This window comes from Homo sapiens, chromosome 3 (genome assembly GCF_000001405.40).
Source record: "Homo sapiens chromosome 3, GRCh38.p14 Primary Assembly".
In the NCBI taxonomy this organism is placed as follows: domain Eukaryota; kingdom Metazoa; phylum Chordata; class Mammalia; order Primates; family Hominidae; genus Homo; species Homo sapiens.
In genome coordinates this window covers 92,776,906-93,065,263 of record NC_000003.12, presented here as the reverse complement: position 1 = coordinate 93,065,263, position 288,358 = coordinate 92,776,906, and the positions used below count along the sequence as shown (strand labels likewise).

At 38.3% G+C, this 288,358-nt stretch overlaps 1 annotated feature.

Annotated features, from left to right (window-relative positions):
• Nucleotides 1-288,358: part of a centromere (Linear centromere model derived predominantly from reads generated in PMID: 17803354. This region does not represent an actual centromere sequence, as long-range ordering of repeats and unmapped WGS contigs is not provided by the model. For details of model production, see http://arxiv.org/abs/1307.0035.) that runs on past both edges of the window.

The following is a 288,358-nucleotide window of genomic DNA, read 5'->3' as shown; positions in this document are numbered from 1 at the left end:
GAATACATACATCCCAAAAGAAGTTACTGAGAATTCTTCTGTCTAGCATTATGTGAAGAAATCCCGTTTCCAACGAAAGCCTCAAAGAGGTCCAAATATCCAGTTGCAGAATTTACAAACTGACTGTTTCCAAACTCATCTATGAAAAGAAAGGTTAAACTCTGTGAGTTGAATGCACATATCACAAAGTAGTTCCTGAGAATGATTCTGTCTAGTTTTTATACGAAGATATTTCCTTTTCCACCAATGGCCTCAAAGTGCTTGAAATCTCCCCTTGCAAATTCCACAGACAAGTGTTTCAAATCTGCACTGTCTAAAGGAAGGTTCAACCCTGTGAGTTGAATACACACACACAGAAAAAAATTCACTGAGAATTCTATTGTCTATCATTACACGAAGAAATCCCGTTTACTACGAAGGCCTCAAAGAGGTCCAAATATCCAGCTGCAGACATTACAAACTGAGTGTTTCCAAAGTGCTCTATGAAAAGAAGTGTTAAACACTGTGAGTTCAATGCACACATCCCAAAGCAGTTTCTGAGAATGATTCCGTCTATTTTTTCTACGAAGATATTTCCTTTTCTACCGTTGGCCTCAAAGCGCTTGAAATCTCCACTTGCAAATTCCACAAAAAGAGAGTTTCAAATCTGCTCTGTCTAAAGGAAGGTTCAACTCTGTGAGTTGAATACACACCACAAAAAGAAGTTACTGAGAATTCTTCTGTCTAGCATTATATGAAAAATCCCGTTTCCAACGAAGGCCACAAAGAGGTCCAAATATCCACTTGCAGATTCTGCAAAAAGAGTGTTTCCAAACTGCTCTATGAAAAGAATCGTTAAACTCTGTGAGTTGAACGCAAACATCACAAAGTAGTTTCTGAGAATGACTCCGTCTAGTTTTTATACGAAGATATTTCCTTTTCTACCATTCACTTCAAAGCGCTTGAAGTCTCCCCCTGAAAATTCCACAAAAAGTGTTTCCAATCTGCTCCGCCTAAAGGAAGCTTCAACTCTGTGAGTTGAATACCCACAACCCAAAGAAGTTACTGAGAATTCTTCTGTCTAGCATTATATGAAGAAATCCCGTTTCCAACGAAGGCCTCAAATACATCCAAATATCCAGTTGCTGACTTTACAAACTGAGTGTTTCCAAACTGCTCTATGAAAAGAAAGGTTAAACACTGTGACTTGAACACACACGTACCAAAGTAGTTTCTGAGAATGATTCTGTCTAGTTTGCATACGAAGATATTTCCTTTTCTACCATTGGCCTCAAAGCTTTGAAATCTCCACTTGCAAATTCCACAAAAAGAGAGTTTCAACTCTGCTGTTTCTAAAGGAAAGTTCAACTCTGAGAGTTGAATACACACCAGAAAAAGCAGTTACTGAGAAGTCTTCTGTCTAGCATTATATGAAGAAATCCCATTTCCAACGAAGACTTCAAAGAGGTCCAAATATCCACTTGCAGATTCTGCAAAAAGAGTGTTTCGAAACAACTGTATGAAAAGAAAGGTTAAACACTGTTAGTTGAACGCACACATTGCAAAGCAGTTTCTGAGAATGATTCCGTCTAATTATTATACGAAGGTATTTCCTTTTCTATCATTGGCCTCAAAGCGCTTGATACCTCCACCTGAAAATTCCACAAAAAGAGTGTTTCCAATCTACTCTGTCTAAAGGAACGTTCAACTCTGTGAGTTGAATACACACACACAGAAAGAATTCACTGAGAATTCTTCTGTCTGGGATTACATGAAGAAATCCCGTTTCCAACGAAGGCCTCAAAGAGGTCCAAATATCCACTTGCAGATTCTGGAAAAAGAGTGTTTCAAAACCGCTCTATGAAAAGGAATGTTGAACTCCTGTGAGTTGAATGCAAACATCACAACTCAGTTTGCTGAGAATGCTTCTGACTAGCATTTTATGGTAAGATATTTCCTTTTCTACCGTAGGCTTCAATGCCCTCTAAATACACCCTTGCAAATTCTACAAAGAGACTGTTTCATAACTGCTCTATAGGAAGAAAGGTTCAACTCTGTGAGTTGAATGCAGAGATCACAACGTGGTTTCTGCAAATGATTCTTTGTAGTTTTTACATGAAGATATTTCGTTGTCAACCGTAGGCTTCAAAGCACTCAAAGTATTCACTTGGAACTTTTACAAAAAGAGTGTTAGAAAACTGCTCTTTCCAAAGTAAGGTTCAACTCTGTGAGTTGAATGCACACATAACAATCAAGAAGTTTCTGAGAATTCTTCTGTCCTGGTTTATATGAAAAAATCCCGTTTCCAACGAAGGCCTCAAAGACGTTTAAATATCCACTTGCAGACTTCACAAACAGAGTGTTTCCAAACTGCTCTATGAAAACAAAGTTTAAACTACTGTGAGTTTAACGCACACATCACAAAGTAGCTTCTGAGAATGATACTGTCTAGTTTTTATACGAAGATATTTCCTTTCTACCATTGGCGTCAAAGCGCTAGAATTCTCCACTTGCAAATTCCACAAAAAGAGTGTTTCCAATCTGCTCTGTCTAAAGGAAGGTTCAACTCTGTGAGTTGAATACACACACACAAAGAAGCTACTGAGAATTCTTTTGTCAAGAATTATAAGAAGAAATCCCGTTTCCAACGAAGGCCTCAAAGAGTTCCAAATATCCACTTGCACACTGCACAAACTAAGTCTTTCCAAACTGCTCTATGCAAAGAAATGTTCAACTCTGTGAGTTTAATACACACATCACAAAGCAGTTTCTGAGAACGATACTGTCTAGTTTTTATACGAAGATATTTCCTTTTGTACCATTGGCCTCATACTGCTAGAATTTTCCACTTGCAAATTCCACAAAAGAGTGTTTCCAATCCGCTCTGTCTAAAGGAAGGTTCAACTCTCTGATTTGAATACATACATCCCAAAAGAAGTTCCTGAGAATTCTTCTGTCTAGCATTATGTGAAGAAATCCCGTTTCCAACGAAAGCCTCAAAGAGGTCCAAATATCCAGTTGCAGAATTTACAAACTGACTGTTTCCAAACTCATCTATGAAAAGAAAGGTTAAACTCTGTGAGTTGAATGCACATATCACAAAGTAGTTCCTGAGAATGATTCTGTCTAGTTTTTATACGAAGATATTTCCTTTTCCACCAATGGCCTCAAAGTGCTTGAAATCTCCCCTTGCAAATTCCACAGACAAGTGTTTCAAATCTGCACTGTCTAAAGGAAGGTTCAACCCTGTGAGTTGAATACACACACACAGAAAAAAATTCACTGAGAATTCTATTGTCTATCATTACACGAAGAAATCCCGTTTACTACGAAGGCCTCAAAGAGGTCCAAATATCCAGCTGCAGACATTACAAACTGAGTGTTTCCAAAGTGCTCTATGAAAAGAAGTGTTAAACACTGTGAGTTCAATGCACACATCCCAAAGCAGTTTCTGAGAATGATTCCGTCTATTTTCTCTACGAAGATATTTCCTTTTCTGCCGTTGGCCTCAAAGCGCTTGAAATCTCCACTTGCAAATTCCACAAAAAGAGAGTTTCAAATCTGCTCTGTCTAAAGGAAGGTTCAACTCTGTGAGTTGAATACACACCACAAAAAGAAGTTACTGAGAATTCTTCTGTCTAGCATTATATGAAAAATCCCGTTTCCAACGAAGGCCACAAAGAGGTCCAAATATCAACTTGCAGATTCTGCAAAAAGAGTGTTTCCAAACTGCTCTATGAAAAGAAACGTTAAACTCTGTGAGTTGAACGCAAACATCACAAAGTAGTTTCTGAGAATGACTCCGTCTAGTTTTTATACGAAGATATTTCCTTTCCTACCGTTCACTTCAAAGCGCTTGAAGTCTCCCCCTGAAAATTCCACAAAAAGTGTTTCCAATCTGCTCCGCCTAAAGGAAGCTTCAACTCTGTGAGTTGAATACCCACAACCCAAAGAAGTTACTGAGAAATCTTCTGTCTAGCATTATATGAAGAAATCCCGTTTCCAACGAAGGCCTCAAATACATCCAAATATCCAGTTGCTGACTTTACAAACTGAGTGTTTCCAAACTGCTCTATGAAAAGAAAGGTTAAACACTGTGAGTTGAACACACACGTACCAAAGTAGTTTCTGAGAATGATTCTGTCTAGTTTGCATACGAAGATATTTCCTTTTCTACCATTGGCCTCAAAGCTCTGAAATCTCCACTTGCAAATTCCACAAAAAGAGAGTTTCAAATCTGCTGTTTCTAAAGGAAAGTTCAACTCTGAGAGTTGAATACACACCAGAAAAAGCAGTTACTGAGAAGTCTTCTGTCTAGCATTATATGAAGAAATCCCATTTCCAACGAAGACTTCAAAGAGGTCCAAATATCCACTTGCAGATTCTGCAAAAAGAGTGTTTCGAAACAACTGTATGAAAAGAAAGGTTAAACACTGTGAGTTGAACGCACACATTGCAAAGCAGTTTCTGAGAATGATTCCGTCTAATTATTATACGAAGGTATTTCCTTTTCTATCATTGGCCTCAAAGCGCTTGATACCTCCACCTGAAAATTCCACAAAAAGAGTGTTTCCAATCTACTCTGTCTAAAGGAACGTTCAACTCCGTGAGTTGAATACACACACACAGAAAGAATTCACTGAGAATTCTTCTGTCTGGCATTACATGAAGAAATCCCGTTTCCAACGAAGGCCTCAAAGAGGTCCAAATATCCACTTGCAGATTCTGCAAAAAGAGTGTTTCAAAACCGCTCCATTAAAAGGAATGTTGAACTCTGTGAGTTGAATGCAAACATCACAACTCAGTTTCTGAGAATGCTTCTGACTAGATTTTATGGTAAGATATTTCCTTTTCTACCATAGGCTTCAATGCCCTGTAAATACACCCTTGCAAATTCAACAAAGAGACTGTTTCATAACTGCTCTATAGGAGGAAAGGTTCAACTCTGTGAGTTGAAAGCAGAGATCACAACGTGGTTTCTGCGAATGATTCTTTGTAGTTTTTACATGAAGATATTTCGTTGTCAACCGTAGGCTTCAAAGCACTCAAAGTATTCACTTGGAACTTTTACAAAAAGAGTGTTAGAAAACTGCTCTTTCCAAAGTAAGGTTCAACTCTGTGAGTTGAATGCACACATAACAATCAAGACGTTTCTGAGAATTCTTCTGTCCTGGTTTATATGAAAAAATCCCGTTTCCAACGAAGGCCTCAAAGACGTTTAAATATCCACTTGCAGACTTCACAAACAGAGGGTTTCCAAACCGCTCTATGAAAAGAAAGGTTAAACTCTGTGAGTTGAACGCACACATCACAAAGTAGCTTCTGAGAATGATACTGTCTAGTTTTTATACGAAGATATTTCCTTTCTACCATTGGCGTCAAAGCGCTAGAATTCTCCACTTGCAAATTCCACAAAAAGAGTGTTTCCAATCTGCTCTGTCTAAAGGAAGGTTCAACTCTGTGAGTTGAATACACACACACAAAGAAGCTACTGAGAATTCTTTTTTCAAGAAATTATAAGAAGAAATCCCGTTTCCAACGAAGGCCTCAAAGAGTTCCAAATATCCACTTGCACACTGCACAAACTAAGTCTTTCCAAACTGCTCTATGCAAAGAAATGTTCAACTCTGTGAGTTTAATACACACATCACAAAGCAGTTTCTGAGAATGATTCCGTCTAGTTTTTATACGAAGATAGCCTTTTCTACCATGGGCCTCAAGGCTCTTGAAATCTCCACCTGAAAATTCCGCAAAAAGCGTGTTTTCAATCTGCTCTGTCTAAAGGAAGGTTCAACTCTCTGAGTTGAATACATACATCCCAAAAGAAGTTACTGAGAATTCTTCTGTCTAGCATTATGTGAAGAAATCCCGTTTCCAACGAAAGCCTCAAAGAGGTCCAAATATCCAGTTGCAGCATTTACAAACTGACTGTTTCCAAACTCATCTATGAAAAGAAAGGTTAAACTCTGTGAGTTGAATGCACATATCACAAAGTAGTTCCTGAGAATGATTCTGTCTAGTTTTTATACGAAGATATTTCCTTTTCCACCAATGGCCTCAAAGTGCTTGAAATCTCCCCTTGCAAATTCCACAGACAAGTGTTTCAAATCTGCACTGTCTAAAGGAAGGTTCAACCCTGTGAGTTGAATACACACACACAGAAAAAAATTCACTGAGAATTCTATTGTCTATCATTACACGAAGAAATCCCGTTTACTACGAAGGCCTCAAAGAGGTCCAAATATCCAGCTGCAGATATTACAAACTGAGTGTTTCCAAAGTGCTCTATGAAAAGAAGTGTTAAACACTGTGAGTTCAATGCACACATCCCAAAGCAGTTTCTGAGAATGATTCCGTCTATTTTTTCTACGAAGATATTTCCTTTTCTACCGTTGGCCTCAAAGCGCTTGAAATCTCCACTTGCAAATTCCACGAAAAGAGAGTTTCAAATCTGCTCTGTCTAAAGGAAGGTTCAACTCTGTGAGTTGAATACACACCACAAAAAGAAGTTACTGAGAATTCTTCTGTCTAGCATTATATGAAAAATCCCGTTTCCAACGAAGGCCACAAAGAGGTCCAAATATCCACTTGCAGATTCTGCAAAAAGAGTGTTTCCAAACTGCTCTATGAAAAGAAACGTTAAACTCTGTGAGTTGAACGCAAACATCACAAAGTAGTTTCTGAGAATGACTCCGTCTAGTTTTTATATGAAGATATTTCCTTTCCTACCATTCACTTCAAAGCGCTTGAAGTCTCCCCCTGAAAATTCCACAAAAAGTGTTTCCAATCTGCTCCGCCTAAAGGAAGCTTCAACTCTGTGAGTTGAATACCCACAACCCAAAGAAGTTACTGAAAATTCTTCTGTCTCGCATTATATGAAGAAATCCCGTTTCCAACGAAGGCCTCAAATACATCCAAATATCCAGTTGCTGACTTTACAAACTGAGTGTTTCCAAACTGCTCTATGAAAAGAAAGGTTAAACACTGTGAGTTGAACACACACGTACCAAAGTAGTTTCTGAGAATGATTCTGTCTAGTTTGCATACGAAGATATTTCCTTTTTTACCAGTGGCCTCAAAGCTCTGAAATCTCCACTTGCAAATTCCACAAAAAGAGAGTTTCAAATCTGCTGTTTCTAAAGGAAAGTTCAACTCTGAGAGTTGAATACACACCAGAAAAAGCAGTTACTGAGAAGTCTTCTGTCTAGCATTATATGAAGAAATCCCATTTCCAACGAAGACTTCAAAGAGGTCCAAATATCCATTTGCAGATTCTGCAAAAAGAGTGTTTCGAAACAACTGTATGAAAAGAAAGGTTAAACACTGTGAGTTGAACGCACACATTGCAAAGCAGTTTCTGAGAATGATTCCGTCTAATTATTATACGAAGGTATTTCCTTTTCTATCATTGGCCTCAAAGCGCTTGATACCTCCACCTGAAAATTCCACAAAAAGAGTGTTTCCAATCTACTCTGTCTAAAGAAACGTTCAACTCTGTGAGTTGAATACACACACACAGAAAGAATTCACTGAGAATTCTTCTGTCTGGCATTACATGAAGAAATCCCGTTTCCAACGAAGGCCTCAAAGAGGTCCAAATATCCACTTGCAGATTCTGCAAAAAGAGTGTTTCAAAACCGCTCCATTAAAAGGAATGTTGAACTCTGTGAGTTGAATGCAAACATCACAACTCAGTTGCTGAGAATGCTTCTGACTAGATTTTATGGTAAGATATTTCCTTTTCTACCGTAGGCTTCAATGCCCTCTAAATACACCCTTGCAAATTCTACAAAGAGACTGTTTCATAACTGCTCTATAGGAAGAAAGGTTCAACTCTGTGAGTTGAATACAGAGATCACAACGTGGTTTCTGCGAATGATTCTTTGTAGTTTTTACATGAAGATATTTCGTTGTCAACCGTAGGCTTCAAAGCACTCAAAGTATTCACTTGGAACTTTTACAAAAAGAGTGTTAGAAAACTGCTCTTTCCAAAGTAAGGTTCAACTCTGTGAGTTGAATGCACACATAACAATCAAGAAGTTTCTGAGAATTCTTCTGTCCTGGTTTATATGAAAAAATCCCGTTTCCAATGAAGGCCTCAAAGACGTTTAAATATCCACTTGCAGACTTCACAAACAGAGTGTTTCCAAACTGCTCTATGAAAAGAAAGGTTAAACTCTGTGAGTTGAACGCACACATCACAAAGTAGTTTCTGAGAATCATACTGTCTAGTTTTTATACGAAGATATTTCCTTTCTACCATTGGCGTCAAAGCGCTAGAATTCTCCACTTGCAAATTCCACAAAAAGAGTGTTTCCAATCTGCTCTGTCTAAAGGAAGGTTCAACTCTGTGAGTTGAATACACACACACAAAGAAGCTACTGAGAATTCTTTTGTCAAGAATTATAAGAAGAAATCCCGTTTCCAACGAAGGCCTCAAAGAGTTCCAAATATCCACTTGCACACTGCACAAACTAAGTCTTTCCAAACTGCTCTATGCAAAGAAATGTTCAACTCTGTGAGTTTAATACACACATCACAAAGCAGTTTCTGAGAATGATACTGTCTAGTTTTTATACGAAGATATTTCCTTTTGTACCATTGGCCTCATACTGCTAGAATTTTCCACTTGCAAATTCCACAAAAAGAGTGTTTCCAATCCGCTCTGTCTAAAGGAAGGTTCAACTCTCTGATTTGAATACATACATCCCAAAAGAAGTTACTGAGAATTCTTCTGTCTAGCATTATGTGAAGAAATCCCGTTTCCAACGAAAGCCTCAAAGAGGCCCAAATATCCAGTTGCAGCATTTACAAACTGACTGTTTCCAAACTCATCTATGAAAAGAAAGGTTAAACTCTGTGAGTTGAATGCGCATATCACAAAGTAGTTCCTGAGAATGATTCTGTCTAGTTTTTATACGAAGATATTTCCTTTTCCACCAATGGCCTCAAAGTGCTTGAAATCTCCCCTTGCAAATTCCACAGACAAGTGTCTCAAATCTGCACTGTCTAAAGGAAGGTTCAACCCTGTGAGTTGAATACACACACACAGAAAAAAATTCACTGAGAATTCTATTGTCTATCATTACACGAAGAAATCCCGTTTACTACGAAGGCCTCAAAGAGGTCCAAATATCCAGCTGCAGACATTACAAACTGAGTGTTTCCAAAGTGCTCTATGAAAAGAAGTGTTAAACACTGTGAGTTCAATGCACACATCCCAAAGCAGTTTCTGAGAATGATTCCGTCTATTTTTTCTACGAAGATATTTCCTTTTCTACCGTTGGCCTCAAAGCGCTTGAAATCTCCACTTGCAAATTCCACAAAAAGAGAGTTTCAAATCTGCTCTGTCTAAAGGAAGGTTCAACTCTGTGAGTTGAATACACACCACAAAAAGAAGTTACTGAGAATTCTTCTGTCTAGCATTATATGAAAAATCCCGTTTCCAACGAAGGCCACAAAGAGGTCCAAATATCCACTTGCAGATTCTGCAAAAAGAGTGTTTCCAAACTGCTCTATGAAAAGAAACGTTAAACTCTGTGAGTTGAACGCAAACATCACAAAGTAGTTTCTGAGAATGACTCCGTCTAGTTTTTATACGAAGATATTTCCTTTTCTACCATTCACTTCAAAGCGCTTGAAGTCTCCCCCTGAAAATTCCACAAAAAGTGTTTCCAATCTGCTCCGCCTAAAGGAAGCTTCAACTCTGTGACTTGAATACCCACAACCCAAAGAAGTTACTGAGAATTCTTCTGTCTAGCATTATATGAAGAAATCCCGTTTCCAACGAAGGCCTCAAATACATCCAAATATCCAGTTGCTGACTTTACAAACTGAGTGTTTCCAAACTGCTCTATGAAAAGAAAGGTTAAACACTGTGAGTTGAACACACACGTACCAAAGTAGTTTCTGAGAATGATTCTGTCTAGTTTGCATACGAAGATATTTCCTTTTCTACCATTGGCCTCAAAGCTCTGAAATCTCCACTTGCAAATTCCACAAAAAGAGAGTTTCAACTCTGCTGTTTCTAAAGGAAAGTTCAACTCCTGAGAGTTGAATACACACCAGAAAAAGCAGTTACTGAGAAGTCTTCTGTCTAGCATTATATGAAGAAATCCCATTTCCAACGAAGACTTCAAAGAGGTCCAAATATCCACTTGCAGATTCTGCAAAAAGAGTGTTTCGAAACAACTGTATGAAAAGAAAGGTTAAACACTGTGAGTTGAACGCACACATTGCAAAGCGGTTTCTGAGAATGATTCCGTCTAATTATTATACGAAGGGTATTTCCTTTTCTATCATTGGCCTCAAAGCGCTTGATACCTCCACCTGAAAATTCCACAAAAAGAGTGTTTCCAATCTACTCTGTCTAAAGGAACGTTCAACTCCGTGAGTTGAATACACACACACAGAAAGAATTCACTGAGAATTCTTCTGTCTGGCATTACATGAAGAAATCCCGTTTCCAACGAAGGCCTCAAAGAGGTCCAAATATCCACTTGCAGATTCTGCAAAAAGAGTGTTTCAAAACCGCTCCATTAAAAGGAATGTTGAACTCTGTGAGTTGAATGCAAACATCACAACTCAGTTGCTGAGAATGCTTCTGACTAGATTTTATGGTAAGATATTTCCTTTTCTACCGTAGGCTTCAATGCCCTCTAAATACACCCTTGCAAATTCTACAAAGAGACTGTTTCATAACTGCTCTATAGGAAGAAAGGTTGAACTCTGTGAGTTGAATGCAGAGATCACAACGTGGTTTCTGCGAATGATTCTTTGTAGTTTTTACATGAAGATATTTCGTTGTCAACCGTAGGCTTCAAAGCACTCAAAGTATTCACTTGGAACTTTTACAAAACGAGTGTTAGGAAACTGCTCTTTCCAAAGTAAGGTTCAACTCTGTGAGTTGAATGCACACATAACAATCAAGAAGTTTCTGAGAATTCTTCTGTCCTGGTTTATATGAAAAAATCCCGTTTCCAACGAAGGCCTCAAAGACGTTTAAATATCCACTTGCAGACTTCACAAACAGAGGGTTTCCAAACTGCTCTATGAAAAGAAAGGTTAAACTCTGTGAGTTGAACGCACACATCACAAAGTAGCTTCTGAGAATGATACTGTCTAGTTTTTATACGGAGATATTTCCTTTCCTTCCATTGGCGTCAAAGCGCTAGAATTCTCCACTTGCAAATTCCACAAAAAGAGTGTTTCCAATCTGCTCTGTCTAAAGGAAGGTTCAACTCTGTGAGTTGAATACACACACACAAAGAAGCTACTGAGAATTCTTTTGTCAAGAATTATAAGAAGAAATCCCGTTTCCAACGAAGGCCTCAAAGAGTTCCAAATATCCACTTGCACACTGTACAAACTAAGTCTTTCCAAACTGCTCTATGCAAAGAAATGTTCAACTCTGTGAGTTTAATGCACACATCACAAAGCAGTTTCTGAGAATGATTCCGTCTAGTTTTTATACGAAGTTAGCCTTTTCTACCATTGGCCTCAAGGCTCTTGAAATCTCCACCTGAAAATTCCGCAAAAAGCGTGTTTCCAATCCGCTCTGTCTAAAGGAAGGTTCAACTCTCTGAGTTGAATACATACATCCCAAAAGAAGTTACTGCGAATTCTTCTGTCTAGCATTATGTGAAGAAATCCCGTTTCCAACGAAAGCCTCAAAGAGGTCCAAATATCCAGTTGCAGAATTTACAAACTGACTGTTTCCAAACTCATCTATGAAAAGAAAGGTTAAACTCTGTGAGTTGAATGCACATATCACAAAGTAGTTTCCTGAGAATGATTGTGTCTAGTTTTTATACGAAGATATTTCCTTTTCCACCAATGGCCTCAAAGTGCTTGAAATCTCCCCTTGCAAATTCCACAGACAAGTGTTTCAAATCTGCACTGTCTAAAGGAAGGTTCAACCCTGTGAGTTGAATACACACACACAGAAAAAAATTCACTGAGAATTCTATTGTCTATCATTACACGAAGAAATCCCGTTTACTGCGAAGGCCTCAAAGAGGTCCAAATATCCAGCTGCAGACATTACAAACTGAGTGTTTCCAAAGTGCTCTATGAAAAGAAGTGTTAAACACTGTGAGTTCAATGCACACATCCCAAAGCAGTTTCTGAGAATGATTCCGTCTATTTTTTCTACGAAGATATTTCCTTTTCTGCCGTTGGCCTCAAAGCGCTTGAAATCTCCACTTGCAAATTCCACAAAAAGAGAGTTTCAAATCTGCTCTGTCTAAAGGAAGGTTCAACTCTGTGAGTTGAATACACACCACAAAAAGAAGTTACTGAGAATTCTTCTGTCTAGCATTATATGAAAAATCCCGTTTCCAACGAAGGCCACAAAGAGGTCCAAATATCCACTTGCAGATTCTTCAAAAAGAGTGTTTCCAAACTGCTCTATGAAAAGAAACGTTAAACTCTGTGAGTTGAACGCAAACATCACAAAGTAGTTTCTGAGAATGACTCCGTCTAGTTTTTATACGAAGATATTTCCTTTCCTACCATTCACTTCAAAGCGCTTGAAGTCTCCCCCTGAAAATTCCACAAAAAGTGTTTCCAATCTGCTCCGCCTAAAGGAAGCTTCAACTCTGTGACTTGAATACCCACAACCCAAAGAAGTTACTGAGAATTCTTCTGTCTAGCACTATATGAAGAAATCCCGTTTCCAACGAAGGCCTCAAATACATCCAAATATCCAGTTGCTGACTTTACAAACTGAGTGTTTCCAAACTGCTCTATGAAAAGAAAGGTTAAACACTGTGAGTTGAACACACACGTACCAAAGTAGTTTCTGAGAATGATTCTGTCTAGTTTGCATACGAAGATATTTCCTTTTCTACCATTGGCCTCAAAGCTCTGAAATCTCCACTTGCAAATTCCACAAAAAGAGAGTTTCAAATCTGCTGTTTCTAAAGGAAAGTTCAACTCTGAGAGTTGAATACACACCAGAAAAAGCAGTTACTGAGAAGTCTTCTGTCTAGCATTATATGAAGAAATCCCATTTCCAACGAAGACTTCAAAGAGGTCCAAATATCCACTTGCAGATTCTGCAAAAAGAGTGTTTCGAAACAACTGTATGAAAAGAAAGGTTAAACACTGTGAGTTGAACGCACACATTGCAGAGCAGTTTCTGAGAATGATTCCGTCTAATTATTATACGAAGGTATTTCCTTTTCTATCATTGGCCTCAAAGCGCTTGATACCTCCACCTGAAAATTCCACAAAAAGAGTGTTTCCAATCTACTCTGTCTAAAGGAACGTTCAACTCCGTGAGTTGAATACACACACACAGAAAGAATTCACTGAGAATTCTTCTGTCTGGCATTACATGAAGAAATCCCGTTTCCAACGAAGGCCTCAAAGAGGTCCAAATATCCACTTGCAGATTCTGCAAAAAGAGTGTTTCAAAACCGCTCCATTAAAAGGAATGTTGAACTCTGTGAGTTGAATGCAAACATCACAACTCAGTTTCTGAGAATGCTTCTGACTAGATTTTATGGTAAGATATTTCCTTTTCTACCGTAGGCTTCAATGCCCTGTAAATACACCCTTGCAAATTCAACAAAGAGACTGTTTCATAACTGCTCTATAGGAGGAAAGGTTCAACTCTGTGAGTTGAATGCAGAGATCACAACGTGGTTTCTGCGAATGATTCTTTGTAGTTTTTACATGAAGATATTTCGTTGTCTACCGTAGGCTTCAAAGCACTCAAAGTATTCACTTGGAACTTTTACAAAAAGAGTGTTAGAAAACTGCTCTTTCCAAAGTAAGGTTCAACTCTGTGAGTTGAATGCACACATAACAAACAAGAAGTTTCTGAGAATTCTTCTGTCCTGGTTTATATGAAGAAATCCCGTTTCCAACGAAGGCCTCAAAGACGTTTAAATATCCACTTGCAGACTTCACAAACAGAGTGTTTCCAAACTGCTCTATGAAAAGAAAGGGTAAACACTGTGAGTTGAACGCACACCTCACAAAGTAGTTTCTGAGAATGATACTGTCTAGTTTTTATACGAAGATATTTCCTTTTGTACCATTGGCCTCATACTGCTAGAATTTTCCACTTGCAAATTCCACAAAAAGAGTGTTTCCAATCTGCTCTGTCTAAAGGAAGGTTCAACTCTGTGAGTTGAGTACACACACACAAAGAAGCTACTGAGAATTCTTTTGTCAAGAATTATAAGAAGAAATCCCGTTTCCAAAGAAGGCCTCAAAGAGTTCCAAATATCCACTTGCACACTACACAAACTAAGTCTTTCCAAACTGCTCTAGGAAAAGAAATGTTCAACTCTGTGAGTTTAATACACACATCACAAAGCAGTTTCTGAGAATGATACTGTCTAGTTTTTATACGAAGATATTTCCTTTTGTACCATTGGCCTCATACTGCTAGAATTTTCCACTTGCAAATTCCACAAAAAGAGTGTTTCCAATCCGCTCTGTCTAAAGGAAGGTTCAACCCTCTGATTTGAATACATACATCCCAAAAGAAGTTACTGAGAATTCTTCTGTCTAGCATTATGTGAAGAAATCCCGTTTCCAACGAAAGCCTCAAAGAGGTCCAAATATCCAGTTGCAGAATTTACAAACTGACTGTTTCCAAACTCATCTATGAAAAGAAAGGTTAAACTCTGTGAGTTGAATGCACATATCACAAAGTAGTTCCTGAGAATGATTCTGTCTAGTTTTCATACGAAGATATTTCCTTTTCCACCAATGGCCTCAAAGTGCTTGAAATCTCCCCTTGCAAATTCCACAGACAAGTGTTTCAAATCTGCACTGTCTAAAGGAAGGTTCAACCCTGTGAGTTGAATACACACACACAGAAAAAAATTCACTGAGAATTCTATTGTCTATCATTACACGAAGAAATCCCGTTTACCACGAAGGCCTCAAAGAGGTCCAAATATCCAGCTGCAGACATTACAAACTGAGTGTTTCCAAAGTGCTCTATGAAAAGAAGTGTTAAACACTGTGAGTTCAATGCACACATCCCAAAGCAGTTTCTGAGAATGATTCCGTCTATTTTTTCTACGAAGATATTTCCTTTTCTGCCGTTGGCCTCAAAGCGCTTGAAATCTCCACTTGCAAATTCCACAAAAAGAGAGTTTCAAATCTGCTCTGTCTAAAGGAAGGTTCAACTCTGTGAGTTGAATACACACCACAAAAAGAAGTTACTGAGAATTCTTCTGTCTAGCATTATATGAAAAATCCCGTTTCCAACGAAGGCCACAAAGAGGTCCAAATATCCACTTGCAGATTCTGCAAAAAGAGTGTTTCCAAACTGCTCTATGAAAAGAAACGTTAAACTCTGTGAGTTGAACGCAAACATCACAAAGTAGTTTCTGAGAATGACTCCGTCTAGTTTTTATACGAAGATATTTCCTTTCCTACCATTCACTTCAAAGCGCTTGAAGTCTCCCCCTGAAAATTCCACAAAAAGTGTTTCCAATCTGCTCCGCCTAAAGGAAGCTTCAACTCTGTGACTTGAATACCCACAACCCAAAGAAGTTACTGAGAATTCTTCTGTCTAGCATTATATGAAGAAATCCCGTTTCCAACGAAGGCCTCAAATACATCCAAATATCCAGTTGCTGACTTTACAAACTGAGTGTTTCCAAACTGCTCTATGAAAAGAAAGGTTAAACACTGTGAGTTGAACACACACGTACCAAAGTAGTTTCTGAGAATGATTCTGTCTAGTTTGCATACGAAGATATTTCCTTTTCTACCATTGGCCTCAAAGCTCTGAAATCTCCACTTGCAAATTCCACAAAAAGAGAGTTTCAAATCTGCTGTTTCTAAAGGAAAGTTCAACTCTGAGAGTTGAATACACACCAGAAAAAGCAGTTACTGAGAAGTCTTCTGTCTAGCATTATATGAAGAAATCCCATTTCCAACGAAGACTTCAAAGAGGTCCAAATATCCACTTGCAGATTCTGCAAAAAGAGTGTTTCGAAACAACTGTATGAAAAGAAAGGTTAAACACTGTGAGTTGAACGCACACATTGCAAAGCGGTTTCTGAGAATGATTCCGTCTAATTATTATACGAAGGTATTTCCTTTTCTATCATTGGCCTCAAAGCGCTTGATACCTCCACCTGAAAATTCCACAAAAAGAGTGTTTCCAATCTACTCTGTCTAAAGGAACGTTCAACTCTGTGAGTTGAATACACACACACAGAAAGAATTCACTGAGAATTCTTCTGTCTGGCATTACATGAAGAAATCCCGTTTTCAACGAAGGCCTCAAAGAGGTCCAAATATCCACTTGCAGATTCTGCAAAAAGAGTGTTTCAAAACCGCTCCATGAAAAGGAATGTTGAACTCTGTGAGTTGAATGCAAACATCACAACTCAGTTTCTGAGAATGCTTCTGACTAGATTTTATGGTAAGATATTTCCTTTTCTACCGTAGGCTTCAATGCCCTGTAAATACACCCTTGCAAATTCTACAAAGAGACTGTTTCATAACTGCTCTATAGGAGGAAAGGTTCAACTCTGTGAGTTGAATGCAGAGATCACAACGTGGTTTCTGCGAATGATTCTTTGTAGTTTTTACATGAAGATATTTCGTTGTCTACCGTAGGCTTCAAAGCACTCAAAGTATTCACTTGGAACTTTTACAAAAAGAGTGTTAGAAAACTGCTCTTTCCAAAGTAAGGTTCAACTCTGTGAGTTGAATGCACACATAACAAACAAGAAGTTTCTGAGAATTCTTCTGTCCTGGTTTATATGAAGAAATCCCGTTTCCAACGAAGGCCTCAAAGACGTTTAAATATCCACTTGCAGACTTCACAAACAGAGTGTTTCCAAACTGCTCTATGAAAAGAAAAGGTAAACACTGTGAGTTGAACGCACACCTCACAAAGTAGTTTCTGAGAATGATACTGTCTAGTTTTTATACGAAGATATTTCCTTTTGTACCATTGGCCTCATACTGCTAGAATTTTCCACTTGCAAATTCCACAAAAAGAGTGTTTCCAATCTGCTCTGTCTAAAGGAAGGTTCAACTCTGTGAGTTGAGTACACACACACAAAGAAGCTACTGAGAATTCTTTTGTCAAGAATTACAAGAAGAAATCCCGTTTCCAACGAAGGCCTCAAAGAGTTCCAAATATCCACTTGCACACTGCACAAACTAAGTCTTTCCAAACTGCTCTATGCAAAGAAATGTTCAACTCTGTGAGTTTAATACGCACATCACAAAGCAGTTTCTGAGAATGATTACTGTCTAGTTTTTATACGAAAGATATTTCCTTTTGTACCATTGGCCTCATACTGCTAGAATTTTCCACTTGCAAATTCCACAAAAAGAGTGTTTCCAATCCGCTCTGTCTAAAGGAAGGTTCAACTCTCTGATTTGAATACATACATCCCAAAAGAAGTTCCTGAGAATTCTTCTGTCTAGCATTATGTGAAGAAATCCCGTTTCCAACGAAAGCCTCAAAGAGGTCCAAATATCCAGTTGCAGAATTTACAAACTGACTGTTTCCAAACTCATCTATGAAAAGAAAGGTTAAACTCTGTGAGTTGAATGCACATATCACAAAGTAGTTCCTGAGAATGATTCTGTCTAGTTTTCATACGAAGATATTTCCTTTTCCACCAATGGCCTCAAAGTGCTTGAAATCTCCCCTTGCAAATTCCACAGACAAGTGTTTCAAATCTGCACTGTCTAAAGGAAGGTTCAACCCTGTGAGTTGAATACACACACACAGAAAAAAATTCACTGAGAATTCTATTGTCTATCATTACATGAAGAAATCCCGTTTACTACGAAGGCCTCAAAGAGGTCCAAATATCCAGCTGCAGACATTACAAACTGAGTGTTTCCAAAGTGCTCTATGAAAAGAAGTGTTAAACACTGTGAGTTCAATGCACACATCCCAAAGCAGTTTCTGAGAATGATTCCGTCTATTTTTTCTACGAAGATATTTCCTTTTCTGCCGTTGGCCTCAAAGCGCTTGAAATCTCCACTTGCAAATTCCACAAAAAGAGAGTTTCAAATCTGCTCTGTCTAAAGGAAGGTTCAACTCTGTGAGTTGAATACACACCACAAAAAGAAGTTACTGAGAATTCTTCTGTCTAGCATTATATGAAAAATCCCGTTTCCAACGAAGGCCACAAAGGAGGTCCAAATATCCACTTGCAGATTCTGCAAAAAGAGTGTTTCCAAACTGCTCTATGAAAAGAAACGTTAAACTCTGTGAGTTGAACGCAAACATCACAAAGTAGTTTCTGAGAATGACTCCGTCTAGTTTTTATACGAAGATATTTCCTTTCCTACCATTCACTTCAAAGCGCTTGAAGTCTCCCCCTGAAAATTCCACAAAAAGTGTTTCCAATCTGCTCCGCCTAAAGGAAGCTTCAACTCTGTGAGTTGAATACCCACAACCCAAAGAAATTACTGAGAATTCTTCTGTCTAGCATTATATGAAGAAATCCCGTTTCCAACGAAGGCCTCAAATACATCCAAATATCCAGTTGCTGACTTTACAAACTGAGTGTTTCCAAACTGCTCTATGACAAGAAAGGTTAAACACTGTGAGTTGAACACACACGTACCAAAGTAGTTTCTGAGAATGATTCTGTCTAGTTTGCATACGAAGATATTTCCTTTTCTACCATTGGCCTCAAAGCTTTGAAATCTCCACTTGCAAATTCCACAAAAAGAGAGTTTCAACTCTGCTGTTTCTAAAGGAAAGTTCAACTCTGAGAGTTGAATACACACCAGAAAAAGCAGTTACTGAGAAGTCTTCTGTCTAGCATTATATGAAGAAATCCCATTTCCAACGAAGACTTCAAAGAGGTCCAAATATCCACTTGCAGATTCTGCAAAAAGAGTGTTTCGAAACAAAACTGTATGAAAAGAAAGGTTAAACACTGTGAGTTGAACGCACACATTGCAAAGCAGTTTCTGAGAATGATTCCGTCTAATTATTATACGAAGGTATTTCCTTTTCTATCATTGGCCTCAAAGCGCTTGATACCTCCACCTGAAAATTCCACAAAAAGAGTGTTTCCAATCTACTCTGTCTAAAGGAACGTTCAACTCTGTGAGTTGAATACACACACACAGAAAGAATTCACTGAGAATTCTTCTGTCTGGCATTACATGAAGAAATCCCGTTTCCAACGAAGGCCTCAAAGAGGTCCAAATATCCACTTGCAGATTCTGCAAAAAGAGTGTTTCAAAACCGCTCCATTAAAAGGAATGTTGAACTCTGTGAGTTGAATGCAAACATCACAACTCAGTTTCTGAGAATGCTTCTGACTAGATTTTATGGTAAGATATTTCCTTTTCTACCGTAGGCTTCAATGCCCTCTAAATACACCCTTGCAAATTCTACAAAGAGACTGTTTCATAACTGCTCTATAGGAAGAAAGGTTGAACTCTGTGAGTTGACTGCAGAGATCACAACGTGGTTTCTGCGAATGATTCTTTGTTGTTTTTACATGAAGATATTTCGTTGTCAACCGTAGGCTTCAAAGCACTCAAAGTATTCACTTGGAACTTTTACAAAAAGAGTGTTAGAAAACTGCTCTTTCCAAAGTAAGGTTCAACTCTGTGAGTTGAATGCACACATAACAATCAAGAAGTTTCTGAGAATTCCTCTGTCCTGGTTTATATGAAAAAATCCCGTTTCCAACGAAGGCCTCAAAGACGTTTAAATATCCACTTGCAGACTTCACAAACAGAGTGTTTCCAAACTGCTCTATGAAAAGAAAGGTTAAACTCTGTGAGTTGAACGCACACATCACAAAGTAGCTTCTGAGAATGATACTGTCTAGTTTTTATACGAAGATATTTCCTTTCTACCATTGGCGTCAAAGCGCTAGAATTCTCCACTTGCAAATTCCACAAAAAGAGTGTTTCCAATCTGCTCTGTCTAAAGGAAGGTTCAACTCTGTGAGTTGAATACACATACACAAAGAAGCTACTGAGAATTCTTTTGTCAAGGAATTATAAGAAGAAATCCCGTTTCCAACGAAGGCCTCAAAGAGTTCCAAATATCCACTTGCACACTGCACAAACTAAGTCTTTCCAAACTGCTCTATGCAAAGAAATGTTCAACTCTGTGAGTTTAATACACACATCACAAAGCAGTTTCTGAGAATGATACTGTCTAGTTTTTATACGAAGATATTTCCTTTTGTACCATTGGCCTCATACTGCTAGAATTTTCCACTTGCAAATTCCACAAAAAGAGGGTTTCCAATCCGCTCTGTCTAAAGGAAGGTTCAACTCTCTGATTTGAATACATACATCCCAAAAGAAGTTAGTGAGAATTCTTCTGTCTAGCATTATGTGAAGAAATCCCGTTTCCAACGAAAGCCTCAAAGAGGTCCAAATATCCAGTTGCAGAATTTACAAACTGACTGTTTCCAAACTCATCTATGAAAAGAAAGGTTAAACTCTGTGAGTTGAATGCCCATATCACAAAGTAGTTCCTGAGAATGATTCTGTATAGTTTTCATACGAAGATATTTCCTTTTCCACCAATGGCCTCAAAGTGCTTGAAATCTCCCCTTGCAAATTCCACAGACAAGTGTTTCAAATCTGCACTGTCTAAAGGATGGTTCAACCCTGTGAGTTGAATACACACACACAGAAAAAAATTCACTGAGAATTCTATTGTCTATCATTACACGAAGAAATCCCGTTTACCACGAAGGCCTCAAAGAGGTCCAAATATCCAGCTGCAGACATTACAAACTGAGTGTTTCCAAAGTGCTCTATGAAAAGAAGTGTTAAACACTGTGAGTTCAATGCACACATCCCAAAGCAGTTTCTGAGAATGATTCCGTCTATTTTTTCTACGAAGATATTTCCTTTTCTGCCGTTGGCCTCAAAGCGCTTGAAATCTCCACTTGCAAATTCCACAAAAAGAGAGTTTCAAATCTGCTCTGTCTAAAGGAAGGTTCAACTCTGTGAGTTGAATACACACCACAAAAAGAAGTTACTGAGAATTCTCTGTCTAGCATTATATGAAAAATCCCGTTTCCAACGAAGGCCACAAAGAGGTCCAAATATCCACTTGCAGATTCTGCAAAAAGAGTGTCTCCAAACTGCTCTATGAAAAGAAACGTTAAACTCTGTGAGTTGAATGCAAACATCACAAAGTAGTTTCTGAGAATGACTCCGTCTAGTTTTTATACGAAGATATTTCCTTTTCTACCGTTGGCCTCAAAGCGCTTGAAGTCTCCCCCTGAAAATTCCACAAAAAGTGTTTCCAATCTGCTCCGCCTAAAGGAAGCTTCAACTCTGTGAGTTGAATACCCACAACACAAAGAAGTTACTGAGAATTCTTCTGTCTAGCATTATATGAAGAAATCCCGTTTCCAACGAAGGCCTCAAATACATCCAAATATCCAGTGGCTGACTTTACAAACTGAGTGTTTCCAAACTGCTCTATGAAAGGAAAGGTTAAACACTGTGAGTTGAACACACACGTACCAAAGTAGTTTCTGAGAATGATTCTGTCTAGTTGGCATACGAAGATATTTCCTTTTCTACCATTGGCCTCAATGCTTTGAAATCTCCACTTGCAAATTCCACAAAAAGAGAGTTTCATATCTGCTGTTTCTAAAGGAAAGTTCAACTCTGAGAGTTGAATACACACCAGAAAAACCAGTTACTGAGAAGTCTTCTGTCTAGCATTATATGAAGAAATCCCATTTCCAACGAAGACTTCAAAGAGGTCCAAATATCCACTTCCAGATTCCGCAAAAAGGGTGTTTCGAAACAACTGTATGAAAAGAAAGGTTAAACACTGTGAGTTGAAGGCACACATTGCAAAGCAGTTTCTGAGAATGAATCCATCTAATTATTATACGAAGGTATTTCCTTTTCTATCATGGGCCTCAAAGCGCTTGATACCTCCACGTGAACATTCCACAAAAAGAGTGTTTCCAATCTACTCTGTCTAAGGGAACGTTCAACTCTGTGAGTTGAGTACACACACACAGAAAGAATTCACTGAGAGTTCTTCTGTCTGGGATTACATGAAGAAATCCCGTTTCCAACGAAGGCCTCAAAGAGGTCCAAATATCCACTTGCAGATTCTGGAAAAAGAGTGTTTCAAAACCGCTTTATGAAAAGGAATGTTGAACTCTGTGAGTTGAATGCAAACATCACAACTCAGTTTCTGAGAATGCTTCTGACTAGATTTTATGGTCAGATATTTCCTTTTCTACCGTAGGCCTCAATGCCCTCTAAATACACCCTTGCAAATTCTACAAAGAGACTGTTTAATAACTGCTCTATAGGAAGAAAGGTTGAACTCTGTGAGTTGAATGCAGAGATCACAACGTGGTTTCGGCGAATGATTCTTTGCAGTTTTTACATGAAGATATTTCGTTGTCTACCATAGGCTTCAAAGCACTCAAAGTATTCACTTGGAACTTTTACAAAAAGAGTGTTAGAAAACTGCTCTTTCCGAAGTAAGGTTCAACTCTGTGAGTTGAATGCACACATAACAAACAAGAAGTTTCTGAGAATTCTTCTGTCCTGGTTTATATGAAAAAATCCCGTTTCCAACGAAGGCCTCAAAGACGTTTAAATATCCTCTTGCAGACTTCACAAACAGAGTGTTTCCAAACTGCTCTATGAAAAGAAAGGTTAAACTCTGTGAGTTGAACGCACACATCACAAAGTAGTTTCTGAGAATGATACTGTCTAGTTTTTATACGGAGATATTTCCTTTCCTACCATTGGCGTCAAAGCGCTAGAATTCTCCACTTGCCAATTCCACAAAAAGTGGGTTTCCAATCTGCTCTGCCTAAAGGAAGGTTCAACTCTGTGAGTTGAATACACACACACAAAGAAGCTACTGAGAATTCTTTTGTCAAGAATTATAAGAAGAAATCCCGTTTCCAACGAAGGCCTCAAAGAGTTCCAAATATCCACTTGCACACTGTACAAACTAAGTCTTTCCAAACTGCTCTATGCAAAGAAATGTTCAACTCTGTGAGTTTAATGCACACATCACAAAGCAGTTTCTGAGAATGATACTGTCTAGTTTTTATACGAACATATTTCCTTTTGTACCATTGGCCTCATACTGCTAGAATTTTCCACTTGCAAATTCCACAAAAAGAGTGTTTCCAATCCGCTCTGTCTAAAGGAAGGTTCAACTCTCTGATTTGAATACATACATCCCAAAAGAAGTTACTGAGAATTCTTCTGTCTAGCATTATGTGAAGAAATCCCGTTTCCAACGAAAGCCTCAAAGAGGTCCAAATATCCAGTTGCAGAATTTACAAACTGACTGTTTCCAAACTCATCTATGAAAAGAAAGGTTAAACTCTGTGAGTTGAATGCACATATCACAAAGTAGTTCCTGAGAATGATTCTGTCTAGTTTTTATACGAAGATATTTCCTTTTCCACCAATGGCCTCAAAGTGCTTGAAATCTCCCCTTGCAAATTCCACAGACAAGTGTTTCAAATCTGCACTGTCTAAAGGAAGGTTCAACCCTGTGAGTTGAATACACACACACAGAAAAAAATTCACTGAGAATTCTATTGTCTATCATTACACGAAGAAATCCCGTTTACTACGAAGGCCTCAAAGAGGTCCAAATATCCAGCTGCAGACATTACAAACTGAGTGTTTCCAAAGTGCTCTATGAAAAGAAGTGTTAAACACTGTGAGTTCAATGCACACATCCCAAAGCAGTTTCTGAGAATGATTCCGTCTATTTTTTCTACGAAGATATTTCCTTTTCTGCCGTTGGCCTCAAAGCGCTTGAAATCTCCACTTGCAAATTCCACAAAAAGAGAGTTTCAAATCTGCTCTGTCTAAAGGAAGGTTCAACTCTGTGAGTTGAATACACACCACAAAAAGAAGTTACTGAGAATTCTTCTGTCTAGCATTATATGAAAAATCCCGTTTCCAACGAAGGCCACAAAGAGGTCCAAATATCCACTTGCAGATTCTGCAAAAAGAGTGTTTCCAAACTGCTCTATGAAAAGAAACGTTAAACTCTGTGAGTTGAACGCAAACATCACAAAGTAGTTTCTGAGAATGACTCCGTCTAGTTTTTATACGAAGATATTTCCTTTCCTACCATTCACTTCAAAGCGCTTGAAGTCTCCCTCTGAAAATTCCACAAAAAGTGTTTCCAATCTGCTCCGCCTAAAGGAAGCTTCAACTCTGTGACTTGAATACCCACAACCCAAAGAAGTTACTGAGAATTCTTCTGTCTAGCATTACATGAAGAAATCCCGTTTCCAACGAAGGCCTCAAATACATCAAGATATCCAGTTGCTGACTTTACAAACTGAGTGTTTCCAAACTGCTCTATGAAAGGAAAGGTTAAACACTGTGAGTTGAACACACACGTACCAAAGTAGTTTCTGAGAATGATTCTGTCTAGTTTGCATACGAAGATATTTCCTTTTCTACCATTGGCCTCAAAGCTTTGAAATCTCCACTTGCAAATTCCACAAAAAGAGAGTTTCAAATCTGCTGTTTCTAAAGGAAAGTTCAACTCTGAGAGTTGAATACACACCAGAAAAAGCAGTTACTGAGAAGTCTTCTGTCTAGCATTATATGAAGAAATCCCATTTCCAACGAAGCCTTCAAAGAGGTCCAAATATCCACTTGCAGATTCTGCAAAAAGAGTGTTTCGAAACAACTGTATGAAAAGAAAGGTTAAACGCTGTGAGTTGAAGGCACACATTGCAAAGCAGTTTCTGAGAATGATTCCGTCTAATTATTATATGAAGGTATTTCCTTTTCTATCATGGGCCTCAAAGCCCTTGATACCTCCACCTGAAAATTCCACAAAAAGAGTGTTTCCAATCTACTCTGTCTAAAGGAACGTTCAACTCTGTGAGTTGAATACACACACACAGAAAGAATTCACTGAGAGTTCTTCTGTCTGGCATTACATGAAGAAATCCCGTTCCCAACGAAGGCCTCAAAGAGGTCCAAATATCCACTTGCAGATTCTGCAAAAAGAGTGTTTCAAAACCGCTCCATGAAAAGGAATGTTGAACTCTGTGAGTTGAATGCAAACATCACAACTCAGTTTCTGAGAATGCTTCTGACTAGATTTTATGGTCAGATATTTCCTTTTCTACCGTAGGCCTCAATGCCCTCTAAATACACCCTTGCAAATTCTACAAAGAGACTGTTTCATAACTGCTCTATAGGAAGAAAGGTTGAACTCTGTGAGTTGAATGCAGAGATCACAACGTGGTTTCGGCGAATGATTCTTTGCAGTTTTTACATGAAGATATTTCGTTGTCTACCGTAGGCTTCAAAGCACTCAAAGTATTCACTTGGAACTTTTACAAAAAGAGTGTTAGAAAACTGCTCTTTCCGAAGTAAGGTTCAACTCTGTGAGTTGAATGCACACATAACAAACAAGAAGTTTCTGAGAATTCTTCAGTCCTGGTTTATATGAAAAAATCCCGTTTCCAACGAAGGCCTCAAAGACGTTTAAATATCCTCTTGCAGACTTCACAAACAGAGTGTTTCCAAACTGCTCTATGAAAAGAAAGGTTAAACTCTGTGAGTTGAACGCACACATCACAAAGTAGTTTCTGAGAATGATACTGTCTAGTTTTTATACGGAGATATTTCCTTTCCTACCATTGGCGTCAAAGCGCTAGAATTCTCCACTTGCAAATTCCACAAAAAGTGGGTTTCCAATCTGCTCTGCCTAAAGGCAGGTTCAACTCTGTGAGTTGAATACACACACACAAAGAAGCTACTGAGAATTCTTTTGTCAAGAATTATAAGAAGAAATCCCGTTTCCAACGAAGGCCTCAAAGAGTTCCAAATATCCACTTGCACACTGCACAAACTAAGTCTTTCCAAACTGCTCTATGCAAAGAAATGTTCAACTCTGTGAGTTTAATACACACATCACAAAGCAGTTTCTGAGAATGATAACTGTCTAGTTTTTATACGAAGATATTTCCTTTTGTACCATTGGCCTCATACTGCTAGAATTTTCCACTTGCAAATTCCACAAAAAGAGTGTTTCCAATCCGCTCTGTCTAAAGGAAGGTTCAACTCTCTGAGTTGAATACATACATCCCAAAAGAAGTTACTGAGAATTCTTCTGTCTAGCATTATGTGAAGAAATCCCGTTTCCAACGAAAGCCTCAAAGAGGTCCAAATATCCAGTTGCAGAATTTACAAACTGACTGTTTCCAAACTCATCTATGAAAAGAAAGGTTAAACTCTGTGAGTTGAATGCACATATCACAAAGTAGTTCCTGAGAATGATTCTGTCTAGTTTTTATACGAAGATATTTCCTTTTCCACCAATGGCCTCAAAGTGCTTGAAATCTCCCCTTGCAAATTCCACAGACAAGTGTTTCAAATCTGCACTGTCTAAAGGAAGGTTCAACCCTGTGAGTTGAATACACACACACAGAAACAAATTCACTGAGAATTCTATTGTCTATCATTACACGAAGAAATCCCGTTTACTACGAAGGCCTCAAAGAGGTCCAAATATCCAGCTGCAGACATTACAAACTGAGTGTTTCCAAAGTGCTCTATGAAAAGAAGTGTTAAACACTGTGAGTTCAATGCACACATCCCAAAGCAGTTTCTGAGAATGATTCCGTCTATTTTTTCTACGAAGATATTTCCTTTTCTGCCGTTGGCCTCAAAGCGCTTGAAATCTCCACTTGCAAATTCCACAAAAAGAGAGTTTCAAATCTGCTCTGTCTAAAGGAAGGTTCAACTCTGTGAGTTGAATACACACCACAAAAAGAAGTTACTGAGAATTCTTCTGTCTAGCATTATATGAAAAATCCCGTTTCCAACGAAGGCCACAAAGAGGTCCAAATATCCACTTGCAGATTCTGCAAAAAGAGTGTTTCCAAACTGCTCTATGAAAAGAAACGTTAAACTCTGTGAGTTGAACGCAAACATCACAAAGTAGTTTCTGAGAATGACTCCGTCTAGTTTTTATACGAAGATATTTCCTTTCCTACCATTCACTTCAAAGCGCTTGAAGTCTCCCCCTGAAAATTCCACAAAAAGTGTTTCCAATCTGCTCCGCCTAAAGGAAGCTTCAACTCTGTGACTTGAATACCCACAACCCAAAGAAGTTACTGAGAATTCTTCTGTCTAGCATTATATGAAGAAATCCCGTTTCCAACGAAGGCCTCAAATACATCCAAATATCCAGTTGCTGACTTTACAAACTGAGTGTTTCCAAACTGCTCTATGAAAAGAAAGGTTACACACTGTGAGTTGAACACACACGTACCAAAGTAGTTTCTGAGAATGATTCTGTCTAGTTTGCATACGAAGATATTTCCTTTTCTACCATTGGCCTCAAAGCTCTGAAATCTCCACTTGCAAATTCCACAAAAAGAGAGTTTCAAATCTGCTGTTTCTAAAGGAAAGTTCAACTCTGAGAGTTGAATACACACCAGAAAAAGCAGTTACTGAGAAGTCTTCTGTCTAGCATTATATGAAGAAATCCCATTTCCAACGAAGACTTCAAAGAGGTCCAAATATCCACTTGCAGATTCTGCAAAAAGAGTGTTTCGAAACAAAACTGTATGAAAAGAAAGGTTAAACACTGTGAGTTGAACGCACACATTGCAAAGCAGTTTCTGAGAATGATTCCGTCTAATTATTATACGAAGGTATTTCCTTTTCTATCATTGGCCTCAAAGCGCTTGATACCTCCACCTGAAAATTCCACAAAAAGAGTGTTTCCAATCTACTCTGTCTAAAGGAACGTTCAACTCCGTGAGTTGAATACACACACACAGAAAGAATTCACTGAGAATTCTTCTGTCTGGCATTACATGAAGAAATCCCGTTTCCAACGAAGGCCTCAAAGAGGTCCAAATATCCACTTGCAGATTCTGCAAAAAGAGTGTTTCAAAACCGCTCCATGAAAAGGAATGTTGAACTCTGTGAGTTGAATGCAAACATCACAACTCAGTTGCTGAGAATGCTTCTGACTAGATTTTATGGTAAGATATTTCCTTTTATACCGTAGGCTTCAATGCCCTCTAAATACACCCTTGCAAATTCTACAAAGAGACTGTTTCATAACTGCTCTATAGGAAGAAAGGTTCAACTCTGTGAGTTGAATGCAGAGATCACAACGTGGTTTCTGCGAATGATTCTTTGTAGTTTTTACATGAAGATATTTCGTTGTCAACCGTAGGCTTCAAAGCACTCAAAGTATTCACTTGGAACTTTTACAAAAAGAGTGTTAGAAAACTGCTCTTTCCAAAGTAAGGTTCTACTCTGTGAGTTGAATGCACACATAACAATCAAGAAGTTTCTGAGAATTCTTCTGTCCTGGTTTATATGAAAAAATCCCGTTTCCAACGAAGGCCTCAAAGACGTTTAAATATCCACTTGCAGACTTCACAAACAGAGGGTTTCCAAACCGCTCTATGAAAAGAAAGGTTAAACTCTGTGAGTTGAACGCACACATCACAAAGTAGCTTCTGAGAATGATACTGTCTAGTTTTTATACGAAGATATTTCCTTTCTACCATTGGCGTCAAAGCGCTAGAATTCTCCACTTGCAAATTCCACAAAAAGAGTGTTTCCAATCTGCTCTGTCTAAAGGAAGGTTCAACTCTGTGAGTTGAATACACACACACAAAGAAGCTACTGAGAATTCTTTTGTCAAGAAGTATAAGAAGAAATCCCTTTTCCAACGAAGGCCTCAAAGAGTTCCAAATATCCACTTGCACACTGTACAAACTAAGTCTTTCCAAACTGCTCTATGCAAAGAAATGTTCAACTCTGTGAGTTCAATGCACACATCACAAAGCAGTTTCTGAGAATGTTTCCCTCTAGTTTTTATACGAAGATAGCCTTTTCTACCATTGGCCTCAAGGCTCTTGGAATCTCCACCTGAAAATTCCGCAAAAAGCGTGTTTCCAATGCGCTCTGTCTAAAGGAAGGTTCAACTCTCTGAGTTCAATACATACATCCCAAAGGAAGTTACTGCGAATTCTTCTGTCTAGCATTATGTGAAGAAATCCCGTTTCCAACGAAAGCCTCAAAGAGGTCCAAATATCCAGTTGCAGAATTTACAAACTGACTGTTTCCAAACTCATCTATGAAAAGAAAGGTTAAACCCTGTGAGTTGAATGCACATATCACAAAGTAGTTCCTGAGAATGATTCTGTCTAGTTTTTATACGAAGATATTTCCTTTTCCACCAATGGCCTCAAAGTGCTTGAAATCTCCCCTTGCAAATTCCACAGAAAAGTGTTTCAAATCTGCACTGTCTGAAGGAAGGTTCAACCCTGTGAGTTGAATACACACACACAGAAAAAAATTCACTGAGAATTCTATTGTCTATCATTACACGAAGAAATCCCGTTTACTACGAAGGCCTCAAAGAGGTCCAAATATCCAGCTGCAGACATTACAAACTGAGTGTTTCCAAAGTGCTCTATGAAAAGAAGTGTTAAACACTGTGAGTTCAATGCACACATCCCAAAGCTGTTTCTGAGAATGATGCCGTCTATTTTTTCTACGAAGATATTTCCTTTTCTGCCGTTGGCCTCAAAGCGCTTGAAATCTCCACTTGCAAATTCCACAAAAAGAGAGTTTCAAATCTGCTCTGTCTAAAGGAAGGTTCAACTCTGTGAGTTGAATACACACCACAAAAAGAAGTTACTGAGAATTCTTCTGTCTAGCATTATATGAAAAATCCCGTTTCCAACGAAGGCCACAAAGAGGTCCAAATATCCACTTGCAGATTCTGCAAAAAGAGTGTTTCCAAACTGCTCTATGAAAAGAAACGTTAAACTCTGTGAGTTGAACGCAAACATCACAAAGTAGTTTCTGAGAATGACTCCGTCTAGTTTTTATACGAAGATATTTCCTTTCCTACCATTCACTTCAAAGCGCTTGAAGTCTCCCCCTGAAAATTCCACAAAAAGTGTTTCCAATCTGCTCCGCCTAAAGGAAGCTTCAACTCTGTGAGTTGAATACCCACAACCCAAAGAAGTTACTGAGAATTCTTCTGTCTAGCATTATATGAAGAAATCCCGTTTCCAACGAAGGCCTCAAATACATCCAAATATCCAGTTGCTGACTTTACAAACTGAGTGTTTCCAAACTGCTCTATGAAAAGAAAGGTTAAACACTGTGAGTTGAACACACACGTACCAAAGTAGTTTCTGAGAATGATTCTGTCTAGTTTGCATACGAAGATATTTCCTTTTCTACCATTGGCCTCAAAGCTCTGAAATCTCCACTTGCAAATTCCACAAAAAGAGAGTTTCAAATCTGCTGTTTCTAAAGGAAAGTTCAACTCTGAGAGTTGAATACACACCAGAAAAAGCAGTTACTGAGAAGTCTTCTGTCTAGCATTATATGAAGAAATCCCATTTCCAACGAAGACTTCAAAGAGGTCCAAATATCCACTTGCAGATTCTGCAAAAAGAGTGTTTCGAAACAACTGTATGAAAAGAAAGGTTAAACACTGTGAGTTGAACGCACACATTGCAAAGCAGTTTCTGAGAATGATTCCGTCTAATTATTATACGAAGGTATTTCCTTTTCTATCATTGGCCTCAAAGCGCTTGATACCTCCACCTGAAAATTCCACAAAAAGAGTGTTTCCAATCTACTCTGTCTAAAGGAATGTTCAACTCTGTGAGTTGAATACACACACACAGAAAGAATTCACTGAGAATTCTTCTGTCTGGCATTACATGAAGAAATCCCGTTTCCAACGAAGGCCTCAAAGAGGTCCAAATATCCACTTGCAGATTCTGCACAAAGAGTGTTTCAAAACCGCTCCATTAAAAGGAATGTTGAACTCTGTGAGTTGAATGCAAACATCACAACTCAGTTTCTGAGAATGCTTCTGACTAGATTTTATGGTAAGATATTTCCTTTTCTACCGTAGGCTTCAATGCCCTCTAAATACACCCTTGCAAATTCTACAAAGAGACTGTTTCACAACTGCTCTATAGGAAGAAAGGTTCAACTCTGTGAGTTGAATGCAGAGATCACAACGTGGTTTCTGCGAATGATTCTTTGTAGTTTTTACAGGAAGATATTTCGTTGTCAACCGTAGGCTTCAAAGCACTCAAAGTATTCACTTGGAACTTTTACAAAAAGAGTGTTAGAAAACTGCTCTTTCCAAAGTAAGGTTCAACTCTGTGAGTTGAATGCACACATAACAATCAAGAAGTTTCTGAGAATTCTTCTGTCCTGGTTTATATGAAAAAATCCCGTTTCCAACGAAGGCCTCAAAGACGTTTAAATATCCACTTGCAGACTTCACAAACAGAGTGTTTCCAAACTGCTCTATGAAAAGAAAGGTTAAACTCTGTGAGTTGAACGCACACATCACAAAGTAGCTTCTGAGAATGATACTGTCTAGTTTGCATACGAAGATATTTCCTTTCTACCATTGGCGTCAAAGCGCTAGAATTCTCCACTTGCAAATTCCACAAAAAGAGTGTTTCCAATCTGCTCTGTCTAAAGGAAGGTTCAACTCTGTGAGTTGAATACACACACACAAAGAAGCTACTGAGAATTCTTTTGTCAAGAATTATAAGAAGAAATCCCGTTTCCAACGAAGGCCTCAAAGAGTTCCAAATATCCACTTGCACACTGCACAAACTAAGTCTTTCCAAACTGCTCTATGCAAAGAAATGTTCAACTCTGTGAGTTTAATACACACATCACAAAGCAGTTTCTGAGAATGATACTGTCTAGTTTTTATACGAACATATTTCCTTTTGTACCATTGGCCTCATACTGCTAGAATTTTCCACTTGCAAATTCCACAAAAAGAGTGTTTCCAATCCGCTCTGTCTAAAGGAAGGTTCAACTCTCTGATTTGAATACATACATCCCAAAAGAAGTTACTGAGAATTCTTCTGTCTAGCATTATGTGAAGAAATCCCGTTTCCAACGAAAGCCTCAAAGAGGTCCAAATATCCAGTTGCAGAATTTACAAACTGACTGTTTCCAAACTCATCTATGAAAAGAAAGGTTAAACTCTGTGAGTTGAATGCACATATCACAAAGTAGTTCCTGAGAATGATTCTGTCTAGTTTTTATACGAAGATATTTCCTTTTCCACCAATGGCCTCAAAGTGCTTGAAATCTCCCCTTGCAAATTCCACAGAAAAGTGTTTCAAATCTGCACTGTCTGAAGGAAGGTTCAACCCTGTGAGTTGAATACACACACACAGAAAGAAATTCACTGAGAATTACATTGTCTATCATTACACGAAGAAATCCCGTTTACTACGAAGGCCTCAAAGAGGTCCAAATATCCAGCTGCAGACATTACAAACTGAGTGTTTCCAAAGTGCTCTATGAAAAGAAGTGTTAAACACTGTGAGTTCAATGCACACATCCCAAAGCAGTTTCTGAGAATGATTCCGTCTATTTTTTCTACGAAGATATTTCCTTTTCTACCGTTGGCCTCAAAGCGCTTGAAATCTCCACTTGCAAATTCCACGAAAAGAGAGTTTCAAATCTGCTCTGTCTAAAGGAAGGTTCAACTCTGTGAGTTGAATACACACCACAAAAAGAAGTTACTGAGAATTCTTCTGTCTAGCATTATATGAAAAATCCCGTTTCCAACGAAGGCCACAAAGAGGTCCAAATATCCACTTGCAGATTCTGCAAAAAGAGTGTTTCCAAACTGCTCTATGAAAAGAAACGTTAAACTCTGTGAGTTGAACGCAAACATCACAAAGTAGTTTCTGAGAATGACTCCGTCTAGTTTTTATACGAAGATATTTCCTTTCCTACCATTCACTTCAAAGCGCTTGAAGTCTCCCCCTGAAAATTCCACAAAAAGTGTTTCCAATCTGCTCCGCCTAAAGGAAGCTTCAACTCTGTGACTTGAATACCCACAACCCAAAGAAGTTACTGAGAATTCTTCTGTCTCGCATTATATGAAGAAATCCCGTTTCCAACGAAGGCCTCAAATACATCAAAATATCCAGTTGCTGACTTTACAAACTGAGTGTTTCCAAAGTGCTCTAGGAAAAGAAGTGTTAAACACTGTGAGTTCAATGCACACATCCCAAAGAAGTTTCTGAGAATGATTCTATCTAGTTTGCATACGAAGATATTTCCTTTTCTACCATTGGCCTCAAAGCTCTGAAATCTCCACTTACAAATTCCACAAAAAGAGAGTTTCAAATCTGCTGTTTCTAAAGGAAAGTTCAACTCTGAGAGTTGAATACACACCAGAAAAAGCAGTTACTGAGAAGTCTTCTGTCTAGCATTATATGAAGAAATCCCATTTCCAACGAAGACTTCAAAGAGGTCCAAATATCCACTTGCAGATTCTGCAAAAAGAGTGTTTCGAAACAACTGTATGAAAAGAAAGGTTAAACACTGTGAGTTGAACGCACACATTGCAAAGCAGTTTCTGAGAATGATTCCGTCTAATTATTATACGAAGGGTATTTCCTTTTCTATCATTGGCCTCAAAGCGCTTGATACCTCCACCTGAAAATTCCACAAAAAGAGTGTTTCCAATCTACTCTGTCTAAAGGAACGTTCAACTCCGTGAGTTGAATACACACACACAGAAAGAATTCACTGAGAATTCTTCTGTCTGGCATTACATGAAGAAATCCCGTTTCCAACGAAGGCCTCAAAGAGGTCCAAATATCCACTTGCAGATTCTGCAAAAAGAGTGTTTCAAAACCGCTCCATTAAAAGGAATGTTTAACTCTGTGAGTTGAATGCAAACATCACAACTCAGTTTCTGAGAATGCTTCTGACTAGATTTTATGGTAAGATATTTCCTTTTCTACCGTAGGCTTCAATGCCCTGTAAATACACCCTTGCAAATTCTACAAAGAGACTGCTTCATAACTGCTCTATAGGAAGAAAGGTTCAACTCTGTGAGTTGAATGCAGAGATCACAACGTGGTTTCTGCGAATGATTCTTTGTAGTTTTTACATGAAGATATTTCGTTGTCAACCGTAGGCTTCAAAGCACTCAAAGTATTCACTTGGAACTTTTACAAAAAGAGTGTTAGAAAACTGCTCTTTCCAAAGTAAGGTTCAACTCTGTGAGTTGAATGCACACATAACAATCAAGAAGTTTCTGAGAATTCTTCTGTCCTGGTTTATAGGAACAAATCCCGTTTCCAACGAAGGCCTCAAAGACGTTTAAATATCCACTTGCAGACTTCACAAACAGAGGGTTTCCAAACTGCTCTATGAAAAGAAAGGTTAAACTCTGTGAGTTGAACGCACACATCACAAAGTAGTTTCTGAGAATGATACTGTCTAGTTTTTATACGAAGATATTTCCTTTCTACCATTGGCGTCAAAGCGCTAGAATTCTCCACTTGCAAATTCCACAAAAAGAGTGTTTCCAATCTGCTCTGTCTAAAGGAAGGTTCAACTCTGTGAGTTGAATACACACACACAAAGAAGCTACTGAGAATTCTTTTGTCAAGAATTATAAGAAGAAATCCCGTTTCCAACGAAGGCCTCAAAGAGTTCCAAATATCCACTTGCACACTGCACAAACTAAGTCTTTCCAAACTGCTCTATGCAAAGAAATGTTCAACTCTGTGAGTTTAATACACACATCACAAAGCAGTTTCTGAGAATGATACTGTCTAGTTTTTATACGAAGATATTTCCTTTTGTACCATTGGCCTCATACTGCTAGAATTTTCCACTTGCAAATTCCACAAAAAGAGTGTTTCCAATCCGCTCTGTCTAAAGGAAGGTTCAACTCTCTGATTTGAATACATACATCCCAAAAGAAGTTACTGAGAATTCTTCTGTCTAGCATTATGTGAAGAAATCCCGTTTCCAACGAAAGCCTCAAAGAGGTCCAAATATCCAGTTGCAGAATTTACAAACTGACTGTTTCCAAACTCATCTATGAAAAGAAAGGTTAAACTCTGGGAGTTGAATGCCCATATCACAAAGTAGTTCCTGAGAATGATTCTGTCTAGTTTTCATACGAAGATATTTCCTTTTCCACCAATGGCCTCAAAGTGCTTGAAATCTCCCCTTGCAAATTCCACAGACAAGTGTTTCAAATCTGCACTGTCTAAAGGATGGTTCAACCCTGTGAGTTGAATACACACACACAGAAAAAAATTCACTGAGAATTCTATTGTCTATCATTACACGAAGAAATCCCGTTTACTACGAAGGCCTCAAAGAGGTCCAAATATCCAGCTGCAGACATTATAAACTGAGTGTTTCCAAAGTGCTCTATGAAAAGAAGTGTTAAACACTGTGAGTTCAATGCACACATCCCAAAGCAGTTTCCTGAGAATGATTCCGTCTATTTTTTCTACGAAGATATTTCCTTTTCTGCCGTTGGCCTCAAAGCGCTTGAAATCTCCACTTGCAAATTCCACAAAAAGAGAGTTTCAAATCTGCTCTGTCTAAAGGAAGGTTCAACTCTGTGAGTTGAATACACACCACAAAAAGAAGTTACTGAGAATTCTTCTGTCTAGCATTATATGAAAAATCCCGTTTCCAACGAAGGCCACAAAGAAGTCCAAATATCCACTTGCAGATTCTGCAAAAAGAGTGTTTCCAAACTGCTCTATGAAAAGAAACGTTAAACTCTGTGAGTTGAACGCAAACATCACAAAGTAGTTTCTGAGAATGACTCCGTCTAGTTTTTATACGAAGATATTTCCTTTCCTACCATTCACTTCAAAGCGCTTGAAGTCTCCCCCTGAAAATTCCACAAAAAGTGTTTCCAATCTGCTCCGCCTAAAGGAAGCTTCAACTCTGTGACTTGAATACCCACAACCCAAAGAAGTTACTGAGAATTCTTCTGTCTAGCATTATATGAAGAAATCCCGTTTCCAACGAAGGCCTCAAATACATCCAAATATCCAGTTGCTGACTTTACAAACTGAGTGTTTCCAAACTGCTCTATGAAAAGAAAGATTAAACACTGTGAGTTGAACACACACGTACCAAAGTAGTTTCTGAGAATGATTCTGTCTAGTTTGCATACGAAGATATTTCCTTTTCTACCATTGGCCTCAAAGCTTTGAAATCTCCACTTGCAAATTCCACAAAAAGAGAGTTTCAAATCTGCTGTTTCTAAAGGAAAGTTCAACTCTGAGAGTTGAATACACACCAGAAAAAGCAGTTACTGAGAAGTCTTCTGTCTAGCATTATATGAAGAAATCCCATTTCCAACGAAGACTTCAAAGAGGTCCAAATATCCACTTGCAGATTCTGCAAAAAGAGTGTTTCGAAACAACTGTATGAAAAGAAAGGTTAAACACTGTGAGTTGAACGCACACATTGCAAAGCAGTTTCTGAGAATGATTCCGTCTAATTATTATACGAAGGTATTTCCTTTTCTATCATTGGCCTCAAAGCGCTTGATACCTCCAACTGAAAATTCCACAAAAAGAGTGTTTCCAATCTACTCTGTCTAAAGGAACGTTCAACTCTGTGAGTTGAATACACACACACAGAAAGAATTCACTGAGAATTCTTCTGTCTGGCATTACATGAAGAAATCCCGTTTCCAACGAAGGCCTCAAAGAGGTCCAAATATCCACTTGCAGATTCTGCAAAAAGAGTGTTTCAAAACCGCTCCATTAAAAGGAATGTTGAACTCTGTGAGTTGAATGCAAACATCACAACTCAGTTGCTGAGAATGCTTCTGACTAGATTTTATGGTAAGATATTTCCTTTTCTACCGTAGGCTTCAATGCCCTCTAAATACACCCTTGCAAATTCTACAAAGAGACTGTTTCATAACTGCTCTATAGGAAGAAAGGTTGAACTCTGTGAGTTGAATGCAGAGATCACAACGTGGTTTCTGCGAATGATTCTTTGTAGTTTTTACATGAAGATATTTCGTTGTCAACCGTAGGCTTCAAAGCACTCAAAGTATTCACTTGGAACTTTTACAAAACGAGTGTTAGGAAACTGCTCTTTCCAAAGTAAGGTTCAACTCTGTGAGTTGAATGCACACATAACAATCAAGAAGTTTCTGAGAATTCTTCTGTCCTGGTTTATATGAAAAAATCCCGTTTCCAACGAAGGCCTCAAAGGCGTTTAAATATCCACTTGCAGACATCACAAACAGAGTGTTTCCAAACTGCTCTATGAAAAGAAAGGTTAAACTCTGTGAGTTGAACGCACACATCACAAAGTAGTTTCTGAGAATGATACTGTCCAGTTTTTATACGAAGAGATTTCCTTTCCTACCATTGGCGTCAAAGCGCTAGAATTCTCCACTTGCAAATTCCACAAAAAGAGGGTTTCCAATCTGCTCTGCCTAAAGGAAGGTTCAACTCTGTGAGTTGAATACACACACACAAAGAAGCTACTGAGAATTCTTTTGTCAAGAATTATAAGAAGAAATCCCGTTTCCAACGAAGGCCTCAAAGAGTTCCAAATATCCACTTGCACACTTTGCAAACTAAGTCTTTCCAAATTGCTCTATGCAAAGAAATGTTCAACTCTGTGAGTTTAATGCACACATCACAAAGCAGTTTCTGAGAATGATTCCCTCTAGTTTTTATACGAAGATAGCCTTTTCTACCACTGGCCTCAAGGCTCTTGGAATCTCCACCTGAAAATTCCGCAAAAAGCGTGTTTCCAATCCGCTCTGTCTAAAGGAAGGTTCAACTCTCTGAGTTGAATACATACATCTCAAAAGAAGTTACTGCGAATTCTTCTGTCTAGCATTATGTGAAGAAATCCCGTTTCCAACGAAAGCCTCAAAGAGGTCCAAATATCCAGTTGCAGAATTTCCAAACTGACTGTTTCCAAACTCATCTATGAAAAGAAAGGTTAAAACCTGTGAGTTGAATGCACATATCACAAAGTAGTTCCTGAGAATGATTCTGTCTAGTTTTTATACGAAGATATTCCCTTTTCCACCAATGGCCTCAAAGTGCTTGAAATCTCCCCTTACAAATTCCACAGAAAAGTGTTTCAAATCTGCACTGTCTGAAGGAAGGTTCAACCCTGTGAGTTGAATACACACACACAGAAAAAAATTCACTGAGAATTCTATTGTCTATCATTACACGAAGAAATCCCGTTTACTACGAAGGCCTCAAAGAGGTCCACATATCCAGCTGCAGACATTACAAACTGAGTGTTTCCAAAGTGCTCTATGAAAAGAAGTGTTAAACACTGTGAGTTCAATGCACACATCCCAAAGCAGTTTCTGAGAATGATTCCGTCTATTTTTTCTACGAAGATATTTCCTTTTCTACCGTTGGCCTCAACGTGCTTGAAATCTCCAATGCAAATTCCACAAAAAGAGAGTTTCAAATCTGCTCTGTCTAAAGGAAGGTTCAACTCTGTGAGTTGAATACACACCACAAAAAGAAGTTACTGAGAATTCTTCTGTCTAGCATTATATGAAAAATCCCGTTTCCAACGAAGGCCACAAAGAGGTCCAAATATCCACTTGCAGATTCTGCAAAAACAGTGTCTCCAAACTGCTCTATGAAAAGAAACGTTAAACTCTGTGAGTTGAACGCAAACATCACAAAGTAGTTTCTGAGAATGACTCCGTCTAGTTTTTATACGGAGATATTTCCTTTTCTACCGTTGGCCTGAAAGCGCTTGAAGTCTCCCCCTGAAAATTCCACAAAAAGTGTTTCCAATCTGCTCCGCCTAAAGGAAGCTTCAACTCTGTGAGTTGAATACCCACAACACAAAGAAGTTACTGAGAATTCTTCTGTCTAGCATTATATGAAGAAATCCCGTTTCCAACGAAGGCCTCAAATACATCCAAATATCCAGTGGCTGACTTTACAAACTGAGTGTTTCCAAACTGCTCTATGAAAGGAAAGGTTAAACACTGTGAGTTGAACACACACGTACCAAAGTAGTTTCTGAGAATGATTCTGTCTAGTTTGCATACGAAGGATATTTCCTTTTCTACCATTGGCCTCAAAGCTTTGAAATCTCCACTTGCAAATTCCACAAAAAGAGAGTTTCAACTCTGCTGTTTCTAAAGGAAAGTTCAACTCTGAGAGTTGAATACACACCAGAAAAAGCAGTTACTGAGAAGTCTTCTGTCTAGCATTATATGAAGAAATCCCATTTCCAACGAAGACTTCAAAGAGGTCCAAATATCCACTTGCAGATTCTGCAAAAAGAGTGTTTCGAAACAACTGTATGAAAAGAAAGGTTAAACACTGTGAGTTGAACGCACACATTGCAAAGCAGTTTCTGAGAATGATTCCGTCTAATTATTATACGAAGGGTATTTCCTTTTCTATCATTGGCCTCAAAGCGCTTGATACCTCCACCTGAAAATTCCACAAAAAGAGTGTTTCCAATCTACTCTGTCTAAAGGAACGTTCAACTCCGTGAGTTGAATACACACACACAGAAAGAATTCACTGAGAATTCTTCTGTCTGGCATTACATGAAGAAATCCCGTTTCCAACGAAGGCGTCAAAGAGGTCCAAATATCCACTTGCAGATTCTGCAAAAAGAGTGTTTCAAAACCGCTCCATGAAAAGGAATGTTGAACTCTGTGAGTTGAATGCAAACATCACAACTCAGTTTCTGAGAATGCTTCTGACTAGATTTTATGGTCAGATATTTCCTTTTCTACCGTAGGCTTCAATGCCCTCTAAATACACCCTTGCAAATTCTACAAAGAGACTGTTTCATAACTGCTCTATAGGAAGAAAGGTTGAACTCTGTGAGTTGAATGCAGAGATCACAACGTGGTTTCTGCGAATGATTCTTTGTAGTTTTTACATGAAGATATTTCGTTGTCAACCGTAGGCTTCAAAGCACTCAATGTATTCACTTGGAACTTTTACAAAAAGAGTGTTAGAAAACTGCTCTTTCCAAAGTAAGGTTCAACTCTGTGAGTTGAATGCACCCATAACAATCAAGAAGTTTCTGAGAATTCTTCTGTCCTGGTTTATATGAAGAAATCCCGTTTCCAACGAAGGCCTCAAAGACGTTTAAATATCCACTTGCAGACTTCACAAACAGAGTGTTTCCAAACTGCTCTATGAAAAGAAAGGTTAAACTCTGTGAGTTGAACGCACACATCACAAAGTAGTTTCTGAGAATGATACTGTCTAGTTTTTATACGAAGATATTTCCTTTCTACCATTGGCGTCAAAGCGCTAGAATTCTCCACTTGCAAATTCCACAAAAAGAGTGTTTCCAATCTGCTCTGTCTAAAGGAAGGTTCAACTCTGTGAGTTGAATACACACACACAAAGAAGCTACTGAGAATTCTTTTGTCAAGAATTATAAGAAGAAATCCCGTTTCCAACGAAGGCCTCAAAGAGTTCCAAATATCCACTTGCACACTGCACAAACTAAGTCTTTCCAAACTGCTCTATGCAAAGAAATGTTCAACTCTGTGAGTTTAATTCACACATCACAAAGCAGTTTCTGAGAATGATACTGTCTAGTTTTTATACGAAGATATTTCCTTTTGTACCATTGGCCTCATACTGCTAGAATTTTCCACTTGCAAATTCCACAAAAAGAGTGTTTCCAATCCGCTCTGTCTAAAGGAAGGTTCAACTCTCTGATTTGAATACATACATCCCAAAAGAAGTTACTGAGAATTCTTCTGTCTAGCATTATGTGAAGAAATCCCGTTTCCAACGAAAGCCTCAAAGAGGTCCAAATATCCAGTTGCAGAATTTACAAACTGTTTCCAAACTCATCTATGAAAAGAAAGGTTAAACTCTGTGAGTTGAATGCACATATCACAAAGTAGTTCCTGAGAATGATTCTGTCTAGTTTTTATACGAAGATATTTCCTTTTCCACCAATGGCCTCAAAGTGCTTGAAATCTCCCCTTGCAAATTCCACAGACAAGTGTTTCAAATCTGCACTGTCTAAAGGAAGGTTCAACCCTGTGAGTTGAATACACACACACAGGAAAAAATTGACTGAGAATTCTATTGTCTATCATTACACGAAGAAATCCCGTTTACTACGAAGGCCTCAAAGAGGTCCAAATATCCAGCTGCAGACATTACAAACTGAGTGTTTCCAAAGTGCTCTATGAAAAGAAGTGTTAAACACTGTGAGTTCAATGCACACATCCCAAAGCAGTTTCTGAGAATGATGCCGTCTATTTTTTCTACGAAGATATTTCCTTTTCTGCCGTTGGCCTCAAAGCGCTTGAAATCTCCACTTGCAAATTCCACAAAAAGAGAGTTTCAAATCTGCTCTGTCTAAAGGAAGGTTCAACTCTGTGAGTTGAATACACACCACAAAAAGAAGTTACTGAGAATTCTTCTGTCTAGCATTATATGAAAAATCCCCTTTCCAACGAAGGCCACAAAGAGGTCCAAATATCCACTTGCAGATTCTGCAAAAAGAGTGTTTCCAAACTGCTCTATGAAAAGAAATGTTAAACTCTGTGAGTTGAACGCAAACATCACAAAGTAGTTTCTGAGAATGACTCCGTCTAGTTTTTATACGAAGATATTTCCTTTTCTACCATTCACTTCAAAGCGCTTGAAGTCTCCCCCTGAAAATTCCACAAAAAGTGTTTCCAATCTGCTCCGCCTAAAGGAAGCTTCAACTCTGTGAGTTGAATACCCACAACCCAAAGAAGTTACTGAGAATTCTTCTGTCTAGCACTATATGAAGAAATCCCGTTTCCAACGAAGGCCTCAAATACATCCAAATATCCAGTTGCTGACTTTACAAACTGAGTGTTTCCAAACTGCTCTATGAAAAGAAAGGTTAAACACTGTGAGTTGAACACACACGTACCAAAGTAGTTTCTGAGAATGATTCTGTCTAGTTTGCATACGAAGATATTTCCTTTTCTACCATTGGCCTCAAAGCTCTGAAATCTCCACTTGCAAATTCCACAAAAAGAGAGTTTCAAATCTGCTGTTTCTAAAGGAAAGTTCAACTCTGAGAGTTGAATACACACCAGAAAAAGCAGTTACTGAGAAGTCTTCTGTCTAGCATTATATGAAGAAATCCCATTTCCAACGAAGACTTCAAAGAGGTCCAAATATCCACTTGCAGATTCTGCAAAAAGAGTGTTTCGAAACAACTGTATGAAAAGAAAGGTTAAACACTGTGAGTTGAACGCACACATTGCAAAGCGGTTTCTGAGAATGATTCCGTCTAATTATTATACGAAGGTATTTCCTTTTCTATCATTGGCCTCAAAGCGCTTGATACCTCCACCTGAAAATTCCACAAAAAGAGTGTTTCCAATCTACTCTGTCTAAAGGAACGTTCAACTCTGTGAGTTGAATACACACACACAGAAAGAATTCACTGAGAATTCTTCTGTCTGGCATTACATGAAGAAATCCCGTTTCCAACGAAGGCCTCAAAGAGGTCCAAATATCCACTTGCAGATTCTGCAAAAAGAGTGTTTCAAAACCGCTCCATGAAAAGGAATGTTGAACTCTGTGAGTTGAATGCAAACATCACAACTCAGTTTCTGAGAATGCTTCTGACTAGATTTAATGGTCAGATATTTCCTTTTCTACCGTAGGCTTCAATGCCCTCTAAATACACCCTTGCAAATTCTACAAAGAGACTGTTTAATAACTGCTCTATAGGAAGAAAGGTTGAACTCTGTGAGTTGAATGCAGAGATCACAACGTGGTTTCGGCGAATGATTCTTCATAGTTTTTACATGAAGATATTTCGTTGTCAACCGTAGGCTTCAAAGCACTTAAAGTATTCACTTGGAACTTTTACAAAAAGAGTATTAGAAAACTGCTCTTTCCAAAGTAAGGTTCAACTCTGTGAGTTGAATGCACACATAACAATCAAGACGTTTCTGAGAATTCTTCTGTCCTGGTTTATATGAAAAAATCCCGTTTCCAACGAAGGCCTCAAAGACGTTTAAATATCCACTTGCAGACTTCACAAACAGAGGGTTTCCAAACTGCTCTATGAAAAGAAAGGTTAAACTCTGTGAGTTGAACGCACACATCACAAAGTAGCTTCTGAGAATGATACTGTCTAGTTTTTATACGAAGATATTTCCTTTCTACCATTGGCGTCAAAGCGCTAGAATTCTCCACTTGCAAATTCCACAAAAAGAGTGTTTCCAATCTGCTCTGTCTAAAGGAAGGTTCAACTCTGTGAGTTGAATACACACACACAAAGAAGCTACTGAGAATTCTTTTTTCAAGAAATTATAAGAAGAAATCCCGTTTCCAACGAAGGCCTCAAAGAGTTCCAAATATCCACTTGCACACTGCACAAACTAAGTCTTTCCAAACTGCTCTATGCAAAGAAATGTTCAACTCTGTGAGTTTAATACACACATCACAAAGCAGTTTCTGAGAATGATACTGTCTAGTTTTTATACGAAGATATTTCCTTTTGTACCATTGGCCTCATACTGCTAGAATTTTCCACTTGCAAATTCCACAAAAAGAGTGTTTCCAATCCGCTCTGTCTAAAGGAAGGTTCAACTCTCTGATTTGAATACATACATCCCAAAAGAAGTTACTGAGAATTCTTCTGTCTAGCATTATGTGAAGAAATCCCGTTTCCAACGAAAGCCTCAAAGAGGTCCAAATATCCAGTTGCAGAATTTACAAACTGACTGTTTCCAAACTCATCTATGAAAAGAAAGGTTAAACTCTGGGAGTTGAATGCACATATCACAAAGTAGTTCCTGAGAATGATTCTGTCTAGTTTTTATACTAAGATATTTCCTTTTCCACCAATGGCCTCAAAGTGCTTGAAATCTCCCCTTGCAAATTCCACAGAAAAGTGTTTCAAATCTGCACTGTCTGAAGGAAGGTTCAACCCTGTGAGTTGAATACACACACACAGAAAAAAATTCACTGAGAATTCTATTGTCTATCATTACACGAAGAATTCCCGTTTCCTACGAAGGCCTCAGAGAGGTCCAAATATCCAGCTGCAGACATTACAAACTGAGTGTTTTCAAAGTGCTCTATGAAAAGAAGTGTTAAACACTGTGAGTTCAATGCACACATCCCAAAGCAGTTTCTGAGAATGATTCCGTCTATTTTTTCTACGAAGATATTTCCTTTTCTACCGTTGGCCCCAAAGCGCTTGAAATCTCCACTTGCAAATTCCACGAAAAGAGAGTTTCAAATCTGCTCTGTCTAAAGGAAGGTTCAACTCTGTGAGTTGAATACACACCACAAAAAGAAGTTACTGAGAATTCTTCTGTCTAGCATTATATGAAAAATCCCGTTTCCAACGAAGGCCACAAAGAGGTCCAAATATCCACTTGCAGATTCTGCAAAAAGAGTGTTTCCAAACTGCTCTATGAAAAGAAACGTTAAACTCTGTGAGTTGAACGCAAACATCACAAAGTAGTTTCTGAGAATGACTCCGTCTAGTTTATATACGAAGATATTTCCTTTCCTACCGTTCACTTCAAAGCGCTTGAAGTCTCCCCCTGAAAATTCCACAAAAAGTGTTTCCAATCTGCTCCGCCTAAAGGAAGCTTCAACTCTGTGAGTTGAATACCCACAGCCCAAAGAAGTTACTGAGAATTCTTCTGTCTAGCACTATATGAAGAAATCCCGTTTCCAACGAAGGCCTCAAATACATCCAAATATCCAGTTGCTGACTTTACAAACTGAGTGTTTCCAAACTGCTCTATGAAAAGAAAGGTTAAACACTGTGACTTGAACACACACGTACCAAAGTAGTTTTCTGAGAATGATTTCTGTCTAGTTTGCATACGAAGATATTTCCTTTTCTACCATTGGCCTCAAAGCTCTGAAATCTCCACTTGCAAATTCCACAAAAAAGAGTTTCAAATCTGCTGTTTCTAAAGGAAAGTTCAACTCTGAGAGTTGAATACACACCAGAAAAAGCAGTTACTGAGAAGTCTTCTGTCTAGCATTATATGAAGAAATCCCATTTCCAACGAAGACTTCAAAGAGGTCCAAATATCCACTTGCAGATTCTGCAAAAAGAGTGTTTCAAAACCGCTCCATTAAAAGGAATGTTGAACTCTGTGAGTTGAATGCAAACATCACAACTCAGTTGCTGAGAATGCTTCTGACTAGATTTTATGGTAAGATATTTCCTTTTCTACCGTAGGCTTCAATGCCCTCTAAATACACCCTTGCAAATTCTACAAAGAGACTGTTTCATAACTGCTCTATAGGAAGAAAGGTTCAACTCTGTGAGTTGAATGCAGAGATCACAACGTGGTTTCTGCGAATGATTCTTTGTAGTTTTTACATGAAGATATTTCGTTGTCAACCGTAGGCTTCAAAGCACTCAAAGTATTCACTTGGAACTTTTACAAAAAGAGTGTTAGAAAACTGCTCTTTCCAAAGTAAGGTTCAACTCTGTGAGTTGAATGCACACATAACAATCAAGAAGTTTCTGAGAATTCTTCTGTCCTGGTTTATAGGAACAAATCCCGTTTCCAACGAAGGCCTCAAAGACGTTTAAATATCCACTTGCAGACTTCACAAACAGAGGGTTTCCAAACTGCTCTATGAAAAGAAAGGTTAAACTCTGTGAGTTGAACGCACACATCACAAAGTAGCTTCTGAGAATGATACTGTCTAGTTTTTATACGAAGATATTTCCTTTCTACCATTGGCGTCAAAGCGCTAGAATTCTCCCCTTGCAAATTCCACAAAAAGAGTGTTTCCAATCTGCTCTGTCTAAAGGAAGGTTCAACTCTGTGAGTTGAATACACACACACAAAGAAGCTACTGAGAATTCTTTTGTCAAGAATTATAAGAAGAAATCCCGTTTCCAACGAAGGCCTCAAAGAGTTCCAAATATCCACTTGCACACTGCAAAAACTAAGTCTTTCCAAACTGCTCTATGCAAAGAAATGTTCAACTCTGTGAGTTTAATTCACACATCACAAAGCAGTTTCTGAGAATGATACTGTCTAGTTTTTATACGAAGATATTTCCTTTTGTACCATTGGCCTCATACTGCTAGAATTTTCCACTTGCAAATTCCACAAAAAGAGTGTTTCCAATCCGCTCTGTCTAAAGGAAGGTTCAACTCTCTGATTTGAATACATACATCCCAAAAGAAGTTACTGAGAATTCTTCTGTCTAGCATTATGTGAAGAAATCCCGTTTCCAACGAAAGCCTCAAAGAGGTCCAAATATCCAGTTGCAGAATTTACAAACTGACTGTTTCCAAACTCATCTATGAAAAGAAAGGTTAAACTCTGTGAGTTGAATGCACATATCACAAAGTAGTTCCTGAGAATGATTCTGTCTAGTTTTTATACGAAGATATTTCCTTTTCCACCAATGGCCTCAAAGTGCTTGAAATCTCCCCTTGCAAATTCCACAGACAAGTGTTTCAAATCTGCACTGTCTAAAGGAAGGTTCAACCCTGTGAGTTGAATACACACACACAGAAACAAATTCACTGAGAATTCTATTGTCTATCATTACACGAAGAAATCCCGTTTACTACGAAGGCCTCAAAGAGGTCCAAATATCCAGCTGCAGACATTACAAACTGAGTGTTTCCAAAGTGCTCTATGAAAAGAAGTGTTAAACACTGTGAGTTCAATGCACACATCCCAAAGCAGTTTCTGAGAATGATTCCGTCTATTTTTTCTACGAAGATATTTCCTTTTCTACCGTTGGCCTCAAAGCGCTTGAAATCTCCACTTGCAAATTCCACAAAAAGAGAGTTTCAAATCTGCTCTGTCTAAAGGAAAGTTCCACTCTGTGAGTTGAATACACACCACAAAAAGAAGTTACTGAGAATTCTTCTGTCTAGCATTATATGAAAAATCCCGTTTCCAACGAAGGCCACAAAGAGGTCCAAATATCCACTTGCAGATTCTGAAAAAAGAGTGTTTCCAAACTGCTCTATGAAAAGAAACGTTAAACTCTGTGAGTTGAACGCAAACATCACAAAGTAGTTTCTGAGAATGACTCCGTCTAGTTTTTATACGAAGATATTTCCTTTCCTACCATTCACTTCAAAGCGCTTGAAGTCTCCCCCTGAAAATTCCACAAAAAGTGTTTCCAATCTGCTCCGCCTAAAGGAAGCTTCAACTCTGTGACTTGAATACCCACAACCCAAAGAAGTTACTGAGAATTCTTCTGTCTAGCATTATATGAAGAAATCCCGTTTCCAACGAAGGCCTCAAATACATCCAAATATCCAGTTGCTGACTTTACAAACTGAGTGTGTCCAAACTGCTCTATAAAAAGAAAGGTTAAACACTGTGAGTTGAACACACACGTACCAAAGTAGTTTCTGAGAATGATTCTGTCTAGTTTGCATACGAAGATATTTCCTTTTCTACCATTGGCCTCAAAGCTCTGAAATCTCCACTTGCAAATTCCACAAAAAGAGAGTTTCAAATCTGCTGTTTCTAAAGGAAAGTTCAACTCTGAGAGTTGAATACACACCAGAAAAAGCAGTTACTGAGAAGTCTTCTGTCTAGCATTATATGAAGAAATCCCATTTCCAACGAAGACTTCAAAGAGGTCCAAATATCCACTTGCAGATTCTGCAAAAAGAGTGTTTCAAAACAACTGTATGAAAAGAAAGGTTAAACACTGTGAGTTGAACGCACACATTGCAAAGCAGTTTCTGAGAATGATTCCGTCTAATTATTATACGAAGGTATTTCCTTTTCTATCATTGGCCTCAAAGCGCTTGATACCTCCACCTGAAAATTCCACAAAAAGAGTGTTTCCAATCTACTCTGTCTAAAGGAACGTTCAACTCTGTGAGTTGAATACACACACACAGAAAGAATTCACTGAGAATTCTTCTGTCTGGCATTACATGAAGAAATCCCGTTTCCAACGAAGACCTCAAAGAGGTCCAAATATCCACTTGCAGATTCTGCAAAAAGAGTGTTTCAAAACCGCTCCATTAAAAGGAATGTTGAACTCTGTGAGTTGAATGCAAACATCACAACTCAGTTGCTGATAATGCTTCTGACTAGATTTTATGGTAAGATATTTCCTTTTCTACCGTAGGCTTCAATGCCCTCTAAATACACCCTTGCAAATTCTACAAAGAGACTGTTTCATAACTGCTCTATAGGAAGAAAGGTTGAACTCTGTGAGTTGAATGCAGAGATCACAACGTGGTTTCTGCGAATGATTCTTTGTAGTTTTTACATGAAGATATGTCGTTGTCAACCGTAGGCTTCAAAGCACTCAAAGTATTCACTTGGAACTTTTACAAAAAGAGTGTTAGAAAACTGCTCTTTCCAAAGTAAGGTTCAACTCTGTGAGTTGAATGCACACATAACAATCAAGACGTTTCTGAGAATTCTTCTGTCCTGGTTTATATGAAAAAATCCCGTTTCCAACGAAGGCCTCAAAGACGTTTAAATATCCACTTGCAGACTTCACAAACAGAGGGTTTCCAAACTGCTCTATGAAAAGAAAGGTTAAACTCTGTGAGTTGAACGCACACATCACAAAGTAGCTTCTGAGAATGATACTGTCTAGTTTTTATACGAAGATATTTCCTTTCTACCATTGGCGTCAAAGCGCTAGAATTCTCCACTTGCAAATTCCACAAAAAGAGTGTTTCCAATCTGCTCTGTCTAAAGGAAGGTTCAACTCTGTGAGTTGAATACACACACACAAAGAAGCTACTGAGAATTCTTTTGTCAAGAATTATAAGAAGAAATCCCGTTTCCAACGAAGGCCTCAAAGAGTTCCAAATATCCACTTGCACACTGCACAAACTAAGTCTTTCCAAACTGCTCTATGCAAAGAAATGTTCAACTCTGTGAGTTTAATACACACATCACAAAGCAGTTTCTGAGAATGATACTGTCTAGTTTTTATACGAAGATATTTCCTTTTGTACCATTGGCCTCATACTGCTAGAATTTTCCACTTGCAAATTCCACAAAAAGAGTGTTTCCAATCCGCTCTGTCTAAAGGAAGGTTCAACTCTCTGATTTGAATACATACATCCCAAAAGAAGTTACTGAGAATTCTTCTGTCTAGCATTATGTGAAGAAATCCCGTTTCCAACGAAAGCCTCAAAGAGGTCCAAATATCCAGTTGCAGAATTTACAAACTGACTGTTTCCAAACTCATCTATGAAAAGAAAGGTTAAACTCTGTGAGTTGAATGCACATATCACAAAGTAGTTCCTGAGAATGATTCTGTCTAGTTTTTATACGAAGATATTTCCTTTTCCACCAATGGCCTCAAAGTGCTTGAAATCTCCCCTTGCAAATTCCACAGACAAGTGTTTCAAATCTGCACTGTCTAAAGGAAGGTTCAACCCTGTGAGTTGAATACACACACACAGAAAAAAATTCACTGAGAATTCTACTGTCTATCATTACACGAAGAAATCCCGTTTACTGCGAAGGCCTCAAAGAGGTCCAAATATCCAGTTGCAAACCTTACAAACTGAGTGTTTCCAAAGTGCTGTATGAAAAGAAGTGTTAAACACTGTGAGTTGAACGCACACATCACAAAGTAGTTTCTGAGAATGATTCCGTCTATTTTTTCTACGAAGATAGTTTCCTTTTCTGCCGTTGGCCTCAAAGCGCTTGAAATCTCCACTTGCAAATTCCACAAAAAGAGAGTTTCAAATCTGCTCTGTCTAAAGGAAGGTTCAACTCTGTGAGTTGAATACACACCACAAAAAGAAGTTACTGAGAATTCTTCTGTCTAGCATTATATGAAAAATCCCGTTTCCAACGAAGGCCACAAAGAGGTCCAAATATCCACTTGCAGATTCTGCAAAAAGAGTGTTTCCAAACTGCTCTATGAAAAGAAACGTTAAACTCTGTGAGTTGAACGCAAACATCACAAAGTAGTTTCTGAGAATGACTCCGTCTAGTTTTTATACGAAGATATTTCCTTTCCTACCATTCACTTCAAAGCGCTTGAAGTCTCCCCCTGAAAATTCCACAAAAAGTGTTTCCAATCTGCTCCGCCTAAAGGAAGCTTCAACTCTGTGAGTTGAATACCCACAACCCAAAGAAGTTACTGAGAATTCTTCTGTCTAGCATTATATGAAGAAATCCCGTTTCCAACGAAGGCCTCAAATACATCCAAATATCCAGTTGCTGACTTTACAAACTGAGTGTTTCCAAACTGCTCTATGAAAAGAAAGGTTAAACACTGTGAGTTGAACACACACGTACCAAAGTAGTTTCTGAGAATGATTCTGTCTGGTTTGCATACGAAGATATTTCCTTTTCTACCAGTGGCCTCAAAGCTCTGAAATCTCCACTTGCAAATTCCACAAAAAGAGAGTTTCAAATCTGCTGTTTCTAAAGGAAAGTTCAACTCTGAGAGTTGAATACACACCAGAAAAAGCAGTTACTGAGAAGTCTTCTGTCTAGCATTATATGAAGAAATCCCATTTCCAACGAAGACTTCAAAGAGGTCCAAATATCCACTTGCAGATTCTGCAAAAAGAGTGTTTCGAAACAACTGTATGAAAAGAAAGGTTAAACACTGTGAGTTGAACGCACACATTGCAAAGCAGTTTCTGAGAATGATTCCGTCTAATTATTATACGAAGGTATTTCCTTTTCTATCATTGGCCTCAAAGCGCTTGATACCTCCACCTGAAAATTCCACAAAAAGAGTGTTTCCAATCTACTCTGTCTAAAGGAACGTTCAACTCTGTGAGTTGAATACACACACACAGAAGGAATTCACTGAGAATTCTTCTGTCTGGCATTACATGAAGAAATCCCGTTTCCAACGAAGGCCTCAAAGAGGTCCAAATATCCACTTGCAGATTCTGCAAAAAGAGTGTTTCAAAACCGCTCCATTAAAAGGAATGTTGAACTCTGTGAGTTGAATGCAAACATCACAACTCAGTTTCTGAGAGTGCTTCTGACTAGATTTTATGGTAAGATATTTCCTTTTCTACCGTAGGCTTCAATGCCCTCTAAAAACACCCTTGCAAATTCTACAAAGAGACTGTTTCATAACTGCTCTATAGGAAGAAAGGTTCAACTCTGTGAGTTGAATGCAGAGATCACAACGTGGTTTCTGCGAATGATTCTTTGTAGTTTTTACATGAAGATATTTCGTTGTCAACCGTAGGCTTCAAAGCACTCAAAGTATTCACTTGGAACTTTTACAAAAAGAGTGTTAGAAAACTGCTGTTTCTAAAGTAAGGTTCAACTCTGTGAGTTGAATGCACACATAAGAATCAAGAAGTTTCTGAGAATTCTTCTGTCCTGGTTTATATGAAAAAATCCCGTTACCAACGAAGGCCTCAAAGACGTTTAAATATCCACTTGCAGACTTCACAAACAGAGGGTTTCCAAACTGCTCTATGAAAAGAAAGGTTAAACTCTGTGAGTTGAACGCGCACATCACAAAGTAGCTTCTGAGAATGATACTGTCTAGTTTTTATACGAAGATATTTCCTTTCTACCATTGGCGTCAAAGCGCTAGAATTCTCCACTTGCCAATTCCACAAAAAGAGTGTTTCCAATCTGCTCTGTCTAAAGGAAGGTTCAACTCTGTGAGTTGAATACACACACACAAAGAAGCTACTGAGAATTCTTTTGTCAAGAATTATAAGAAGAAATCCCGTTTCCAACGAAGGCCTCAAAGAGTTCCAAATATCCACTTGCACACTGCACAAACTAAGTCTTTCCAAACTGCTCTATGCAAAGAAATGTTCAACTCTGTGAGTTTAATACACACATCACAAAGCAGTTTCTGAGAATGATACTGTCTAGTTTTTATACGAAGATATTTCCTTTTGTACCATTGGCCTCATACTGCTAGAATTTTCCCCTTGCAAATTCCACAAAAAGAGTGTTTCCAATCCGCTCTGTCTAAAGGAAGGTTCAACTCTCTGATTTGAATACATACATCCCAAAAGAAGTTACTGAGAATTCTTCTGTCTAGCATTATGTGAAGAAATCCCGTTTCCAACGAAAGCCTCAAAGAGGTCCAAATATCCAGTTGCAGAATTTACAAACTGACTGTTTCCAAACTCATCTATGAAAAGAAAGGTTAAACTCTGTGAGTTGAATGCACATATCACAAAGTAGTTCCTGAGAATGATTCTGTCTAGTTTTCATACGAAGATATTTCCTTTTCCACCAATGGCCTCAAAGTGCTTGAAATCTCCCCTTGCAAATTCCACAGACAAGTGTCTCAAATCTGCACTGTCTAAAGGAAGGTTCAACCCTGTGAGTTGAATACACACACACAGAAAAAAATTCACTGAGAATTCTATTGTCTATCATTACACCGAAGAAATCCCGTTTACTACGAAGGCCTCAAAGAGGTCCAAATATCCAGCTGCAGACATTACAAACTGAGTGTTTCCAAAGTGCTCTATGAAAAGAAGTGTTAAACACTGTGAGTTCAATGCACACATCCCAAAGCAGTTTCTGAGAATGATTCCGTCTATTTTTTCTACGAAGATATTTCCTTTTCTGCCGTTGGCCTCAAAGCGCTTGAAATCTCCACTTGCAAATTCCACAAAAAGAGAGTTTCAAATCTGCTCTGTCTAAAGGAAGGTTCAACTCTGTGAGTTGAATACACACCACAAAAAGAAGTTACTGAGAATTCTTCTGTCTAGCATTATATGAAAAATCCCGTTTCCAACGAAGGCCACAAAGAGGTCCAAATATCCACTTGCAGATTCTGCAAACAGAGTGTTTCCAAACTGCTCTATGAAAAGAAACGTTAAACTCTGTGAGTTGAACGCAAACATCACAAAGTAGTTTCTGAGAATGACTCCGTCTAGTTTTTATACGAAGATATTTCCTTTCCTACCATTCACTTCAAAGCGCTTGAAGTCTCCCCCTGAAAATTCCACAAAAAGTGTTTCCAATCTGCTCCGCCTAAAGGAAGCTTCAACTCTGTGACTTGAATACCCACAACCCAAAGAAGTTACTGAGAATTCTTCTGTCTAGCATTATATGAAGAAATCCCGTTTCCAACGAAGGCCTCAAATACATCCAAATATCCAGTTGCTGACTTTACAAACTGAGTGTTTCCAAACTGCTCTATGAAAAGAAAGGTTAAACACTGTGAGTTGAACACACACGTACCAAAGTAGTTTCTGAGAATGATTCTGTCTAGTTTGCATACGAAGATATTTCCTTTTCTACCATTGGCCTCAAAGCTCTGAAATCTCCACTTGCAAATTCCACAAAAAGAGAGTTTCAAATCTGCTGTTTCTAAAGGAAAGTTCAACTCTGAGAGTTGAATACACACCAGAAAAAGCAGTTACTGAGAAGTCTTCTGTCTAGCATTATATGAAGAAATCCCATTTCCAACGAAGACTTCAAAGAGGTCCAAATATCCACTTGCAGATTCTGCAAAAAGAGTGTTTCGAAACAACTGTATGAAAAGAAAGGTTAAACACTGTGAGTTGAACGCACACATTGCAAAGCGGTTTCTGAGAATGATTCCGTCTAATTATTATACGAAGGTATTTCCTTTTCTATCATTGGCCTCAAAGCGCTTGATACCTCCACCTGAAAATTCCACAAAAAGAGTGTTTCCAATCTACTCTGTCTAAAGGAACGTTCAACTCTGTGAGTTGAATACACACACACAGAAAGAATTCACTGAGAATTCTTCTGTCTGGCATTACATGAAGAAATCCCGTTTCCAACGAAGGCCTGAAAGAGGTCCAAATATCCACTTGCAGATTCTGCAAAAAGAGTGTTTCAAAACCGCTCTATGAAAAGGAATGTTGAACTCTGTGAGTTGAATGCAAACATCACAACTCAGTTTCTGAGAATGCTTCTGACTAGATTTTATGGTCAGATATTTCCTTTTCTACCGTAGGCCTCAATGCCCTCTAAATACACCCTTGCAAATTCTACAAAGAGACTGTTTAATAACTGCTCTATAGGAAGAAAGGTTGAACTCTGTGAGTTGAATGCAGAGATCACAACGTGGTTTCGGCGAATGATTCTTTGCAGTTTTTACATGAAGATATTTCGTTGTCTACCGTAGGCTTCAAAGCACTCAAAGTATTCACTTGGAACTTTTACAAAAAGAGTGTTAGAAAACTGCTCTTTCCGAAGTAAGGTTCAACTCTGTGAGTTGAATGCACACATAACAAACAAGAAGTTTCTGAGAATTCTTCTGTCCTGGTTTATATGAAAAAATCCCGTTTCCAACGAAGGCCTCAAAGACGTTTAAATATCCTCTTGCAGACTTCACAAACAGAGCGTTTCCAAACTGCTCTATGAAAAGAAAGGTTAAACTCTGTGAGTTGAACGCACACATCACAAAGTAGTTTCTGAGAATGATACTGTCTAGTTTTTATACGGAGATATTTCCTTTCCTACCATTGGCGTCAAAGCGCTAGAATTCTCCACTTGCAAATTCCACAAAAAGTGGGTTTCCAATCTGCTCTGCCTAAAGGAAGGTTCAACTCTGTGAGTTGAATACACACACACAAAGAAGCTACTGAGAATTCTTTTGTCAAGAATTATAAGAAGAAATCCCGTTTCCAACGAAGGCCTCAAAGAGTTCCAAATATCCACTTGCACACTGTACAAACTAAGTCTTTCCAAACTGCTCTATGCAAAGAAATGTTCAACTCTGTGAGTTTAATGCACACATCACAAAGCAGTTTCTGAGAATGATTCCCTCTAGTTTTTATACGAAGATAGCCTTTTCTACCATTGGCCTCAAGGCTCTTGGAATCTCCACCTGAAAATTCCGCAAAAAGCGTGTTTCCAATCCGCTCTGTCTAAAGGAAGGTTCAACTCTCTGAGTTGAATACATACATCCCAAAAGAAGTTACTGAGAATTCTTCTGTCTAGCATTATGTGAAGAAATCCCGTTTCCAATGAAAGCCTCAAAGAGGTCCAAATATCCAGTTGCAGAATTTACAAACTGACTGTTTCCAAACTCATCTATGAAAAGAAAGGTTAAACTCTGTGAGTTGAATGCACATATCACAAAGTAGTTCCTGAGAATGATTCTGTCTAGTTTTCATACGAAGATATTTCCTTTTCCACCAATGGCCTCAAAGTGCTTGAAATCTCCCCTTGCAAATTCCACAGACAAGTGTTTCAAATCTGCACTGTCTAAAGGAAGGTTCAACCCTGTGAGTTGAATACACACACACAGAAAAAAATTCACTGAGAATTCTATTGTCTATCATTACACGAAGAAATCCCGTTTACCACGAAGGCCTCAAAGAGGTCCAAATATCCAGCTGCAGACATTACAAACTGAGTGTTTCCAAAGTGCTCTATGAAAAGAAGTGTTAAACACTGTGAGTTCAATGCACACATCCCAAAGCAGTTTCTGAGAATGATGCCGTCTATTTTTTCTACGAAGATATTTCCTTTTCTGCCGTTGGCCTCAAAGCGCTTGAAATCTCCACTTGCAAATTCCACAAAAAGAGAGTTTCAAATCTGCTCTGTCTAAAGGAAGGTTCAACTCTGTGAGTTGAATACACACCACAAAAAGAAGTTACTGAGAATTCTTCTGTCTAGCATTATATGAAAAATCCCGTTTCCAACGAAGGCCACAAAGAGGTCCAAATATCCACTTGCAGATTCTGCAAAAAGAGTGTTTCCAAACTGCTCTATGAAAAGAAACGTTAAACTCTGTGAGTTGAACGCAAACATCACAAAGTAGTTTCTGAGAATGACTCCGTCTAGTTTTTACACGAAGATATTTCCTTTCCTACCATTCACTTCAAAGCGCTTGAAGTCTCCCCATGAAAATTCCACAAAAAGTGTTTCCAATCTGCTCCGCCTAAAGGAAGCTTCAACTCTGTGAGTTGAATACCCACAACCCAAAGAAGTTACTGAGAATTCTTCTGTCTAGCATTATATGAAGAAATCCCGTTTCCAACGAAGGCCTCAAATACATCCAAATATCCAGTTGCTGACTTTACAAACTGAGTGTTTCCAAACTGCTCTATGAAAAGAAAGGTTAAACACTGTGAGTTGAACACACACGTACCAAAGTAGTTTCTGAGAATGATTCTGTCTAGTTTGCATACGAAGATATTTCCTTTTCTACCATTGGCCTCAAAGCTCTGAAATCTCCACTTGCAAATTCCACAAAAAGAGAGTTTCAACTCTGCTGTTTCTAAAGGAAAGTTCCACTCTGAGAGTTGAATACACACCAGAAAAAGCAGTTACTGAGAAGTCTTCTGTCTAGCATTATATGAAGAAATCCCATTTCCAACGAAGACTTCAAAGAGGTCCAAATATCCACTTGCAGATTCTGCAAAAAGAGTGTTTTGAAACAACTGTATGAAAAGAAAGGTTAAACACTGTGAGTTGAACGCACACATTGCAAAGCAGTTTCTGAGAATGATTCCGTCTAATTATTATACGAAGGTATTTCCTTTTCTATCATTGGCCTCAAAGCGCTTGATACCTCCACCTGAAAATTCCACAAAAAGAGTGTTTCCAATCTACTCTGTCTAAAGGAACGTTCAACTCTGTGAGTTGAATACACACACACAGAAAGAATTCACTGAGAATTCTTCTGTCTGGCATTACATGAAGAAATCCCGTTTCCAACGAAGGCCTCAAAGAGGTCCAAATATCCACTTGCAGATTCTGCAAAAAGAGTGTTTCAAAACCGCTCCATTAAAAGGAATGTTGAACTCTGTGAGTTGAATGGAAACATCACAACTCAGTTGCTGAGAATGCTTCTGACTAGATTTTATGGTAAGATATTTCCTTTTCTACCGTAGGCTTCAATGCCCTCTAAATACACCCTTGCAAATTCTACAAAGAGACTGTTTCATAACTGCTCTATAGGAAGAAAGGTTCAACACTGTGAGTTGAATGCAGAGATCACAACGTGGTTTCTGCGAATGATTCTTTGTAGTTTTTACATGAAGATATTTCGTTGTCAACCGTAGGCTTCAAAGCACTCAAAGTATTCACTTGGAACTTTTACAAAAAGAGTGTTAGAAAACTGCTCTTTCCAAAGTAAGGTTCAACTCTGTGAGTTGAATGCACACATAACAATCAAGAAGTTTCTGAGAATTCTTCTGTCCTGGTTTATATGAAAAAATCCCGTTTCCAACGAAGGCCTCAAAGACGTTTAAATATCCACTTGCAGACTTCACAAACAGAGGGTTTCCAAACTGCTCTATGAAAAGAAAGGTTAAACTCTGTGAGTTTAATACACACATCACAAAGCAGTTTCTGAGAATGATACTGTCTAGTTTTTATACGAAGATATTTCCTTTTGTACCATTGGCCTCATACTGCTAGAATTTTCCACTTGCAAATTCCACAAAAAGAGTGTTTCCAATCCGCTCTGTCTAAAGGAAGGTTCAACTCTCTGATTTGAATACATACATCCCAAAAGAAGTTACTGAGAATTCTTCTGTCTAGCATTATGTGAAGAAATCCCGTTTCCAACGAAAGCCTCAAAGAGGTCCAAATATCCAGTTGCAGAATTTACAAACTGACTGTTTCCAAACTCATCTATGAAAAGAAAGGTTAAACTCTGTGAGTTGAATGCACATATCACAAAGTAGTTCCTGAGAATGATTCTGTCTAGTTTTTATATGAAGATATTTCCTTTTCCACCAATGGCCTCAAAGTACTTGAAATCACCCCTTGCAAATTCCACAGACAAGTGTTTCAAATCTGCACTGTCTAAAGGAAGGTTCAACCCTGTGAGTTGAATACACACACACAGAAACAAATTCACTGAGAATTCTATTGTCTATCATTACACGAAGAAATCCCGTTTACTACGAAGGCCTCAAAGAGGTCCAAATATCCAGCTGCAGACATTACAAACTGAGTGTTTCCAAAGTGCTCTATGAAAAGAAGTGTTAAACACTGTGAGTTCAATGCACACATCCCAAAGCAGTTTCTGAGAATGATTCCGTCTGTTTTTTCTACGAAGATATTTCCTTTTCTACCGTTGGCCTCAAAGCGCTTGAAATCTCCACTTGCAAATTCCACAAAAAGAGAGTTTCAAATCTGCTCTGTCTAAAGGAAGGTTCAACTCTGTGAGTTGAATACACACCACAAAAAGAAGTTACTGAGAATTCTTCTGTCTAGCATTATATGAAAAATCCCGTTTCCAACGAAGGCCACAAAGAGGTCCAAATATCCACTTGCAGATTCTGCAAAAAGAGTGTTTCCAAACTGCTCTATGAAAAGAAACGTTAAACTCTGTGAGTTGAACGCAAACATCACAAAGTAGTTTCTGAGAATGACTCCGTCTAGTTTTTATACGAAGATATTTCCTTTCCTACCATTCACTTCAAAGCGCTTGAAGTCTCCCCCTGAAAATTCCACAAAAAGTGTTTCCAATCTGCTCCGCCTAAAGGAAGCTTCAACTCTGTGACTTGAATACCCACAACCCAAAGAAGTTACTGAGAATTCTTCTGTCTAGCATTATATGAAGAAATCCCGTTTCCAACGAAGGCCTCAAATACATCCAAATATCCAGTTGCTGACTTTACAAACTGAGTGTTTCCAAACTGCTCTATGAAAAGAAAGGTTAAACACTGTGAGTTGAACACACACGTACCAAAGTAGTTTCTGAGAATGATTCTGTCTAGTTTGCATACGAAGATATTTCCTTTTCTACCATTGGCCTCAAAGCTCTGAAATCTCCACTTGCAAATTCCACAAAAAGAGAGTTTCAAATCTGCTGTTTCTAAAGGAAAGTTCAACTCTGAGAGTTGAATACACACCAGAAAAAGCAGTTACTGAGAAGTCTTCTGTCTAGCATTATATGAAGAAATCCCATTTCCAACGAAGACTTCAAAGAGGTCCAAATATCCACTTGCAGATTCTGCAAAAAGAGTGTTTCGAAACAACTGTATGAAAAGAAAGGTTAAACACTGTGAGTTGAACGCACACATTGCAAAGCAGTTTCTGAGAATGATTCCGTCTAATTATTATACGAAGGTATTTCCTTTTCTATCATTGGCCTCAAAGCGCTTGATACCTCCACCTGAAAATTCCACAAAAAGAGTGTTTCCAATCTACTCTGTCTAAAGGAACGTTCAACTCTGTGAGTTGAATACACACACACAGAAAGAATTCACTGAGAATTCTTCTGTCTGGCATTACATGAAGAAATCCCGTTTCCAACGAAGGCCTCAAAGAGGTCCAAATATCCACTTGCAGATTCTGCAAAAAGAGTGTTTCAAAACCGCTCCATTAAAAGGAATGTTGAACTCTGTGAGTTGAATGCAAACATCACAACTCAGTTTCTGAGAATGCTTCTGACTAGATTTTATGGTAAGATATTTCCTTTTCTACCGTAGGCTTCAATGCCCTCTAAATACACCCTTGCAAATTCTACAAAGAGACTGTTTCATAACTGCTCTATAGGAAGAAAGGTTGAACTCTGTGAGTTGACTGCAGAGATCACAACGTGGTTTCTGCGAATGATTCTTTGTAGTTTTTACATGAAGATATTTCGTTGTCAACCGTAGGCTTCAAAGCACTCAAAGTATTCACTTGGAACTTTTACAAAAAGAGTGTTAGAAAACTGCTCTTTCCAAAGTAAGGTTCAACTCTGTGAGTTGAATGCACACATAACAATCAAGAAGTTTCTGAGAATTCTTCTGTCCTGGTTTATATGAAAAAATCCCGTTTCCAACGAAGGCCTCAAAGACGTTTAAATATCCACTTGCAGACTTCACAAACAGAGGGTTTCCAAACTGCTCTATGAAAAGAAAGGTTAAACTCTGTGAGTTGAACGCACACATCACAAAGTAGCTTCTGAGAATGATACTGTCTAGTTTTTATACGAAGATATTTCCTTTCTACCATTGGCGTCAAAGCGCTAGAATTCTCCACTTGCAAATTCCACAAAAAGAGTGTTTCCAATCTGCTCTGTCTAAAGGAAGGTTCAACTCTGTGTGTTGAATACACACACACAAAGAAGCTACTGAGAATTCTTTTGTCAAGAATTATAAGAAGAAATCCCGTTTCCAACGAAGGCCTCAAAGAGTTCCAAATATCCACTTGCACACTGCACAAACTAAGTCTTTCCAAACTGCTCTATGCAAAGAAATGTTCAACTCTGTGAGTTTAATACACACATCACAAAGCAGTTTCTGAGAATGATACTGTCTAGTTTTTATACGAAGATATTTCCTTTTGTACCATTGGCCTCATACTGCTAGAATTTTCCACTTGCAAATTCCACAAAAAGAGTGTTTCCAATCCGCTCTGTCTAAAGGAAGGTTCAACTCTCTGATTTGAATACATACATCCCAAAAGAAGTTCCTGAGAATTCTTCTGTCTAGCATTATGTGAAGAAATCCCGTTTCCAACGAAAGCCTCAAAGAGGTCCAAATATCCAGTTGCAGAATTTACAAACTGACTGTTTCCAAACTCATCTATGAAAAGAAAGGTTAAACTCTGTGAGTTGAATGCACATATCACAAAGTAGTTCCTGAGAATGATTCTGTCTAGTTTTTATACGAAGATATTTCCTTTTCCACCAATGGCCTCAAAGTGCTTGAAATCTCCCCTTGCAAATTCCACAGACAAGTGTCTCAAATCTGCACTGTCTAAAGGAAGGTTCAACCCTGTGAGTTGAATACACACACACAGAAAAAAATTCACTGAGAATTCTATTGTCTATCATTACACGAAGAAATCCCGTTTACTACGAAGGCCTCAAAGAGGTCCAAATATCCAGCTGCAGACATTACAAACTGAGTGTTTCCAAAGTGCTCTATGAAAAGAAGTGTTAAACACTGTGAGTTCAATGCACACATCCCAAAGCAGTTTCTGAGAATGATTCCGTCTATTTTTTCTACGAAGATATTTCCTTTTCTACCGTTGGCCTCAAAGCGCTTGAAATCTCCACTTGCAAATTCCACAAAAAGAGAGTTTCAAATCTGCTCTGTCTAAAGGAAGGTTCAACTCTGTGAGTTGAATACACACCACAAAAAGAAGTTACTGAGAATTCTTCTGTCTAGCATTATATGAAAAATCCCGTTTCCAACGAAGGCCACAAAGAGGTCCAAATATCCACTTGCAGATTCTGCAAAAAGAGTGTTTCCAAACTGCTCTATGAAAAGAAACGTTAAACTCTGTGAGTTGAACCGCAAACATCACAAAGTAGTTTCTGAGAATGACTCCATCTAGTTTTTATACGAAGATATTTCCTTTTCTACCGTTGGCCTCAAAGCGCTTGAAGTCTCCCCCTGAAAATTCCACAAAAAGTGTTTCCAATCTGCTCCGCCTAAAGGAAGCTTCAACTCTGTGAGTTGAATACCCACAACACAAAGAAGTTACTGAGAATTCTTCTGTCTAGCATTATATGAAGAAATCCCGTTTCCAACGAAGGCCTCAAATACATCCAAATATCCAGTTGCTGACTTTACAAACTGAGTGTTTCCAAACTGCTCTATGAAAAGAAAGGTTAAACACTGTGAGTTGAACACACACGTACCAAAGTAGTTTCTGAGAATGATTCTGTCTAGTTTGCATACGAAGATATTTCCTTTTCTACCATTGGCCTCAAAGCTCTGAAATCTCCACTTGCAAATTCCACAAAAAGAGAGTTTCAAATCTGCTGTTTCTAAAGGAAAGTTCAACTCTGAGAGTTGAATACACACCAGAAAAAGCAGTTACTGAGAAGTCTTCTGTCTAGCATTATATGAAGAAATCCCATTTCCAACGAAGACTTCAAAGAGGTCCAAATATCCACTTGCAGATTCTGCAAAAAGAGTGTTTCGAAACAACTGTATGAAAAGAAAGGTTAAACACTGTGAGTTGAACGCACACATTGCAAAGCGGTTTCTGAGAATGATTCCGTCTAATTATTATACGAAGGTATTTCCTTTTCTATCATTGGCCTCAAAGCGCTTGATACCTCCACCTGAAAATTCCACAAAAAGAGTGTTTCCAATCTACTCTGTCTAAAGGAACGTTCAACTCTGTGAGTTGAATACACACACACAGAAAGAATTCACTGAGAATTCTTCTGTCTGGCATTACATGAAGAAATCCCGTTTCCAACGAAGGCCTCAAAGAGGTCCAAATATCCACTTGCAGATTCTGCAAAAAGAGTGTTTCAAAACCGCTCCATTAAAAGGAATGTTGAACTCTGTGAGTTGAATGCAAACATCACAACTCAGTTTCTGAGAATGCTTCTGACTAGATTTTATGGTAAGATATTTCCTTTTCTACCGTAGGCTTCAATGCCCTCTAAATACACCCTTGCAAATTCTACAAAGAGACTGTTTCATAACTGCTCTATAGGAAGAAAGGTTGAACTCTGTGAGTTGAATGCAGAGATCACAACGTGGTTTCTGCGAATGATTCTTTGTAGTTTTTACATGAAGATATTTCGTTGTCAACCGTAGGCTTCAAAGCACTCAAAGTATTCACTTGGAACTTTTACAAAAAGAGTGTTAGAAAACTGCTCTTTCCAAAGTAAGGTTCAACTCTGTGAGTTGAATGCACACATAACAATCAAGAAGTTTCTGAGAATTCTTCTGTCCTGGTTTATATGAAAAAATCCCGTTTCCAACGAAGGCCTCAAAGACGTTTAAATATCCACTTGCAGACTTCACAAACAGAGGGTTTCCAAACTGCTCTATGAAAAGAAAGGTTAAACTCTGTGAGTTGAACGCACACATCACAAAGTAGCTTCTGAGAATGATACTGTCTAGTTTTTATACGAAGATATTTCCTTTCTACCATTGGCGTCAAAGCGCTAGAATTCTCCACTTGCAAATTCCACAAAAAGAGTGTTTCCAATCTGCTCTGTCTAAAGGAAGGTTCAACTCTGTGAGTTGAATACACACACACAAAGAAGCTACTGAGAATTCTTTTTTCAAGAAATTATAAGAAGAAATCCCGTTTCCAACGAAGGCCTCAAAGAGTTCCAAATATCCACTTGCACACTGCACAAACTAAGTCTTTCCAAACTGCTCTATGCAAAGAAATGTTCAACTCTGTGAGTTTAATACACACATCACAAAGCAGTTTCTGAGAATGATACTGTCTAGTTTTTATACGAAGATATTTCCTTTTGTACCATTGGCCTCATACTGCTAGAATTTTCCACTTGCAAATTCCACAAAAAGAGTGTTTCCAATCCGCTCTGTCTAAAGGAAGGTTCAACTCTCTGATTTGAATACATACATCCCAAAAGAAGTTACTGAGAATTCTTCTGTCTAGCATTATGTGAAGAAATCCCGTTTCCAACGAAAGCCTCAAAGAGGTCCAAATATCCAGTGGCAGAATTTACAAACTGACTGTTTCCAAACTCATCTATGAAAAGAAAGGTTAAACTCTGGGAGTTGAATGCACATATCACAAAGTAGTTCCTGAGAATGATTCTGTCTAGTTTTCATACGAAGATATTTCCTTTTCCACCAATGGCCTCAAAGTGCTTGAAATCTCCCCTTGCAAATTCCACAGACAAGTGTTTCAAATCTGCACTGTCTAAAGGAAGGTTCAACCCTGTGAGTTGAATACACACACACAGAAAAAAATTCACTGAGAATTCTATTGTCTATCATTACACGAAGAAATCCCGTTTACTACGAAGGCCTCAAAGAGGTCCAAATATCCAGCTGCAGACATTACAAACTGAGTGTTTCCAAAGTGCTCTATGAAAAGAAGTGTTAAACACTGTGAGTTCAATGCACACATCCCAAAGCAGTTTCTGAGAATGATTCCGTCTATTTTCTCTACGAAGATATTTCCTTTTCTGCCGTTGGCCTCAAAGCGCTTGAAATCTCCACTTGCAAATTCCACAAAAAGAGAGTTTCAAATCTGCTCTGTCTAAAGGAAGGTTCAACTCTGTGAGTTGAATACACACCACAAAAAGGAGTTACTGAGAATTCTTCTGTCTAGCATTATATGAAAAATCCCGTTTCCAACGAAGGCCACAAAGAGGTCCAAATATCCACTTGCAGATTCTGCAAAAAGAGTGTTTCCAAACTGCTCTATGAAAAGAAACGTTAAACTCTGTGAGTTGAACGCAAACATCACAAAGTAGTTTCTGAGAATGACTCCGTCTAGTTTTTATACGAAGATATTTCCTTTCCTACCATTCACTTCAAAGCGCTTGAAGTCTCCCCCTGAAAATTCCACAAAAAGTGTTTCCAATCTGCTCCGCCTAAAGGAAGCTTCAACTCTGTGACTTGAATACCCACAACCCAAAGAAGTTACTGAGAATTCTTCTGTCTAGCATTATATGAAGAAATCCCGTTTCCAACGAAGGCCTCAAATACATCCAAATATCCAGTTGCTGACTTTACAAACTGAGTGTTTCCAAACTGCTCTATGAAAAGAAAGGTTAAACACTGTGAGTTGAACACACACGTACCAAAGTAGTTTCTGAGAATGATTCTGTCTAGTTTGCATACGAAGATATTTCCTTTTCTACCATTGGCCTCAAAGCTCTGAAATCTCCACTTGCAAATTCCACAAAAAGAGAGTTTCAAATCTGCTGTTTCTAAAGGAAAGTTCAACTCTGAGAGTTGAATACACACCAGAAAAAGCAGTTACTGAGAAGTCTTCTGTCTAGCATTATATGAAGAAATCCCATTTCCAACGAAGACTTCAAAGAGGTCCAAATATCCACTTGCAGATTCTGCAAAAAGAGTGTTTCGAAACAACTGTATGAAAAGAAAGGTTAAACACTGTGAGTTGAACGCACACATTGCAAAGCGGTTTCTGAGAATGATTCCGTCTAATTATTATACGAAGGTATTTCCTTTTCTATCACTGGCCTCAAAGCGCTTGATACCTCCACCTGAAAATTCCACAAAAAGAGTGTTTCCAATCTACTCTGTCTAAAGGAACGTTCAACTCTGTGAGTTGAATACACACACACAGAAAGAATTCACTGAGAATTCTTCTGTCTGGCATTACATGAAGAAATCCCGTTTCCAACGAAGGCCTCAAAGCAGGTCCAAATATCCACTTGCAGATTCTGCAAAAAGAGTGTTTCAAAACCGCTCCATTAAAAGGAATGTTGAACTCTGTGAGTTGAATGGAAACATCACAACTCAGTTGCTGAGAATGCTTCTGACTAGATTTTATGGTAAGATATTTCCTTTTCTACCGTAGGCTTCAATGCCCTCTAAATACACCCTTGCAAATTCTACAAAGAGACTGTTTCACAACTGCTCTATAGGAAGAAAGGTTCAACTCTGTGAGTTGAATGCAGAGATCACAACGTGGTTTCTGCGAATGATTCTTTGTAGTTTTTACATGAAGATATTTCGTTGTCAACCGTAGGGTTCAAAGCACTCAAAGTATTCACTTGGAACTTTTACAAAAAGAGTGTTAGAAAACTGCTCTTTCCAAAGTAAGGTTCAACTCTGTGAGTTGAATGCACACATAACAATCAAGAAGTTTCTGAGAATTCTTCTGTCCTGGTTTATATGAAAAAATCCCGTTTCCAACGAAGGCCTCAAAGACGTTTAAATATCCACTTGCAGACTTCACAAACAGAGGGTTTCCAAACTGCTCTATGAAAAGAAAGGTTAAACTCTGTGAGTTGAACGCACACATCACAAAGTAGCTTCTGAGAATGATACTGTCTAGTTTTTATACGAAGATATTTCCTTTCTACCATTGGCGTCAAAGCGCTAGAATTCTCCACTTGCAAATTCCACAAAAAGAGTGTTTCCAATCTGCTCTGTCTAAAGGAAGGTTCAACTCTGTGAGTTGAATACACACACACAAAGAAGGTACTGAGAATTCTTTTTTCAAGAAATTATAAGAAGAAATCCCGTTTCCAACGAAGGCCTCAAAGAGTTCCAAATATCCACTTGCACACTGCACAAACTAAGTCTTTCCAAACTGCTCTATGCAAAGAAATGTTCAACTCTGTGAGTTTAATACACACATCACAAAGCAGTTTCTGAGAATGATACTGTCTAGTTTTTATACGAAGATATTTCCTTTTGTACCATTGGCCTCATACTGCTAGAATTTTCCACTTGCAAATTCCACAAAAAGAGTGTTTCCAATCCGCTCTGTCTAAAGGAAGGTTCAACTCTCTGATTTGAATACATACATCCCAAAAGAAGTTACTGAGAATTCTTCTGTCTAGCATTATGTGAAGAAATCCCGTTTCCAACGAAAGCCTCAAAGAGGTCCAAATATCCAGTTGCAGAATTTACAAACTGACTGTTTCCAAACTCATCTATGAAAAGAAAGGTTAAACTCTGGGAGTTGAATGCACATATCACAAAGTAGTTCCTGAGAATGATTCTGTCTAGTTTTCATACGAAGATATTTCCTTTTCCACCAATGGCCTCAAAGTGCTTGAAATCTCCCCTTGCAAATTCCACAGACAAGTGTTTCAAATCTGCACTGTCTAAAGGAAGGTTCAACCCTGTGAGTTGAATACACACACACAGAAAAAAATTCACTGAGAATTCTATTGTCTATCATTACACCGAAGAAATCCCGTTTACTACGAAGGCCTCAAAGAGGTCCAAATATCCAGCTGCAGACATTACAAACTGAGTGTTTCCAAAGTGCTCTATGAAAAGAAGTGTTAAACACTGTGAGTTCAATGCACACATCCCAAAGCAGTTTCTGAGAATGATTCCGTCTATTTTTTCTACGAAGATATTTCCTTTTCTGCCGTTGGCCTCAAAGCGCTTGAAATCTCCACTTGCAAATTCCACAAAAAGAGAGTTTCAAATCTGCTCTGTCTAAAGGAAGGTTCAACTCTGTGAGTTGAATACACACCACAAAAAGAAGTTACTGAGAATTCTTCTGTCTAGCATTATATGAAAAATCCCGTTTCCAACGAAGGCCACAAAGAGGTCCAAATATCCACTTGCAGATTCTGCAAAAAGAGTGTTTCCAAACTGCTCTATGAAAAGAAACGTTAAACTCTGTGAGTTGAACGCAAACATCACAAAGTAGTTTCTGAGAATGACTCCGTCTAGTTTTTATACGAAGATATTTCCTTTCCTACCATTCACTTCAAAGCGCTTGAAGTCTCCCCCTGAAAATTCCACAAAAAGTGTTTCCAATCTGCTCCGCCTAAAGGAAGCTTCAACTCTGTGACTTGAATACCCACAACCCAAAGAAGTTACTGAGAATTCTTCTGTCTAGCATTATATGAAGAAATCCCGTTTCCAACGAAGGCCTCAAATACATCCAAATATCCAGTTGCTGACTTTACAAACTGAGTGTTTCCAAACTGCTCTATGAAAAGAAAGGTTAAACACTGTGAGTTGAACACACACGTACCAAAGTAGTTTCTGAGAATGATTCTGTCTAGTTTGCATACGAAGATATTTCCTTTTCTACCATTGGCCTCAAAGCTCTGAAATCTCCACTTGCAAATTCCACAAAAAGAGAGTTTCAAATCTGCTGTTTCTAAAGGAAAGTTCAACTCTGAGAGTTGAATACACACCAGAAAAAGCAGTTACTGAGAAGTCTTCTGTCTAGCATTATATGAAGAAATCCCATTTCCAACGAAGACTTCAAAGAGGTCCAAATATCCACTTGCAGATTCTGCAAAAAGAGTGTTTCGAAACAACTGTATGAAAAGAAAGGTTAAACACTGTGAGTTGAACGCACACATTGCAAAGCAGTTTCTGAGAATGATTCCGTCTAATTATTATACGAAGGTATTTCCTTTTCTATCATTGGCCTCAAAGCGCTTGATACCTCCACCAGAAAATTCCACAAAAAGAGTGTTTCCAATCTACTCTGTCTAAAGGAACGTTCAACTCTGTGAGTTGAATACACACACACAGAAAGAATTCACTGAGAATTCTTCTGTCTGGCATTATATGAAGAAATCCCGTTTCCAACGAAGGCCTCAAAGAGGTCCAAATATCCACTTGCAGATTCTGCAAAAAGAGTGTTTCAAAACCGCTCCATTAAAAGGAATGTTGAACTCTGTGAGTTGAATGCAAACATCACAACTCAGTTGCTGAGAATGCTTCTGACTAGATTTTATGGTAAGATATTTCCTTTTCTACCGTAGGCTTCAATGCCCTCTAAATACACCCTTGCAAATTCTACAAAGAGACTGTTTCATAACTGCTCTATAGGAAGAAAGGTTCAACTCTGTGAGTTGAATGCAGAGATCACAACGTGGTTTCTGTGAATGATTCTTTGTAGTTTTTACATGAAGATATTTCGTTGTCAACCGTAGGCTTCAAAGCACTCAAAGTATTCACTTGGAACTTTTACAAAAAGAGTGTTAGAAAACTGCTCTTTCCAAAGTAAGGTTCAACTCTGTGAGTTGAATGCACCCATAACAATCAAGAAATTTCTGAGAATTCTTCTGTCCTGGTTTATATGAAGAAATCCCGTTTCCAACGAAGGCCTCAAAGACGTTTAAATATCCACCTGCAGACTTCACAAACCGAGTGTTTCCAAACTGCTCTATGAAAAGAAAGGTTAAACTCTGTGAGTTGAACGCACACATCACAAAGTAGTTTCTGAGAATGATACTGTCTAGTTTTTATACGAAGATATTTCCTTTGTACCATTGGCGTCAAAGCGCTAGAATTCTCCACTTGCAAATTCCACAAAAAGAGTGTTTCCAATCTGCTCTGTCTAAAGGAAGGTTCAACTCTGTGAGTTGAATACACACACACAAAGAAGCTACTGAGAATTCTTTTTTCAAGAAATTATAAGAAGAAATCCCGTTTCCAACGAAGGCCTCAAAGAGTTCCAAATATCCACTTGCACACTGCACAAACTAAGTCTTTCCAAACTGCTCTATGCAAAGAAATGTTCAACTCTGTGAGTTTAATACACACATCACAAAGCAGTTTCTGAGAATGATACTGTCTAGTTTTTATACGAAGATATTTCCTTTTGTACCATTGGCCTCATACTGCTAGAATTTTCCACTTGCAAATTCCACAAAAAGAGGGTTTCCAATCCGCTCTGTCTAAAGGAAGGTTCAACTCTCTGATTTGAATACATACATCCCAAAAGAAGTTACTGAGAATTCTTCTGTCTAGCATTATGTGAAGAAATCCCGTTTCCAACGAAAGCCTCAAAGAGGTCCAAATATCCAGTTGCAGAATTTACAAACTGACTGTTTCCAAACTCATCTATGAAAAGAAAGGTTAAACTCTGGGAGTTGAATGCACATATCACAAAGTAGTTCCTGAGAATGATTCTGTCTAGTTTTCATACGAAGATATTTCCTTTTCCACCAATGGCCTCAAAGTGCTTGAAATCTCCCCTTGCAAATTCCACAGACAAGTGTTTCAAATCTGCACTGTCTAAAGGAAGGTTCAACCCTGTGAGTTGAATACACACACACAGAAAAAAATTCACTGAGAATTCTATTGTCTATCATTACACGAAGAAATCCCGTTTACTACGAAGGCCTCAAAGAGGTCCAAATATCCAGCTGCAGACATTACAAACTGAGTGTTTCCAAAGTGCTCTATGAAAAGAAATGTTAAACACTGTGAGTTCAATGCACACATCCCAAAGCAGTTTCTGAGAATGATTCCGTCTATTTTTTCTACGAAGATATTTCCTTTTCTGCCGTTGGCCTCAAAGCGCTTGAAATCTCCACTTGCAAATTCCACAAAAAGAGAGTTTCAAATCTGCTCTGTCTAAAGGAAGGTTCAACTCTGTGAGTTGAATACACACCACAAAAAGAAGTTACTGAGAATTCTTCTGTCTAGCATTATATGAAAAATCCCGTTTCCAACGAAGGCCACAAAGAGGTCCAAATATCCACTTGCAGATTCTGCAAAAAGAGTGTTTCCAAACTGCTCTATGAAAAGAAACGTTAAACTCTGTGAGTTGAACCGCAAACATCACAAAGTAGTTTCTGAGAATGACTCCGTCTAGTTTTTATACGAAGATATTTCCTTTCCTACCATTCACTTCAAAGCGCTTGAAGTCTCCCCCTGAAAATTCCACAAAAAGTGTTTCCAATCTGCTCCGCCTAAAGGAAGCTTCAACTCTGTGACTTGAATACCCACAACCCAAAGAAGTTACTGAGAATTCTTCTGTCTAGCACTATATGAAGAAATCCCGTTTCCAACGAAGGCCTCAAATACATCCAAATATCCAGTTGCTGACTTTACAAACTGAGTGTTTCCAAACTGCTCTATGAAAAGAAAGGTTAAACACTGTGAGTTGAACACACACGTACCAAAGTAGTTTCTGAGAATGATTCTGTCTAGTTTGCATACGAAGATATTTCCTTTTCTACCATTGGCCTCAAAGCTCTGAAATCTCCACTTGCAAATTCCACAAAAAGAGAGTTTCAAATCTGCTGTTTCTAAAGGAAAGTTCAACTCTGAGAGTTGAATACACACCAGAAAAAGCAGTTACTGAGAAGTCTTCTGTCTAGCATTATATGAAGAAATCCCATTTCCAACGAAGACTTCAAAGAGGTCCAAATATCCACTTGCAGATTCTGCAAAAAGAGTGTTTCGAAACAACTGTATGAAAAGAAAGGTTAAACACTGTGAGTTGAACGCACACATTGCAAAGCGGTTTCTGAGAATGATTCCGTCTAATTATTATACGAAGGTATTTCCTTTTCTATCATTGGCCTCAAAGCGCTTGATACCTCCACCTGAAAATTCCACAAAAAGAGTGTTTCCAATCTACTCTGTCTAAAGGAACGTTCAACTCTGTGAGTTGAATACACACACACAGAAAGAATTCACTGAGAATTCTTCTGTCTGGCATTACATGAAGAAATCCCGTTTCCAACGAAGGCCTCAAAGAGGTCCAAATATCCACTTGCAGATTCTGCAAAAAGAGTGTTTCAAAACCGCTCCATTAAAAGGAATGTTGAACTCTGTGAGTTGAATGCAAACATCACAACTCAGTTTCTGAGAATGCTTCTGACTAGATTTTATGGTAAGATATTTCCTTTTCTACCGTAGGCTTCAATGCCCTTTAAATACACCCTTGCAAATGCTACAAAGAGACTGTTTCATAACTGCTCTATAGGAAGAAAGGTTCAACTCTGTGAGTTGAATGCAGAGATCACAACGTGGTTTCTGCGAATGATTCTTTGTAGTTTTTACATGAAGATATTTCGTTGTCAACCGTAGGCTTCAAAGCACTCAAAGTATTCACTTGGAACTTTTACAAAAAGAGTGTTAGAAAACTGCTCTTTCCAAAGTAAGGTTCAACTCTGTGAGTTGAATGCACACATAACAATCAAGAAGTTTCTGAGAATTCTTCTGTCCTGGTTTATATGAAAAAATCCCGTTTCCAACGAAGGCCTCAAAGACGTTTAAATATCCACTTGCAGACTTCACAAACAGAGTGTTTCCAAACTGCTCTATGAAAAGAAAGTTTAAACTCTGTGAGTTTAACGCACACATCACAAAGTAGCTTCTGAGAATGATACTGTCTAGTTTTTATACGAAGATATTTCCTTTCTACCATTGGCGTCAAAGCGCTAGAATTCTCCACTTGCAAATTCCACAAAAAGAGTGTTTCCAATCTGCTCTGTCTAAAGGAAGGTTCAACTCTGTGAGTTGAATACACACACACAAAGAAGCTACTGAGAATTCTTTTGTCAAGAATTATAAGAAGAAATCCCGTTTCCAACGAAGGCCTCAAAGAGTTCCAAATATCCACTTGCACACTGCACAAACTAAGTCTTTCCAAACTGCTCTATGCAAAGAAATGTTCAACTCTGTGAGTTTAATACACACATCACAAAGCAGTTTCTGAGAATGATACTGTCTAGTTTTTATACGAAGATATTTCCTTTTGTACCATTGGCCTCATACTGCTAGAATTTTCCACTTGCAAATTCCACAAAAAGAGTGTTTCCAATCCGCTCTGTCTAAAGGAAGGTTCAACTCTCTGATTTGAATACATACATCCCAAAAGAAGTTACTGAGAATTCTTCTGTCTAGCATTATGTGAAGAAATCCCGTTTCCAACGAAAGCCTCAAAGCAGGTCCAAATATCCAGTTGCAGAATTTACAAACTGACTGTTTCCAAACTCATCTATGAAAAGAAAGGTTAAACTCTGTGAGTTGAATGCACATATCACAAAGTAGTTCCTGAGAATGATTCTGTCTAGTTTTTATACGAAGATATTTCCTTTTCCACCAATGGCCTCAAAGTGCTTGAAATCTCCCCTTGCAAATTCCACAGAAAAGTGTTTCAAATCTGCACTGTCTAAAGGAAGGTTCAACCCTGTGAGTTGAATACACACACACAGAAAAAAATTCACTGAGAATTCTATTGTCTATCATTACACGAAGAAATCCCGTTTACTACGAAGGCCTCAAAGAGGTCCAAATATCCAGCTGCAGACATTACAAACTGAGTGTTTCCAAAGTGCTCTATGAAAAGAAGTGTTAAACACTGTGAGTTCAATGCACACATCCCAAAGCAGTTTCTGAGAATGATTCCGTCTATTTTTTCTACGAAGATATTTCCTTTTCTACCGTTGGCCTCAAATCGCCTGAAATCTCCACTTGCAAATTCCACGAAAAGAGAGTTTCAAATCTGCTCTGTCTAAAGGAAGGTTCCACTCTGTGAGTTGAATACACACCACAAAAAGAAGTTACTGAGAATTCTTCTGTCTAGCATTATATGAAAAATCCCGTTTCCAACGAAGGCCACAAAGAGGTCCAAATATCCACTTGCAGATTCTGCAAAAAGAGTGTTTCCAAACTGCTCTATGAAAAGAAACGTTAAACTCTGTGAGTTGAACGCAAACATCACAAAGTAGTTTCTGAGAATGACTCCGTCTAGTTTTTATACGAAGATATTTCCTTTCCTACCATTCACTTCAAAGCGCTTGAAGTCTCCCCCTGAAAATTCCACAAAAAGTGTTTCCAATCTGCTCCGCCTAAAGGAAGCTTCAACTCTGTGACTTGAATACCCACAACCCAAAGAAGTTACTGAGAATTCTTCTGTCTAGCATTATATGAAGAAATCCCGTTTCCAACGAAGGCCTCAAATACATCCAAATATCCAGTTGCTGACTTTACAAACTGAGTGTTTCCAAACTGCTCTATGAAAAGAAAGGTTAAACACTGTGAGTTGAACACACACGTACCAAAGTAGTTTCTGAGAATGATTCTGTCTCGTTTGCATACGAAGATATTTCCTTTTCTACCATTGGCCTCAAAGCTTTGAAATCTCCACTTGCAAATTCCACAAAATGAGAGTTTCAAATCTGCTGTTTCTAAAGGAAAGTTCAACTCTGAGAGTTGAATACACACCAGAAAAAGCAGTTACTGAGAATTCTTCTGTCTAGCATTATATGAAGAAATCCCATTTCCAACGAAGACTTCAAAGAGGTCCAAATATCCACTTGCAGATTCTGCAAAAAGAGTGTTTCGAAACAACTGTATGAAAAGAAAGGTTAAACGCTGTGAGTTGAAGGCACACATTGCAAAGCAGTTTCTGAGAATGATTCCGTCTAATTATTATACGAAGGTATTTCCTTTTCTATCATGGGCCTCAAAGCGCTTGATACCTCCACCTGAAAATTCCACAAAAAGAGTGTTTCCAATCTACTCTGTCTAAAGGAACGTTCAACTCTCTGAGTTGAATACACACACACAGAAAGAATTCACTGAGAGTTCTTCTGTCTGGCATTACATGAAGAAATCCCGTTTCCAACGAAGGCCTCAAAGAGGTCCAAATATCCACTTGCAGATTCTGCAAAAAGAGTGTTTCAAAACCGCTCCATGAAAAGGAATGTTGAACTCTGTGAGTTGAATGCAAACATCACAACTCAGTTTCTGAGAATGCTTCTGACTAGATTTTATGGTCAGATATTTCCTTTTCTACCGTAGGCTTCAATGCCCTCTAAATACACCCTTGCAAATTCTACAAAGAGACTGTTTAATAACTGCTCTATAGGAAGAAAGGTTGAACTCTGTGAGTTGAATGCAGAGATCACAACGTGGTTTCTGCGAATGATTCTTTGTAGTTTTTACATGAAGATATTTCGTTGTCTACCGTAGGCTTCAAAGCACTCAAAATATTCACTTGGAACTTTTACAAAAACAGTGTTAGAAAACTGCTCTTTCCAAAGTAAGGTTCAACTCTGTGAGTTGAATGCACACATAACAAACAAGAAGTTTCTGAGAATTCTTCTGTCCTGGTTTATATGAAGAAATCCCGTTTCCAACGAAGGCCTCAAAGACGTTTAAATATCCACTTGCACACTTCACAAACAGAGTGTTTCCAAACTGCTCTATGAAAAGAAAGGGTAAACACTGTGAGTTGAACGCACACATCACAAAGTAGTTTCTGAGAATGATACTGTCTAGTTTTTATACGAAGATATTTCCTTTTGTACCACTGGCCTCATACTGCTAGAATTTTCCACTTGCAAATTCCACAAAAAGAGTGTTTCCAATCTGCTCTGTCTAAAGGAAGGTTCAACTCTGTGAGTTGAGTACACACACACAAAGAAGCTACTGAGAATTCTTTTGTCAAGAATTATAAGAAGAAATCCCCTTTCCAACCAAGGCCTCAAAGAGTTCCAAATATCCACTTGCACACTGCACAAACTAAGTCTTTCCATACTGCTCTATGCAAAGAAATGTTCAACTCTGTGAGTTTAATACACACATCACAAAGCAGTTTCTGAGAATGATACTGTCTAGTTTTTATACGAAGATATTTCCTTTTGTACCATTGGCCTCATACTGCTAGAATTTTCCACTTGCAAATTCCACAAAAAGAGTGTTTCCAATCCGCTCTGTCTAAAGGAAGGTTCAACTCTCTGATTTGAATACATACATCCCAAAAGAAGTTACTGAGAATTCTTCTGTCTAGCATTAAGTGAAGAAATCCCGTTTCCAACGAAAGCCTCAAAGAGGTCCAAATATCCAGTTGCAGAATTTCCAAACTGACTGTTTCCAAACTCATCTATGAAAAGAAAGGTTAAAACCTGTGAGTTGAATGCACATATCACAAAGTAGTTCCTGAGAATGATTCTGTCTAGTTTTTATACGAAGATATTTCCTTTTCCACCAATGGCCTCAAAGTGCTTGAAATCTCCCCTTACAAATTCCACAGAAAAGTGTTTCAAATCTGCACTGTCTGAAGGAAGGTTCAACCCTGTGAGTTGAATACACACACACAGAAAAAAATTCACTGAGAATTCTATTGTCTATCATTACACGAAGAAATCCCGTTTACTACGAAGGCCTCAAAGAGGTCCAAATATCCAGCTGCAGACATTACAAACTGAGTGTTTCCAAAGTGCTCTATGAAAAGAAGTGTTAAACACTGTGAGTTCAATGCACACATCCCAAAGCAGTTTCTGAGAATGATTCCGTCTATTTTTTCTACGAAGATATTTCCTTTTCTACCGTTGGCCTCAAAGTGCTTGAAATCTACACTTGCAAATTCCACAAAAAGAGAGTTTCAAATCTGCTCTGTCTAAAGGAAGGTTCAACTCTGTGAGTTGAATACACACCACAAAAAGAAGTTACTGAGAATTCTTCTGTCTAGCATTATATGAAAAATCCCGTTTCCAACGAAGGCCACAAAGAGGTCCAAATATCCACTTGCAGATTCTGCAAAAAGAGTGTTTCCAAACTGCTCTATGAAAAGAAACGTTAAACTCTGTGAGTTGAACGCAAACATCACAAAGTAGTTTCTGAGAATGACTCCGTCTAGTTTTTATACGAAGATATTTCCTTTCCTACCATTCACTTCAAATCGCTTGAAGTCTCCCCCTGAAAATTCCACAAAAAGTGTTTCCAATCTGCTCCGCCTAAAGGAAGCTTCAACTCTGTGACTTGAATACCCACAACCCAAAGAAGTTACTGAGAATTCTTCTGTCTAGCATTATATGAAGAAATCCCGTTTCCAACGAAGGCCTCAAATACATCCAAATATCCAGTTGCTGACTTTACAAACTGAGTGTTTCCAAACTGCTCTATGAAAAGAAAGGTTAAACACTGTGAGTTGAACACACACGTACCAAAGTAGTTTCTGAGAATGATTCTGTCTAGTTTGCATACGAAGATATTTCCTTTTCTACCATTGGCCTCAAAGCTCTGAAATCTCCACTTGCAAATTCCACAAAAAGAGAGTTTCAAATCTGCTGTTTCTAAAGGAAAGTTCAACTCTGAGAGTTGAATACACACCAGAAAAAGCAGTTACTGAGAAGTCTTCTGTCTAGCATTATATGAAGAAATCCCATTTCCAACGAAGACTTCAAAGAGGTCCAAATATCCACTTGCAGATTCTGCAAAAAGAGTGTTTCGAAACAACTGTATGAAAAGAAAGGTTAAACACTGTGAGTTGAACGCACACATTGCAAAGCAGTTTCTGAGAATGATTCCGTCTAATTATTATACGAAGGTATTTCCTTTTCTATCATTGGCCTCAAAGCGCTTGATACCTCCACCTGAAAATTCCACAAAAAGAGTGTTTCCAATCTACTCTGTCTAAAGGAACGTTCAACTCTGTGAGTTGAATACACACACACAGAAAGAATTCACTGAGAATTCTTCTGTCTGGCATTACATGAAGAAATCCCGTTTCCAACGAAGGCCTCAAAGAGGTCCAAATATCCACTTGCAGATTCTGCAAAAAGAGTGTTTCAAAACCGCTCCATTAAAAGGAATGTTGAACTCTGTGAGTTGAATGCAAACATCACAACTCAGTTGCTGAGAATGCTTCTGACTAGATTTTATGGTAAGATATTTCCTTTTCTACCGTAGGCTTCAATGCCCTCTAAATACACCCTTGCAAATTCTACAAAGAGACTGTTTCATAACTGCTCTATAGGAAGAAAGGTTCAACTCTGTGAGTTGAATGCAGAGATCACAACGTGGTTTCTGCGAATGATTCTTTGTAGTTTTTACATGAAGATATTTCGTTGTCAACCGCAGGCTTCAAAGCACTCAAAGTATTCACTTGGAACTTTTACAAAAAGAGTGTTAGAAAACTGCTCTTTCCAAAGTAAGGTTCAACTCTGTGAGTTGAATGCACACATAACAATGAAGAAGTTTCTGAGAATTCTTCTGTCCTGGTTTATATGAAAAAATCCCGTTTCCAACGAAGGCCTCAAAGACGTTTAAATATCCACTTGCAGACTTCACAAACAGAGTGTTTCCAAACTGCTCTATGAAAAGAAAGGTTAAACTCTGTGAGTTGAACGCACACATCACAAAGTAGTTTCTGAGAATGATACTGTCTAGTTTTTATACGAAGATATTTCCTTTCTACCATTGGGGTCAAAGCGATAGAATTCTCCACTTGCAAATTCCACAAAAAGAGTGTTTCCAATCTGCTCTGTCTAAAGGAAGGTTCAACTCTGTGAGTTGAATACACACACACAAAGAAGCTACTGAGAATTCTTTTGTCAAGAATTATAAGAAGAAATCCCGTTTCCAACGAAGGCCTCAAAGAGTTCCAAATATCCACTTGCACACTGCACAAACTAAGTCTTTCCAAACTGCTCTATGCAAAGAAATGTTCAACTCTGTGAGTTTAATACACACATCACAAAGCAGTTTCTGAGAATGATACTGTCTAGTTTTTATACGAAGATATTTCCTTTTGTACCATTGGCCTCATACTGCTAGAATTTTCCACTTGCAAATTCCACAAAAAGAGTGTTTCCAATCCGCTCTGTCTAAAGGAAGGTTCAACTCTCTGATTTGAATACATACATCCCAAAAGAAGTTACTGAGAATTCTTCTGTCTAGCATTATGTGAAGAAATCCCGTTTCCAACGAAAGCCTCAAAGAGGTCCAAATATCCAGTGGCAGAATTTACAAACTGACTGTTTCCAAACTCATCTATGAAAAGAAAGGTTAAACTCTGTGAGTTGAATGCACATATCACAAAGTAGTTCCTGAGAATGATTCTGTCTAGTTTTTATACGAAGATATTTCCTTTTCCACCAATGGCCTCAAAGTGCTTGAAATCTCCCCTTGCAAATTCCACAGACAAGTGTCTCAAATCTGCACTGTCTAAAGGAAGGTTCAACCCTGTGAGTTGAATACACACACACAGAAAAAATTCACTGAGAATTCTATTGTCTATCATTACACGAAGAAATCCCGTTTACTACGAAGGCCTCAAAGAGGTCCAAATATCCAGCTGCAGACATTACAAACTGAGTGTTTCCAAAGTGCTCTATGAAAAGAAGTGTTAAACACTGTGAGTTCAATGCACACATCCCAAAGCAGTTTCTGAGAATGATTCCGTCTATTTTTTCTACGAAGATATTTCCTTTTCTACCGTTGGCCTCAAAGCGCTTGAAATCTCCACTTGCAAATTCCACAAAAAGAGAGTTTCAAATCTGCTCTGTCTAAAGGAAGGTTCAACTCTGTGAGTTGAATACACACCACAAAAAGAAGTTACTGAGAATTCTTCTGTCTAGCATTATATGAAAAATCCCGTTTCCAACGAAGGCCACAAAGAGGTCCAAATATCCACTTGCAGATTCTGCAAAAAGAGTGTTTCCAAACTGCTCTATGAAAAGAAACGTTAAACTCTGTGAGTTGAACGCAAACATCACAAAGTAGTTTCTGAGAATGACTCCGTCTAGTTTTTATACGAAGATATTTCCTTTCCTACCATTCACTTCAAAGCGCTTGAAGTCTCCCCCTGAAAATTCCACAAAAAGTGTTTCCAATCTGCTCCGCCTAAAGGAAGCTTCAACTCTGTGAGTTGAATACCCACAACCCAAAGAAGTTACTGAGAATTCTTCTGTCTAGCATTATATGAAGAAATCCCGTTTCCAACGAAGGCCTCAAATACATCCAAATATCCAGTTGCTGACTTTACAAACTGAGTGTTTCCAAACTGCTCTATGAAAAGAAAGGTTAAACACTGTGAGTTGAACACACACGTACCAAAGTAGTTTCTGAGAATGATTCTGTCTAGTTTGCATACGAAGATATTTCCTTTTCTACCATTGGCCTCAAAGCTCTGAAATCTCCACTTGCAAATTCCACAAAAAGAGAGTTTCAAATCTGCTGTTTCTAAAGGAAAGTTCAACTCTGAGAGTTGAATACACACCAGAAAAAGCAGTTACTGAGAAGTCTTCTGTCTAGCATTATATGAAGAAATCCCATTTCCAACGAAGACTTCAAAGAGGTCCAAATATCCACTTGCAGATTCTGCAAAAAGAGTGTTTCGAAACAACTGTATGAAAAGAAAGGTTAAACACTGTGAGTTGAACGCACACATTGCAAAGCAGTTTCTGAGAATGATTCCGTCTAATTATTATACGAAGGTATTTCCTTTTCTATCATTGGCCTCAAAGCGCTTGATACCTCCACCTGAAAATTCCACAAAAAGAGTGTTTCCAATCTACTCTGTCTAAAGGAACGTTCAACTCTGTGAGTTGAATACACACACACAGAAAGAATTCACTGAGAATTCTTCTGTCTGGCATTACATGAAGAAATCCCGTTTCCAACGAAGGCCTCAAAGAGGTCCAAATATCCACTTGCAGATTCTGCAAAAAGAGTGTTTCAAAACCGCTCCATTAAAAGGAATGTTGAACTCTGTGAGTTGAATGCAAACATCACAACTCAGTTGCTGAGAATGCTTCTGACTAGATTTTATGGTAAGATATTTCCTTTTCTACCGTAGGCTTCAATGCCCTCTAAATACACCCTTGCAAATTCTACAAAGAGACTGTTTCATAACTGCTCTATAGGAAGAAAGGTTCAACTCTGTGAGTTGAATGCAGAGATCACAACGTGGTTTCTGCGAATGATTCTTTGTAGTTTTTACATGAAGATATTTCGTTGTCAACCGTAGGCTTCAAAGCACTCAAAGTATTCACTTGGAACTTTTACAAAAAGAGTGTTAGAAAACTGCTCTTTCCAAAGTAAGGTTCAACTCTGTGAGTTGAATGCACACATAACAATCAAGAAGTTTCTGAGAATTCTTCTGTCCTGGTTTATATGAACAAATCCCGTTTCCAACGAAGGCCTCAAAGATGTTTAAATATCCACTTGCAGACTTCACAAACAGAGTGTTTCCAAACTGCTCTATGAAAAGAAAGGTTAAACTCTGTGAGTTGAACGCACACATCACAAAGTAGTTTCTGAGAATGATACTGTCTAGTTTTTATACGAAGATATTTCCTTTCTACCATTGGCGTCAAAGCGCTAGAATTCTCCACTTGCAAATTCCACAAAAAGAGTGTTTCCAATCTGCTCTGTCTAAAGGAAGGTTCAACTCTGTGAGTTGAATACACACACACAAAGAAGCTACTGAGAATTCTTTTGTCAAGCAATTATAAGAAGAAATCCCGTTTCCAACCAAGGCCTCAAAGAGTTCCAAATATCCACTTGCACACTGCACAAACTAAGTCTTTCCATACTGCTCTATGCAAAGAAATGTTCAAATCTGTGAGTTTAATACACACATCACAAAGCAGTTTCTGAGAATGATACTGTCTAGTTTTTATACGAAGATATTTCCTTTTGTACCATTGGCCTCATACTGCTAGAATTTTCCACTTGCAAATTCCACAAAAAGAGTGTTTCCAATCCGCTCTGTCTAAAGGAAGGTTCAACTCTCTGATTTGAATACATACATCCCAAAAGAAGTTACTGAGAATTCTTCTGTCTAGCATTATGTGAAGAAATCCCGTTTCCAACGAAAGCCTCAAAGAGGCCCAAATATCCAGTTGCAGCATTTACAAACTGACTGTTTCCAAACTCATCTATGAAAAGAAAGGTTAAACTCTGTGAGTTGAATGCACATATCACAAAGTAGTTCCTGAGAATGATTTCTGTCTAGTTTTCATACGAAGATATTTCCTTTTCCACCAATGGCCTCAAAGTGCTTGAAATCTCCCCTTGCAAATTCCACAGACAAGTGTCTCAAATCTGCACTGTCTAAAGGAAGGTTCAACCCTGTGAGTTGAATACACACACACAGAAAAAAATTCACTGAGAAGTCTATTGTCTATCATTACCCGAAGAAATCCCGTTTACTACGAAGGCCTCAAAGAGGTCCAAATATCCAGCTGCAGACATTCCAAACTGAGTGTTTCCAAAGTGCTCTATGAAAAGAAGTGTTAAACACTGTGAGTTCAATGCACACATCCCAAAGCAGTTTCTGAGAATGATTCCGTCTATTTTTTCTACGAAGATATTTCCTTTTCTACCGTTGGCCTCAAAGCGCTTGAAATCTCCACTTGCAAATTCCACAAAAAGAGAGTTTCAAATCTGCTCTGTCTAAAGGAAGGTTCAACTCTGTGAGTTGAATACACACCACAAAAAGAAGTTACTGAGAATTCTTCTGTCTAGCATTATATGAAAAATCCCGTTTCCAACGAAGGCCACAAAGAGGTCCAAATATCCACTTGCAGATTCTGCAAAAAGAGTGTTTCCAAACTGCTCTATGAAAAGAAACGTCAAACTCTGTGAGTTGAACGCAAACATCACAAAGTAGTTTCTGAGAATGACTCCGTCTAGTTTTTATACGAAGATATTTCCTTTTCTACCGTTGGCCTCAAAGCGCTTGAAGTCTCCGCCTGAAAATTCCACAAAAAGTGTTTCCAATCTGCTCCGCCTAAAGGAAGCTTCAACTCTGTGAGTTGAATACCCACAACACAAAGAAGTTACTGAGAATTCTTCTGTCTCGCATTATATGAAGAAATCCCGTTTCCAACGAAGGCCTCAAGTACATCAAAATATCCAGTTGCTGACTTTACAAACTGAGTGTTTCCAAAGTGCTCTAGGAAAAGAAGTGTTAAACACTGTGAGTTCAATGCACACATCCCAAAGAAGTTTCTGAGAATGATTCCGTCTATTTTTTCTACGAAGATATTTCCTTTTCTACCGTTGGCCTCAAAGCGCTTGAAATCTCAACTTGCAAATTCCACAAAAAGAGAGTTTCAAATCTGCTCTGTCTAAAGGAAGGTTCCACTCTGTGAGTTGAATACACACCACAAAAAGAAGTTACTGAGAATTCTTCTGTCTAGCATTATATGAAAAATCCCGTTTCCAACGAAGGCCACAAAGAGGTCCAAATATCCACTTGCAGATTCTGCAAAAAGAGTGTTTCCAAACTGCTCTATGAAAAGAAACGTTAAACTCTGTGAGTTGAACGCAAACATCACAAAGTAGTTTCTGAGAATGACTCCGTCTAGTTTTTATACGAAGATATTTCCTTTCCTACCATTCACTTCAAAGCGCTTGAAGTCTCCCCCTGAAAATTCCACAAAAAGTGTTTCCAATCTGCTCCGCCTAAAGGAAGCTTCAACTCTGTGAGTTGAATACCCACAACCCAAAGAAGTTACTGAGAATTCTTCTGTCTAGCATTATATGAAGAAATCCCGTTTCCAACGAAGGCCTCAAATACATCCAAATATCCAGTTGCTGACTTTACAAACTGAGTGTTTCCAAACTGCTCTATGAAAAGAAAGGTTAAACACTGTGAGTTGAACACACACGTACCAAAGTAGTTTCTGAGAATGATTCTGTCTAGTTTGCATACGAAGATATTTCCTTTTCTACCATTGGCCTCAAAGCTCTGAAATCTCCACTTGCAAATTCCACAAAAAGAGAGTTTCAAATCTGCTGTTTCTAAAGGAAAGTTCAACTCTGAGAGTTGAATACACACCAGAAAAAGCAGTTACTGAGAAGTCTTCTGTCTAGCATTATATGAAGAAATCCCATTTCCAACGAAGACTTCAAAGAGGTCCAAATATCCACTTGCAGATTCTGCAAAAAGAGTGTTTCGAAACAACTGTATGAAAAGAAAGGTTAAACACTGTGAGTTGAACGCACACATTGCAAAGCGGTTTCTGAGAATGATTCCGTCTAATTATTATACGAAGGTATTTCCTTTTCTATCATTGGCCTCAAAGCGCTTGATACCTCCACCTGAAAATTCCACAAAAAGAGTGTTTCCAATCTACTCTGTCTAAAGGAACGTTCAACTCTGTGAGTTGAATACACACACACAGAAAGAATTCACTGAGAATTCTTCTGTCTGGCATTACATGAAGAAATCCCGTTTCCAACGAAGACCTCAAAGAGGTCCAAATATCCACTTGCAGATTCTGCAAAAAGAGTGTTTCAAAACCGCTCCATTAAAAGAAATGTTGAACTCTGTGAGTTGAATGCAAACATCACAACTCAGTTGCTGAGAATGCTTCTGACTAGATTTTATGGTAAGATATTTCCTTTTCTACCGTAGGCTTCAATGCCCTCTAAATACACCCTTGCAAATTCTACAAAGAGACTGTTTCATAACTGCTCTATAGGAAGAAAGGTTGAACTCTGTGAGTTGACTGCAGAGATCACAACGTGGTTTCTGCGAATGATTCTTTGTAGTTTTTACATGAAGATATTTCGTTGTCAACCGTAGGCTTCAAAGCACTCAAAGTATTCACTTGGAACTTTTACAAAAAGAGTGTTAGAAAACTGCTCTTTCCAAAGTAAGGTTCAACTCTGTGAGTTGAATGCACACATAACAATCAAGAAGTTTCTGAGAATTCTTCTGTCCTGGTTTATATGAAAAAATCCCGTTTCCAACGAAGGCCTCAAAGACGTTTAAATATCCACTTGCAGACTTCACAAACAGAGGGTTTCCAAACTGCTCTATGAAAAGAAAGGTTAAACTCTGTGAGTTGAACGCACACATCACAAAGTAGCTTCTGAGAATGATACTGTCTAGTTTTTATACGAAGATATTTCCTTTTGTACCATTGGCCTCAAATCGCTAGAATTCTCCACTTGCAAATTCCACAAAAAGAGTGTTTCCAATCTGCTCTGTCTAAAGGAAGGTTCAACTCTGTGAGTTGAGTACACACACACAAAGAAGCTACTGAGAATTCTTTTGTCAAGAATTATAAGAAATCCCGTTTCCAACGAAAGCCTCAAAGAGTTCCAAGTATACACTTGCACACTGTACAAACTAAGTCTTTCCAAACAGTTCTATGAAAAGAAATGTTCAACTCTGTGAGTTTAATACACACATCACAAAGCAGTTTCTGAGAATGATTCCGTCTAGTTTTTATACGAAGATAGCCTTTTCTACCATTGGCCTCAAGGCTCTTGAAATCTCCACCTGAAAATTCCACAAAAAGCGTGTTTTCAATCTGCTCTGTCTAAAGGAAGGTTCAACTCTCTGAGTTGAATACATACATCCCAAAAGAAGTTACTGAGAATTCTTCTGTCTAGCATTATGTGAAGAAATCCCGTTTCCAACGAAAGCCTCAAAGAGGTCCAAATATCCAGTTGCAGAATTCACAAACTGACTGTTTCCAAACTCATCTATGAAAAGAAAGGTTAAACTCTGTGAGTTGAATGCACATATCACAAAGTAGTTCCTGAGAATGATTCTGTCTAGTTTTTATACGAAGATATTTCCTTTTCCACCAATGACCTCAAAGTGCTTGAAATCTCCCCTTGCAAATTCCACAGACAAGTGTTGCAAATCTGCACTGTCTAAAGGAAGGTTCAACCCTGTGAGTTGAATACACACACACAGAAAAAAATTCACTGAGAATTCTATTGTCTATCATTACACGAAGAAATCCCGTTTACTACGAAGGCCTCAAAGAGGTCCAAATAACCAGCTGCAGACATTACAAACTGAGTGTTTCCAAAGTGCTCTATGAAAAGAAGTGTTAAACACTGTGAGTTCAATGCACACATCCCAAAGCAGTTTCTGAGAATGATTCCGTCTATTTTTTCTACGAAGATATTTCCTTTTCTACCGTTGGCCTCAAAGCGCTTGAAATCTCCACTTGCAAATTCCACAAAAAGAGAGTTTCAAATCTGCTCTGTCTAAAGGAAGGTTCAACTCTGTGAGTTGAATACACACCACAAAAAGAAGTTACTGAGAATTCTTCTGTCTAGCATTATATGAAAAATCCCGTTTCCAACGAAGGCCACAAAGAGGTCCAAATATCCACTTGCAGATTCTGCAAAAAGAGTGTTTCCAAACTGCTCTATGAAAAGAAACGTTAAACTCTGTGAGTTGAACGCAAACATCACAAAGTAGTTTCTGAGAATGACTCCGTCTAGTTTTTATACGAAGATATTTCCTTTTCTACCATTCACTTCAAAGCGCTTGAAGTCTCCCCCTGAAAATTCCACAAAAAGTGTTTCCAATCTGCTCCGCCTAAAGGAAGCTTCAACTCTGTGAGTTGAATACCCACAACCCAAAGAAGTTACTGAGAATTCTTCTGTCTAGCACTATATGAAGAAATCCCGTTTCCAACGAAGGCCTCAAATACATCCAAATATCCAGTTGCTGACTTTACAAACTGAGTGTTTCCAAACTGCTCTATGAAAAGAAAGGTTAAACACTGTGAGTTGAACACACACGTACCAAAGTAGTTTCTGAGAATGATTCTGTCTAGTTTGCATACGAAGATATTTCCTTTTCTACCATTGGCCTCAAAGCTTTGAAATCTCCACTTGCAAATTCCACAAAAAGAGAGTTTCAACTCTGCTGTTTCTAAAGGAAAGTTCAACTCTGAGAGTTGAATACACACCAGAAAAAGCAGTTACTGAGAAGTCTTCTGTCTAGCATTATATGAAGAAATCCCATTTCCAACGAAGACTTCAAAGAGGTCCAAATATCCACTTGCAGATTCTGCAAAAAGAGTGTTTCGAAACAACTGTATGAAAAGAAAGGTTAAACACTGTGAGTTGAACGCACACATTGCAAAGCAGTTTCTGAGAATGATTCCGTCTAATTATTATACGAAGGTATTTCCTTTTCTATCATTGGCCTCAAAGCGCTTGATACCTCCACCTGAAAATTCCACAAAAAGAGTGTTTCCAATCTACTCTGTCTAAAGGAACGTTCAACTCTGTGAGTTGAATACACACACACAGAAAGAATTCACTGAGAATTCTTCTGTCTGGCATTACATGAAGAAATCCCGTTTCCAACGAAGGCCTCAAAGAGGTCCAAATATCCACTTGCAGATTCTGCAAAAAGAGTGTTTCAAAACCGCTCCATTAAAAGGAATGTTGAACTCTGTGAGTTGAATGCAAACATCACAACTCAGTTTCTGAGAATGCTTCTGACTAGATTTTATGGTAAGATATTTCCTTTTCTACCGTAGGCTTCAATGCCCTCTAAATACACCCTTGCAAATTCTACAAAGAGACTGTTTCATAACTGCTCTATAGGAAGAAAGGTTGAACTCTGTGAGTTGACTGCAGAGATCACAACGTGGTTTCTGCGAATGATTCTTTGTAGTTTTTACATGAAGATATTTCGTTGTCAACCGTAGGCTTCAAAGCACTCAAAGTATTCACTTGGAACTTTTACAAAAAGAGTGTTAGAAAACTGCTCTTTCCAAAGTAAGGTTCAACTCTGTGAGTTGAATGCACACATAACAATCAAGAAGTTTCTGAGAATTCTTCTGTCCTGGTTTATATGAAAAAATCCCGTTTCCAACGAAGGCCTCAAAGACGTTTAAATATCCACTTGCAGACTTCACAAACAGAGGGTTTCCAAACTGCTCTATGAAAAGAAAGGTTAAACTCTGTGAGTTGAACGCACACATCACAAAGTAGCTTCTGAGAATGATACTGTCTAGTTTTTATACGAAGATATTTCCTTTCTACCATTGGCGTCAAAGCGCTAGAATTCTCCACTTGCAAATTCCACAAAAAGAGTGTTTCCAATCTGCTCTGTCTAAAGGAAGGTTCACCTCTGTGAGTTGAATACACACACACAAAGAAGCTACTGAGAATTCTTTTGTCAAGAATGATAAGAAGAAATCCCGTTTCCAACGAAGGCCTCAAAGAGTTCCAAATATCCACTTGCACACTGCACAAACTGAGTCTTTCCAAACTGCTCTATGCAAAGAAATGTTCAACTCTGTGAGTTTAATACACACATCACAAAGCAGTTTCTGAGAATGATACTGTCTAGTTTTTATACGAAGATATTTCCTTTTGTACCATTGGCCTCATACTGCTAGAATTTTCCACTTGCAAATTCCACAAAAAGAGTGTTTCCAATCCGCTCTGTCTAAAGGAAGGTTCAACTCTCTGATTTGAATACATACATCCCAAAAGAAGTTACTGAGAATTCTTCTGTCTAGCATTATGTGAAGAAATCCCGTTTCCAACGAAAGCCTCAAAGAGGTCCAAATATCCAGTTGCAGAATTTACAAACTGACTGTTTCCAAACTCATCTATGAAAAGAAAGGTTAAACTCTGGGAGTTGAATGCACATATCACAAAGTAGTTCCTGAGAATGATTCTGTCTAGTTTTTATACGAAGATATTTCCTTTTCCACCAATGGCCTCAAAGTGCTTCAAATCTCCCCTTGCAAATTCCACAGACAAGTGTTTCAAATCTACACTGTCTAAAGGAAGGTTCAACCCTGTGAGTTGAATACACACACACAGAAAAAAATTCACTGAGAATTCTACTGTCTATCATTACACGAAGAAATCCCGTTTACTACGAAGGCCTCAAAGAGGTCCAAATATCCAGCTGCAGACATTACAAACTGAGTGTTTCCAAAGTGCTCTATGAAAAGAAGTGTTAAACACTGTGAGTTCAATGCACACATCCCAAAGCAGTTTCTGAGAATGATTCCGTCTATTTTTTCTACGAAGATATTTCCTTTTCTGCCGTTGGCCTCAAAGCGCTTGAAATCTCCACTTGCAAATTCCACAAAAAGAGAGTTTCAAATCTGCTCTGTCTAAAGGAAGGTTCAACTCTGTGAGTTGAATACACACCACAAAAAGAAGTTACTGAGAATTCTTCTGTCTAGCATTATATGAAAAATCCCGTTTCCAACGAAGGCCACAAAGAGGTCCAAATATCCACTTGCAGATTCTGCAAAAAGAGTGTTTCCAAACTGCTCTATGAAAAGAAACGTTAAACTCTGTGAGTTGAACGCAAACATCACAAAGTAGTTTCTGAGAATGACTCCGTCTAGTTTTTATACGAAGATATTTCCTTTCCTACCATTCACTTCAAAGCGCTTGAAGTCTCCCCCTGAAAATTCCACAAAAAGTGTTTCCAATCTGCTCCGCCTAAAGGAAGCTTCAACTCTGTGACTTGAATACCCACAACCCAAAGAAGTTACTGAGAATTCTTCTGTCTAGCATTATATGAAGAAATCCCGTTTCCAACGAAGGCCTCAAATACATCCAAATATCCAGTTGCTGACTTTACAAACTGAGTGTTTCCAAACTGCTCTATGAAAAGAAAGGTTAAACACTGTGAGTTGAACACACACGTACCAAAGTAGTTTCTGAGAATGATTCTGTCTAGTTTGCATACGAAGATATTTCCTTTTCTACCATTGGCCTCAAAGCTCTGAAATCTCCACTTGCAAATTCCACAAAAAGAGAGTTTCAAATCTGCTGTTTCTAAAGGAAAGTTCAACTCTGAGAGTTGAATACACACCAGAAAAAGCAGTTACTGAGAAGTCTTCTGTCTAGCATTATATGAAGAAATCCCATTTCCAACGAAGACTTCAAAGAGGTCCAAATATCCACTTGCAGATTCTGCAAAAAGAGTGTTTCGAAACAACTGTATGAAAAGAAAGGTTAAACACTGTGAGTTGAACGCACACATTGCAAAGCAGTTTCTGAGAATGATTCCGTCTAATTATTATACGAAGGTATTTCCTTTTCTATCATTGGCCTCAAAGCGCTTGATACATCCACCTGAAAATTCCACAAAAAGAGTGTTTCCAATCTACTCTGTCTAAAGGAACGTTCAACTCTGTGAGTTGAATACACACACACAGAAAGAATTCACTGAGAATTCTTCTGTCTGGCATTACATGAAGAAATCCCGTTTCCAACGAAGGCCTCAAAGAGGTCCAAATATCCACTTGCAGATTCTGCAAAAAGAGTGTTTCAAAACCGCTCCATTAAAAGGAATGTTGAACTCTGTGAGTTGAATGCAAACATCACAACTCAGTTGCTGAGAATGCTTCTGACTAGATTTTATGGTAAGATATTTCCTTTTCTACCGTAGGCTTCAATGCCCTCTAAATACACCCTTGCAAATTCTACAAAGAGACTGTTTCATAACTGCTCTATAGGAAGAAAGGTTGAACTCTGTGAGTTGAATGCAGAGATCACAACTTGGTTTCTGCGAATGATTCTTTGTAGTTTTTACATGAAGATATTTCGTTGTCAACCGTAGGCTTCAAAGCACTCAAAGTATTCACTTGGAACTTTTACAAAAAGAGTGTTAGAAAACTGCTCTTTCCAAAGTAAGGTTCAACTCTGTGAGTTGAATACACACCACAAAAAGAAGTTACTGAGAATTCTTCTGTCTAGCATTATATGAAAAATCCCGTTTCCAACGAAGGCCACAAAGAGGTCCAAATATCCACTTGCAGATTCTGCAAAAAGAGTGTTTCCAAACTGCTCTATGAAAAGAAACGTTAAACTCTGTGAGTTGAACGCAAACATCACAAAGTAGTTTCTGAGAATGACTCCGTCTAGTTTTTATACGAAGATATTTCCTTTCCTACCATTCACTTCAAAGCGCTTGAAGTCTCCCCCTGAAAATTCCACAAAAAGTGTTTCCAATCTGCTCCGCCTAAAGGAAGCTTCAACTCTGTGAGTTGAATACCCACAACCCAAAGAAGTTACTGAGAATTCTTCTGTCTAGCATTATATGAAGAAATCCCGTTTCCAACGAAGGCCTCAAATACATCCAAATATCCAGTTGCTGACTTTACAAACTGAGTGTTTCCAAACTGCTCTATGAAAAGAAAGGTTAAACACTGTGAGTTGAACACACACGTACCAAAGTAGTTTCTGAGAATGATTCTGTCTAGTTTGCATACGAAGATATTTCCTTTTCTACCATTGACCTCAAAGCTCTGAAATCTCCACTTGCAAATTCCACAAAAAGAGAGTTTCAAATCTGCTGTTTCTAAAGGAAAGTTCAACTCTGAGAGTTGAATACACACCAGAAAAAGCAGTTACTGAGAAGTCTTCTGTCTAGCATTATATGAAGAAATCCCATTTCCAACGAAGACTTCAAAGAGGTCCAAATATCCACTTGCAGATTCTGCAAAAAGAGTGTTTCGAAACAACTGTATGAAAAGAAAGGTTAAACACTGTGAGTTGAACGCACACATTGCAAAGCGGTTTCTGAGAATGATTCCGTCTAATTATTATACGAAGGGTATTTCCTTTTCTATCATTGGCCTCAAAGCGCTTGATACCTCCACCTGAAAATTCCACAAAAAGAGTGTTTCCAATCTACTCTGTCTAAAGGAACGTTCAACTCCGTGAGTTGAATACACACACACAGAAAGAATTCACTGAGAATTCTTCTGTCTGGCATTACATGAAGAAATCCCGTTTCCAACGAAGGCCTCAAAGAGGTCCAAATATCCACTTGCAGATTCTGCAAAAAGAGTGTTTCAAAACCGCTCCATTAAAAGGAATGTTGAACTCTGTGAGTTGAATGCAAACATCACAACTCAGTTTCTGAGAATGCTTCTGACTAGATTTTATGGTAAGATATTTCCTTTTCTACCGTAGGCTTCAATGCCCTCTAAATACACCCTTGCAAATTCTACAAAGAGACTGTTTCACAACTGCTCTATAGGAAGAAAGATTCAACTCTGTGAGTTGAATGCAGAGATCACAACGTGGTTTCTGCGAATGATTCTTTGTAGTTTTTACATGAAGATATTTCGTTGTCAACCGTAGGCTTCAAAGCACTCAAAGTATTCACTTGGAACTTTTACAAAAAGAGTGTTAGAAAACTGCTCTTTCCAAAGTAAGGTTCAACTCTGTGAGTTGAATGCACACATAACAATCAAGAAGTTTCTGAGAATTCTTCTGTCCTGGTTTATATGGAAAAATCCCGTTTCCAACGAAGGCCTCAAAGACGTTTAAATATCCACTTGCAGACTTCACAAACAGAGGGTTTCCAAACTGCTCTATGAAAAGAAAGGTTAAACTCTGTGAGTTGAACGCACACATCACAAAGTAGCTTCTGAGAATGATACTGTCTAGTTTTTATACGAAGATATTTCCTTTCTACCATTGGCGTCAAAGCGCTAGAATTCTCCACTTGCAAATTCCACAAAAAGAGTGTTTCCAATCTGCTCTGTCTAAAGGAAGGTTCAACTCTGTGAGTTGAATACACACACACAAAGAAGCTACTGAGAATTCTTTTTTCAAGAAATTATAAGAAGAAATCCCGTTTCCAACGAAGGCCTCAAAGAGTTCCAAATATCCACTTGCACACTGCACAAACTAAGTCTTTCCAAACTGCTCTATGCAAAGAAATGTTCAACTCTGTGAGTTTAATACACACATCACAAAGCAGTTTCTGAGAATGATACTGTCTAGTTTTTATACGAAGATATTTCCTTTTGTACCATTGGCCTCATACTGCTAGAATTTTCCACTTGCAAATTCCACAAAAAGAGTGTTTCCAATCCGCTCTGTCTAAAGGAAGGTTCAACTCTCTGATTTGAATACATACATCCCAAAAGAAGTTACTGAGAATTCTTCTGTCTAGCATTATGTGAAGAAATCCCGTTTCCAACGAAAGCCTCAAAGAGGCCCAAATATCCAGTTGCAGCATTTACAAACTGACTGTTTCCAAACTCATCTATGAAAAGAAAGGTTAAACTCTGTGAGTTGAATGCACATATCACAAAGTAGTTCCTGAGAATGATTCTGTCTAGTTTTTATACGAAGATATTTCCTTTTCCACCAATGGCCTCAAAGTGCTTGAAATCTCCCCTTGCAAATTCCACAGACAAGTGTCTCAAATCTGCACTGTCTAAAGGAAGGTTCAACCCTGTGAGTTGAATACACACACACAGAAAAAAATTCACTGAGAATTCTATTGTCTATCATTACACGAAGAAATCCCGTTTACTACGAAGGCCTCAAAGAGGTCCAAATATCCAGCTGCAGACATTACAAACTGAGTGTTTCCAAAGTGCTCTATGAAAAGAAGTGTTAAACACTGTGAGTTCAATGCACACATCCCAAAGCAGTTTCTGAGAATGATTCCGTCTATTTTCTCTACGAAGATATTTCCTTTTCTGCCGTTGGCCTCAAAGCGCTTGAAATCTCCACTTGCAAATTCCACAAAAAGAGAGTTTCAAATCTGCTCTGTCTAAAGGAAGGTTCAACTCTGTGAGTTGAATACACACCACAAAAAGAAGTTACTGAGAATTCTTCTGTCTAGCATTATATGAAAAATCCCGTTTCCAACGAAGGCCCCAAAGAGGTCCAAATATCCACTTGCAGATTCTGCAAAAAGAGTGTCTCCAAACTGCTCTATGAAAAGAAACGTTAAACTCTGTGAGTTGAACGCAAACATCACAAAGTAGTTTCTGAGAATGACTCCGTCTAGTTTTTATACGAAGAATATTACCTTTCCTAACATTCACTTCAAAGCGCTTGAAGTCTCCCCCTGAAAATTCCACAAAAAGTGTTTCCAATCTGCTCCGCCTAAAGGAAGCTTCAACTCTGTGAGTTGAATACCCACAACCCAAAGAAGTTACTGAGAATTCTTCTGTCTAGCATTATATGAAGAAATCCCGTTTCCAACGAAGGCCTCAAATACATCCAAATATCCAGTTGCTGACTTTACAAACTGAGTGTTTCCAAACTGCTCTATGAAAAGAAAGGTTAAACACTGTGAGTTGAACACACACGTACCAAAGTAGTTTCTGAGAATGATTCTGTCTAGTTTGCATACGAAGATATTTCCTTTTCTACCATTGGCCTCAAAGCTCTGAAATCTCCACTTGCAAATTCCACAAAAAGAGAGTTTCAAATCTGCTGTTTCTAAAGGAAAGTTCAACTCTGAGAGTTGAATACACACCAGAAAAAGCAGTTACTGAGAAGTCTTCTGTCTAGCATTATATGAAGAAATCCCATTTCCAACGAAGACTTCAAAGAGGTCCAAATATCCACTTGCAGATTCTGCAAAAAGAGTGTTTCGAAACAACTGTATGAAAAGAAAGGTTAAACACTGTGAGTTGAACGCACACATTGCAAAGCGGTTTCTGAGAATGATTCCGTCTAATTATTATACGAAGGTATTTCCTTTTCTATCATTGGCCTCAAAGCGCTTGATACTTCCACCTGAAAATTCCACAAAAAGAGTGTTTCCAATCTACTCTGTCTAAAGGAACGTTCAACTCTGTGAGTTGAATACACACACACAGAAAGAATTCACTGAGAATTCTTCTGTCTGGCATTACATGAAGAAATCCCGTTTCCAACGAAGGCCTCAAAGAGGTCCAAATATCCACTTGCAGATTCTGCAAAAAGAGTGTTTCAAAACCGCTCCATTAAAAGGAATGTTGAACTCTGTGAGTTGAATGGAAACATCACAACTCAGTTGCTGAGAATGCTTCTGACTAGATTTTATGGTAAGATATTTCCTTTTCTACCGTAGGCTTCAATGCCCTCTAAATACACCCTTGCAAATTCTACAAAGAGACTGTTTCATAACTGCTCTATAGGAAGAAAGGTTGAACTCTGTGAGTTGAATGCAGGGATCACAACGTGGTTTCTGCGAATGATTCTTTGTAGTTTTTACATGAAGATATTTCGTTGTCAACCGTAGGCTTCAAAGCACTCAAAGTATTCACTTGGAACTTTTACAAAAAGAGTGTTAGAAAACTGCTCTTTCCAAAGTAAGGTTCAACTCTGTGAGTTGAATGCACACATAACAATCAAGAAGTTTCTGAGAATTCTTCTGTCCTGGTTTATATGAAAAAATCCCGTTTCCAACGAAGGCCTCAAAGACGTTTAAATATCCACTTGCAGACTTCACAAACAGAGGGTTTCCAAACTGCTCTATGAAAAGAAAGGTTAAACTCTGTGAGTTGAACGCACACATCACAAAGTAGCTTCTGAGAATGATACTGTTTAGTTTTTATACGAAGATATTTCCTTTTCTACCATTGACCTCAAATCGTAGAATTCTCCACTTGCAAATTCCACCAAAAGGGTGTTTCCAATCTGCTCTGTCTAAAGGAAGGTTCAACTCTGTGAGTTGAATACACACACACAAAGAAGCTACTGAGAATTCTTTTGTCAAGAATTATAAGAAATCCCGTTTCCAACGAAGGCCTCAAAGAGTTCCAAATATCCACTTGCAGACTGTACAAACTAAGTCTTTCCAAACTGCTCTATGAAAAAGAAATGTTCAACTCTGTGAGTTTAATGCACACATCACAAAGCAGTTTCTGAGAATGATTCCGTCTAGTTTTTATACGAAGATAGCCTTTTCTACCATTGGCCTCAAAGCTCTTGAAATCTCCACCTGAAAATTCGGCAAAAAGAGGGTTTCCAATCTGCTCTGTCTAAAGGAAGGTTCAACTCTCTGAGTTGAATACACACAACCCATAAGAAGTTACTTAGAATTCTTCTGTCTAGAATTATGTGAAGAAATCCCGTTTCCAACGAAAGCCTCAAAGAGGTCCAAATATCCAGTTGTAGAATTACAAACTGAGTGTTTCCAAACTCCTCTATGAAAAGAAAGGTTAAACTGTGTGAGTTGAATGCACATATCACAAAGTAGTTCCTGAGAATGATTCTGTCTAGTTTTTATACGAACATATTTCCTTTTCCACCACTGGCCTCAAGGTGCTTGAAATCTCCCCTTGCAAATTCCACAAAAAGTGTTTCAAATCTGCACTGTCTAAAGGAAAGTTCAACCCTGTGAGTTGAATACACACACACAAAAAAAATTCACTGAGAATTCTACTGTCTATCATTACACGAAGAAATCCCGTTTACTGCGAATGCCTCAAAGAGGTACAAATATCCAGTTGCAAACCTTACAAACAGAGTGTTTCCAAAGTGCTCTATGAAAAGAAGTGTTAAACACTGTGAGTTGAATGCACACATCCCAAAGTAGTTTCTGAGAATGATACTGTCTAGTTTTTATACGAAGATATTCCCTTTTGTACCATTGGCCTCATACTGCTAGAATTTTCCACTTGCAAATTCCACAAAAAGAGTGTTTCCAATCTGCTCTGTCTAAAGGAAGGTTCAACTCTGTGAGTTGAGTACACACACACAAAGAAGCTACTGAGAATTCTTTTGTCAAGAATTATAAGAAGAAATCCCGTTTCCAAAGAAGGCCTCAAAGAGTTCCAAATATCCACTTGCACACTACACAAACTAAGTCTTTCCAAACTGCTCTAGGAAAAGAAATGTTCAACTCTGTGAGTTTAATACACACATCACAAAGCAGTTTCTGAGAATGATTCCGTCTAGTTTTTATACGAAGATAGCCTTTTCTACCATGGGCCTCAAGGCTCTTGAAATCTCCACCTGAAAATTCCGCAAAAAGCGTGTTTTCAATCTGCTCTGTCTAAAGGAAGGTTCAACTCTCTGAGTTGAATACATACATCCCAAAAGAAGTTACTGAGAATTCTTCTGTCTAGCATTATGTGAAGAAATCCCGTTTCCAACGAAAGCCTCAAAGAGGTCCAAATATCCAGTTGCAGAATTTACAAACTGACTGTTTCCAAACTCATCTATGAAAAGAAAGGTTATACTCTGGGAGTTGAATGCACATATCACAAAGTAGTTCCTGAGAATGATTCTGTCTAGTTTTCATACGAAGATATTTCCTTTTCCACCAATGGCCTCAAAGTGCTTGAAATCTCCCCTTGCAAATTCCACAGACAAGTGTTTCAAATCTGCACTGTCTAAAGGAAGGTTCAACCCTGTGAGTTGAATACACACACACAGAAAAAAATTCATTGAGAATTCTATTGTCTATCATTACACGAAGAAATCCCGTTTACTACGAAGGCCTCAAAGAGGTCCAAATATCCAGCTGCAGACATTACAAACTGAGTGTTTCCAAAGTGCTCTATGAAAAGAAGTGTTAAACACTGTGAGTTCAATGCACACATCCCAAAGCAGTTTCTGAGAATGATTCCGTCTATTTTCTCTACGAAGATATTTCCTTTTCTACCGTTGGCCTCAAAGCGCTTGAAATCTCCACTTGCAAATTCCACAAAAAGAGAGTTTCAAATCTGCTCTGTCTAAAGGAAGGTTCAACTCTGTGAGTTGAATACACACCACAAAAAGAAGTTACTGAGAATTCTTCTGTCTAGCATTATATGAAAAATCCCGTTTCCAACGAAGGCCACAAAGAGGTCCAAATATCCACTTGCAGATTCTGCAAAAAGAGTGTTTCCAAACTGCTCTATGAAAAGAAACGTTAAACTCTGTGAGTTGAACGCAAACATCACAAAGTAGTTTCTGAGAATGACTCCGTCTAGTTTTTATACGAAGATATTTCCTTTCCTACCATTCACTTCAAAGCGCTTGAAGTCTCCCCCTGAAAATTCCACAAAAAGTGTTTCCAATCTGCTCCGCCTAAAGGAAGCTTCAACTCTGTGACTTGAATACCCACAACCCAAAGAAGTTACTGAGAATTCTTCTGTCTAGCATTATATGAAGAAATCCCGTTTCCAACGAAGGCCTCAAATACATCCAAATATCCAGTTGCTGACTTTACAAACTGAGTGTTTCCAAACTGCTCTATGAAAAGAAAGGTTAAACACTGTGAGTTGAACACACACGTACCAAAGTAGTTTCTGAGAATGATTCTGTCTAGTTTGCATACGAAGATATTTCCTTTTCTACCATTGGCCTCAAAGCTCTGAAATCTCCACTTGCAAATTCCACAAAAAGAGAGTTTCAAATCTGCTGTTTCTAAAGGAAAGTTCAACTCTGAGAGTTGAATACACACCAGAAAAAGCAGTTACTGAGAAGTCTTCTGTCTAGCATTATATGAAGAAATCCCATTTCCAACGAAGACTTCAAAGAGGTCCAAATATCCACTTGCAGATTCTGCAAAAAGAGTGTTTCGAAACAACTCTATGAAAAGAAAGGTTAAACACTGTGAGTTGAACGCACACATTGCAAAGCGGTTTCTGAGAATGATTCCGTCTAATTATTATACGAAGGTATTTCCTTTTCTATCATTGGCCTCAAAGCGCTTGATACCTCCACCTGAAAATTCCACAAAAAGAGTGTTTCCAATCTACTCTGTCTAAAGGAACGTTCAACTCTGTGAGTTGAATACACACACACAGAAAGAATTCACTGAGAATTCTTCTGTCTGGCATTACATGAAGAAATCCCGTTTCCAACGAAGGCCTCAAAGAGGTCCAAATATCCACTTGCAGATTCTGCAAAAAGAGTGTTTCAAAACCGCTCCATTAAAAGGAATGTTGAACTCTGTGAGTTGAATGCAAACATCACAACTCAGTTTCTGAGAATGCTTCTGACTAGATTTTATGGTAAGATATTTCCTTTTCTACCGTAGGCTTCAATGCCCTCTAAATACACCCTTGCAAATTCTACAAAGAGACTGTTTCATAACTGCTCTATAGGAAGAAAGGTTCAACTCTGTGAGTTGAATGCAGAGATCACAACGTGGTTTGTGCGAATGATTCTTTGTAGTTTTTACATGAAGATATTTCGTTGTCAACCGTAGGCTTCAAAGCACTCAAAGTATTCACTTGGAACTTTTACAAAAAGAGTGTTAGAAAACTGCTCTTTCCAAAGTAAGGTTCAACTCTGTGAGTTGAATGCACACATAACAATCAAGAAGTTTCTGAGAATTCTTCTGTCCTGGTTTATAGGAAAAAATCCCGTTTCCAACGAAGGCCTCAAAGACGTTTAAATATCCACTTGCAGACTTCACAAACAGAGTGTTTCCAAACTGCTCTATGAAAAGAAAGGTTAAACTCTGTGAGTTGAACGCACACATCACAAAGTAGTTTCTGAGAATGATACTGTCTAGTTTTTATACGGAGATATTTCCTTTCCTTCCATTGGCGTCAAAGCGCTAGAATTCTCCACTTGCAAATTCCACAAAAAGAGTGTTTCCAATCTGCTCTGTCTAAAGGAAGGTTCAACTCTGTGAGTTGAATACACACACACAAAGAAGCTACTGAGAATTCTTTTGTCAAGAATTATAAGAAGAAATCCCGTTTCCAACGAAGGCCTCAAAGAGTTCCAAATATCCACTTGCACACTGTACAAACTAAGTCTTTCCAAACTGCTCTATGCAAAGAAATGTTCAACCCTGTGAGTTTAATGCACACATCAGAAAGCAGTTTCTGAGAATGATTCCCTCTAGTTTTTATATGAAGATATCCTTTTCTACCATTGGTCTCAAGGCTCTTGGAATCTCCACCTGAAAATTCCGCAAAAAGCGTGTTTCCAATGCGCTCTGTCTAAAGGAAGGTTCAACTCTCCGAGTTGAATACATACATCCCAAAAGAAGTTACTGCGAATTCTTCTGTCTAGCATTATGTGAAGAAATCCCGTTTCCAACGAAAGCCTCAAAGAGGCCCAAATATCCAGTTGCAGCATTTACAAACTGACTGTTTCCAAACTCATCTATGAAAAGAAAGGTTAAACTCTGTGAGTTGAATGCACATATCACAAAGTAGTTCCTGAGAATGATTCTGTCTAGTTTTTATATGAAGATATTTCCTTTTCCACCAATGGCCTCAAAGTGCTTGAAATCTCCCCTTGCAAATTCCACAGACAAGTGTTTCAAATCTGCACTGTCTAAAGGAAGGTTCAACCCTGTGAGTTGAATACACACACACAGAAAAAAATTCACTGAGAATTCTATTGTCTATCATTACACGAAGAAATCCCGTTTACTACGAAGGCCTCAAAGAGGTCCAAATATCCAGCTGCAGACATTACAAACTGAGTGTTTCCAAAGTGCTCTATGAAAAGAAGTGTTAAACACTGTGAGTTCAATGCACACATCCCAAAGCAGTTTCTGAGAATGATTCCGTCTATTTTTTCTACGAAGATATTTCCTTTTCTGCCGTTGGCCTCAAAGCGCTTGAAATCTCCACTTGCAAATTCCACAAAAAGAGAGTTTCAAATCTGCTCTGTCTAAAGGAAGGTTCAACTCTGTGAGTTGAATACACACCACAAAAAGAAGTTACTGAGAATTCTTCTGTCTAGCATTATATGAAAAATCCCGTTTCCAACGAAGGCCACAAAGAGGTCCAAATATCCACTTGCAGATTCTGCAAAAAGAGTGTTTCCAAACTGCTCTATGAAAAGAAACGTTAAACTCTGTGAGTTGAACGCAAACATCACAAAGTAGTTTCTGAGAATGACTCCGTCTAGTTTTTATACGAAGATATTTCCTTTCCTACCATTCACTTCAAAGCGCTTGAAGTCTCCCCCTGAAAATTCCACAAAAAGTGTTTCCAATCTGCTCCGCCTAAAGGAAGCTTCAACTCTGTGACTTGAATACCCACAACCCAAAGAAGTTACTGAGAATTCTTCTGTCTAGCATTATATGAAGAAATCCCGTTTCCAACGAAGGCCTCAAATACATCCAAATATCCAGTTGCTGACTTTACAAACTGAGTGTTTCCAAACTGCTCTATGAAAAGAAAGGTTAAACACTGTGAGTTGAACACACACGTACCAAAGTAGTTTCTGAGAATGATTCTGTCTAGTTTGCATACGAAGATACTTCCTTTTCTACCATTGGCCTCAAAGCTCTGAAATCTCCACTTGCAAATTCCACAAAAAGAGAGTTTCAAATCTGCTGTTTCTAAAGGAAAGTTCAACTCTGAGAGTTGAATACACACCAGAAAAAGCAGTTACTGAGAAGTCTTCTGTCTAGCATTATATGAAGAAATCCCATTTCCAACGAAGACTTCAAAGAGGTCCAAATATCCACTTGCAGATTCTGCAAAAAGAGTGTTTCGAAACAACTGTATGAAAAGAAAGGTTAAACACTGTGAGTTGAACGCACACATTGCAAAGCAGTTTCTGAGAATGATTCCGTCTAATTATTATACGAAGGTATTTCCTTTTCTATCATTGGCCTCAAAGCGCTTGATACCTCCACCTGAAAATTCCACAAAAAGAGTGTTTCCAATCTACTCTGTCTAAAGGAACGTTCAACTCTGTGAGTTGAATACACACACAGAGAAAGAATTCACTGAGAATTCTTCTGTCTGGCATTACATGAAGAAATCCCGTTTCCAACGAAGGCCTCAAAGAGGTCCAAATATCCACTTGCAGATTCTGCAAAAAGAGTGTTTCAAAACCGCTCCATTAAAAGGAATGTTGAACTCTGTGAGTTGAATGGAAACATCACAACTCAGTTGCTGAGAATGCTTCTGACTAGATTTTATGGTAAGATATTTCCTTTTATACCGTAGGCTTCAATGCCCTCTAAATACACCCTTGCAAATTCTACAAAGAGACTGTTTCATAACTGCTCTATAGGAAGAAAGGTTCAACTCTGTGAGTTGAATGCAGAGATCACAACGTGGTTTCTGCGAATGATTCTTTGTAGTTTTTACAGGAAGATATTTCGTTGTCAACCGTAGGCTTCAAAGCACTCAAAGTATTCACTTGGAACTTTTACAAAAAGAGTGTTAGAAAACTGCTCTTTCCAAAGTAAGGTTCAACTCTGTGAGTTGAATGCACACATAACAATCAAGAAGTTTCTGAGAATTCTTCTGTCCTGGTTTATATGAAAAAATCCCGTTTCCAACGAAGGCCTCAAAGACGTTTATATATCCACTTGCAGACTTCACAAACAGAGGGTTTCCAAACTGCTCTATGAAAAGAAAGGTTAAACTCTGTGAGTTGAACGCACACATCACAAAGTAGCTTCTGAGAATGATACTGTCTAGTTTTTATACGAAGATATTTCCTTTCTACCATTGGCGTCAAAGCGCTAGAATTCTCCACTTGCAAATTCCACAAAAAGAGTGTTTCCAATCTGCTCTGTCTAAAGGAAGGTTCAACTCTGTGAGTTGAATACACACACACAAAGAAGCTACTGAGAATTCTTTTGTCAAGAATTATAAGAAGAAATCCCGTTTCCAACGAAGGCCTCAAAGAGTTCCAAATATCCACTTGCACACTGCACAAACTAAGTCTTTCCAAACTGCTCTATGCAAAGAAATGTTCAACTCTGTGAGTTTAATACACACATCACAAAGCAGTTTCTGAGAATGATACTGTCTAGTTTTTATACGAAGATATTTCCTTTTGTACCATTGGCCTCATACTGCTAGAATTTTCCACTTGCAAATTCCACAAAAAGAGTGTTTCCAATCCGCTCTGTCTAAAGGAAGGTTCAACTCTCTGATTTGAATACATACATCCCAAAAGAAGTTACTGAGAATTCTTCTGTCTAGCATTATGTGAAGAAATCCCGTTTCCAACGAAAGCCTCAAAGAGGTCCAAATATCCAGTTGCAGAATTTACAAACTGACTGTTTCCAAACTCATCTATGAAAAGAAAGGTTAAACTCTGGGAGTTGAATGCACATATCACAAAGTAGTTCCTGAGAATGATTCTGTCTAGTTTTCATACGAAGATATTTCCTTTTCCACCAATGGCCTCAAAGTGCTTGAAATCTCCCCTTGCAAATTCCACAGACAAGTGTCTCAAATCTGCACTGTCTAAAGGAAGGTTCAACCCTGTGAGTTGAATACACACACACAGAAAAAAATTCACTGAGAATTCTATTGTCTATCATTACACGAAGAAATCCCGTTTACTACGAAGGCCTCAAAGAGGTCCAAATATCCAGCTGCAGACATTACAAACTGAGTGTTTCCAAAGTGCTCTATGAAAAGAAGTGTTAAACACTGTGAGTTCAATGCACACATCCCAAAGCAGTTTCTGAGAATGATTCCGTCTATTTTTTCTACGAAGATATTTCCTTTTCTGCCGTTGGCCTCAAAGCGCTTGAAATCTCCACTTGCAAATTCCACAAAAAGAGAGTTTCAAATCTGCTCTGTCTAAAGGAAGGTTCAACTCTGTGAGTTGAATACACACCACAAAAAGAAGTTACTGAGAATTCTTCTGTCTAGCATTATATGAAAAATCCCGTTTCCAACGACAGGCCACAAAGAGGTCCAAATATCCACTTGCAGATTCTGCAAAAAGAGTGTTTCCAAACTGCTCTATGAAAAGAAACGTTAAACTCTGTGAGTTGAACGCAAACATCACAAAGTAGTTTCTGAGAATGACTCCGTCTAGTTTTTATACGAAGATATTTCCTTTCCTACCATTCACTTCAAAGCGCTTGAAGTCTCCCCCTGAAAATTCCACAAAAAGTGTTTCCAATCTGCTCCGCCTAAAGGAAGCTTCAACTCTGTGAGTTGAATACCCACAACCCAAAGAAGTTACTGAGAATTCTTCTGTCTACAATTACATGAAGAAATCCCGTTGCCAACGAAGGCCTCAAATACATCCAAATATCCAGTTGCTGACTTTACAAACTGAGTGTTTCCAAACTGCTCTATGAAAAGAAAGGTTAAACACTGTGAGTTGAACACACACGTACCAAAGTAGTTTCTGAGAATGATTCTGTCTAGTTTGCATACGAAGATATTTCCTTTTCTACCATTGGCCTCAAAGCTCTGAAATCTCCACTTGCAAATTCCACAAAAAGAGAGTTTCAAATCTGCTGTTTCTAAAGGAAAGTTCAACTCGGAGAGTTGAATACACACCAGAAAAAGCAGTTACTGAGAAGTCTTCTGTCTAGCATTATATGAAGAAATCCCATTTCCAACGAAGACTTCAAAGAGGTCCAAATATCCACTTGCAGATTCTGCAAAAAGAGTGTTTCGAAACAACTGTATGAAAAGAAAGGTTAAACACTGTGAGTTGAACGCACACATTGCAAAGCAGTTTCTGAGAATGATTCCGTCTAATTATTATACGAAGGTATTTCCTTTTCTATCATTGGCCTCAAAGCGCTTGATACCTCCACCTGAAAATTCCACAAAAAGAGTGTTTCCAATCTACTCTGTCTAAAGGAACGTTCAACTCTGTGAGTTGAATACACACACACAGAAAGAATTCACTGGAGAATTCTTCTGTCTGGCATTACATGAAGAAATCCCGTTTCCAACGAAGGCCTCAAAGAGGTCCAAATATCCACTTGCAGATTCTGCAAAAAGAGTGTTTCAAAACCGCTCCATTAAAAGGAATGTTGAACTCTGTGAGTTGAATGCAAACATCACAACTCAGTTTCTGAGAATGCTTCTGACTAGATTTTATGGTAAGATATTTCCTTTTCTACCGTAGGCTTCAATGCCCTCTAAATACACCCTTGCAAATTCTACAAAGAGACTGTTTCATAACTGCTCTACAGGAAGAAAGGTTCAACTCTGTGAGTTGAATGCAGAGATCACAACGTGGTTTCTGCGAATGATTCTTTGTAGTTTTTACATGAAGATATTTCGTTGTCAACCGTAGGCTTCAAAGCACTCAAAGTATTCACTTGGAACTTTTACAAAAAGAGTGTTAGAAAACTGCTCTTTCCAAAGTAAGGTTCAACTCTGTGAGTTGAATGCACACATAACAATCAAGAAGTTTCTGAGAATTCTTCTGTCCTGGTTTATATGAAAAAATCCCGTTTCCAACGAAGGCCTCAAAGCACGTTTAAATATCCACTTGCAGACTTCACAAACAGAGTGTTTCCAAACTGCTCTATGAAAAGAAAGGTTAAACTCTGTGAGTTGAACGCACACATCACAAAGTAGCTTCTGAGAATGATACTGTCTAGTTTTTATACGAAGATATTTCCTTTCTACCATTGGCGTCAAAGCGCTAGAATTCTCCACTTGCAAATTCCACAAAAAGAGTGTTTCCAATCTGCTCTGTCTAAAGGAAGGTTCAACTCTGTGAGTTGAATACACACACACAAAGAAGCTACTGAGAATTCTTTTGTCAAGAATTATAAGAAGAAATCCCGTTTCCAACGAAGGCCTCAAAGAGTTCCAAATATCCACTTGCACACTGCACAAACTAAGTCTTTCCAAACTGCTCTATGCAAAGAAATGTTCAACTCTGTGAGTTTAATACACACATCACAAAGCAGTTTCTGAGAATGATACTGTCTAGTTTTTATACGAAGATATTTCCTTTTGTACCATTGGCCTCATACTGCTAGAATTTTCCACTTGCAAATTCCACAAAAAGAGTGTTTCCAATCCGCTCTGTCTAAAGGAAGGTTCAACTCTCTGATTTGAATACATACATCCCAAAAGAAGTTACTGAGAATTCTTCTGTCTAGCATTATGTGAAGAAATCCCGTTTCCAACGAAAGCCTCAAAGAGGTCCAAATATCCAGTTGCAGAATTTACAAACTGACTGTTTCCAAACTCATCTATGAAAAGAAAGGTTAAACTCTGGGAGTTGAATGCCCATATCACAAAGTAGTTCCTGAGAATGATTCTGTATAGTTTTCATACGAAGATATTTCCTTTTCCACCAATGGCCTCAAAGTGCTTGAAATCTCCCCTTGCAAATTCCACAGACAAGTGTTTCAAATCTGCACTGTCTAAAGGATGGTTCAACCCTGTGAGTTGAATACACACACACAGAAAAAAATTCACTGAGAATTCTATTGTCTATCATTACACGAAGAAATCCCGTTTACTACGAAGGCCTCAAAGAGGTCCAAATATCCAGCTGCAGACATTATAAACTGAGTGTTTCCAAAGTGCTCTATGAAAAGAAGTGTTAAACACTGTGAGTTCAATGCACACATCCCAAAGCAGTTTCTGAGAATGATTCCGTCTATTTTTTCTACGAAGATATTTCCTTTTCTGCCGTTGGCCTCAAAGCGCTTGAAATCTCCACTTGCAAATTCCACAAAAAGAGAGTTTCAAATCTGCTCTGTCTAAAGGAAGGTTCAACTCTGTGAGTTGAATACACACCACAAAAAGAAGTTACTGAGAATTCTTCTGTCTAGCATTATATGAAAAATCCCGTTTCCAACGAAGGCCACAAAGAGGTCCAAATATCCACTTGCAGATTCTGCAAAAAGAGTGTTTCCAAACTGCTCTATGAAAAGAAACGTTAAACTCTGTGAGTTGAACGCACACATCACAAAGTAGTTTCTGAGAATGACTCCGTCTAGTTTTTATACGAAGATATTTCCTTTCCTACCATTCACTTCAAAGCGCTTGAAGTCTCCCCCTGAAAATTCCACAAAAAGTGTTTCCAATCTGCTCCGCCTAAAGGAAGCTTCAACTCTGTGAGTTGAATACCCACAACCCAAAGAAGTTACTGAGAATTCTTCTGTCTAGCATTATATGAAGAAATCCCGTTTCCAACGAAGGCCTCAAATACATCCAAATATCCAGTTGCTGACTTTACAAACTGAGTGTTTCCAAACTGCTCTATGAAAAGAAAGGTTAAACACTTTGAGTTGAACACACACGTACCAAAGTAGTTTCTGAGAATGATTCTGTCTAGTTTGCATACGAAGATATTTCCTTTTCTACCATTGGCCTCAAAGCTCTGAAATCTCCACTTGCAAATTCCACAAAAAGAGAGTTTCAAATCTGCTGTTTCTAAAGGAAAGTTCAACTCTGAGAGTTGAATACACACCAGAAAAAGCAGTTACTGAGAAGTCTTCTGTCTAGCATTATATGAAGAAATCCCATTTCCAACGAAGACTTCAAAGAGGTCCAAATATCCACTTGCAGATTCTGCAAAAAGAGTGTTTCGAAACAACTGTATGAAAAGAAAGGTTAAACACTGTGAGTTGAACGCACACATTGCAAAGCAGTTTCTGAGAATGATTCCGTCTAATTATTATACGAAGGTATTTCCTTTTCTATCATTGGCCTCAAAGCGCTTGATACCTCCACCTGAAAATTCCACAAAAAGAGTGTTTCCAATCTACTCTGTCTAAAGGAACGTTCAACTCTGTGAGTTGAATACACACACACAGAAAGAATTCACTGAGAATTCTTCTGTCTGGCATTACATGAAGAAATCCCGTTTCCAACGAAGGCCTCAAAGAGGTCCAAATATCCACTTGCAGATTCTGCAAAAAGAGTGTTTCAAAACCGCTCCATTAAAAGGAATGTTGAACTCTGTGAGTTGAATGCAAACATCACAACTCAGTTTCTGAGAATGCTTCTGACTAGATTTTATGGTAAGATATTTCCTTTTCTACCGTAGGCTTCAATGCCCTCTAAATACACCCTTGCAAATTCTACAAAGAGACTGTTTCATAACTGCTCTATAGGAAGAAAGGTTGAACTCTGTGAGTTGACTGCAGAGATCACAACGTGGTTTCTGCGAATGATTCTTTGTAGTTTTTACATGAAGATATTTCGTTGTCAACCGTAGGCTTCAAAGCACTCAAAGTATTCACTTGGAACTTTTACAAAAAGAGTGTTAGAAAACTGCTCTTTCCAAAGTAAGGTTCAACTCTGTGAGTTGAATGCACCCATAACAATCAAGAAGTTTCTGAGAATTCTTCTGTCCTGGTTTATATGAAAAAATCCCGTTTCCAACGAAGGCCTCAAAGACGTTTAAATATCCACTTGCAGACTTCACAAACAGAGTGTTTCCAAACTGCTCTATGAAAAGAAAGGTTAAACTCTGTGAGTTGAACGCACACATCACAAAGTAGTTTCTGAGAATGATACTGTCTAGTTTTTATACGAAGATATTTCCTTTCTACCATTGGCGTCAAAGCGCTAGAATTCTCCACTTGCAAATTCCACAAAAAGAGTGTTTCCAATCTGCTCTGTCTCAAGGAAGGTTCAACTCTGTGAGTTGAATACACACACACAAAGAAGCTACTGAGAATTCTTTTGTCAAGAATTATAAGAAGAAATCCCGTTTCCAACGAAGGCCTCAAAGAGTTCCAAATATCCACTTGCACACTGCACAAACTAAGTCTTTCCAAACTGCTCTATGCAAAGAAATGTTCAACTCTGTGAGTTTAATACACACATCACGAAGCAGTTTCTGAGAATGATACTGTCTAGTTTTTATACGAAGATATTTCCTTTTGTACCATTGGCCTCATACTGCTAGAATTTTCCACTTGCAAATTCCACAAAAAGAGTGTTTCCAATCCGCTCTGTCTAAAGGAAGGTTCAACTCTCTGATTTGAATACATACATCCCAAAAGAAGTTACTGAGAATTCTTCTGTCTAGCATTATGTGAAGAAATCCCGTTTCCAACGAAAGCCTCAAAGAGGTCCAAATATCCAGTTGCAGAATTTACAAACTGACTGTTTCCAAACTCATCTATGAAAAGAAAGGTTAAACTCTGTGAGTTGAATGCACATATCACAAAGTAGTTCCTGAGAATGATTCTGTCTAGTTTTCATACGAAGATATTTCCTTTTCCACCAATGGCCTCAAAGTGCTTGAAATCTCCCCTTGCAAATTCCACAGACAAGTGTTTCAAATCTGCACTGTCTAAAGGAAGGTTCAACCCTGTGAGTTGAATACACACACACAGAAAAAAATTCACTGAGAATTCTATTGTCTATCATTACACGAAGAAATCCCGTTTACTACGAAGGCCTCAAAGAGGTCCAAATATCCAGCTGCAGACATTACAACCTGAGTGTTTCCAAAGTGCTCTATGAAAAGAAGTGTTAAACACTGTGAGTTCAATGCACACATCCCAAAGCAGTTTCTGAGAATGATTCCGTCTATTTTTTCTACGAAGATATTTCCTTTTCTGCCGTTGGCCTCAAAGCGCTTGAAATCTCCACTTGCAAATTCCACAAAAAGAGAGTTTCAAATCTGCTCTGTCTAAAGGAAGGTTCAACTCTGTGAGTTGAATACACACCACAAAAAGAAGTTACTGAGAATTCTTCTGTCTAGCATTATATGAAAAATCCCGTTTCCAACGAAGGCCACAAAGAGGTCCAAATATCCACTTGCAGATTCTGCAAAAAGAGTGTTTCCAAACTGCTCTATGAAAAGAAACGTTAAACTCTGTGAGTTGAACGCAAACATCACAAAGTAGTTTCTGAGAATGACTCCGTCTAGTTTTTATACGAAGATATTTCCTTTCCTACCATTCACTTCAAAGCGCTTGAAGTCTCCCCCTGAAAATTCCACAAAAAGTGTTTCCAATCTGCTCCGCCTAAAGGAAGCTTCAACTCTGTGAGTTGAATACCCACAACCCAAAGAAGTTACTGAGAATTCTTCTGTCTAGCATTATATGAAGAAATCCCGTTTCCAACGAAGGCCTCAAATACATCCAAATATCCAGTTGCTGACTTTACAAACTGAGTGTTTCCAAACTGCTCTATGAAAAGAAAGGTTAAACACTGTGAGTTGAACACACACGTACCAAAGTAGTTTCTGAGAATGATTCTGTCTAGTTTGCATACGAAGATATTTCCTTTTCTACCATTGGCCTCAAAGCTCTGAAATCTCCACTTGCAAATTCCACAAAAAGAGAGTTTCAAATCTGCTGTTTCTAAAGGAAAGTTCAACTCTGAGAGTTGAATACACACCAGAAAAAGCAGTTACTGAGAAGTCTTCTGTCTAGCATTATATGAAGAAATCCCATTTCCAACGAAGACTTCAAAGAGGTCCAAATATCCACTTGCAGATTCTGCAAAAAGAGTGTTTCGAAACAACTGTATGAAAAGAAAGGTTAAACACTGTGAGTTGAACGCACACATTGCAAAGCGGTTTCTGAGAATGATTCCGTCTAATTATTATACGAAGGTATTTCCTTTTCTATCATTGGCCTCAAAGCGCTTGATACCTCCACCTGAAAATTCCACAAAAAGAGTGTTTCCAATCTACTCTGTCTAAAGGAACGTTCAACTCTGTGAGTTGAATACACACACACAGAAAGAATTCACTGAGAATTCTTCTGTCTGGCATTACATGAAGAAATCCCGTTTCCAACGAAGGCCTCAAAGAGGTCCAAATATCCACTTGCAGATTCTGCAAAAAGAGTGTTTCAAAACCGCTCCATTAAAAGGAATGTTGAACTCTGTGAGTTGAATGCAAACATCACAACTCAGTTTCTGAGAATGCTTCTGACTAGATTTTATGGTAAGATATTTCCTTTTCTACCGTAGGCTTCAATGCCCTCTAAATACACCCTTGCAAATTCTACAAAGAGACTGTTTCATAACTGCTCTATAGGAAGAAAGGTTGAACGCTGTGAGTTGAATGCAGAGATCACAACGTGGTTTCTGCGAATGATTCTTTGTAGTTTTTACATGAAGATATTTCGTTGTCAACCGTAGGCTTCAAAGCACTCAAAGTATTCACTTGGAACTTTTACAAAACGAGTGTTAGGAAACTGCTCTTTCCAAAGTAAGGTTCAACTCTGTGAGTTGAATGCACACATAACAATCAAGAAGTTTCTGAGAATTCTTCTGTCCTGGTTTATATGAAAAAATCCCGTTTCCAACGAAGGCCTCAAAGACGTTTAAATATCCACTTGCAGACTTCACAAACAGAGGGTTTCCAAACTGCTCTATGAAAAGAAAGGTTAAACTCTGTGAGTTGAACGCACACATCACAAAGTAGCTTCTGAGAATGATACTGTCTAGTTTTTATACGAAGATATTTCCTTTCTACCATTGGCGTCAAAGCGCTAGAATTCTCCACTTGCAAATTCCACAAAAAGAGTGTTTCCAATCTGCTCTGTCTAAAGGAAGGTTCAACTCTGTGAGTTGAATACACACACACAAAGAAGCTACTGAGAATTCTTTTGTCAAGAATTATAAGAAGAAATCCCGTTTCCAACGAAGGCCTCAAAGAGTTCCAAATATCCACTTGCACACTGCACAAACTAAGTCTTTCCAAACTGCTCTATGCAAAGAAATGTTCAACTCTCTGAGTTTAATACACACATCACAAAGCAGTTTCTGAGAATGATACTGTCTAGTTTTTATACGAAGATATTTCCTTTTGTACCATTGGCCTCATACTGCTAGAATTTTCCACTTGCAAATTCCACAAAAAGAGTGTTTCCAATCCGCTCTGTCTAAAGGAAGGTTCAACTCTCTGATTTGAATACATACATCCCAAAAGAAGTTACTGAGAATTCTTCTGTCTAGCATTATGTGAAGAAATCCCGTTTCCAACGAAAGCCTCAAAGAGGTCCAAATATCCAGTTGCAGAATTTACAAACTGACTGTTTCCAAACTCATCTATGAAAAGAAAGGTTAAACTCTGTGAGTTGAATGCACATATCACAAAGTAGTTCCTGAGAATGATTCTGTCTAGTTTTCATACGAAGATATTTCCTTTTCCACCAATGGCCTCAAAGTGCTTGAAATCTCCCCTTGCAAATTCCACAGACAAGTGTCTCAAATCTGCACTGTCTAAAGGAAGGTTCAACCCTGTGAGTTGAATACACACACACAGAAAAAAATTCACTGAGAATTCTATTGTCTATCATTACACGAAGAAATCCCGTTTACTACGAAGGCCTCAAAGAGGTCCAAATATCCAGCTGCAGACATTACAACCTGAGTGTTTCCAAAGTGCTCTATGAAAAGAAGTGTTAAACACTGTGAGTTCAATGCACACATCCCAAAGCAGTTTCTGAGAATGATTCCGTCTATTTTTTCTACGAAGATATTTCCTTTTCTGCCGTTGGCCTCAAAGCGCTTGAAATCTCCACTTGCAAATTCCACAAAGAGAGAGTTTCAAATCTGCTCTGTCTAAAGGAAGGTTCAACTCTGTGAGTTGAATACACACCACAAAAAGAAGTTACTGAGAATTCTTCTGTCTAGCATTATATGAAAAATCCCGTTTCCAACGAAGGCCACAAAGAGGTCCAAATATCCACTTGCAGATTCTGCAAAAAGAGTGTTTCCAAACTGCTCTATGAAAAGAAACGTTAAACTCTGTGAGTTGAACGCAAACATCACAAAGTAGTTTCTGAGAATGACTCCGTCTAGTTTTTATACGAAGATATTTCCTTTCCTACCATTCACTTCAAAGCGCTTGAAGTCTCCCCCTGAAAATTCCACAAAAAGTGTTTCCAATCTGCTCCGCCTAAAGGAAGCTTCAACTCTGTGACTTGAATACCCACAACCCAAAGAAGTTACTGAGAATTCTTCTGTCTAGCATTATATGAAGAAATCCCGTTTCCAACGAAGGCCTCAAATACATCCAAATATCCAGTTGCTGACTTTACAAACTGAGTGTTTCCAAACTGCTCTATGAAAAGAAAGGTTAAACACTGTGAGTTGAACACACACGTACCAAAGTAGTTTCTGAGAATGATTCTGTCTAGTTTGCATACGAAGATATTTCCTTTTCTACCATTGGCCTCAAAGCTCTGAAATCTCCACTTGCAAATTCCACAAAAAGAGAGTTTCAAATCTGCTGTTTCTAAAGGAAAGTTCAACTCTGAGAGTTGAATACACACCAGAAAAAGCAGTTACTGAGAAGTCTTCTGTCTAGCATTATATGAAGAAATCCCATTTCCAACGAAGACTTCAAAGAGGTCCAAATATCCACTTGCAGATTCTGCAAAAAGAGTGTTTCGAAACAACTGTATGAAAAGAAAGGTTAAACACTGTGAGTTGAACGCACACATTGCAAAGCGGTTTCTGAGAATGATTCCGTCTAATTATTATACGAAGGTATTTCCTTTTCTATCATTGGCCTCAAAGCGCTTGATACCTCCACCTGAAAATTCCACAAAAAGAGTGTTTCCAATCTACTCTGTCTAAAGGAACGTTCAACTCTGTGAGTTGAATACACACACACAGAAAGAATTCACTGAGAATTCTTCTGTCTGGCATTACATGAAGAAATCCCGTTTCCAACGAAGGCCTCAAAGAGGTCCAAATATCCACTTGCAGATTCTGCAAAAAGAGTGTTTCAAAACCGCTCCATTAAAAGGAATGTTGAACTCTGTGAGTTGAATGCAAACATCACAACTCAGTTGCTGAGAATGCTTCTGACTAGATTTTATGGTAAGATATTTCCTTTTCTACCGTAGGCTTCAATGCCCTCTAAATACACCCTTGCAAATTCTACAAAGAGACTGTTTCATAACTGCTCTATAGGAAGAAAGGTTCAACTCTGTGAGTTGAATGCAGAGATCACAACGTGGTTTCTGCGAATGATTCTTTGTAGTTTTTACATGAAGATATTTCGTTGTCAACCGTAGGCTTCAAAGCACTCAAAGTATTCACTTGGAACTTTTACAAAAAGAGTGTTAGAAAACTGCTCTTTCCAAAGTAAGGTTCAACTCTGTGAGTTGAATGCACACATAACAATCAAGAAGTTTCTGAGAATTCTTCTGTCCTGGTTTATATGAAAAAATCCCGTTTCCAACGAAGGCCTCAAAGACGTTTAAATATCCACTTGCAGACTTCACAAACAGATTGTTTCCAAACTGCTCTATGAAAAGAAAGGTTAAACTCTGTGAGTTGAATGCACACATCACAAAGTAGCTTCTGAGAATGATACTGTCTAGTTTTTATACGAAGATATTTCCTTTCTACCATTGGCGTCAAAGCGCTAGAATTCTCCACTTGCAAATTCCACAAAAAGAGTGTTTCCAATCTGCTCTGTCTAAAGGAAGGTTCAACTCTGTGAGTTGAATACACACACACAAAGAAGCTACTGAGAATTGCTTTTGTCAAGAATTATAAGAAGAAATCCCGTTTCCAACGAAGGCCTCAAAGATTTCCAAATATCCACTTGCACACTGCACAAACTAAGTCTTTCCAAACTGCTCTATGCAAAGAAATGTTCAACTCTGTGAGTTTAATACACACATCACAAAGCAGTTTCTGAGAATGATACTGTCTAGTTTTTATACGAAGATATTTCCTTTTGTACCATTGGCCTCATACTGCTAGAATTTTCCACTTGCAAATTCCACAAAAAGAGTGTTTCCAATCCGCTCTGTCTAAAGGAAGGTTCAACTCTGTGAGTTGAATACACACACACAAAGAAGCTACTGAGAATTCTTTTGTCAAGAATTATAAGAAGAAATCCCGTTTCCAACGAAGGCCTCAAAGAGTTCCAAATATCCACTTGCACACTGCACAAACTAAGTCTTTCCAAACTGCTCTATGCAAAGAAATGTTCAACTCTGTGAGTTTAATACACACATCACAAAGCAGTTTCTGAGAATGATACTGTCTAGTTTTTATACGAAGATATTTCCTTTTGTACCATTGGCCTCATACTGCTAGAATTTTCCACTTGCAAATTCCACAAAAAGAGTGTTTCCAATCCGCTCTGTCTAAAGGAAGGTTCAACTCTCTGATTTGAATACATACATCCCAAAAGAAGTTACTGAGAATTCTTCTGTCTAGCATTATGTGAAGAAATCCCGTTTCCAACGAAAGCCTCAAAGAGGCCCAAATATCCAGTTGCAGCATTTACAAACTGACTGTTTCCAAACTCATCTATGAAAAGAAAGGTTAAACTCTGTGAGTTGAATGCACATATCACAAAGTAGTTCCTGAGAATGATTCTGTCTAGTTTTTATACGAAGATATTTCCTTTTCCACCAATGGCCTCAAAGTGCTTGAAATCTCCCCTTGCAAATTCCACAGACAAGTGTCTCAAATCTGCACTGTCTAAAGGAAGGTTCAACCCTGTGAGTTGAATACACACACACAGAAAAAAATTCACTGAGAATTCTATTGTCTATCATTACACGAAGAAATCCCGTTTACTACGAAGGCCTCAAAGAGGTCCAAATATCCAGCTGCAGACATTACAAACTGAGTGTTTCCAAAGTGCTCTATGAAAAGAAGTGTTAAACACTGTGAGTTCAATGCACACATCCCAAAGCAGTTTCTGAGACTGATTCCGTCTATTTTTTCTACGAAGATATTTCCTTTTCTACCGTTGGCCTCAAAGCGCTTGAAATCTCCACTTGCAAATTCCACAAAAAGAGAGTTTCAAATCTGCTCTGTCTAAAGGAAGGTTCAACTCTGTGAGTTGAATACACACCACAAAAAGAAGTTACTGAGAATTCTTCTGTCTAGCATTATATGAAAAATCCCGTTTCCAACGAAGGCCACAAAGAGGTCCAAATATCCACTTGCAGATTCTGCAAAAAGAGTGTTTCCAAACTGCTCTATGAAAAGAAACGTTAAACTCTGTGAGTTGAACGCAAACATCACAAAGTAGTTTCTGAGAATGACTCCGTCTAGTTTTTATACGAAGATATTTCCTTTCCTACCATTCACTTCAAAGCGCTTGAAGTCTCCCCCTGAAAATTCCACAAAAAGTGTTTCCAATCTGCTCCGCTAAAGGAAGCTTCAACTCTGTGAGTTGAATACCCACAACCCAAAGAAGTTACTGAGAATTCTTCTGTCTAGCATTATATGAAGAAATCCCGTTTCCAACGAAGGCCTCAAATACATCCAAATATCCAGTTGCTGACTTTACAAACTGAGTGTTTCCAAACTGCTCTATGAAAAGAAAGGTTAAACACTGTGAGTTGAACACACACGTACCAAAGTAGTTTCTGAGAATGATTCTGTCTAGTTTGCATACGAAGATATTTCCTTTTCTACCATTGGCCTCAAAGCTCTGAAATCTCCACTTGCAAATTCCACAAAAAGAGAGTTTCAAATCTGCTGTTTCTAAAGGAAAGTTCAACTCTGAGAGTTGAATACACACCAGAAAAAGCAGTTACTGAGAAGTCTTCTGTCTAGCATTATATGAAGAAATCCCATTTCCAACGAAGACTTCAAAGAGGTCCAAATATCCACTTGCAGATTCTGCAAAAAGAGTGTTTCGAAACAACTGTATGAAAAGAAAGGTTAAACACTGTGAGTTGAACGCACACATTGCAAAGCAGTTTCTGAGAATGATTCCGTCTAATTATTATACGAAGGTATTTCCTTTTCTATCATTGGCCTCAAAGCGCTTGATACCTCCACCTGAAAATTCCACAAAAAGAGTGTTTCCAATCTACTCTGTCTAAAGGAACGTTCAACTCTGTGAGTTGAATACACACACACAGAAAGAATTCACTGAGAATTCTTCTGTCTGGCATTACATGAAGAAATCCCGTTTCCAACGAAGACCTCAAAGAGGTCCAAATATCCACTTGCAGATTCTGCACAAAGAGTGTTTCAAAACCGCTCCATTAAAAGGAATGTTGAACTCTGTGAGTTGAATGCAAACATCACAACTCAGTTTCTGAGAATGCTTCTGACTAGATTTTATGGTAAGATATTTCCTTTTCTACCGTAGGCTTCAATGCCCTCTAAATACACCCTTGCAAATTCTACAAAGAGACTGTTTCATAACTGCTCTATAGGAAGAAAGGTTCAACACTGTGAGTTGAATGCAGAGATCACAACGTGGTTTCTGCGAATGATTCTTTGTAGTTTTTACATGAAGATATTTCGTTGTCAACCGTAGGCTTCAAAGCACTCAAAGTATTCACTTGGAACTTTTACAAAAAGAGTGTTAGAAAACTGCTCTTTCCAAAGTAAGGTTCAACTCTGTGAGTTGAATGCACACATAACAATCAAGAAGTTTCTGAGAATTCTTCTGTCCTGGTTTATATGAAAAAATCCCGTTTCCAACGAAGGCCTCAAAGACGTTTAAATATCCACTTGCAGACTTCACAAACAGAGGGTTTCCAAACTGCTCTATGAAAAGAAAGGTTAAACTCTGTGAGTTTAATACACACATCACAAAGCAGTTTCTGAGAATGATACTGTCTAGTTTTTATACGAAGATATTTCCTTTTGTACCATTGGCCTCATACTGCTAGAATTTTCCACTTGCAAATTCCACAAAAAGAGTGTTTCCAATCCGCTCTGTCTAAAGGAAGGTTCAACTCTCTGATTTGAATACATACATCCCAAAAGAAGTTACTGAGAATTCTTCTGTCTAGCATTATGTGAAGAAATCCCGTTTCCAACGAAAGCCTCAAAGAGGTCCAAATATCCAGTTGCAGAATTTACAAACTGACTGTTTCCAAACTCATCTATGAAAAGAAAGGTTAAACTCTGTGAGTTGAATGCACATATCACAAAGTAGTTCCTGAGAATGATTCTGTATAGTTTTCATACGAAGATATTTCCTTTTCCACCAATGGCCTCAAAGTGCTTGAAATCTCCCCTTGCAAATTCCACAGACAAGTGTTTCAAATCTGCACTGTCTAAAGGATGGTTCAACCCTGTGAGTTGAATACACACACACAGAAAAAAATTCACTGAGAATTCTATTGTCTATCATTACACGAAGAAATCCCGTTTACTACGAAGGCCTCAAAGAGGTCCAAATATCCAGCTGCAGACATTACAACCTGAGTGTTTCCAAAGTGCTCTATGAAAAGAAGTGTTAAACACTGTGAGTTCAATGCACACATCCCAAAGCAGTTTCTGAGAATGATTCCGTCTATTTTTTCTACGAAGATATTTCCTTTTCTGCCGTTGGCCTCAAAGCGCTTGAAATCTCCACTTGCAAATTCCACAAAGAGAGAGTTTCAAATCTGCTCTGTCTAAAGGAAGGTTCAACTCTGTGAGTTGAATACACACCACAAAAAGAAGTTACTGAGAATTCTTCCTGTCTAGCATTATATGAAAAATCCCGTTTCCAACGAAGGCCACAAAGAGGTCCAAATATCCACTTGCAGATTCTGCAAAAAGAGTGTTTCCAAACTGCTCTATGAAAAGAAACGTTAAACTCTGTGAGTTGAACGCAAACATCACAAAGTAGTTTCTGAGAATGACTCCGTCTAGTTTTTATACGAAGATATTTCCTTTCCTACCATTCACTTCAAAGCGCTTGAAGTCTCCCCCTGAAAATTCCACAAAAAGTGTTTCCAATCTGCTCCGCCTAAAGGAAGCTTCAACTCTGTGACTTGAATACCCACAACCCAAAGAAGTTACTGAGAATTCTTCTGTCTAGCATTATATGAAGAAATCCCGTTTCCAACGAAGCCTCAAATACATCCAAATATCCAGTTGCTGACTTTACAAACTGAGTGTTTCCAAACTGCTCTATGAAAAGAAAGGTTAAACACTGTGAGTTGAACACACACGTACCAAAGTAGTTTCTGAGAATGATTCTGTCTAGTTTGCATACGAAGATATTTCCTTTTCTACCATTGGCCTCAAAGCTCTGAAATCTCCACTTGCAAATTCCACAAAAAGAGAGTTTCAAATCTGCTGTTTCTAAAGGAAAGTTCAACTCTGAGAGTTGAATACACACCAGAAAAAGCAGTTACTGAGAAGTCTTCTGTCTAGCATTATATGAAGAAATCCCATTTCCAACGAAGACTTCAAAGAGGTCCAAATATCCACTTGCAGATTCTGCAAAAAGAGTGTTTCGAAACAACTGTATGAAAAGAAAGGTTAAACACTGTGAGTTGAACGCACACATTGCAAAGCAGTTTCTGAGAATGATTCCGTCTAATTATTATACGAAGGTATTTCCTTTTCTATCATTGGCCTCAAAGCGCTTGATACCTCCACCTGAAAATTCCACAAAAAGAGTGTTTCCAATCTACTCTGTCTAAAGGAACGTTCAACTCTGTGAGTTGAATACACACACACAGAAAGAATTCACTGAGAATTCTTCTGTCTGGCATTACATGAAGAAATCCCGTTTCCAACGAAGGCCTCAAAGAGGTCCAAATATCCACTTGCAGATTCTGCAAAAAGAGTGTTTCAAAACCGCTCCATTAAAAGGAATGTTGAACTCTGTGAGTTGAATGGAAACATCACAACTCAGTTGCTGAGAATGCTTCTGACTAGATTTTATGGTAAGATATTTCCTTTTCTACCGTAGGCTTCAATGCCCTCTAAATACACCCTTGCAAATTCTACAAAGAGACTGTTTCATAACTGCTCTATAGGAAGAAAGGTTGAACTCTGTGAGTTGAATGCAGAGATCACAACGTGGTTTCTGCGAATGATTCTTTGCAGTTTTTACATGAAGCTATTTCGTTGTCTACCGTAGGCTTCAAAAGCACTCAAAGTATTCACTTGGAACTTTTACAAAAAGAGTGTTAGAAAACTGCTCTTTCCGAAGTAAGGTTCAACTCTGTGAGTTGAATGCACACATAACAAACAAGAAGTTTCTGAGAATTCTTCTGTCCTGGTTTATATGAACAAATCCCGTTTCCAACGAAGGCCTCAAAGACGTTTAAATATCCACTTGCAGACTTCACAAACAGAGTGTTTCCAAACTGCTCTATGAAAAGAAAGGTTAAACTCTGTGAGTTGAATGCACACATCACAAAGTAGTTTCTGAGAATCATACTGTCTAGTTTTTATACGAAGATATTTCCTTTCTACCATTGGCGTCAAAGCGCTAGAATTCTCCACTTGCAAATTCCACAAAAAGAGTGTTTCCAATCTGCTCTGTCTAAAGGAAGGTTCAACTCTGTGAGTTGAATACACACACACAAAGAAGCTACTGAGAATTCTTTTGTCAAGAATTATAAGAAGAAATCCCGTTTCCAACGAAGGCCTCAAAGAGTTCCAAATATCCACTTGCACACTGCACAAACTAAGTCTTTCCAAACTGCTCTATGCAAAGAAATGTTCAACTCTGTGAGTTTAATACACACATCACAAAGCAGTTTCTGAGAATGATACTGTCTAGTTTTTATACGAAGATATTTCCTTTTGTACCATTGGCCTCATACTGCTAGAATTTTCCACTTGCAAATTCCACAAAAAGAGTGTTTCCAATCCGCTCTGTCTAAAGGAAGGTTCAACTCTCTGATTTGAATACATACATCCCAAAAGAAGTTACTGAGAATTCTTCTGTCTAGCATTATGTGAAGAAATCCCGTTTCCAACGAAAGCCTCAAAGAGGTCCAAATATCCAGTTGCAGAATTTACAAACTGACTGTTTCCAAACTCATCTATGAAAAGAAAGGTTAAACTCTGGGAGTTGAATGCCCATATCACAAAGTAGTTCCTGAGAATGATTCTGTATAGTTTTCATACGAAGATATTTCCTTTTCCACCAATGGCCTCAAAGTGCTTGAAATCTCCCCTTGCAAATTCCACAGACAAGTGTTTCAAATCTGCACTGTCTAAAGGATGGTTCAACCCTGTGAGTTGAATACACACACACAGAAAAAAATTCACTGAGAATTCTATTGTCTATCATTACACGAAGAAATCCCGTTTACTACGAAGGCCTCAAAGAGGTCCAAATATCCAGCTGCAGACATTTCAAACTGAGTGTTTCCAAAGTGCTCTATGAAAAGAAGTGTTAAACACTGTGAGTTCAATGCACACATCCCAAAGCAGTTTCTGAGAATGATTCCGTCTATTTTTTCTACGAAGATATTTCCTTTTCTGCCGTTGGCCTCAAAGCGCTTGAAATCTCCACTTGCAAATTCCACAAAAAGAGAGTTTCAAATCTGCTCTGTCTAAAGGAAGGTTCAACTCTGTGAGTTGAATACACACCACAAAAAGAAGTTACTGAGAATTCTTCTGTCTAGCATTATATGAAAAATCCCGTTTCCAACGAAGGCCACAAAGAGGTCCAAATATCCACTTGCAGATTCTGCAAAAAGAGTGTTTCCAAACTGCTCTATGAAAAGAAACGTTAAACTCTGTGAGTTGAACGCAAACATCACAAAGTAGTTTCTGAGAATGACTCCGTCTAGTTTTTATACGAAGATATTTCCTTTCCTACCATTCACTTCAAAGCGCTTGAAGTCTCCCCCTGAAAATTCCACAAAAAGTGTTTCCAATCTGCTCCGCCTAAAGGAAGCTTCAACTCTGTGACTTGAATACCCACAACCCAAAGAAGTTACTGAGAATTCTTCTGTCTAGCATTATATGAAGAAATCCCGTTTCCAACGAAGGCCTCAAATACATCCAAATATCCAGTTGCTGACTTTACAAACTGAGTGTTTCCAAACTGCTCTATGAAAAGAAAGGTTAAACACTGTGAGTTGAACACACACGTACCAAAGTAGTTTCTGAGAATGATTCTGTGTAGTTTGCATACGAAGATGTTTCCTTTTCTACCATTGGCCTCAAAGCTCTGAAATCTCCACTTGCAAATTCCACAAAAAGAGAGTTTCAAATCTGCTGTTTCTCAAGGAAAGTTCAACTCTGAGAGTTGAATACACACCAGAAAAAGCAGTTACTGAGAAGTCTTCTGTCTAGCATTATATGAAGAAATCCCATTTCCAACGAAGACTTCAAAGAGGTCCAAATATCCACTTGCAGATTCTGCAAAAAGAGTGTTTCGAAACAACTGTATGAAAAGAAAGGTTAAACACTGTGAGTTGAACGCACACATTGCAAAGCAGTTTCTGAGAATGATTCCGTCTAATTATTATACGAAGGTATTTCCTTTTCTATCATTGGCCTCAAAGCGCTTGATACCTCCACCTGAAAATTCCACAAAAAGAGTGTTTCCAATCTACTCTGTCTAAAGGAACGTTCAACTCTGTGAGTTGAATACACACACACAGAAAGAATTCACTGAGAATTCTTCTGTCTGGCATTACATGAAGAAATCCCGTTTCCAACGAAGGCCTCAAAGAGGTCCAAATATCCACTTGCAGATTCTGCAAAAAGAGTGTTTCAAAACCGCTCCATTAAAAGGAATGTTGAACTCTGTGAGTTGAATGCAAACATCACAACTCAGTTGCTGAGAATGCTTCTGACTAGATTTTATGGTAAGATATTTCCTTTTCTACCGTAGGCTTCAATGCCCTCTAAATACACCCTTGCAAATTCTACAAAGAGACTGTTTCATAACTGCTCTATAGGAAGAAAGGTTCAACACTGTGAGTTGAATGCAGAGATCACAACGTGGTTTCTGCGAATGATTCTTTGTAGTTTTTACATGAAGATATTTCGTTGTCAACCGTAGGCTTCAAAGCACTCAAAGTATTCACTTGGAACTTTTACAAAAAGAGTGTTAGAAAACTGCTCTTTCCAAAGTAAGGTTCAACTCTGTGAGTTGAATGCACACATAACAATCAAGAAGTTTCTGAGAATTCTTCTGTCCTGGTTTATATGAAAAAATCCCGTTTCCAACGAAGGCCTCAAAGACGTTTAAATATCCACTTGCAGACTTCACAAACAGAGGGTTTCCAAACTGCTCTATGAAAAGAAAGGTTAAACTCTGTGAGTTTAATACACACATCACAAAGCAGTTTCTGAGAATGATACTGTCTAGTTTTTATACGAAGATATTTCCTTTTGTACCATTGGCGTCAAAGCGCTAGAATTCTCCACTTGCAAATTCCACAAAAAGAGTGTTTCCAATCTGCTCTGTCTAAAGGAAGGTTCAACTCTGTGAGTTGAATACACACACACAAAGAAGCTACTGAGAATTCTTTTGTCAAGAATTATAAGAAGAAATCCCGTTTCCAACGAAGGCCTCAAAGAGTTCCAAATATCCACTTGCACACTGCAAAAACTAAGTCTTTCCAAACTGCTCTATGCAAAGAAATGTTCAACTCTGTGAGTTTAATACACACATCACAAAGCAGTTTCTGAGAATGATACTGTCTAGTTTTTATACGAAGATATTTCCTTTTGTACCATTGGCCTCATACTGCTAGAATTTTCCACTTGCAAATTCCACAAAAAGAGTGTTTCCAATCCGCTCTGTCTAAAGGAAGGTTCAACTCTCTGATTTGAATACATACATCCCAAAAGAAGTTACTGAGAATTCTTCTGTCTAGCATTATGTGAAGAAATCCCGTTTCCAACGAAAGCCTCCAAGAGGTCCAAATATCCAGTTGCAGAATTTACAAACTGACTGTTTCCAAACTCATCTATGAAAAGAAAGGTTAAACTCTGTGAGTTGAATGCACATATCACAAAGTAGTTCCTGAGAATGATTCTGTCTAGTTTTTATACGAAGATATTTCCTTTTCCACCAATGGCCTCAAAGTGCTTGAAATCTCCCCTTGCAAATTCCACAGAAAAGTGTTTCAAATCTGCACTGTCTGAAGGAAGGTTCAACCCTGTGAGTTGAATACACATACACAGAAAAAAATTCACTGAGAATTCTATTGTCTATCATTACACGAAGAAATCCCGTTTACTACGAAGGCCTCAAAGAGGTCCAAATATCCAGCTGCAGACATTACAAACTGAGTGTTTCCAAAGTGCTCTATGAAAAGAAGTGTTAAACACTGTGAGTTCAATGCACACATCCCAAAGCAGTTTCTGAGAATGATTCCGTCTATTTTTTCTACGAAGATATTTCCTTTTCTACCGTTGGCCTCAAAGCGCTTGAAATCTCCACTTGCAAATTCCACAAAAAGAGAGTTTCAAATCTGCTCTGTCTAAAGGAAGGTTCAACTCTTGTGAGTTGAATACACACCACAAAAAGAAGTTACTGAGAATTCTTCTGTCTAGCATTATATGAAAAATCCCGTTTCTAACGAAGGCCACAAAGAGGTCCAAATATCCACTTGCAGATTCTGCAAAAAGAGTGTTTCCAAACTGCTCTATGAAAAGAAACGTTAAACTCTGTGAGTTGAACGCAAACATCACAAAGTAGTTTCTGAGAATGACTCCGTCTAGTTTTTATACGAAGATATTTCCTTTCCTACCATTCACTTCAAAGCGCTTGAAGTCTCCCCCTGAAAATTCCACAAAAAGTGTTTCCAATCTGCTCCGCCTAAAGGAAGCTTCAACTCTGTGACTTGAATACCCACAACCCAAAGAAGTTACTGAGAATTCTTCTGTCTAGCACTATATGAAGAAATCCCGTTTCCAACGAAGGCCTCAAATACATCCAAATATCCAGTTGCTGACTTTACAAACTGAGTGTTTCCAAACTGCTCTATGAAAAGAAAGGTTAAACACTGTGAGTTGAACACACACGTACCAAAGTAGTTTCTGAGAATGATTCTGTCTAGTTTGCATACGAAGATATTTCCTTTTCTACCATTGGCCTCAAAGCTTTGAAATCTCCACTTGCAAATTCCACAAAAAGAGAGTTTCAACTCTGCTGTTTCTAAAGGAAAGTTCAACTCTGAGAGTTGAATACACACCAGAAAAAGCAGTTACTGAGAAGTCTTCTGTCTAGCATTATATGAAGAAATCCCATTTCCAACGAAGACTTCAAAGAGGTCCAAATATCCACTTGCAGATTCTGCAAAAAGAGTGTTTCGAAACAACTGTATGAAAAGAAAGGTTAAACACTGTGAGTTGAACGCACACATTGCAAAGCAGTTTCTGAGAATGATTCCGTCTAATTATTATACGAAGGTATTTCCTTTTCTATCATTGGCCTCAAAGCGCTTGATACCTCCACCTGAAAATTCCACAAAAAGAGTGTTTCCAATCTACTCTGTCTAAAGGAACGTTCAACTCTGTGAGTTGAATACACACACACAGAAAGAATTCACTGAGAATTCTTCTGTCTGGCATTACATGAAGAAATCCCGTTTCCAACGAAGGCCTCAAAGAGGTCCAAATATCCACTTGCAGATTCTGCAAAAAGAGTGTTTCAAAACCGCTCCATTAAAAGGAATGTTGAACTCTGTGAGTTGAATGCAAACATCACAACTCAGTTGCTGAGAATGCTTCTGACTAGATTTTATGGTAAGATATTTCCTTTTCTACCGTAGGCTTCAATGCCCTCTAAATACACCCTTGCAAATTCTACAAAGAGACTGTTTCATAACTGCTCTATAGGAAGAAAGGTTGAACTCTGTGAGTTGAATGCAGAGATCACAACGTGGTTTCTGCGAATGATTCTTTGTAGTTTTTACATGAAGATATTTCGTTGTCAACCGTAGGCTTCAAAGCACTCAAAGTATTCACTTGGAACTTTTACAAAACGAGTGTTAGGAAACTGCTCTTTCCAAAGTAAGGTTCAACTCTGTGAGTTGAATGCACACATAACAATCAAGAAGTTTCTGAGAATTCTTCTGTCCTGGTTTATATGAAAAAATCCCGTTTCCAACGAAGGCCTCAAAGACGTTTAAATATCCACTTGCAGACTTCACAAACAGAGGGTTTCCAAACTGCTCTATGAAAAGAAAGGTTAAACTCTGTGAGTTGAACGCACACATCACAAAGTAGCTTCTGAGAATGATACTGTCTAGTTTTTATACGAAGATATTTCCTTTCTACAATTGGCGTCAAAGCGCTAGAATTCTCCACTTGCAAATTCCACAAAAAGAGTGTTTCCAATCTGCTCTGTCTAAAGGAAGGTTCAACTCTGTGAGTTGAATACACACACACAAAGAAGCTACTGAGAATTCTTTTGTCAAGAATTATAAGAAGAAATCCCGTTTCCAACGAAGGCCTCAAAGAGTTCCAAATATCCACTTGCACACTGCACAAACTAAGTCTTTCCAAACTTCTCTATGCAAAGAAATGTTCAACTCTGTGAGTTTAATACACACATCACAAAGCAGTTTCTGAGAATGATTACTGTCTAGTTTTTATACGAAGATATTTCCTTTTGTACCATTGGCCTCATACTGCTAGAATTTTCCACTTGCAAATTCCACAAAAAGAGTGTTTCCAATCCGCTCTGTCTAAAGGAAGGTTCAACTCTCTGATTTGAATACATACATCCCAAAAGAAGTTCCTGAGAATTCTTCTGTCTAGCATTATGTGAAGAAATCCCGTTTCCAACGAAAGCCTCAAAGAGGTCCAAATATCCAGTTGCAGAATTTACAAACTGACTGTTTCCAAACTCATCTATGAAAAGAAAGGTTAAACTCTGTGAGTTGAATGCACATATCACAAAGTAGTTCCTGAGAATGATTCTGTCTAGTTTTCATACGAAGATATTTCCTTTTCCACCAATGGCCTCAAAGTGCTTGAAATCTCCCCTTGCAAATTCCACAGACAAGTGTTTCAAATCTGCACTGTCTAAAGGAAGGTTCAACCCTGTGAGTTGAATACACACACACAGAAAAAAATTCACTGAGAATTCTATTGTCTATCATTACACGAAGAAATCCCGTTTACCACGAAGGCCTCAAAGAGGTCCAAATATCCAGCTGCAGACATTACAAACTGAGTGTTTCCAAAGTGCTCTATGAAAAGAAGTGTTAAACACTGTGAGTTCAATGCACACATCCCAAAGCAGTTTCTGAGAATGATTCCGTCTATTTTTTCTACGAAGATATTTCCTTTTCTGCCGTTGGCCTCAAAGCGCTTGAAATCTCCACTTGCAAATTCCACAAAAAGAGAGTTTCAAATCTGCTCTGTCTAAAGGAAGGTTCAACTCTGTGAGTTGAATACACACCACAAAAAGAAGTTACTGAGAATTCTTCTGTCTAGCATTATATGAAAAATCCCGTTTCCAACGAAGGCCACAAAGAGGTCCAAATATCCACTTGCAGATTCTGCAAAAAGAGTGTTTCCAAACTGCTCTATGAAAAGAAACGTTAAACTCTGTGAGTTGAACGCAAACATCACAAAGTAGTTTCTGAGAATGACTCCGTCTAGTTTTTATACGAAGATATTTCCTTTCCTACCATTCACTTCAAAGCGCTTGAAGTCTCCCCCTGAAAATTCCACAAAAAGTGTTTCCAATCTGCTCCGCCTAAAGGAAGCTTCAACTCTGTGACTTGAATACCCACAACCCAAAGAAGTTACTGAGAATTCTTCTGTCTAGCATTATATGAAGAAATCCCGTTTCCAACGAAGCCTCAAATACATCCAAATATCCAGTTGCTGACTTTACAAACTGAGTGTTTCCAAACTGCTCTATGAAAAGAAAGGTTAAACACTGTGAGTTGAACACACACGTACCAAAGTAGTTTCTGAGAATGATTCTGTCTAGTTTGCATACGAAGATATTTCCTTTTCTACCATTGGCCTCAAAGCTCTGAAATCTCCACTTGCAAATTCCACAAAAAGAGAGTTTCAAATCTGCTGTTTCTAAAGGAAAGTTCAACTCTGAGAGTTGAATACACACCAGAGAAAGCAGTTACTGAGAAGTCTTCTGTCTAGCATTATATGAAGAAATCCCATTTCCAACGAAGACTTCAAAGAGGTCCAAATATCCACTTGCAGATTCTGCAAAAAGAGTGTTTCGAAACAACTGTATGAAAAGAAAGGTTAAACACTGTGAGTTGAACGCACACATTGCAAAGCAGTTTCTGAGAATGATTCCGTCTAATTATTATACGAAGGTATTTCCTTTTCTATCATTGGCCTCAAAGCGCTTGATACCTCCACCTGAAAATTCCACAAAAAGAGTGTTTCCAATCTACTCTGTCTAAAGGAACGTTCAACTCCGTGAGTTGAATACACACACACAGAAAGAATTCACTGAGAATTCTTCTGTCTGGCATTACATGAAGAAATCCCGTTTCCAACGAAGGCCTCAAAGAGGTCCAAATATCCACTTGCAGATTCTGCAAAAAGAGTGTTTCAAAACCGCTCCATTAAAAGGAATGTTGAACTCTGTGAGTTGAATGCAAACATCACAACTCAGTTGCTGAGAATGCTTCTGACTAGATTTTATAGTAAGATATTTCCTTTTCTACCGTAGGCTTCAATGCCCTCTAAATACACCCTTGCAATTTCTACAAAGAGACTGTTTCATAACTGCTCTATAGGAAGAAAGGTTCAACTCTGTGAGTTGAATGCAGAGATCACAACGTGGTTTCTGCGAATGATTCTTTGTAGTTTTTACATGAAGATATTTCGTTGTCAACCGTAGGCTTCAAAGCACTCAAAGTATTCACTTGGAACTTTTACAAAAAGAGTGTTAGAAAACTGCTCTTTCCAAAGTAAGGTTCAACTCTGTGAGTTGAATGCACACATAACAATCAAGAAGTTTCTGAGAATTCTTCTGTCCTGGTTTATATGAACAAATCCCGTTTCCAACGAAGGCCTCAAAGACGTTTAAATATCCACTTGCAGACTTCACAAACAGAGGGTTTCCAAACTGCTCTATGAAAAGAAAGGTTAAACTCTGTGAGTTGAACGCACACATCACAAAGTAGCTTCTGAGAATGATACTGTCTAGTTTTTATACGAAGATATTTCCTTTCTACCATTGGCGTCAAAGTGCTAGAATTCTCCACTTGCAAATTCCACAAAAAGAGTGTTTCCAATCTGCTCTGTCTAAAGGAAGGTTCAACTCTGTGAGTTGAATACACACACACAAAGAAGCTACTGAGAATTCTTTTGTCAAGAATTATAAGAAGAAATCCCGTTTCCAACGAAGGCCTCAAAGAGTTCCAAATATCCACTTGCACACTGCACAAACTAAGTCTTTCCAAACTGCTCTATGCAAAGAAATGTTCAACTCTGTGAGTTTAATACACACATCACAAAGCAGTTTCTGAGAATGATTACTGTCTAGTTTTTATACGAAAGATATTTCCTTTTGTACCATTGGCCTCATACTGCTAGAATTTTCCACTTGCAAATTCCACAAAAAGAGTGTTTCCAATCCGCTCTGTCTAAAGGAAGGTTCAACTCTCTGATTTGAATACATACATCCCAAAAGAAGTTCCTGAGAATTCTTCTGTCTAGCATTATGTGAAGAAATCCCGTTTCCAACGAAAGCCTCAAAGAGGTCCAAATATCCAGTTGCAGAATTTACAAACTGACTGTTTCCAAACTCATCTATGAAAAGAAAGGTTAAACTCTGGGAGTTGAATGCACATATCACAAAGTAGTTCCTGAGAATGATTCTGTCTAGTTTTCATACGAAGATATTTCCTTTTCCACCAATGGCCTCAAAGTGCTTGAAATCTCCCCTTGCAAATTCCACAGACAAGTGTTTGAAATCTGCACTGTCTAAAGGAAGGTTCAACCCTGTGAGTTGAATACACACACACAGAAAAAAATTCACTGAGAATTCTATTGTCTATCATTACACGAAGAAATCCCGTTTACTACGAAGGCCTCAAAGAGGTCCAAATATCCAGCTGCAGACATTACAAACTGAGTGTTTCCAAAGTGCTCTATGAAAAGAAGTGTTAAACACTGTGAGTTCAATGCACACATCCCAAAGCAGTTTCTGAGAATGATTCCGTCTATTTTTTCTACGAAGATATTTCCTTTTCTGCCGTTGGCCTCAAAGCGCTTGAAATCTCCACTTGCAAATTCCACAAAAAGAGAGTTTCAAATCTGCTCTGTCTAAAGGAAGGTTCAACTCTGTGAGTTGAATACACACCACAAAAAGAAGTTACTGAGAATTCTTCTGTCTAGCATTATATGAAAAATCCCGTTTCCAACGAAGGCCACAAAGAGGTCCAAATATCCACTTGCAGATTCTGCAAAAAGAGTGTTTCCAAACTGCTCTATGAAAAGAAACGTTAAACTCTGTGAGTTGAACGCAAACATCACAAAGTAGTTTCTGAGAATGACTCCGTCTAGTTTTTATACGAAGATATTTCCTTTCCTACCATTCACTTCAAAGCGCTTGAAGTCTCCCCCTGAAAATTCCACAAAAAGTGTTTCCAATCTGCTCCGCCTAAAGGAAGCTTCAACTCTGTGACTTGAATACCCACAACCCAAAGAAGTTACTGAGAATTCTTCTGTCTAGCATTATATGAAGAAATCCCGTTTCCAACGAAGGCCTCAAATACATCCAAATATCCAGTTGCTGACTTTACAAACTGAGTGTTTCCAAACTGCTCTATGAAAAGAAAGGTTAAACACTGTGAGTTGAACACACACGTACCAAAGTAGTTTCTGAGAATGATTCTGTCTAGTTTGCATACGAAGATATTTCCTTTTCTACCATTGGCCTCAAAGCTCTGAAATCTCCACTTGCAAATTCCACAAAAAGAGAGTTTCAAATCTGCTGTTTCTAAAGGAAAGTTCAACTCTGAGAGTTGAATACACACCAGAAAAAGCAGTTACTGAGAAGTCTTCTGTCTAGCATTATATGAAGAAATCCCATTTCCAACGAAGACTTCAAAGAGGTCCAAATATCCACTTGCAGATTCTGCAAAAAGAGTGTTTCGAAACAACTGTATGAAAAGAAAGGTTAAACACTGTGAGTTGAACGCACACATTGCAAAGCAGTTTCTGAGAATGATTCCGTCTAATTATTATACGAAGGTATTTCCTTTTCTATCATTGGCCTCAAAGCGCTTGATACCTCCACCTGAAAATTCCACAAAAAGAGTGTTTCCAATCTACTCTGTCTAAAGGAACGTTCAACTCTGTGAGTTGAATACACACACACAGAAAGAATTCACTGAGAATTCTTCTGTCTGGCATTACATGAAGAAATCCCGTTTCCAACGAAGGCCTCAAAGAGGTCCAAATATCCACTTGCAGATTCTGCAAAAAGAGTGTTTCAAAACCGCTCCATTAAAAGGAATGTTGAACTCTGTGAGTTGAATGCAAACATCACAACTCAGTTGCTGAGAATGCTTCTGACTAGATTTTATGGTAAGATATTTCCTTTTCTACCGTAGGCTTCAATGCCCTCTAAATACACCCTTGCAAATTCTACAAAGAGACTGTTTCATAACTGCTCTATAGGAAGAAAGGTTGAACTCTGTGAGTTGAATGCAGAGATCACAACGTGGTTTCTGCGAATGATTCTTTGTAGTTTTTACATGAAGATATTTCGTTGTCAACCGTAGGCTTCAAAGCACTCAAAGTATTCACTTGGAACTTTTACAAAACGAGTGTTAGGAAACTGCTCTTTCCAAAGTAAGGTTCAACTCTGTGAGTTGAATGCACACATAACAATCAAGAAGTTTCTGAGAATTCTTCTGTCCTGGTTTATATGAAAAAATCCCGTTTCCAACGAAGGCCTCAAAGACGTTTAAATATCCACTTGCAGACTTCACAAACAGAGGGTTTCCAAACTGCTCTATGAAAAGAAAGGTTAAACTCTGTGAGTTGAACGCACACATCACAAAGTAGCTTCTGAGAATGATACTGTCTAGTTTTTATACGAAGATATTTCCTTTCTACCATTGGCGTCAAAGCGCTAGAATTCTCCCCTTGCAAATTCCACAAAAAGAGTGTTTCCAATCTGCTCTGTCTAAAGGAAGGTTCAACTCTGTGAGTTGAATACACACACACAAAGAAGCTACTGAGAATTCTTTTGTCAAGAATTATAAGAAGAAATCCCGTTTCCAACGAAGGCCTCAAAGAGTTCCAAATATCCACTTGCACACTGCACAAACTAAGTCTTTCCAAACTGCTCTATGCAAAGAAATGTTCAACTCTGTGAGTTTAATACACACATCACAAAGCAGTTTCTGAGAATGATACTGTCTAGTTTTTATACGAAGATATTTCCTTTTGTACCATTGGCCTCATACTGCTAGAATTTTCCACTTGCAAATTCCACAAAGAGAGTGTTTCCAATCCGCTCTGTCTAAAGGAAGGTTCAACTCTCTGATTTGAATACATACATCCCAAAAGAAGTTACTGAGAATTCTTCTGTCTAGCATTATGTGAAGAAATCCCGTTTCCAACGAAAGCCTCAAAGAGGTCCAAATATCCAGTTGCAGAATTTACAAACTGACTGTTTCCAAACTCATCTATGAAAAGAAAGGTTAAACTCTGTGAGTTGAATGCACATATCACAAAGTAGTTCCTGAGAATGATTCTGTCTAGTTTTTATACGAAGATATTTCCTTTTCCACCAATGGCCTCAAAGTGCTTGAAATCTCCCCTTGCAAATTCCACAGACAAGTGTTTCAAATCTGCACTGTCTAAAGGAAGGTTCAACCCTGTGAGTTGAATACACACACACAGAAACAAATTCACTGAGAATTCTACTGTCTATCATTACACGAAGAAATCCCGTTTACTACGAAGGCCTCAAAGAGGTCCAAATATCCAGCTGCAGACATTACAAACTGAGTGTTTCCAAAGTGCTCTATGAAAAGAAGTGTTAAACACTGTGAGTTCAATGCACACATCCCAAAGCAGTTTCTGAGAATGATTCCGTCTATTTTTTCTACGAAGATATTTCCTTTTCTGCCGTTGGCCTCAAAGCGCTTGAAATCTCCACTTGCAAATTCCACAAAAAGAGAGTTTCAAATCTGCTCTGTCTAAAGGAAGGTTCAACTCTGTGAGTTGAATACACACCACAAAAAGAAGTTACTGAGAATTCTTCTGTCTAGCATTATATGAAAAATCCCGTTTCCAACGAAGGCCACAAAGAGGTCCAAATATCCACTTGCAGATTCTGCAAAAAGAGTGTTTCCAAACTGCTCTATGAAAAGAAACGTTAAACTCTGTGAGTTGAACACAAACATCACAAAGTAGTTTCTGAGAATGACTCCGTCTAGTTTTTATACGAAGATATTTCCTTTCCTACCATTCACTTCAAAGCGCTTGAAGTCTCCCCCTGAAAATTCCACAAAAAGTGTTTCCAATCTGCTCCGCCTAAAGGAAGCTTCAACTCTGTGAGTTGAATACCCACAACCCAAAGAAGTTACTGAGAATTCTTCTGTCTAGCATTATATGAAGAAATCCCGTTTCCAACGAAGGCCTCAAATACATCCAGATATCCAGTTGCTGACTTTACAAACTGAGTGTTTCCAAACTGCTCTATGAAAGGAAAGGTTGAACACTGTGAGTTGAACACACACGTACCAAAGTAGTTTCTGAGAATGATTCTGTCTAGTTTGCATACGAAGATATTTCCTTTTCTACCATTGGCCTCAAAGCTCTGAAATCTCCACTTGCAAATTCCACAAAAAGAGAGTTTCAAATCTGCTGTTTCTAAAGGAAAGTTCAACTCTGAGAGTTGAATACACACCAGAAAAAGCAGTTACTGAGAAGTCTTCTGTCTAGCATTATATGAAGAAATCCCATTTCCAACGAAGACTTCAAAGAGGTCCAAATATCCACTTGCAGATTCTGCAAAAAGAGTGTTTCGAAACAACTGTATGAAAAGAAAGGTTAAACACTGTGAGTTGAACGCACACATTGCAAAGCAGTTTCTGAGAATGATTCCGTCTAATTATTATACGAAGGTATTTCCTTTTCTATCATTGGCCTCAAAGCGCTTGATACATCCACCTGAAAATTCCACAAAAAGAGTGTTTCCAATCTACTCTGTCTAAAGGAACGTTCAACTCTGTGAGTTGAATACACACACACAGAAAGAATTCACTGAGAATTCTTCTGTCTGGCATTACATGAAGAAATCCCGTTTCCAACGAAGGCCTCAAAGAGGTCCAAATATCCACTTGCAGATTCTGCAAAAAGAGTGTTTCAAAACCGCTCCATTAAAAGGAATGTTGAACTCTGTGAGTTGAATGCAAACATCACAACTCAGTTTCTGAGAATGCTTCTGACTAGATTTTATGGTAAGATATTTCCTTTTCTACCGTAGGCTTCAATGCCCTCTAAATACACCCTTGCAAATTCTACAAAGAGACTGTTTCATAACTGCTCTATAGGAAGAAAGGTTCAACTCTGTGAGTTGAATGCAGAGATCACAACGTGGTTTCTGCGAATGATTCTTTGTAGTTTTTACATGAAGATATTTCGTTGTCAACCGTAGGCTTCAAAGCACTCAAAGTATTCACTTGGAACTTTTACAAAAAGAGTGTTAGAAAACCGCTCTTTCCAAAGTAAGGTTCAACTCTGTGAGTTGAATGCACACATAACAATCAAGAAGTTTCTGAGAATTCTTCTGTCCTGGTTTATATGAAAAAATCCCGTTTCCAACGAAGGCCTCAAAGACGTTTAAATATCCACTTGCAGACTTCACAAACAGAGGGTTTCCAAACTGCTCTATGAAAAGAAAGGTTAAACTCTGTGAGTTGAACGCACACATCACAAAGTAGCTTCTGAGAATGATACTGTCTAGTTTTTATACGAAGATATTTCCTTTCTACCATTGGCGTCAAAGCGCTAGAATTCTCCACTTGCAAATTCCACAAAAAGAGTGTTTCCAATCTGCTCTGTCTAAAGGAAGGTTCAACTCTGTGAGTTGAATACACACACACAAAGAAGCTACTGAGAATTCTTTTGTCAAGAATTATAAGAAGAAATCCCGTTTCCAATGAAGGCCTCAAAGAGTTCCAAATATCCACTTGCACACTGCACAAACTAAGTCTTTCCAAACTGCTCTATGCAAAGAAATGTTCAACTCTGTGAGTTTAATACACACATCACAAAGCAGTTTCTGAGAATGATACTGTCTAGTTTTTATACGAAGATATTTCCTTTTGTACCATTGGCCTCATACTGCTAGAATTTTCCACTTGCAAATTCCACAAAAAGAGTGTTTCCAATCCGCTCTGTCTAAAGGAAGGTTCAACTCTCTGATTTGAATACATACATCCCAAAAGAAGTTACTGAGAATTCTTCTGTCTAGCATTATGTGAAGAAATCCCGTTTCCAACGAAAGCCTCAAAGAGGTCCAAATATCCAGTTGCAGAATTTACAAACTGACTGTTTCCAAACTCATCAATGAAAAGAAAGGTTAAACTCTGTGAGTTGAATGCACATATCACAAAGTAGTTCCTGAGAATGATTCTGTCTAGTTTTTATACGAAGATATTCCCTTTTCCACCAATGGCCTCAAAGTGCTTGAAATCTCCCCTTGCAAATTCCACAGAAAATTGTTTCAAACCTGCACTGTCTGAAGGAAGGTTCAAACCTGTGAGTTGAATACACACACACAGAAAAAAATTCACTGAGAATTCTATTGTCTATCATTACACGAAGAAATCCCGTTTACTACGAAGGCCTCAAAGAGGTCCAAATATCCAGCTGCAGACATTACAAACTCAGTGTTTCCAAAGTGCTCTATGAAAAGAAGTGTTAAACACTGTGAGTTCAATGCACACATCCCAAAGTAGTTTCTGAGAATGATTCCGTCTATTTTTTCTACGAAGATATTTCCTTTTCTGCCGTTGGCCTCAAAGCGCTTGAAATCTCCACTTGCAAATTCCACAAAAAGAGAGTTTCAAATCTGCTCTGTCTAAAGGAAGGTTCAACTCTGTGAGTTGAATACACACCACAAAAAGAAGTTACTGAGAATTCTTCTGTCTAGCATTATATGAAAAATCCCGTTTCCAACGAAGGCCACAAAGAGGTCCAAATATCCACTTGCAGATTCTGCAAAATGAGTGTTTCCAAACTGCTCTATGAAAAGAAACGTTAAACTCTGTGAGTTGAACGCAAACATCACAAAGTAGTTTCTGAGAATGACTCCGTCTAGTTTTTATACGAAGAATATTACCTTTCCTAACATTCACTTCAAAGCGCTTGAAGTCTCCCCCTGAAAATTCCACAAAAAGTGTTTCCAATCTGCTCCGCCTAAAGGAAGCTTCAACTCTGTGAGTTGAATACCCACAACCCAAAGAAGTTACTGAGAATTCTTCTGTCTAGCATTATATGAAGAAATCCCGTTTCCAACGAAGGCCTCAAAGAGGTCCAAATATCCACTTGCAGATTCTGCAAAAAGAGTGTTTCAAAACCTCTCCATTAAAAGGAATGTTGAACTCTGTGAGTTGAATGCAAACATCACAACTCAGTTTCTGAGAATGCTTCTGTCTAGTTTGCATACAAAGATATTTCCTTTTCTACCACTGGCCTCAAAGCTTTGAAATCTCCACTTGCAAATTCCACAAAAAGAGAGTTTCAAATCTGCTGTTTCTAAAGGAAAGTTCAACTCTGAGAGTTGAATACACACCAGAAAAAGCAGTTACTGAGAAGTCTTCTGTCTAGCATTATATGAAGAAATCCCATTTCCAACGAAGACTTCAAAGAGGTCCAAATATCCACTTGCAGATTCTGCAAAAAGAGTGTTTCGAAACAATTGTATGAAAAGAAAGGTTAAACACTGTGAGTTGAACGCACACATTGCAAAGCAGTTTCTGAGAATGATTCCGTCTAATTATTATACGAAGGTATTTCCTTTTCTATCATTGGCCTCAAAGCGCTTGATACCTCCACCTGAAAATTCCACAAAAAGAGTGTTTCCAATCTACTCTGTCTAAAGGAACGTTCAACTCTGTGAGTTGAATACACACACACAGAAAGAATTCACTGAGAATTCTTCTGTCTGGCATTACATGAAGAAATCCCGTTTCCAACGAAGGCCTCAAAGAGGTCCAAATATCCACTTGCAGATTCTGCAAAAAGAGTGTTTCAAAACCGCTCCATTAAAAGGAATGTTGAACTCTGTGAGTTGAATGCAAACATCACAACTCAGTTTCTGAGAATGCTTCTGACTAGATTTTATGGTAAGATATTTCCTTTTCTACCGTAGGCTTCAATGCCCTCTAAATACACCCTTGCAAATTCTACAAAGAGACTGTTTCATAACTGCTCTATAGGAAGAAAGGTTGAACTCTGTGAGTTGAATGCAGAGATCACAACGTGGTTTCTGCGAATGATTCTTTGTAGTTTTTACATGAAGATATTTCGTTGTCAACCGTAGGCTTCAAAGCACTCAAAGTATTCACTTGGAACTTTTACAAAAAGAGTGTTAGAAAACTGCTCTTTCCAAAGTAAGGTTCAACTCTGTGAGTTGAATGCACACATAACAATCAAGAAGTTTCTGAGAATTCTTCTGTCCTGGTTTATATGAACAAATCCCGTTTCCAACGAAGGCCTCAAAGACGTTTAAATATCCACTTGCAGACTTCACAAACAGAGTGTTTCCAAACTGCTCTATGAAAAGAAAGGTTAAACTCTGTGAGTTGAACGCGCACATCACAAAGTAGTTTCTGAGAATGATACTGTCTAGTTTTTATACGAAGATATTTCCTTTCTACCATTGGCGTCAAAGCGCTAGAATTCTCCACTTGCAAATTCCACAAAAAGAGTGTTTCCAATCTGCTCTGTCTAAAGGAAGGTTCAACTCTGTGAGTTGAATACACACACACAAAGAAGCTACTGAGAATTCTTTTGTCAAGAATTATAAGAAGAAATCCCGTTTCCAACGAAGGCCTCAAAGTAGTTCCAAATATCCACTTGCACACTGCACAAACTAAGTCTTTCCAAACTGCTCTATGCAAAGAAATGTTCAACTCTGTGAGTTTAATACACACATCGCAAAGCAGTTTCTGAGAATGATACTGTCTAGTTTTTATACGAAGATATTTCCTTTTGTACCATTGGCCTCATACTGCTAGAATTTTCCACTTGCAAATTCCACAAAAAGAGTGTTTCCAATCCGCTCTGTCTAAAGGAAGGTTCAACTCTCTGATTTGAATACATACATCCCAAAAGAAGTTACTGAGAATTCTTCTGTCTAGCATTATGTGAAGAAATCCCGTTTCCAACGAAAGCCTCGAAGAGGTCCAAATATCCAGTTGCAGAATTTACAAACTGACTGTTTCCAAACTCATCTATGAAAAGAAAGGTTAAACTCTGTGAGTTGAATGCCCATATCACAAAGTAGTTCCTGAGAATGATTCTGTCTAGTTTTCATACGAAGATATTTCCTTTTCCACCAATGGCCTCAAAGTGCTTGAAATCTCCCCTTGCAAATTCCACAGACAAGTGTTTCAAATCTGCACTGTCTAAAGGATGGTTCAACCCTGTGAGTTGAATACACACACACAGAAAAAAATTCACTGAGAATTCTATTGTCTATCATTACACGAAGAAATCCCGTTTACTACGAAGGCCTCAAAGAGGTCCAAATATCCAGCTGCAGACATTATAAACTGAGTGTTTCCAAAGTGCTCTATGAAAAGAAGTGTTAAACACTGTGAGTTCAATGCACACATCCCAAAGCAGTTTCTGAGAATGATTCCGTCTATTTTTTCTACGAAGATATTTCCTTTTCTGCCGTTGGCCTCAAAGCGCTTGAAATCTCCACTTGCAAATTCCACAAAAAGAGAGTTTCAAATCTGCTCTGTCTAAAGGAAGGTTCAACTCTGTGAGTTGAATACACACCACAAAAAGAAGTTACTGAGAATTCTTCTGTCTAGCATTATATGAAAAATCCCGTTTCCAACGAAGGCCACAAAAAGGTCCAAATATCCACTTGCAGATTCTGCAAAAAGAGTGTTTCCAAACTGCTCTATGAAAAGAAACGTTAAACTCTGTGAGTTGAACGCAAACATCACAAAGTAGTTTCTGAGAATGACTCCGTCTAGTTTTTATACGAAGATATTTCCTTTCCTACCATTCACTTCAAAGCGCTTGAAGTCTCCCCCTGAAAATTCCACAAAAAGTGTTTCCAATCTGCTCCGCCTAAAGGAAGCTTCAACTCTGTGAGTTGAATACCCACAACCCAAAGAAGTTACTGAGAATTCTTCTGTCTAGCATTATATGAAGAAATCCCGTTTCCAACGACGGCCTCAAATACATCCAAATATCCAGTTGCTGACTTTACAAACTGAGTGTTTCCAAACTGCTCTATGAAAAGAAAGGTTAAACACTGTGAGTTGAACACACACGTACCAAAGTAGTTTCTGAGAATGATTCTGTCTAGTTTGCATACGAAGATATTTCCTTTTCTACCATTGGCCTCAAAGCTCTGAAATCTCCACTTGCAAATTCCACAAAAAGAGAGTTTCAAATCTGCTGTTTCTAAAGGAAAGTTCAACTCTGAGAGTTGAATACACACCAGAAAAAGCAGTTACTGAGAAGTCTTCTGTCTAGCATTATATGAAGAAATCCCATTTCCAACGAAGACTTCAAAGAGGTCCAAATATCCACTTGCAGATTCTGCAAAAAGAGTGTTTCGAAACAATTGTATGAAAAGAAAGGTTAAACACTGTGAGTTGAACGCACACATTGCAAAGCAGTTTCTGAGAATGATTCCGTCTAATTATTATACGAAGGTATTTCCTTTTCTATCATTGGCCTCAAAGCGCTTGACACCTCCACCTGAAAATTCCACAAAAAGAGTGTTTCCAATCTACTCTGTCTAAAGGAACGTTCAACTCTGTGAGTTGAATACACACACACAGAAAGAATTCACTGAGAATTCTTCTGTCTGGCATTACATGAAGAAATCCCGTTTCCAACGAAGGCCTCAAAGAGGTCCAAATATCCACTTGCAGATTCTGCAAAAAGAGTGTTTCAAAACCGCTCCATTAAAAGGAATGTTGAACTCTGTGAGTTGAATGCAAACATCACAACTCAGTTTCTGAGAATGCTTCTGACTAGATTTTATGGTCAGATATTTCCTTTTCTACCGTAGGCTTCTATGCCCTCTAAATACACCCTTGCAAATTCTACAAAGAGACTGTTTAATAACTGCTCTATAGGAAGAAAGGTTGAACTCTGTGAGTTGAATGCAGAGATCACAACGTGGTTTCGGCGAATGATTCTTCGCAGTTTTTACATGAAGATATTTCGTTGTCTACCGTAGGCTTCAAAGCACTCAAAGTATTCACTTGGAACTTTTACAAAAAGAGTGTTAGAAAACTGCTCTTTCCAAAGTAAGGTTCAACTCTGTGAGTTGAATGCACACATAACAAAGAAGAAGTTTCTGAGAATTCTTCTGTCCTGGTTTATAGGAAAAAATCCCGTTTCCAACGAAGGCCTCAAAGACGTTTAAATATCCACTTGCAGACTTCACAAACAGAGTGTTTCCAAACTGCTCTATGAAAAGAAAGGTTAAACTCTGTGAGTTGAACGCACACATCACAAAGTAGTTTCTGAGAATGATACTGTCTAGTTTTTATACGAAGATATTTCCTTTTGTACCATTGGCCTCATACTGCTAGAATTTTCCACTTGCAAATTCCACAAAAAGAGTGTTTCCAATCTGCTCTGTCTAAAGGAAGGTTCAACTCTGTGAGTTGAGTACACACACACACAAAGAAGCTACTGAGAATTCTTTTGTCAAGAATTATAAGAAGAAATCCCGTTTCCAACCAAGGCCCTCAAAGAGTTCCAAATATCCACTTGCACACTGCACAAACTAAGTCTTTCCATACTGCTCTATGCAAAGAAATGTTCAAATCTGTGAGTTTAATACACACATCACAAAGCAGTTTCTGAGAATGATACTGTCTAGTTTTTATACGAAGATATTTCCTTTTGTACCATTGGCCTCATACTGCTAGAATTTTCCACTTGCAAATTCCACAAAAAGAGTGTTTCCAATCCGCTCTGTCTAAAGGAAGGTTCAACTCTCTGATTTGAATACATACATCCCAAAAGAAGTTACTGAGAATTCTTCTGTCTAGCATTATGTGAAGAAATCCCGTTTCCAACGAAAGCCTCAAAGAGGTCCAAATATCCAGTTGCAGAATTTACAAACTGACTGTTTCCAAACTCATCTATGAAAAGAAAGGTTAAACTCTGTGAGTTGAATGCACATATCACAAAGTAGTTTCCTGAGAATGATTCTGTCTAGTTTTTATATGAAGATATTTCCTTTTCCACCAATGGCCTCAAAGTGCTTGAAATCTCCCCTTGCAAATTCCACAGAAAAGTGTTTCATATCTGCACTGTCTGAAGGAAGGTTCAACCCTGTGAGTTGAATACACACACACAGAAAAAAATTCACTGAGAATTCTATTGTCTATCATTACACGAAGAAATCCCGTTTACTACGAAGGCCTCAAAGAGGTCCAAATATCCAGCTGCAGACATTACAAACTGAGTGTTTCCAAAGTGCTCTATGAAAAGAAGTGTTAAACACTGTGAGTTCAATGCACACATCCCAAAGCAGTTTCTGAGAATGATGCCGTCTATTTTTTCTACGAAGATATTTCCTTTTCTGCCGTTGGCCTCAAAGCGCTTGAAATCTCCACTTGCAAATTCCACAAAAAGAGAGTTTCAAATCTGCTCTGTCTAAAGGAAGGTTCAACTCTGTGAGTTGAATACACACCACAAAAAGAAGTTACTGAGAATTCTTCTGTCTAGCATTATATGAAAAATCCCGTTTCCAACGAAGGCCACAAAGAGGTCCAAATATCCACTTGCAGATTCTGCAAAAAGAGTGTTTCCAAACTGCTCTATGAAAAGAAACGTTAAACTCTGTGAGTTGAACGCAAACATCACAAAGTAGTTTCTGAGAATGACTCCGTCTAGTTTTTATACGAAGATATTTCCTTTCCTACCATTCACTTCAAAGCGCTTGAAGTCTCCCCCTGAAAATTCCACAAAAAGTGTTTCCAATCTGCTCCGCCTAAAGGAAGCTTCAACTCTGTGACTTGGATACCCACAACCCAAAGAAGTTACTGAGAATTCTTCTGTCTAGCATTATATGAAGAAATCCCGTTTCCAACGAAGGCCTCAAATACATCCAAATATCCAGTTGCTGACTTTACAAACTGAGTGTTTCCAAACTGCTCTATGAAAAGAAAGGTTAAACACTGTGAGTTGAACACACACGTACCAAAGTAGTTTCTGAGAATGATTCTGTCTAGTTTGCATACGAAGATATTTCCTTTTCTACCATTGGCCTCAAAGCTCTGAAATCTCCACTTGCAAATTCCACAAAAAGAGAGTTTCAAATCTGCTGTTTCTAAAGGAAAGTTCAACTCTGAGAGTTGAATACACACCAGAAAAAGCAGTTACTGAGAAGTCTTCTGTCTAGCATTATATGAAGAAATCCCATTTCCAACGAAGACTTCAAAGAGGTCCAAATATCCACTTGCAGATTCTGCAAAAAGAGTGTTTCGAAACAACTGTATGAAAAGAAAGGTTAAACACTGTGAGTTGAACGCACACATTGCAAAGCGGTTTCTGAGAATGATTCCGTCTAATTATTATACGAAGGTATTTCCTTTTCTATCATTGGCCTCAAAGCGCTTGATACCTCCACCTGAAAATTCCACAAAAAGAGTGTTTCCAATCTACTCTGTCTAAAGGAACGTTCAACTCTGTGAGTTGAATACACACACACAGAAAGAATTCACTGAGAATTCTTCTGTCTGGCATTACATGAAGAAATCCCGTTTCCAACGAAGGCCTCAAAGAGGTCCAAATATCCACTTGCAGATTCTGCAAAAAGAGTGTTTCAAAACCGCTCCATTAAAAGGAATGTTGAACTCTGTGAGTTGAATGCAAACATCACAACTCAGTTTCTGAGAATGCTTCTGACTAGATTTTATGGTAAGATATTGCCTTTTCTACCCTAGGCTTCAAGGCCCTCTAAATACACCCTTGCAAATTCTACAAAGAGACTGTTTAATAACTGCTCTATAGGAAGAAAGGTTCAACTCTGTGAGTTGAATGCAGAGATCACAACGTGGTTTCTGTGAATGATTCTTTGTAGTTTTTACATGAAGATATTTCGTTGTCTACCGTAGGCTTCAAAGCACTCAAAGTATTCACTTGGAACTTTTACAAAAAGAGTGTTAGAAAACTGCTCTTTCCAAAGTAAGGTTCAACTCTGTGAGTTGAATGCACACATAACAAACAAGAAGTTTCTGAGAATTCTTCTGTCCTGGTTTATATAAAGAAATCCCGTTTCCAACGAAGGCCTCAAAGACGTTTAAATATCCACTTGCAGACTTCACAAACAGAGTGTTTCCAAACTGCTCTATGAAAAGAAAGGGTAAACACTGTGAGTTGAACGCACACATCACAAAGTAGTTTCTGAGAATGATACTGTCTAGTTTTTATACGAAGATATTTCCTTTTGTACCATTGGCCTCAAATCGCTAGAATTCTCCACTTGCAAATTCCACAAAAAGAGTGTTTCCAATCTGCTCTGTCTAAAGGAAGGTTCAACTCTGTGAGTTGAATACACACACACACAAAGAAGCTACTGAGAATTCTTTTGTCAAGAATTATAAGAAGAAATCCCGTTTCCAACGAAGGCCTCAAAGAGTTCCAAATATGCACTTGCACACTGCACAAACTAAGTCTTTCCAAACTGCTCTATGCAAAGAAATGTTCAACTCTGTGAGTTTAATACACACATCACAAAGCAGTTTCTGAGAATGATACTGTCTAGTTTTTATACGAAGATATTTCCTTTTGTACCATTGGCCTCATACTGCTAGAATTTTCCACTTGCAAATTCCACAAAAAGAGTGTTTCCAATCCGCTCTGTCTAAAGGAAGGTTCAACTCTCTGATTTGAATACATACATCCCAAAAGAAGTTACTGAGAATTCTTCTGTCTAGCATTATGTGAAGAAATCCCGTTTCCAACGAAAGCCTCAAAGAGGTCCAAATATCCAGTTGCAGAATTTACAAACTGACTGTTTCCAAACTCATCTATGAAAAGAAAGGTTAAACTCTGGGAGTTGAATGCACATATCACAAAGTAGTTCCTGAGAATGATCTGTCTAGTTTTTATACGAAGATATTTCCTTTTCCACCAATGGCCTCAAAGTGCTTGAAATCTCCCCTTGCAAATTCCACAGACAAGTGTTTCAAATCTGCACTGTCTAAAGGAAGGTTCAACCCTGTGAGTTGAATACACACACACAGAAAAAAATTCACTGAGAATTCTATCTATTGTCTATCATTACACGAAGAAATCCCGTTTACTACGAAGGCCTCAAAGAGGTCCAAATATCCAGCTGCAGACATTACAAACTGAGTGTTTCCAAAGTGCTCTATGAAAAGAAGTGTTAAACACTGTGAGTTCAATGCACACATCCCAAAGCAGTTTCTGAGAATGATTCCGTCTATTTTTTCTACGAAGATATTTCCTTTTCTGCCGTTGGCCTCAAAGCGCTTGAAATCTCCACTTGCAAATTCCACAAAAAGAGAGTTTCAAATCTGCTCTGTCTAAAGGAAGGTTCAACTCTGTGAGTTGAATACACACCACAAAAAGAAGTTACTGAGAATTCTTCTGTCTAGCATTATATGAAAAATCCCGTTTCCAACGAAGGCCACAAAGAGGTCCAAATATCCACTTGCAGATTCTGCAAAAAGAGTGTTTCCAAACTGCTCTATGAAAAGAAACGTTAAACTCTGTGAGTTGAACGCAAACATCACAAAGTAGTTTCTGAGAATGACTCCGTCTAGTTTTTATACGAAGATATTTCCTTTCCTACCATTCACTTCAAAGCGCTTGAAGTCTCCCCCTGAAAATTCCACAAAAAGTGTTTCCAATCTGCTCCGCCTAAAGGAAGCTTCAACTCTGTGACTTGAATACCCACAACCCAAAGAAGTTACTGAGAATTCTTCTGTCTAGCATTATATGAAGAAATCCCGTTTCCAACGAAGGCCTCAAATACATCCAAATATCCAGTTGCTGACTTTACAAACTGAGTGTTTCCAAACTGCTCTATGAAAAGAAAGGTTAAACACTGTGAGTTGAACACACACGTACCAAAGTAGTTTCTGAGAATGATTCTGTCTAGTTTGCATACGAAGATATTTCCTTTTCTACCATTGGCCTCAAAGCTCTGAAATCTCCACTTGCAAATTCCACAAAAAGAGAGTTTCAAATCTGCTGTTTCTAAAGGAAAGTTCAACTCTGAGAGTTGAATACACACCAGAAAAAGCAGTTACTGAGAAGTCTTCTGTCTAGCATTATATGAAGAAATCCCATTTCCAACGAAGACTTCAAAGAGGTCCAAATATCCACTTGCAGATTCTGCAAAAAGAGTGTTTCGAAACAACTGTATGAAAAGAAAGGTTAAACACTGTGAGTTGAACGCACACATTGCAAAGCGGTTTCTGAGAATGATTCCGTCTAATTATTATACGAAGGTATTTCCTTTTCTATCATTGGCCTCAAAGCGCTTGATACCTCCACCTGAAAATTCCACAAAAAGAGTGTTTCCAATCTACTCTGTCTAAAGGAACGTTCAACTCTGTGAGTTGAATACACACACACAGAAAGAATTCACTGAGAATTCTTCTGTCTGGCATTACATGAAGAAATCCCGTTTCCAACGAAGGCCTCAAAGAGGTCCAAATATCCACTTGCAGATTCTGCAAAAAGACTGTTTCAAAACCGCTCCATTAAAAGGAATGTTGAACTCTGTGAGTTGAATGCAAACATCACAACTCAGTTTCTGAGAATGCTTCTGACTAGATTTTATGGTAAGATATTTCCTTTTCTACCGTAGGCTTCAATGCCCTCTAAATACACCCTTGCAAATTCTACAAAGAGACTGTTTCATAACTGCTCTATAGGAAGAAAGGTTCAACACTGTGAGTTGAATGCAGAGATCACAACGTGGTTTCTGCGAATGATTCTTTGTAGTTTTTACATGAAGATATTTCGTTGTCAACCGTAGGCTTCAAAGCACTCAAAGTATTCACTTGGAACTTTTACAAAAAGAGTGTTAGAAAACTGCTCTTTCCAAAGTAAGGTTCAACTCTGTGAGTTGAATGCACACATAACAATCAAGAAGTTTCTGAGAATTCTTCTGTCCTGGTTTATATGAAAAAATCCCGTTTCCAACGAAGGCCTCAAAGACGTTTAAATATCCACTTGCAGACTTCACAAACAGAGGGTTTCCAAACTGCTCTATGAAAAGAAAGGTTAAACTCTGTGAGTTTAATACACACATCACAAAGCAGTTTCTGAGAATGATACTGTCTAGTTTTTATACGAAGATATTTCCTTTTGTACCATTGGCCTCATACTGCTAGAATTTTCCACTTGCAAATTCCACAAAAAGAGTGTTTCCAATCCGCTCTGTCTAAAGGAAGGTTCAACTCTCTGATTTGAATACATACATCCCAAAAGAAGTTACTGAGAATTCTTCTGTCTAGCATTATGTGAAGAAATCCCGTTTCCAACGAAAGCCTCAAAGAGGTCCAAATATCCAGTTGCAGAATTTACAAACTGACTGTTTCCAAACTCATCTATGAAAAGAAAGGTTAAACTCTGTGAGTTGAATGCACATATCACAAAGTAGTTCCTGAGAATGATTCTGTCTAGTTTTTATACGAAGATATTTCCTTTTCCACCAATGGCCTCAAAGTGCTTGAAATCTCCCCTTGCAAATTCCACAGACAAGTGTTTCAAATCTGCACTGTCTAAAGGAAGGTTCAACCCTGTGAGTTGAATACACACACACAGAAAAAAATTCACTGAGAATTCTATTGTCTATCATTACACGAAGAAATCCCGTTTACTACGAAGGCCTCAAAGGTGTCTAAATATCCAGCTGCAGACATTACAAACTGAGTGTTTCCAAAGTGCTCTATGAAAAGAAGTGTTAAACACTGTGAGTTCAATGCACACATCCCAAAGCAGTTTCTGAGAATGATTCCGTCTATTTTTTCTACGAAGATAATTCCTTTTCTGTCGTTGGCCTCAAAGCGCTTGAAATCTCCACTTGCAAATTCCACAAAAAGAGAGTTTCAAATCTGCTCTGTCTAAAGGAAGGTTCAACTCTGTGAGTTGAATACACACCACAAAAAGAAGTTACTGAGAATTCTTCTGTCTAGCATTATATGAAAAATCCCGTTTCCAACGAAGGCCACAAAGAGGTCCAAATATCCATTTGCAGATTCTGCAAAAAGAGTGTTTCCAAACTGCTCTATGAAAAGAAACGTTAAACTCTGTGAGTTGAACGCAAACATCACAAAGTAGTTTCTGAGAATGACTCCGTCTAGTTTTTATACGAAGATATTTCCTTTCCTACCATTCACTTCAAAGCGCTTGAAGTCTCCCACTGAAAATTCCACAAAAAGTGTTTCCAATCTGCTCCGCCTAAAGGAAGCTTCAACTCTGTGACTTGAATACCCACAACCCAAAGAAGTTACTGAGAATTCTTCTGTCTAGCATTATATGAAGAAATCCCGTTTCCAACGAAGGCCTCAAATACATCCAAATATCCAGTTGCTGACTTTACAAACTGAGTGTTTCCAAACTGCTCTATGAAAAGAAAGGTTAAACACTGTGAGTTGAACACACACGTACCAAAGTAGTTTCTGAGAATGATTCTGTCTAGTTTGCATACGAAGAATATTTCCTTTTCTACCATTGGCCTCAAAGCTCCGAAATCTCCACTTGCAAATTCCACAAAAAGAGAGTTTCAAATCTGCTGTTTCTAAAGGAAAGTTCAACTCTGAGAGTTGAATACACACCAGAAAAAGCAGTTACTGAGAAGTCTTCTGTCTAGCATTATATGAAGAAATCCCATTTCCAACGAAGACTTCAAAGAGGTCCAAATATCCACTTGCAGATTCTGCAAAAAGAGTGTTTCGAAACAACTGTATGAAAAGAAAGGTTAAACACTGTGAGTTGAACGCACACATTGCAAAGCGGTTTCTGAGAATGATTCCGTCTAATTATTATACGAAGGTATTTCCTTTTCTATCATTGGCCTCAAAGCGCTTGATACCTCCACCTGAAAATTCCACAAAAAGAGTGTTTCCAATCTACTCTGTCTAAAGGAACGTTCAACTCTGTGAGTTGAATACACACACACAGAAAGAATTCACTGAGAATTCTTCTGTCTGGCATTACATGAAGAAATCCCGTTTCCAACGAAGGCCTCAAAGAGGTCCAAATATCCACTTGCAGATTCTGCAAAAAGAGTGTTTCAAAACCGCTCCATTAAAAGGAATGTTGAACTCTGTGAGTTGAATGCAAACATCACAACTCAGTTTCTGAGAATGCTTCTGACTAGATTTTATGGTAAGATATTTCCTTTTCTACCGTAGGCTTCAATGCCCTCTAAATACACCCTTGCAAATTCTACAAAGAGACTGTTTCATAACTGCTCTATAGGAAGAAAGGTTGAACTCTGTGAGTTGACTGCAGAGATCACAACGTGGTTTCTGCGAATGATTCTTTGTAGTTTTTACATGAAGATATTTCGTTGTCAACCGTAGGCTTCAAAGCACTCAAAGTATTCACTTGGAACTTTTACAAAAAGAGTGTTAGAAAACTGCTCTTTCCAAAGTAAGGTTCAACTCTGTGAGTTGAATGCACACATAACAATCAAGAAGTTTCTGAGAATTCTTCTGTCCTGGTTTATATGAAAAAATCCCGTTTCCAACGAAGGCCTCAAAGACGTTTAAATATCCACTTGCAGACTTCACAAACAGAGGGTTTCCAAACTGCATTATGAAAAGAAAGGTTAAACTCTGTGAGTTGAACACACACATCACAAAGTAGCTTCTGAGAATGATACTGTCTAGTTTTTATACGGAGATATTTCCTTTCCTTCCATTGGCGTCAAAGCGCTAGAATTCTCCACTTGCAAATTCCACAAAAAGAGTGTTTCCAATCTGCTCTGTCTAAAGGAAGGTTCAACTCTGTGAGTTGAATACACACACACAAAGAAGCTACTGAGAATTCTTTTGTCAAGAATTATAAGAAGAAATCCCGTTTCCAACGAAGGCCTCAAAGAGTTCCAAATATCCACTTGCACACTGCACAAACTAAGTCTTTCCAAACTGCTCTATGCAAAGAAATGTTCAACTCTGTGAGTTTAATACGCACATCACAAAGCAGTTTCTGAGAATGATACTGTCTAGTTTTTATACGAAGATATTTCCTTTTGTACCATTGGCCTCATACTGCTAGAATTTTCCACTTGCAAATTCCACAAAAAGAGTGTTTCCAATCCGCTCTGTCTAAAGGAAGGTTCAACTCTCTGATTTGAATACATACATCCCAAAAGAAGTTACTGAGAATTCTTCTGTCTAGCATTATGTGAAGAAATCCCGTTTCCAACGAAAGCCTCAAAGAGGTCCAAATATCCAGTTGCAGAATTTACAAACTGACTGTTTCCAAACTCATCTATGAAAAGAAAGGTTAAACTCTGGGAGTTGAATGCACATATCACAAAGTAGTTCCTGAGAATGATTCTGTCTAGTTTTCATACGAAGATATTTCCTTTTCCACCAATGGCCTCAAAGTGCTTGAAATCTCCCCTTGCAAATTCCACAGACAAGTGTTTCAAATCTGCACTGTCTAAAGGAAGGTTCAACCCTGTGAGTTGAATACACACACACAGAAAAAAATTCACTGAGAATTCTATTGTCTATCATTACACGAAGAAATCCCGTTTACCACGAAGGCCTCAAAGAGGTCCAAATATCCAGCTGCAGACATTACAAACTGAGTGTTTCCAAAGTGCTCTATGAAAAGAAGTGTTAAACACTGTGAGTTCAATGCACACATCCCAAAGCAGTTTCTGAGAATGATTCCGTCTATTTTTTCTACGAAGATATTTCCTTTTCTGCCGTTGGCCTCAAAGCGCTTGAAATCTCCACTTGCAAATTCCACAAAAAGAGAGTTTCAAATCTGCTCTGTCTAAAGGAAGGTTCAACTCTGTGAGTTGAATACACACCACAAAAAGAAGTTACTGAGAATTCTTCTGTCTAGCATTATATGAAAAATCCCGTTTCCAACGAAGGCCACAAAGAGGTCCAAATATCCACTTGCAGATTCTGCAAATAGAGTGTTTCCAAACTGCTCTATGAAAAGAAACGTTAAACTCTGTGAGTTGAACGCAAACATCACAAAGTAGTTTCTGAGAATGACTCCGTCTAGTTTTTATACGAAGATATTTCCTTTCCTACCATTCACTTCAAAGCGCTTGAAGTCTCCCCCTGAAAATTCCACAAAAAGTGTTTCCAATCTGCTCCGCCTAAAGGAAGCTTCAACTCTGTGAGTTGAATACCCACAACCCAAAGAAGTTACTGAGAATTCTTCTGTCTAGCATTATATGAAGAAATCCCGTTTCCAACGAAGGCCTCAAATACATCCAAATATCCAGTTGCTGACTTTACAAACTGAGTGTTTCCAAACTGCTCTATGACAAGAAAGGTTAAACACTGTGAGTTGAACACACACGTACCAAAGTAGTTTCTGAGAATGATTCTGTCTAGTTTGCATACGAAGATATTTCCTTTTCTACCATTGGCCTCAAAGCTTTGAAATCTCCACTTGCAAATTCCACAAAAAGAGAGTTTCAACTCTGCTGTTTCTAAAGGAAAGTTCAACTCTGAGAGTTGAATACACACCAGAAAAAGCAGTTACTGAGAAGTCTTCTGTCTAGCATTATATGAAGAAATCCCATTTCCAACGAAGACTTCAAAGAGGTCCAAATATCCACTTGCAGATTCTGCAAAAAGAGTGTTTCGAAACAACTGTATGAAAAGAAAGGTTAAACACTGTGAGTTGAACGCACACATTGCAGAGCAGTTTCTGAGAATGATTCCGTCTAATTATTATACGAAGGTATTTCCTTTTCTATCATTGGCCTCAAAGCGCTTGATACCTCCACCTGAAAATTCCACAAAAAGAGTGTTTCCAATCTACTCTGTCTAAAGGAACGTTCAACTCCGTGAGTTGAATACACACACACAGAAAGAATTCACTGAGAATTCTTCTGTCTGGCATTACATGAAGAAATCCCGTTTCCAACGAAGGCCTCAAAGAGGTCCAAATATCCACCTGCAGATTCTGCAAAAAGAGTGTTTCAAAACCGCTCCATTAAAAGGAATGTTGAACTCTGTGAGTTGAATGCAAACATCACAACTCAGTTTCTGAGAATGCTTCTGACTAGATTTTATGGTAAGATATTTCCTTTTCTACCGTAGGCTTCAATGCCCTGTAAATACACCCTTGCAAATTCTACAAAGAGACTGTTTCATAACTGCTCTATAGGAGGAAAGGTTCAACTCTGTGAGTTGAATGCAGAGATCACAGCGTGGTTTCTGCGAATGATTATTTGTAGTTTTTACATGAAGATATTTCGTTGTCTACCGTAGGCTTCAAAGCACTCAAAGTATTCACTTGGAACTTTTACAAAAAGAGTGTTAGAAAACTGCTCTTTCCAAAGTAAGGTTCAACTCTGTGAGTTGAATGCACACATAACAAACAAGAAGTTTCTGAGAATTCTTCTGTCCTGGTTTATATGAAGAAATCCCGTTTCCAACGAAGGCCTCAAAGACGTTTAAATATCCACTTGCAGACTTCACAAACAGAGTGTTTCCAAACTGCTCTATGAAAAGAAAGGGTAAACACTGTGAGTTGAACGCACACATCACAAAGTAGTTTCTGAGAATGATACTGTCTAGTTTTTATACGAAGATATTTCCTTTTGTACCATTGGCCTCATACTGCTAGAATTTTCCACTTGCAAATTCCACAAAAAGAGTGTTTCCAATCTGCTCTGTCTAAAGGAAGGTTCAACTCTGTGAGTTGAGTACACACACACAAAGAAGCTACTGAGAATTCTTTTGTCAAGAATTATAAGAAGAAATCCCGTTTCCAACCAAGGCCTCAAAGAGTTCCAAATATCCACTTGCACACTGCACAAACTAAGTCTTTCCATACTGCTCTATGCAAAGAAATGTTCAAATGCTGTGAGTTTAATACACACATCACAAAGCAGTTTCTGAGAATGATACTGTCTAGTTTTTATACGAAGGATATTTCCTTTTGTACCATTGGTCTCATACTGCTAGAATTTTCCACATGCAAATTCCACAAAAAGAGTGTTTCCAATCCGCTCTGTCTAAAGGAAGGTTCAACTCTCTGATTTGAATACATACATCCCAAAAGAAGTTACTGAGAATTCTTCTGTCTAGCATTATGTGAAGAAATCCCGTTTCCAACGAAAGCCTCAAAGAGGTCCAAATATCCAGTTGCAGAATTTACAAACTGACTGTTTCCAAACTCATCTATGAAAAGAAAGGTTAAACTCTGGGAGTTGAATGCACATATCACAAAGTAGTTCCTGAGAATGATTCTGTCTAGTTTTTATACGAAGATATTTCCTTTTCCACCAATGGCCTCAAAGTGCTTGAAATCTCCCCTTGCAAATTCCACAGACAAGTGTTTCAAATCTGCACTGTCTAAAGGAAGGTTCAACCCTGTGAGTTGAATACACACACACAGAAACAAATTCACTGAGAATTCTATTGTCTATCATTACACGAAGAAATCCCGTTTACTACGAAGGCCTCAAAGAGGTCCAAATATCCAGCTGCAGACATTACAAACTGAGTGTTTCCAAAGTGCTCTATGAAAAGAAGTGTTAAACACTGTGAGTTCAATGCACACATCCCAAAGCAGTTTCTGAGAATGATTCCGTCTATTTTTTCTACGAAGATATTTCCTTTTCTGCCGTTGGCCTCAAAGCGCTTGAAATCTCCACTTGCAAATTCCACAAAAAGAGAGTTTCAAATCTGCTCTGTCTAAAGGAAGGTTCAACTCTGTGAGTTGAATACACACCACAAAAAGAAGTTACTGAGAATTCTTCTGTCTAGCATTATATGAAAAATCCCGTTTCCAACGAAGGCCACAAAGAGGTTCAAATATCCACTTGCAGATTCTGCAAAAAGAGTGTTTCCAAACTGCTCTATGAAAAGAAACGTTAAACTCTGTGAGTTGAACGCAAACATCACAAAGTAGTTTCTGAGAATGACTCCGTCTAGTTTTTATACGAAGATATTTCCTTTCCTACCATTCACTTCAAAGCGCTTGAAGTCTCCCCCTGAAAATTCCACAAAAAGTGTTTCCAATCTGCTCCGCCTAAAGGAAGCTTCAACTCTGTGACTTGAATACCCACAACCCAAAGAAGTTACTGAGAATTCTTCTGTCTCGCATTATAGGAAGAAATCCCGTTTCCAACGAAGGCCTCAAATACATCCACATATCCAGTTGCTGACTTTACAAACTGAGTGTTTCCAAACTGCTCTATGAAAAGAAAGGTTAAACACTGTGAGTTGAACACACACGTACCAAAGTAGTTTCTGAGAATTATTCTGTCTAGTTTGCATACGAAGAATATTTCCTTTTCTACCATTGGCCTCAAAGCTCCGAAATCTCCACTTGCAAATTCCACAAAAAGAGAGTTTCAAATCTGCTGTTTCTAAAGGAAAGTTCAACTCTGAGAGTTGAATACACACCAGAAAAAGCAGTTACTGAGAAGTCTTCTGTCTAGCATTATATGAAGAAATCCCATTTCCAACGAAGACTTCAAAGAGGTCCAAATATCCACTTGCAGATTCTGCAAAAAGAGTGTTTCGAAACAACTGTATGAAAAGAAAGGTTAAACACTGTGAGTTGAACGCACACATTGCAAAGCGGTTTCTGAGAATGATTCCGTCTAACTATTATACGAAGGTATTTCCTTTTCTATCATTGGCCTCAAAGCGCTTGATACCTCCACCTGAAAATTCCACAAAAAGAGTGTTTCCAATCTACTCTGTCTAAAGGAACGTTCAACTCTGTGAGTTGAATACACACACACAGAAAGAATTCACTGAGAATTCTTCTGTCTGGCATTACATGAAGAAATCCCGTTTCCAACGAAGGCCTCAAAGAGGTCCAAATATCCACTTGCAGATTCTGCAAAAAGAGTGTTTCAAAACCGCTCCATTAAAAGGAATGTTGAACTCTGTGAGTTGAATGCAAACATCACAACTCAGTTTCTGAGAATGCTTCTGACTAGATTTTATGGTAAGATATTTCCTTTTCTACCGTAGGCTTCAATGCCCTCTAAATACACCCTTGCAAATTCTACAAAGAGACTGTTTCATAACTGCTCTATAGGAAGAAAGGTTGAACTCTGTGAGTTGAATGCAGAGATCACAACGTGGTTTCTGCGAATGATTCTTTGTAGTTTTTACATGAAGATATTTCGTTGTCAACCGTAGGCTTCAAAGCACTCAAAGTATTCACTTGGAACTTTTACAAAAAGAGTGTTAGAAAACTGCTCTTTCCAAAGTAAGGTTCAACTCTGTGAGTTGAATGCACACATAACAATCAAGAAGTTTCTGAGAATTCTTCTGTCCTGGTTTATATGAAAAAATCCCGTTTCCAACGAAGGCCTCAAAGACGTTTAAATATCCACTTGCAGACTTCACAAACAGAGGGTTTCCAAACTGCTCTATGAAAACAAAGGTTAAACTCTGTGAGTTGAACGCACACATCACAAAGTAGCTTCCTGAGAATGATACTGTCTAGTTTTTATACGAAGATATTTCCTTTCTACCATTGGCGTCAAAGCGTTAGAATTCTCCACTTGCAAATTCCACAAAAAGAGTGTTTCCAATCTGCTCTGTCTAAAGGAAGGTTCAACTCTGTGAGTTGAATACACACACACAAAGAAGCTACTGAGAATTCTTTTGTCAAGAATTATAAGAAGAAATCCCGTTTCCAACGAAGGCCTCAAAGAGTTCCAAATATCCACTTGCACACTGCAAAAACTAAGTCTTTCCAAACTGCTCTATGCAAAGAAATGTTCAACTCTGTGAGTTTAATTCACACATCACAAAGCAGTTTCTGAGAATGATACTGTCTAGTTTTTATACGAAGATATTTCCTTTTGTACCATTGGCCTCATACTGCTAGAATTTTCCACTTGCAAATTCCACAAAAAGAGTGTTTCCAATCCGCTCTGTCTAAAGGAAGGTTCAACTCTCTGATTTGAATACATACATCCCAAAAGAAGTTACTGAGGATTCCTTCTGTCTAGCATTATGTGAAGAAATCCCATTTCCAACGAAAGCCTCAAAGAGGTCCAAATATCCAGTTGCAGAATTTACAAACTGACTGTTTCCAAACTCATCTATGAAAAGAAAGGTTAAACTCTGTGAGTTGAATGCACATATCACAAAGTAGTTCCTGAGAATGATTCTGTCTAGTTTTTATACGAAGATATTTCCTTTTCCACCAATGGCCTCAAAGTGCTTGAAATCTCCCCTTGCAAATTCCACAGACAAGTGTTTCAAATCTGCACTGTCTAAAGGAAGGTTCAACACTGTGAGTTGAATACACACACACAGAAACAAATTCACTGAGAATTCTATTGTCTATCATTACACGAAGAAATCCCGTTTACTACGAAGGCCTCAAAGAGGTCCAAATATCCAGCTGCAGACATTACAAACTGAGTGTTTCCAAAGTGCTCTATGAAAAGAAGTGTTAAACACTGTGAGTTCAATGCACACATCCCAAAGCAGTTTCTGAGAATGATTCCGTCTATTTTTTCTACGAAGATATTTCCTTTTCTGCCGTTGGCCTCAAAGCGCTTGAAATCTCCACTTGCAAATTCCACAAAAAGAGAGTTTCAAATCTGCTCTGTCTAAAGGAAGGTTCAACTCTGTGAGTTGAATACACACCACAAAAAGAAGTTACTGAGAATTCTTCTGTCTAGCATTATATGAAAAATCCCGTTTCCAACGAAGGCCACAAAGAGGTCCAAATATCCACTTGCAGATTCTGCAAAAAGAGTGTTTCCAAACTGCTCTATGAAAAGAAACGTTAAACTCTGTGAGTTGAACGCAAACATCACAAAGTAGTTTCTGAGAATGACTCCGTCTAGTTTTTATACGAAGATATTTCCTTTCCTACCATTCACTTCAAAGCGCTTGAAGTCTCCCCCTGAAAATTCCACAAAAAGTGTTTCCAATCTGCTCCGCCTAAAGGAAGCTTCAACTCTGTGACTTGAATATCCACAACCCAAAGAAGTTACTGAGAATTCTTCTGTCTAGCATTATATGAAGAAATCCCGTTTCCAACGAAGGCCTCAAATACATCCAAATATCCAGTTGCTGACTTTACAAACTGAGTGTTTCCAAACTGCTCTATGAAAAGAAAGGTTAAACACTGTGAGTTGAACACACACGTACCAAAGTAGTTTCTGAGAATGATTCTGTCTAGTTTGCATACGAAGATATTTCCTTTTCTACCATTGGCCTCAAAGCTCTGAAATCTCCACTTGCAAATTCCACAAAAAGAGAGTTTCAACTCTGCTGTTTCTAAAGGAAAGTTCAACTCTGAGAGTTGAATACACACCAGAAAAAGCAGTTACTGAGAAGTCTTCTGTCTAGCATTATATGAAGAAATCCCATTTCCAACGAAGACTTCAAAGAGGTCCAAATATCCACTTGCAGATTCTGCAAAAAGAGTGTTTCGAAACAACTGTATGAAAAGAAAGGTTAAACACTGTGAGTTGAACGCACACATTGCAAAGCAGTTTCTGAGAATGATTCCGTCTAATTATTATACGAAGGTATTTCCTTTTCTATCATTGGCCTCAAAGCGCTTGATACCTCCACCTGAAAATTCCACAAAAAGAGTGTTTCCAATCTACTCTGTCTAAAGGAACGTTCAACTCTGTGAGTTGAATACACACACACAGAAAGAATTCACTGAGAATTCTTCTGTCTGGCATTACATGAAGAAATCCCGTTTCCAACGAAGGCCTCAAAGAGGTCCAAATATCCACTTGCAGATTCTGCAAAAAGAGTGTTTCAAAACCGCTCCATTAAAAGGAATGTTGAACTCTGTGAGTTGAATGCAAACATCACAACTCAGTTTCTGAGAATGCTTCTGACTAGATTTTATGGTAAGATATTTCCTTTTCTACCGTAGGCTTCAATGCCCTCTAAATACACCCTTGCAAATTCTACAAAGAGACTGTTTCATAACTGCTCTATAGGAAGAAAGGTTGAACTCTGTGAGTTGACTGCAGAGATCACAACGTGGTTTCTGCGAATGATTCTTTGTAGTTTTTACATGAAGATATTTCGTTGTCAACCGTAGGCTTCAAAGCACTCAAAGTATTCACTTGGAACTTTTACAAAAAGAGTGTTAGAAAACTGCTCTTTCCAAAGTAAGGTTCAACTCTGTGAGTTGAATGCACACATAACAATCAAGAAGTTTCTGAGAATTCTTCTGTCCTGGTTTATATGAAAAAATCCCGTTTCCAACAAAGGTCTCAAAGACGTTTAAATATCCACTTGCAGACTTCACAAACAGAGTGTTTCCAAACTGCTCTATGAAAAGAAAGGTTAAACTCTGTGAGTTGAACGCACACATCACAAAGTAGTTTCTGAGAATGATACTGTCTAGTTTTTATACGAAGATATTTCCTTTCTACCATTGGCGTCAAAGCGCTAGAATTCTCCACTTGCAAATTCCACAAAAAGAGTGTTTCCAATCTGCTCTGTCTAAAGGAAGGTTCAACTCTGTGAGTTGAATACACACACACAAAGAAGCTACTGAGAATTCTTTTGTCAAGGAATTATAAGAAGAAATCCCGTTTCCAACGAAGGCCTCAAAGAGTTCCAAATATCCACTTGCACACTGCACAAACTAAGTCTTTCCAAACTGCTCTATGCAAAGAAATGTTCAACTCTGTGAGTTTAATACACACATCACAAAGCAGTTTCTGAGAATGATTACTGTCTAGTTTTTATACGAAGAATATTTCCTTTTGTACCATTGGCCTCATACTGCTAGAATTTTCCACTTGCAAATTCCACAAAAAGAGTGTTTCCAATCCGCTCTGTCTAAAGGAAGGTTCAACTCTCTGATTTGAATACATACATCCCAAAAGAAGTTACTGAGAATTCTTCTGTCTAGCATTATGTGAAGAAATCCCGTTTCCATCGAAAGCCTCAAAGAGGTCCAAATATCCAGTTGCAGAAATTACAAACTGACTGTTTCCAAACTCATCTATGAAAAGAAAGGTTAAACTCTGGGAGTTGAATGCACATATCACAAAGTAGTTCCTGAGAATGATTCTGTCTAGTTTTTATACGAAGATATTTCCTTTTCCACCAATGGCCTCAAAGTGCTTGAAATCTCCCCTTGCAAATTCCACAGACAAGTGTTTCAAATCTGCACTGTCTAAAGGAAGGTTCAACCCTGTGAGTTGAATACACACACACAGAAAAAAATTCACTGAGAATTCTATTGTCTATCATTACACGAAGAAATCCCCGTTTACTACGAAGGCCTCAAAGAGGTCCAAATATCCAGCTGCAGACATTACAACCTGAGTGTTTCCAAAGTGCTCTATGAAAAGAAGTGTTAAACACTGTGAGTTCAATGCACACATCCCAAAGCAGTTTCTGAGAATGATTCCGTCTATTTTTTCTACGAAGATATTTCCTTTTCTGCCGTTGGCCTCAAAGCGCTTGAAATCTCCACTTGCAAATTCCACAAAAAGAGAGTTTCAAATCTGCTCTGTCTAAAGGAAGGTTCAACTCTGTGAGTTGAATACACACCACAAAAAGAAGTTACTGAGAATTCTTCTGTCTAGCATTATATGAAAAATCCCGTTTCCAACGAAGGCCACAAAGAGGTCCAAATATCCACTTGCAGATTCTGCAAAAAGAGTGTTTCCAAACTGCTCTATGAAAAGAAACGTTAAACTCTGTGAGTTGAACGCAAACATCACAAAGTAGTTTCTGAGAATGACTCCGTCTAGTTTTTATACGAAGATATTTCCTTTCCTACCATTCACTTCAAAGCGCTTGAAGTCTCCCCCTGAAAATTCCACAAAAAGTGTTTCCAATCTGCTCCGCCTAAAGGAAGCTTCAACTCTGTGACTTGAATACCCACAACCCAAAGAAGTTACTGAGAATTCTTCTGTCTAGCATTATATGAAGAAATCCCGTTTCCAACGAAGGCCTCAAATACATCCAAATATCCAGTTGCTGACTTTACAAACTGAGTGTTTCCAAACTGCTCTATGAAAAGAAAGGTTAAACACTGTGAGTTGAACACACACGTACCAAAGTAGTTTCTGAGAATGATTCTGTCTAGTTTGCATACGAAGATATTTCCTTTTCTACCATTGGCCTCAAAGCTCTGAAATCTCCACTTGCAAATTCCACAAAAAGAGAGTTTCAAATCTGCTGTTTCTAAAGGAAAGTTCAACTCTGAGAGTTGAATACACACCAGAAAAAGCAGTTACTGAGAAGTCTTCTGTCTAGCATTATATGAAGAAATCCCATTTCCAACGAAGACTTCAAAGAGGTCCAAATATCCACTTGCAGATTCTGCAAAAAGAGTGTTTCGAAACAACTGTATGAAAAGAAAGGTTAAACACTGTGAGTTGAACGCACACATTGCAAAGCAGTTTCTGAGAATGATTCCGTCTAATTATTATACGAAGGTATTTCCTTTTCTATCATTGGCCCCAAAGCGCATGATACCTCCACCTGAAAATTCCACGAAAAGAGTGTTTCCAATCTACTCTGTCTAAAGGAACGTTCAACTCTGTGAGTTGAATACACACACACAGAAAGAATTCACTGAGAATTCTTCTGTCTGGCATTACATGAAGAAATCCCGTTTCCAACGAAGGCCTCAAAGAGGTCCAAATATCCACTTGCAGATTCTGCAAAAAGAGTGTTTCAAAACCGCTCCATTAAAAGGAATGTTGAACTCTGTGAGTTGAATGCAAACATCACAACTCAGTTTCTGAGAATGCTTCTGACTAGATTTTATGGTAAGATATTTCCTTTTCTACCGTAGGCTTCAATGCCCTCTAAATACACCCTTGCAAATTCTACAAAGAGACTGTTTCATAACTGCTCTATAGGAGGAAAGGTTCAACTCTGTGAGTTGAATGCAGAGATCACAACGTGGTTTCTGCGAATGATTTCTTTGTAGTTTTTACATGAAGATATTTCGTTGTCAACCGTAGGCTTCAAAGCACTCAAAGTATTCACTTGGAACTTTTACAAAAAGAGTGTTAGAAAACTGCTCTTTCCAAAGTAAGGTTCAACTCTGTGAGTTGAATGCACACATAACATCAAGAAGTTTCTGAGAATTCTTCTGTCCTGGTTTATATGAAGAAATCCCGTTTCCAACGAAGGCCTCAAAGACGTTTAAATATCCACTTGCAGACTTCACAAACAGAGGGTTTCCAAACTGCTCTATGAAAAGAAAGGGTAAACACTGTGAGTTGAACGCACACATCACAAAGTAGTTTCTGAGAATGATGCTGTCTAGTTTTTATACGAAGATATTTCCTTTCTACCATTGGCGTCAAAACGCTAGAATTCTCCACTTGCAAATTCCACAAAAAGAGTGTTTCCAATCTGCTCTGTCTAAAGGAAGGTTCAACTCTGTGAGTTGAATACACACACACAAAGAAGCTACTGAGAATTCTTTTGTCAAGGATTATAAGAAGAAATCCCGTTTCCAACGAAGGCCTCAAAGAGTTCCAAATATCCACTTGCACACTGCACAAACTAAGTCTTTCCAAACTGCTCTATGCAAAGAAATGTTTAACTCTGTGAGTTTAATACACACATCACAAAGCAGTTTCTGAGAATGATACTGTCTAGTTTTTATACGAAGATATTTCCTTTTGTACCATTGGCCTCATACTGCTAGAATTTTCCACTTGCAAATTCCACAAAAAGAGTGTTTCCAATCCGCTCTGTCTAAAGGAAGGTTCAACTCTCTGATTTGAATACATACATCCCAAAAGAAGTTACTGAGAATTCTTCTGTCTAGCATTATGTGAAGAAATCCCGTTTCCAACGAAAGCCTCAAAGAGGTCCAAATATCCAGTTGCAGAATTTACAAACTGACTGTTTCCAAACTCATCTATGAAAAGAAAGGTTAAACTCTGGGAGTTGAATGCACATATCACAAAGTAGTTCCCTGAGAATGATTCTGTCTAGTTTTTATACGAACATATTTCCTTTTCCACCACTGGCCTCAAGGTGCTTGAAATCTCCCCTTGCAAATTCCACAAAAAGTGTTTCAAATCTGCACTGTCTAAAGGAAAGTTCAACCCTGTGAGTTGAATACACACACAAAAAAAAAATTCACTGAGAATTCTATTGTCTATCATTACACGAAGAAATCCCGTTTACTACGAAGGCCTCAAAGAGGTCCAAATATCCAGCTGCAGACATTACAAACTGAGTGTTTCCAAAGTGCTCTATGAAAAGAAGTGTTAAACACTGTGAGTTCAATGCACACATCCCAAAGCAGTTTCTGAGAATGATTCCGTCTATTTTTTCTACGAAGATATTTCCTTTTCTGCCGTTGGCCTCAAAGCGCTTGAAATCTCCACTTGCAAATTCCACAAAAAGAGAGTTTCAAATCTGCTCTGTCTAAAGGAAGGTTCAACTCTGTGAGTTGAATACACACCACAAAAAGAAGTTACTGAGAATTCTTCTGTCTAGCATTATATGAAAAATCCCGTTTCCAACGAAGGCCACAAAGAGGTCCAAATATCCACTTGCAGATTCTGCAAAAAGAGTGTTTCCAAACTGCTCTATGAAAAGAAACGTTAAACTCTGTGAGTTGAACGCAAACATCACAAAGTAGTTTCTGAGAATGACTCCGTCTAGTTTTTATACGAAGATATTTCCTTTCCTACCATTCACTTCAAAGCGCTTGAAGTCTCCCCCTGAAAATTCCACAAAAAGTGTTTCCAATCTGCTCCGCCTAAAGGAAGCTTCAACTCTGTGACTTGAATACCCACAACCCAAAGAAGTTACTGAGAATTCTTCTGTCTAGCATTATATGAAGAAATCCCGTTTCCAACGAAGGCCTCAAATACATCCAAATATCCAGTTGCTGACTTTACAAACTGAGTGTTTCCAAACTGCTCTATGAAAAGAAAGGTTAAACACTGTGAGTTGAACACACACGTACCAAAGTAGTTTCTGAGAATGATTCTGTCTAGTTTGCATACGAAGATATTTCCTTTTCTACCATTGGCCTCAAAGCTCTGAAATCTCCACTTGCAAATTCCACAAAAAGAGAGTTTCAACTCTGCTGTTTCTAAAGGAAAGTTCAACTCTGAGAGTTGAATACACACCAGAAAAAGCAGTTACTGAGAAGTCTTCTGTCTAGCATTATATGAAGAAATCCCATTTCCAACGAAGACTTCAAAGAGGTCCAAATATCCACTTGCAGATTCTGCAAAAAGAGTGTTTCGAAACAACTGTATGAAAAGAAAGGTTAAACACTGTGAGTTGAACGCACACATTGCAAAGCGGTTTCTGAGAATGATTCCGTCTAATTATTATACGAAGGTATTTCCTTTTCTATCATTGGCCTCAAAGCGCTTGATACCTCCACCTGAAAATTCCACAAAAAGAGTGTTTCCAATCTACTCTGTCTAAAGGAACGTTCAACTCTGTGAGTTGAATACACACACACAGAAAGAATTCACTGAGAATTCTTCTGTCTGGCATTACATGAAGAAATCCCGTTTCCAACGAAGGCCTCAAAGAGGTCCAAATATCCACTTGCAGATTCTGCAAAAAGAGTGTTTCAAAACCGCTCCATTAAAAGGAATGTTGAACTCTGTGAGTTGAATGGAAACATCACAACTCAGTTTCTGAGAATGCTTCTGACTAGATTTTATGGTAAGATATTTCCTTTTCTACCGTAGGCTTCAATGCCCTCTAAATACACCCTTGCAAATTCTACAAAGAGACTGTTTCATAACTGCTCTATAGGAAGAAAGGTTGAACTCTGTGAGTTGAATGCAGAGATCACAACGTGGTTTCTGCGAATGATTCTTTGTAGATTTTACATGAAGATATTTCGTTGTCAATCGTAGGCTTCAAAGCACTCAAAGTACTCACTTGGAACTTTTACAAAAAGAGTGTTAGAAAACTGCTCTTTCCAAAGTAAGGTTCAACTCTGTGAGTTGAATGCACACATAACAATCAAGAAGTTTCTGAGAATTCTTCTGTCCTGGTTTATATGAAAAAATCCCGTTTCCAACAAAGGCCTCAAAGACGTTTAAATATCCACTTGCAGACTTCACAAACAGAGTGTTTCCAAACTGCTCTATGAAAAGAAAGGTTAAACTCTGTGAGTTGAACGCACACATCACAAAGTAGCTTCTGAGAATGATACTGTCTAGTTTTTATACGAAGATATTTCCTTTCTACCATTGGCGTCAAAGCGCTAGAATTCTCCACTTGCAAATTCCACAAAAAGAGTGTTTCCAATCTGCTCTGTCTAAAGGAAGGTTCAACTCTGTGAGTTGAATACACACACACAAAGAAGCTACTGAGAATTCTTTTGTCAAGAATTATAAGAAGAAATCCCGTTTCCAACGAAGGCCTCAAAGAGTTCCAAATATCCACTTGCACACTGCAAAAACTAAGTCTTTCCAAACTGCTCTATGCAAAGAAATGTTCAACTCTGTGAGTTTAATTCACACATCACAAAGCAGTTTCTGAGAATGATACTGTCTAGTTTTTATACGAAGATATTTCCTTTTGTACCATTGGCCTCATACTGCTAGAATTTTCCACTTGCAAATTCCACAAAAAGAGTGTTTCCAATCCGCTCTGTCTAAAGGAAGGTTCAACTCTCTGATTTGAATACATACATCCCAAAAGAAGTTACTGAGAATTCTTCTGTCTAGCATTATGTGAAGAAATCCCGTTTCCAACGAAAGCCTCAAAGAGGTCCAAATATCCAGTTGCAGAATTTACAAACTGACTGTTTCCAAACTCATCTATGAAAAGAAAGGTTAAACTCTGTGAGTTGAATGCACATATCACAAAGTAGTTCCTGAGAATGATTCTGTCTAGTTTTCATACGAAGTATATTTCCTTTTCCACCAATGGCCTCAAAGTGCTTGAAATCTCCCCTTGCAAATTCCACAGACAAGTGTTTCAAATCTGCACTGTCTAAAGGATGGTTCAACCCTGTGAGTTGAATACACACACACAGAAAAAAATTCACTGAGAATTCTATTGTCTATCATTACACGAAGAAATCCCGTTTACTACGAAGGCCTCAAAGAGGTCCAAATATCCAGCTGCAGACATTACAAACTGAGTGTTTCCAAAGTGCTCTATGAAAAGAAGTGTTAAACACTGTGAGTTCAATGCACACATCCCAAAGCAGTTTCTGAGAATGATTCCGTCTATTTTTTCTACGAAGATATTTCCTTTTCTGCCGTTGGCCTCAAAGCGCTTGAAATCTCCACTTGCAAATTCCACAAAAAGAGAGTTTCAAATCTGCTCTGTCTAAAGGAAGGTTCAACTCTGTGAGTTGAATACACACCACAAAAAGAAGTTACTGAGAATTCTTCTGTCTAGCATTATATGAAAAATCCCGTTTCCAACGAAGGCCACAAAGAGGTCCAAATATCCACTTGCAGATTCTGCAAAAAGAGTGTTTCCAAACTGCTCTATGAAAAGAAACGTTAAACTCTGTGAGTTGAACGCAAACATCACAAAGTAGTTTCTGAGAATGACTCCGTCTAGTTTTTATACGAAGATATTTCCTTTCCTACCATTCACTTCAAAGCGCTTGAAGTCTCCCCCTGAAAATTCCACAAAAAGTGTTTCCAATCTGCTCCGCCTAAAGGAAGCTTCAACTCTGTGAGTTGAATACCCACAACCCAAAGAAGTTACTGAAAATTCTTCTGTCTAGCATTATATGAAGAAATCCCGTTTCCAACGAAGGCCTCAAATACATCCAAATATCCAGTTGCTGACTTTACAAACTGAGTGTTTCCAAACTGCTCTATGAAAAGAAAGGTTAAACACGGTGAGTTGAACACACACGTACCAAAGTAGTTTCTGAGAATGATTCTGTCTAGTTTGCATACGAAGATATTTCCTTTTCTACCATTGGCCTCAAAGCTCTGAAATCTCCACTTGCAAATTCCACAAAAAGAGAGTTTCAAATCTGCTGTTTCTAAAGGAAAGTTCAACTCTGAGAGTTGAATACACACCAGAAAAAGCAGTTACTGAGAAGTCTTCTGTCTAGCATTATATGAAGAAATCCCATTTCCAACGAAGACTTCAAAGAGGTCCAAATATCCACTTGCAGATTCTGCAAAAAGAGTGTTTCGAAACAACTGTATGAAAAGAAAGGTTAAACACTGTGAGTTGAACGCACACATTGCAAAGCGGTTTCTGAGAATGATTCCGTCTAATTATTATACGAAGGTATTTCCTTTTCTATCATTGGCCTCAAAGCGCTTGATACCTCCACCTGAAAATTCCACAAAAAGAGTGTTTCCAATCTACTCTGTCTAAAGGAACGTTCAACTCTGTGAGTTGAATACACACACACAGAAAGAATTCACTGAGAATTCTTCTGTCTGGCATTACATGAAGAAATCCCGTTTCCAACGAAGGCCTCAAAGAGGTCCAAATATCCACTTGCAGATTCTGCAAAAAGAGTGTTTCAAAACCGCTCCATTAAAAGGAATGTTGAACTCTGTGAGTTGAATGCAAACATCACAACTCAGTTTCTGAGAATGCTTCTGACTAGATTTTATGGTAAGATATTTCCTTTTCTACCGTAGGCTTCAATGCCCTGTAAATACACCCTTGCAAATTCTACAAAGAGACTGTTTCATAACTGCTCTATAGGAGGAAAGGTTCAACTCTGTGAGTTGAATGCAGAGATCACAACGTGGTTTCTGCGAATGATTCTTTGTAGTTTTTACATGAAGATATTTCGTTGTCTACCGTAGGCTTCAAAGCACTCAAAGTATTCACTTGGAACTTTTACAAAAAGAGTGTTAGAAAACTGCTCTTTCCAAAGTAAGGTTCAACTCTGTGAGTTGAATGCACACATAACAAACAAGAAGTTTCTGAGAATTCTTCTGTCCTGGTTTATATGAAGAAATCCCGTTTCCAACGAAGGCCTCAAAGACGTTTAAATATCCACTTGCAGACTTCACAAACAGAGTGTTTCCAAACTGCTCTATGAAAAGAAAGGGTAAACACTGTGAGTTGAACGCACACCTCACAAAGTAGTTTCTGAGAATGATACTGTCTAGTTTTTATACGAAGATATTTCCTTTTGTACCACTGGCCTCATACTGCTAGAATTTTCCACTTGCAAATTCCACAAAAAGAGTGTTTCCAATCTGCTCTGTCTAAAGGAAGGTTCAACTCTGTGAGTTGAGTACACACACACAAAGAAGCTACTGAGAATTCTTTTGTCAAGAATTATAAGAAGAAATCCCGTTTCCAACCAAGGCCTCAAAGAGTTCCAAATATCCACTTGCACACTGCACAAACTAAGTCTTTCCATACTGCTCTATGCAAAGAAATGTTCAACTCTGTGAGTTTAATACACACATCACAAAGCAGTTTCTGAGAATGATACTGTCTAGTTTTTATACGAAGATATTTCCTTTTGTACCATTGGCCTCATACTGCTAGAATTTTCCACTTGCAAATTCCACAAAAAGAGTGTTTCCAATCCACTCTGTCTAAAGGAAGGTTCAACTCTCTGATTTGAATACATACATCCCAAAAGAAGTTACTGAGAATTCTTCTGTCTAGCATTATGTGAAGAAATCCCGTTTCCAACGAAAGCCTCAAAGAGGCCCAAATATCCAGTTGCAGCATTTACAAACTGACTGTTTCCAAACTCATCTATGAAAAGAAAGGTTAAACTCTGTGAGTTGAATGCACATATCACAAAGTAGTTCCTGAGAATGATTCTGTCTAGTTTTTATACGAAGATATTTCCTTTTCCACCAATGGCCTCAAAGTGCTTGAAATCTCCCCTTGCAAATTCCACAGACAAGTGTCTCAAATCTGCACTGTCTAAAGGAAGGTTCAACCCTGTGAGTTGAATACACACACACAGAAAAAAATTCACTGAGAATTCTATTGTCTATCATTACACGAAGAAATCCCGTTTACTACGAAGGCCTCAAAGAGGTCCAAATATCCAGCTGCAGACATTACAAACTGAGTGTTTCCAAAGTGCTCTATGAAAAGAAGTGTTAAACACTGTGAGTTCAATGCACACATCCCAAAGCAGTTTCTGAGAATGATTCCGTCTATTTTTTCTACGAAGATATTTCCTTTTCTACCGTTGGCCTCAAAGCGCTTGAAATCTCCACTTGCAAATTCCACGAAAAGAGAGTTTCAAATCTGCTCTGTCTAAAGGAAGGTTCAACTCTGTGAGTTGAATACACACCACAAAAAGAAGTTACTGAGAATTTTTCTGTCTAGCATTATATGAAAAATCCCGTTTCCAACGAAGGCCAGAAAGAGGTCCAAATATCCACTTGCAGATTCTGTAAAAAGAGTGTTTCCAAACTGCTCTATGAAAAGAAACGTTAAACTCTGTGAGTTGAACGCAAACATCACAAAGTAGTTTCTGAGAATGACTCCGTCTAGTTTTTATACGAAGATATTTCCTTTTCTACCGTTGGCCTCAAAGCGCTTGAAGTCTCCCCCTGAAAATTCCACAAAAAGTGTTTCCAATCTGCTCCGCCTAAAGGAAGCTTCAGCTCTGTGAGTTGAATACCCACAACCCAAAGAAGTTACTGAGAATTCTTCTGTCTAGCATTACATGAAGAAATCCCGTTTCCAACGAAGGCCTCAAATACATCCAGATATCCAGTTGCTGACTTTACAAACTGAGTGTTTCCAAACTGCTCTATGAAAGGAAAGGTTAAACACTGTGAGTTGAACACACACGTACCAAAGTAGTTTCTGAGAATGATTCTGTCTAGTTTGCATACGAAGATATTTCCTTTTCTACCATTGGCCTCAAAGCTTTGAAATCTCCACTTGCAAATTCCACAAAAAGAGAGTTTCAAATCTGCTGTTTCTAAAGGAAAGTTCAACTCTGAGAGTTGAATACACACCAGAAAAAGCAGTTACTGAGAAGTCTTCTGTCTAGCATTATATGAAGAAATCCCATTTCCAACGAAGACTTCAAAGAGGTCCAAATATCCACTTGCAGATTCTGCAAAAAGAGTGTTTCGAAACAACTGTATGAAAAGAAAGGTTAAACGCTGTGAGTTGAAGGCACACATTGCAAAGCAGTTTCTGAGAATGATTCCGTCTAATTATTATACGAAGGTATTTCCTTTTCTATCATGGGCCTCAAAGCGCTTGATACCTCCACCTGAAAATTCCACAAAAAGAGTGTTTCCAATCTACTCTGTCTAAAGGAACGTTCAACTCTGTGAGTTGAATACACACACACAGAAAGAATTCACTGAGAGTTCTTCTGTCTGGCATTACATGAAGAAATCCCGTTTCCAACGAAGGCCTCAAAGAGGTCCAAATATCCACTTGCAGATTCTGCAAAAAGAGTGTTTCAAAACCGCTCCATGAAAAGGAATGTTGAACTCTGTGAGTTGAATGCAAACATCACAACTCAGTTTCTGAGAATGCTTCTGACTAGATTTTATTGTCAGATATTTCCTTTTCTACTGTAGGCTTCAATGCCCTCTAAATACACCCTTGCAAATTCTACAAAGAGACTGTTTAATAACTGCTCTATAGGAAGAAAGGTTGAACTCTGTGAGTTGAATGCAGAGATCACAACGTGGTTTCGGCGAATGATTCTTCGCAGTTTTTACATGAAGATATTTCGTTCTCTACCGTAGGCTTGAAAGCACTCAAAGTATTCACTTGGAACTTTTACAAAAAGAGTGTTAGAAAACTGCTCTTTCCAAAGTAACGTTCAACTCTGTGAGTTGAATGCACACATAACAAACAAGAAGTTTCTGAGAATTCTTCTGTCCTGGTTTATATGAAAAAATCCCGTTTCCAACGAAGGCCTCAAAGACGTTTAAATATCCACTTGCAGACTTCACAAACAGAGTGTTTCCAAACTGCTCTATGAAAAGAAAGGTTAAACTCTGTGAGTTGAACGCACACATCACAAAGTAGTTTCTGAGAATGATACTGTCTAGTTTTTATACGGAGATATTTCCTTTCCTTCCATTGGCGTCAAAGCGCTAGAATTCTCCACTTGCAAATTCCACAAAAAGAGTGTTTCCAATCTGCTCTGTCTAAAGGAAGGTTCAACTCTGTGAGTTGAATACACACACACAAAGAAGCTACTGAGAATTCTTTTGTCAAGAATTATAAGAAGAAATCCCGTTTCCAACGAAGGCCTCAAAGAGTTCCAAATATCCACTTGCACACTGTACAAACTAAGTCTTTCCAAACTGCTCTATGCAAAGAAATGTTCAACTCTGTGAGTTTAATGCACACATCACAAAGCAGTTTCTGAGAATGATTCCGTCTAGTTTTTATACGAAGTTAGCCTTTTCTACCATTGGCCTCAAGGCTCTTGAAATCTCCACCTGAAAATTCCGCAAAAAGCGTGTTTCCAATCCGCTCTGTCTAAAGGAAGGTTCAACTCTCTGAGTTGAATACATACATCCCAAAAGAAGTTACTGCGAATTCTTCTGTCTAGCATTATGTGAAGAAATCCCGTTTCCAACGAAAGCCTCAAAGAGGTCCAAATATCCAGTTGCAGAATTTACAAACTGACTGTTTCCAAACTCATCTATGAAAAGAAAGGTTAAACTCTGTGAGTTGAATGCACATATCACAAAGTAGTTCCTGAGAATGATTCTGTCTAGTTTTTATACGAAGATATTTCTTTTTCCACCAATGGCCTCAAAGTGCTTGAAATCTCCCCTTGCAAATTCCACAGACAAGTGTTTCAAATCTGCACTGTCTAAAGGAAGGTTCAACCCTGTGAGTTGAATACACACACACAGAAAAAAATTCACTGAGAATTCTATTGTCTATCATTACACGAAGAAATCCCGTTTACTACGAAGGCCTCAAAGAGGTCCAAATATCCAGCTGCAGACATTACAAACTGAGTGTTTCCAAAGTGCTCTATGAAAAGAAGTGTTAAACACTGTGAGTTCAATGCACACATCCCAAAGCAGTTTCTGAGAATGATTCCGTCTATTTTTTCTACGAAGATATTTCCTTTTCTACCGTTGGCCTCAAAGCGCTTGAAATCTCCACTTGCAAATTCCACAAAAAGAGAGTTTCAAATCTGCTCTTTCTAAAGGAAGGTTCAACTCTGTGAGTTGAATACACACCACAAAAAGAAGTTACTGAGAATTCTTCTGTCTAGCATTATATGAAAAATCCCGTTTCCAACGAAGGCCACAAAGAGGTCCAAATATCCACTTGCAGATTCTGCAAAAAGAGTGTTTCCAAACTGCTCTATGAAAAGAAACGTTAAACTCTGTGAGTTGAACGCAAACATCACAAAGTAGTTTCTGAGAATGACTCCGTCTAGTTTTTATACGAAGATATTTCCTTTCCTACCATTCACTTCAAAGCGCTTGAAGTCTCCCCCTGAAAATTCCACAAAAAGTGTTTCCAATCTGCTCCGCCTAAAGGAAGCTTCAACTCTGTGACTTGAATACCCACAACCCAAAGAAGTTACTGAGAATTCTTCTGTCTAGCATTATATGAAGAAATCCCGTTTCCAACGAAGGCCTCAAATACATCCAAATATCCAGTTGCTGACTTTACAAACTGAGTGTTTCCAAACTGCTCTATGAAAAGAAAGGTTAAACACTGTGAGTTGAACACACACGTACCAAAGTAGTTTCTGAGAATGATTCTGTCTAGTTTGCATACGAAGATATTTCCTTTTCTACCATTGGCCTCAAAGCTTTGAAATCTCCACTTGCAAATTCCACAAAAAGAGAGTTTCAACTCTGCTGTTTCTAAAGGAAAGTTCAACTCTGAGAGTTGAATACACACCAGAAAAAGCAGTTACTGAGAAGTCTTCTGTCTAGCATTATATGAAGAAATCCCATTTCCAACGAAGACTTCAAAGAGGTCCAAATATCCACTTGCAGATTCTGCAAAAAGAGTGTTTCGAAACAACTGTATGAAAAGAAAGGTTAAACACTGTGAGTTGAACGCACACATTGCAAAGCAGTTTCTGAGAATGATTCCGTCTAATTATTATACGAAGGTATTTCCTTTTCTATCATTGGCCTCAAAGCGCTTGATACCTCCACCTGAAAATTCCACAAAAACAGTGTTTCCAATCTACTCTGTCTAAAGGAACGTTCAACTCTGTGAGTTGAATACACACACACAGAAAGAATTCACTGAGAATTCTTCTGTCTGGCATTACATGAAGAAATCCCGTTTCCAACGAAGGCCTCAAAGAGGTCCAAATATCCACTTGCAGATTCTGCAAAAAGAGTGTTTCAAAACCGCTCCATTAAAAGGAATGTTGAACTCTGTGAGTTGAATGCAAACATCACAACTCAGTTTCTGAGAATGCTTCTGACTAGATTTTATGGTAAGATATTTCCTTTTCTACCGTAGGCTTCAATGCCCTCTAAATACACCCTTGCAAATTCTACAAAGAGACTGTTTCATAACTGCTCTATAGGAAGAAAGGTTCAACTCTGTGAGTTGAATGCAGAGATCACAACGTGGTTTCTGCGAATGATTCTTTGTAGTTTTTACATGAAGATATTTCGTTGTCAACCGTAGGCTTCAAAGCACTCAAAGTATTCACTTGGAACTTTTACAAAAAGAGTGTTAGAAAACTGCTCTTTCCAAAGTAAGGTTCAACTCTGTGAGTTGAATGCACACATAACAATCAAGAAGTTTCTGAGAATTCTTCTGTCCTGGTTTATATGAAAAAATCCCGTTTCCAACGAAGGCCTCAAAGACGTTTAAATATCCACTTGCAGACTTCACAGAGTGTTTCCAAACTGCTCTATGAAAAGAAAGGTTAAACTCTGTGAGTTGAACGCACACATCACAAAGTAGTTTCTGAGAATGATACTGTCTAGTTTTTATACGAAGATATTTCCTTTCTACCATTGGCGTCAAAGCGCTAGAATTCTCCACTTGCAAATTCCACAAAAAGAGTGTTTCCAATCTGCTCTGTCTAAAGGAAGGTTCAACTCTGTGAGTTGAATACACACACACAAAGAAGCTACTGAGAATTCTTTTGTCAAGAATTATAAGAAGAAATCCCGTTTCCAACGAAGGCCTCAAAGTAGTTCCAAATATCCACTTGCACACTGCACAAACTAAGTCTTTCCAAACTGCTCTATGCAAAGAAATGTTCAACTCTGTGAGTTTAATACACACATCGCAAAGCAGTTTCTGAGAATGATACTGTCTAGTTTTTATACGAAGATATTTCCTTTTGTACCATTGGCCTCATACTGCTAGAATTTTCCACTTGCAAATTCCACAAAAAGAGTGTTTCCAATCCGCTCTGTCTAAAGGAAGGTTCAACTCTCTGATTTGAATACATACATCCCAAAAGAAGTTACTGAGAATTCTTCTGTCTAGCATTATGTGAAGAAATCCCGTTTCCAACGAAAGCCTCAAAGAGGTCCAAATATCCAGTTGCAGAATTTACAAACTGACTGTTTCCAAACTCATCTATGAAAAGAAAGGTTAAACTCTGTGAGTTGAATGCACATATCACAAAGTAGTTCCTGAGAATGATTCTGTCTAGTTTTCATACGAAGATATTTCCTTTTCCACCAATGGCCTCAAAGTGCTTGAAATCTCCCCTTGCAAATTCCACAGACAAGTGTTTCAAATCTGCACTGTCTAAAGGAAGGTTCAACCCTGTGAGTTGAATACACACACACAGAAAAAAATTCACTGAGAATTCTATTGTCTATCATTACACGAAGAAATCCCGTTTACTACGAAGGCCTCAAAGAGGTCCAAATATCCAGCTGCAGACATTACAAACTGAGTGTTTCCAAAGTGCTCTATGAAAAGAAGTGTTAAACACTGTGAGTTCAATGCACACATCCCAAAGCAGTTTCTGAGAATGATTCCGTCTATTTTTTCTACGAAGATATTTCCTTTTCTGCCGTTGGCCTCAAAGCGCTTGAAATCTCCACTTGCAAATTCCACAAAAAGAGAGTTTCAAATCTGCTCTGTCTAAAGGAAGGTTCAACTCTGTGAGTTGAATACACACCACAAAAAGAAGTTACTGAGAATTCTTCTGTCTAGCATTATATGAAAAATCCCGTTTCCAACGAAGGCCACAAAGAGGTCCAAATATCCACTTGCAGATTCTGCAAAAAGAGTGTTTCCAAACTGCTCTATGAAAAGAAACGTTAAACTCTGTGAGTTGAACGCAAACATCACAAAGTAGTTTCTGAGAATGACTCCGTCTAGTTTTTATACGAAGATATTTCCTTTCCTACCATTCACTTCAAAGCGCTTGAAGTCTCCCCCTGAAAATTCCACAAAAAGTGTTTCCAATCTGCTCCGCCTAAAGGAAGCTTCAACTCTGTGACTTGAATACCCACAACCCAAAGAAGTTACTGAGAATTCTTCTGTCTAGCATTATATGAAGAAATCCCGTTTCCAACGAAGGCCTCAAATACATCCAAATATCCAGTTGCTGACTTTACAAACTGAGTGTTTCCAAACTGCTCTATGAAAAGAAAGGTTAAACACTGTGAGTTGAACACACACGTACCAAAGTAGTTTCTGAGAATGATTCTGTCTAGTTTGCATACGAAGATATTTCCTTTTCTACCATTGGCCTCAAAGCTCTGAAATCTCCACTTGCAAATTCCACAAAAAGAGAGTTTCAAATCTGCTGTTTCTAAAGGAAAGTTCAACTCTGAGAGTTGAATACACACCAGAAAAAGCAGTTACTGAGAAGTCTTCTGTCTAGCATTATATGAAGAAATCCCATTTCCAACGAAGACTTCAAAGCGGTCCAAATATCCACTTGCAGATTCTGCAAAAAGAGTGTTTCGAAACAACTGTATGAAAAGAAAGGTTAAACACTGTGAGTTGAACGCACACATTGCAAAGCGGTTTCTGAGAATGATTCCGTCTAATTATTATACGAAGGTATTTCCTTTTCTATCATTGGCCTCAAAGCGCTTGATACCTCCACCTGAAAATTCCACAAAAAGAGTGTTTCCAATCTACTCTGTCTAAAGGAACGTTCAACTCTGTGAGTTGAATACACACACACAGAAAGAATTCACTGAGAATTCTTCTGTCTGGCATTACATGAAGAAATCCCGTTTCCAACGAAGGCCTCAAAGAGGTCCAAATATCCACTTGCAGATTCTGCAAAAAGAGTGTTTCAAAACCGCTCCATTAAAAGGAATGTTGAACTCTTTGAGTTGAATGCAAACATCACAACTCAGTTTCTGAGAATGCTTCTGACTAGATTTTATGGTAAGATATTTCCTTTTCTACCGTAGGCTTCAATGCCCTCTAAATACACCCTTGCAAATTCTACAAAGAGACTGTTTCATAACTGCTCTATAGGAAGAAAGGTTGAACTCTGTGAGTTGACTGCAGAGATCACAACGTGGTTTCTGCGAATGATTCTTTGTAGTTTTTACATGAAGATATTTCGTTGTCAACCGTAGGCTTCAAAGCACTCAAAGTATTCACTTGGAACTTTTACAAAAAGAGTGTTAGAAAACTGCTCTTTCCAAAGTAAGGTTCAACTCTGTGAGTTGAATGCACACATAACAATCAAGAAGTTTCTGAGAATTCTTCTGTCCTGGTTTATATGAAAAAATCCCGTTTCCAACGAAGGCCTCAAAGACGTTTAAATATCCACTTGCAGACTTCACAAACAGAGGGTTTCCAAACTGCTCTATGAAAAGAAAGGTTAAACTCTGTGAGTTGAACGCACACATCACAAAGTAGCTTCTGAGAATGATACTGTCTAGTTTTTATACGAAGATATTTCCTTTCTACCATTGGCGTCAAAGCGCTAGAATTCTCCACTTGCAAATTCCACAAAAAGAGTGTTTCCAATCTGCTCTGTCTAAAGGAAGGTTCAACTCTGTGAGTTGAATACACACACACAAAGAAGCTACTGAGAATTCTTTTGTCAAGAATTATAAGAAGAAATCCCGTTTCCAACGAAGGCCTCAAAGAGTTCCAAATATCCACTTGCACACTGCACAAACTAAGTCTTTCCAAACTGCTCTATGCAAAGAAATGTTCAACTCTGTGAGTTTAATACACACATCACAAAGCAGTTTCTGAGAATGATACTGTCTAGTTTTTATACGAAGATATTTCCTTTTGTACCATTGGCCTCATACTGCTAGAATTTTCCACTTGCAAATTCCACAAAAAGAGTGTTTCCAATCCGCTCTGTCTAAAGGAAGGTTCAACTCTCTGATTTGAATACATACATCCCAAAAGAAGTTACTGAGAATTCTTCTGTCTAGCATTATGTGAAGAAATCCCGTTTCCAACGAAAGCCTCAAAGAGGTCCAAATATCCAGTTGCAGAATTTACAAACTGACTGTTTCTAAACTCATCTATGAAAAGAAAGGTTAAACTGTGAGTTGAATGCACGTATCACAAAGTAGTTCCTGAGAATGATTCTGTCTAGTTTTTATACGAAGATATTTCCTTTTCCACCACTGCCCTCAAGGTGCTTGAAATCTCCCCTTGCAAATTCCACAAAAGTGTTTCAAATCTGCACTGTCTAAGGGAAGGTTCAACCCTGTGAGTTGAATACACACACAAAAAAAAAATTCACTGAGAATACTACTGTCTATCATTACACGAAGAAATCCCGTTTACCACAAATGCATCAAAGAGGTCCAAATATCCAGTTGCAGACAATACAAACTGAGTGTTTCCAAAGTGCTCTATGAAAAGAAGTGTTAAACACTGTGAGTTCAATGCACACATCACAAAGCAGTTTCTGAGAATGATTCCATCTATTTTTTCTACGAAGATATTCCCTTTTCTACCGTTGGCCTCAAAGCACTTGAATTCTCCACTTGCAAATACCACAAAAAGAGAGTTTCAAATCTGCTCTGTCTAAAGGAAGGTTCAACTCTGTGAGTTGAATACAAACCAGAAAAAGCAGTTACTGAGAATTCTTCTGTCCAGCATTATATGAAGAAATCCCGTTTCCAACGAAGACTTCAAAGAAGTCCAAAAAAATATCCACTTGAAGATTCTGCAAAAAGAGTGTTTCGAAACAACTGTATGAAAAGAAAGTTAAACTCTGTGAGTTCAACGCACACATTGCAAAGCAGTTTCTGAGAATGATTCCGTCTAATTATTATACGAAGGTATTTCCTTTTCTATCATTGGCCTCAAAGCGCTTGATATCTCCACCTGAAAATTCCACAAAAAGAGTGTTTCCAATCTACTCTGTCTAAAGGAACGTTCAACTCGGTGAGTTGAATACACACACACAGAAAGAATTCACTGAGAATTCTTCTGTCTGGCATTTACATGAAGAAATCCCGTTTCCAACGAAGGCCTCAAAGAGGTCCAAATGTCCACTTGCAGATTCTGCAAATAGAGTGTTTCAAAACCGCTCTATTAAAAGGAATGTTGAACTCTGTGAGTTGAACGCAAACATCACAACTCAGTTTCTGAGAATGCTTCTGTCTAGTTTTTATGGTCAGATATTTCCTTTTCTATCGTAGGCTTCAGTGCCCTCTAAATACACCCTTGCAAATTCCAAAAAGAGAGTGTTTCATAACTGCTCTATAGAAAGAAAGGTTGAACTCTGTGAGTTGAGTGCACAGATCACAACGTGGTTTCTGCGAATGATTCTTTGTAGTTTTTACATGCAGATATTTCGTTGTCTACCGTAGGCTTCAAAGCACTCAAAGTATGCACTTGGAAGTTTTACAAAAAGAGTGTTAGAAAACTGCTCTTTCCAAAGTAAGGTTCAACTCTGTGAGTTGAATGCACACATAACAAAGAAGAAGTTTCTGAGAATTCTTCTGTCCTGGTTTATATGAAGAAATCCCGTTTCCAACGAAGGCCTCAAAGACGTTCAAATATCCACTTGCAGACTTCATAAACAGAGTGTTTCCAAACTGCTCTATGAAAAGAAAGGTTAAACTCTGAGTTGAACACACACATCACAATATAGTTTCTGAGAATGATACTGTTTAGTTTTTATACGAAGATATTTCCTTTTCTACCATTGACCTCAAATCGTAGAATTCTCCACTTGCAAATTCCACCAAATGGGTGTTTCCAATCTGCTCTGTCTAAAGGAAGGTTCAACTCTGTGAGTTGAATACACACACACAAAGAAGCTACTGAGAATTCTTTTGTCAAGAATTATAAGAAATCCCGTTTCCAACGAAGGCCTCAAAGAGTTCCAAATATCCACTTGCAGACTGTACAAACTAAGTCTTTCCAAACTGCTCTATGAAAAAGAAATGTTCAACTCTGTGAGTTTAATGCACACATCACAAAGCAGTTTCTGAGAATGATACTGTCTAGTTTTTATACGAAGATATTTCCTTTTGTACCATTGGCCTCCTACTGCTAGAATTTTCCACTTGCAAATTCCACAAAAAGAGTGTTTCCAATCCGCTCTGTCTAAAGGAAGGTTCAACTCTCTGATTTGAATACATACATCCCAAAAGAAGTTACTGAGAATTCTTCTGTCTAGCATTATGTGAAGAAATCCCGTTTCCAACGAAAGCCTCAAAGAGGTCCAAATATCCAGTTGCAGAATTTACAAACTGACTGTTTCCAAACTCATCTATGAAAAGAAAGGTTAAACTCTGGGAGTTGAATGCACATATCACAAAGTAGTTCCTGAGAATGATTCTGTCTAGTTTTTATACGAAGATATTTCCTTTTCCACCAATGGCCTCAAAGTGCTTGAAATCTCCCCTTGCAAATTCCACAGACAAGTGTTTCAAATCTGCACTGTCTAAAGGAAGGTTCAACCCTGTGAGTTGAATACACACACACAGAAAAAAATTCACTGAGAATTCTATTGTCTATCATTACACGAAGAAATCCCGTTTACTACGAAGGCCTCAAAGAGGTCCAAATATCCAGCTGCAGACATTACAAACTGAGTGTTTCCAAAGTGCTCTATGAAAAGAAGTGTTAAACACTGTGAGTTCAATGCACACATCCCAAAGCAGTTTCTGAGAATGATTCCGTCTATTTTTTCTACGAAGATATTTCCTTTTCTACCGTTGGCCTCAAAGCGCTTCAAATCTCCACTTGCAAATTCCACAAAAAGAGAGTTTCAAATCTGCTCTGTCTAAAGGAAGGTTCAACTCTGTGAGTTGAATACACACCACAAAAAGAAGTTACTGAGAATTCTTCTGTCTAGCATTATATGAAAAATCCCGTTTCCAACGAAGGCCACAAAGAGGTCCAAATATCCACTTGCAGATTCTGCAAAAAGAGTGTTTCCAAACTGCTCTATGAAAAGAAACGTTAAACTCTGTGAGTTGAACGCAAACATCACAAAGTAGTTTCTGAGAATGACTCCGTCTAGTTTTTATACGAAGATATTTCCTTTCCTACCATTCACTTCAAAGCGCTTGAAGTCTCCCCCTGAAAATTTCACAAAAAGTGTTTCCAATCTGCTCCGCCTAAAGGAAGCTTCAACTCTGTGACTTGAATACCCACAACCCAAAGAAGTTACTGAGAATTCTTCTGTCTAGCACTATATGAAGAAATCCCGTTTCCAACGAAGGCCTCAAATACATCCAAATATCCAGTTGCTGACTTTACAAACTGAGTGTTTCCAAACTGCTCTATGAAAAGAAAGGTTAAACACTGTGAGTTGAACACACACGTACCAAAGTAGTTTCTGAGAATGATTCTGTCTAGTTTGCATACGAAGATATTTCCTTTTCTACCATTGGCCTCAAAGCTCTGAAATCTGCACTTGCAAATTCCACAAAAAGAGAGTTTCAAATCTGCTGTTTCTAAAGGAAAGTTCAACTCTGAGAGTTGAATACACACCAGAAAAAGCAGTTACTGAGAAGTCTTCTGTCTAGCATTATATGAAGAAATCCCATTTCCAACGAAGACTTCAAAGAGGTCCAAATATCCACTTGCAGATTCTGCAAAAAGAGTGTTTCGAAACAACTGTATGAAAAGAAAGGTTAAACACTGTGAGTTGAACGCACACATTGCAAAGCAGTTTCTGAGAATGATTCCGTCTAATTATTATACGAGGTATTTCCTTTTCTATCATTGGCCTCAAAGCGCTTGATACCTCCACCTGAAAATTCCACAAAAAGAGTGTTTCCAATCTACTCTGTCTAAAGGAACGTTCAACTCTGTGAGTTGAATACACACACACAGAAAGAATTCACTGAGAATTCTTCTGTCTGGCATTACATGAAGAAATCCCGTTTCCAACGAAGACCTCAAAGAGGTCCAAATATCCACTTGCAGATTCTGCAAAAAGAGTGTTTCAAAACCGCTCCATTAAAAGGAATGTTGAACTCTGTGAGTTGAATGCAAACATCACAACTCAGTTGCTGAGAATGCTTCTGACTAGATTTTATGGTAAGATATTTCCTTTTATACCGTAGGCTTCAATGCCCTCTAAATACACCCTTGCAAATTCTACAAAGAGACTGTTTCATAACTGCTCTATAGGAAGAAAGGTTCAACTCTGTGAGTTGAATGCAGAGATCACAACGTGGTTTCTGCGAATGATTCTTTGTAGTTTTTACATGAAGATATTTCGTTGTCTACCGTAGGCTTCAAAGCATTCAAAGTATTCACTTGGAACTTTTACAAAAAGAGTGTTAGAAAACTGCTCTTTCCAAAGTAAGGTTCAACTCTGTGAGTTGAATGCACACATAACAAACAAGAAGTTTCTGAGAATTCTTTCTGTCCTGGTTTATATGAAAAAATCCCGTTTCCAACGAAGGCCTCAAAGACGTTTAAATATCCACTTGCAGACTTCACAAACAGAGGGTTTCCAAACTGCTCTATGAAAAGAAAGGTTAAACTCTGTGAGTTGAACGCACACATCACAAAGTAGCTTCTGAGAATGATACTGTCCAATTTTTATACGAAGATATTTCCTTTCCTACCATTGGCGTCAAAGCGCTAGAATTCTCCACTTGCAAATTCCACAAAAAGAGGGTTTCCAATCTGCTCTGCCTGAAGGCAGGTTCAACTCTGTGAGTTGAATACACACACACAAAGAAGCTACTGAGAATTCTTTTGTCAAGAAATTATAAGAAGAAATCCCGTTTCCAACGAAGGCCTCAAAGAGTTCCAAATATCCACTTGCACACTGCACAAACTAAGTCTTTCCAAACTGCTCTATGCAAAGAAATGTTCAACTCTGTGAGTTTAATACACACATCACAAAGCAGTTTCTGAGAATGATACTGTCTAGTTTTTGTACGAAGATATTTCCTTTTGTACCATTGGCCTCATACTGCTAGAATTTTCCACTTGCAAATTCCACAAAAAGAGTGTTTCCAATCCGCTCTGTCTAAAGGAAGGTTCAACTCTCTGATTTGAATACATACATCCCAAAAGAATTTACTGAGAATTCTTCTGTCTAGCATTATGTGAAGAAATCCCGTTTCCAACGAAAGCCTCAAAGAGGTCCAAATATCCAGTTGCAGAATTTACAAACTGACTGTTTCCAAACTCATCTATGAAAAGAAAGGTTAAACTCTGTGAGTTGAATGCACATATCACAAAGTAGTTCCTGAGAATGATTCTGTCTAGTTTTTATACGAAGATATTTCCTTTTCCACCAATGGCCTCAAAGTGCTTGAAATCTCCCCTTGCAAATTCCACAGACAAGTGTTTCAAATCTGCACTGTCTAAAGGAAGGTTCAACCCTGTGAGTTGAATACACACACACAGAAACAAATTCACTGAGAATTCTATTGTCTATCATTACACGAAGAAATCCCGTTTACTACGAAGGCCTCAAAGAGGTCCAAATATCCAGCTGCAGACATTACAAACTGAGTGTTTCCAAAGTGCTCTATGAAAAGAAGTGTTAAACACTGTGAGTTCAATGCACACATCCCAAAGCAGTTTCTGAGAATGATTCCGTCTATTTTTTCTACGAAGATATTTCCTTTTCTGCCGTTGGCCTCAAAGCGCTTGAAATCTCCACTTGCAAATTCCACAAAAAGAGAGTTTCAAATCTGCTCTGTCTAAAGGAAGGTTCAACTCTGTGAGTTGAATACACACCACAAAAAGAAGTTACTGAGAATTCTTCTGTCTAGCATTATATGAAAAATCCCGTTTCCAACGAAGGCCACAAAGAGGTCCAAATATCCACTTGCAGATTCTGCAAAAAGAGTGTTTCCAAACTGCTCTATGAAAAGAAACGTTAAACTCTGTGAGTTGAACGCAAACATCACAAAGTAGTTTCTGAGAATGACTCCGTCTAGTTTTTATACGAAGATATTTCCTTTCCTACCATTCACTTCAAAGCGCTTGAAGTCTCCCCCTGAAAATTCCACAAAAAGTGTTTCCAATCTGCTCCGCCTAAAGGAAGCTTCAACTCTGTGACTTGAATACCCACAACCCAAAGAAGTTACTGAGAATTCTTCTGTCTAGCATTATATGAAGAAATCCCGTTTCCAACGAAGGCCTCAAATACATCCAAATATCCAGTTGCTGACTTTACAAACTGAGTGTTTCCAAACTGCTCTATGAAAAGAAAGGTTAAACACTGTGAGTTGAACACACACGTACCAAAGTAGTTTCTGAGAATGATTCTGTCTAGTTTGCATACGAAGATATTTCCTTTTCTACCATTGGCCTCAAAGCTCTGAAATCTCCACTTGCAAATTCCACAAAAAGAGAGTTTCAAATCTGCTGTTTCTAAAGGAAAGTTCAACTCTGAGAGTTGAATACACACCAGAAAAAGCAGTTACTGAGAAGTCTTCTGTCTAGCATTATATGAAGAAATCCCATTTCCAACGAAGACTTCAAAGAGGTCCAAATATCCACTTGCAGATTCTGCAAAAAGAGTGTTTCGAAACAACTGTATGAAAAGAAAGGTTAAACACTGTGAGTTGAACGCACACATTGCAAAGCGGTTTCTGAGAATGATTCCGTCTAATTATTATACGAAGGTATTTCCTTTTCTATCATTGGCCTCAAAGCGCTTGATACCTCCACCTGAAAATTCCACAAAAAGAGTGTTTCCAATCTACTCTGTCTAAAGGAACGTTCAACTCTGTGAGTTGAATACACACACACAGAAAGAATTCACTGAGAATTCTTCTGTCTGGCATTACGTGAAGAAATCCCGTTTCCAACGAAGGCCTCAAAGAGGTCCAAATATCCACTTGCAGATTCTGCAAAAAGAGTGTTTCAAAACCGCTCCATTAAAAGGAATGTTGAACTCTGTGAGTTGAATGCAAACATCACAACTCAGTTGCTGAGAATGCTTCTGACTAGATTTTATGATAAGATATTTCCTTTTCTACCGTAGGCTTCAATGCCCTCTAAATACACCCTTGCAAATTCTACAAAGAGACTGTTTAATAACTGCTCTATAGGAAGAAAGGTTGAACTCTGTGAGTTGAATGCAGAGATCACAACGTGGTTTCTGTGAATGATTCTTTGTAGTTTTTACATGAAGATATTTCGTTGTCAACCGTAGGCTTCAAAGCACTCAAAGTATTCACTTGGAACTTTTACAAAAAGAGTGTTAGAAAACTGCTCTTTCCAAAGTAAGGTTCAACTCTGTGAGTTGAATGCACACATAACAATCAAGAAGTTTCTGAGAATTCTTCTGTCCTGGTTTATATGAAAAAATCCCGTTTCCAACGAAGGCCTCAAAGACGTTTAAATATCCACTTGCAGACTTCACAAACAGAGGGTTTCCAAACTGCTCTATGAAAAGAAAGGTTAAACTCTGTGAGTTGAACGCACACATCACAAAGTAGCTTCTGAGAATGATACTGTCTAGTTTTTATACGAAGATATTTCCTTTCTACCATTGGCGTCAAAGCGCTAGAATTCTCCACTTGCAAATTCCACAAAAAGAGTGTTTCCAATCTGCTCTGTCTAAAGGAAGGTTCAACTCTGTGAGTTGAATACACACACACAAAGAAGCTACTGAGAATTCTTTTGTCAAGAATTATAAGAAGAAATCCCGTTTCCAACGAAGGCCTCAAAGAGTTCCAAATATCCACTTGCACACTGCACAAACTAAGTCTTTCCAAACTGCTCTATGCAAAGAAATGTTCAACTCTGTGAGTTTAATACACACATCACAAAGCAGTTTCTGAGAATGATACTGTCTAGTTTTTATACGAAGATATTTCCTTTTGTACCATTGGCCTCATACTGCTAGAATTTTCCACTTGCAAATTCCACAAAAAGAGTGTTTCCAATCCGCTCTGTCTAAAGGAAGGTTCAACTCTCTGATTTGAATACATACATCCCAAAAGAAGTTACTGAGAATTCTTCTGTCTAGCATTATGTGAAGAAATCCCGTTTCCAACGAAAGCCTCAAAGAGGTCCAAATATCCAGTTGCAGAATTTACAAACTGACTGTTTCCAAACTCATCTATGAAAAGAAAGGTTAAACTCTGTGAGTTGAATGCACATATCACAAAGTAGTTCCTGAGAATGATTCTGTCTAGTTTTCATACGAAGATATTTCCTTTTCCACCAATGGCCTCAAAGTGCTTGAAATCTCCCCTTGCAAATTCCACAGACAAGTGTTTCAAATCTGCACTGTCTAAAGGAAGGTTCAACCCTGTGAGTTGAATACACACACACAGAAAAAAATTCACTGAGAATTCTATTGTCTATCATTACACGAAGAAATCCCGTTTACTACGAAGGCCTCAAAGAGGTCCAAATATCCAGCTGCAGACATTACAAACTGAGTGTTTCCAAAGTGCTCTATGAAAAGAAGTGTTAAACACTGTGAGTTCAATGCACACATCCCAAAGCAGTTTCTGAGAATGATTCCGTCTATTTTTTCTACGAAGATATTTCCTTTTCTGCCGTTGGCCTCAAAGCGCTTGAAATCTCCACTTGCAAATTCCACAAAAAGAGAGTTTCAAATCTGCTCTGTCTAAAGGAAGGTTCAACTCTGTGAGTTGAATACACACCACAAAAAGAAGTTACTGAGAATTCTTCTGTCTAGCATTATATGAAAAATCCCGTTTCCAACGAAGGCCACAAAGAGGTCCAAATATCCACTTGCAGATTCTGCAAAAAGAGTGTTTCCAAACTGCTCTATGAAAAGAAACGTTAAACTCTGTGAGTTGAACGCAAACATCACAAAGTAGTTTCTGAGAATGACTCCGTCTAGTTTTTATACGAAGATATTTCCTTTCCTACCATTCACTTCAAAGCGCTTGAAGTCTCCCCCTGAAAATTCCACAAAAAGTGTTTCCAATCTGCTCCGCCTAAAGGAAGCTTCAACTCTGTGACTTGAATACCCACAACCCAAAGAAGTTACTGAGAATTCTTCTGTCTAGCATTATATGAAGAAATCCCGTTTCCAACGAAGGCCTCAAATACATCCAAATATCCAGTTGCTGACTTTACAAACTGAGTGTTTCCAAACTGCTCTATGAAAAGAAAGGTTAAACACTGTGAGTTGAACACACACGTACCAAAGTAGTTTCTGAGAATGATTCTGTCTAGTTTGCATACGAAGATATTTCCTTTTCTACCATTGGCCTCAAAGCTCTGAAATCTCCACTTGCAAATTCCACAAAAAGAGAGTTTCAAATCTGCTGTTTCTAAAGGAAAGTTCAACTCTGAGAGTTGAATACACACCAGAAAAAGCAGTTACTGAGAAGTCTTCTGTCTAGCATTATATGAAGAAATCCCATTTCCAACGAAGACTTCAAAGAGGTCCAAATATCCACTTGCAGATTCTGCAAAAAGAGTGTTTCGAAACAACTGTATGAAAAGAAAGGTTAAACACTGTGAGTTGAACGCACACATTGCAAAGCGGTTTCTGAGAATGATTCCGTCTAATTATTATACGAAGGTATTTCCTTTTCTATCATTGGCCTCAAAGCGCTTGATACCTCCACCTGAAAATTCCACAAAAAGAGTGTTTCCAATCTACTCTGTCTAAAGGAACGTTCAACTCTGTGAGTTGAATACACACACACAGAAAGAATTCACTGAGAATTCTTCTGTCTGGCATTACATGAAGAAATCCCGTTTCCAACGAAGACCTCAAAGAGGTCGAAATATCCACTTGCAGATTCTGCAAAAAGAGTGTTTCAAAACCGCTCCATTAAAAGGAATGTTGAACTCTGTGAGTTGAATGCAAACATCACAACTCAGTTGCTGAGAATGCTTCTGACTAGATTTTATGGTAAGATATTTCCTTTTCTACCGTAGGCTTCAATGCCCTCTAAATACACCCTTGCAAATTCTACAAAGAGACTGTTTCATAACTGCTCTATAGGAAGAAAGGTTGAACTCTGTGAGTTGAATGCAGAGATCACAACGTGGTTTCTGCGAATGATTCCTTGTAGTTTTTACATGAAGATATTTCGTTGTCAACCGTAGGCTTCAAAGCACTCAAAGTATTCACTTGGAACTTTTACAAAAAGAGTGTTAGAAAACTGCTCTTTCCAAAGTAAGGTTGAACTCTGTGAGTTGAATGCACACATAACAATCAAGAAGTTTCTGAGAATTCTTCTGTCCTGGTTTATATGAAAAAATCCCGTTTCCAACGAAGGCCTCAAAGACGTTTAAATATCCACTTGCAGACTTCACAAACAGAGGGTTTCCAAACTGCTCTATGAAAAGAAAGGTTAAACTCTGTGAGTTGAACGCACACATCACAAAGTAGCTTCTGAGAATGATACTGTCTAGTTTTTATACGAAGATATTTCCTTTCTACCATTGGCGTCAAAGCGCTAGAATTCTCCACTTGCAAATTCCACAAAAAGAGTGTTTCCAATCTGCTCTGTCTAAAGGAAGGTTCAACTCTGTGAGTTGAATACACACACACAAAGAAGCTACTGAGAATTCTTTTTTCAAGAAATTATAAGAAGAAATCCCGTTTCCAACGAAGGCCTCAAAGAGTTCCAAATATCCACTTGCACACTGCACAAACTAAGTCTTTCCAAACTGCTCTATGCAAAGAAATGTTCAACTCTGTGAGTTTAATACACACATCACAAAGCAGTTTCTGAGAATGATACTGTCTAGTTTTTATACGAAGATATTTCCTTTTGTACCATTGGCCTCATACTGCTAGAATTTTCCACTTGCAAATTCCACAAAAAGAGTGTTTCCAATCCGCTCTGTCTAAAGGAAGGTTCAACTCTCTGATTTGAATACATACATCCCAAAAGAAGTTACTGAGAATTCTTCTGTCTAGCATTATGTGAAGAAATCCCGTTTCCAACGAAAGCCTCAAAGAGGTCCAAATATCCAGTTGCAGAATTTACAAACTGACTGTTTCCAAACTCATCTATGAAAAGAAAGGTTAAACTCTGGGAGTTGAATGCACATATCACAAAGTAGTTCCTGAGAATGATTCTGTCTAGTTTTTATACGAAGATATTTCTTTTTCCACCAATGGCCTCAAAGTGCTTGAAATCTCCCCTTGCAAATTCCACAGACAAGTGTTTCAAAACTACACTGTCTAAAGGAAGGTTCAACCCTGTGAGTTGAATACACACACACAGAAAAAAATTCACTGAGAATTCTATTGTCTATCATTACACGAAGAAATCCCGTTTACTACGAAGGCCTCAAAGAGGTCCAAATATCCAGCTGCAGACATTACAAACTGAGTGTTTCCAAAGTGCTCTATGAAAAGAAGTGTTAAACACTGTGAGTTCAATGCACACATCCCAAAGCAGTTTCTGAGAATGATTCCGTCTATTTTTTCTACGAAGATATTTCCTTTTCTACCGTTGGCCTCAAAGCGCTTGAAATCTCCACTTGCAAATTCCACGAAAAGAGAATTTCAAATCTGCTCTGTCTAAAGGAAGGTTCAACTCTGTGAGTTGAATACACACCACAAAAAGAAGTTACTGAGAATTCTTCTGTCTAGCATTATATGAAAAATCCCGTTTCCAACGAAGGCCACAAAGAGGTCCAAATATCCACTTGCAGATTCTGCAAAAAGAGTGTTTCCAAACTGCTCTATGAAAAGAAACGTTAAACTCTGTGAGTTGAACGCAAACATCACAAAGTAGTTTCTGAGAATGACTCCGTCTAGTTTTTATACGAAGATATTTCCTTTTCTACCATTCACTTCAAAGCACTTGAAGTCTCCCCCTGAAAATTCCACAAAAAGTGTTTCCAATCTGCTCCGCCTAAAGGAAGCTTCAACTCTGTGAGTTGAATACCCACAACCCAAAGAAGATACTGAGAATTCTTCTGTCTAGCATTATATGAAGAAATCCCGTTTCCAACGAAGGCCTCAAATACATCCAAATATCCAGTTGCTGACTTTACAAACTGAGTGTTTCCAAACTGCTCTATGAAAAGAAAGGTTAAACACTGTGAGTTGAACACACACGTACCAAAGTAGTTTCTGAGAATGATTCTGTCTAGTTTGCATACGAAGATATTTCCTTTTCTACCATTGGCCTCAAAGCTCTGAAATCTCCACTTGCAAATTCCACAAAAAGAGAGTTTCAAATCTGCTGTTTCTAAAGGAAAGTTCAACTCTGAGAGTTGAATACACACCAGAAAAAGCAGTTACTGAGAAGTCTTCTGTCTAGCATTATATGAAGAAATCCCATTTCCAACGAAGACTTCAAAGAGGTCCAAATATCCACTTGCAGATTCTGCAAAAAGAGTGTTTCGAAACAACTGTATGAAAAGAAAGGTTAAACACTGTGAGTTGAACGCACACATTGCAAAGCGGTTTCTGAGAATGATTCCGTCTAATTATTATACGAAGGTATTTCCTTTTCTATCATTGGCCTCAAAGCGCTTGATACCTCCACCTGAAAATTCCACAAAAAGAGTGTTTCCAATCTACTCTGTCTAAAGGAACGTTCAACTCTGTGAGTTGAATACACACACACAGAAAGAATTCACTGAGAATTCTTCTGTCTGGCATTACATGAAGAAATCCCGTTTCCAACGAAGGCCTCAAAGAGGTCCAAATATCCACTTGCAGATTCTGCAAAAAGAGTGTTTCAAAACCGCTCCATTAAAAGGAATGTTGAACTCTGTGAGTTGAATGCAAACATCACAACTCAGTTTCTGAGAATGCTTCTGACTAGATTTTATGGTAAGATATTTCCTTTTCTACCGTAGGCTTCAATGCCCTCTAAATACACCCTTGCAAATTCTACAAAGAGACTGTTTCATAACTGCTCTATAGGAAGAAAGGTTCAACACTGTGAGTTGAATGCAGAGATCACAACGTGGTTTCTGCGAATGATTCTTTGTAGTTTTTACATGAAGATATTTCGTTGTCAACCGTAGGCTTCAAAGCACTCAAAGTATTCACTTGGAACTTTTACAAAAAGAGTGTTAGAAAACTGCTCTTTCCAAAGTAAGGTTCAACTCTGTGAGTTGAATGCACACATAACAATCAAGAAGTTTCTGAGAATTCTTCTGTCCTGGTTTATATGAAAAAATCCCGTTTCCAACGAAGGCCTCAAAGACGTTTAAATATCCACTTGCAGACTTCACAAACAGAGTGTTTCCAAACTGCTCTATGAAAAGAAAGGTTAAACTCTGTGAGTTGAACGCACACATCACAAAGTAGCTTCTGAGAATGATACTGTCTAGTTTTTATACGAAGATATTTCCTTTCTACCATTGGCGTCAAAGCGCTAGAATTCTCCACTTGCAAATTCCACAAAAAGAGTGTTTCCAATCTGCTCTGTCTAAAGGAAGGTTCAACTCTGTGAGTTGAATACACATACACAAAGAAGCTACTGAGAATTCTTTTGTCAAGAATTATAAGAAGAAATCCCGTTTCCAACGAAGGCCTCAAAGAGTTCCAAATATCCACTTGCACACTGCACAAACTAAGTCTTTCCAAACTGCTCTATGCAAAGAAATGTTCAACTCTGTGAGTTTAATACACACATCACAAAGCAGTTTCTGAGAACGATACTGTCTAGTTTTTATACGAAGATATTTCCTTTTGTACCATTGGCCTCATACTGCTAGAATTTTCCACTTGCAAATTCCACAAAAAGAGTGTTTCCAATCCGCTCTGTCTAAAGGAAGGTTCAACTCTCTGATTTGAATACATACATCCCAAAAGAAGTTACTGAGAATTCTTCTGTCTAGCATTATGTGAAGAAATCCCGTTTCCAACGAAAGCCTCAAAGAGGTCCAAATATCCAGTTGCAGAATTTACAAACTGACTGTTTCCAAACTCATCTATGAAAAGAAAGGTTAAACTCTGGGAGTTGAATGCCCATATCACAAAGTAGTTCCTGAGAATGATTCTGTATAGTTTTCATACGAAGATATTTCCTTTTCCACCAATGGCCTCAAAGTGCTTGAAATCTCCCCTTGCAAATTCCACAGACAAGTGTTTCAAATCTGCACTGTCTAAAGGATGGTTCAACCCTGTGAGTTGAATACACACACACAGAAAAAAATTCACTGAGAATTCTATTGTCTATCATTACACGAAGAAATCCCGTTTACCACGAAGGCCTCAAAGAGGTCCAAATATCCAGCTGCAGACATTACAAACTGAGTGTTTCCAAAGTGCTCTATGAAAAGAAGTGTTAAACACTGTGAGTTCAATGCACACATCCCAAAGCAGTTTCTGAGAATGATTCCGTCTATTTTTTCTACGAAGATATTTCCTTTTCTGCCGTTGGCCTCAAAGCGCTTGAAATCTCCACTTGCAAATTCCACAAAAAGAGAGTTTCAAATCTGCTCTGTCTAAAGGAAGGTTCAACTCTGTGAGTTGAATACACACCACAAAAAGAAGTTACTGAGAATTCTTCTGTCTAGCATTATATGAAAAATCCCGTTTCCAACGAAGGCCACAAAGAGGTCCAAATATCCACTTGCAGATTCTGCAAAAAGAGTGTTTCCAAACTGCTCTATGAAAAGAAACGTTAAACTCTGTGAGTTGAACGCAAACATCACAAAGTAGTTTCTGAGAATGACTCCGTCTAGTTTTTATACGAAGATATTTCCTTTCCTACCATTCACTTCAAAGCGCTTGAAGTCTCCCCCTGAAAATTCCACAAAAAGTGTTTCCAATCTGCTCCGCCTAAAGGAAGCTTCAACTCTGTGACTTGAATACCCACAACCCAAAGAAGTTACTGAGAATTCTTCTGTCTAGCATTATATGAAGAAATCCCGTTTCCAACGAAGGCCTCAAATACATCCAAATATCCAGTTGCTGACTTTACAAACTGAGTGTTTCCAAACTGCTCTATGAAAAGAAAGGTTAAACACTGTGAGTTGAACACACACGTACCAAAGTAGTTTCTGAGAATGATTCTGTCTAGTTTGCATACGAAGATATTTCCTTTTCTACCATTGGCCTCAAAGCTCTGAAATCTCCACTTGCAAATTCCACAAAAAGAGAGTTTCAAATCTGCTGTTTCTAAAGGAAAGTTCAACTCTGAGAGTTGAATACACACCAGAAAAAGCAGTTACTGAGAAGTCTTCTGTCTAGCATTATATGAAGAAATCCCATTTCCAACGAAGACTTCAAAGAGGTCCAAATATCCACTTGCAGATTCTGCAAAAAGAGTGTTTCGAAACAACTCTATGAAAAGAAAGGTTAAACACTGTGAGTTGAACGCACACATTGCAAAGCAGTTTCTGAGAATGATTCCGTCTAATTATTATACGAAGGTATTTCCTTTTCTATCATTGGCCTCAAAGCGCTTGATACCTCCACCTGAAAATTCCACAAAAAGAGTGTTTCCAATCTACTCTGTCTAAAGGAACGTTCAACTCTGTGAGTTGAATACACACACACAGAAAGAATTCACTGAGAATTCTTCTGTCTGGCATTACATGAAGAAATCCCGTTTCCAACGAAGGCCTCAAAGAGGTCCAAATATCCACTTGCAGATTCTGCAAAAAGAGTGTTTCAAAACCGCTCCATTAAAAGGAATGTTGAACTCTGTGAGTTGAATGCAAACATCACAACTCAGTTTCTGAGAATGCTTCTGACTAGATTTTATGGTAAGATATTTCCTTTTCCACCGTAGGCTTCAATGCCCTGTAAATACACCCTTGCAAATTCTACAAAGAGACTGCTTCATAACTGCTCTATAGGAGGAAAGGTTCAACTCTGTGAGTTGAATGCAGAGATCACAACGTGGTTTCTGCGAATGATTCTTTGTAGTTTTTACATGAAGATATTTCGTTGTCTACCGTAGGCTTCAAAGCACTCAAAGTATTCACTTGGAACTTTTACAAAAAGAGTGTTAGAAAACTGCTCTTTCCAAAGTAAGGTTCAACTCTGTGAGTTGAATGCACACATAACAAACAAGAAGTTTCTGAGAATTCTTCTGTCCTGGTTTATATGAAGAAATCCCGTTTCCAACGAAGGCCTCAAAGACGTTTAAATATCCACTTGCAGACTTCACAAACAGAGTGTTTCCAAACTGCTCTATGAAAAGAAAGGGTAAACACTGTGAGTTGAACGCACACCTCACAAAGTAGTTTCTGAGAATGATACTGTCTAGTTTTTATACGAAGATATTTCCTTTTGTACCATTGGCCTCATACTGCTAGAATTTTCCACTTGCAAATTCCACAAAAAGAGTGTTTCCAATCTGCTCTGTCTAAAGGAAGGTTCAACTCTGTGAGTTGAGTACACACACACAAAGAAGCTACTGAGAATTCTTTTGTCAAGAATTATAAGAAGAAATCCCGTTTCCAACCAAGGCCTCAAAGAGTTCCAAATATCCACTTGCACACTGCACAAACTAAGTCTTTCCATACTGCTCTATGCAAAGAAATGTTCAACTCTGTGAGTTTAATACACACATCACAAAGCAGTTTCTGAGAATGATACTGTCTAGTTTTTATACGAAGATATTTCCTTTTGTACCATTGGCCTCATACTGCTAGAATTTTCCACTTGCAAATTCCACAAAAAGAGTGTTTCCAATCCGCTCTGTCTAAAGGAAGGTTCAACTCTCTGATTTGAATACATACATCCCAAAAAAAGTTACTGAGAATTCTTCTGTCTAGCATTATGTGAAGAAATCCCGTTTCCAACGAAAGCCTCAAAGAGGCCCAAATATCCAGTTGCAGCATTTACAAACTGACTGTTTCCAAACTCATCTATGAAAAGAAAGGTTAAACTCTGTGAGTTGAATGCACATATCACAAAGTAGTTCCTGAGAATGATTCTGTCTAGTTTTTATACGAAGATATTTCCTTTTCCACCAATGGCCTCAAAGTGCTTGAAATCTCCCCTTGCAAATTCCACAGACAAGTGTCTCAAATCTGCACTGTCTAAAGGAAGGTTCAACCCTGTGAGTTGAATACACACACACAGAAAAAAATTCACTGAGAATTCTATTGTCTATCATTACACGAAGAAATCCCGTTTACTACGAAGGCCTCAAAGAGGTCCAAATATCCAGCTGCAGACATTACAAACTGAGTGTTTCCAAAGTGCTCTATGAAAAGAAGTGTTAAACACTGTGAGTTCAATGCACACATCCCAAAGCAGTTTCTGAGAATGATTCCGTCTATTTTTTCTACGAAGATATTTCCTTTTCTACCGTTGGCCTCAAAGTGCTTGAAATCTCCACTTGCAAATTCCACAAAAAGAGAGTTTCAAATCTGCTCTGTCTAAAGGAAGGTTCAACTCTGTGAGTTGAATACACACCACAAAAAGAAGTTACTGAGAATTCTTCTGTCTAGCATTATATGAAAAATCCCGTTTCCAACGAAGGCCACAAAGAGGTCCAAATATCCACTTGCAGATTCTGCAAAAAGAGTGTTTCCAAACTGCTCTATGAAAAGAAACGTTAAACTCTGTGAGTTGAACGCAAACATCACAAAGTAGTTTCTGAGAATGACTCCGTCTAGTTTTTATACGAAGATATTTCCTTTCCTACCATTCACTTCAAAGCGCTTGAAGTCTCCCCCTGAAAATTCCACAAAAAGTGTTTCCAATCTGCTCCGCCTAAAGGAAGTTTCAACTCTGTGACTTGAATACCCACAACCCAAAGAAGTTACTGAGAATTCTTCTGTCTAGCATTATATGAAGAAATCCCGTTTCCAACGAAGGCCTCAAATACATCCAAATATCCAGTTGCTGACTTTACAAACTGAGTGTTTCCAAACTGCTCTATGAAAAGAAAGGTTAAACACTGTGAGTTGAACACACACGTACCAAAGTAGTTTCTGAGAATGATTCTGTCTAGTTTGCATACGAAGATATTTCCTTTTCTACCATTGGCCTCAAAGCTCTGAAATCTCCACTTGCAAATTCCACAAAAAGAGAGTTTCAAATCTGCTGTTTCTAAAGGAAAGTTCAACTCTGAGAGTTGAATACACACCAGAAAAAGCAGTTACTGAGAAGTCTTCTGTCTAGCATTATATGAAGAAATCCCATTTCCAACGAAGACTTCAAAGAGGTCCAAATATCCACTTGCAGATTCTGCAAAAAGAGTGTTTCGAAACAACTGTATGAAAAGAAAGGTTAAACACTGTGAGTTGAACGCACACATTGCAAAGCGGTTTCTGAGAATGATTCCGTCTAATTATTATACGAAGGTATTTCCTTTTCTATCATTGGCCTCAAAGCGCTTGATACCTCCACCTGAAAATTCCACAAAAAGAGTGTTTCCAATCTACTCTGTCTAAAGGAACGTTCAACTCTGTGAGTTGAATACACACACACAGTAAAGAATTCACTGAGAATTCTTCTGTCTGGCATTACATGAAGAAATCCCGTTTCCAACGAAGGCCTCAAAGAGGTCCAAATATCCACTTGCAGATTCTGCAAAAAGAGTGTTTCAAAACCGCTCCATTAAAAGGAATGTTGAACTCTGTGAGTTGAATGCAAACATCACAACTCAGTTGCTGAGAATGCTTCTGACTAGATTTTATGGTAAGATATTTCCTTTTCTACCGTAGGCTTCAATGCCCTCTAAATACACCCTTGCAAATTCTACAAAGAGACTGTTTCATAACTGCTCTACAGGAAGAAAGGTTCAACTCTGTGAGTTGAATGCAGAGATCACAACGTGGTTTCTGCGAATGATTCTTTGTAGTTTTTACATGAAGATATTTCGTTGTCAACCGTAGGCTTCAAAGCACTCAAAGTATTCACTTGGAACTTTTACAAAAAGAGTGTTAGAAAACTGCTCTTTCCAAAGTAAGGTTCAACTCTGTGAGTTGAATGCACACATAACAATCAAGAAGTTTCTGAGAATTCTTCTGTCCTGGTTTATATGAAAAAATCCCGTTTCCAACGAAGGCCTCAAAGACGTTTAAATATCCACTTGCAGACTTCACAAACAGAGTGTTTCCAAACTGCTCTATGAAAAGAAAGGTTAAACTCTGTGAGTTGAACGCACACATCACAAAGTAGTTTTTGAGAATGATACTGTCTAGTTTTTATACGAAGATATTTCCTTTCTACCATTGGCGTCAAAGCGCTAGAATTCTCCACTTGCAAATTCCACAAAAAGAGTGTTTCCAATCTGCTCTGTCTAAAGGAAGGTTCAACTCTGTGAGTTGAATACACACACACAAAGAAGCTACTGAGAATTCTTTTGTCAAGAATTATAAGAAGAAATCCCGTTTCCAACGAAGGCCTCAAAGAGTTCCAAATATCCACTTGCACACTGCACAAACTAAGTCTTTCCAAACTGCTCTATGCAAAGAAATGTTCAACTCTGTGAGTTTAATACACACATCACAAAGCAGTTTCTGAGAATGATACTGTCTAGTTTTTATACGAAGATATTTCCTTTTGTACCATTGGCCTCATACTGCTAGAATTTTCCACTTGCAAATTCCACAAAAAGAGTGTTTCCAATCCGCTCTGTCTAAAGGAAGGTTCAACTCTCTGATTTGAATACATACATCCCAAAAGAAGTTACTGAGAATTCTTCTGTCTAGCATTATGTGAAGAAATCCCGTTTCCAACGAAAGCCTCAAAGAGGTCCAAATATCCAGTTGCAGAATTTACAAACTGACTGTTTCCAAACTCATCTATGAAAAGAAAGGTTAAACTCTGTGAGTTGAATGCACATATCACAAAGTAGTTCCTGAGAATGATTCTGTCTAGTTTTCATACGAAGATATTTCCTTTTCCACCAATGGCCTCAAAGTGCTTGAAATCTCCCCTTGCAAATTCCACAGACAAGTGTTTCAAATCTGCACTGTCTAAAGGAAGGTTCAACCCTGTGAGTTGAATACACACACACAGAAAAAAATTCACTGAGAATTCTATTGTCTATCATTACACGAAGAAATCCCGTTTACCACGAAGGCCTCAAAGAGGTCCAAGTATCCAGCTGCAGACATTACAACCTGAGTGTTTCCAAAGTGCTCTATGAAAAGAAGTGTTAAACACTGTGAGTTCAATGCACACATCCCAAAGCAGTTTCTGAGAATGATTCCGTCTATTTTTTCTACGAAGATATTTCCTTTTCTGCCGTTGGCCTCAAAGCGCTTCAAATCTCCACTTGCAAATTCCACAAAAAGAGAGTTTCAAATCTGCTCTGTCTAAAGGAAGGTTCAACTCTGTGAGTTGAATACACACCACAAAAAGAAGTTACTGAGAATTCTTCTGTCTAGCATTATATGAAAAATCCCGTTTCCAACGAAGGCCACAAAGAGGTCCAAATATCCACTTGCAGATTCTGCAAAAAGAGTGTTTCCAAACTGCTCTATGAAAAGAAACGTTAAACTCTGTGAGTTGAACGCAAACATCACAAAGTAGTTTCTGAGAATGACTCCGTCTAGTTTTTATACGAAGATATTTCCTTTTCTACCGTTGGCCTCAAAGCGCTTGAAGTCTCCCCCTGAAAATTCCACAAAAAGTGTTTCCAATCTGCTCCGCCTAAAGGAAGCTTCAGCTCTGTGAGTTGAATACCCACAACACAAAGAAGTTACTGAGAATTCTTCTGTCTAGCATTATATGAAGAAATCCCGTTTCCAACGAAGACCTCAAATACATCCAAATATCCAGTTGCTGACTTTACAAACTGAGTGTTTCCAAACTGCTCTATGAAAAGAAAGGTTAAACACTGTGAGTTGAACACACACGTACCAAAGTAGTTTCTGAGAATGATTCTGTCTAGTTTGCATACGAAGATATTTCCTTTTCTACCATTGGCCTCAAAGCTCTGAAATCTCCACTTGCAAATTCCACAAAAAGAGAGTTTCAAATCTGCTGTTTCTAAAGGAAAGTTCAACTCTGAGAGTTGAATACACACCAGAAAAAGCAGTTACTGAGAAGTCTTCTGTCTAGCATTATATGAAGAAATCCCATTTCCAACGAAGACTTCAAAGAGGTCCAAATATCCACTTGCAGATTCTGCAAAAAGAGTGTTTCAAAACAACTGTATGAAAAGAAAGGTTAAACACTGTGAGTTGAACGCACACATTGCAAAGCAGTTTCTGAGAATGATTCCGTCTAATTATTATACGAAGGTATTTCCTTTTCTATCATTGGCCTCAAAGCGCTTGATACCTCCACCTGAAAATTCCACAAAAAGAGTGTTTCCAATCTACTCTGTCTAAAGGAACGTTCAACTCTGTGAGTTGAATACACACACACAGAAAGAATTCACTGAGAATTCTTCTGTCTGGCATTACATGAAGAAATCCCGTTTCCAACGAAGGCCTCAAAGAGGTCCAAATATCCACTTGCAGATTCTGCAAAAAGAGTGTTTCAAAACCGCTCCATTAAAAGGAATGTTGAACTCTGTGAGTTGAATGCAAACATCACAACTCAGTTGCTGAGAATGCTTCTGACTAGATTTTATGGTAAGATATTTCCTTTTCTACCGTAGGCTTCAATGCCCTCTAAATACACCCTTGCAAATTCTACAAAGAGACTGTTTCATAACTGCTCTATAGGAAGAAAGGTTGAACTCTGTGAGTTGACTGCAGAGATCACAACGTGGTTTCTGCGAATGATTCCTTGTAGTTTTTACATGAAGATATTTCGTTGTCAACCGTAGGCTTCAAAGCACTCAAAGTATTCACTTGGAACTTTTACAAAAAGAGTGTTAGAAAACTGCTCTTTCCAAAGTAAGGTTCAACTCTGTGAGTTGAATGCACCCATAACAATCAAGAAGTTTCTGAGAATTCTTCTGTCCTGGTTTATATGAAGAAATCCCGTTTCCAACGAAGGCCTCAAAGACGTTTAAATATCCACCTGCAGACTTCACAAACAGAGTGTTTCCAAACTGCTCTATGAAAAGAAAGGTTAAACTCTGTGAGTTGAACGCACACATCACAAAGTAGTTTCTGAGAATGATACTATCTAGTTTTTATACGAAGATATTTCCTTTCTACCATTGGCGTCAAAGCGCTAGAATTCTCCACTTGCAAATTCCACAAAAAGAGTGTTTCCAATCTGCTCTGTCTCAAGGAAGGTTCAACTCTGTGAGTTGAATACACACACACAAAGAAGCTACTGAGAATTCTTTTGTCAAGAATTATAAGAAGAAATCCCGTTTCCAACGAAGGCCTCAAAGAGTTCCAAATATCCACTTGCACACTGCACAAACTAAGTCTTTCCAAACTGCTCTATGCAAAGAAATGTTCAACTCTGTGAGTTTAATACCCACATCACGAAGCAGTTTCTGAGAATGATACTGTCTAGTTTTTATACGAAGATATTTCCTTTTGTACCATTGGCCTCATACTGCTAGAATTTTCCACTTGCAAATTCCACAAAAAGAGTGTTTCCAATCCGCTCTGTCTAAAGGAAGGTTCAACTCTCTGATTTGAATACATACATCCCAAAAGAAGTTACTGAGAATTCTTCTGTCTAGCATTATGTGAAGAAATCCCGTTTCCAACGAAAGCCTCAAAGAGGTCCAAATATCCAGTTGCAGAATTTACAAACTGACTGTTTCCAAACTCATCTATGAAAAGAAAGGTTAAACTCTGTGAGTTGAATGCACATATCACAAAGTAGTTCCTGAGAATGATTCTGTCTAGTTTTTATACGAAGATATTTCCTTTTCCACCAATGGCCTCAAAGTGCTTGAAATCTCCCCTTGCAAATTCCACAGACAAGTGTTTCAAATCTGCACTGTCTAAAGGAAGGTTCAACCCTGTGAGTTGAATACACACACACAGAAAAAAATTCACTGAGAATTCTATTGTCTATCATTACACGAAGAAATCCCGTTTACTACGAAGGCCTCAAAGAGGTCCAAATATCCAGCTGCAGACATTACAAACTGAGTGTTTCCAAAGTGCTCTATGAAAAGAAGTGTTAAACACTGTGAGTTCAATGCACACATCCCAAAGCAGTTTCTGAGAATGATTCCGTCTATTTTTTCTACGAAGATATTTCCTTTTCTGCCGTTGGCCTCAAAGCGCTTGAAATCTCCACTTGCAAATTCCACAAAAAGAGAGTTTCAAATCTGCTCTGTCTAAAGGAAGGTTCAACTCTGTGAGTTGAATACACACCACAAAAAGAAGTTACTGAGAATTCTTCTGTCTAGCATTATATGAAAAATCCCGTTTCCAACGAAGGCCACAAAGAGGTCCAAATATCCACTTGCAGATTCTGCAAAAAGAGTGTTTCCAAACTGCTCTATGAAAAGAAACGTTAAACTCTGTGAGTTGAACGCAAACATCACAAAGTAGTTTCTGAGAATGACTCCGTCTAGTTTTTATACGAAGATATTTCCTTTCCTACCATTCACTTCAAAGCGCTTGAAGTCTCCCCCTGAAAATTCCACAAAAAGTGTTTCCAATCTGCTCCGCCTAAAGGAAGCTTCAACTCTGTGAGTTGAATACCCACAACCCAAAGAAGTTACTGAGAATTCTTCTGTCTAGCATTATATGAAGAAATCCCGTTTCCAACGAAGGCCTCAAATACATCCAAATATCCAGTTGCTGACTTTACAAACTGAGTGTTTCCAAACTGCTCTATGAAAAGAAAGGTTAAACACTGTGACTTGAACACACACGTACCAAAGTAGTTTCTGAGAATGATTCTGTCTAGTTTGCATACGAAGATATTTCCTTTTCTACCATTGGCCTCAAAGCTCTGAAATCTCCACTTGCAAATTCCACAAAAAGAGAGTTTCAAATCTGCTGTTTCTAAAGGAAAGTTCAACTCTGAGAGTTGAATACACACCAGAAAAAGCAGTTACTGAGAAGTCTTCTGTCTAGCATTATATGAAGAAATCCCATTTCCAACGAAGACTTCAAAGAGGTCCAAATATCCACTTGCAGATTCTGCAAAAAGAGTGTTTCGAAACAATTGTATGAAAAGAAAGGTTAAACACTGTGAGTTGAACGCACACATTGCAAAGCAGTTTCTGAGAATGATTCCGTCTAATTATTATACGAAGTTATTTCCTTTTCTATCATTGGCCTCAAAGCGCTTGATACCTCCACCTGAAAATTCCACAAAAAGAGTGTTTCCAATCTACTCTGTCTAAAGGAACGTTCAACTCTGTGAGTTGAATACACACACACAGAAAGAATTCACTGAGAATTCTTCTGTCTGGCATTACATGAAGAAATCCCGTTTCCAACGAAGGCCTCAAAGAGGTCCAAATATCCACTTGCAGATTCTGCAAAAAGAGTGTTTCAAAACCACTCCATTAAAAGGAATGTTGAACTCTGTGAGTTGAATGCAAACATCACAACTCAGTTTCTGAGAATGCTTCTGACTAGATTTTATGGTAAGATATTTCCTTTTCTACCGTAGGCTTCAATGCCCTCTAAATACACCCTTGCAAATTCTACAAAGAGACTGTTTCATAACTGCTCTATAGGAAGAAAGGTTGAACTCTGTGAGTTGAATGCAGAGATCACAACGTGGTTTCTGCGAATGATTCTTTGTAGTTTTTACATGAAGATATTTCGTTGTCAACCGTAGGCTTCAAAGCACTCAAAGTATTCACTTGGAACTTTTACAAAAAGAGTATTAGAAAACTGCTCTTTCCAAAGTAAGGTTCAACTCTGTGAGTTGAATGCACACATAACAATCAAGAAGTTTCTGAGAATTCTTCTGTCCTGGTTTATATGAAAAAATCCCGTTTCCAACGAAGGCCTCAAAGACGTTTAAATATCCACTTGCAGACTTCACAAACAGAGTGTTTCCAAACTGCTCTATGAAAAGAAAGGTTAAACTCTGTGAGTTGAACGCACACATCACAAAGTAGCTTCTGAGAATGATACTGTCTAGTTTTTATACGAAGATATTTCCTTTCTACCATTGGCGTCAAAGCGCTAGAATTCTCCACTTGCAAATTCCACAAAAAGAGTGTTTCCAATCTGCTCTGTCTAAAGGAAGGTTCAACTCTGTGAGTTGAATACACACACACAAAGAAGCTACTGAGAATTCTTTTGTCAAGAATTATAAGAAGAAATCCCGTTTCCAACGAAGGCCTCAAAGAGTTCCAAATATCCACTTGCACACTGCACAAACTAAGTCTTTCCAAACTGCTCTATGCAAAGAAATGTTCAACTCTGTGAGTTTAATACACACATCACAAAGCAGTTTCTGAGAATGATACTGTCTAGTTTTTATACGAAGATATTTCCTTTTGTACCATTGGCCTCATACTGCTAGAATTTTCCACTTGCAAATTCCACAAAAAGAGTGTTTCCAATCCGCTCTGTCTAAAGGAAGGTTCAACTCTCTGATTTGAATACATACATCCCAAAAGAAGTTACTGAGAATTCTTCTGTCTAGCATTATGTGAAGAAATCCCGTTTCCAACGAAAGCCTCAAAGAGGTCCAAATATCCAGTTGCAGAATTTACAAACTGACTGTTTCCAAACTCATCTATGAAAAGAAAGGTTAAACTCTGGGAGTTGAATGCACATATCACAAAGTAGTTCCTGAGAATGATTCTGTCTAGTTTTTATACGAAGATATTTCCTTTTCCACCAATGGCCTCAAAGTGCTTGAAATCTCCCCTTGCAAATTCCACAGACAAGTGTTTCAAATCTGCACTGTCTAAAGGAAGGTTCAACCCTGTGAGTTGAATACACACACACAGAAAAAAATTCACTGAGAATTCTATTGTCTATCATTACACGAAGAAATCCCGTTTACTACGAAGGCCTCAAAGAGGTCCAAATATCCAGCTGCAGACATTACAAACTGAGTGTTTCCAAAGTGCTCTATGAAAAGAAGTGTTAAACACTGTGAGTTCAATGCACACATCCCAAAGCAGTTTCTGAGAATGATTCCGTCTATTTTTTCTACGAAGATATTTCCTTTTCTGCCGTTGGCCTCAAAGCGCTTGAAATCTCCACTTGCAAATTCCACAAAAAGAGAGTTTCAAATCTGCTCTGTCTAAAGGAAGGTTCAACTCTGTGAGTTGAATACACACCACAAAAAGAAGTTACTGAGAATTCTTCTGTCTAGCATTATATGAAAAATCCCGTTTCCAACGAAGGCCACAAAGAGGTCCAAATATCCACTTGCAGATTCTGCAAAATGAGTGTTTCCAAACTGCTCTATGAAAAGAAACGTTAAACTCTGTGAGTTGAACGCAAACATCACAAAGTAGTTTCTGAGAATGACTCCGTCTAGTTTTTATACGAAGAATATTACCTTTCCTAACATTCACTTCAAAGCGCTTGAAGTCTCCCCCTGAAAATTCCACAAAAAGTGTTTCCAATCTGCTCCGCCTAAAGGAAGCTTCAACTCTGTGAGTTGAATACCCACAACCCAAAGAAGTTACTGAGAATTCTTCTGTCTAGCACTATATGAAGAAATCCCGTTTCCAACGAAGGCCTCAAATACATCCAAATATCCAGTTGCTGACTTTACAAACTGAGTGTTTCCAAACTGCTCTATGAAAAGAAAGGTTAAACACTGTGAGTTGAACACACACGTACCAAAGTAGTTTCTGAGAATGATTCTGTCTAGTTTGCATACGAAGATATTTCCTTTTCTACCATTGACCTCAAAGCTTTGAAATCTCCACTTGCAAATTCCACAAAAAGAGAGTTTCAACTCTGCTGTTTCTAAAGGAAAGTTCAACTCTGAGAGTTGAATACACACCAGATAAAGCAGTTACTGAGAAGTCTTCTGTCTAGCATTATATGAAGAAATCCCATTTCCAACGAAGACTTCAAAGAGGTCCAAATATCCACTTGCAGATTCTGCAAAAAGAGTGTTTCGAAACAACTGTATGAAAAGAAAGGTTAAACACTGTGAGTTGAACGCACACATTGCAAAGCAGTTTCTGAGAATGATTCCGTCTAATTATTATACGAAGGTATTTCCTTTTCTATCATTGGCCTCAAAGCGCTTGATACCTCCACCTGAAAATTCCACAAAAAGAGTGTTTCCAATCTACTCTGTCTAAAGGAACGTTCAACTCTGTGAGTTGAATACACACACACAGAAAGAATTCACTGAGAATTCTTCTGTCTGGCATTACATGAAGAAATTCCGTTTCCAACGAAGGCCTCAAAGAGGTCCAAATATCCACTTGCAGATTCTGCAAAAAGAGTGTTTCAAAACCGCTCCATTAAAAGGAATGTTGAACTCTGTGAGTTGAATGCAAACATCACAACTCAGTTTCTGAGAATGCTTCTGACTAGATTTTATGGTAAGATATTTCCTTTTCTACCGTAGGCTTCAATGTCCTCTAAATACACCCTTGCAAATTCTACAAAGAGACTGTTTCATAACTGCTCTATAGGAAGAAAGGTTCAACTCTGTGAGTTGAATGCAGAGATCACAACGTGGTTTCTGCGAATGATTCTTTGTAGTTTTTACATGAAGATATTTCGTTGTCAACCGTAGGCTTCAAAGCACTCAAAGTATTCACTTGGAACTTTTACAAAAAGAGTGTTAGAAAACTGCTCTTTCCAAAGTAAGGTTCAAATCTGTGAGTTGAATGCACACATAACAATCAAGAAGTTTCTGAGAATTCTTCTGTCCTGGTTTATATGAACAAATCCCGTTTCCAACGAAGGCCTCAAAGACGTTTAAATATCCACTTGCAGACTTCACAAACAGAGTGTTTCCAAACTGCTCTATGAAAAGAAAGGTTAAACTCTGTGAGTTGAACGCACACATCACAAAGTAGTTTCTGAGAATGATACTGTCTAGTTTTTATACGAAGATATTTCCTTTCTACCATTGGCGTCAAAGCGCTAGAATTCTCCACTTGCAAATTCCACAAAAAGAGTGTTTCCAATCTGCTCTGTCTAAAGGAAGGTTCAACTCTGTGAGTTGAATACACACACACAAAGAAGCTACTGAGAATTCTTTTGTCAAGAATTATAAGAAGAAATCCCGTTTCCAACGAAGGCCTCAAAGAGTTCCAAATATCCACTTGCACACTGCACAAACTAAGTCTTTCCAAACTGCTCTATGCAAAGAAATGTTCAACTCTGTGAGTTTAATACACACATCACAAAGCAGTTTCTGAGAATGATACTGTCTAGTTTTTATACGAAGATATTTCCTTTTGTACCATTGGCCTCATACTGCTAGAATTTTCCACTTGCAAATTCCACAAAAAGAGTGTTTCCAATCCGCTCTGTCTAAAGGAAGGTTCAACTCTCTGATTTGAATACATACATCCCAAAAGAAGTTACTGAGAATTCTTCTGTCTAGCATTATGTGAAGAAATCCCGTTTCCAACGAAAGCCTCAAAGAGGTCCAAATATCCAGTTGCAGAATTTACAAACTGACTGTTTCCAAACTCATCTATGAAAAGAAAGGTTAAACTCTGTGAGTTGAATGCACATATCACAAAGTAGTTCCTGAGAATGATTCTGTCTAGTTTTTATACGAAGATATTTCCTTTTCCACCAATGGCCTCAAAGTGCTTGAAATCTCCCCTTGCAAATTCCACAGACAAGTGTTTCAAATCTGCACTGTCTAAAGGAAGGTTCAACCCTGTGAGTTGAATACACACACACAGAAAAAAATTCACTGAGAATTCTATTGTCTATCATTACACGAAGAAATCCCGTTTACCACGAAGGCCTCAAAGAGGTCCAAATATCCAGCTGCAGACATTACAACCTGAGTGTTTCCAAAGTGCTCTATGAAAAGAAGTGTTAAACACTGTGAGTTCAATGCACACATCCCAAAGCAGTTTCTGAGAATGATTCCGTCTATTTTTTCTACGAAGATATTTCCTTTTCTGCCGTTGGCCTCAAAGCGCTTGAAATCTCCACTTGCAAATTCCACAAAAAGAGAGTTTCAAATCTGCTCTGTCTAAAGGAAGGTTCAACTCTGTGAGTTGAATACACACCACAAAAAGAAGTTACTGAGAATTCTTCTGTCTAGCATTATATGAAAAATCCCGTTTCCAACGAAGGCCACAAAGAGGTCCAAATATCCACTTGCAGATTCTGCAAAAAGAGTGTTTCCAAACTGCTCTATGAAAAGAAACGTTAAACTCTGTGAGTTGAACGCAAACATCACAAAGTAGTTTCTGAGAATGACTCCGTCTAGTTTTTATACGAAGATATTTCCTTTCCTACCATTCACTTCAAAGCGCTTGAAGTCTCCCCCTGAAAATTCCACAAAAAGTGTTTCCAATCTGCTCCGCCTAAAGGAAGCTTCAACTCTGTGACTTGAATACCCACAACCCAAAGAAGTTACTGAGAATTCTTCTGTCTAGCATTATATGAAGAAATCCCGTTTCCAACGAAGGCCTCAAATACATCCAAATATCCAGTTGCTGACTTTACAAACTGAGTGTTTCCAAACTGCTCTATGAAAAGAAAGGTTAAACACTGTGAGTTGAACACACACGTACCAAAGTAGTTTCTGAGAATGATTCTGTCTAGTTTGCATACGAAGATATTTCCTTTTCTACCATTGGCCTCAAAGCTCTGAAATCTCCACTTGCAAATTCCACAAAAAGAGAGTTTCAAATCTGCTGTTTCTAAAGGAAAGTTCAACTCTGAGAGTTGAATACACACCAGAAAAAGCAGTTACTGAGAAGTCTTCTCTCTAGCATTGTATGAAGAAATCCCATTTCCAACGAAGACTTCAAAGAGGTCCAAATATCCACTTGCAGATTCTGCAAAAAGAGTGTTTCGAAACAACTGTATGAAAAGAAAGGTTAAACACTGTGAGTTGAACGCACACATTGCAAAGCAGTTTCTGAGAATGATTCCGTCTAATTATTATACCGAAGGTATTTCCTTTTCTATCATTGGCCTCAAAGCGCTTGATACCTCCACCTGAAAATTCCACAAAAAGAGTGTTTCCAATCTACTCTGTCTAAAGGAACGTTCAACTCTGTGAGTTGAATACACACACACAGAAAGAATTCACTGAGAATTCTTCTGTCTGGCATTACATGAAGAAATCCCGTTTCCAACGAAGGCCTCAAAGAGGTCCAAATATCCACTTGCAGATTCTGCAAAAAGAGTGTTTCAAAACCGCTCCATTAAAAGGAATGTTGAACTCTGTGAGTTGAATGCAAACATCACAACTCAGTTGCTGAGAATGCTTCTGACTAGATTTTATGGTAAGATATTTCCTTTTCTACCGTAGGCTTCAATGCCCTCTAAATACACCCTTGCAAATTCTACAAAGAGACTGTTTCATAACTGCTCTATAGGAAGAAAGGTTGAACTCTGTGAGTTGAATGCAGAGATCACAACGTGGTTTCTGCGAATGATTCTTTGTAGTTTTTACATGAAGATATTTCGTTGTCAACCGTAGGCTTCAAAGCACTCAAAGTATTCACTTGGAACTTTTACAAAAAGAGTGTTAGAAAACTGCTCTTTCCAAAGTAAGGTTCAACTCTGTGAGTTGAATGCACACATAACAATCAAGAAGTTTCTGAGAATTCTTCTGTCCTGGTTTATATGAAGAAATCCCGTTTCCAACGAAGGCCTCAAAGACGTTTAAATATCCACTTGCAGACTTCACAAACAGAGTGTTTCCAAACTGCTCTATGAAAAGAAAGGTTAAACTCTGTGAGTTGAACGCACACATCACAAAGTAGCTTCTGAGAATGATACTGTCTAGTTTTTATACGAAGATATTTCCTTTCTACCATTGGCGTCAAAGCGCTAGAATTCTCCACTTGCAAATTCCACAAAAAGAGTGTTTCCAATCTGCTCTGTCTAAAGGAAGGTTCAACTCTGTGAGTTGAATACACACACACAAAGAAGCTACTGAGAATTCATTTGTCAAGAATTATAAGAAGAAATCCCGTTTCCAACGAAGGCCTCAAAGAGTTCCAAATATCCACTTGCACACTGCACAAACTAAGTCTTTCCAAACTGCTCTATGCAAAGAAATGTTCAACTCTGTGAGTTTAATACACACATCACAAAGCAGTTTCTGAGAATGATTACTGTCTAGTTTTTATACGAAGATATTTCCTTTTGTACCATTGGCCTCATACTGCTAGAATTTTCCACTTGCAAATTCCACAAAAAGAGTGTTTCCAATCCGCTCTGTCTAAAGGAAGGTTCAACTCTCTGATTTGAATACATACATCCCAAAAGAAGTTACTGAGAATTCTTCTGTCTAGCATTATGTGAAGAAATCCCGTTTCCAACGAAAGCCTCAAAGAGGTCCAAATATCCAGTTGCAGAATTTACAAACTGACTGTTTCCAAACTCATCTATGAAAAGAAAGGTTAAACTCTGGGAGTTGAATGCCCATATCACAAAGTAGTTCCTGAGAATGATTCTGTCTAGTTTTCATACGAAGATATTTCCTTTTCCACCAATGGCCTCAAAGTGCTTGAAATCTCCCCTTGCAAATTCCACAGACAAGTGTTTCAAATCTGCACTGTCTAAAGGAAGGTTCAACCCTGTGAGTTGAATACACACACACAGAAAAAAATTCACTGAGAATTCTATTGTCTATCATTACACGAAGAAATCCCGTTTACTACGAAGGCCTCAAAGAGGTCCAAATATCCAGCTGCAGACATTACAAACTGAGTGTTTCCAAAGTGCTCTATGAAAAGAAGTGTTAAACACTGTGAGTTCAATGCACACATCCCAAAGCAGTTTCTGAGAATGATTCCGTCTATTTTTTCTACGAAGATATTTCCTTTTCTGCCGTTGGCCTCAAAGCGCTTGAAATCTCCACTTGCAAATTCCACAAAAAGAGAGTTTCAAATCTGCTCTGTCTAAAGGAAGGTTCAACTCTGTGAGTTGAATACACACCACAAAAAGAAGTTACTGAGAATTCTTCTGTCTAGCATTATATGAAAAATCCCGTTTCCAACGAAGGCCACAAAGAGGTCCAAATATCCACTTGCAGATTCTGCAAAAAGAGTGTTTCCAAACTGCTCTATGAAAAGAAACGTTAAACTCTGTGAGTTGAACGCAAACATCACAAAGTAGTTTCTGAGAATGACTCCGTCTAGTTTTTATACGAAGATATTTCCTTTCCTACCATTCACTTCAAAGCGCTTGAAGTCTCCCCCTGAAAATTCCACAAAAAGTGTTTCCAATCTGCTCCGCCTAAAGGAAGCTTCAACTCTGTGACTTGAATACCCACAACCCAAAGAAGTTACTGAGAATTCTTCTGTCTAGCATTATATGAAGAAATCCCGTTTCCAACGAAGGCCTCAAATACATCCAAATATCCAGTTGCTGACTTTACAAACTGAGTGTTTCCAAACTGCTCTATGAAAAGAAAGGTTAAACACTGTGAGTTGAACACACACGTACCAAAGTAGTTTCTGAGAATGATTCTGTCTAGTTTGCATACGAAGATATTTCCTTTTCTACCATTGGCCTCAAAGCTCTGAAATCTCCACTTGCAAATTCCACAAAAAGAGAGTTTCAAATCTGCTGTTTCTAAAGGAAAGTTCAACTCTGAGAGTTGAATACACACCAGAAAAAGCAGTTACTGAGAAGTCTTCTGTCTAGCATTATATGAAGAAATCCCATTTCCAACGAAGACTTCAAAGAGGTCCAAATATCCACTTGCAGATTCTGCAAAAAGAGTGTTTCGAAACAACTGTATGAAAAGAAAGGTTAAACACTGTGAGTTGAACGCACACATTGCAAAGCAGTTTCTGAGAATGATTCCGTCTAATTATTATACGAAGGTATTTCCTTTTCTATCATTGGCCTCAAAGCGCTTGATACCTCCACCTGAAAATTCCACAAAAAGAGTGTTTCCAATCTACTCTGTCTAAAGGAACGTTCAACTCTGTGAGTTGAATACACACACACAGAAAGAATTCACTGAGAATTCTTCTGTCTGGCATTACATGAAGAAATCCCGTTTCCAACGAAGGCCTCAAAGAGGTCCAAATATCCACTTGCAGATTCTGCAAAAAGAGTGTTTCAAAACCGCTCCATTAAAAGGAATGTTGAACTCTGTGAGTTGAATGCAAACATCACAACTCAGTTTCTGAGAATGCTTCTGACTAGATTTTATGGTAAGATATTTCCTTTTCTACCGTAGGCTTCAATGCCCTCTAAATACACCCTTGCAAATTCTACAAAGAGACTGTTTCATAACTGCTCTACAGGAAGAAAGGTTCAACTCTGTGAGTTGAATGCAGAGATCACAACGTGGTTTCTGCGAATGATTCTTTGTAGATTTTACATGAAGATATTTCGTTGTCAACCGTAGGCTTCAAAGCACTCAAAGTATTCACTTGGAACTTTTACAAAAAGAGTGTTAGAAAACTGCTCTTTCCAAAGTAAGGTTCAACTCTGTGAGTTGAATGCACACATAACAATCAAGAAGTTTCTGAGAATTCTTCTGTCCTGGTTTATATGAAAAAATCCCGTTTCCAACGAAGGCCTCAAAGACGTTTAAATATCCACTTGCAGACTTCACAAACAGAGTGTTTCCAAACTGCTCTATGAAAACAAAGGTTAAACTCTGTGAGTTGAACGCACACATCACAAAGTAGTTTCTGAGAATGATACTGTCTAGTTTTTATACGAAGATATTTCCTTTCTACCATTGGCGTCAAAGCGCTAGAATTCTCCACTTGCAAATTCCACAAAAAGAGTGTTTCCAATCTGCTCTGTCTAAAGGAAGGTTCAACTCTGTGAGTTGAATACACACACACAAAGAAGCTACTGAGAATTCTTTTGTCAAGAATTATAAGAAGAAATCCCGTTTCCAACGAAGGCCTCAAAGAGTTCCAAATATCCACTTGCACACTGCACAAACTAAGTCTTTCCAAACTGCTCTATGCAAAGAAATGTTCAACTCTGTGAGTTTAAAACACACATCACAAAGCAGTTTCTGAGAATGATACTGTCTAGTTTTTATATGAAGATATTTCCTTTTGTACCATTGGCCTCATACTGCTAGAATTTTCCACTTGCAAATTCCACAAAAAGAGTGTTTCCAATCCGCTCTGTCTAAAGGAAGGTTCAACTCTCTGATTTGAATACATACATCCCAAAAGAAGTTACTGAGAATTCTTCTGTCTAGCATTATGTGAAGAAATCCCGTTTCCAACGAAAGCCTCAAAGAGGTCCAAATATCCAGTTGCAGAATTTACAAACTGACTGTTTCCAAACTCATCTATGAAAAGAAAGGTTAAACTCTGGGAGTTGAATGCACATATCACAAAGTAGTTCCTGAGAATGATTCTGTCTAGTTTTTATACGAAGATATTTCCTTTTCCACCAATGGCCTCAGAGTGCTTGAAATCTCCCCTTGCAAATTCCACAGACAAGTGTTTCAAATCTGCACTGTCTAAAGGAAGGTTCAACCCTGTGAGTTGAATACACACACAGAGAAAAAAATTCACTGAGAATTCTATTGTCTATCATTACACGAAGAAATCCCGTTTACTACGAAGGCCTCAAAGAGGTCCAAATATCCAGCTGCAGACATTACAAACTGAGTGTTTCCAAAGTGCTCTATGAAAAGAAGTGTTAAACACTGTGAGTTCAATGCACACATCCCAAAGCAGTTTCTGAGAATGATTCCGTCTATTTTTTCTACGAAGATATTTCCTTTTCTGCCGTTGGCCTCAAAGCGCTTGAAATCTCCACTTGCAAATTCCACAAAAAGAGAGTTTCAAATCTGCTCTGTCTAAAGGAAGGTTCAACTCTGTGAGTTGAATACACACCACAAAAAGAAGTTACTGAGAATTCTTCTGTCTAGCATTATATGAAAAATCCCGTTTCTAACGAAGGCCACAAAGAGGTCCAAATATCCACTTGCAGATTCTGCAAAAAGAGTGTTTCCAAACTGCTCTATGAAAAGAAACGTTAAACTCTGTGAGTTGAACGCAAACATCACAAAGTAGTTTCTGAGAATGACTCCGTCTAGTTTTTATACGAAGATATTTCCTTTCCTACCATTCACTTCAAAGCGCTTGAAGTCTCCCCCTGAAAATTCCACAAAAAGTGTTTCCAATCTGCTCCGCCTAAAGGAAGCTTCAACTCTGTGAGTTGAATACCCACAACCCAAAGAAGTTACTGAGAATTCTTCTGTCTAGCACTATATGAAGAAATCCCGTTTCCAACGAAGGCCTCAAATACATCCAAATATCCAGTTGCTGACTTTACAAACTGAGTGTTTCCAAACTGCTCTATGAAAAGAAAGGTTAAACACTGTGAGTTGAACACACACGTACCAAAGTAGTTTCTGAGAATGATTCTGTCTAGTTTGCATACGAAGATATTTCCTTTTCTACCAGTGGCCTCAAAGCTCTGAAATCTCCACTTGCAAATTCCACAAAAAGAGAGTTTCAAATCTGCTGTTTCTAAAGGAAAGTTCAACTCTGAGAGTTGAATACACACCAGAAAAAGCAGTTACTGAGAAGTCTTCTGTCTAGCATTGTATGAAGAAATCCCATTTCCAACGAAGACTTCAAAGAGGTCCAAATATCCACTTGCAGATTCTGCAAAAAGAGTGTTTCGAAACAACTGTATGAAAAGAAAGGTTAAACACTGTGAGTTGAACGCACACATTGCAAAGCAGTTTCTGAGAATGATTCCGTCTAATTATTATACGAAGGTATTTCCTTTTCTATCATTGGCCTCAAAGCGCTTGATACCTCCACCTGAAAATTCCACAAAAAGAGTGTTTCCAATCTACTCTGTCTAAAGGAACGTTCAACTCTGTGAGTTGAATACACACACACAGAAAGAATTCACTGAGAATTCTTCTGTCTGGCATTACATGAAGAAATCCCGTTTCCAACAAAGGCCTCAAAGAGGTCCAAATATCCACTTGCAGATTCTGCAAAAAGAGTGTTTCAAAACCGCTCCATTAAAAGGAATGTTGAACTCTGTGAGTTGAATGCAAACATCACAACTCAGTTGCTGAGAATGCTTCTGACTAGATTTTATGGTAAGATATTTCCTTTTCTACCGTAGGCTTCAATGCCCTCTAAATACACCCTTGCAAATTCTACAAAGAGACTGTTTCATAACTGCTCTATAGGAAGAAAGGTTGAACTCTGTGAGTTGAATGCAGAGATCACAACGTGGTTTCTGCGAATGATTCCTTGTAGTTTTTACATGAAGATATTTCGTTGTCAACCGTAGGCTTCAAAGCACTCAAAGTATTCACTTGGAACTTTTACAAAAAGAGTGTTAGAAAACTGCTCTTTCCAAAGTAAGGTTGAACTCTGTGAGTTGAATGCACACATAACAATCAAGAAGTTTCTGAGAATTCTTCTGTCCTGGTTTATATGAAAAAATCCCGTTTCCAACGAAGGCCTCAAAGACGTTTAAATATCCACTTGCAGACTTCACAAACAGAGGGTTTCCAAACTGCTCTATGAAAAGAAAGGTTAAACTCTGTGAGTTGAACGCACACATCACAAAGTAGCTTCTGAGAATGATACTGTCTAGTTTTTATACGAAGATATTTCCTTTTGTACCATTGGCCTCATACTGCTAGAATTTTCCACTTGCAAATTCCACAAAAAGAATGTTTCCAATCTGCTCTGTCTAAAGGAAGGTTCAACTCTGTGAGTTGAGTACACACACACAAAGAAGCTACTGAGAATTCTTTTGTCAAGAATTATAAGAAGAAATCCCGTTTCCAACGAAGGCCTCAAAGAGTTCCAAATATCCACTTGCACACTGCACAAACTAAGTCTTTCCAAACTGCTCTATGCAAAGAAATGTTCAACTCTGTGAGTTTAATTCACACATCACAAAGCAGTTTCTGAGAACGATACTGTCTAGTTTTTATACGAAGATATTTCCTTTTGTACCATTGGCCTCATACTGCTAGAATTTTCCACTTGCAAATTCCACAAAAAGAGTGTTTCCAATCCGCTCTGTCTAAAGGAAGGTTCAACTCTCTGATTTGAATACATACATCCCAAAAGAAGTTACTGAGAATTCTTCTGTCTAGCATTATGTGAAGAAATCCCGTTTCCAACGAAAGCCTCAAAGAGGTCCAAATATCCAGTTGCAGAATTTACAAACTGACTGTTTCCAAACTCATCTATGAAAAGAAAGGTTAAACTCTGGGAGTTGAATGCCCATATCACAAAGTAGTTCCTGAGAATGATTCTGTCTAGTTTTCATACGAAGATATTTCCTTTTCCACCAATGGCCTCAAAGTGCTTGAAATCTCCCCTTGCAAATTCCACAGACAAGTGTTTCAAATCTGCACTGTCTAAAGGATGGTTCAACCCTGTGAGTTGAATACACACACACAGAAAAAAATTCACTGAGAATTCTATTGTCTATCATTACACGAAGAAATCCCGTTTACTACGAAGGCCTCAAAGAGGTCCAAATATCCAGCTGCAGACATTACAAACTGAGTGTTTCCAAAGTGCTCTATGAAAAGAAGTGTTAAACACTGTGAGTTCAATGCACACATCCCAAAGCAGTTTCTGAGAATGATTCCGTCTATTTTTTCTACGAAGATATTTCCTTTTCTGCCGTTGGCCTCAAAGCGCTTGAAATCTCCACTTGCAAATTCCACAAAAAGAGAGTTTCAAATCTGCTCTGTCTAAAGGAAGGTTCAACTCTGTGAGTTGAATACACACCACAAAAAGAAGTTACTGAGAATTCTTCTGTCTAGCATTATATGAAAAATCCCGTTTCCAACGAAGGCCACAAAGAGGTCCAAATATCCACTTGCAGATTCTGCAAAAAGAGTGTTTCCAAACTGCTCTATGAAAAGAAACGTTAAACTCTGTGAGTTGAACGCAAACATCACAAAGTAGTTTCTGAGAATGACTCCGTCTAGTTTTTATACGAAGATATTTCCTTTCCTACCATTCACTTCAAAGCGCTTGAAGTCTCCCCCTGAAAATTCCACAAAAAGTGTTTCCAATCTGCTCCGCCTAAAGGAAGCTTCAACTCTGTGAGTTGAATACCCACAACCCAAAGAAGTTACTGAGAATTCTTCTGTCTAGCATTATATGAAGAAATCCCGTTTCCAACGAAGGCCTCAAATACATCCAAATATCCAGTTGCTGACTTTACAAACAGTGTTTCCAAACTGCTCTATGAAAAGAAAGGTTAAACACTGTGAGTTGAACACACACGTACCAAAGTAGTTTCTGAGAATGATTCTGTCTAGTTTGCATACGAAGATATTTCCTTTTCTACCATTGGCCTCAAAGCTCTGAAATCTCCACTTGCAAATTCCACAAAAAGAGAGTTTCAACTCTGCTGTTTCTAAAGGAAAGTTCAACTCTGAGAGTTGAATACACACCAGAAAAAGCAGTTACTGAGAAGTCTTCTGTCTAGCATTATATGAAGAAATCCCATTTCCAACGAAGACTTCAAAGAGGTCCAAATATCCACTTGCAGATTCTGCAAAAAGAGTGTTTCGAAACAACTGTATGAAAAGAAAGGTTAAACACTGTGAGTTGAATGCACACATTGCAAAGCAGTTTCTGAGAATGATTCCGTCTAATTATTATACGAAGGTATTTCCTTTTCTATCATTGGCCTCAAAGCGCTTGATACCTCCACCTGAAAATTCCACAAAAAGAGTGTTTCCAATCTACTCTGTCTAAAGGAACGTTCAACTCTGTGAGTTGAATACACACACACAGAAAGAATTCACTGAGAATTCTTCTGTCTGGCATTACATGAAGAAATCCCGTTTCCAACGAAGGCCTCAAAGAGGTCCAAATATCCACTTGCAGATTCTGCAAAAAGAGTGTTTCAAAACCGCTCCATGAAAAGGAATGTTGAACTCTGTGAGTTGAATGCAAACATCACAACTCAGTTGCTGAGAATGCTTCTGACTAGATTTTATGGTAAGATATTTCCTTTTCTACCGTAGGCTTCAATGCCCTCTAAATACACCCTTGCAAATTCTACAAAGAGACTGTTTCATAACTGCTCTATAGGAAGAAAGGTTCAACTCTGTGAGTTGAATGCAGAGATCACAACGTGGTTTCTGCGAATGATTCTTTGTAGTTTTTACATGAAGATATTTCGTTGTCTACCGTAGGCTACAAAGCACTCAAAGTATTCACTTGGAACTTTTACAAAAAGAGTGTTAGAAAACTGCTCTTTCCAAAGTAAGGTTCAACTCTGTGAGTTGAATGCACACATAACAATCAAGAAGTTTCTGAGAATTCTTCTGTCCTGGTTTATATGAAAAAATCCCGTTTCCAACGAAGGCCTCAAAGACGTTTAAATATCCACTTGCAGACTTCACAAACAGAGGGTTTCCAAACTGCTCTATGAAAAGAAAGGTTAAACTCTGTGAGTTGAACGCACACATCACAAAGTAGCTTCTGAGAATGATACTGTCTAGTTTTTATACGAAGATATTTCCTTTCTACCATTGGCGTCAAAGCGCTAGAATTCTCCACTTGCAAATTCCACAAAAAGAGTGTTTCCAATCTGCTCTGTCTAAAGGAAGGTTCAACTCTGTGAGTTGAATACACACACACAAAGAAGCTACTGAGAATTCTTTTGTCAAGAATTATAAGAAGAAATCCCGTTTCCAACGAAGGCCTCAAAGAGTTCCAAATATCCACTTGCACACTGCAAAAACTAAGTCTTTCCAAACTGCTCTATGCAAAGAAATGTTCAACTCTGTGAGTTTAATTCACACATCACAAAGCAGTTTCTGAGAATGATACTGTCTAGTTTTTATACGAAGATATTTCCTTTTGTACCATTGGCCTCATACTGCTAGAATTTTCCACTTGCAAATTCCACAAAAAGAGTGTTTCCAATCCGCTCTGTCTAAAGGAAGGTTCAACTCTCTGATTTGAATACATACATCCCAAAAGAAGTTACTGAGAATTCTTCTGTCTAGCATTATGTGAAGAAATCCCGTTTCCAACGAAAGCCTCAAAGAGGTCCAAATATCCAGTTGCAGAATTTACAAACTGACTGTTTCCAAACTCATCTATGAAAAGAAAGGTTAAACTCTGGGAGTTGAATGCCCATATCACAAAGTAGTTCCTGAGAATGATTCTGTATAGTTTTCATACGAAGATATTTCCTTTTCCACCAATGGCCTCAAAGTGCTTGAAATCTCCCCTTGCAAATTCCACAGACAAGTGTTTCAAATCTGCACTGTCTAAAGGATGGTTCAACCCTGTGAGTTGAATACACACACACAGAAAAAAATTCACTGAGAATTCTATTGTCTATCATTACACGAAGAAATCCCGTTTACTACGAAGGCCTCAAAGAGGTCCAAATATCCAGCTGCAGACATTATAAACTGAGTGTTTCCAAAGTGCTCTATGAAAAGAAGTGTTAAACACTGTGAGTTCAATGCACACATCCCAAAGCAGTTTCTGAGAATGATTCCGTCTATTTTTTCTACGAAGATATTTCCTTTTCTGCCGTTGGCCTCAAAGCGCTTGAAATCTCCACTTGCAAATTCCACAAAAAGAGAGTTTCAAATCTGCTCTGTCTAAAGGAAGGTTCAACTCTGTGAGTTGAATACACACCACAAAAAGAAGTTACTGAGAATTCTTCTGTCTAGCATTATATGAAAAATCCCGTTTCCAACGAAGGCCACAAAGAGGTCCAAATATCCACTTGCAGATTCTGCAAAAAGAGTGTTTCCAAACTGCTCTATGAAAAGAAACGTTAAACTCTGTGAGTTGAACGCAAACATCACAAAGTAGTTTCTGAGAATGACTCCGTCTAGTTTTTATACGAAGATATTTCCTTTCCTACCATTCACTTCAAAGCGCTTGAAGTCTCCCCCTGAAAATTCCACAAAAAGTGTTTCCAATCTGCTCCGCCTAAAGGAAGCTTCAACTCTGTGACTTGAATACCCACAACCCAAAGAAGTTACTGAGAATTCTTCTGTCTAGCACTATATGAAGAAATCCCGTTTCCAACGAAGGCCTCAAATACATCCAAATATCCAGTTGCTGACTTTACAAACTGAGTGTTTCCAAACTGCTCTATGAAAAGAAAGGTTAAACACTGTGAGTTGAACACACACGTACCAAAGTAGTTTCTGAGAATGATTCTGTCTCGTTTGCATACGAAGATATTTCCTTTTCTACCATTGGCCTCAAAGCTTTGAAATCTCCACTTGCAAATTCCACAAAAAGAGAGTTTCAACTCTGCTGTTTCTAAAGGAAAGTTCAACTCTGAGAGTTGAATACACACCAGAAAAAGCAGTTACTGAGAAGACTTCTGTCTAGCATTATATGAAGAAATCCCATTTCCAACGAAGACTTCAAAGAGGTCCAAATATCCACTTGCAGATTCTGCAAAAAGAGTGTTTCGAAACAAAACTGTATGAAAAGAAAGGTTAAACACTGTGAGTTGAACGCACACATTGCAAAGCAGTTTCTGAGAATGATTCCGTCTAATTATTATACGAAGGTATTTCCTTTTCTATCATTGGCTTCAAAGCGCTTGATACCTCCACCTGAAAATTCCACAAAAAGAGTGTTTCCAATCTACTCTGTCTAAAGGAACGTTCAACTCTGTGAGTTGAATACACGCACACAGAAAGAATTCACTGAGAATTCTTCTGTCTGGCATTACATGAAGAAATCCCGTTTCCAACGAAGGCCTCAAAGAGGTCCAAATATCCACTTGCAGATTCTGCAAAAAGAGTGTTTCAAAACCGCTCCATTAAAAGGAATGTTGAACTCTGTGAGTTGAATGCAAACATCACAACTCAGTTTCTGAGAATGCTTCTGACTAGATTTTATGGTAAGATATTTCCTTTTCTACCGTAGGCTTCAATGCCCTCTAAATACACCCTTGCAAATTCTACAAAGAGACTGTTTCATAACTGCTCTATAGGAAGAAAGGTTCAACTCTGTGAGTTGAATGCAGAGATCACAACGTGGTTTCTGCGAATGATTCTTTGTAGTTTTTACATGAAGATATTTCGTTGTCAACCGTAGGCTTCAAAGCACTCAAAGTATTCACTTGGAACTTTTACAAAAAGAGTGTTAGAAAACTGCTCTTTCCAAAGTAAGGTTCAACTCTGTGAGTTGAATGCACACATAACAATCAAGAAGTTTCTGAGAATTCTTCTGTCCTGGTTTATATGAAAAAATCCCGTTTCCAACGAAGGCCTCAAAGACGTTTAAATATCCACTTGCAGACTTCACAAACAGAGGGTTTCCAAACTGCTCTATGAAAAGAAAGGTTAAACTCTGTGAGTTGAACGCACACATCACAAAGTAGCTTCTGAGAATGATACTGTCTAGTTTTTATACGAAGATATTTCCTTTCTACCATTGGCGTCAAAGCGCTAGAATTCTCCACTTGCAAATTCCACAAAAAGAGTGTTTCCAAACCGCTCTGTCTAAAGGAAAGTTCAACTCTCTGATTTGAATACATACATCCCAAAAGAAGTTACTGAGAATTCTTTTTTCAAGAAATTATAAGAAGAAATCCCGTTTCCAACGAAGGCCTCAAAGAGTTCCAAATATCCACTTGCACACTGCACAAACTAAGTCTTTCCAAACTGCTCTATGCAAAGAAATGTTCAACTCTGTGAGTTTAATACACACATCACAAAGCAGTTTCTGAGAATGATACTGTCTAGTTTTTATACGAAGATATTTCCTTTTGTACCATTGGCCTCATACTGCTAGAATTTTCCACTTGCAAATTCCACAAAAAGAGTGTTTCCAATCCGCTCTGTCTAAAGGAAGGTTCAACTCTCTGATTTGAATACATACATCCCAAAAGAAGTTACTGAGAATTCTTCTGTCTAGCATTATGTGAAGAAATCCCGTTTCCAACGAAAGCCTCAAAGAGGTCCAAATATCCAGTGGCAGAATTTACAAACTGACTGTTTCCAAACTCATCTATGAAAAGAAAGGTTAAACTCTGGGAGTTGAATGCACATATCACAAAGTAGTTCCTGAGAATGATTCTGTCTAGTTTTTATACGAAGATATTTCCTTTTCCACCAATGGCCTCAAAGTGCTTGAAATCTCCCCTTGCAAATTCCACAGACAAGTGTTTCAAATCTGCACTGTCTAAAGGAAGGTTCAACCCTGTGAGTTGAATACACACACACAGAAAAAAATTCACTGAGAATTCTATTGTCTATCATTACACGAAGAAATCCCGTTTACTACGAAGGCCTCAAAGAGGTCCAAATATCCAGCTGCAGACATTACAAACTGAGTGTTTCCAAAGTGCTCTATGAAAAGAAGTGTTAAACACTGTGAGTTCAATGCACACATCCCAAAGCAGTTTCTGAGAATGATTCCGTCTATTTTTTCTACGAAGATATTTCCTTTTCTGCCGTTGGCCTCAAAGCGCTTGAAATCTCCACTTGCAAATTCCACAAAAAGAGAGTTTCAAATCTGCTCTGTCTAAAGGAAGGTTCAACTCTGTGAGTTGAATACACACCACAAAAAGAAGTTACTGAGAATTCTTCTGTCTAGCATTATATGAAAAATCCCGTTTCCAACGAAGGCCACAAAGAGGTCCAAATATCCACTTGCAGATTCTGCAAAAAGAGTGTTTCCAAACTGCTCTATGAAAAGAAACGTTAAACTCTGTGAGTTGAACGCAAACATCACAAAGTAGTTTCTGAGAATGACTCCGTCTAGTTTTTATACGAAGATATTTCCTTTCCTACCATTCACTTCAAAGCGCTTGAAGTCTCCCCCTGAAAATTCCACAAAAAGTGTTTCCAATCTGCTCCGCCTAAAGGAAGCTTCAACTCTGTGACTTGAATACCCACAACCCAAAGAAGTTACTGAGAATTCTTCTGTCTAGCATTATATGAAGAAATCCCGTTTCCAACGAAGGCCTCAAATACATCCAAATATCCAGTTGCTGACTTTACAAACTGAGTGTTTCCAAACTGCTCTATGAAAAGAAAGGTTAAACACTGTGAGTTGAACACACACGTACCAAAGTAGTTTCTGAGAATGATTCTGCCTAGTTTGCATACGAAGATATTTCCTTTTCTACCATTGGCCTCAAAGCTCTGAAATCTCCACTTGCAAATTCCACAAAAAGAGAGTTTCAAATCTGCTGTTTCTAAAGGAAAGTTCAACTCGGAGAGTTGAATACACACCAGAAAAAGCAGTTACTGAGAAGTCTTCTGTCTAGCATTATATGAAGAAATCCCATTTCCAACGAAGACTTCAAAGAGGTCCAAATATCCACTTGCAGATTCTGCAAAAAGAGTGTTTCGAAACAACTGTATGAAAAGAAAGGTTAAACACTGTGAGTTGAACGCACACATTGCAAAGCAGTTTCTGAGAATGATTCTGTCTAATTATTATACGAAGGTATTTCCTTTTCTATCATTGGCCTCAAAGCGCTTGATACCTCCACCTGAAAATTCCACAAAAAGAGTGTTTCCAATCTACTCTGTCTAAAGGAACGTTCAACTCTGTGAGTTGAATACACACACACAGAAAGAATTCACTGAGAATTCTTCTGTCTGGCATTACATGAAGAAATCCCGTTTCCAACGAAGGCCTCAAAGAGGTCCAAATATCCACTTGCAGATTCTGCAAAAAGAGTGTTTCAAAACCGCTCCATTAAAAGGAATGTTGAACTCTGTGAGTTGAATGCAAACATCACAACTCAGTTTCTGAGAATGCTTCTGACTAGATTTTATGGTAAGATATTTCCTTTTCTACCGTAGGCTTCAATGCCCTCTAAATACACCCTTGCAAATTCTACAAAGAGACTGTTTCATAACTGCTCTATAGGAAGAAAGGTTGAACTCTGTGAGTTGAATGCAGAGATCACAACGTGGTTTCTGCGAATGATTCTTTGTAGTTTTTACATGAAGATATTTCGTTGTCAACCGTAGGCTTCAAAGCACTCAAAGTATTCACTTGGAACTTTTACAAAAAGAGTGTTAGAAAACTGCTCTTTCCAAAGTAAGGTTCAACTCTGTGAGTTGAATGCACACATAACAATCAAGAAGTTTCTGAGAATTCTTCTGTCCTGGTTTATATGAAAAAATCCCGTTTCCAACGAAGGCCTCAAAGACGTTTAAATATCCACTTGCAGACTTCACAAACAGAGGGTTTCCAAACTGCTCTATGAAAAGAAAGGTTAAACTCTGTGAGTTGAACGCACACATCACAAAGTAGCTTCTGAGAATGATACTGTCTAGTTTTTATACGAAGATATTTCCTTTCTACCATTGGCGTCAAAGCGCTAGAATTCTCCACTTGCAAATTCCACAAAAAGAGTGTTTCCAATCTGCTCTGTCTAAAGGAAGGTTCAACTCTGTGAGTTGAATACACACACACAAAGAAGCTACTGAGAATTCTTTTGTCAAGAATTATAAGAAGAAATCCCGTTTCCAACGAAGGCCTCAAAGAGTTCCAAATATCCACTTGCACACTGCACAAACTAAGTCTTTCCAAACTGCTCTATGCAAAGAAATGTTCAACTCTGTGAGTTTAATACACACATCACAAAGCAGTTTCTGAGAATGATACTGTCTAGTTTTTATACGAAGATATTTCCTTTTGTACCATTGGCCTCATACTGCTAGAATTTTCCACTTGCAAATTCCACAAAAAGAGTGTTTCCAATCCGCTCTGTCTAAAGGAAGGTTCAACTCTCTGATTTGAATACATACATCCCAAAAGAAGTTACTGAGAATTCTTCTGTCTAGCATTATGTGAAGAAATCCCGTTTCCAACGAAAGCCTCAAAGAGGTCCAAATATCCAGTTGCAGAATTTACAAACTGACTGTTTCCAAACTCATCTATGAAAAGAAAGGTTAAACTCTGGGAGTTGAATGCACATATCACAAAATAGTTCCTGAGAATGATTCTGTCTAGTTTTTATACGAAGATATTTCCTTTTCCACCAATGGCCTCAAAGTGCTTGAAATCTCCCCTTGCAAATTCCACAGACAAGTGTTTCAAATCTGCACTGTCTAAAGGAAGGTTCAACCCTGTGAGTTGAATACACACACACAGAAAAAAATTCACTGAGAATTCTATTGTCTATCATTACACGAAGAAATCCCGTTTACTACGAAGGCCTCAAAGAGGTCCAAATATCCAGCTGCAGACATTACAAACTGAGTGTTTCCAAAGTGCTCTATGAAAAGAAGTGTTAAACACTGTGAGTTCAATGCACACATCCCAAAGCAGTTTCTGAGAATGATTCCGTCTATTTTTTCTACGAAGATATTTCCTTTTCTGCCGTTGGCCTCAAAGCGCTTGAAATCTCCACTTGCAAATTCCACAAAAAGAGAGTTTCAAATCTGCTCTGTCTAAAGGAAGGTTCAACTCTGTGAGTTGAATACACACCACAAAAAGAAGTTACTGAGAATTCTTCTGTCTAGCATTATATGAAAAATCCCGTTTCCAACGAAGGCCACAAAGAGGTCCAAATATCCACTTGCAGATTCTGCAAAAAGAGTGTTTCCAAACTGCTCTATGAAAAGAAACGTTAAACTCTGTGAGTTGAACGCAAACATCACAAAGTAGTTTCTGAGAATGACTCCGTCTAGTTTTTATACGAAGATATTTCCTTTCCTACCATTCACTTCAAAGCGCTTGAAGTCTCCCCCTGAAAATTCCACAAAAAGTGTTTCCAATCTGCTCCGCCTAAAGGAAGCTTCAACTCTGTGACTTGAATACCCACAACCCAAAGAAGTTACTGAGAATTCTTCTGTCTAGCATTATATGAAGAAATCCCGTTTCCAACGAAGGCCTCAAATACATCCAAATATCCAGTTGCTGACTTTACAAACTGAGTGTTTCCAAACTGCTCTATGAAAAGAAAGGTTAAACACTGTGAGTTGAACACACACGTACCAAAGTAGTTTCTGAGAATGATTCTGTCTAGTTTGCATACGAAGATATTTCCTTTTCTACCATTGGCCTCAAAGCTCTGAAATCTCCACTTGCAAATTCCACAAAAAGAGAGTTTCAAATCTGCTGTTTCTAAAGGAAAGTTCAACTCTGAGAGTTGAATACACACCAGAAAAAGCAGTTACTGAGAAGTCTTCTGTCTAGCATTATATGAAGAAATCCCATTTCCAACGAAGACTTCAAAGAGGTCCAAATATCCACTTGCAGATTCTGCAAAAAGAGTGTTTCGAAACAACTGTATGAAAAGAAAGGTTAAACACTGTGAGTTGAACGCACACATTGCAAAGCAGTTTCTGAGAATGATTCCGTCTAATTATTATACGAAGGTATTTCCTTTTCTATCATTGGCCTCAAAGCGCTTGATACCTCCACCTGAAAATTCCACAAAAAGAGTGTTTCCAATCTACTCTGTCTAAAGGAACGTTCAACTCTGTGAGTTGAATACACACACACAGAAAGAATTCACTGAGAATTCTTCTGTCTGGCATTACATGAAGAAATCCCGTTTCCAACGAAGGCCTCAAAGAGGTCCAAATATCCACTTGCAGATTCTGCAAAAAGAGTGTTTCAAAACCGCTCCATGAAAAGGAATGTTGAACTCTGTGAGTTGAATGCAAACATCACAACTCAGTTTCTGAGAATGCTTCTGACTAGATTTTATGGTAAGATATTTCCTTTTCTACCGTAGGCTTCAATGCCCTCTAAATACACCCTTGCAAATTCTACAAAGAGACTGTTTCATAACTGCTCTATAGGAAGAAAGGTTCAACTCTGTGAGTTGAATGCAGAGATCACAACGTGGTTTCTGCGAATGATTCTTTGTAGTTTTTACATGAAGATATTTCGTTGTCAACCGTAGGCTTCAAAGCACTCAAAGTATTCACTTGGAACTTTTACAAAAAGAGTGTTAGAAAACTGCTCTTTCCAAAGTAAGGTTCAACTCTGTGAGTTGAATGCACACATAACAATCAAGAAGTTTCTGAGAATTCTTCTGTCCTGGTTTATATGAACAAATCCCGTTTCCAACGAAGGCCTCAAAGACGTTTAAATATCCACTTGCAGACTTCACAAACAGAGTGTTTCCAAACTGCTCTATGAAAAGAAAGGTTAAACTCTGTGAGTTGAACGCACACATCACAAAGTAGTTTCTGAGAATGATTACTGTCTAGTTTTTATACGAAGATATTTCCTTTCTACCATTGGCGTCAAAGCGCTAGAATTCTCCACTTGCAAATTCCACAAAAAGAGTGTTTCCAATCTGCTCTGTCTAAAGGAAGGTTCAACTCTGTGAGTTGAATACACACACACAAAGAAGCTACTGAGAATTCTTTTTTCAAGAAATTATAAGAAGAAATCCCGTTTCCAACGAAGGCCTCAAAGAGTTCCAAATATCCACTTGCACACTGCACAAACTAAGTCTTTCCAAACTGCTCTATGCAAAGAAATGTTCAACTCTGTGAGTTTAATACACACATCACAAAGCAGTTTCTGAGAATGATACTGTCTAGTTTTTATACGAAGATATTTCCTTTTGTACCATTGGCCTCATACTGCTAGAATTTTCCACTTGCAAATTCCACAAAAAGAGTGTTTCCAATCCGCTCTGTCTAAAGGAAGGTTCAACTCTCTGATTTGAATACATACATCCCAAAAGAAGTTACTGAGAATTCTTCTGTCTAGCATTATGTGAAGAAATCCCGTTTCCAACGAAAGCCTCAAAGAGGTCCAAATATCCAGTTGCAGAATTTACAAACTGACTGTTTCCAAACTCATCTATGAAAAGAAAGGTTGAACTCTGTGAGTTGAATGCACATATCACAAAGTAGTTCCTGAGAATGATTCTGTCTAGTTTTCATACGAAGATATTTCCTTTTCCACCAATGGCCTCAAAGTGCTTGAAATCTCCCCTTGCAAATTCCACAGACAAGTGTTTCAAATCTGCACTGTCTAAAGGAAGGTTCAACCCTGTGAGTTGAATACACACACACAGAAAAAAATTCACTGAGAATTCTATTGTCTATCATTACACGAAGAAATCCCGATTACTACGAAGGCCTCAAAGAGGTCCAAATATCCAGCTGCAGACATTACAAACTGAGTGTTTCCAAAGTGCTCTATGAAAAGAAGTGTTAAACACTGTGAGTTCAATGCACACATCCCAAAGCAGTTTCTGAGAATGATTCCGTCTATTTTTTCTACGAAGATATTTCCTTTTCTACCGTTGGCCTCAAAGCGCTTGAAGTCTCCACTTGCAAATTCCACAAAAAGAGAGTTTCAAATCTGCTCTGTCTAAAGGAAGGTTCAACTCTGTGAGTTGAATACACACCACAAAAAGAAGTTACTGAGAATTCTTCTGTCTAGCATTATATGAAAAATCCCGTTTCCAACGAAGGCCACAAAGAGGTCCAAATATCCACTTGCAGATTCTGCAAAAAGAGTGTTTCCAAACTGCTCTATGAAAAGAAACGTTAAACTCTGTGAGTTGAACGCAAACATCACAAAGTAGTTTCTGAGAATGACTCCGTCTAGTTTTTATACGAAGATATTTCCTTTCCTACCATTCACTTCAAAGCGCTTGAAGTCTCCCCCTGAAAATTCCACAAAAAGTGTTTCCAATCTGCTCCGCCTAAAGGAAGCTTCAACTCTGTGACTTGAATACCCACAACCCAAAGAAGTTACTGAGAATTCTTCTGTCTAGCATTATATGAAGAAATCCCGTTTCCAACGAAGGCCTCAAATACATCCAAATATCCAGTTGCTGACTTTACAAACTGAGTGTTTCCAAACTGCTCTATGAAAAGAAAGGTTAAACACTGTGAGTTGAACACACACGTACCAAAGTAGTTTCTGAGAATGATTCTGTCTAGTTTGCATACGAAGATATTTCCTTTTCTACCATTGGCCTCAAAGCTCTGAAATCTCCACTTGCAAATTCCACAAAAAGAGAGTTTCAAATCTGCTGTTTCTAAAGGAAAGTTCAACTCTGAGAGTTGAATACACACCAGAAAAAGCAGTTACTGAGAAGTCTTCTGTCTAGCATTATATGAAGAAATCCCATTTCCAACGAAGACTTCAAAGAGGTCCAAATATCCACTTGCAGATTCTGCAAAAAGAGTGTTTCGAAACAACTGTATGAAAAGAAAGGTTAAACACTGTGAGTTGAACGCACACATTGCAAAGCAGTTTCTGAGAATGATTCCGTCTAATTATTATACGAAGGTATTTCCTTTTCTATCATTGGCCTCAAAACGCTTGATACCTCCACCTGAAAATTCCACAAAAAGAGTGTTTCCAATCTACTCTGTCTAAAGGAACGTTCAACTCTGTGAGTTGAATACACACACACAGAAAGAATTCACTGAGAATTCTTCTGTCTGGCATTACATGAAGAAATCCCGTTTCCAACGAAGGCCTCAAAGAGGTCCAAATATCCACTTGCAGATTCTGCAAAAAGAGTGTTTCAAAACCGCTCCATTAAAAGGAATGTTGAACTCTGTGAGTTGAATGCAAACATCACAACTCAGTTTCTGAGAATGCTTCTGACTAGATTTTATGGTAAGATATTTCCTTTTCTACCGTAGGCTTCAATGCCCTCTAAATACACCCTTGCAAATTCTACAAAGAGACTGTTTCATAACTGCTCTATAGGAAGAAAGGTTCAACTCTGTGAGTTGAATGCAGAGATCACAACGTGGTTTCTGCGAATGATTCTTTGTAGTTTTTACATGAAGATATTTCGTTGTCAACCGTAGGCTTCAAAGCACTCAAAGTATTCACTTGGAACTTTTACAAAAAGAGTGTTAGAAAACTGCTCTTTCCAAAGTAAGGTTCAACTCTGTGAGTTGAATGCACACATAACAATCAAGAAGTTTCTGAGAATTCTTCTGTCCTGGTTTATATGAAAAAATCCCGTTTCCAACGAAGGCCTCAAAGACGTTTAAATATCCACTTGCAGACTTCACAAACAGAGGGTTTCCAAACTGCTCTATGAAAAGAAAGGTTAAACTCTGTGAGTTGAACGCACACATCACAAAGTAGCTTCTGAGAATGATACTGTCTAGTTTTTATACGAAGATATTTCCTTTCTACCATTGGCGTCAAAGCGCTAGAATTCTCCACTTGCAAATTCCACAAAAAGAGTGTTTCCAATCTGCTCTGTCTAAAGGAAGGTTCAACTCTGTGAGTTGAATACACACACACAAAGAAGCTACTGAGAATTCTTTTGTCAAGAATTATAAGAAGAAATCCCGTTTCCAACGAAGGCCTCAAAGAGTTCCAAATATCCACTTGCACACTGCACAAACTAAGTCTTTCCAAACTGCTCTATGCAAAGAAATGTTCAACTCTGTGAGTTTAATACACACATCACAAAGCAGTTTCTGAGAATGATACTGTCTAGTTTTTATACGAAGATATTTCCTTTTGTACCATTGGCCTCATACTGCTAGAATTTTCCACTTGCAAATTCCACAAAAAGAGTGTTTCCAATCCGCTCTGTCTAAAGGAAGGTTCAACTCTCTGATTTGAATACATACATCCCAAAAGAAGTTACTGAGAATTCTTGTCTAGCATTATGTGAAGAAATCCCGTTTCCAACGAAAGCCTCAAAGAGGTCCAAATATCCAGTTGCAGAATTTACAAACTGACTGTTTCCAAACTCATCTATGAAAAGAAAGGTTAAACTCTGTGAGTTGAATGCACATATCACAAAGTAGTTCCTGAGAATGATTCTGTCTAGTTTTTATACGAAGTTATTTCCTTTTCCACCAATGGCCTCAAAGTGCTTGAAATCTCCCCTTGCAAATTCCACAGACAAGTGTTTCAAATCTGCACTGTCTAAAGGAAGGTTCAACCCTGTGTGTTGAATACACACACACAGAAAAAAATTCACTGAGAATTCTATTGTCTATCATTACACGAAGAAATCCCGTTTACTACGAAGGCCTCAAAGAGGTCCAAATATCCAGCTGCAGACATTACAAACTGAGTGTTTCCAAAGTGCTCTATGAAAAGAAGTGTTAAACACTGTGAGTTCAATGCACACATCCCAAAGCAGTTTCTGAGAATGATTCCGTCTATTTTTTCTACGAAGATATTTCCTTTTCTACCGTTGGCCTCAAAGCGCTTGAAATCTCCACTTGCAAATTCCACAAAAAGAGAGTTTCAAATCTGCTCTGTCTAAAGGAAGGTTCAACTCTGTGAGTTGAATACACACCACAAAAAGAAGTTACTGAGAATTCTTCTGTCTAGCATTATATGAAAAATCCCGTTTCCAACGAAGGCCACAAAGAGGTCCAAATATCCACTTGCAGATTCTGCAAAAAGAGTGTTTCCAAACTGCTCTATGAAAAGAAACGTTAAACTCTGTGAGTTGAACGCAAACATCACAAAGTAGTTTCTGAGAATGACTCCGTCTAGTTTTTATACGAAGATATTTCCTTTTCTACCATTCACTTCAAAGCGCTTGAAGTCTCCCCCTGAAAATTCCACAAAAAGTGTTTCCAATCTGCTCCGCCTAAAGGAAGCTTCAACTCTGTGAGTTGAATACCCACAACCCAAAGAAGTTACTGAGAATTCTTCTGTCTAGCACTATATGAAGAAATCCCGTTTCCAACGAAGGCCTCAAATACATCCAAATATCCAGTTGCTGACTTTACAAACTGAGTGTTTCCAAACTGCTCTATGAAAAGAAAGGTTAAACACTGTGAGTTGAACACACACGTACCAAAGTAGTTTCTGAGAATGATTCTGTCTAGTTTGCATACGAAGATATTTCCTTTTCTACCATTGGCCTCAAAGCTTTGAAATCTCCACTTGCAAATTCCACAAAAAGAGAGTTTCAACTCTGCTGTTTCTAAAGGAAAGTTCAACTCTGAGAGTTGAATACACACCAGAAAAAGCAGTTACTGAGAAGTCTTCTGTCTAGCATTATATGAAGAAATCCCATTTCCAACGAAGACTTCAAAGAGGTCCAAATATCCACTTGCAGATTCTGCAAAAAGAGTGTTTCGAAACAACTGTATGAAAAGAAAGGTTAAACACTGTGAGTTGAACGCACACATTGCAAAGCAGTTTCTGAGAATGATTCCGTCTAATTATTATACGAAGGTATTTCCTTTTCTATCATTGGCCTCAAAGCGCTTGATACCTCCACCTGAAAATTCCACAAAAAGAGTGTTTCCAATCTACTCTGTCTAAAGGAACGTTCAACTCTGTGAGTTGAATACACACACACAGAAAGAATTCACTGAGAATTCTTCTGTCTGGCATTACATGAAGAAATCCCGTTTCCAACGAAGGCCTCAAAGAGGTCCAAATATCCACTTGCAGATTCTGCAAAAAGAGTGTTTCAAAACCGCTCCATTAAAAGGAATGTTGAACTCTGTGAGTTGAATGCAAACATCACAACTCAGTTTCTGAGAATGCTTCTGACTAGATTTTATGGTAAGATATTTCCTTTTCTACCGTAGGCTTCAATGCCCTCTAAATACACCCTTGCAAATTCTACAAAGAGACTGTTTCATAACTGCTCTATAGGAAGAAAGGTTCAACTCTGTGAGTTGAATGCAGAGATCACAACGTGGTTTCTGCGAATGATTCTTTGTAGTTTTTACATGAAGATATTTCGTTGTCAACCGTAGGCTTCAAAGCACTCAAAGTATTCACTTGGAACTTTTACAAAAAGAGTGTTAGAAAACTGCTCTTTCCAAAGTAAGGTTCAACTCTGTGAGTTGAATGCACACATAACAATCAAGAAGTTTCTGAGAATTCTTCTGTCCTGGTTTATATGAACAAATCCCGTTTCCAACGAAGGCCTCAAAGACGTTTAAATATCCACTTGCAGACTTCACAAACAGAGTGTTTCCAAACTGCTCTATGAAAAGAAAGGTTAAACTCTGTGAGTTGAACGCACACATCACAAAGTAGTTTCTGAGAATGATACTGTCTAGTTTTTATACGAAGATATTTCCTTTTGTACCATTGGCCTCATACTGCTAGAATTTTCCACTTGCAAATTCCACAAAAAGAGTGTTTCCAATCTGCTCTGTCTAAAGGAAGGTTCAACTCTGTGAGTTGAGTACACACACACACAAAGAAGCTACTGAGAATTCTTTTGTCAAGAAGTATAAGAAGAAATCCCGTTTCCAACCAAGGCCTCAAAGAGTTCCAAATATCCACTTGCACACTGCACAAACTAAGTCTTTCCATACTGCTCTATGCAAAGAAATGTTCAACTCTGTGAGTTTAATACACACATCACAAAGCAGTTTCTGAGAATGATACTGTCTAGTTTTTATACGAAGATATTTCCTTTTGTACCATTGGCCTCATACTGCTAGAATTTTCCACTTGCAAATTCCACAAAAAGAGTGTTTCCAATCCGCTCTGTCTAAAGGAAGGTTCAACTCTCTGATTTGAATACATACATCCCAAAAGAAGTTACTGAGAATTCTTCTGTCTAGCATTATGTGAAGAAATCCCGTTTCCAACGAAAGCCTCAAAGAGGTCCAAATATCCAGTTGCAGAATTTACAAACTGACTGTTTCCAAACTCATCTATGAAAAGAAAGGTTAAACTCTGTGAGTTGAATGCACATATCACAAAGTAGTTCCTGAGAATGATTCTGTCTAGTTTTTATACGAAGATATTTCCTTTTCCACCAATGGCCTCAAAGTGCTTGAAATCTCCCCTTGCAAATTCCACAGACAAGTGTTTCAAATCTGCACTGTCTAAAGGAAGGTTCAACCCTGTGAGTTGAATACACACACACAGGAAAAAATTGACTGAGAATTCTATTGTCTATCATTACACGAAGAAATCCCGTTTACCACGAAGGCCTCAAAGAGGTCCAAATATCCAGCTGCAGACATTACAACCTGAGTGTTTCCAAAGTGCTCTATGAAAAGAAGTGTTAAACACTGTGAGTTCAATGCACACATCCCAAAGCAGTTTCTGAGAATGATTCCGTCTATTTTTTCTACGAAGATATTTCCTTTTCTGCCGTTGGCCTCAAAGCGCTTGAAATCTCCACTTGCAAATTCCACAAAAAGAGAGTTTCAAATCTGCTCTGTCTAAAGGAAGGTTCAACTCTGTGAGTTGAATACACACCACAAAAAGAAGTTACTGAGAATTCTTCTGTCTAGCATTATATGAAAAATCCCGTTTCCAACGAAGGCCACAAAGAGGTCCAAATATCCACTTGCAGATTCTGCAAAAAGAGTGTTTCCAAACTGCTCTATGAAAAGAAACGTTAAACTCTGTGAGTTGAACGCAAACATCACAAAGTAGTTTCTGAGAATGACTCCGTCTAGTTTTTATACGAAGATATTTCCTTTTCTACCGTTGGCCTCAAAGCGCTTGAAGTCTCCCCCTGAAAATTCCACAAAAAGTGTTTCCAATCTGCTCCGCCTAAAGGAAGCTTCAGCTCTGTTAGTTGAATACCCACAACCCAAAGAAGTTACTGAGAATTCTTCTGTCTAGCATTATATGAAGAAATCCCGTTTCCAACGAAGGCCTCAAATACATCCAAATATCCAGTTGCTGACTTTACAAACTGAGTGTTTCCAAACTGCTCTATGAAAAGAAAGGTTAAACACTGTGAGTTGAACACACACGTACCAAAGTAGTTTCTGAGAATGATTCTGTCTAGTTTGCATACGAAGATATTTCCTTTTCTACCATTGGCCTCAAAGCTCTGAAATCTCCACTTGCAAATTCCACAAAAAGAGAGTTTCAACTCTGCTGTTTCTAAAGGAAAGTTCAACTCTGAGAGTTGAATACACACCAGAAAAAGCAGTTACTGAGAAGTCTTCTGTCTAGCATTATATGAAGAAATCCCATTTCCAACGAAGACTTCAAAGAGGTCCAAATATCCACTTGCAGATTCTGCAAAAAGAGTGTTTCGAAACAACTGTATGAAAAGAAAGGTTAAACACTGTGAGTTGAACGCACACATTGCAAAGCGGTTTCTGAGAATGATTCCGTCTAATTATTATACGAAGGTATTTCCTTTTCTATCATTGGCCTCAAAGCGCTTGATACCTCCACCTGAAAATTCCACAAAAAGAGTGTTTCCAATCTACTCTGTCTAAAGGAACGTTCAACTCTGTGAGTTGAATACACACACACAGAAAGAATTCACTGAGAATTCTTCTGTCTGGCATTACATGAAGAAATCCCGTTTCCAACGAAGGCCTCAAAGAGGTCCAAATATCCACTTGCAGATTCTGCAAAAAGAGTGTTTCAAAACCGCTCCATTAAAAGGAATGTTGAACTCTGTGAGTTGAATGCAAACATCACAACTCAGTTGCTGAGAATGCTTCTGACTAGATTTTATGGTAAGATATTTCCTTTTCTACCGTAGGCTTCAATGCCCTCTAAATACACCCTTGCAAATTCTACAAAGAGACTGTTTCATAACTGCTCTATAGGAAGAAAGGTTCAACTCTGTGAGTTGAATGCAGAGATCACAACGTGGTTTCTGCGAATGATTCTTTGTAGTTTTTACATGAAGATATTTCGTTGTCAACCGTAGGCTTCAAAGCACTCAAAGTATTCACTTGGAACTTTTACAAAAAGAGGGTTAGAAAACTGCTCTTTCCAAAGTAAGGTTCAACTCTGTGAGTTGAATGCACACATAACAATCAAGAAGTTTCTGAGAATTCTTCTGTCCTGGTTTATATGAACAAATCCCGTTTCCAACGAAGGCCTCAAAGACGTTTAAATATCCACTTGCAGACTTCACAAACAGAGGGTTTCCAAACTGCTCTATGAAAAGAAAGGTTAAACTCTGTGAGTTGAACGCACACATCACAAAGTAGCTTCTGAGAATGATAGTGTCTAGTTTTTATACGAAGATATTTCCTTTCTACCATTGGCGTCAAAGCGCTAGAATTCTCCACTTGCAAATTCCACAAAAAGAGTGTTTCCAATCTGCTCTGTCTAAAGGAAGGTTCAACTCTGTGAGTTGAATACAAACACACAAAGAAGCTACTGAGAATTCTTTTGTCAAGAATTATAAGAAGAAATCCCGTTTCCAACGAAGGCCTCAAAGAGTTCCAAATATCCACTTGCACACTGCACAAACTAAGTCTTTCCAAACTGCTCTATGCAAAGAAATGTTCAACTCTGTGAGTTTAATACACACATCACAAAGCAGTTTCTGAGAATGATACTGTCTAGTTTTTATACGAAGATATTTCCTTTTGTATCATTGGCCCCATACTGCTAGAATTTTCCACTTGCAAATTCCACAAAAAGAGTGTTTCCAATCCGCTCTGTCTAAAGGAAGGTTCAACTCTCTGATTTGAATACATACATCCCAAAAGAAGTTACTGAGAATTCTTCTGTCTAGCATTATGTGAAGAAATCCCGTTTCCAACGAAAGCCTCAAAGAGGTCCAAATATCCAGTTGCAGAATTTACAAACTGACTGTTTCCAAACTCATCTATGAAAAGAAAGGTTAAACTCTGTGAGTTGAATGCACATATCACAAAGTAGTTCCTGAGAATGATTCTGTCTAGTTTTTATACGAAGATATTTCCTTTTCCACCAATGGCCTCAAAGTGCTTGAAATCTCCCCTTGCAAATTCCACAGACAAGTGTTTCAAATCTGCACTGTCTAAAGGAAGGTTCAACCCTGTGAGTTGAATACACACACACAGAAAAAAATTCACTGAGAATTCTATTGTCTATCATTACACGAAGAAATCCCGTTTACTACGAAGGCCTCAAAGAGGTCCAAATATCCAGCTGCAGACATTACAAACTGAGTGTTTCCAAAGTGCTCTATGAAAAGAAGTGTTAAACACTGTGAGTTCAATGCACACATCCCAAAGCAGTTTCTGAGAATGATTCCGTCTATTTTTTCTACGAAGATATTTCCTTTTCTGCCGTTGGCCTCAAAGCGCTTGAAATCTCCACTTGCAAATTCCACAAAAAGAGAGTTTCAAATCTGCTCTGTCTAAAGGAAGGTTCAACTCTGTGAGTTGAATACACACCACAAAAAGAAGTTACTGAGAATTCTTCTGTCTAGCATTATATGAAAAATCCCGTTTCCAACGAAGGCCACAAAGAGGTCCAAATATCCACTTGCAGATTCTGCAAAAAGAGTGTTTCCAAACTGCTCTATGAAAAGAAACGTTAAACTCTGTGAGTTGAACGCAAACATCACAAAGTAGTTTCTGAGAATGACTCCGTCTAGTTTTTATACGAAGATATTTCCTTTCCTACCATTCACTTCAAAGCGCTTGAAGTCTCCCCCTGAAAATTCCACAAAAAGTGTTTCCAATCTGCTCCGCCTAAAGGAAGCTTCAACTCTGTGACTTGAATACCCACAACCCAAAGAAGTTACTGAGAATTCTTCTGTCTAGCATTATATGAAGAAATCCCGTTTCCAACGAAGGCCTCAAATACATCCAAATATCCAGTTGCTGACTTTACAAACTGAGTGTTTCCAAACTGCTCTATGAAAAGAAAGGTTAAACACTGTGAGTTGAACACACACGTACCAAAGTAGTTTCTGAGAATGATTCTGTCTAGTTTGCATACGAAGATATTTCCTTTTCTACCATTGGCCTCAAAGCTCTGAAATCTCCACTTGCAAATTCCACAAAAAGAGAGTTTCAAATCTGCTGTTTCTAAAGGAAAGTTCAACTCTGAGAGTTGAATACACACCAGAAAAAGCAGTTACTGAGAAGTCTTCTGTCTAGCATTATATGAAGAAATCCCATTTCCAACGAAGACTTCAAAGAGGTCCAAATATCCACTTGCAGATTCTGCAAAAAGAGTGTTTCGAAACAACTGTATGAAAAGAAAGGTTAAACACTGTGAGTTGAACGCACACATTGCAAAGCGGTTTCTGAGAATGATTCCGTCTAATTATTATACGAAGGTATTTCCTTTTCTATCATTGGCCTCAAAGCGCTTGATACCTCCACCTGAAAATTCCACAAAAAGAGTGTTTCCAATCTACTCTGTCTAAAGGAACGTTCAACTCTGTGAGTTGAATACACACACACAGAAAGAATTCACTGAGAATTCTTCTGTCTGGCATTACATGAAGAAATCCCGTTTCCAACGAAGGCCTCAAAGAGGTCCAAATATCCACTTGCAGATTCTGCAAAAAGAGTGTTTCAAAACCGCTCCATTAAAAGGAATGTTGAACTCTGTGAGTTGAATGCAAACATCACAACTCAGTTGCTGAGAATGCTTCTGACTAGATTTTATGGTAAGATATTTCCTTTTCTACCGTAGGCTTCAATGCCCTCTAAATACACCCTTGCAAATTCTACAAAGAGACTGTTTCATAACTGCTCTATAGGAAGAAAGGTTCAACTCTGTGAGTTGAATGCAGAGATCACAACGTGGTTTCTGCGAATGATTCTTTGTAGTTTTTACATGAAGATATTTCGTTGTCAACCGTAGGCTTCAAAGCACTCAAAGTATTCACTTGGAACTTTTACAAAAAGAGTGTTAGAAAACTGCTCTTTCCAAAGTAAGGTTCAACTCTGTGAGTTGAATGCACACATAACAATCAAGAAGTTTCTGAGAATTCTTCTGTCCTGGTTTATATGAAAAAATCCCGTTTCCAACGAAGGCCTCAAAGACGTTTAAATATCCACTTGCAGACTTCACAAACAGAGGGTTTACAAACTGCTCTATGAAAAGAAAGGTTAAACTCTGTGAGTTGAACGCACACATCACAAAGTAGCTTCTGAGAATGATACTGTCTAGTTTTTATACGAAGATATTTCCTTTCTACCATTGGCGTCAAAGCGCTAGAATTCTCCACTTGCAAATTCCACAAAAAGAGTGTTTCCAATCTGCTCTGTCTAAAGGAAGGTTCAACTCTGTGAGTTGAATACACACACACAAAGAAGCTACTGAGAATTCTTTTGTCAAGAAGTATAAGAAGAAATCCCGTTTCCAACGAAGGCCTCAAAGAGTTCCAAATATCCACTTGCACACTGCACAAACTAAGTCTTTCCAAACTGCCTCTATGCAAAGAAATGATCAACTCGTGTGAGTTTAATGACACACATCACAAAGCAGTTTCTGAGAATGATTCCCTCTAGTTTTTATACGAAGATAGCCTTTTCTACCATTGGCCTCAAGGCTCTTGAAATCTCCACCTGAAAATTCCGCAAAAAGCGTGTTTCCAATGCGCTCTGTCTAAAGGAAGGTTCAACTCTCCGAGTTGAATACATACATCCCAAAAGAAGTTACTGCGAATTCTTCTGTCTAGCATTATGTGAAGAAATCCCGTTTCCAACGAAAGCCTCAAAGTAGGTCCAAATATCCAGTTGCAGAATTTACAAACTGACTGTTTCCAAACTCATCTATGAAAAGAAAGGTTAAACCCTGTGAGTTGAATGCACATATCACAAAGTAGTTCCTGAGAATGATTCTGTCTAGTTTTTATACGAAGATATTTCCTTTTCCACCAATGGCCTCAAAGTGCTTGAAATCTCCCCTTGCAAATTCCACAGAAAAGTGTTTCAAATCTGCACTGTCTGAAGGAAGGTTCAACCCTGTGAGTTGAATAAACACACACAGAAAAAAATTCACTGAGAATTCTATTGTCTATCATTACACGAAGAAATCCCGTTTACTACGAAGGCCTCAAAGAGGTCCAAATATCCAGCTGCAGACATTACAAACTGAGTGTTTCCAAAGTGCTCTATGAAAAGAAGTGTTAAACACTGTGAGTTCAATGCACACATCCCAAAGCAGTTTCTGAGAATGATTCCGTCTATTTTTTCTACGAAGATATTTCCTTTTCTGCCGTTGGCCTCAAAGCGCTTGAAATCTCCACTTGCAAATTCCACAAAAAGAGAGTTTCAAATCTGCTCTGTCTAAAGGAAGGTTCAACTCTGTGAGTTGAATACACACCACAAAAAGAAGTTACTGAGAATTCTTCTGTCTAGCATTATATGAAAAATCCCATTTCCAACGAAGGCCACAAAGAGGTCCAAATATCCACTTGCAGATTCTGCAAAAAGAGTGTTTCCAAACTGCTCTATGAAAAGAAACGTTAAACTCTGTGAGTTGAACGCAAACATCACAAAGTAGTTTCTGAGAATGACTCCGTCTAGTTTTTATACGAAGATATTTCCTTTCCTACCATTCACTTCAAAGCGCTTGAAGTCTCCCCCTGAAAATTCCACAAAAAGTGTTTCCAATCTGCTCCGCCTAAAGGAAGCTTCAACTCTGTGACTTGAATACCCACAACCCAAAGAAGTTACTGAGAATTCTTCTGTCTAGCATTATATGAAGAAATCCCGTTTCCAACGAAGGCCTCAAATACATCCAAATATCCAGTTGCTGACTTTACAAACTGAGTGTTTCCAAACTGCTCTATGAAAAGAAAGGTTAAACACTGTGAGTTGAACACACACGTACCAAAGTAGTTTCTGAGAATGATTCTGTCTAGTTTGCATACGAAGATATTTCCTTTTCTACCAGTGGCCTCAAAGCTCTGAAATCTCCACTTGCAAATTCCACAAAAAGAGAGTTTCAAATCTGCTGTTTCTAAAGGAAAGTTCAACTCGGAGAGTTGAATACACACCAGAAAAAGCAGTTACTGAGAAGTCTTCTGTCTAGCATTATATGAAGAAATCCCATTTCCAACGAAGACTTCAAAGAGGTCCAAATATCCACTTGCAGATTCTGAAAAAGAGTGTTTCGAAACAACTGTATGAAAAGAAAGGTTAAACACTGTGAGTTGAACGCACACATTGCAAAGCAGTTTCTGAGAATGATTCCGTCTAATTATTATACGAAGGTATTTCCTTTTCTATCATTGGCCTCAAAGCGCTTGATACCTCCACCTGAAAATTCCACAAAAAGAGTGTTTCCAATCTACTCTGTCTAAAGGAACGTTCAACTCTGTGAGTTGAATACACACACACAGAAAGAATTCACTGAGAATTCTTCTGTCTGGCATTACATGAAGAAATCCCGTTTCCAACGAAGGCCTCAAAGAGGTCCAAATATCCACTTGCAGATTCTGCAAAAAGAGTGTTTCAAAACCGCTCCATTAAAAGGAATGTTGAACTCTGTGAGTTGAATGCAAACATCACAACTCAGTTGCTGAGAATGCTCTGACTAGATTTTATGGTAAGATATTTCCTTTTCTACCGTAGGCTTCAATGCCCTCTAAATACACCCTTGCAAATTCTACAAAGAGACTGTTTCATAACTGCTCTATAGGAAGAAAGGTTCAACTCTGTGAGTTGAATGCAGAGATCACAACGTGGTTTCTGCGAATGATTCTTTGTAGTTTTTACATGAAGATATTTCGTTGTCAACCGTAGGCTTCAAAGCACTCAAAGTATTCACTTGGAACTTTTACAAAAAGAGTGTTAGAAAACTGCTCTTTCCAAAGTAAGGTTCAACTCTGTGAGTTGAATGCACACATAACAATCAAGAAGTTTCTGAGAATTCTTCTGTCCTGGTTTATATGGAAAAATCCCGTTTCCAACGAAGGCCTCAAAGACGTTTAAATATCCACTTGCAGACTTCACAAACAGAGGGTTTCCAAACTGCTCTATGAAAAGAAAGGTTAAACTCTGTGAGTTGAACGCACACATCACAAAGTAGCTTCTGAGAATGATACTGTCTAGTTTTTATACGAAGATATTTCCTTTCTACCATTGGCGTCAAAGCGCTAGAATTCTCCACTTGCAAATTCCACAAAAAGAGTGTTTCCAATCTGCTCTGTCTAAAGGAAGGTTCAACTCTGTGAGTTGAATACACACACACAAAGAAGCTACTGAGAATTCTTTTGTCAAGAATTATAAGAAGAAATCCCGTTTCCAACCAAGGCCTCAAAGAGTTCCAAATATCCACTTGCACACTGCACAAACTAAGTCTTTCCATACTGCTCTATGCAAAGAAATGTTCAAATCTGTGAGTTTAATACACACATCACAAAGCAGTTTCTGAGAATGATACTGTCTAGTTTTTATACGAAGATATTTCCTTTTGTACCATTGGCCTCATACTGCTAGAATTTTCCACTTGCAAATTCCACAAAAAGAGTGTTTCCAATCCGCTCTGTCTAAAGGAAGGTTCAACTCTGTGAGTTGAATACACACCACAAAAAGAAGTTACTGAGAATTCTTCTGTCTAGCATTATATGAAAAATCCCGTTTCCAACGAAGGCCACAAAGAGGTCCAAATATCCACTTGCAGATTCTGCAAAAAGAGTGTTTCCAAACTGCTCTATGAAAAGAAACTTTAAACTCTGTGAGTTGAACGCAAACATCACAAAGTAGTTTCTGAGAATGACTCCGTCTAGTTTTTATACGAAGATATTTCCTTTTCTACCATTCACTTCAAAGCGCTTGAAGTCTCCCCCTGAAAATTCCACAAAAAGTGTTTCCAATCTGCTCCGCCTAAAGGAAGCTTCAACTCTGTGAGTTGAATACCCACAACCCAAAGAAGTTACTGAGAATTCTTCTGTCTAGCATTATATGAAGAAATCCCGGTTTCCAACGAAGGCCTCAAATACATCCAAATATCCAGTTGCTGACTTTACAAACTGAGTGTTTCCAAACTGCTCTATGAAAAGAAAGGTTAAACACTCTGAGTTGAACACACACGTACCAAAGTAGTTTCTGAGAATGATTCTGTCTAGTTTGCATACGAAGATATTTCCTTTTCTACCATTGGCCTCAAAGCTCTGAAATCTCCACTTGCAAATTCCACAAAAAGAGAGTTTCAAATCTGCTGTTTCTAAAGGAAAGTTCAACTCTGAGAGTTGAATACACACCAGAAAAAGCAGTTACTGAGAAGTCTTCTGTCTAGCATTATATGAAGAAATCCCATTTCCAACGAAGACTTCAAAGAGGTCCAAATATCCACTTGCAGATTCTGCAAAAAGAGTGTTTCGAAACAACTGTATGAAAAGAAAGGTTAAACACTGTGAGTTGAACGCACACATTGCAAAGCAGTTTCTGAGAATGATTCCGTCTAATTATTATACGAAGGTATTTCCTTTTCTATCATTGGCCTCAAAGCGCTTGATGCCTCCACCTGAAAATTCCACAAAAAGAGTGTTTCCAATCTACTCTGTCTAAAGGAACGTTCAACTCCGTGAGTTGAATACACACACACAGAAAGAATTCACTGAGAATTCTTCTGTCTGGCATTACATGAAGAAATCCCGTTTCCAACGAAGGCCTCAAAGAGGTCCAAATATCCACTTGCAGATTCTGCAAAAAGAGTGTTTCAAAACCGCTCCATTTAAAGGAATGTTGAACTCTGTGAGTTGAATGCAAACATCACAACTCAGTTTCTGAGAATGCTTCTGACTAGATTTTATGGTAAGATATTTCCTTTTCTACCGTAGGCTTCAATGCCCTGTAAATACACCCTTGCAAATTCAACAAAGAGACTGTTTCATAACTGCTCTATAGGAGGAAAGGTTCAACTCTGTGAGTTGAATGCAGAGATCACAACGTGGTTTCTGCGAATGATTCTTTGTAGTTTTTACATGAAGGATATTTCGTTGTCAACCGTAGGCTTCAAAGCACTCAAAGTATTCACTTGGAACTTTTACAAAAAGAGTGTTAGAAAACTGCTCTTTCCAAAGTAAGGTTCAACTCTGTGAGTTGAATGCACACATAACAATCAAGAAGTTTCTGAGAATTCTTCTGTCCTGGTTTATATGAAAAAATCCCGTTTCCAACGAAGGCCTCAAAGACGTTTAAATATCCACTTGCAGACTTCACAAACAGAGGGTTTCCAAACCGCTCTATGAAAAGAAAGGTTAAACTCTGTGAGTTGAACGCACACATCACAAAGTAGCTTCTGAGAATGATACTGTCTAGTTTTTATACGAAGATATTTCCTTTCTACCATTGGCGTCAAAGCGCTAGAATTCTCCACTTGCAAATTCCACAAAAAGAGTGTTTCCAATCTGCTCTGTCTAAAGGAAGGTTCAACTCTGTGAGTTGAATACACACACACAAAGAAGCTACTGAGAATTCTTTTGTCAAGAATTATAAGAAGAAATCCCGTTTCCAACGAAGGGCCTCAAAGAGTTCCAAATATCCACTTGCACACTGCACAAACTAAGTCTTTCCAAACTGCTCTATGCAAAGAAATGTTCAACTCTGTGAGTTTAATACACACATCACAAAGCAGTTTCTGAGAATGATACTGTCTAGTTTTTATACGAAGATATTTCCTTTTGTACCATTGGCCTCATACTGCTAGAATTTTCCACTTGCAAATTCCACAAAAAGAGTGTTTCCAATCCGCTCTGTCTAAAGGAAGGTTCAACTCTCTGATTTGAATACATACATCCCAAAAGAAGTTACTGAGAATTCTTCTGTCTAGCATTATGTGAAGAAATCCCGTTTCCAACGAAAGCCTCAAAGAGGTCCAAATATCCAGTTGCAGAATTTACAAACTGACTGTTTCCAAACTCATCTATGAAAAGAAAGGTTAAACTCTGTGAGTTGAATGCACATATCACAAAGTAGTTCCTGAGAATGATTCTGTCTAGTTTTTATACGAAGATATTTCCTTTTCCACCAATGGCCTCAAAGTGCTTGAAATCTCCCCTTGCAAATTCCACAGACAAGTGTTTCAAATCTGCACTGTCTAAAGGAAGGTTCAACCCTGTGAGTTGAATACACACACACAGAGAAAAATTCACTGAGAATTCTATTGTCTATCATTACACGAAGAAATCCCGTTTACTACGAAGGCCTCAAAGAGGTCCAAATATCCAGCTGCAGACATTACAAACTGAGTGTTTCCAAAGTGCTCTATGAAAAGAAGTGTTAAACACTGTGAGTTCAATGCACACATCCCAAAGCAGTTTCTGAGAATGATTCCGTCTATTTTTTCTACGAAGATATTTCCTTTTCTGCCGTTGGCCTCAAAGCGCTTGAAATCTCCACTTGCAAATTCCACAAAAAGAGAGTTTCAAATCTGCTCTGTCTAAAGGAAGGTTCAACTCTGTGAGTTGAATACACACCACAAAAAGAAGTTACTGAGAATTCTTCTGTCTAGCATTATATGAAAAATCCCGTTTCCAACGAAGGCCACAAAGAGGTCCAAATATCCACTTGCAGATTCTGCAAAAAGAGTGTTTCCAAACTGCTCTATGAAAAGAAACGTTAAACTCTGTGAGTTGAACGCAAACATCACAAAGTAGTTTCTGAGAATGACTCCGTCTAGTTTTTATACGAAGATATTTCCTTTCCTACCATTCACTTCAAAGCGCTTGAAGTCTCCCCCTGAAAATTCCACAAAAAGTGTTTCCAATCTGCTCCGCCTAAAGGAAGCTTCAACTCTGTGACTTGAATACCCACAACCCAAAGAAGTTACTGAGAATTCTTCTGTCTAGCATTATATGAAGAAATCCCGTTTCCAACGAAGGCCTCAAATACATCCAAATATCCAGTTGCTGACTTTACAAACTGAGTGTTTCCAAACTGCTCTATGAAAAGAAAGGTTAAACACTGTGAGTTGAACACACACGTACCAAAGTAGTTTCTGAGAATGATTCTGTCTAGTTTGCATACGAAGATATTTCCTTTTCTACCATTGGCCTCAAAGCTCTGAAATCTCCACTTGCAAATTCCACAAAAAGAGAGTTTCAAATCTGCTGTTTCTAAAGGAAAGTTCAACTCTGAGAGTTGAATACACACCAGAAAAAGCAGTTACTGAGAAGTCTTCTGTCTAGCATTATATGAAGAAATCCCATTTCCAACGAAGACTTCAAACAGGTCCAAATATCCACTTGCAGATTCTGCAAAAAGAGTGTTTCGAAACAACTGTATGAAAAGAAAGGTTAAACACTGTGAGTTGAACGCACACATTGCAAAGCAGTTTCTGAGAATGATTCCGTCTAATTATTATACGAAGGTATTTCCTTTTCTATCATTGGCCTCAAAGCGCTTGATACCTCCACCAGAAAATTCCACAAAAAGAGTGTTTCCAATCTACTCTGTCTAAAGGAACGTTCAACTCTGTGAGTTGAATACACACACACAGAAAGAATTCACTGAGAATTCTTCTGTCTGGCATTACATGAAGAAATCCCGTTTCCAACGAAGGCCTCAAAGAGGTCCAAATATCCACTTGCAGATTCTGCAAAAAGAGTGTTTCAAAACCGCTCCATTAAAAGGAATGTTGAACTCTGTGAGTTGAATGCAAACATCACAACTCAGTTGCTGAGAATGCTTCTGACTAGATTTTATGGTAAGATATTTCCTTTTCTACCGTAGGCTTCAATGCCCTGTAAATACACCCTTGCAAATTCAACAAAGAGACTGCTTCATAACTGCTCTATAGGAGGAAAGGTTCAACTCTGTGAGTTGAATGCAGAGATCACAACGTGGTTTCTGCGAATGATTCTTTGTAGTTTTTACATGAAGATATTTCGTTGTCAACCGTAGGCTTCAAAGCACTCAAAGTATTCACTTGGAACTTTTACAAAAAGAGTGTTAGAAAACTGCTCTTTCCAAAGTAAGGTTCAACTCTGTGAGTTGAATGCACACATAACAATCAAGACGTTTCTGAGAATTCTTCTGTCCTGGTTTATATGAAAAAATCCCGTTTCCAACGAAGGCCTCAAAGACGTTTAAATATTCACTTGCAGACATCACAAACAGAGTGTTTCCAAACTGCTCTATGAAAAGAAAGGTTAAACTCTGTGAGTTGAACGCACACATCACAAAGTAGTTTCTGAGAATGATACTGTCTAGTTTTTATACGAAGATATTTCCTTTCTACCATTGGCGTCAAAGCGCTAGAATTCTCCACTTGCAAATTCCACAAAAAGAGTGTTTCCAATCTGCTCTGTCTAAAGGAAGGTTCAACTCTGTGAGTTGAATACACACACACAAAGAAGCTACTGAGAATTCTTTTGTCAAGAATTATAAGAAGAAATCCCGTTTCCAACGAAGGCCTCAAAGAGTTCCAAATATCCACTTGCACACTGCACAAACTAAGTCTTTCCAAACTGCTCTATGCAAAGCAAATGTTCAACTCTGTGAGTTTAATACACACATCACAAAGCAGTTTCTGAGAATGATACTGTCTAGTTTTTATACGAAGATATTTCCTTTTGTACCATTGGCCTCATACTGCTAGAATTTTCCACTTGCAAATTCCACAAAAAGAGTGTTTCCAATCCGCTCTGTCTAAAGGAAGGTTCAACTCTCTGATTTGAATACATACATCCCAAAAGAAGTTACTGAGAATTCTTCTGTCTAGCATTATGTGAAGAAATCCCGTTTCCAACGAAAGCCTCAAAGAGGTCCAAATATCCAGTTGCAGAATTTACAAACTGACTGTTTCCAAACTCATCTATGAAAAGAAAGGTTAAACTCTGTGAGTTGAATGCACATATCACAAAGTAGTTCCTGAGAATGATTCTGTCTAGTTTTTATACGAAGATATTTCCTTTTCCACCAATGGCCTCAAAGTGCTTGAAATCTCCCCTTGCAAATTCCACAGACAAGTGTCTCAAATCTGCACTGTCTAAAGGAAGGTTCAACCCTGTGAGTTGAATACACACACACAGAAAAAAATTCACTGAGAATTCTATTGTCTATCATTACACGAAGAAATCCCGTTTACTACGAAGGCCTCAAAGAGGTCCAAATATCCAGCTGCAGACATTACAACCTGAGTGTTTCCAAAGTGCTCTATGAAAAGAAGTGTTAAACACTGTGAGTTCAATGCACACATCCCAAAGCAGTTTCTGAGAATGATTCCGTCTATTTTTTCTACGAAGATATTTCCTTTTCTGCCGTTGGCCTCAAAGCGCTTGAAATCTCCACTTGCAAATTCCACAAAAAGAGAGTTTCAAATCTGCTCTGTCTAAAGGAAGGTTCAACTCTGTGAGTTGAATACACACCACAAAAAGAAGTTACTGAGAATTCTTCTGTCTAGCATTATATGAAAAATCCCGTTTCCAACGAAGGCCACAAAGAGGTCCAAATATCCACTTGCAGATTCTGCAAACAGAGTGTTTCCAAACTGCTCTATGAAAAGAAACGTTAAACTCTGTGAGTTGAACGCAAACATCACAAAGTAGTTTCTGAGAATGACTCCGTCTAGTTTTTATACGAAGATATTTCCTTTCCTACCATTCACTTCAAAGCGCTTGAAGTCTCCCCCTGAAAATTCCACAAAAAGTGTTTCCAATCTGCTCCGCCTAAAGGAAGCTTCAACTCTGTGACTTGAATACCCACAACCCAAAGAAGTTACTGAGAATTCTTCTGTCTAGCATTATATGAAGAAATCCCGTTTCCAACGAAGGCCTCAAATACATCCAAATATCCAGTTGCTGACTTTACAAACTGAGTGTTTCCAAACTGCTCTATGAAAAGAAAGGTTAAACACTGTGAGTTGAACACACACGTACCAAAGTAGTTTCTGAGAATGATTCTGTCTAGTTTGCATACGAAGATATTTCCTTTTCTACCATTGGCCTCAAAGCTCTGAAATCTCCACTTGCAAATTCCACAAAAAGAGAGTTTCAAATCTGCTGTTTCTAAAGGAAAGTTCAACTCTGAGAGTAGAATACACACCAGAAAAAGCAGTTACTGAGAAGTCTTCTGTCTAGCATTATATGAAGAAATCCCATTTCCAACGAAGACTTCAAAGAGGTCCAAATATCCACTTGCAGATTCTGCAAAAAGAGTGTTTCGAAACAACTGTATGAAAAGAAAGGTTAAACACTGTGAGTTGAACGCACACATTGCAAAGCAGTTTCTGAGAATGATTCCGTCTAATTATTATACGAAGGTATTTCCTTTTCTATCATTGGCCTCAAAGCGCTTGATACCTCCAACTGAAAATTCCACAAAAAGAGTGTTTCCAATCTACTCTGTCTAAAGGAACGTTCAACTCTGTGAGTTGAATACACACACACAGAAAGAATTCACTGAGAATTCTTCTGTCTGGCATTACATGAAGAAATCCCGTTTCCAACGAAGGCCTCAAAGAGGTCCAAATATCCACTTGCAGATTCTGCAAAAAGAGTGTTTCAAAACCGCTCCATTAAAAGGAATGTTGAACTCTGTGAGTTGAATGCAAACATCACAACTCAGTTGCTGAGAATGCTTCTGACTAGATTTTATGGTAAGATATTTCCTTTTCTACCGTAGGCTTCAATGCCCTCTAAATACACCCTTGCAAATTCTACAAAGAGACTGTTTCATAACTGCTCTATAGGAAGAAAGGTTGAACTCTGTGAGTTGAATGCAGAGATCACAACGTGGTTTCTGCGAATGATTCTTTGTAGTTTTTACATGAAGATATTTCGTTGTCAACCGTAGGCTTCAAAGCACTCAAAGTATTCACTTGGAACTTTTACAAAAAGAGTGTTAGAAAACTGCTCTTTCCAAAGTAAGGTTCAACTCTGTGAGTTGAATGCACACATAACAATCAAGAAGTTTCTGAGAATTCTTCTGTCCTGGTTTATATGAAGAAATCCCGTTTCCAACGAAGGCCTCAAAGACGTTTATATATCCACTTGCAGACTTCACAAACAGAAGGTTTCCAAACTGCTCTATGAAAAGAAAGGTTAAACTCTGTGAGTTGAACGCACACATCACAAAGTAGCTTCTGAGAATGATACTGTCTAGTTTTTATACGAAGATATTTCCTTTCTACCATTGGCGTCAAAGCGCTAGAATTCTCCACTTGCAAATTCCACAAAAAGAGTGTTTCCAATCTGCTCTGTCTAAAGGAAGGTTCAACTCTGTGAGTTGAATACACACACACAAAGAAGCTACTGAGAATTCTTTTGTCAAGAAATTATAAGAAGAAATCCGGTTTCCAACGAAGGCCTCAAAGAGTTCCAAATATCCACTTGCACACTGCACAAACTAAGTCTTTCCAAACTGCTCTATGCAAAGAAATGTTCAACTCTGTGAGTTTAATACACACATCACAAAGCAGTTTCTGAGAATGATACTGTCTAGTTTTTATACGAAGATATTTCCTTTTGTACCATTGGCCTCATACTGCTAGAATTTTCCACTTGCAAATTCCACAAAAAGAGTGTTTCCAATCCGCTCTGTCTAAAGGAAGGTTCAACTCTCTGATTTGAATACATACATCCCAAAAGAAGTTACTGAGAATTCTTCTGTCTAGCATTATGTGAAGAAATCCCGTTTCCAACGAAAGCCTCAAAGAGGTCCAAATATCCAGTTGCAGAATTTACAAACTGACTGTTTCCAAACTCATCTATGAAAAGAAAGGTTAAACTCTGTGAGTTGAATGCACATATCACAAAGTAGTTCCTGAGAATGATTCTGTCTAGTTTTCATACGAAGATATTTCCTTTTCCACCAATGGCCTCAAAGTGCTTGAAATCTCCCCTTGCAAATTCCACAGACAAGTGTCTCAAATCTGCACTGTCTAAAGGAAGGTTCAACCCTGTGAGTTGAATACACACACACAGAAAAAAATTCACTGAGAATTCTATTGTCTATCATTACACGAAGAAATCCCGTTTACCACGAAGGCCTCAAAGAGGTCCAAATATCCAGCTGCAGACATTACAACCTGAGTGTTTCCAAAGTGCTCTATGAAAAGAAGTGTTAAACACTGTGAGTTCAATGCACACATCCCAAAGCAGTTTCTGAGAATGATTCCGTCTATTTTTTCTACGAAGATATTTCCTTTTCTGCCGTTGGCCTCAAAGCGCTTGAAATCTCCACTTGCAAATTCCACAAAAAGAGAGTTTCAAATCTGCTCTGTCTAAAGGAAGGTTCAACTCTGTGAGTTGAATACACACCACAAAAAGAAGTTACTGAGAATTCTTCTGTCTAGCATTATATGAAAAATCCCGTTTCCAACGAAGGCCACAAAGAGGTCCAAATATCCACTTGCAGATTCTGCAAAAAGAGTGTTTCCAAACTGCTCTATGAAAAGAAACGTTAAACTCTGTGAGTTGAACGCAAACATCACAAAGTAGTTTCTGAGAATGACTCCGTCTAGTTTTTATACGAAGATATTTCCTTTCCTACCATTCACTTCAAAGCGCTTGAAGTCTCCCCCTGAAAATTCCACAAAAAGTGTTTCCAATCTGCTCCGCCTAAAGGAAGCTTCAACTCTGTGACTTGAATACCCACAACCCAAAGAAGTTACTGAGAATTCTGCTGCCTACCATTATATGAAGAAATCCCGTTTCCAACGAAGGCCTCAAATACATCCAAATATCCAGTTGCTGACTTTACAAACTGAGTGTTTCCAAACTGCTCTATGAAAAGAAAGGTTAAACACTGTGAGTTGAACACACACCTACCAAAGTAGTTTCTGAGAATGATTCTGTCTAGTTTGCATACGAAGATATTTCCTTTTCTACCATTGGCCTCAAAGCTCTGAAATCTCCACTTGCAAATTCCACAAAAAGAGAGTTTCAAATCTGCTGTTTCTAAAGGAAAGTTCAACTCTGAGAGTTGAATACACACCAGAAAAAGCAGTTACTGAGAAGTCTTCTGTCTAGCATTATATGAAGAAATCCCATTTCCAAAGAAGACTTCAAACAGGTCCAAATATCCACTTGCAGATTCTGCAAAAAGAGTGTTTCGAAACAACTGTATGAAAAGAAAGGTTAAACACTGTGAGTTGAACGCACCCATTGCAAAGCATTTTCTGACAATCATTCCGTCTAATTATTATACGAAGGTATTTCCTTTTCTATCATGGGCCTCAAAGCGCTTGATACCTCCACCTGAAAATTCCACAAAAAGAGTGTTTCCAATCTACTCTGTCTAAAGGAACGTTCAACTCTGTGAGTTGAATACACACACACAGAAAGAATTCACTGAGAATTCTTCTGTCTGGCATTACATGAAGAAATCCCGTTTCCAACGAAGGCCTCAAAGAGGTCCAAATATCCACTTGCAGATTCTGCAAAAAGAGTGTTTCAAAACCGCTCTATTAAAAGGAATGTTGAACTCTGTGAGTTGAATGCAAACATCACAACTCAGTTTCTGAGAATGCTTCTGACTAGATTTTATGGTAAGATATTTCCTTTTCTACCGTAGGCTTCAATGCCCTCTAAATACACCCTTGCAAATTCTACAAAGAGACTGTTTAATAACTGCTCTATAGGAAGAAAGGTTGAACTCTGTGAGTTGAATGCAGAGATCACAACGTGGTTTCTGCGAATGATTCTTTGTAGTTTTTACATGAAGATATTTCGTTGTCTACCGTAGGCTTCAAAGCACTCAAAGTATTCACTTGGAACTTTTACAAAAAGAGTGTTAGAAAACTGCTCTTTCCAAAGTAAGGTTCAACTCTGTGAGTTGAATGCACACATAACAAACAAGAAGTTTCTGAGAATCCTTCTGTCCTGGTTTATATGAAAAAATCCCGTTTCCAACGAAGGCCTCAAAGACGTTTAAATATCCACTTGCAGACTTCACAAACAGAGTGTTTCCAAACTGCTCTATGAAAAGAAAGGTTAAACTCTGTGAGTTGAACGCACACATCACAAAGTAGCTTCTGAGAATGATACTGTCTAGTTTTTATACGAAGATATTTCCTTTCTACCATTGGCGTCAAAGCGCTAGAATTCTCCACTTGCAAATTCCACAAAAAGAGGGTTTCCAATCTGCTCTGTCTAAAGGAAGGTTCAACTCTGTGAGTTGAATACACACACACAAAGAAGCTACTGAGAATTCTTTTGTCAAGAATTATAAGAAGAAATCCCGTTTCCAACGAAGGCCTCAAAGAGTTCCAAATATCCACTTGCACACTGCACAAACTAAGTCTTTCCAAACTGCTCTATGCAAAGAAATGTTCAACTCTGTGAGTTTAATACACACATCACAAAGCAGTTTCTGAGAATGATTACTGTCTAGTTTTTATACGAAGAATATTTCCTTTTGTACCATTGGCCTCATACTGCTAGAATTTTCCACTTGCAAATTCCACAAAAAGAGTGTTTCCAATCCGCTCTGTCTAAAGGAAGGTTCAACTCTCTGATTTGAATACATACATCCCAAAAGAAGTTACTGAGAATTCTTCTGTCTAGCATTATGTGAAGAAATCCCGTTTCCAACGAAAGCCTCAAAGAGGTCCAAATATCCAGTTGCAGAATTTACAAACTGACTGTTTCCAAACTCATCTATGAAAAGAAAGGTTAAACTCTGTGAGTTGAATGCACATATCACAAAGTAGTTCCTGAGAATGATTCTGTCTAGTTTTTATACGAAGATATTTCCTTTTCCACCAATGGCCTCAAAGTGCTTGAAATCTCCCCTTGCAAATTCCACAGACAAGTGTTTCAAATCTGCACTGTCTAAAGGAAGGTTCAACCCTGTGAGTTGAATACACACACACAGAAAAAAATTCACTGAGAATTCTATTGTCTATCATTACACGAAGAAATCCCGTTTACTACGAAGGCCTCAAAGAGGTCCAAATATCCAGCTGCAGACATTACAAACTGAGTGTTTCCAAAGTGCTCTATGAAAAGAAGTGTTAAACACTGTGAGTTCAATGCACACATCCCAAAGCAGTTTCTGAGAATGATGCCGTCTATTTTTTCTACGAAGATATTTCCTTTTCTGCCGTTGGCCTCAAAGCGCTTGAAATCTCCACTTGCAAATTCCACAAAAAGAGAGTTTCAAATCTGCTCTGTCTAAAGGAAGGTTCAACTCTGTGAGTTGAATACACACCACAAAAAGAAGTTACTGAGAATTGCTTCTGTCTAGCATTATATGAAAAATCCCGTTTCCAACGAAGGCCACAAAGAGGTCCAAATATCCACTTGCAGATTCTGCAAAAAGAGTGTTTCCAAACTGCTCTATGAAAAGAAACGTTAAACTCTGTGAGTTGAACGCAAACATCACAAAGTAGTTTCTGAGAATGACTCCGTCTAGTTTTTATACGAAGATATTTCCTTTCCTACCATTCACTTCAAAGCGCTTGAAGTCTCCCCCTGAAAATTCCACAAAAAGTGTTTCCAATCTGCTCCGCCTAAAGGAAGCTTCAACTCTGTGAGTTGAATACCCACAACCCAAAGAAGTTACTGAGAATTCTTCTGTCTAGCACTATATGAAGAAATCCCGTTTCCAACGAAGGCCTCAAATACATCCAAATATCCAGTTGCTGACTTTACAAACTGAGTGTTTCCAAACTGCTCTATGAAAAGAAAGGTTAAACACTGTGAGTTGAACACACACGTACCAAAGTAGTTTCTGAGAATGATTCTGTCTAGTTTGCATACGAAGATATTTCCTTTTCTACCATTGGCCTCAAAGCTCTGAAATCTCCACTTGCAAATTCCACAAAAAGAGAGTTTCAAATCTGCTGTTTCTAAAGGAAAGTTCAACTCGGAGAGTTGAATACACACCAGAAAAAGCAGTTACTGAGAAGTCTTCTGTCTAGCATTATATGAAGAAATCCCATTTCCAACGAAGACTTCAAAGAGGTCCAAATATCCACTTGCAGATTCTGCAAAAAGAGTGTTTCGAAACAACTGTATGAAAAGAAAGGTTAAACACTGTGAGTTGAACGCACACATTGCAAAGCAGTTTCTGAGAATGATTCCGTCTAATTATTATACGAAGGTATTTCCTTTTCTATCATTGGCCTCAAAGCGCTTGATACCTCCACATGAAAATTCCACAAAAAGAGTGTTTCCAATCTACTCTGTCTAAAGGAACGTTCAACTCTGTGAGTTGAATACACACACACAGAAAGAATTCACTGAGAATTCTTCTGTCTGGCATTACATGAAGAAATCCCGTTTTCAACGAAGGCCTCAAAGAGGTCCAAATATCCACTTGCAGATTCTGCAAAAAGAGTGTTTCAAAACCGCTCCATGAAAAGGAATGTTGAACTCTGTGAGTTGAATGCAAACATCACAACTCAGTTTCTGAGAATGCTTCTGACTAGTATTTTATAGTAAGATATTTCCTTTTCTACCGTAGGCTTCAATGCCCTCTAAATACACCCTTGCAATTTCTACAAAGAGACTGTTTCATAACTGCTCTATAGGAAGAAAGGTTCAACTCTGTGTGTTGAATGCAGAGATCACAACGTGGTTTCTGCGAATGATTCTTTGTAGTTTTTACATGAAGATATTTCGTTGTCAACCGTAGGCTTCAAAGCACTCAAAGTATTCACTTGGAACTTTTACAAAAAGAGTGTTAGAAAACTGCTCTTTCCAAAGTAAGGTTCAACTCTGTGAGTTGAATGCACACATAACAATCAAGAAGTTTCTGAGAATTCTTCTGTCCTGGTTTATATGAACAAATCCCGTTTCCAACGAAGGCCTCAAAGACGTTTAAATATCCACTTGCAGACTTCACAAACAGAGTGTTTCCAAACTGCTCTATGAAAAGAAATGTTAAACTCTGTGAGTTGAACGCACACATCACAAACTAGTTTCTGAGAATGATACTGTCTAGTTTTTATACGAAGATATTTCCTTTCTACCATTGGCGTCAAAGCGCTAGAATTCTCCACTTGCAAATTCCACAAAAAGAGTGTTTCCAATCTGCTCTGTCTCAAGGAAGGTTCAACTCTGTGAGTTGAATACACACACACAAAGAAGCTACTGAGAATTCTTTTGTCAAGAATTATAAGAAGAAATCCCGTTTCCAACGAAGGCCTCAAAGAGTTCCAAATATCCACTTGCACACTGCACAAACTAAGTCTTTCCAAACTGCTCTATGCAAAGAAATGTTCAACTCTGTGAGTTTAATACACACATCACGAAGCAGTTTCTGAGAATGATACTGTCTAGTTTTTATACGAAGATATTTCCTTTTGTACCATTGGCCTCATACTGCTAGAATTTTCCACTTGCAAATTCCACAAAAAGAGTGTTTCCAATCCGCTCTGTCTAAAGGAAGGTTCAACTCTCTGATTTGAATACATACATCCCAAAAGAAGTTACTGAGAATTCTTCTGTCTAGCATTATGTGAAGAAATCCCGTTTCCAACAAAAGCCTCAAAGAGGCCCAAATATCCAGTTGCAGCATTTACAAACTGACTGTTTCCAACTCATCTATGAAAAGAAATGTTAAACTCTGTGAGTTGAATGCGCATATCACAAAGTAGTTCCTGAGAATGATTCTGTATAGTTTTCATACGAAGATATTTCCTTTTCCACCAATGGCCTCAAAGTGCTTGAAATCTCCCCTTGCAAATTCCACAGACAAGTGTTTCAAATCTGCACTGTCTAAAGGATGGTTCAACCCTGTGAGTTGAATACACACACACAGAAAAAAATTCACTGAGAATTCTATTGTCTATCATTACACGAAGAAATCCCGTTTACTACGAAGGCCTCAAAGAGGTCCAAATATCCAGCTGCAGACATTACAAACTGAGTGTTTCCAAAGTGCTCTATGAAAAGAAGTGTTAAACACTGTGAGTTCAATGCACACATCCCAAAGCAGTTTCTGAGAATGATTCCGTCTATTTTTTCTACGAAGATATTTCCTTTTCTGCCGTTGGCCTCAAAGCGCTTGAAATCTCCACTTGCAAATTCCACAAAAAGAGAGTTTCAAATCTGCTCTGTCTAAAGGAAGGTTCAACTCTGTGAGTTGAATACACACCACAAAAAGAAGTTACTGAGAATTCTTCTGTCTAGCATTATATGAAAAATCCCGTTTCCAACGAAGGCCACAAAGAGGTCCAAATATCCACTTGCAGATTCTGCAAACAGAGTGTTTCCAAACTGCTCTATGAAAAGAAACGTTAAACTCTGTGAGTTGAACGCAAACATCACAAAGTAGTTTCTGAGAATGACTCCGTCTAGTTTTTATACGAAGATATTTCCTTTCCTACCATTCACTTCAAAGCGCTTGAAGTCTCCCCCTGAAAATTCCACAAAAAGTGTTTCCAATCTGCTCCGCCTAAAGGAAGCTTCAACTCTGTGACTTGAATACCCACAACCCAAAGAAGTTACTGAGAATTCTGCTGCCTAGCATTATATGAAGAAATCCCGTTTCCAACGAAGGCCTCAAATACATCCAAATATCCAGTTGCTGACTTTACAAACTGAGTGTTTCCAAACTGCTCTATGAAAAGAAAGGTTAAACACTGTGAGTTGAACACACACGTACCAAAGTAGTTTCTGAGAATGATTCTGTCTAGTTTGCATACGAAGATATTTCCTTTTCTACCATTGGCCTCAAAGCTCTGAAATCTCCACTTGCAAATTCCACAAAAAGAGAGTTTCAAATCTGCTGTTTCTAAAGGAAAGTTCAACTCTGAGAATTGAATACACACCAGAAAAAGCAGTTACTGAGAAGTCTTCTGTCTAGCATTATATGAAGAAATCCCATTTCCAACGAAGACTTCAAAGAGGTCCAAATATCCACTTGCAGATTCTGCAAAAAGAGTGTTTCGAAACAACTGTATGAAAAGAAAGGTTAAACACTGTGAGTTGAACGCACACATTGCAAAGCAGTTTCTGAGAATGATTCCGTCTAATTATTATACGAAGGTATTTCCTTTTCTATCATTGGCCTCAAAGCGCTTGATACCTCCACCTGAAAATTCCACAAAAACAGTGTTTCCAATCTACTCTGTCTAAAGGAACGTTCAACTCTGTGAGTTGAATACACACACACAGAAAGAATTCACTGAGAATTCTTCTGTCTGGCATTACATGAAGAAATCCCGTTTCCAACGAAGGCCTCAAAGAGGTCCAAATATCCACTTGCAGATTCTGCAAAAAGAGTGTTTCAAAACCGCTCCATTAAAAGGAATGTTGAACTCTGTGAGTTGAATGCAAACATCACAACTCAGTTTCTGAGAATGCTTCTGACTAGATTTTATGGTAAGATATTTCCTTTTCTACCGTAGGCTTCAATGCCCTCTAAATACACCCTTGCAAATTCTACAAAGAGACTGTTTCATAACTGCTCTATAGGAAGAAAGGTTCAACACTGTGAGTTGAATGCAGAGATCACAACGTGGTTTCTGCGAATGATTCTTTGTAGTTTTTACATGAAGATATTTCGTTGTCAACCGTAGGCTTCAAAGCACTCAAAGTATTCACTTGGAACTTTTACAAAAAGAGTGTTAGAAAACTGCTCTTTCCAAAGTAAGGTTCAACTCTGTGAGTTGAATGCACACATAACAATCAAGAAGTTTCTGAGAATTCTTCTGTCCTGGTTTATATGAAAAAATCCCGTTTCCAACGAAGGCCTCAAAGACGTTTAAATATCCACTTGCAGACTTCACAAACAGAGGGTTTCCAAACTGCTCTATGAAAAGAAAGGTTAAACTCTGTGAGTTTAATACACACATCACAAAGCAGTTTCTGAGAATGATACTGTCTAGTTTTTATATGAACATATTTCCTTTCTACCATTGGCGTCAAAGCGCTAGAATTCTCCACTTGCAAATTCCACAAAAAGAGTGTTTCCAATCTGCTCTGTCTAAAGGAAGGTTCAACTCTGTGAGTTGAATACACACACACAAAGAAGCTACTGAGAATTCTTTTGTCAAGAATTATAAGAAGAAATCCCGTTTCCAACGAAGGCCTCAAAGAGTTCCAAATATCCACTTGCACACTGCACAAACTAAGTCTTTCCAAACTGCTCTATGCAAAGAAATGTTCAACTCTGTGAGTTTAATACACACATCACAAAGCAGTTTCTGAGAATGATACTGTCTAGTTTTTATACGAAGATATTTCCTTTTGTACCATTGGCCTCATACTGCTAGAATTTTCCACTTGCAAATTCCACAAAAAGAGTGTTTCCAATCCGCTCTGTCTAAAGGAAGGTTCAACTCTCTGATTTGAATACATACATCCCAAAAGAAGTTACTGAGAATTCTTCTGTCTAGCATTATGTGAAGAAATCCCGTTTCCAACGAAAGCCTCAAAGAGGTCCAAATATCCAGTTGCAGAATTTACAAACTGACTGTTTCCAAACTCATCTATGAAAAGAAAGGTTAAACTCTGGGAGTTGAATGCACATATCACAAAGTAGTTCCTGACAATGACTCTGTCTAGTTTTTATACGAAGATATTCCCTTTTCCACCAATGGCCACAAAGTGCTTGAAATCTCCCCTTGCAAATTCCACAGAAAAGTGTTTCAAATCTGTACTGTCTGAAGGAAGGTTCAACCCTGTGAGTTGAATACACACACACAGAAAAAAATTCACTGAGAATTCTATTGTCTATCATTACCCGAAGAAATCCCGTTTACTACGAAGGCCTCAAAGAGGTCCAAATATCCAGCTGCAGACATTCCAAACTGACTGTTTCCAAAGTGCTCTATGAAAAGAAGTGTTAAACACTGTGAGTTCAATGCACACATCCCAAAGCAGTTTCTGAGAATGATTCCGTCTATTTTTTCTACGAAGATATTTCCTTTTCTACCGTTGGCCCCAAAGCGCTTGAAATCTCCACTTGCAAATTCCACAAAAAGAGAGTTTCAAATCTGCTCTGTCTAAAGGAAGGTTCAACTCTGTGAGTTGAATACACACCACAAAAAGAAGTTACTGAGAATTCTTCTGTCTAGCATTATATGAAAAATCCCGTTTCCAACGAAGGCCACAAAGAGGTCCAAATATCCACTTGCAGATTCTGCAAAAAGAGTGTCTCCAAACTGCTCTATGAAAAGAAACGTTAAACTCTGTGAGTTGAACGCAAACATCACAAAGTAGTTTCTGAGAATGACTCCGTCTAGTTTTTATACGAAGATATTTCCTTTTCTACCGTTGGCCTCAAAGCGCTTGAAGTCTCCCCCTGAAAATTCCACAAAAAGTGTTTCCAATCTGCTCCGCCTAAAGGAAGCTTCAACTCTGTGAGTTGAATACCCACAACACAAAGAAGTTACTGAGAATTCTTCTGTCTAGCATTATATGAAGAAATCCCGTTTCCAACGAAGGCCTCAAATACATCCAAATATCCAGTGGCTGACTTTACAAACTGAGTGTTTCCAAACTGCTCTATGAAAGGAAAGGTTAAACACTGTGAGTTGAACACACACGTACCAAAGTAGTTTCTGAGAATGATTATGTCCAGTTTGCATACGAAGATATTTCCTTTTCTACCATTGGCCTCAAAGCTTTGAAATCTCCACTTGCAAATTCCACAAAAAGAGAGTTTCAAATCTGCTGTTTCTAAAGGAAAGTTCAACTCTGAGAGTTCAATACACACCAGAAAAAGCAGTTACTGAGAAGTCTTCTGTCTAGCATTATATGAAGAAATCCCATTTCCAACGAAGACTTCAAAGAGGTCCAAATATCCACTTGCAGATTCTGCAAAAAGAGTGTTTCGAAACAACTGTATGAAAAGAAAGGTTAAACACTGTGAGTTGAACGCACACATTGCAAAGCAGTTTCTGAGAATGATTCCGTCTAATTATTATACGAAGGTATTTCCTTTTCTATCATTGGCCTCAAAGCGCTTGATACCTCCACCTGAAAATTCCACAAAAAGAGTGTTTCCAATCTACTCTGTCTAAAGGAACGTTCAACTCTGTGAGTTGAATACACACACACAGAAAGAATTCACTGAGAATTACTCTGTCTGGCATTACATGAAGAAATCCCGTTTCCAACGAAGGCCTCAAAGAGGTCCAAATATCCACTTGCAGATTCTGCAAAAAGAGTGTTTCAAAACCGCTCCCATTAAAAGGAATGTTGAACTCTGTGAGTTGAATGCAAACATCACAACTCAGTTGCTGAGAATGCTTCTGACTAGATTTTATGGTAAGATATTTCCTTTTCTACCGTAGGCTTCAATGCCCTCTAAATACACCCTTGCAAATTCTACAAAGAGACTGTTTCATAACTGCTCTATAGGAAGAAAGGTTCAACTCTGTGAGTTGAATGCAGAGATCACAACGTGGTTTCTGCGAACGATTCTTTGTAGTTTTTACATGAAGATATTTCGTTGTCAACCGTAGGCTTCAAAGCACTCAAAGTATTCACTTGGAACTTTTACAAAAAGAGTGTTAGAAAACTGCTCTTTCCAAAGTAAGGTTCAACTCTGTGAGTTGAATGCACACATAACAATCAAGAAGTTTCTGAGAATTCTTCTGTCCTGGTTTATATGAAAAAATCCCGTTTCCAACGAAGGCCTCAAAGACGTTTAAATATCCACTTGCAGACTTCACAAACAGAGGGTTTCCAAACTGCTCTATGAAAAGAAAGGTTAAACTCTGTGAGTTGAATGCACACATCACAAAGTAGCTTCTGAGAATGATACTGTCTAGTTTTTATACGAAGATATTTCCTTTCTACCATTGGCGTCAAAGCGCTAGAATTCTCCACTTGCAAATTCCACAAAAAGAGTGTTTCCAATCTGCTCTGTCTAAAGGAAGGTTCAACTCTGTGAGTTGAATACACACACACAAAGAAGCTACTGAGAATTCTTTTGTCAAGAATTATAAGAAGAAATCCCGTTTCCAACGAAGGGCCTCAAAGAGTTCCAAATATCCACTTGCACACTGCACAAACTAAGTCTTTCCAAACTGCTCTATGCAAAGAAATGTTCAACTCTGTGAGTTTAATACACACATCACAAAGCAGTTTCTGAGAATGATTCCGTCTAGTTTTTATACGAAGATAGCCGTTTCTACCATTGGCCTCAAGGCTCTTGAAATCTCCACCTGAAAATTCTGCAAAAAGCGTGTTTCCAATCTGCTCTGTCTAAAGGAAGGTTCAACTCTCTGAGTTAAATACACACAACCCATAAGAAGTTACTGAGAATTCTTCTGTCTAGCATTATGTGAAGAAATCCCGTTTCCAACGAAAGCCTCAAAGAGGTCCAAATATCCAGTTGCAGAATTTACAAACTGACTGTTTCCAAACTCATCTATGAAAAGAAAGGTTAAACTGTGAGTTGAATGCACATATCACAAAGTAGTTCCTGAGAATGATTCTGTCTAGTTTTTATACGAAGATATTTCCTTTTCCACCACTGCCCTCAAGGTGCTTGAAATTTCCCCTTGGAAATTCCACAAAAGTGTTTCAAATCTGCACTGTCTAAAGGAAGGTTCAAACCTGTGAGTTGAATACACACACACAAAAAAAATTCACTGAGAATGCTACTGTATATCATTACGCGAAGAAATCCCGTTTACTGCGAAGGCCTCAAAGAGGTCCAAATATCCAGTTGCAAACCTTACAAACTGAGTGTTTCCAAAGTGCTCTATGAAAAGAAGTGTTAAACACTGTGAGTTGAACGCACACATCCCAAAGTAGTTTCTGAGAATGATACTGTCTAGTTTTTATACGAAGATATTTCCTTTTGTACCATTGGCCTCATACTGCTAGAATTTTCCACTTGCAAATTCCACAAAAAGAGTGTTTCCAATCTGCTCTGTCTAAAGGAAGGTTCAACTCTGTGAGTTGAGTACACACACACAAAGAAGCTACTGAGAATTCTTTTGTCAAGAATTATAAGAAGAAATCCCGTTTCCAACCAAGGCCTCAAAGAGTTCCAAATATCCACTTGCACACTGCACAAACTAAGTCTTTCCATACTGCTCTATGCAAAGAAATGTTCAAATCTGTGAGTTTAATACACACATCACAAAGCAGTTTCTGAGAATGATACTGTCTAGTTTTTATACGAAGATATTTCCTTTTGTACCATTGGCCTCATACTGCTAGAATTTTCCACTTGCAAATTCCACAAAAAGAGTGTTTCCAATCCGCTCTGTCTAAAGGAAGGTTCAACTCTCTGATTTGAATACATACATCCCAAAAGAAGTTACTGAGAATTCTTCTGTCTAGCATTATGTGAAGAAATCCCGTTTCCAACGAAAGCCTCAAAGCAGGTCCAAATATCCAGTTGCAGAATTTACAAACTGACTGTTTCCAAACTCATCTATGAAAAGAAAGGTTAAACTCTGTGAGTTGAATGCACATATCACAAAGTAGTTCCTGAGAATGATTCTGTCTAGTTTTCATACGAAGATATTTCCTTTTCCACCAATGGCCTCAAAGTGCTTGAAATCTCCCCTTGCAAATTCCACAGACAAGTGTTTCAAATCTGCACTGTCTAAAGGAAGGTTCAACCCTGTGAGTTGAATACACACACACAGAAAAAAATTCACTGAGAATTCTATTGTCTATCATTACACGAAGAAATCCCGTTTACTACGAAGGCCTCAAAGAGGTCCAAATATCCAGCTGCAGACATTACAAACTGAGTGTTTCCAAAGTGCTCTATGAAAAGAAGTGTTAAACACTGTGAGTTCAATGCACACATCCCAAAGCAGTTTCTGAGAATGATTCCGTCTATTTTTTCTACGAAGATATTTCCTTTTCTACCGTTGGCCTCAAAGCGCTTGAAATCTCCACTTGCAAATTCCACAAAAAGAGAGTTTCAAATCTGCTCTGTCTAAAGGAAGGTTCAACTCTGTGAGTTGAATACACACCACAAAAGAAGTTACTGAGAATTCTTCTGTCTAGCATTATATGAAAAATCCCGTTTCCAACGAAGGCCACAAAGAGGTCCAAATATCCACTTGCAGATTCTGCAAAAAGAGTGTTTCCAAACTGCTCTATGAAAAGAAACGTTAAATTCTGTGAGTTGAACGCAAACATCACAAAGTAGTTTCTGAGAATGACTCCGTCTAGTTTTTATACGAAGATATTTCCTTTTCTACCATTCACTTCAAAGCGCTTGAAGTCTCCCCCTGAAAATTCCACAAAAAGTGTTTCCAATCTGCTCCGCCTAAAGGAAGCTTCAACTCTGTGAGTTGAATACCCACAACCCAAAGAAGTTACTGAGAATTCTTCTGTCTAGCATTATATGAAGAAATCCCGTTTCCAACGAAGGCCTCAAATACATCCAAATATCCAGTTGCTGACTTTACAAACTGAGTGTTTCCAAACTGCTCTATGAAAAGAAAGGTTAAACACTGTGAGTTGAACACACACGTACCAAAGTAGTTTCTGAGAATGATTCTGTCTAGTTTGCATACGAAGATATTTCCTTTTCTACCATTGGCCTCAAAGCTTTGAAATCTCCACTTGCAAATTCCACAAAAAGAGAGTTTCAACTCTGCTGTTTCTAAAGGAAAGTTCAACTCTGAGAGTTGAATACACACCAGAAAAAGCAGTTACTGAGAAGTCTTCTGTCTAGCATTATATGAAGAAATCCCATTTCCAACGAAGACTTCAAAGAGGTCCAAATATCCACTTGCAGATTCTGCAAAAAGAGTGTTTCGAAACAACTGTATGAAAAGAAAGGTTAAACACTGTGAGTTGAACGCACACATTGCAAAGCAGTTTCTGAGAATGATTCCGTCTAATTATTATACGAAGGTATTTCCTTTTCTATCATTGGCCTCAAAGCGCTTGATACCTCCACCTGAAAATTCCACAAAAAGAGTGTTTCCAATCTACTCTGTCTAAAGGAACGTTCAACTCTGTGAGTTGAATACACACACACAGAAAGAATTCACTGAGAATTCTTCTGTCTGGCATTACATGAAGAAATCCCGTTTCCAACGAAGACCTCAAAGAGGTCCAAATATCCACTTGCAGATTCTGCAAAAAGAGTGTTTCAAAACCGCTCCATTAAAAGGAATGTTGAACTCTGTGAGTTGAATGGAAACATCACAACTCAGTTGCTGAGAATGCTTCTGACTAGATTTTATGGTAAGATATTTCCTTTTCTGCCGTAGGCTTCAATACCCTCTAAATACACCCTTGCAAATTCTACAAAGAGACTGTTTCATAACTGCTCTATAGGAAGAAAGGTTCAACTCTGTGAGTTGAATGCAGAGATCACAACGTGGTTTCTGCGAATGATTCTTTGTAGTTTTTACATGAAGATATTTCGTTGTCAACCGTAGGCTTCAAAGCACTCAAAGTATTCACTTGGAACTTTTACAAAAAGTATTAGAAAACTGCTCTTTCCAAAGTAAGGTTCAACTCTGTGAGTTGAATGCACACATAACAATCAAGAAGTTTCTGAGAATTCTTCTGTCCTGGTTTATATGAAAAAATCCCGTTTCCAACGAAGGCCTCAAAGACGTTTAAATATCCACTTGCAGACTTCACAAACAGAGGGTTTCCAAACTGCTCTATGAAAAGAAAGGTTAAACTCTGTGAGTTGAACGCACACATCACAAAGTAGCTTCTGAGAATGATACTGTCTAGTTTTTATACGAAGATATTTCCTTTCTACCATTGGTGTCAAAGCGCTAGAATTCTCCACTTGCAAATTCCACAAAAAGAGTGTTTCCAATCTGCTCTGTCTAAAGGAAGGTTCAACTCTGTGAGTTGAATACACACACACAAAGAAGCTACTGAGAATTCTTTTGTCAAGAATTATAAGAAGAAATCCCGTTTCCAACGAAGGCCTCAAAGAGTTCCAAATATCCACTTGCACACTGCACAAACTAAGTCTTTCCAAACTGCTCTATGCAAAGAAATGTTCAACTCTGTGAGTTTAATACACACATCACAAAGCAGTTTCTGAGAATGATACTGTCTAGTTTTTATACGAAGATATTTCCTTTTGTACCATTGGCCTCATACTGCTAGAATTTTCCACTTGCAAATTCCACAAAAAGAGAGTTTCCAATCCGCTCTGTCTAAAGGAAGGTTCAACTCTCTGATTTGAATACATACATCCCAAAAGAAGTTACTGAGAATTCTTCTGTCTAGCATTATGTGAAGAAATCCCGTTTCCAACGAAAGCCTCAAAGAGGTCCAAATATCCAGTTGCAGAATTTACAAACTGACTGTTTCCAAACTCATCTATGAAAAGAAAGGTTAAACTCTGGGAGTTGAATGCACATATCACAAAGTAGTTCCTGAGAATGATTCTGTCTAGTTTTCATACGAAGATATTTCCTTTTCCACCAATGGCCTCAAAGTGCTTGAAATCTCCCCTTGCAAATTCCACAGACAAGTGTTTCAAATCTGCACTGTGTAAAGGAAGGTTCAACCCTGTGAGTTGAATACACACACACAGAAACAAATTCACTGAGAATTCTATTGTCTATCATTACACGAAGAAATCCCGTTTACTACGAAGGCCTCAAAGAGGTCCAAATATCCAGCTGCAGACATTACAAACTGAGTGTTTCCAAAGTGCTCTATGAAAAGAAGTGTTAAACACTGTGAGTTCAATGCACACATCCCAAAGCAGTTTCTGAGAATGATTCCGTCTATTTTTTCTACGAAGATATTTCCTTTTCTGCCGTTGGCCTCAAAGCGCTTGAAATCTCCACTTGCAAATTCCACAAAAAGAGAGTTTCAAATCTGCTCTGTCTAAAGGAAGGTTCAACTCTGTGAGTTGAATACACACCACAAAAAGAAGTTACTGAGAATTCTTCTGTCTAGCATTATATGAAAAATCCCGTTTCCAACGAAGGCCACAAAGAGGTCCAAATATCCACTTGCAGATTCTGCAAAAAGAGTGTTTCCAAACTGCTCTATGAAAAGAAACGTTAAACTCTGTGAGTTGAACGCAAACATCACAAAGTAGTTTCTGAGAATGACTCCGTCTAGTTTTTATACGAAGATATTTCCTTTCCTACCATTCACTTCAAAGCGCTTGAAGTCTCCCCCTGAAAATTCCACAAAAAGTGTTTCCAATCTGCTCCGCCTAAAGGAAGCTTCAACTCTGTGACTTGAATACCCACAACCCAAAGAAGTTACTGAGAATTCTTCTGTCTAGCATTATATGAAGAAATCCCGTTTCCAACGAAGGCCTCAAATACATCCAAATATCCAGTTGCTGACTTTACAAACTGAGTGTTTCCAAACTGCTCTATGAAAAGAAAGGTTAAACACTGTGAGTTGAACACACACGTACCAAAGTAGTTTCTGAGAATGATTCTGTCTAGTTTGCATACGAAGATATTTCCTTTTCTACCATTGGCCTCAAAGCTCTGAAATCTCCACTTGCAAATTCCACAAAAAGAGAGTTTCAAATCTGCTGTTTCTAAAGGAAAGTTCAACTCTGAGAGTTGAATACACACCAGAAAAAGCAGTTACTGAGAAGTCTTCTGTCTAGCATTATATGAAGAAATCCCATTTCCAACGAAGACTTCAAAGAGGTCCAAATATCCACTTGCAGATTCTGCAAAAAGAGTGTTTCGAAACAACTGTATGAAAAGAAAGGTTAAACACTGTGAGTTGAACGCACACATTGCAAAGCAGTTTCTGAGAATGATTCCGTCTAATTATTATACGAAGGTATTTCCTTTTCTATCATTGGCCTCAAAGCGCTTGATACCTCCACCTGAAAATTCCACAAAAAGAGTGTTTCCAATCTACTCTGTCTAAAGGAACGTTCAACTCTGTGAGTTGAATACACACACACAGAAAGAATTCACTGAGAATTCTTCTGTCTGGCATTACATGAAGAAATCCCGTTTCCAACGAAGGCCTCAAAGAGGTCCAAATATCCACTTGCAGATTCTGCAAAAAGAGTGTTTCAAAACCGCTCCATTAAAAGGAATGTTGAACTCTGTGAGTTGAATGCAAACATCACAACTCAGTTTCTGAGAATGCTTCTGACTAGATTTTATGGTAAGATATTTCCTTTTCTACCGTAGGCTTCAATGCCCTCTAAATACACCCTTGCAAATTCTACAAAGAGACTGTTTCATAACTGCTCTATAGGAAGAAAGGTTCAACTCTGTGAGTTGAATGCAGAGATCACAACGTGGTTTCTGCGAATTATTCTTTGTAGTTTTTACATGAAGATATTTCGTTGTCAACCGTAGGCTTCAAAGCACTCAAAGTATTCACTTGGAACTTTTACAAAACGAGTGTTAGGAAACTGCTCTTTCCAAAGTAAGGTTCAACTCTGTGAGTTGAATGCACACATAACAATCAAGAAGTTTCTGAGAATTCTTCTGTCCTGGTTTATATGAAAAAATCCCGTTTCCAACGAAGGCCTCAAAGACGTTTAAATATCCACTTGCAGACTTCACAAACAGAGGGTTTCCAAACTGCTCTATGAAAAGAAAGGTTAAACTCTGTGAGTTTAATACACACATCACAAAGCAGTTTCTGAGAATGATACTGTCTAGTTTTTATACGAAGATATTTCCTTTTGTACCATTGGCCTCATACTGCTAGAATTTTCCACTTGCAAATTCCACAAAAAGAGTGTTTCCAATCCGCTCTGTCTAAAGGAAGGTTCAACTCTCTGATTTGAATACATACATCCCAAAAGAAGTTACTGAGAATTCTTCTGTCTAGCATTATGTGAAGAAATCCCGTTTCCAATGAAAGCCTCAAAGAGGTCCAAATATCCAGTTGCAGAATTTACAAACTGACTGTTTCCAAACTCATCTATGAAAAGAAAGGTTAAACTCTGTGAGTTGAATGCACATATCACAAAGTAGTTCCTGAGAATGATTCTGTCTAGTTTTCATACGAAGATATTTCCTTTTCCACCAATGGCCTCAAAGTGCTTGAAATCTCCCCTTGCAAATTCCACAGACAAGTGTTTCAAATCTGCACTGTCTAAAGGAAGGTTCAACCCTGTGAGTTGAATACACACACACAGAAAAAAATTCACTGAGAATTCTATTGTCTATCATTACACGAAGAAATCCCGTTTACTACGAAGGCCTCAAAGAGGTCCAAATATCCAGCTGCAGACATTACAAACTGAGTGTTTCCAAAGTGCTCTATGAAAAGAAGTGTTAAACACTGTGAGTTCAATGCACACATCCCAAAGCAGTTTCTGAGAATGATTCCGTCTATTTTTTCTACGAAGATATTTCCTTTTCTGCCGTTGGCCTCAAAGCGCTTGAAATCTCCACTTGCAAATTCCACAAAAAGAGAGTTTCAAATCTGCTCTGTCTAAAGGAAGGTTCAACTCTGTGAGTTGAATACACACCACAAAAAGAAGTTACTGAGAATTCTTCTGTCTAGCATTATATGAAAAATCCCGTTTCCAACGAAGGCCACAAAGAGGTCCAAATATCCACTTGCAGATTCTGCAAAAAGAGTGTTTCCAAACTGCTCTATGAAAAGAAACGTTAAACTCTGTGAGTTGAACGCAAACATCACAAAGTAGTTTCTGAGAATGACTCCGTCTAGTTTTTATACGAAGATATTTCCTTTCCTACCATTCACTTCAAAGCGCTTGAAGTCTCCCCCTGAAAATTCCACAAAAAGTGTTTCCAATCTGCTCCGCCTAAAGGAAGCTTCAACTCTGTGACTTGAATACCCACAACCCAAAGAAGTTACTGAGAATTCTTCTGTCTAGCATTATATGAAGAAATCCCGTTTCCAACGAAGGCCTCAAATACATCCAAATATCCAGTTGCTGACTTTACAAACTGAGTGTTTCCAAACTGCTCTATGAAAAGAAAGGTTAAACACTGTGAGTTGAACACACACGTACCAAAGTAGTTTCTGAGAATGATTCTGTCTAGTTTGCATACGAAGATATTTCCTTTTCTACCATTGGCCTCAAAGCTCTGAAATCTCCACTTGCAAATTCCACAAAAAGAGAGTTTCAAATCTGCTGTTTCTAAAGGAAAGTTCAACTCTGAGAGTTGAATACACACCAGAAAAAGCAGTTACTGAGAAGTCTTCTGTCTAGCATTATATGAAGAAATCCCATTTCCAACGAAGACTTCAAAGAGGTCCAAATATCCACTTGCAGATTCTGCAAAAAGAGTGTTTCGAAACAACTGTATGAAAAGAAAGGTTAAACACTGTGAGTTGAACGCACACATTGCAAAGCGGTTTCTGAGAATGATTCCGTCTAATTATTATACGAAGGTATTTCCTTTTCTATCATTGGCCTCAAAGCGCTTGATACCTCCACCTGAAAATTCCACAAAAAGAGTGTTTCCAATCTACTCTGTCTAAAGGAACGTTCAACTCTGTGAGTTGAATACACACACACAGAAAGAACTCACTGAGAATTCTTCTGTCTGGCATTACATGAAGAAATCCCGTTTCCAACGAAGGCCTCAAAGAGGTCCAAATATCCACTTGCAGATTCTGCAAAAAGAGTGTTTCAAAACCGCTCCATTAAAAGGAATGTTGAACTCTGTGAGTTGAATGGAAACATCACAACTCAGTTGCTGAGAATGCTTCTGACTAGATTTTATGGTAAGATATTTCCTTTTCTACCGTAGGCTTCAATGCCCTCTAAATACACCCTTGCAAATTCTACAAAGAGACTGTTTCATAACTGCTCTATAGGAAGAAAGGTTCAACTCTGTGAGTTGAATGCAGAGATCACAACGTGGTTTCTGCGAATGATTCTTTGTAGTTTTTACAGGAAGATATTTCGTTGTCAACCGTAGGCTTCAAAGCACTCAAAGTATTCACTTGGAACTTTTACAAAAAGAGTGTTAGGAAACTGCTCTTTCCAAAGTAAGGTTCAACTCTGTGAGTTGAATGCACACATAACAATCAAGAAGTTTCTGAGAATTCTTCTGTCCTGGTTTATATGAAAAAATCCCGTTTCCAACGAAGGCCTCAAAGACGTTTAAATATCCACTTGCAGACTTCACAAACAGAGGGTTTCCAAACTGCTCTATGAAAAGAAAGGTTAAACTCTGTGAGTTGAACGCACACATCACAAAGTAGCTTCTGAGAATGATACTGTCTAGTTTTTATACGAAGATATTTCCTTTCTACCATTGGCGTCAAAGCGCTAGAATTCTCCACTTGCAAATTCCACAAAAAGAGTGTTTCCAATCTGCTCTGTCTAAAGGAAGGTTCAACTCTGTGAGTTGAATACACACACACAAAGAAGCTACTGAGAATTCTTTTGTCAAGAATTATAAGAAGAAATCCCGTTTCCAACGAAGGCCTCAAAGAGTTCCAAATATCCACTTGCACACTGCACAAACTAAGTCTTTCCAAACTGCTCTATGCAAAGAAATGTTCAACTCTGTGAGTTTAATACACACATCACAAAGCAGTTTCTGAGAATGATACTGTCTAGTTTTTATACGAAGATATTTCCTTTTGTACCATTGGCCTCATACTGCTAGAATTTTCCACTTGCAAATTAAACAAAAAGAGTGTTTCCAATCCGCTCTGTCTAAAGGAAGGTTCAACTCTCTGATTTGAATACATACATCCCAAAAGAAGTTACTGAGAATTCTTCTGTCTAGCATTATGTGAAGAAATCCCGTTTCCAACGAAAGCCTCAAAGAGGTCCAAATATCCAGTTGCAGAATTTACAAACTGACTGTTTCCAAACTCATCTATGAAAAGAAAGGTTAAACTCTGTGAGTTGAATGCACATATCACAAAGTAGTTCCTGAGAATGATTCTGTCTAGTTTTTATACGAAGATATTTCCTTTTCCACCAATGGCCTCAAAGTGCTTGAAATCTCCCCTTGCAAATTCCACAGACAAGTGTTTCAAATCTGCACTGTCTAAAGGGAAGGTTCAACCCTGTGAGTTGAATACACACACACAGAAACAAATTCACTGAGAATTCTATTGTCTATCATTACACGAAGAAATCCCGTTTACTACGAAGGCCTCAAAGAGGTCCAAATATCCAGCTGCAGACATTTCAAACTGAGTGTTTCCAAAGTGCTCTATGAAAAGAAGTGTTAAACACTGTGAGTTCAATGCACACATCCCAAAGCAGTTTCTGAGAATGATTCCGTCTATTTTTTCTACGAAGTATATTTCCTTTTCTGCCGTTGGCCTCAAAGCGCTTGAAATCTCCACTTGCAAATTCCACAAAAAGAGAGGTTCAAATCTGCTCTGTCTAAAGGAAGGTTCAACTCTGTGAGTTGAATACACACCACAAAAAGAAGTTACTGAGAATTCTTCTGTCTGGCATTACATGAAGAAATCCCGTTTTCAACGAAGGCCTCAAAGAGGTCCAAATATCCACTTGCAGATTCTGCAAAAAGAGTGTTTCAAAACCGCTCCATGAAAAGGAATGTTGAACTCTGTGAGTTGAATGCAAACATCACAACTCAGTTTCTGAGAATGCTTCTGACTAGATTTTATGGTAAGATATTTCCTTTTCTACCGTAGGCTTCAATGCCCTCTAAATACACCCTTGCAAATTCTACAAAGAGACTGTTTCATAACTGCTCTATAGGAAGAAAGGTTGAACTCTGTGAGTTGACTGCAGAGATCACAACGTGGTTTCTGCGAATGATTCTTTGTAGTTTTTACATGAAGATATTTCGTTGTCAACCGTAGGCTTCAAAGCACTCAAAGTATTCACTTGGAACTTTTACAAAAAGAGTGTTAGAAAACTGCTCTTTCCAAAGTAAGGTTCAACTCTGTGAGTTGAATGCACACATAACAATCAAGAAGTTTCTGAGAATTCTTCTGTCCTGGTTTATATGAAGAAATCCCGTTTCCAACGAAGGCCTCAAAGACGTTTAAATATCCACTTGCAGACTTCACAAACAGAGTGTTTCCAAACTGCTCTATGAAAAGAAAGGTTAAACTACTGTGAGTTGAACGCACACATCACAAAGTAGTTTACTGAGAATGATAACTGTCTAGTTTTTATACGAAGATATTTCCTTTTCTACCATTGGCGTCAAATCGCTAGAATTCTCCACTTGCAAATTCCACAAAAAGAGTGTTTCCAATCTGCTCTGTCTAAAGGAAGGTTCAACTCTGTGAGTTGAATACACACAAACAAAGAAGCTACTGATAATTCTTTTGTCAAGAATTATAAGAAGAAATCCCGTTTCCAACGAAGGCCTCAAAGAGTTCCAAATATCCACTTGCACACTGCACAAACTAAGTCTTTCCAAACTGCTCTATGCAAAGAAATGTTCAACTCTGTGAGTTTAATACACACATCACAAAGCAGTTTCTGAGAATGATACTGTCTAGTTTTTATACGAAGATATTTCCTTTTGTACCATTGGCCTCATACTGCTAGAATTTTCCACTTGCAAATTCCACAAAAAGAGTGTTTCCAATCCGCTCTGTCTAAAGGAAGGTTCAACTCTCTGATTTGAATACATACATCCCAAAAGAAGTTACTGAGAATTCTTCTGTCTAGCATTATGTGAAGAAATCCCGTTTCCAACGAAAGCCTCAAAGAGGTCCAAATATCCAGTTGCAGAATTTACAAACTGACTGTTTCCAAACTCATCTATGAAAAGAAAGGTTGAACTCTGGGAGTTGAATGCACATATCACAAAGTAGTTCCTGAGAATGATTCTGTCTAGTTTTCATACGAAGATATTTCCTTTTCCACCAATGGCCTCAAAGTGCTTGAAATCTCCCCTTGCAAATTCCACAGACAAGTGTTTCAAATCTGCACTGTCTAAAGGAAGGTTCAACCCTGTGAGTTGAATACACACACACAGAAAAAAATTCACTGAGAATTCTATTGTCTATCATTACACGAAGAAATCCCGTTTACCACGAAGGCCTCAAAGAGGTCCAAATATCCAGCTGCAGACATTACAACCTGAGTGTTTCCAAAGTGCTCTATGAAAAGAAGTGTTAAACACTGTGAGTTCAATGCACACATCCCAAAGCAGTTTCTGAGAATGATTCCGTCTATTTTTTCTACGAAGATATTTCCTTTTCTGCCGTTGGCCTCAAAGCGCTTGAAATCTCCACTTGCAAATTCCACAAAAAGAGAGTTTCAAATCTGCTCTGTCTAAAGGAAGGTTCAACTCTGTGAGTTGAATACACACCACAAAAAGAAGTTACTGAGAATTCTTCTGTCTAGCATTATATGAAAAATCCCGTTTCCAACGAAGGCCACAAAGAGGTCCAAATATCCACTTGCAGATTCTGCAAAGAGTGTTTCCAAACTGCTCTATGAAAAGAAACGTTAAACTCTGTGAGTTGAACGCAAACATCACAAAGTAGTTTCTGAGAATGACTCCGTCTAGTTTTTATACGAAGATATTTCCTTTCCTACCATTCACTTCAAAGCGCTTGAAGTCTCCCCCTGAAAATTCCACAAAAAGTGTTTCCAATCTGCTCCGCCTAAAGGAAGCTTCAACTCTGTGACTTGAATACCCACAACCCAAAGAAGTTACTGAGAATTCTTCTGTCTAGCATTATATGAAGAAATCCCGTTTCCAACGAAGGCCTCAAATACATCCAAATATCCAGTTGCTGACTTTACAAACTGAGTGTTTCCAAACTGCTCTATGAAAAGAAAGGTTAAACACTGTGAGTTGAACACACACGTACCAAAGTAGTTTCTGAGAATGATTCTGTCTAGTTTGCATACGAAGATATTTCCTTTTCTACCATTGGCCTCAAAGCTCTGAAATCTCCACTTGCAAATTCCACAAAAAGAGAGTTTCAAATCTGCTGTTTCTAAAGGAAAGTTCAACTCTGAGAGTTGAATACACACCAGAAAAAGCAGTTACTGAGAAGTCTTCTGTCTAGCATTATATGAAGAAATCCCATTTCCAACGAAGACTTCAAAGAGGTCCAAATATCCACTTGCAGATTCTGCAAAAAGAGTGTTTCGAAACAACTGTATGAAAAGAAAGGTTAAACACTGTGAGTTGAACGCACACATTGCAAAGCAGTTTCTGAGAATGATTCCGTCTAATTATTATACGAAGGTATTTCCTTTTCTATCATTGGCCTCAAAGCGCTTGATACCTCCACCTGAAAATTCCACAAAAAGAGTGTTTCCAATCTACTCTGTCTAAAGGAACGTTCAACTCTGTGAGTTGAATACACACACACAGAAAGAATTCACTGAGAATTCTTCTGTCTGGCATTACATGAAGAAATCCCGTTTCCAACGAAGGCCTCAAAGAGGTCCAAATATCCACTTGCAGATTCTGCAAAAAGAGTGTTTCAAAACCGCTCCATTAAAAGGAATGTTGAACTCTGTGAGTTGAATGCAAACATCACAACTCAGTTTCTGAGAATGCTTCTGACTAGATTTTATGGTCAGATATTTCCTTTTCTACCGTAGGCCTCAATGCCCTCTAAATACACCCTTGCAAATTCTACAAAGAGACTGTTTAATAACTGCTCTATAGGAAGAAAGGTTGAACTCTGTGAGTTGAATGCAGAGATCACAACGTGGTTTCTGCGAATGATTCTTTGTAGTTTTTACATGAAGATATTTCGTTGTCTACCGTAGGCTTCAAAGCACTCAAAGTATTCACTTGGAACTTTTACAAAAAGAGTGTTAGAAAACTGCTCTTTCCAAAGTAAGGTTCAACTCTGTGAGTTGAATGCACACATAACAAACAAGAAGTTTCTGAGAATTCTTCTGTCCTGGTTTATATGAAGAAATCCCGTTTCCAACGAAGGCCTCAAAGACGTTTAAATATCCACTTGCAGACTTCACAAACAGAGTGTTTCCAAACTGCTCTATGAAAAGAAAGGGTAAACACTGTGAGTTGAACGCACACCTCACAAAGTAGTTTCTGACAATGATACTGTCTAGTTTTTATACGAAGATATTTCCTTTTGTACCATTGGCCTCATACTGCTAGAATTTTCCACTTGCAAATTCCACAAAAAGAGTGTTTCCAATCTGCTCTGTCTAAAGGAAGGTTCAACTCTGTGAGTTGAGTACACACACACAAAGAAGCTACTGAGAATCCTTTTGTCAAGAATTATAAGAAGAAATCCCGTTTCCAACGAAGGCCTCAAAGAGTTCCAAATATCCACTTGCACACTGCACAAACTAAGTCTTTCCAAACTGCTCTATGCAAAGAAATGTTCAACTCTGTGAGTTTAATACACACATCACAAAGCAGTTTCTGAGAATGATACTGTCTAGTTTTTATACGAAGAATATTTCCTTTTGTACCATTGGCCTCATACTGCTAGAATTTTCCACTTGCAAATTCCACAAAAAGAGTGTTTCCAATCCGCTCTGTCTAAAGGAAGGTTCAACTCTCTGATTTGAATACATACATCCCAAAAGAAGTTACTGAGAATTCTTCTGTCTAGCATTATGTGAAGAAATCCCGTTTCCAACGAAAGCCTCAAAGAGGTCCAAATATCCAGTTGCAGAATTTACAAACTGACTGTTTCCAAACTCATCTATGAAAAGAAAGGTTAAACTCTGGGAGTTGAATGCACATATCACAAAGTAGTTCCTGAGAATGATTCTGTCTAGTTTTCATACGAAGATATTTCCTTTTCCACCAATGGCCTCAAAGTGCTTGAAATCTCCCCTTGCAAATTCCACAGACAAGTGTTTCAAATCTGCACTGTCTAAAGGAAGGTTCAACCCTGTGAGTTGAATACACACACACAGAAAAAAATTCACTGAGAATTGCTTCTATTGTCTATCATTACCCGAAGAAATCCCGTTTACTACGAAGGCCTCAAAGAGGTCCAAATATCCAGCTGCAGACATTACAAACTGAGTGTTTCCAAAGTGCTCTATGAAAAGAAGTGTTAAACACTGTGAGTTCAATGCACACATCCCAAAGCAGTTTCTGAGAATGATTCCGTCTATTTTTTCTACGAAGATATTTCCTTTTCTACCGTTGGCCTCAAAGCGCCTGAAATCTCCACTTGCAAATTCCACGAAAAGAGAGTTTCAAATCTGCTCTGTCTAAAGGAAGGTTCCACTCTGTGAGTTGAATACACACCACAAAAAGAAGTTACTGAGAATTCTTCTGTCTAGCATTATATGAAAAATCCCGTTTCCAACGAAGGCCACAAAGAGGTCCAAATATCCACTTGCAGATTCTGCAAAAAGAGTGTTTCCAAACTGCTCTATGAAAAGAAACGTTAAACTCTGTGAGTTGAACGCAAACATCACAAAGTAGTTTCTGAGAATGACTCCGTCTAGTTTTTATACGAAGATATTTCCTTTTCTACCATTCACTTCAAAGCGCTTGAAGTCTCCCCCTGAAAATTCCACAAAAAGTGTTTCCAATCTGCTCCGCCTAAAGGAAGCTTCAACTCTGTGAGTTGAATACCCACAACCCAAAGAAGTTACTGAGAATTCTTCTGTCTAGCACTATATGAAGAAATCCCGTTTCCAACGAAGGCCTCAAATACATCCAAATATCCAGTTGCTGACTTTACAAACTGAGTGTTTCCAAACTGCTCTATGAAAAGAAAGGTTAAACACTGTGAGTTGAACACACACGTACCAAAGTAGTTTCTGAGAATGATTCTGTCTAGTTTGCATACGAAGATATTTCCTTTTCTACCATTGGCCTCAAAGCTTTGAAATCTCCACTTGCAAATTCCACAAAAAGAGAGTTTCAACTCTGCTGTTTCTAAAGGAAAGTTCAACTCTGAGAGTTGAATACACACCAGAAAAAGCAGTTACTGAGAAGTCTTCTGTCTAGCATTATATGAAGAAATCCCATTTCCAACGAAGACTTCAAAGAGGTCCAAATATCCACTTGCAGATTCTGCAAAAAGAGTGTTTCGAAACAAAACTGTATGAAAAGAAAGGTTAAACACTGTGAGTTGAACGCACACATTGCAAAGCAGTTTCTGAGAATGATTCCGTCTAATTATTATACGAAGGTATTTCCTTTTCTATCATTGGCCTCAAAGCGCTTGATACCTCCACCTGAAAATTCCACAAAAAGAGTGTTTCCAATCTACTCTGTCTAAAGGAACGTTCAACTCTGTGAGTTGAATACACACACACAGAAAGAATTCACTGAGAATTCTTCTGTCTGGCATTACATGAAGAAATCCCGTTTCCAACGAAGGCCTCAAAGAGGTCCAAATATCCACTTGCAGATTCTGCAAAAAGAGTGTTTCAAAACCGCTCCATTAAAAGGAATGTTGAACTCTGTGAGTGGAATGGAAACATCACAACTCAGTTGCTGAGAATGCTTCTGACTAGATTTTATGGTAAGATATTTCCTTTTCTACCGTAGGCTTCAATGCCCTCTAAATACACCCTTGCAAATTCTACAAAGAGACTGTTTCATAACTGCTCTATAGGAAGAAAGGTTGAACTCTGTGAGTTGAATGCAGAGATCACAACGTGGTTTCTGCGAATGATTCTTTGTAGTTTTTACATGAAGATATTTCGTTGTCAACCGTAGGCTTCAAAGCACTCAAAGTATTCACTTGGAACTTTTACAAAAAGAGTGTTAGAAAACTGCTCTTTCCAAAGTAAGGTTCAACTCTGTGAGTTGAATGCACACATAACAATCAAGAAGTTTCTGAGAATTCTTCTGTCCTGGTTTATATGAAAAAATCCCGTTTCCAACGAAGGCCTCAAAGACGTTTAAATATCCACTTGCAGACTTCACAAACAGAGGGTTTCCAAACTGCATTATGAAAAGAAAGGTTAAACTCTGTGAGTTGAACACACACATCACAAAGTAGCTTCTGAGAATGATACTGTCTAGTTTTTATACGAAGATATTTCCTTTCTACCATTGGCGTCAAAGCGCTAGAATTCTCCACTTGCAAAATCCACAAAAAGAGTGTTTCCAATCTGCTCTGTGTAAAGGAAGGTTCAACTCTGTGAGTTGAATACACACACACAAAGAAGCTACTGAGAATTCTTTTGTCAAGAATTATAAGAAGAAATCCCGTTTCCAACGAAGGCCTCAAAGAGTTCCAAATATCCACTTGCACACTGCACAAACTAAGTCTTTCCAAACTGCTCTATGCAAAGAAATGTTCAACTCTGTGAGTTTAATACGCACATCACAAAGCAGTTTCTGAGAATGATACTGTCTAGTTTTTATACGAAGATATTTCCTTTTGTACCATTGGCCTCATACTGCTAGAATTTTCCACTTGCAAATTCCACAAAAAGAGTGTTTCCAATCCGCTCTGTCTAAAGGAAGGTTCAACTCTCTGATTTGAATACATACATCCCAAAAGAAGTTCCTGAGAATTCTTCTGTCTAGCATTATGTGAAGAAATCCCGTTTCCAACGAAAGCCTCAAAGAGGTCCAAATATCCAGTTGCAGAATTTACAAACTGACTGTTTCCAAACTCATCTATGAAAAGAAAGGTTAAACTCTGGGAGTTGAATGCACATATGACAAAGTAGTTCCTGAGAATGATTCTGTCTAGTTTTCATACGAAGATATTTCCTTTTCCACCAATGGCCTCAAAGTGCTTGAAATCTCCCCTTGCAAATTCCACAGACAAGTGTCTCAAATCTGCACTGTCTAAAGGAAGGTTCAACCCTGTGAGTTGAATACACACACACAGAAAAAAATTCACTGAGAATTCTATTGTCTATCATTACACGAAGAAATCCCGTTTACTACGAAGGCCTCAAAGAGGTCCAAATATCCAGCTGCAGACATTACAACCTGAGTGTTTCCAAAGTGCTCTATGAAAAGAAGTGTTAAACACTGTGAGTTCAATGCACACATCCCAAAGCAGTTTCTGAGAATGATTCCGTCTATTTTTTCTACGAAGATATTTCCTTTTCTGCCGTTGGCCTCAAAGCGCTTGAAATCTCCACTTGCAAATTCCACAAAAAGAGAGTTTCAAATCTGCTCTGTCTAAAGGAAGGTTCAACTCTGTGAGTTGAATACACACCACAAAAAGAAGTTACTGAGAATTCTTCTGTCTAGCATTATATGAAAAATCCCGTTTCCAACGAAGGCCACAAAGAGGTCCAAATATCCACTTGCAGATTCTGCAAAAAGAGTGTTTCCAAACTGCTCTATGAAAAGAAACGTTAAACTCTGTGAGTTGAACGCAAACATCACAAAGTAGTTTCTGAGAATGACTCCGTCTAGTTTTTATACGAAGATATTTCCTTTCCTACCATTCACTTCAAAGCGCTTGAAGTCTCCCCCTGAAAATTCCACAAAAAGTGTTTCCAATCTGCTCCGCCTAAAGGAAGCTTCAACTCTGTGACTTGAATACCCACAACCCAAAGAAGTTACTGAGAATTCTTCTGTCTAGCACTATATGAAGAAATCCCGTTTCCAACGAAGGCCTCAAATACATCCAAATATCCAGTTGCTGACTTTACAAACTGAGTGTTTCCAAACTGCTCTATGAAAAGAAAGGTTAAACACTGTGAGTTGAACACACACGTACCAAAGTAGTTTCTGAGAATGATTCTGTCTAGTTTGCATACGAAGATATTTCCTTTTCTACCATTGGCCTCAAAGCTCTGAAATCTCCACTTGCAAATTCCACAAAAAGAGAGTTTCAAATCTGCTGTTTCTAAAGGAAAGTTCAACTCTGAGAGTTGAATACACACCAGAAAAAGCAGTTACTGAGAAGTCTTCTGTCTAGCATTATATGAAGAAATCCCATTTCCAACGAAGACTTCAAAGAGGTCCAAATATCCACTTGCAGATTCTGCAAAAAGAGTGTTTCGAAACAACTGTATGAAAAGAAAGGTTAAACACTGTGAGTTGAACGCACACATTGCAAAGCGGTTTCTGAGAATGATTCCGTGTAATTATTATACGAAGGTATTTCCTTTTCTATCATTGGCCTCAAAGCGCTTGATACCTCCACCTGAAAATTCCACAAAAAGAGTGTTTCCAATCTACTCTGTCTAAAGGAACGTTCAACTCTGTGAGTTGAATACACACACACAGAAAGAATTCACTGAGAATTCTTCTGTCTGGCATTACATGAAGAAATCCCGTTTCCAACGAAGGCCTCAAAGAGGTCCAAATATCCACTTGCAGATTCTGCAAAAAGAGTGTTTCAAAACCGCTCCATTAAAAGGAATGTTGAACTCTGTGAGTTGAATGCAAACATCACAACTCAGTTGCTGAGAATGCTTCTGACTAGATTTTATGGTAAGATATTTCCTTTCCTACCGTAGGCTTCAATGCCCTCTAAATACACCCTTGCAAATTCTACAAAGAGACTGTTTCATAACTGCTCTATAGGAAGAAAGGTTCAACTCTGTGAGTTGAATGCAGAGATCACAACGTGGTTTCTGCGAATGATTCTTTGTAGTTTTTACATGAAGATATTTCGTTGTCAACCGTAGGCTTCAAAGCACTCAAAGTATTCACTTGGAACTTTTACAAAAAGAGTGTTAGAAAACTGCTCTTTCCAAAGTAAGGTTCAACTCTGTGAGTTGAATGCACACATAACAATCAAGAAGTTTCTGAGAATTCTTCTGTCCTGGTTTATATGAAAAAATCCCGTTTCCAACGAAGGCCTCAAAGACGTTTAAATATCCACTTGCAGACTTCACAAACAGAGGGTTTCCAAACTGCTCTATGAAAAGAAAGGTTAAACTCTGTGAGTTGAACGCACACATCACAAAGTAGCTTCTGAGAATGATACTGTCTAGTTTTTATACGAAGATATTTCCTTTCTACCATTGGCGTCAAAGCGCTAGAATTCTCCACTTGCAAATTCCACAAAAAGAGTGTTTCCAATCTGCTCTGTCTAAAGGAAGGTTCAACTCTGTGAGTTGAATACACACACACAAAGAAGCTACTGAGAATTCTTTTTTCAAGAAATTATAAGAAGAAATCCCGTTTCCAACGAAGGCCTCAAAGAGTTCCAAATATCCACTTGCACACTGCACAAACTAAGTCTTTCCAAACTGCTCTATGCAAAGAAATGTTCAACTCTGTGAGTTTAATACACACATCACAAAGCAGTTTCTGAGAATGATACTGTCTAGTTTTTATACGAAGATATTTCCTTTTGTACCATTGGCCTCATACTGCTAGAATTTTCCACTTGCAAATTCCACAAAAAGAGTGTTTCCAATCCGCTCTGTCTAAAGGAAGGTTCAACTCTCTGATTTGAATACATACATCCCAAAAGAAGTTACTGAGAATTCTTCTGTCTAGCATTATGTGAAGAAATCCCGTTTCCAACGAAAGCCTCCAAGAGGTCCAAATATCCAGTTGCAGAATTTACAAACTGACTGTTTCCAAACTCATCTATGAAAAGAAAGGTTAAACTCTGTGAGTTGAATGCACATATCACAAAGTAGTTCCTGAGAATGATTCTGTCTAGTTTTTATACGAAGATATTTCCTTTTCCACCAATGGCCTCAAAGTGCTTGAAATCTCCCCTTGCAAATTCCACAGAAAAGTGTTTCAAATCTGCACTGTCTAAAGGAAGGTTCAACCCTGTGAGTTGAATACACACACACAGAAAAAAATTCACTGAGAATTCTATTGTCTATCATTACACGAAGAAATCCCGTTTACCACGAAGGCCTCAAAGAGGTCCAAATATCCAGCTGCAGACATTACAAACTGAGTGTTTCCAAAGTGCTCTATGAAAAGAAGTGTTAAACACTGTGAGTTCAATGCACACATCCCAAAGCAGTTTCTGAGAATGATTCCGTCTATTTTTTCTACGAAGATATTTCCTTTTCTGCCGTTGGCCTCAAAGCGCTTGAAATCTCCACTTGCAAATTCCACAAAAAGAGAGTTTCAAATCTGCTCTGTCTAAAGGAAGGTTCAACTCTGTGAGTTGAATACACACCACAAAAAGAAGTTACTGAGAATTCTTCTGTCTAGCATTATATGAAAAATCCCGTTTCCAACGAAGGCCACAAAGAGGTCCAAATATCCACTTGCAGATTCTGCAAAAAGAGTGTTTCCAAACTGCTCTATGAAAAGAAACGTTAAACTCTGTGAGTTGAACGCAAACATCACAAAGTAGTTTCTGAGAATGACTCCGTCTAGTTTTTATACGAAGATATTTCCTTTCCTACCATTCACTTCAAAGCGCTTGAAGTCTCCCCCTGAAAATTCCACAAAAAGTGTTTCCAATCTGCTCCGCCTAAAGGAAGCTTCAACTCTGTGACTTGAATACCCACAACCCAAAGAAGTTACTGAGAATTCTTCTGTCTAGCATTATATGAAGAAATCCCGTTTCCAACGAAGGCCTCAAATACATCCAAATATCCAGTTGCTGACTTTACAAACTGAGTGTTTCCAAACTGCTCTATGAAAAGAAAGGTTAAACACTGTGAGTTGAACACACACGTACCAAAGTAGTTTCTGAGAATGATTCTGTCTAGTTTGCATACGAAGATATTTCCTTTTCTACCATTGGCCTCAAAGCTCTGAAATCTCCACTTGCAAATTCCACAAAAAGAGAGTTTCAAATCTGCTGTTTCTAAAGGAAAGTTCAACTCTGAGAGTTGAATACACACCAGAAAAAGCAGTTACTGAGAAGTCTTCTGTCTAGCATTATATGAAGAAATCCCATTTCCAACGAAGACTTCAAAGAGGTCCAAATATCCACTTGCAGATTCTGCAAAAAGAGTGTTTCGAAACAACTGTATGAAAAGAAAGGTTAAACACTGTGAGTTGAACGCACACATTGCAAAGCGGTTTCTGAGAATGATTCCGTCTAATTATTATACGAAGGTATTTCCTTTTCTATCATGGGCCTCAAAGCGCTTGATACCTCCACCTGAAAATTCCACAAAAAGAGTGTTTCCAATCTACTCTGTCTAAAGGAACGTTCAACTCTGTGAGTTGAATACACACACACAGAAATAATTCACTGAGAATTCTTCTGTCTGGCATTACATGAAGAAATCCCGTTTCCAACGAAGGCCTCAAAGAGGTCCAAATATCCACTTGCAGATTCTGCAAAAAGAGTGTTTCAAAACCGCTCTATTAAAAGGAATGTTGAACTCTGTGAGTTGAATGCAAACATCACAACTCAGTTTCTGAGAATGCTTCTGACTAGATTTTATGGTCAGATATTTCCTTTTCTACCGTAGGCCTCAATGCCCTCTAAATACACCCTTGCAAATTCTACAAACAGACTGTTTATAACTGCTCTGTAGGAAGAAAGGTTGAACTCTGTGAGTTGAATGCAGAGATCACAACGTGGTTTCTGCGAATGATTCTTTGTAGTTTTTACATGAAGATATTTCGTTGTCTACCGTAGGCTTCAAAGCACTCAAAGTATTCACTTGGAACTTTTACAAAAAGAGTGTTAGAAAACTGCTCTTTCCAAAGTAAGGTTCAACTCTGTGAGTTGAATGCACACATAACAAACAAGAAGTTTCTGAGAATTCTTCTGTCCTGGTTTATATGAAAAAATCCCGTTTCCAACGAAGGCCTCAAAGACGTTTAAATATCCACTTGCAGACTTCACAAACAGAGTGTTTCCAAACTGCTCTATGAAAAGAAAGGCTAAACTCTGTGAGTTGAACGCACACATCACAAAGTAGTTTCTGAGAATGATACTGTCTAGTTTTTATACGAAGATATTTCCTTTCTACCATTGGCGTCAAAGCGCTAGAATTCTCCACTTGCAAATTCCACAAAAAGAGTGTTTCCAATCTGCTCTGTCTAAAGGAAGGTTCAACTCTGTGAGTTGAATACACACACACAAAGAAGCTACTGAGAATTCTTTTGTCAAGAATTATAAGAAGAAATCCCGTTTCCAACGAAGGCCTCAAAGGGTTCCAAATATCCACTTGCACACTGCACAAACTAAGTCTTTCCAAACTGCTCTATGCAAAGAAATGTTCAACTCTGTGAGTTTAATACACACATCACAAAGCAGTTTCTGAGAATGATACTGTCTAGTTTTTATACGAAGATATTTCCTTTTGTACCATTGGCCTCATACTGCTAGAATTTTCCACTTGCAAATTCCACAAAAAGAGTGTTTCCAATCCGCTCTGTCTAAAGGAAGGTTCAACTCTCTGATTTGAATGCATACATCCCAAAAGAAGTTACTGAGAATTCTTCTGTCTAGCATTATGTGAAGAAATCCCGTTTCCAACGAAAGCCTCAAAGAGGTCCAAATATCCAGTTGCAGAATTTACAAACTGACTGTTTCCAAACTCATCTATGAAAAGAAAGGTTAAACTCTGGGAGTTGAATGCACATATCACAAAGTAGTTCCTGAGAATGATTCTGTCTAGTTTTTATACGAAGATATTTCCTTTTTCACCAATGGCCTCAAAGTGCATGAAATCTCCCCTTGCAAATTCCACAGACAAGTGTTTCAAATCTGCACTGTCTAAAGGAAGGTTCAACCCTGTGAGTTGAATACACACACACAGAAAAAAATTCACTGAGAATTCTATTGTCTATCATTACACGAAGAAATCCCGTTTACTACGAAGGCCTCAAAGAGGTCCAAATATCCAGCTGCAGACATTACAAACTGAGTGTTTCCAAAGTGCTCTATGAAAAGAAGTGTTAAACACTGTGAGTTCAATGCACACATCCCAAAGCAGTTTCTGAGAATGATTCCGTCTATTTTTTCTACGAAGATATTTCCTTTTCTGCCGTTGGCCTCAAAGCGCTTGAAATCTCCACTTGCAAATTCCACAAAAAGAGAGTTTCAAATCTGCTCTGTCTAAAGGAAGGTTCAACTCTGTGAGTTGAATACACACCACAAAAAGAAGTTACTGAGAATTTTTCTGTCTAGCATTATATGAAAAATCCCGTTTCCAACGAAGGCCACAAAGAGGTCCAAATATCCACTTGCAGATTCTGCAAAAAGAGTGTTTCCAAACTGCTCTATGAAAAGAAACGTTAAACTCTGTGAGTTGAACGCAAACATCACAAAGTAGTTTCTGAGAATGACTCCATCTAGTTTTTATACGAAGATATTTCCTTTCCTACCATTCACTTCAAAGCGCTTGAAGTCTCCCCCTGAAAATTCCACAAAGTGTTTCCAATCTGCTCCGCCTAAAGGAAGCTTCAACTCTGTGAGTTGAATACCCACAACCCAAAGAAGTTACTGAGAATTCTTCTGTCTAGCACTATATGAAGAAATCCCGTTTCCAACGAAGGCCTCAAATACATCCAAATATCCAGTTGCTGACTTTACAAACTGAGTGTTTCCAAACTGCTCTATGAAAAGAAAGGTTAAACACTGTGAGTTGAACACACACGTACCAAAGTAGTTTCTGAGAATGATTCTGTCTAGTTTGCATACGAAGATATTTCCTTTTCTACCATTGGCCTCAAAGCTCTGAAATCTCCACTTGCGAATTCCACAAAAAGAGAGTTTCAAATCTGCTGTTTCTAAAGGAAAGTTCAACTCTGAGAGTTGAATACACACCAGAAAAAGCAGTTACTGAGAAGTCTTCTGTCTAGCATTATATGAAGAAATCCCATTTCCAACGAAGACTTCAAAGAGGTCCAAATATCCACTTGCAGATTCTGCAAAAAGAGTGTTTCGAAACAACTGTATGAAAAGAAAGGTTAAACACTGTGAGTTGAACGCACACATTGCAAAGCAGTTTCTGAGAATGATTCCGTCTAATTATTATACGAAGGTATTTCCTTTTCTATCATTGGCCTCAAAGCGCTTGATACCTCCACCTGAAAATTCCACAAAAAGAGTGTTTCCAATCTACTCTGTCTAAAGGAACGTTCAACTCTGTGAGTTGAATACACACACACAGAAAGAATTCACTGAGAATTCTTCTGTCTGGCATTACATGAAGAAATCCCGTTTCCAACGAAGGCCTCAAAGAGGTCCAAATATCCACTTGCAGATTCTGCAAAAAGAGTGTTTCAAAACCGCTCCATTAAAAGGAATGTTGAACTCTGTGAGTTGAATGCAAACATCACAACTCAGTTGCTGAGAATGCTTCTGACTAGATTTTATGGTAAGATATTTCCTTTTCTACCGTAGGCTTCAATGCCCTCTAAATACACCCTTGCAAATTCTACAAAGAGACTGTTTCATAACTGCTCTATAGGAAGAAAGGTTCAACTCTGTGAGTTGAATGCAGAGATCACAACGTGGTTTCTGCGAATGATTCTTTGTAGTTTTTACATGAAGATATTTCGTTGTCAACCGTAGGCTTCAAAGCACTCAAAGTATTCACTTGGAACTTTTACAAAAAGAGTGTTAGAAAACTGCTCTTTCCAAAGTAAGGTTCAACTCTGTGAGTTGAATGCACACATAACAATCAAGAAGTTTCTGAGAATTCTTCTGTCCTGGTTTATATGAAAAAATCCCGTTTCCAACGAAGGCCTCAAAGACGTTTAAATATCCACTTGCAGACTTCACAAACAGAGTGTTTCCAAACTGCTCTATGAAAAGAAAGGTTAAACTCTGTGAGTTGAACGCACACATCACAAAGTAGCTTCTGAGAATGATACTGTCTAGTTTTTATACGAAGATATTTCCTTTCTACCATTGGCGTCAAAGCGCTAGAATTCTCCACTTGCAAATTCCACAAAAAGAGTGTTTCCAATCTGCTCTGTCTAAAGGAAGGTTCAACTCTGTGAGTTGAATACACACACACAAAGAAGCTACTGAGAATTCTTTTGTCAAGAATTATAAGAAGAAATCCCGTTTCCAACGAAGGCCTCAAAGAGTTCCAAATATCCACTTGCACACTGCACAAACTAAGTCTTTCCAAACTGCTTTATGCAAAGAAATGTTCAACTCTGTGAGTTTAATACACACATCACAAAGCAGTTTCTGAGAATGATACTGTCTAGTTTTTATACGAAGATATTTCCTTTTGTACCATTGGCCTCATACTGCTAGAATTTTCCACTTGCAAATTCCACAAAAAGAGTGTTTCCAATCCGCTCTGTCTAAAGGAAGGTTCAACTCTCTGATTTGAATACATACATCCCAAAAGAAGTTACTGAGAATTCTTCTGTCTAGCATTATGTGAAGAAATCCCGTTTCCAACGAAAGCCTCAAAGAGGTCCAAATATCCAGTTGCAGAATTTACAAACTGACTGTTTCCAAACTCATCTATGAAAAGAAAGGTTAAACTCTGTGAGTTGAATGCACATATCACAAAGTAGTTCCTGAGAATGATTCTGTCTAGTTTTCATACGAAGATATTTCCTTTTCCACCAATGGCCTCAAAGTGCTTGAAATCTCCCCTTGCAAATTCCACAGACAAGTGTTTCAAATCTGCACTGTCTAAAGGAAGGTCCAACCCTGTGAGTTGAATACACACACACAGAAAAAAATTCACTGAGAATTCTATTGTCTATCATTACACGAAGAAATCCCGTTTACTACGAAGGCCTCAAAGAGGTCCAAATATCCAGCTGCAGACATTACAAACTGAGTGTTTCCAAAGTGCTCTATGAAAAGAAGTGTTAAACACTGTGAGTTCAATGCACACATCCCAAAGCAGTTTCTGAGAATGATTCCGTCTATTTTTTCTACGAAGATATTTCCTTTTCTACCGTGGGCCTCAAAGCGCTTGAAATCTCCACTTGCAAATTCCACAAAAAGAGAGTTTCAAATCTGCTCTGTCTAAAGGAAGGTTCAACTCTGTGAGTTGAATACACACCACAAAAAGAAGTTACTGAGAATTCTTCTGTCTAGCATTATATGAAAAATCCCGTTTCCAACGAAGGCCACAAAGAGGTCCAAATATCCACTTGCAGATTCTGCAAAAAGAGTGTTTCCAAACTGCTCTATGAAAAGAAACGTTAAACTCTGTGAGTTGAACGCAAACATCACAAAGTAGTTTCTGAGAATGACTCCGTCTAGTTTTTATACGAAGATATTTCCTTTCCTACCATTCACTTCAAAGCGCTTGAAGTCTCCCCCTGAAAATTCCACAAAAAGTGTTTCCAATCTGCTCCGCCTAAAGGAAGCTTCAACTCTGTGAGTTGAATACCCACAACCCAAAGAAGTTACTGAGAATTCTTTTGTCAAGAATTATAAGAAGAAATCCCGTTTCCAACGAAGGCCTCAAATACATCCAAATATCCAGTTGCTGACTTTACAAACTGAGTGTTTCCAAACTGCTCTATGAAAAGAAAGGTTAAACACTGTGAGTTGAACACACACGTACCAAAGTAGTTTCTGAGAATGATTCTGTCTAGTTTGCATACGAAGATATTTCCTTTTCTACCATTGGCCTCAAAGCTCTGAAATCTCCACTTGCAAATTCCACAAAAAGAGAGTTTCAAATCTGCTGTTTCTAAAGGAAAGTTCAACTCTGAGAGTTGAATACACACCAGAAAAAGCAGTTACTGAGAAGTCTTCTGTCTAGCATTATATGAAGAAATCCCATTTCCAACGAAGACTTCAAAGAGGTCCAAATATCCACTTGCAGATTCTGCAAAAAGAGTGTTTCGAAACAACTGTATGAAAAGAAAGGTTAAACACTGTGAGTTGAACGCACACATTGCAAAGCAGTTTCTGAGAATGATTCCGTCTAATTATTATACGAAGGTATTTCCTTTTCTATCATTGGCCTCAAAGCGCTTGATACCTCCACCTGAAAATTCCACAGAAAGAGTGTTTCCAATCTACTCTGTCTAAAGGAACGTTCAACTCCGTGAGTTGAATACACACACACAGAAAGAATTCACTGAGAATTCTTCTGTCTGGCATTACATGAAGAAATCCCGTTTCCAACGAAGGCCTCAAAGAGGTCCAAATATCCACTTGCAGATTCTGCAAAAAGAGTGTTTCAAAACCGCTCCATTAAAAGGAATGTTGAACTCTGTGAGTTGAATGCAAACATCACAACTCAGTTGCTGAGAATGCTTCTGACTAGATTTTATGGTAAGATATTTCCTTTTCTACCGTAGGCTTCAATGCCCTCTAAATACACCCTTGCAAATTCTACAAAGAGACTGTTTCATAACTGCTCTACAGGAAGAAAGGTTCAACTCTGTGAGTTGAATGCAGAGATCACAACGTGGTTTCTGCGAATGATTCTTTGTAGATTTTACATGAAGATATTTCGTTGTCAACCGTAGGCTTCAAAGCACTCAAAGTATTCACTTGGAACTTTTACAAAAAGAGTGTTAGAAAACTGCTCTTTCCAAAGTAAGGTTCAACTCTGTGAGTTGAATGCACACATAACAATCAAGAAGTTTCTGAGAATTCTTCTGTCCTGGTTTATATGAAGAAATCCCGTTTCCAACGAAGGCCTCAAAGACGTTTAAATATCCACTTGCAGACTTCACAAACAGAGTGTTTCCAAACTGCTCTATGAAAACAAAGGTTAAACTCTGTGAGTTGAACGCACACATCACAAAGTAGCTACTGAGAATGATACTGTCTAGTTTTTATACGAAGATATTTCCTTTCTACCATTGGCGTCAAAGCGCTAGAATTCTCCACTTGCAAATTCCACAAAAAGAGTGTTTCCAATCTGCTCTGTCTAAAGGAAGGTTCAACTCTGTGAGTTGAATACACACACACAAAGAAGCTACTGAGAATTCTTTTGTCAAGAATTATAAGAAGAAATCCCGTTTCCAACGAAGGCCTCAAAGAGTTCCAAATATCCACTTGCACACTGCACAAACTAAGTCTTTCCAAACTGCTCTATGCAAAGAAATGTTCAACTCTGTGAGTTTAATACACACATCACAAAGCAGTTTCTGAGAATGATACTGTCTAGTTTTTATACGAAGATATTTCCTTTTGTACCATTGGCCTCATACTGCTAGAATTTTCCACTTGCAAATTCCACAAAAAGAGTGTTTCCAATCCGCTCTGTCTAAAGGAAGGTTCAACTCTCTGATTTGAATACATACATCCCAAAAGAAGTTACTGAGAATTCTTCTGTCTAGCATTATGTGAAGAAATCCCGTTTCCAACGAAAGCCTCAAAGCGGTCCAAATATCCAGTTGCAGAATTTACAAACTGACTGTTTCCAAACTCATCTATGAAAAGAAAGGTTAAACTCTGTGAGTTGAATGCACATATCACAAAGTAGTTCCTGAGAATGATTCTGTCTAGTTTTTATATGAAGATATTTCCTTTTCCACCAATGGCCTCAAAGTGCTTGAAATCTCCCCTTGCAAATTCCACAGACAAGTGTTTCAAATCTGCACTGTCTAAAGGAAGGTTCAACCCTGTGAGTTGAATACACACACACAGAAAAAAATTCACTGAGAATTCTATTGTCTATCATTACACGAAGAAATCCCGTTTACTACGAAGGCCTCAAAGAGGTCCAAATATCCAGCTGCAGACATTACAAACTGAGTGTTTCCAAAGTGCTCTATGAAAAGAAGTGTTAAACACTGTGAGTTCAATGCACACATCCCAAAGCAGTTTCTGAGAATGATTCCGTCTATTTTCTCTACGAAGATATTTCCTTTTCTACCGTTGGCCTCAAAGCGCTTGAAATCTCCACTTGCAAATTCCACAAAAAGAGAGTTTCAAATCTGCTCTGTCTAAAGGAAGGTTCAACTCTGTGAGTTGAATACACACCACAAAAAGAAGTTACTGAGAATTCTTCTGTCTAGCATTATATGAAAAATCCCGTTTCCAACGAAGGCCACAAAGAGGTCCAAATATCCACTTGCAGATTCTGCAAAAAGAGTGTTTCCAAACTGCTCTATGAAAAGAAACGTTAAACTCTGTGAGTTGAACGCAAACATCACAAAGTAGTTTCTGAGAATGACTCCGTCTAGTTTTTATACGAAGATATTTCCTTTCCTACCATTCACTTCAAAGCGCTTGAAGTCTCCCCCTGAAAATTCCACAAAAAGTGTTTCCAATCTGCTCCGCCTAAAGGAAGCTTCAACTCTGTGAGTTGAATACCCACAACCCAAAGAAGTTACTGAGAATTCTTCTGTCTAGCATTATATGAAGAAATCCCGTTTCCAACGAAGGCCTCAAATACATCCAGATATCCAGTTGCTGACTTTACAAACTGAGTGTTTCCAAACTGCTCTATGAAAGGAAAGGTTGAACACTGTGAGTTGAACACACACGTACCAAAGTAGTTTCTGAGAATGATTCTGTCTAGTTTGCATACGAAGATATTTCCTTTTCTACCATTGGCCTCAAAGCTCTGAAATCTCCACTTGCAAATTCCACAAAAAGAGAGTTTCAAATCTGCTGTTTCTAAAGGAAAGTTCAACTCTGAGAGTTGAATACACACCAGAAAAAGCAGTTACTGAGAAGTCTTCTGTCTAGCATTATATGAAGAAATCCCATTTCCAACGAAGACTTCAAAGAGGTCCAAATATCCACTTGCAGATTCTGCAAAAAGAGTGTTTCGAAACAACTGTATGAAAAGAAAGGTTAAACACTGTGAGTTGAACGCACACATTGCAAAGCAGTTTCTGAGAATGATTCCGTCTAATTATTATACGAAGGTATTTCCTTTTCTATCATTGGCCTCAAAGCGCTTGATACCTCCACCTGAAAATTCCACAAAAAGAGTGTTTCCAATCTACTCTCTCTAAAGGAACGTTCAACTCTGTGAGTTGAATACACACACACAGAAAGAATTCACTGAGAATTCTTCTGTCTGGCATTACATGAAGAAATCCCGTTTCCAACGAAGGCCTCAAAGAGGTCCAAATATCCACTTGCAGATTCTGCAAAAAGAGTGTTTCAAAACCGCTCCATTAAAAGGAATGTTGAACTCTGTGAGTTGAATGCAAACATCACAACTCAGTTGCTGAGAATGCTTCTGACTAGATTTTATGGTAAGATATTTCCTTTTCTACCGTAGGCTTCAATGCCCTCTAAATACACCCTTGCAAATTCTACAAAGAGTCTGTTTCATAACTGCTCTATAGGAAGAAAGGTTCAACTCTGTGAGTTGAATGCAGAGATCACAACGTGGTTTCTGCGAATGATTCTTTGTAGTTTTTACATGAAGATATTTCGTTGTCAACCGTAGGCTTCAAAGCACTCAAAGTATTCACTTGGAACTTTTACAAAAAGAGTGTTAGAAAACTGCTCTTTCCAAAGTAAGGTTCAACTCTGTGAGTTGAATGCACACATAACAATCAAGAAGTTTCTGAGAATTCTTCTGTCCTGGTTTATATGAAGAAATCCCGTTTCCAACGAAGGCGTCAAAGACGTTCAAATATCCACTTGCAGACTTCATAAACAGAGTGTTTCCAAACTGCTCTATGAAAAGAAAGGTTAAACTCTGAGTTGAACACACACATCACAAAGTAGTTTCTGAGAATGATACTGTTTAGTTTTTATACGAAGATATTTCCTTTTCTACCATTGACCTCAAATCGTAGAATTCTCCACTTGCAAATTCCACCAAAAGGGTGTTTCCAATCTGCTCTGTCTAAAGGAAGGTTCAACTCTGTGAGTTGAATACACACACACAAAGAAGCTACTGAGAATTCTTTTGTCAAGAATTATAAGAAATCCCGTTTCCAACGAAGGCCTCAAAGAGTTCCAAATATCCACTTGCAGACTGTACAAACTAAGTCTTTCCAAACTGCTCTATGAAAAAGAAATGTTCAACTCTGTGAGTTTAATGCACACATCACAAAGCAGTTTCTGAGAATGATTCCGTCTAGTTTTTATACGAAGATAGCCTTTTCTACCATTGGCCTCAAAGCTCTTGAAATCTCCACCTGAAAATTCGGCAAAAAGAGGGTTTCCAATCTGCTCTGTCTAAAGGAAGGTTCAACTCTCTGAGTTGAATACACACAACCCATAAGAAGTTACTTAGAATTCTTCTGTCTAGAATTATGTGAAGAAATCCCGTTTCCAACGAAAGCCTCAAAGAGGTCCAAATATCCAGTTGCAGAATTACAAACTGAGTGTTTCCAAACTCCTCTATGAAAAGAAAGGTTAAACTCTGTGAGTTGAATGCACATATCACAAACTAGTTCCTGAGAATGATTCTGTCTACTTTTTATACGAACATATTTCCTTTTCCGCCACTGGCCTCAAGGTGCTTGAAATCTCCCCTTGCAAATTCCACAAAAAGTGTTTCAACTCTGCACTGTCTAAAGGAAAGTTCAACCCTGTGAGTTGAATACACACACAAAAAAAAAATTCACTGAGAATTCTACTGTCAATCATTACACGAAGAAATCCCGTTTACTGCGAAGGCCTCAAAGAGGTCCAAATATCCAGTTGCAAACCTTACAAACTGAGTGTTTCCAAAGTGCTCTATGAAAAGAAGTGTTAAACACTGTGAGTTGAACGCACACATCACAAAGTAGTTTCTGAGAATGATACTGTCTAGTTTTTATACGAAGATATTTCCTTTTGTACCATTGGCCTCATACTGCTAGAAATTTCCACTTGCAAATTCCACAAAAAGAGTGTTTCCAATCTGCTCTGTCTAAAGGAAGGTTCAACTCTGTGAGTTGAGTACACACACACAAAGAAGCTACTGAGAATTCTTTTGTCAAGAATTATAAGAAGAAATCCCGTTTCCAACGAAGGCCTCAAAGAGTTCCAAATATCCACTTGCACACTGCACAAACTAAGTCTTTCCAAACTGCTCTATGCAAAGAAATGTTCAACTCCGTGAGTTTAATACACACATCACAAAGCAGTTTCTGAGAATGATTGCTGTCTAGTTTTTATACGAAGGATATTTCCTTTTGTACCATTGGCCTCATACTGCTATAATTTTCCACTTGCAAATTCCACAAAAAGAGTGTTTCCCATCCGCTCTGTCTAAAGGAAGGTTCAACTCTCTGATTTGAATACATACATCCCAAAATAAGTTACTGAGAATTCTTCTGTCTAGCATTATGTGAAGAAATCCCGTTTCCAACGAAAGCCTCAAAGAGGCCCAAATATCCAGTTGCAGCATTTACAAACTGACTGTTTCCAAACTCATCTATGAAAAGAAAGGTTAAACTCTGTGAGTTGAATGCACATATCACAAAGTAGTTCCTGAGAATGATTCTGTCTAGTTTTTATACGAAGATATTTCCTTTTCCACCAATGGCCTCAAAGTGCTTGAAATCTCCCCTTGCAAATTCCACAGACAAGTGTCTCAAATCTGCACTGTCTAAAGGAAGGTTCAACCCTGTGAGTTGAATACACACACACAGAAAAAAATTCACTGAGAATTCTATTGTCTATCATTACACGAAGAAATCCCGTTTACTACGAAGGCCTCAAAGAGGTCCAAATATCCAGCTGCAGACATTACAAACTGAGTGTTTCCAAAGTGCTCTATGAAAAGAAGTGTTAAACACTGTGAGTTCAATGCACACATCCCAAAGCAGTTTCTGAGACTGATTCCGT